The sequence below is a fragment of the Meriones unguiculatus genome, chromosome 19 (assembly GCF_030254825.1).
Source record: "Meriones unguiculatus strain TT.TT164.6M chromosome 19, Bangor_MerUng_6.1, whole genome shotgun sequence".
Taxonomy (NCBI): Eukaryota; Metazoa; Chordata; class Mammalia; order Rodentia; family Muridae; genus Meriones; species Meriones unguiculatus.
The window spans coordinates 13,600,671-13,821,036 of NC_083366.1; the positions used below are offsets into that span (position 1 = coordinate 13,600,671).

The 220,366-nt window shown below is 44.3% G+C and overlaps 1 protein-coding gene and 1 pseudogene across 6 annotated transcripts; both read left to right on the plus strand.

The window, feature by feature from the left end:
• Positions 1-28,654: 28,654 nt before the first annotated feature.
• On the plus strand, positions 28,655-29,196 carry LOC110563828 (small ribosomal subunit protein eS12-like; annotated as a pseudogene).
• Positions 29,197-53,408: 24,212 nt separating this feature from the next.
• On the plus strand, positions 53,409-166,209 carry Fam171a1 (family with sequence similarity 171 member A1). 6 transcript variants are annotated; one of them, XM_060372790.1, is made up of 8 exons: positions 53,409-53,534; positions 117,507-117,734; positions 125,656-125,748; positions 136,053-136,211; positions 141,690-141,866; positions 158,528-158,644; positions 161,842-161,956; positions 163,225-166,209. In XM_060372790.1, exons 3-8 carry the CDS (start codon positions 125,706-125,708, stop codon positions 164,912-164,914), a joined length of 2,301 nt encoding a protein of 766 aa, XP_060228773.1. In that variant the 5' UTR covers positions 53,409-53,534; positions 117,507-117,734; positions 125,656-125,705; the 3' UTR covers positions 164,915-166,209. The 6 variants fall into 6 exon arrangements, with proteins under 6 accessions (XP_060228773.1, XP_021516704.1, XP_060228774.1 ...); XM_021661029.2 differs by lacking the exon at positions 53,409-53,534 and adding an exon at positions 56,802-57,072; XM_021661030.2 differs by lacking the exon at positions 53,409-53,534 and adding an exon at positions 72,994-73,135.
• Positions 166,210-220,366: the final 54,157 nt, after the last annotated feature.

Sequence of the window (220,366 nt, forward strand, 5' to 3'; positions counted from 1 at the left end):
AAGAAACAATACCCAGGCCTAAACATTTGCCCAATCTGATTTTTTGTTATCCTATCACCCTTTACATAGTTACACACACACACACACACACACACACACACACACCACTCCTCTTATACTGGCTTTGTGAGGACAGAAAAACTCCCCTGTCTTCCCAACAGATGCTCTTGTGTCTAACTGACTACAGCCAACTATCTCCACCTGGGAAGAGCAAAAAACACGGATTTGCATGTCAATGTTTCACTCTTGGAACTGCAAATATAAAAACTGAATAATATATTCCCATAAAATATCTCCATGAATAAGGCTTCTATTAGGAAGAGAAGTTAGGAAAATTATCCTTTATAGGCTACCTAAACTGTCTGCTATTATGTTTGTGCTAGGGGTACACATTGCATGTACAATGGGATCTCTCAGTAGCCCAGAACTTTCCAAGAAGGCTAGACTGGCTGACTGGCCAGTGAGGGCCTGGTACCCACCTGTCTTCTCCCTTCCCTGCCCTTAGATTATAAACAAACACTGTAGCGCTCAGCTTTCTGTTGTCATTGTTTTTTTTTTTAATTTATTTATTATTTATTACAATGTATTCACTTTGTAGCCCCCTCCCTCTTCTCCTCCCAGGCTGACCTTCCCTCACTCTTCTCCCTCTCTGCCCCTCCTCTAAACCCCTGATAGGGGAGGACCTCCTCCTCTTCTAGCTGACCCTAACCTATCAGGTCTCATCAGGACTGGCTGCATCATCTTCCTCTGTGGCCCAGTAAGGCCGCACCCCCTTGTGATCAGAAAGCCAGCCACTGAGTCCATGTTAGAGACAGTCCCTGCTCCCCTTACTTGGGAACCCACATGGACACTGAGCTGCCCATGGGCTACATGTGAGCAGGGGGCCTAGATCCTACTCATGAATGGTCCTTGGTTGGTGCATCATTTTCTGCAGGTCCCCCTGGGCCCAGCTTTTCTGGCTCTGTTGGTCTCCTTGTGGAGCACCTGTCCCCTGTTTTAAAATGTGCACGACAGATAATTTTCAGGGCCTAGCAAGCGCTTTACCAACAGAGATATCTCCACCCCATGTTGATTTTTTTGTTTGTTTTCATTTGTCCAGATATGTTTGTCTATATAAACCAAGCCAGCCTCAAACTCAGAGAAATTCTCCTGTCTCTGCCTCCCAAGAGCTAGGATTAAGGGTATGCACCACCACACAGAGCCCTGAGCCATTACATGCAGCCCTTGTGATGACTTTTAAGCAATTGCTTTTGATACCCTCCAGTTCCTTAAGGTCACATAGTCTGTGGCTCTAGACTAAAAGGGGTGTGAGGAAATTGCCGAGGCATTTATCAAAGTTCTTTCTGAACTTTGAGAACTTAAATTTACTCAGCCTGATATCTGGTTCATAAAATAATGGTAGACATATCAGAAAAATCACACACAGTTGAAATAAGATTAGAATCAGCATGTCATAGATGTATGTGATGAAGCCGCCATGTCAATGAAATATTTTTAATTTTTTTTCAGTTCCCTGTCCATAGCACTGAAATAGTATATTCCCATAGCTATTTACCCACAGTTAAGGGGCTACTCTGACAATTCCTACTCACGGGATCAGGATTTCACCCCCAAGTTGCGTAGCTTTTCTCAGTGACTAACCCCAAAACCAGCAGTTGCCACCATTGTGACAGTCTTAACTGAGCCAGTAAATCCAGAAGCCCATCTATTATGGTGACAACCAAGGAGGGGGAGGACACACAACTCAAAGGAAAACAGCACACCCCAGAATGGGAGTTGTTCCCTTCCTCAATCCTTAGGGAACAGGGAAGCCTTGTGAAACTGGAGTCACCCTTTAGCCAAAAGAATAATGAGGCTTAAATCCTGCTGATAGTGAGCAGCCAGCTCAGGAAGTAACTCTGCCCACCAAAGCATCCTCCGGTAGGGGGGACAGTGATTAATGTCCAGAACATGACACTGCTGTGTGGCTTGGAGAGGGATCGCATGGTTGATTTCCAGTGTTAGGGCAATTATTTTTCAGACATTTAAAGGATTTAGGTAACCATCACCATTGCCTTTGTGCAGCAGCGAGCCAGGAAGAAAGAAAAGAACATTTTTAGAGCCATTTCTTCACTGTTATCTGCAATGTGTAAGCTGCAATGTGTGAGCTGCCTTTCTCCCCAAGCATGGGAGGCTAGGTGGCTCAGACAGCAAGTTTTGCAGTGCTTATCAGAAAATTTCAGCTTGTAGATGGCTGCAAGCACAGAGCTGCTTTCTTATCAGGCTATTCAGCTGTCCTTCTGTTTGTCTGGGATATTGTTCAGAGACAAGGTGGTAGACTGAGCCCAGTGCCTTGTGCATTTGCTGCACAGGCCTGCTGACTGGGCCTCATCCTCAGTCCCATACAGTTCTTGGTTAGAACATGGGCATCGCACCTTGGTCCACACACTGCAAAGAGGATAATTAAGATCTCTTAGAAAATGGCCTTTGAAAACTGAACTCTTTAGACACATGCCATATCTCTCTGCCGCTCCATTTTCGGTCTTACTCCAAGGAGAATGGATATCATTAATGAAAAGGTGCTGCTGAAGGCGTGGAGATGAAGGAGGGTAAGGAGGAACCCTTCTGACTACACGCGTATACACGAATTAGCATCCACAATGGAGATCAGCATGGAGGCTCCTCAAAAACCTTCAAATATAAATACAATCACTCAGCCCAGAATGCACTCCTGATATATACCCAAAGGGCTCGAGGATAACTCATCTCAGAGACATTTGCACATCTATGTTGACTGCAGCCTCGGTGCCTATCAACAGATGGATCAGAAATGCATGCTGGAGTTTTTATTCAGCCATAAGTCAGCACGAAATCATGTCATTGGCAGGAAAATGGGTGAACCTGGCAGTAAGCCGCTTTCACAGTGACAAGTGCTGTGTGTTTTCTCTTGTGTGTGGAATTTAGGGTGAGGGGAGGAAAAGGACATGAAAGTAAAAGGTAACTTGGGAACGCAAAGGAAGAAAAGGGAGAGGGAATCTGGAAGATAAAGGGCTGAATACATTCTATGTGCTTGAAAGTGTAATGAAACCCATTAACATGTACAATTAATACAGACTAATTAAAATGCTGAAGAGATCTTCTATATCTTTTAAAATTACCACAGTGTTACAAATAGAGTATGGATGACAAAAGAAAAAATTTTAAATGGGCAGTAGAGGGGCTGGAGTAACAGCTCGGTGGTTAAAGAGTACTGGCTTTTCTTCCGGAAGACATAGGTTTGGTCTCACAGCTGTCTAACTTCTACAATTCCAGTTCCAGGGGATCTAACAACTCCTTCTGCACCCCATGGGTACCAGACACACCTGGTGCACAGACATACATGTAGGCAAAACACTTATGTATACAGGTTTTTTTAAAGAACAGATATTTTTTTTTTTGCCAAAGGAAAATAACACTTGCCACCTATATTAAATCTATCATGTAGGAATGACTCTGAGTAGATCAAAATTTGCTGCAAGAGAGCTCCAAACCAGCAGGTAATTTCTCTGTCACATAAAAATCTAGAAAAGTTAGCTGAGGAGATAATTTGGTAAAAAAAAAAAAAAAAAAAAAAAACAAAAAACAAAAAACCACAAAACCTGATGTACAAGGATGCAGACCTGAACTCACACCCTCAGCACCCCTGTAAAATCTGGATGCATAGTAATCCCACCATCAAGAGGAACTGTGGAGAGAGAGAGGGATCTCTGGAGCTCACTGTCCAGCCAGCTTCCATGAGCAGTGGGTTCAGTGAGAGCCCCTGTCTCAAAAACTACAGTGGAGAGCGATTTTAGGAGGACACCTGTGTCGATCCCTGGCCTCCACACACACAAACATGTGCATGCACACCTAAATGAATACTTGTTTACACACAAACAAGCCAAACACACACTCACAGATACACACACACACACACACACACACACACACACACAGAATTAAAAAAAAAATTTAACTCTGGAAAGGCAACCCAAGTCTGTACTAGGAGCCTGGTCTACATGATCACTGAAGATCCATATTCCTTCTTTCTTATGTTTTGACATCAAACCAGTTTCCAGTGAGACTGAAGAGAGGGCTCAGTGGTTAAGAACACTGGCTATTCGTCCAGAGGACTAAGTTCAATTCCCAGACCTCACATGGCAGCTCTTGTAATTCCAGTTCCCAGGGATAGAATACCCTGGGGTTTCTTCTGGTTTCCATGGACAGTGAATGCATTTGTACACAGACATACATACAAGTACATGCACACAAAAACAAATAATACATTTTTTTAAAAAAACATTTCCATTGCAAAATTTAAGGTGGCTTCCTTATTATATATGGATTCTAGCTTAAAGGAAAAAAAATAGGACAAGACAACAGCATGTCCTTGTCAACTCAGAAAAATATCAAGAGTGTGAACCAGGAAATCACACACAGCTCACTTCCGTTTGAAATCCAGCAGCTTGTTTTGGTCACTAGCTATAAAGATGAAGCCTTGTGCTCAGTCAACCTCATCAGTACGTAAAAGTGGAGAAAATATGTCAGGGGACAAGTAGTGATGTCAGCCATAGCTGGATGTATTTGTCTGTTCGAGCTGGAGCTTGACAAATCCTTAATGATGATCTGCCCCCAATCACTGCCTCAAAGGACAGGCTGTTTAGACCTACATAGAAACAGGCTAAGAGGAACGGAACGCCGTGCTGAGACGATCTATAGCAACTCATTCTAACTAAAAGAAGACTGCATCTTGGCCTTTCAATAGAACCCCTTTGTCTCTTATAACCCTGAGGACATTAATCTATTTCTATTCCGCACACAACTCTGGGTACCTGAGAAAGTCCTCACGCGAGGCCCACACTTCTGTTTGCCCCTCCTGCTGGTCAGCATGTCATGGCTACGCCCACCGTGCCCTGTTTCCTCTTTAATGTCCCATCCACATTTCATCTCCAGGGCTTGGAAATCCTTGGCCCTGGTTTTGGAAAGAAGGGAGGAGAGTGAGGGGTCTGCGCAGTGAGCCCCGGGCACACTGCTAATCTGGTGTCTGGGAGGGGCCGCTGTCTCCCACTCGTGCAGCAGATTTTGAAGGGTGTGAATCCAGGAGTCTGCTGAGTGCCCGCTCGCTGGAAGGAGACAGGGAGACTGGCACAGTGATCTGGTCTTCCCCTGGCAGGGGGGTGGGCCGGGGGTGAGGGGTGAAACTGTTTTAGTCGTCCTTCTCCATGACAACCTCTCCTCAAGGGGATACAGATCTAAGTAGCAGAGGAAAGAGTCATAGCTTTACAGGAGGCAGAAGTGTGGGGGCGGGGAGCTCGCCAGGAGCGCCTCAGAGGGGTGGGCGGCCCAATGTATAGGAGCAACCTCTTTCCTTACAGCTCTTTAGGCAAGGTAGATTTCAGATATAGAAATGAATTCCCGGGGAGGATCAGCCCTAGACTGATCACCCCATTTTTTCACACCATTTGCCTGTACTTTGATCACCCAAGAAAATTTAGACTTCTCACAACGTCTGTGGAAAGACGCTGTGTTTGCATAAGACCAGTGACAGCAGCAGGAATGCCTAATGCCACACCAATAGTACTAGGGAAAGAGTGGTGGAGAAAAACAAACAAACAAGCAAAAACAAACAAACAAACAAAAAAACGAAATACACAGATGGGTATGGTCAAATAGGGCACAGGGAAACGTACATACAAAAGGTTCCGTTAGCTCAAGCTAGAAGTATGTTTTACTGCATGGTCCACACAGGAACTGGGAAGGACTATGCTCCAAAAGCTTTCCCTCCCTCAATTTTCCAATGGTTTGTGGGAGTATGTCCGTGTTTGCACATATGCACATATCATGTGCAGGCCTGGTCACCAACGGTGAAAGGACGAGCCTCTCTGCCCTGTGATTTGTCTCTGCCCTTCCTCCCAGGAGCCTTGGGTCCTTTTCCTCCCCCAAACCCAGTGGGTCCTGCAGCCCAGAGAGCTCTTCCTGCTGAATGGGTGTCAGTCCCGCACACAGGAAGTGAGGAGAGCAAGGAGACTCTGCCCCTGGGTTACAAGCAGCAGGAACTAGAACACAAGCCTCTCTCACAAGTCCTGGAACAGTGATCCTGCCGCAGCGCCTTCGCTGCTTCCAAAGGTTCTGTGGGGCTGGGAGACAGCTTGGTCAGCAAAATGCCTCCTTTGCTAGCGTGCGGTCCTGAGCTCAGAACACCTGGACCCACATGAAAGTACAGGCACGTGTGTGCTTGTACTCCCAGTGATGGCAAGAGGAGAGGCAGAAACAGACAGATACTGGGAGGATTGACAGGAAACTGGACTAGCCCTGACTACTGGGCAAAGTCCCAGGCCAGTGCGAGACCCCGTGTCAAACAAAAAGTGGAAGGCACCATTTCATACATGTGCGTGCACACACACACACACACACACACACACACAACTACACTATTGTGTTGTCACTGCAACCATTACTACTATTTGTGTTACTAGCGAACCACATTTCAAGGTACTTTACACTGTGTCTCTGCCCCAGGACAAGCAATGCATGCATATGAACCTCTTTAATTCTCACGGAGCCCTAACAGGAGCTCTCATTCCTGTTAGCCACGTGAGCACCTTGCTACTGGGAAATCTTAACTAACTTGCGTAGCCAAACAACTGACAAAGGACAGAGCCGCAGAGATGCCTGGCATTGTTTGGTCATGGTTACTTTTGCCTTCTTTAAGAAAAGCCAATTTCCCTTTCTCTGGTCTCTCCTTCAACTCCTCTTTGTCCCCAAAGGTCTCAGAGCCCTTTCATCTAGCTGACAAGGGCCCACCTCACTCTGCCCTGCCTACTTCATCCCAACTCCCACACTCCTGCCCCTGCCTCCTCCACTCCACCTAAATCTGGGCAAAGTCCTCACAGAAGTCACTTGGGAGCTTTCCTGGACTGTGTGCTCCTCATTTGGGTGCATGTTCAGTAGAATTTTCAGCCCTTTCACCAAACAGACATGAACTAAGAGAGAAGAAACATGCCTTTCCCCAGTGACCTCATCAGTTGAGACACGGGTTGCCACCGAGGGGACAGCGAGATGAGGCACTCCTCGTGAAGTGGCCGCACCTCCCTGAGCAACACGTGGAACATTTGCCTGGGAGTGATGCAGCATTGGTGGTTGCTATGGCTCAGCCTAAGGAGCATTACGTCCTTGGGAGATCCATGAACCTCCTTGGCCCACTCAGGTTAAGAGAATTCATTGGATGAATGCGGGTATGCTCCAAGCTGAAGAAACAGCAAAACGGATGCTGACAGGAGCTTGGGAGGGCAGCGCTGAAGGAAGGGAGCTGGCACCAGATGAGCTGGTAGGGTGTGAGAGGATGAAGCCGGAAACAGGAACAGGGCAGGAAAGTCTATGGACGGAGTTTGGACTTCAGATAGTAGACACGTGGCTTCTTGTAATATCAAAACCGTCATTGTATACAGCCAGTAATAGTGCCACGTGCCTGTACTTGCAGCCCTTGGGAAGCTCAGACAAGAGGATGGATGCCTTTTGAGGCTAGCCTAACCTACGTGTAGTCCAGCGTGGGCTACATGGAAAGATCCTGTCTCAGAAAAAAGTAGACAAACATGTGCTGCGTACAGGCAGGCAACATGAGCAAATTGGTTCTGGCAAGAAGTCACAATGCCTAAGGAAGCTGATCAAGAAGGAGGAGCCTGGTAAGATGCTCAACCTTCACTCAGAAAGGCAAACGAGATGGACACCAGAAGAGGGAGAAAACAGGGAACAGGACAGGAGCCTACCATAGAGGGCCTCTGAAGGACTCTATCCTGCAGGGTATCAAAACATATGCTGAGCTTCACAGCCAAACTTTTTGCAGAGTACAAGGAATCTTATGAAAGAAGGGGGAGATAGAAAGACCTGGAGGGAACAGGAGCTCCACAAGGAGAGCAACAGAACAAAAAAAAAAAAAAATCTGGGCACAGAGGTCTTTTCTGAGACTGATACTCCAAACAAGGACCATGTATGGAGATAACCCCTGCACAGAAGTAGCCCATGGCAGCTCAATGCCCAACAGGGTTCCCCAATAATAGGAATAGTAATAGTTCATGTCTCTGACATGAACTCATGGGCTGGCTGGCTCTTTGGTCACCTCCACCTGAGGAGGGAACAGACTTACTAGTCCACAGAGGAAGGCAAAGAAGCCAGTCCTGATGAGTCCTGATAGACTAGGAAGGGATGGAAGGGGAGGAGGACCTCCCCTATCATTGGACTGGAGGAGAGGCATAGGAGAAGAAGGAGGAGGAGGGTGGGATTGGGAGGGGAAAGGGAGGGGGCTAAAGCTGGGATACAGAATGAATAAACTGTAATTAATAAAAATAAAATTAAAATTTTTTTAAAGTCACAATGGTCTCCATCGCCACTATACTTCCTTACACACCATTGAATACTGATCCCATGAGACCCTTTAAGGATACAAGTGCTTAACCTGTCTGGATTTCCCAAAGATGATTGCACCTCTATTTTGCCTCGGCAGTCAGTGGAAGGAGGCCAGAAAGTTGCTCGCATCCCATACAATAAATGACTGGTGAGGACCAGGTCATGGCTATTGCCCTAAGGATGCCCTATTTCCCTGGAGATGAAAACAAACAACCTTTTGTGCTTAGTTCATTAAGGAAAGATGCTGGACCAGAGGCAGGCCCTGAAGGTGAGAGGGCATCCCAACAGAAGAGGGGCTTTGTTGTAGAAGGTGCTTAAACCATCTTTCTAGGAGTAGGTTTAGGGATTTGGACAATGTGGACACACCTCAAGGTCGCCACAGAAGGTAGTATCTTAATAACATCCCACACAGATAAACTTTTTATGTCAGGCAGTGGCATGAGGGCCTGATAGACACATCAGGAAAATCTAACAAGGACCTGGGCTTTCAGCCTTTTGTTGCTATACAGTCAGCTTCTGAAACATTGTCTCAGAATATGAGAGGTCTTCCCGAAATAGCTTTCCTTGGTGTTTCCTTTCCCCTCACCTGGTATACATCACTTAAGATGTCCTAACTCAACTTGGGAAGGATAAAGACAAATGGAAAACCAAAAACTCGTAATAATAATAATAATCATCATCATCATCCAATGACATCCTAGCAAAACGTGTTTTTACTGTTAACTGAGAAACATCATTTAGCCATTATATATTATGGCAATTATGCATCACTGAATAACGAGGTATGTGTATTAGAATGGAAAAGTAAAGCTAGAACTTTTACAAATGTAAGCAATGTGAGACAATCTGCAAAACAGCAATATTTGTGGGGGGAGAAGGGCTGGGATTCCCACTCTTCAGCTTGTTTTCAGTTTTGTTTGCATGGATTCACTATCCATGTCTTGCCTGTGCATGTGAGCACAGGCTTATATGCATGTAGAGGCACACATGAGCAGATGAGTGTGCACACGTGTGACTGTGTGGGGAGCGCAGAAGACAGCCTCAGCTGTTATCCACAGATGCTGGCCGCCTTTTCTGAGTACTTGGTTTTATTATTCTTAGCTGTGCATATGTGGAAGGGGTAGTGCAGGTGCCCACAGGAGCCGGAGACATCAGATCCCCCTGGAGCTGGAGTTAGTGGTCACGAGCTGCTTGATGTGGGTGCTGAGAACTGCACTTGGGTCCTCTGCGGAAGCCACGGATGCTCTTAACTGCTGAGCCATCTTTCTGCTCGACAACGCGCTTTTGAGACAGGGTTTCCTGCTGCCCTGGTGTTCCTCTAGCAGGTGTGGCTGGTGACCAGTGAGGCCCGAGTCCATCCTTCTGCACCTCCCAAGCCTAGGATCGCACGCATATGCCAGCACACCCCACTGGTTTCAGACGTGCTCTGAGAGATCAGATTCTTACGCTTGCAAGACAAGCATTTTACTGGCTGCACCATCCCACCTGCCCTGCGCATATTACTTATGTAATTAAAGAGAATGACTCACTAATTATCCTTTCAGTTAACTAAAGGACAAATGGAGTTATTGCTGACCCTTCCCTGTCCTCCCTTGAGACTGCTTTTAGCTGTGGAGGTTACCTGTCCTCTAATTCTCACCTCCTGCTGTCCAACCCTTCTACAAGGTCTCTCACGCAAAGAGCTGGCGTCCATGCTAGGACTCCTTCCTAATGCTATTTTCCCGATCTCCTGGCTTAGAGGATGCGCTTCTCCACATCAGAGGAGCAGAGCTCTGCCTATCCCTTTGTGGTCTCAGTGCTATCCTGTATGTCACATGCCACTGATGGCGCACTCCCCCTACGGCCCTCCCTCCCCTCCCAACAGCTAGTTTCTAGCTTCTTGATTCCGAGGCATAGCCTCCTCCTCTCATTTGGAGTTCTGGCTAGGGGGTTGTTGGGAGTTTATCTAAAGATAAACAGGGGAATTGAGAGAGGACACAGATGACTGTCAGCCCCCAGGGGAAAGAATTCTGCCACCACTAAGAACTAAAACAACCCCATGTAGGGTTGGCCTTTGCACAGGGAAGGGGTCGCCAGTCTTGCTTCTGACTTCAGACCCTGCTTTCCCTCAACTGGCTCCTGGCTCTTTCAGGCAAACAAAATCACAGAATGCAGAACTGGGGAAGAGAGGTGGGCCAGCTGGACTTTGGCCCATTAAGAGGGAAAAATGTTACAAAGATGGGTCTTAAAAGAAGGGAGGAATGTTCTTCAAAGTGTTCTTGGTTTCTCATTTGGAAATTTCTTACAACAAATTTGTTTGTTTGAAATGAAAACACAGAAAGGTGTTCTTTCTCTGTGTAAATATTGTAACAAAATAAATGTTTCCTAGTAGGAAAGAATAGGAATGGAAGAAACCAACTTGGAGATGTTTCAAAAGCATTCTACTTGAGTGTAGGACACACAACACAAATCTAATCCCTGCACTTCCAGCCTGAGGCAAGGCCATGCTGGGTTTGACACTAGTTTGGAATACAAAGTGAGTTTCTGGGCAGCCTGAGCTACAAAGTAAGAACCTGTCTTTAAAAACCAACCCAGGTACTGGGGTGGTAATTAAGTCCACAGAGTGCTTGCAAAACCTGGGCACAGTAACAAACTTTTTAAATTTTTTCATTATTATTATTATTATTATTTATTACAATTTATTCACTCTGTATTCTGGCTGTCTGTAGCCCCTCCCTCTTTTTTTCTCCCCTATGTCACTTCCCTAGTCCACAGATAGGGAGGTCCTCCTCCCCTACTGTCTGACTCTAGCCTATCAGGTCTCATTAGGACTGTCTGAATCCTCTTTGTCTGTGGCCTAGTTAGGCCACCTCACCAGTGGTAAGTGATCAAAGACCAGGTAACTATTAATGCTGGCACTTTATGCCAGTGACTGCCCCTGTTCCCCTTACTAGGGAACCCTCACGAAGAATGAGCTGCCCATGTTCTACATCTGAGCAGGGGGTCTAGATCCTCTCCATGCATGGTCCTTGGGAGATTCATCAGTGTCTGCAGGTCCCCCTGAACCCAGATTTTTTTGGCTCTGTTGGTCTCTTTGTAGAGCTCCTCTTCCCTCCAGGTCTTTCTATCTGGGTCACAAATAGTAACAAACTTGTAGTCTCAGTGCTGGAATGGCAGGCACAGGCAGATCCCTGGGAATCATTGGCCGGGCAGCCTAGCCTACGTGGTGAGACAAGTGAGAAAGAACTCTTTCCAAAAGAAGTGTGTATCAGGGGAGATGCTCAGTGGGTAAAGACACTTTGCTTCTGAGCCTGCCGGCCTGAGTTGGATCCCCTGACGCACATGGTGGCAGGAGAGAACAAACTCACACACACACACACACACACACACACACACACACACACTGCAGAATAAACAAAAATGAGTTTTTAATGTAAATAAATGGATGGAGCCTGAGGAAAAATACTCACTTTTATCGTCTGCGATCCACATGCCCATGTGCCCACATGCATCTGCATAGACACAACACTGGACACGTGAACATTCATATAGAACATGGACAGGGAGTGTGGCCCAGTGGTGGAGTACTTGTCTAGCATGTATGAGGCTGCAGCTCTCAACACTGTAAAAATATAGGTCCTAACACATATATATGTGTGTGGTTAGCAGCTAATTTATACCACATGCTTTTACTAGGTTTGTGTGACTCATTGGCCATTTTATATAAGCAAAATTAAGATAGTTACTTCTTTTTTGAATGTCATGAGCAAGAATTAAATTATTTGCTTGCATCAGCAGCCCTGATGCCACCTAGAGAGGCCTTTCATTACGTGCATTTCAACACCTGTCCTGAAATCACCTCAGATGTCTAGGCATCTTGCCTCACAGTGTTGTTTTTCTTTGTCCACACAATCTACCCCCCTTTTCTCAATAACAAACTTTCCATTCCCAACAACAATATTGACTGAGAGGCGTGCTGAATACTTTCATCCTGGGCCACGGTTGTTCAGGTCAGCATACATGGAACCCTGGGATTATCATAAAAATCCCCTTAGACTTCAGGTTCTTTTGGTTTGTGTCTCAAAATATTTTCTTTCAATTTGTTTTATTGTGGGCTTTGGAAACACTGGATTCTCCCCGCCAAAGCTGCTGTCTGTTTCTAGGCTGCACTTCTTTTCCCGTTTCAACAGCTTTTCAAAGTAGTGCAAGGGAGACCACATTAAGAAATATTTAAGTTGTCAACACACTTTCAAAATATATGTCTTCAGAATGGAGTAAATGAGTACAACGGTGCTCACTTGAGTCCAAAACCTAAAGGTCTCACTGTACTTCTTAAAAATAGCAGAGCTCCCTGGAAGATCTTGCGGAGAGATCTTTTTCAACTGAGACTTAGATACATAGTAACAACTTCCATTGCCCTCTCTTCTAATGTCCCAGAAGTCTGGACACTGTTTGTCGATCCAGACAAAATGGTAGCTACTCTTCTTTAGTCCTGGGCCTTTTCTAACCCAGTATCAATTGTAAGCAAGGTGTGAAAAGTAAATAGTTTGTGAGCACAACCACACCAGCCTGAGTTCGTCTGCTGCGGCCATCTGCTGCAAACAGAAGCTGGTAGGGTGACCTGCCACACTAATTTCTGGCCCACACTCTAAACCAGCTGCCTGGCGCAGGCATTGTTGTGTGTGCTAATGAGCCTCGTTTACCCAGGCTTGCGATGATGTGTCCATATGCATGACTGCATAACACACATTTTACATGTTAATTTTTTGTGGCTACAAAGAAATACCCTGCCTCAAAAAAAAAAAAAAAAATCTTGATGAGAATTTTTTTAACGTGATGTTTGTAAAGCAGTCTTTTGGAATGGAATTGTCTCAGGACTGGGTGGGAGGGATTTTAAATGAGGACAGAGAAAACTGAAGCTAATCTCAGGTCAGGCAGGATTGTCCTAGACGAGCTGCTAGTACGGAAGGCTGCACACATTACTATATCGTGGCGGTGGCGCATTATAGCGGGGCTCAGGCAGAGAAGTGTCCAAACATGGCTGTGTTCGTCAGGCTTCTCTAGAGGAACAGAACTGATGGCGTGAATATGTGAAAAGGGAGACATTAGAGGTGCTTACAGGCTGCAGTCCAGCTAGCCCAGCAATGGCTGTCTCCCACAAAGAGTCCAAGAATCCCGTAGTTGGCTCTTCAGTCCACGAGGCTAGATGTCTTGTGGTCTTCGGTGTCCACCAGAATCCCAAAGAAGTAGGCTCTAAAGCCACTCAAGGAACGGACTTGCCAGGGAGGGTGAAGGCAAGCTGGCAAAGAGCATGCGGTCCTTGCCCTGCCTTTCATAGCAGATGCCACAGGAGTGCCCTGCATAAAAGATGGCTCTTCCAACATCACGTGACATACATGTAAGCTGGGTCTTCCTGTCCCAAAAGATCCAATAAACTAAAAATCCCTCACAGGTGGGCTTCTAGTTTATTCTAGATGTAGTCAAGCTGACAACCAAGATAACCATCACTCTTGAATCCCAGAACTAAGGAGAATGTCTGCCCTTGAAGAGAAAGATTTAAAGACCCTTTGGTGGCACCACAGGAGAGCTGAATTCAGGAGATCACAGACAATGCTCTGAGAAAAGCACAGAGGATGAAGGTGAGAGGCTGGAATGAGGCCCAGCCTCCCACCTGGTAATCACCTCAGTAAAGAGTCTATCCTGCTCATGTGGTGGGAAAACAGGACAGTTCTTGTCACCTTCTGGTGGCTGATCTACAAAATAGAACAAGCACTAGTGTGCCTGTGTGCCTGTGTGTGTGTGTGTGTGTGTGTGTGTGTGTTGCTCACCTCCATTTTAAAAGATGTTGCTACTATTCATGTCAAATGTGTAACCAAAAAAGACTTAAACATTAGTGTTTTATTAGTGTTTTGATACAGTTTTATGTCTTTGGCCATGAATAGCAGCTAACACTCGGCCGACACCTTCCCATCATTTGGGTGTACTACAGATTGCTCACTCGTTGGTGAAGTCAGCACACCAGGATGGTCCATAGTGGCTGCAAGTGACGGTCCCTGGTAATGCGGCCCTCGGGACTTTTTAAAGTTCCACACTCATCATGAAGAAAGTTAGTTCTTCTCTCCACCCTGCAAAACGCTTTCCTGTGCATACTTAGTTTCATAGGCTTAAGCTGTTTCTTCTTAAAGGTTATTTTAATGAGTCACCAAGTTCTTTAATTTCAATTTCTCGATTTTACTTTTAAAAGATAGGCTGCTGATCTTAACTTAAATAAAACAATAAAGACAGTTGAGATAATTTTTGAACTACAACATGAAATGACTCAAATAAATTCTCCCCCATTCATCCCGTGTGTTCACTTATGGTAACATTTACTGTTCCATAGTTCAAGAGCAGGAAAGATGCCGCCCTGCTCAACCACACCCAGCCTTGCAGAGGATATCTGCAGCTCGGGGACATCATTGTTCAGTAAACACCATCCCCAGGGCTTAGACACAAAACAGAGACACCGCCGCTGACGTCGCCAGCGCTGTTCTGATGTTGCTCTGGTGCTTAGCCCAAGCACGAGATCGCCAGCTAACACTCCGGCCTTGAGGCCTTTGTGGTAAATCAAGCTGGAAGGGCCCCTTTTCCTTTTGTTTGTTCTGGTTGTCAGAGCAGCTTTCAACTCTCCATTCTGAATTTTAAATGAGGACAAATAAGAAATTAAATTTTAAGAGAATTAGAAGCCTTGAGTTTTTTGTTTGTTTGTTTGGTTGGTTGGTTGGTTGGTTGTGTTTTGTTGTTGCTTTTGTAACAAATTGTTCACCGAGACTGAGTTTTACAAGCCCAGTGTGGTGTTGGAAAATTGCTTGCCATTTGCTTTTCTCTGGAGTATTTTTTAGAGCAATTAGCTTTCACTTTGTTCTGCCTTCTCCTAATTTAGCCAAATAGCCTGAAAACATGGAAGACTACCTTGTTTATTTTGTATTAGTTGAAGATAGCAATAAAAAAAGATTTTAAGGCTCCTGGACACCAGTGTTCTGGATGGGACTAAAAGTTAAATTAGATTAGCGAGAGGGGAAATAGCAGGAGCCTTCAAATCTGAAGACACAGGGAGGTGGTGCGGCTTTGAAACAATTGTTTCCATACAGCAAACAACCCGAAGAGCCTCCTTCAAGATTCTCCTCTAAAGCTCATAAAGAGAGACGTGAAAAGTCATGCAGAATACATCCAGGCTGTAGAGTGGTTCCGTCTTAGTGGCTGAAACATGAACTTTGTCACAGCGTAGAAGCCCAAGAACTTGCCTAGAAGAGGTTCTGAAATGATGTTCCAGAGTTTGTTGTGTGTGTGTGTGTGTGTGTGAACATAAATTATGACAAAGATTTGATCTCAGTTGTCGAAACATACGTCAGTACAGGAGTTAACTCAAAGCACCAACAGCAGAATTCAGCCTGACAGGTTCTATGGGAAACGCAATCCAACTGTTTCAACAATTAAATGCTGAGAGAAAACAAAAGGGACAGGAAACTAACGATTAAGCAGTTAAGAGCACTGGCTGCTCTTCCAGAGGACCCAAGACTTGGTTTCCAGCACCCATACCATGGCTCACAACTGTCTGTAACTCCAGCTCCAGGGAATCCAACACCCTCCTCTGAGCTTTGAGGGCACCTACGCTTTTGTAGGCAAAACACTCAAATACATAAAATGAGCCTAACAGTAACCAAGAGGCACTTGAGCACTCGCAGTGTGTAGCTTTTCTTTTGAATTGGTTGCCAAATGAATCTTTAAAACATTGGCACACAGTTGGAGACGTCTGAGTACGGACAAAGTAAAAGTACTTTATGCCATATGGAATCACCAATGATGGTTTTCAAGTGGGAACATGGCGGAGTTACGTTTAAAGACAGAGTCTAAGAGGAATGTCCAGAAATGGTGAGATTTGCTTCAAACAATCAGAAGAAAGAGAAGTGGGTAAGAAGAAAGTGTATAAGGTTCAGACTGACCATGAGTTGACAACTGTTAAAACTCCAGTGACAGACAGACCCTGAGAACATTATCAGAATCAATTGAGGGGGGAGGAAGGGAGGGAGGGAAGTTGTAAAGTTGTGAAGAGCGATATTTGTCTGACTGCAAGAATGGCCACAGACGACAGGCCAGAGCCTAAGCCTCACACAAAGGTCACTGTGTCCTTCCATAATGCCTGCGGCTGTCCACACACCCTCCAATGACTGCCTGTACCTCTGCCCGCACGGCGTCCTTGTTCTTGGTCCTTGTGTCACAATGCTGGGGGCAATCCTTTCCGTTTCCCCTTGGCCAGCTCCCCTCTGCCTCAGCCGACCTCAGCAAGTCTGCACGCGGTTGACAGGGGTGTGCATCTGTGGAGAGTCCTGTTGTTTTAACTGACCTGATGGCTGCTCTTCTACTCCCTGCCCCCATTTGTGTACATGTCTAACATTTTGGTTTTCTGAGGTTTTATTCAGAAGGAAGAAACGGCCACTGTGCTCTCACGTGCCGCTGTGCTCTTGCTCTCACGTGCAGCACGTGCCGCTGCTCTGAATGTTGGAAACAGAACAGGATATGTGCATTCCTAGAGCCTTTCATTCCAGGCTTTTAGAGAACTGAAATCCTAAGAAGCTGACTACCCTCTGAATGGCTTCTTAAAGTCCTGGCATGCTGCTTCCTGACGCTGTTGATGCCTGTGAGAATTAACTTGCTACGTTGGATGAGGGAATGTGAAGAGAAACTGTCCATCATGACTACTTCTAATGCATCTCGTTGTGAAATACTTAAGGATACGTCACACTTGAGCGGGGATGCCTCTCCCGTGTGGGTTTCATGTAAGAGTGACAAGTGAAAGCGAGAGAAATAGGTGTCAGTGAAAGGGTGGTTTAAACAGAGCTCACGCAGTCTTCCAGTCCCTCTGTTTCTCAGATCCAACCAACAATAGAGGGAATGCACGGGGCTGGGAGGCTGGGTCATGGTGAAGAGCACCGAGCACCCACTGCTCTTCCAGAGCACCTCTGCTCAGCCGCCAGCACCCACACCAGGGACCAACAAGCTTCAGTGCTTCCAGCTCCAGGACACCCAATGCCTTGGGCCCCTGGGGTGTCTACACCCACGTGCATACTCATATTTAAAAGTAATAAATGAAATTCAAAAGTGAATCTGCCAAGAGGTGTGACCGTGCTAAGACACATTTGTTCGAGTCCTAATCAACTGAAGAGCAGAAAGTAGCAGCAATTTTAGTGCCACTTCTATTTCACCGGGTAGCCTGGGATTTGGGGAAATGGCCTGACGTTGCACTGGAATCTGCATAGGTTGTATGCAAATATGACAGTATTTTGCATAAGGAACATGGGCGTCCTGGGTTTGGGTCCTGGGAACAAGAACACTGATGGGTCTAACAACCAGGCTTTGAAATGTCCCTGCCATCTTTCTGTTTTCCTCTGACTGGAATGCTGTGTGTGTGTGTGTGTGTGTGTGTGTGTGTGTGTGTGTGTGTATTCTTTTTCTCTTATTTGTACTCTGAAATAGTTAGTAATAAGGCAGCATAAGAAATCAGTGATGCTTTCTGGATAGCTCCAACAGTGTGCTCAGCGGTGGCAAGAAAAATGATACCGCACATTCACTCGTCAATTACCTTGCCTTATCACATTTTCAGCCCCAGTGACGAGGCTTTTTTATTTTTAATTTTTTATTTAAAGGAGGTTTTTTTTTGAGTCTCAATTAGGTTTTCAGAGTGACACAACTACTCTAGAATGTGGATAATTTGCGACAGGATATGCTTCTCTGAATGGTAAAACCTGGAGAGAACATACTAATAGGAGCATTCATATTCTCAAATGAGAGATATTGAAGATAAATTCTCAGTGAACTTTATCTCTGCTTTTAAAATGCTGTGTCTTTCTCAGTACAAAATTTTAGAGTATAAGAAAAAATAAAAAGCATTATTTGAATTGTAACCTGCTTAGAGCTAAAGAGCTACGTTTTCTTCAGGCTATTCCAGAGCCAAGGCTGAAATTTGACCTAAAAGACGGTATCACAGCGCCATCTACTGGACACTGTCTAGTACTACACAGCCTCTCACAAAGATTCTAAAATGCAGGGTGAAATAAAAGCATAAAATCGATGCCGAGACTCATAGCCACACTTTGTGCAGAATGCAAGGAATCTTATGAAAGAAGGGGGAGATATAAAGACCTGTATGGGACTGGAGATCCACAAGGAGAGCAACAGAATCAAAAAAATCTGGCACAGGGGTCTTTTCTGGGACTGATACTCCAACCAAGGACCATGCATGGAGATAACCTAGAATCCCTGCACAGAGGTAGCCCATGGCAGCTCAGTCTCCCAGTGGGTTTCCTAGTAAGGGGAACAGGGGCTGTCTCTGACATGAACGCAGTGGCTGGCCCTTTGATCACCTCCACCTGAGGGGAGAACAGCCTTACCAAGACACAGAGGAAGACAATGCAGCCACTCCTGATGAGACCTGATAGGTTGGGGTCAGAGGGAAGGGGAGGAGGACCTCCTCTATCAGAGGAAATAAGGAAAGGACGGGAGTAGAAGAGGGAGGGGTGAGATTGGGCGGGGCCGAGGGAGGGGCTATAGTGGGGATACAAAATGAATAAATTGTAATAAATAAATAAGTGGGGGGAAAAAAGAAAGTTGGAAAAAAGAAAACAGTCAACGGTTAATGAACACAGGTAATATGGCTGAGTAAGCAGTAGACTGTAAATCTAAATACAGAGGTTGAGTCCTCTTATTCTCAAGCCTTATGGTGATAATCATATTGAATTGCAAATTCGAAGGTGTAGAGCATCCGGCTACTAAGGCTTCTCCTGCCCCTTTCTGAAAGATGGGAGAAGCTCACTGAAGCCAGAAGTAGGGTATTTAGCTGTTAACTAAGTTTTCGTAGGTTTAAATCCTATCAATCCAGATAGGAACTTAGCTTAATTAAAGTAATCAATTTGCAGTCGTTAGATGTAGGTGAAGTCTTACAGCCCTGGGGCAGAAGTTAAATGTTATGTTTTATTAGGGCTTTGAGGCTCTTGAACTTTAGATCTTAAACTTCTCATATGATTATTTGAGGTGTAAGGGGAAATATTAATGTACTTAAGATGGCGATGGAGGGTAAATTATGTTCATTTTATAATTTATTTGGTGATTATATATTTTGAGTTATTATTTGTTGGAAAAATGGTAAGTGTGGTGGAGTAAATTAAGCATGTGTAGAAGAATAGATTTAGTAGTGCAGTTATGGCTATTAGTGCTGTTAAATTACGTTCTTATTTTTTAGTAATTCAGTAATGATAATTCATTTTGGTAAAAATCCTGTTAGTGGAGGAAGACCTCCTAGGGTTAATAAGATTATTGGTATAATAATTAGTACTATAGGGGTTTTATTTCCTACTAGTGAGGTTAAATTAATAGATGTAAGTGACTATATTAATAGTAAAATAAATATTGAAGAAGTTAAAAAATACAAATAACTAGGTTTAAAGCTATAAGGTTTGGATTGTAAGGAAGAATGGTGATTATTCATCCTATATATGCAATGCATGAATATGCTATGATTTTTCGTGTTTGTGTTTGATTTAATCCCCCTCATGCTCTGATAGTGATTGAAATAATTACTATCGTGGTTGTTAACTTAATATTAAGTAATTTGTGGATTTGAAATAAAATAGATATGGGGGCAAAAAAAAATGTAATGCAACAAATGTTTTAGGACTGAATTGTTAATTTAGCTTTTTTTTGGTGCTAGAGCTAGAACCCAGGGCAGCTTTCAAGCAGTAATAAAATAATATACCACTAAGCTATACCCCTAACTTTAATTGTGTGCCTTATTCTTCAGCATTACTTTCTTTTTCTTTCTTTCTTTCTTTCTTTCTTTCTTTCTTTCTTTCTTTCTTTCTTCCTTCCTTCCTTCCTTCCTTCCTTTCTTTCTTTTTAATTTGTTCACTTTGCATCTCATAGCCACCTCCCTCCTCTCTTTCTGGTCATACCCTGCTCCCTCTTTTCCCCACCCCCCTCCTCTACTCCTCAGAAAAGGGGAACCACCCTACCAATCCGCCCCAGCACATGAAGTTGGCTCAGAAGTAAGTGAAGCCTCTCTCTGAGGCCAGGCAAGTCAGCACTCCTTATTAAGGCAGAACACACGACACCGACTTAAAAAGCACTATGCTGCCTTCGGATTAGGATATGGCTATGGCACTTAGGAACTCACAGCAGCTGAAGGTCTCTGCACAAGTTCAAGCCGGCCAAAGTTCTGGCATAGATGTGGGGCGGTGAGCCCCATACCCCAACCCTTACCAAGAAGCTATGGTAGTTGTTTGTGGGCGGTCACTCTCTTCTGAAGATGTGTCCACTGGTAGATTCCCATGCTCTAGCAGCCAACATCCACACATCCATGCAAAACTAACTGAACTTAGTGGGTAATTAAAGAATAAGTAGACACGCTATTGGGAGGAAACACGTTGGGAGGATATGGGAGGAGTTAAAGAAGGGAAGTGGAGAGTAAATGATTGTTGTGGAGTATCCACCAAAAGAGGACTGCTCAGACACTGGGTTAAGCCAATAGAAAGACTTCGACAGCTACACTGGTTGTTCAGGATCCCAGTGTAACCCAAGCCTTTCTCAGGGTGAGCTTGAAAGGCACAAAAACCATGTTCTGGGCTGACATACTTCAGTTAACAAGAGCAGTTAGCCAGCAGCCGAACTACAGAAGCCAGAAGACAAGGTTAATGCATCTGGAGACTTTCCCAGAAGGACGGACTTTGATGGATTAGGCCTGTTTTCATTTTGGCAGGTGGTGCTGCCTATGTGCTGAATTTCATGTCCTGAGTGGTACTTCCATCATGGAGTCAGTTGTGCCAGGGTCTAGAGGCCTGCTACAAAATGTGATCATGTTTCCTTACATAGATCTATAAAATTCTCAAGAATAAAGAAAAAAATAAATCTGAATATTAAGCACAAAACAAAAGAGGTATTTCAACTCATAAGACGGGGTGTCACAAACCATAAACTTATACATCACCATACTCTGCTGCCACGGTGTTACAGAAAAATACTTCTAACATGTTTTCCTACCTCGCTCCTTACGAAGTGAGAAGTGGGGCAACAGGCTGGACTAAAACAGAAAAGGCTTAATCCGTTTTCCCAGAGAAGCCACCGTGGCTTGTAGCCTTGCCCATTTCTGTGGTGCAAACATGCCTACCAGTGCCAGTGTCAACATGGCCGCTGCTGCCCACAGAACAGCTCCAGGGCTCAGTCTCCAAAGAGCTCAGACTCCTCTCCGGGGAGTGGGAAGAAAGATGATACGTCACTTCACTCTCCAAATGTTAAGTTCTCAATCCCTGAAGGATGGCGAATCACCACTAAGTCCCATTTTTATAATATAGAGCAGCTTTGTGTGTGTTAAAGTTAAGAATTTAGGCTGGAGGCGGACAAGGGTTATTTCCCAGAAGCCTCTGCTCTGCTGAGCCAAGTTTGGGAAATGTTCTCCAGGTAACAATGGAATCAGGTGTTGAGGATCTTATTACTGTGAAGGAAGGATGAAAAAGAAATAGACTCCTTTGGTAACTGTGTTAGTTAGGGTCACTATTGCTCGGATGAAACACCAGGACCGTGGCAGCTTGGGGAGGAGAGGGTTTGTTCAGCTTGTGCTTCCGTGTCCTCGTTCCGCATCAAAGAAGATCACCACAGGAACTCAAGCAGGGCAGGAACCTGGAGGCAGGAGCTGATGCAGACGCCATGGAGGGCTGCTTACTGGCTTGTCTATCACGGCTTGCTTAGCCTGCTTTCTGATAGAACCCAGGAGCACCACCCCAGGGATGGCCCTGCCCGCAATGGGGCCATCCTTTTCAAACACTATTGAAGAAAATGCCCTACTGGCCCATCTTTAGCCCCATCTCACGGAGGCATTTTCTCATTGGAGGCTCCCTTCTCTCTGATGACTCTAGCTTGCGTTAGTTTGACATAAAACTAGCCAGTACAGTGAGAAAACAATGAAACTGTCCCTTGCAAACCTTCCCAGACCCTACAAACTGAACAGCAGGATGACAATTAAAAAAAAAAAAGAAAAAAGAAAAAAAAAAGCAGTGTCAGCACTCAGAGGATGAAGGAAACCTGGTGTGGTGTTGCCCTCATCATTGCTGCTGTGTCCAGGGCTGGCCATGAGACTCGTGCCTTCGCTTCCTAAATACTGAGATCACGGCTTGCCCCAGCAGCAGGTTCCTGCGCTGCTGGATGGAAGCCAGGACCTCGTGCATGCCAGACAAGCACTCTGGAGGCCAAGCTACAGTCCTAGCACCCAGAACTGCATCTTGAACACAAGATTCAGAAAGGACCGGTGTAGGAAGAGAAAAAAAAAAATCACTGAGATGACTGTGCAGAGAATGGAGACTCAGCTTTACGGCACCCGTCTATACTGGGTCCCGCTGGGCGTGGTTTTAACTGTCAAGGTAGTCAGGAAGCTAGAGTTCCACCTCAAGCTTCACCCTCCAAAGGACCTACCAGGCCAGACGTGAAGAGGTGGTCTTTTAATCCCAGCAATTGAGACGCAGAGACAGGAGGATCTCAGTGAGTTTGGGGGCAACCTGGTCTACAATGTGAGCACCAGGATAGCCAGGACTACAAAGAGAGACCCTGTCTCAACAACAACAAAAAGAGAGAGACAGACAGACAGACAGAGACAGAGCGATGAAGGCAAGGAGAAAGGGAGGGAGGGAGGAAGGGAGGGAGGGAAGGAGGGAGGGAGGGAGGGAGGGAGGGAGGGAGGTTGGGAGGGAGGGAGGGAGGGAGGGAGGGAGGGAAGGAGGGACAGAGGGAGGGAGGATTAGCAGTGTGTCTCAGAATCATAGACATGTGGTCTGAGAGCTTGGTGGCTCTAACCTGCAAGGAAGCTCCGGTGAGACCATAATTTTCTTATCTAAGTCCGTTTTTGTTGACTATTTCGTTGTTTTGCATTCGGAGTCCCCATGAATAACCTGCTGTGACCATTTCGGCATAAGTCTGTGTTTGTATACCCACTGTGGGTCATGAAATCAGGTGACTGTGTATTCTACACATCCTAACTGAAGTACTTTCCAGAGTAACGGGCAACATTAAAAATAATTAATGTCCATTTATTATTAACTATTAAAATGACTTTACAAATCAGTAGATTATAAAAAGATTTTTATTCCAAACTGATTTTCAAAATTAAAATCTCCCTACACACATTAAAGTGAAAATGTGGTTTTAAAAAGAAAGACATAACTTGTCTCAGTATGAATTTAGATACATGAATTAGACATTTTAGGCACTTCTAGGTTTTTGAAGTTTTTATATTTTAATGTGTCTGATTTATTTTTGTAAAGTTGCTAGCAAAATTTTCTCTAAGTTCCATCTTATGCTATTATTTCAGTCTGACATCTTCAACTTCTCCTTCTTAGAATGTATTTTTAACTCAAAAAATAGTCTCTATGCAAGTTTGAGGACCTTGAAACTTCAGAACAAAGCTTGATTAATGGCTGACAGTCTCAATTAAGTTTCTGTGGTATGAAAGTAAAAAAATATTTATGCCTGATATTGTCCACAAACATCATTTTTGCCTCCATCCAGAATACTTTTCTTCAATAAAAGTATTCTTTTTTCTTCAAAAAAGTATTTACTTCTATGTGCAAAACTTGTAAGTTGTCTCTATAATCCTTTTGAGTGTTTTTGCTATATATAATCACAGTAGTTATAAACCACCTCCGTTCCCTTCTGATAGAGAATCTAGAAGTCACCAATTCAAAGTGAGGTGGCAGAGACAGCTTAGCTTGTAAAGCGTCTGCCAATCGAGCATGAGGAACTGAGATCCACTGCCCAGCACCCATGTAATAGCCAAGTATCACAGCACATGTGTGTAAACTTAGCACTGGAGCCCACTGGCCACAGCCAGCTCACCCAGTGGACTCGGGATTCATTTAGAGACTCTTTCCAAAAACAACGTGGAGAGGGATGAAGTATGACCACACTCACACACTAAAACGAGCACACTAGCAGGTGCCAACATAGTTCAAAATACACTCTCAAACTCTCAGAAGCAAAGCCTTACACAGGAATTTAATCACCGTTTACTGAATCACATAACACACCCCAGACCTGCCCTCCCACGCTTCTGTAAGAATAAAATTTCAGGCCCAGCAGTGGTGGTGCATACCTTTAATTCCAGCACTTGGGAGGCAGAGGCAGTCGGGTCTCTTTGAGTTCAAGGCCAGCCAGGGACACAGAGAAACCCTGTCTCAAAAATAAATAGATAAATAAATGTTTAGAACTAGACCAGAGACTAGGACGACTGGGAAACACGCCCACTCTGGAGCCCACCTAATCACCATACTCCATCCCCAAGCAAGGGTGGAGACTGTCTGCTCTCCCAGGAGTTACTACCAGCTACTGGAAGTCCAGCCCTCAACTCACGTGGAGACCCCCTGCTCAATTACAGGCCATACCTGCCAAAGAGGAAACAGAAGCCAAGACGCAAAACACCCATCCAACAAAGACACACTCAGAAATAGGCACCTAGAACTAGAGCCACCCCAAACATAGATGCCCCATCACCAGTGTAAGAACACAATCAACAGTCAAGGCAATATGTCAGCACCGGAGCCCAGCTATCCCACGTCAGCAAGCCCTGACTATTAGAAGCACAAGAAAAAGACCTTAAAACCAACTTTATGAAGATGACTAAGGTCTTTAAAGAGGAAATGAATAAAACCCTCAAAGAAATTTAGGAAAGCAAAAACAGACAATTGGAGAAAATGAATGAATCCATTAATGTGGGTTCTCTGCCCCAAATGGCCATTGCCACTAAGGGTCTCAGGTGCTGTGGAGCTGGGGAGGAGGGTCTCAGGCAGCTGTGAGTAAGATGCATATAAATGACCCAGGAGACTGTTTCAGAGCGACAGCTCATATATTGAAATAGTGGGGCTAGCTTATATATTGAAAATCAGTGGGGGAGGGAAGAAAGAAGGACCAGGGAGGAAATACACTTAATTTGCATATTGGACCTGAATGAAGACAGACAAATGTTAATGATGCACCGATAGAAATACCAAGCTTTAGGGAGGAGGCAGAGACTTTCCAATTAGATTAGATTTCCAGTTAATTTCTTGTCAGATTAGCAGACTGCTGGTCACAGGATTTCTAAGAAGCCAGTTCTCTGAAGGGGAAACAAGAGCTTAGCTGGTTTATCATGGCATGGCCTTTGTCTCTTTGGAGTTGGGTAGGCCCAGGCCTGACTTTGCTAGGGAGTGGCCCCATTCCTGCCTTGTTCTCTGAGGGCTGTCTGGGGTATGGGCAGCGCTCTAAGATCCCTCATCTGACTAGGAACCCACACCCTAAAGTAAGCCAGGAAAAAAACAAACAAGTGGTTGAAGAACATGAATAAAACTATTCAAGACCTGAACATGGAAATAGAAGCAATAAAAAAGCACAAACTGAGGAAATTTTGGAAATGAAAAATCTAGGTAAGTGAACAGTAACTACAAATGCAAGCACTACCAACAGTTACAAGAAATGGAAGAGAGAATCTCAGCTATAGAAAATAAAATAGAAGAAATGGATACATTGGTCAAAGAAAATGTTAGGTCTAAAAAGTTCTTGACATAAAACATCCATGAAATCTAGGAAACTATGAAATATCAAACCTAAAAATAATAGAAATAGAAGAAGGACAAGATTCCCAGCTCAAAGGCCCAGAAAATATTTTCAATATAGTTGTAGAAGAAATTTTTCCTAACCTAAAGAAGGAAATGCCTACAAAGGTACAAGAAGGTTACAGAACACCAAATAGATTGGACCAAAAAAGAAAGTCCCCTCACTACATAATAATCAAAACACTAACTATTGAGAACAAAGAAAAAATTCTAAAAAGCTGCAAGGAGAAAAGAATAAGTAACATACAAAGGCAGACCTATTACAATAGCTCAGCTTCTCGATGGAGACTCTAAGTGCCAGAAAGGCCTGGACAACTAAATGTCTTCAGACTCTCAGAGACCACAAATGCCAGCCCAGCCCACTATACTCAGCAAAATTTTCAATCACCATAGAGGAGAAAACAAGATATTTCATAATAAAAATCAAATTTAAATAATATCTGTCTACAAATCCAGCCCTAAAGAAGATACAAGAAAGAAAACTCCAGCCCAAGAAACACAGGAAATACATACACACACACACACACACACACACACACACACACACACACAAACATCACAACCACCATCAACAACAACAGGAAAAACAAAACAAACCAGGAATTAGCAATCACTGGTCACTGATATCTCTCTGTGGCTCTCTTCCTACCTGAGGGCTGTTTCCATCATCTCACGAAGTCAGGAGGAGCACACGATGGGGAGCATGCCAGGAGTGGCCGGTGAGCATATACGGGGATCACATGTCCTGGGAACCACTTCAGGGAGCTAGTTCCACTTTAATTCCAGAAATCAAAGGCTGGGGAGTGGGGTGGACCTCTAAGGACAGGTGTACACAATTGGTTGGAACTAGGTACTTCAAACATGTTTCATTTGCATTAAACAAACCTGCTCCTAATTATTCTATAGGCACAGGGAGGAGAGCGCTAGCAGGGAGCTGTGTCAAAGGCCATTTACCAAATGTGGCTAGAAGCATCTGTCTAGAGACATTCTTCAGATGAAGTCAGGCAGAGAACAGGAGGCCCTGCTGGGGAGAGGGAGTCCTGCACCTTAACACTGAGCTCAGAATGGCTATCCGGACTGGGAGGATGGCAACCTCAAAGAGCAGGGTCCTTCCAACATCTCTCCATATCAACGGACTCAATTCTCCAATAGAAAGACACTGACTAATAAATGGATATAAAAACAGGATCCATCCTTCTGTAGAGGAATTTTAATCCAGCAACATGACTGCTCTGTCAAGGGATCACATCCAAAGATCTTCTAGGTCTATGCAGACACACTCTGGATTACAGTATGATCTGGGTAGAATACAGACACGCCTTTAGTACATACCTTTAATCCCAACCAATGAAGGTAAAGTTACTTTTAGAAGGAAGTAGCCATCTTGAATGGCAGACAAAATGGTGAATCATAGAAAGATTTGACAGAATGAGTCAGAGATAGGACATGTTCAACTCTTATGAGAACAGGACAGGAAAGAGAGGCTACTTAAGAGCAACGAGGAAGAAAGGACTTATTTTTAACTGAGAGGTTTTTGCCGGGACAGTCCTACAGAGACAGATTGCAAAGAAAACAAACTAGACACAGGTGAAAACAGAATGAGCCAGATAATGAAAAGGAGCCAGAAGATTAAAACATATTGCCAGAATTAGCTTTAGGCCAGGCAGAGCAATTTATTCATGAGTCAAGAGAAGCCAGTCTGCATCAGTCATCTTGGAGAGGAGTTTGGGCCAGAACGGCTAATTTGAACTAGTCAGTGACAGTTCAGAAAGAGCTAGAAAGGCTTAGGAATAGCTTTCACCTCATCTCCTCATCTGAGGAAAGAAAAATAACATTTATACTGCTGCAAAGAAGAAATATACCTCAGCATTAAAGATAGGCATTATCTCAGAGTAAAAGATGGAAAAAGGGTTTTCATACACACAGACCTAGGAAACAAGCTGGTCTGGCATTCTAATATCTAACAAAATAGACATCCAACCAACATTAATCAAGGGGAAGTACACTTCAGACTTATCGAAGGAAAAATACACCGAGACGTTATTCAATTCTTAACATCTATGCCCAAAATGCAAGGGCATCCACATTTGTAAAAGAAACATCACTAAGGCTTACATCACACATCGCCCCTCACCAACAGTAGGAGGCTTCAATACCTCACTCTCACCAACAGACAGGTCATCTAGATGAAAAATAAACAGAGAAATGCTGGAACTAGCAGATTTTATAAACCAAGTGGACCTAACAGATATCTACAGAACATTTCACCCAAACACAAAAAAGTATGCCTTCCTCTCAGCACCTCATGGAACTTTCTCCAAAACTGACCACATACTCAGTCATAAAGCAAAGTCCAACAGATACAAGAAAATTGAAATAACCCTCTGCATCTATTCAGACTACCATGGATTAAAGCTGGATTTCAGCAACAACAGAAAGCCTACAAACTCATGGAAGTAGGACAGTTGTCTACTGAATGAGTGCTGGGTCAAGACAGAAATAAGGAAAGAAAGATTTCCTAGAATTCCTTTCCCCTGCTGCCACCTAATTGCGTGGAGGCGGAGACTCTGGTGTGTTCAAGATTCGGCCTCACCCGTAACCCACCTGCTGTGGCGGAGGAAGGCATTGTTGCTGGAGGACATCAATAATGGACGTCAATAATGGACGTCAGTAATGGACGTCAATACTGCTCTGCAAGAGGTGCTGAAGGCCGCCCTCATCCACGATGGCCTAACACGTGGCAGACGCGAAGCTGCCGAAGCCTTAGACAAGCGCCAGGCCCATCTTTGTGTGCTTGTATCCAGCTGTGATGAGCGCATGTCCGTCAAGCTGGTGGAGGCACTCTGTGCTGAGCACCAGATCAACCTGATGAAGGTTGACGACAACAAGAAACTAGGGGAATGGGTAGGCCTCTGTAATAAGATCCATCGAGATGAAGGTTGACAACAAGAAACCAGGGGAATGGGTAGGCCTCTGTAAGATCCATCGAGATTAAGGTGATGACAACAAGAAACTAGGGAATGGGTAGGCCTCTGTAAGATCCATCGAGAGGGGAGCCACGGGAAGTGGTTGGTGCAGTTGTGTAGTGGTTAAGGATTATGGCAAAGAATCTCAGGCCAAGGATGTCATTGAGGAATACTTCAAATGCAAGAAATGAATTAAATAAAAATTTTGGCTCATTTAAAAAAAAAAAAGGATTTCCTGGAATTCAATGAAAATGAATGCACAACATACCCAAATTTATGAGACACAATGGAAGCTGTGATAAATGAAATTAATAATATTAATTATTATGTTAATATTGATTAATACTGGAAATCATTATGGCAGCCATTATTCCTTAACCAGCTATTTTATAAACAAAAGACTTAAAACAGTAAAGCTGGGCAGATACCAACCCTCTAAGGTCTTCTGGAGCTTAGAGAGCGCTGCTTCCCAGCCAAAATCCCCATAAACACTTGGACATGTTCCGTTTGGCTACTTCTGCTTCACCAGGCCAGCTGTCAGAGCAAGCAGCTCTTGGCCGCAGTCTTCTGTGCTGAGTGCTTCTAGTTCACACTAACCCATGGCGATCCTGAAGCCTGGGAAACTTAGCTCTACCTCCTTCTCTTCTGCCAAGTCCAGGCTGTAGGTAACTTTATTAGCCAATCGGGGATAACTTGGGAGGCAAGATATACAGAGCATCATTTTGGGGAGATGAGAATTTCTGCATAGGACAGTGAGAATCTTGTGAGGAAAGCAATTAACATTTGAATATGTAGTAGCTCCAGATCAGCCCCAACAGCTGATGGACTGGGGGCATGGAGGATGCAAAAAGGAGGGACCCAGCAGGGGGAGGAGGGAAGGCTTCAATGAGGGGAGAGAGTACTTGGAGAGACTACTGGAATTGGAGGGCATGGGAGGGTGATATGGAAGCCTAGTCCAATAAAAACTCTTAGGATTCTATGAGAGTGAGCATAGGAAGGCCTCCTAGTAAATGGAGGATTTGGAGCTTGAACTGACCATCCTCTGGAAACAGGCAAGGCTTCTAGAGGTGGGATTGGGACACCAGCCCAGCCACAAAACCTTCAGCCTCTACTGTATTCCACCCGTAAGATGTCCTGTGGCAGTGAGGTGAGGGCACAGAACTTGTGGGGAGTGGCTAACCAATGACTGGCATAACTTGGGGGCCACACCACGAGAGCAAGCTCTTGCCTGACACTGCCTCAATAGCCAGGAAGTGTAAGCTGGATAGCCCAGAGATATGACGGGGGGAAATCAATAAAATGATTTCTAATAATATCTTTACACATGCATAGGTTGAAGCCTAGCCCAATCATCATCAAAAAGACTGCTGCCAGCAGCTGATGGGAGCAGATTCAAAAAGACCCACAGCCAAACATCAGGTGGAGAAAGAGCCCAAATTGAAGATCACCATCAGGTCCCTTCCCTAGGAGCAGGAGAGAAGGAGGAAGAAATGTAGGAGCCAGAGGGGTGGAGGATGCCAGGAGAACATGGCCCACAGACTTCAACTAAGTAGGGCTCATAGAAGCTCACAGAGATGGAGGAGCAGTCATGGAGACTGCACCAGTCTGTGCTAGGTCCTCTGCATGTGGGTTATGGTTCTTTGCTTGATATTTTTGTGGGACTCCTAACGATGGGAGTGGGAGCATCTCTGCTTCTTTCATCTGATTTTTGAGACCCTTTTCCTCTTACTGGGCTACCTCACCGAGCCTTGTTGTGAAATTTTGTGCCTAGTCTTTCTGATCTTATTGTGTGATGTTTGGTGGATATTCATGGGAGCCTGCTCATTTCTTAAGGAAACAGAAGCAGAACGGATCTGGGGGAGAAGGGAAGTGGCCTGGGGAGGAGTGAGAAGAATGGAGGGATGGGACACTGCAGTCGGGATGTATTAAATATATATATATATATATTTAATTTTTAAAATAGGAAAACTAGAGACACAGACAGGAACAACAGGCATGGCAGCAGGGTCATGGGGGACAAAGAAGCATGTCATTGTTGAGTAACACTGGTCCTTGGATTACTTGGAGCCTCGGGCCATCACTGGGCTGCCTAACCCTGTGGCTACCTGCAGGGCCCATGCCAAAGCAAACCATAGTGCTGCCCTTGGTTTGTACCCATGATGGTAATTTCCGGGATACCAGCAAGGTGGCTGAGGGCAGGGTGCCAAACAGCAGCCTGTAGCCTAACCACAGACACCTTGACTCTGAGCAACAGCAAGATGTCAGAGATAAGGAACGGCTAACTTTCTGGATTTAGTTTCTTGTAAGGATTTCTATGGTCTGTGTTGCCACTGGCGGCCATGTTGATTAACAGAAATATTTCTAAGGTAAGATGTAGAGTCCTTTGGGTATATGCCTAGGAATGGTGTAGCTGGATTATTCTTGGTTTATTGAAGAACCTCTAGCCTGAAAGGCACTCACACGTTGCAGAACCATCACCAGCATCTGTCTTCTAACCATCAGCACTATCAAACTATCTCCAGAATTTTTAATGGCCCCAAATAGAAACTGTGCACTCATTTGAAAAAACACTCTCCATCTCCCCCTCTACCAGGCACCTTTTTGCCTCTACAAACATGCCCGCTATAGGTGTTTCCTATAAGTGGCCATTTGATATTCATCCTTTTGTATCTGGCTTTTCCAATTAGCACTGTGCTTTGAAATTTGAATTCAGCCAAATATATCCAAATTTCATTCAGGACTAAATAATATTCTATTGTGTGTGCATATTTTGTTTGTCCATTCAGCTGTTGGGCATTTGGGTTTCCTCTGTGTCTTGGCTGTTGACAGTAATTTCTGCTGTAAATAGCTGTGCATAAGAAGCTGTTTGACACTGGCTGGCTGCATAGGGAGTCTTGTGGAAAAGTGGGGGAAGAAAAGAAGGACCTAGAGATGACAGGAACTCCACAAGATCAACAGAGCCAATTAACCAGGGAGCAGAGGGGCTGCGGAGACTGAAGCACCAACCAAGAACCATGCATAGACTAGACCTAGGCTCCCTACACATTACAGACAATGGGCAGCTCAGGCTTCATGTGAGTTTCTTAGTAAGGGTAGCCAGGACTGTCTCTGACATGGACTCTGTGCCTGCTTTTGGATCACTCTCCCTCATTTCCCCTTGCCCTCCCTGCTCCTCTCTCCCTATTCCCCAGCTGGTCTGCCTAGTCAGGCCACAGCAGAAGAGGATGTGTTCAGTCCTGATGCAACTTGTTGAGCTGGGGTGGGTAGGAGGTGCTCCCCTTTTCTAAAGAATAGGAAAAGGAGAAGATAAGGGACAAGGGAAGGAAGATGGGACCAGGAAGAGAGGGGAGAGGGGGCTATGATTAGGATGTAAAGTGAATAAATAAATAATCTAGAAGTTAAATAAAAGCTGTTTGAGTTCCTGCTTTCAATTCTTTGGATATAAGTCTGGAAGGAAATTTGCTGGATTGCCATTTCCAAAGTGGTCCCACGGTTGTGTACCATTTTCTGAAGTAGTCACACCCTTCTTGCCCTTCCACATGGATGGAGCATATGAAGGATCCAATTTCTCTACATCTTTGCTAACATTCATTTCTCTTCCTCTTCTTTTGTAACTCCTTTAATAAAACACCTCATAGTGATTGTTAAGTGGTGTTTTATTGTGGCTGTTGTTGATTATTAATATTTATTATTGATTTATCTTTTAGTTAAACAGTGCTTATTCCTAAACCAGCTGTACACCCAAATCACGCAGAGACTAGGATTTACTTAATTAACCTAGAGCACAGTGCTGGGCAATAGTTACTCCATCCTAAACCTCTATCCCTGCATAGTTTCCTCCAATTCAGATTTATCCAAAATTATACTAGCTTTCTATTCGTATCTTAGGTTTGGTTCATCTCTCCCCATGGTTCCAAGCCCTGTGCTGCCAATCTCTGCTCTCCTCCACCTCCCGCTTGCTTTTCTCTCTCCTTCCCTCCAGACCAGGATGTCCCACCCTGTTCTCTCCATTTCACAGCACTGACTGGTTGTTTTATTGAAAATACAGAGAACAAATGGTGGCATGTTTACTCAAACTTGAGACAGGTGATGCTTAGAATAAACATCACAATGCAGTCTCTGTATTGAGACCAGATAGTGGGGGAGAGAAATCAGCATTTGAATCAACAAGGGTAAACTGTATACATTCCACAAGAACATTATATCAACATATGGCTTTTATTTGTATTCCGTCAATGAGTAATAGTGTTGGGCATCTTCTGTGTATTCAGTGGCCATTTGTATTTATTTTGTGGGGAAGTACCAGTACAAATACTTTGCTTATTTATTAATTCTACATTTTGTTGGCTTGTTGTTCTTTGTATATTGTGCATATCAATTCTTTACATGCTTTGCAAATATTGCCACCCCTAGGTTGCCTTTTACTTTTTTGATATTGTATTTACTCCAACGCAATGTTCTGCCAAAGCTTGTATGTGTATAGTCACTAACTAACATACAGTTGAGGGCTGGACCAATAACTCACTGGATGAAGCACTCTCCTCAATAAGTGTGAGGGCCAAAGTTCAGATGCCCCAGAACACAACAGGACACAGTAGCACACATCCGTATTCTCAGCCCAGTCCTTCAGTCAGATGGGAAGTAAAGACAGAAGACTCTCTGGATGCTTCTGGGCCAGTGAGCCTGCTGTGCACATCAGCGAAGAACAAAAACCGTGAATCAAACAAGGTGAAGGTGAGCTCTAACACTGGCGCTTGACCACTGACTTCCACGTGCTGCTATAGCATACTCATTCATGCAAACACACACAATACACACAAAAACACACGTTGTATGCACACTAAAAATGTTTTTAAAAATATAGTTGATATCCATGGGTTACCTAGCCATGTTAGACTCAAGCAATTGTGGATAGAAAATGTTGAAACAATTTTAAACATGTGCAGGTTTTGATTCTCATCATCATCCCCTAAACATTACAGGTCATAATTGCTTACGTAGCATCTATACAATATTGGGTAGTACAAATAGCCTTTGAGTAGGAGGAACATCTGCACAGGTCAGTCATTTTACACAAATCACTTGACCATCCACTGCTTCTGGTATCCAGGGAAGGTTCTGGAATCAGCCCGCTGCCGACACTGAGGAAGACTGCATGGCTTTGAGTGTTGCTGTTTTAAGTGGATGTATAAAAGCATTTATTACCACACCCTACATCTTCCTGTAGGTAAAATGAATTTTAAAGGCTTTATTTTGATTCCCTGAATTGGTGACAGTTCAGCAAATGCAGAAATCATCCCCCCCCTTGGAATATGGCAACATGGCCACACAGCAAGCACCATTTGTCTGGAGGATCAATGGTATTGAATAGAAGACCCCGAAATAAACCTACATGCTTACTGATACTTGCTTTTTGAGAAGGAAGCCAAAACCATACAATGGAAAAAAGATAGCATAATGGTGCTGGTCTAACTGGAAGTCCACATGTAGAAAAATGCAAATAGACCCATATCTATCACCTTGCACAAAATTAAAGTCCAAGTGGATCAAAGATCTCAACATAAAACCAGACACATTAAATATGTTTTAAGAAAAAGTGGGGAAGAGCCTCAAACTCATTGACACAGGAGAAAATTTCCTGAATAGAACACCAACAGCTCAGGCTCTAAGATCGACAATTAATAAATGGGACCTTGTGAAACTGAAAAGCTTCTGTAAAACAAAGGACACTGTCATCGGAACAAAATGACAGCCTACAGACTGGGAAAATATCTTCACCAACCCTACATCCAATAGAGGACTAATACCCAGAATATATAAAGAACTCAAGAAATTAGACACCAACAAACCAAATAATCCAACTTAAAAATGGGGTACAGACCTAAGCAGAGAATTCTCAACAGAGGGATATAGTATGGCAGAGAAACACTTAAAGAAATGCTCAACATCCTTAGTCATCAGGGAAATACAAATCAAAACAACTCTGAGATTCCATCTTACACCCATCATAATGACTAAGATCAAAAACTCAGGGCCAAACTTTGGGCACAGCACAGAGAATCTTATGGAGGAAAAGAAGGGTGGGATTAGAGGGACATGGAGGGGACAGGAGCCCCACAAGGAGACCAACAAAACTAAAAGATCTGAGTCCAGGGCTTCCTGCAGAGACCGATGCACCAACGGAGGACCATGCATGGAGAGGACCTGGACCCCCCTGCTCAGATGTGGCCTATTGACAGCTCAGTCTCCATGTGGATCTCTGAGTGAGGGGATCGGGGGCTGCCTCTATCGTGAACGTGGTTGACTGCTCTCTGATCACCCGTCCCTGATGATGCAGCCTTGTCAGGCCACAGAGGAGGAGGATCCAAGCAGTCTGGATGAGACTTAACAAGCTATGAGCAGGTGGCAATAGTGGAGAACCCCCACTTTCAGTGGACTAGGGGAAGGAGATGAAGGGAAGAGGGAGGGAGGGTGGGACTAGGGGAACTGAGAGAGGGAGCTTCAATTGGGATATATAATGAATAAATTGCGAAGAAAAAAATTAAAAAAAAAAAAAGAGAAAATTAGCTGTTATTACACACGATGGCCAGTGGGGGCAGAAGTGTCCAGGATTTCTTCCACGGCAATTCCACACTTGAAGAAGCAGCTATCCTTACTTTTGTATCCTAAATTTAAATAAATAAGTAATAGCATTCTTCATGCTACATACGGAGGGAAATTTACATAAGAAACACAAAGTGTAGTCTCTCATATTGGATTGAATAGTTTGCAATGATTAAAGTGCCAAATATTTAAACTGAGTGCGTGTCTCACCCTACTAGATACGACGGTGGCAGGAGCTAGAGGAACGACGGTGGCAGGAGCTAGAGGAACGACGGTGGCAGGAGCTAGAGGAACGACGGTGGCAGGAGCTAGAGGAACGACGGTGGCAGGATCTAGAGGAACACAGTTGAAGTCACAAAACCTGTTACGGATTATTTCAGCGCAGCTATAAGTGACAAAATTGTATTCAAAATAAGGATGTTCAAGACGATGCTAAACAAATGGCGTTCGTAGAAAGAATATGTAAACCAGACTGTCCCAGGAAAACCGGGGTGAGATCAGCTGGTGACAGAAAAGCTTCAGAGGCCGCTGACCCACCAGAGGGGCCACCACCATCCCATCCCACAGAGCACAGGAGACACAGCTTCCTTGCCGACTTGATCTCGTTTGTCTTTTGTTGTTGTTTTCCCTTCTTGCTATTATCCTAATCCATTTGTTTGCTTTATTTTTTTATTGTTTGTTCTATGATAATTTCACTTACGTATATAACACATTATGTGTATAATATAATGTACATAATGCTCCCCCACCCTATTTTATCTCCATCCCCTTCTTTTTTATTAAATTTTTATTTTTTATGTTAATTACCGTTTATTAACTTTGTATCCCAGCTGTAGCTCCCTCCCTCATTCCTTCCCAATCTCACCCTCCCTCCCTCATCTCCTCCCTGCCTCTCTCTAAGTCCACTGATGGGGAGGTCCTCCTCTCCTTCCATCTGACCCTAGCTTATCAGGTCTCTTCAGGACTGGCTGCATCGTCCTCCTCTGTGTCCTAGCAAGGCTGCTCCTCCCTTGGAGGTGGGGAGGTCAAAGGGCCAGCCATTGAGTTCATGTCAGAGACAGTCCCTGTTCTCCTTACTAGGGAACCCCACTTGGATACTGAGCTGCTATGGGCTCCGTCCGAGCAGAGGTTCTAGGTTATATCCATACATGGTCCTTGGTTGGAGAATCAGTCTCAGAAAAGACCCCTGTGCCTAGATATATTTGGTCCTTGTGGTGCTCCTGTCCTCTCCAGGTCTTACTAACTCCCCCTTCTTTCGTATGATTCCCTCCAACCCCTTCTTATCAGCCTCCTTTCTCCCTACAACTGTTGGTGTGTGTGTGTGTGTGTGTGTGTGTGTGTGTGTGTGAATGTAATGTATGGCACATGGGTCTTCTTTAAAGTTTGTTTATTTGTTTGTTCGTTTGTTTGTTTGAACAAGCTCTCGTGTATCCCAGGCTGGCTTTGAACTCACTATGTAGCCTCAGCAAAAACTTCTGGTCCTTCTCCTCCCGGCTCCACCTCCTGAGCACTGAGGCTACAGGTATGCAACATCATGTCCAGTGCATGCAGTGCTAGAAATTGAACCCATGTCTTCTGTGCGTGTTAGGAAAGCTCCCAATCAAGTGAGCTGCTGCCCCAGCCTCATTTGTCTTCTTAAACGTGGCCTTTCTGGCATCTGTGCAATTGTACCTCATTGTGGGTTTAACTTCATCTTACCTAATTATCAACGAGATAAACACATTGGTGTTTTCACTAACCACTTAAACCTTCTCCACTCTTGAGTTCCCTGATCAAGGCCATTTTTCTGTTGGTAAATAGAGATTTCGCTTACTTTATAAATTATAGAAGTTGTTTATATATTTAATAATTAAGCTACTTGCCAGTCATTGTGTTACAAACATATTACTCTTGAGTTGTCTTTTTCCTTCCAAATAGTTGCTTTTGATGTAGTCAGTGGGGTGCACTAAATTTAAGTTTAATGAGGTTTAAGTCCTATTTGGGAATTTTTTTTAATTAATTTATTTATTTATTCACTTTACATCCAGATCATAGGCCTTTCCTCCTCTCCTCCCGGTCCCACCCTCCCTTCCTTTTCCTCCTATCTCTCTTCCCCTACTCCTCAAAAAGGGGGAGCCCCCCAAACCCACCCCAGCATGCCAAGTCTCATCAGGACTGAGTGCATCTTCTTCTCCTGTGGCTTGTCAAGGCAGCTCCACCAGGGGGAGCTGGTCAAGAAGCAAACAACAGAACACATATCAGAGACAGTCCCTGCTCCCCTTACCAGGGAACCCACATAAAGCCTGAGCTGTCAATCAATTATATCTGTGTAGGGCCTAAGTCCAGTCCATGCATGGTCTTTGGTTGGTACTTCAGTCTCTACAAACCCCACCTGGGCCCTGGTTAATTGGCTCTGTTAGCCTTCTTGAGTTTTTGTCTCTTCTAGGTCCTTGTATCCTTCCCCCCACTTTTCCACAAGACATCCTACACTTCACCCAATGTTTGGCTGTGAGTCTCAGCATCTGTTTCCATCTGCTGCTGGGTGGAGCCTCTCAGAGGACAGCTATACTAGGTTTCTGTCTGCAAGCATAGCAGAGTACTGTTAACAGTGTCAGGGCTTGGTTCTCCCCCATGGAGTGGGTCTCAAGTTGGACCAGTTGTTGGTTGGACATTCCCTCATTCTCTGCTTTATTTTTGTCCCTGCACATCTTGTAGGCAGGGTAAATTTTAGGTTGAAGTTGTTGTGGGTGGGTTGGTTACTCTCCCTCCACTAGGGGTCCTGTCTAGTTAGAGGCTGTCCTCTTCAGTCTCCATGACCCCTGCTACTAGGAGCCTTAGCAGGAGTCACCCCTATCCTCCCAGAAGCCTACCCTGTCTCCAATTTGTCACAGAGAGGCCCCTTCCCATGGTTTCTCTTCTCCTTGCAGGCCCTTTGTCCTCCAGGCCCAGCTCTTTCCAGGTCTGATCTCCCATCCTCAGTTCTTTCCTAATTGTTCCTTCTCTTCAACCTCTTCTGCTGTCTATTCTGTTTCCCTTTGTGGGAATTCTTATTCCAGGATCGACATTACAGTTGGGTCTTTGAAAGCCTTACATTTCATCTTCCTCTTTCATCTTCCAAAAAAAACTTTCTTTTTATTTAATTTTTTTATTTTTTACTTTACTACACCTTTTATATTTACCATAGTAGAAGATGATAACGTCTCTTGAGTCTGGTGTCCTTTTAGAAACAAAAATTTATTGTGCTTTCTCTTTTACCTCTTTTAAAGGTAGTTGTTAGACAAATGTTCCTGGGATGAATGTAGGGCAGGGGAGACAATGAGAACCAGAGGAATGGGGATCAAACTAATCATGATATTCATGGTAAGTCTGAGTCTGAGGAAGGTACCAATCCAGATCACAAACAGCCTGTTACTCCAACATAACCCTCTGGGCTGCTATAAGGTCTCAGGGAGGATCTTCATCTTCAGAGCAGATCTTCTTTTCCCTAACTGGCTGACTCTGATGGTTCCAGAATAGTGAGGAAAGAAGGGAAATAATGCCATCATCTAGAAGGCTGATCACACTGCTGAACCAGGACAGAAAGCAGTACACTGCAGGGGGGTTATCCAGAGAAAGGGGAGGAGCTAAGTTATTCATAGGTTCCCTCCTCCAGCCTTCCAGCTGCCTCAAGAGAATGGACAAAGAATGGGTCCACGTATCCCTGCCTAAACATGCAAGATTAAAAATCTGTATTCCATAGACACAAACAGCGTGATAAGCATTTACCCCAGATGAACAAGATGTATGCCAAGAGCATTTCCTTAATCCAGTCCTAATCCAAAAGCTGTGTGAATTGTCAGTAAATCCTTAGACTATCTAGAAATCCCTGGTGTTTTATTTCGGAAATAACAGAAACTTCCTTTACTGTAAACACAGCTTTGAGGAGCATGCTGAATTCTCCTACATTGCTGGAAATGTTAAGTATTCAACCATTTTTCAGCGATGAGGCCCAGGGGTCAGCACAGACCCTGTGTTCTTTCTAGGTGCCAAAAAGCAAGAGGACCAGCAGCTAATTCCTTGCCAAATGGAGTTAGAAGCTACTCTGACATTAACAAGTAATTTTGCTTATCATAAACTTTCCAGTGAAAATAAAGTTGGCTTACATGGGCAGAGCCACAAAAACAAAGGCACGCATTCAAGGGAAATCAGCAAGAATTTGAACAGCTACCGAAACCACCAGCCAATTCCAACAGATAGCCTAAACAGCATTTTCCATTTCAGAGAAATATATCTTATCGCAATGATTATTCATCAAGACTCAGGGCTAAGGCATCTTCCAAATATCCCATCTTATGAGACCATACAAGGGAAATTCTAGCAAGAAACTTAGCCAATAGACAAGTAAGACTTAACCATCTCAAGTCAGTTAAAGCAGTTTAAGCCACCCACCCCAGATTATGCACCTGGAAAAGACCAAATGCAACATAAAAGACGTAATGTTCCTGCATGAAGCTCCTTAAAGAACCTTTTCCTTTCCCCTCCGTGTGTGTGTGTGTGTGTGTGTGTGTGTGTGTGTGCGCGTGTGCGCGCGCGCGTATCAACTAAAGAAAAAGAGTCCATGATTTAGAGAGGGAGAAAGAGATGTGCATGGGTAGAGTTGACAGGAGGCAAGAGAAAGAGAAATGTTGTAATTATATATTAACTTAAAAAAAAAAAACTCTTCCAATAATCGGTGCACCCAGGGCCTGAATGTATGTGCCGGCCAACCTCCATCCACACTGGCAGCCCTCAGGCTCCTAAAAAGTTTGGACAGCTGGCCTGGAATAAATGACAAGACCTTGTCTCAGAAATAGGAAAGGGGAGGAGGAAGGGGAGACCAGGAGAACCAAGAAGAGAAGAAAGAAGGAGCTATTTTGCAAGGACTTAATGAGGGAGCATTCAAAATGTATGTATTTAGTGAAATTCTATTAATCCAATGATATTTATCAAGGCTAAGGGGTCACATAAGACTTCCTCTGCTCTTGATGTGAGCAAATCATGGCACTGCCTTTGCTGTCTTTTATTTCTATCTTCTATGTGGCACCAACTCTCTTGAGGAAAAAGACCATGTCTTCCAACTCCAGTGCAATCTCTATCATTTGAATGAAAGAATGGATGAATGAATGAAACTTTAACTTCTCTTTTATTGAGAAGTTGACACCTGCAAAAAAACTGATTGGAAAGATGGATGACCAGGAACACTGGAAACACAGTGGACGAGTTGGTACAAGAAGCTCACACAGAGTAGAATACACACATTGCCTCTTTCTCTGGTAGGAGTTTGAGGTGACGTTAAAGGATAAACAGGATAGTGCCACTAATCACCAAGTTACATGTATCACTGCAGGGCCCAGGCTCTTGGGCTTTTGATACAGTCACTGTATCAAAAAAAGAACAGTGTGGAAGGCCAGCAAGATCTCTCAGCGGGTAGAGATGTTTGCTGCCTGATAACCTGAGGTCAATCTTCAGAACCCATGCAGTTAAAGAAGACAACCGATCCCCTCAGGTTGTCCTTTGGCTTTCACACATGTACTGTGACATACACCTGCCTACCTGTTTTAGAGATGAGGAGATCAGTTCCAGAATAAAGAACCCATTGTTTTTGTTTTTTTTTTTTTTGGGGGGGGGGGGGATCTGGCTCAAAAGCCAATGCTTCTTTCCTTTCTGTCGTGTCACACTTAACAAGGACCTTGTGCATGCCAGGGGACTTCCCTGGCACTGAGTAACATTTCCAGACCCTAAAGGGTCTGTCTTGCTTGCTTTGCTTTGTGAAGCAGGGTTTTGCATGACCCAGGGTGGCATCAAACTCATCACATCCCCGCCTCCACCTCCTAAGTTCTAGAACTACAGGCACACACCACCACATCTGTTTTTGTTCAGTTCTAGGGCTTAACCCTAGGACCTCAATCCCGGGGCCTCTACACTGGAAGTAAACACTCTCCGGCTGAATTATATGCCCAAACCCTAGACTTTGGGTTTTTGGTGTTGTTTTTTTAGACAAGGTCTTTCAGTGTAGCCTAAGCTAGCCTTCAACTCGCTGGCCTTAGGCCCATCTCAGACTTCTCTCAAGATCCTCCTGCCTCTGCCTCCCAAGGGCTGGTACTTTAGGCATTCATTACTGTATCTGGCCCAAAGTCCATAATCACAGTCACTACCTTGGGTTGCTCACTGCTATTTCAAGCTCAATTGCCCAATCCCCTAAAAATACCATCACCCAAAGAATAAAAAATATTCATCCTTCATCAGGTACTAGCACCTCACCTCTCATTATCTACTAGAAGGAAAGAGAACATTGACAATTGTCCTTCATCAACAAACAGTTGTGAGACAAAGATTAAAGTATGTAATCCCAGAAATGTCATGTTACAGACAATAGGGGCTCACCACATGGTGCAGGCAACATGCCAGTCAGAAATACACAATGGCCCCGAATTTAACATGTTTCAGTCTAGCCAAGGAGGCCAGAGACCAGTGATGTCATATGAGGAATTTGACATTGCTCTCCTACTAAGAATTAGCTGTGCTGATGGCTTGTGCCCAGCAAGTAGAACAAGGCCAGCCAGCCAGGTAAGACTCCAAGGATCAATAAGTAAATAATTAATAATAATAATAATAATAATAATAATAATAATAACAATGAATTGGTTGATTCCAAATCAAGTTAATATCCTTTGGAAGTAAAATGCTCCAAGAAAGATATTTTTAGACTCTAAAAACAAAGGCTATTTTTGTTGTGTATGAGGTCATTTCCTACATCTGTTCCAAAAACGTACATGTATAAATTCCATAAGATTTAAAAACTATATTGCCTTGTGTGATTAAAAGCAACTGCAGCTATCTTTTCTTTGCCCTCCCCATAATCACAGATTCAGCCGTAAGATTGAGAAGGGACTGTGGCTACTTTGACTAGCCTTCATTTGACACATGAGGAAACTGTGATTCCTAGAGATAAGGCGGCTTGCCACAGGGCTTCCTGGTGTCACAGTGCAGGCTCCTGTCTGTTTGTTTTGATAACCACAGTGCTATGTTTTCCACGTACTCCCTGGGCTCATGGTGCCAGCCTGGCTGCTGGCTCCTGCCAAACGCACACCTACTTCCAAATGGCTTGGGGGTAAGAGGAGGCCCTTGTCTTCGTCTTGGGTGAAGGTAGACAGATCCTGACCTTCTCCTGAGCACCAAGGCCTCATCTCCCAGGTGCTTTCCACAACTCTGGTTGCCACCTTTTAAGGAACCATGTCCACAGTAGGCCATCTTCTATAATTTGACTTCTGCCATCCATTCTCCAGTGGCAGATACCACCACTGTTACCCGAGCCACACGGACACACACACACACACACACACACACACACACACACACACACCATGAATTCCACCCAGCTATCTTGACCACCTTGTAACTCCAAGCTCTACTGTCTTTACCACAATCTTCCCTCTTCTTTATTTCTCCAATTTCTCGGTCAACTTGCTAAGAAACCCATCATAATAATCATGCAAACATCAAAATCACGTTTTAATCCAAAGGTCTCTGGAAATACAGTGTAGGCATGACATCTTGAAGCATTCACACTGAAAATACTACATTAAGTATGAAGTCACCATTCCAGTGAAATGGCTGGGTGGCTAAGCCAACTGCCCCAAGCTCGAAAACCTGAGCTCACTCCTAAGGACCCACATTGCAGGAAGGAATCAACTTCCAAAACCTGACCTCTGGCCTCAACGTGTGTGCCCTGGCACAGTATACCCACATACACACTTCTGCCTCTTGTTCTTTCTGCATTCATTTTGCACCATCCAACTTGATCGTGTTACAGTTTGAATCTGACATGTCCTCCTCTCCTCAAGCTGGGGGTGCTCTTTCAGAGGACTGTGGAACCTGGAGGGAAAGGGGAGACTGATGGAGTCAGGTCATCTGGAGACTATAGGTTAGCACTTGGTGTTGACCTTGCTTTCTGATTCCTGGTGCACCATGAGGTATGCAGTCTCCCCCGCTAGCCCTGGCCCACCGTGAAGTACGCAGTCTCCTCCCCAGCCCTGGTCCACCGTGAGGTACGTAGTTTCCCCACCATGCCCTTCCTGCTGTGATGGACTGAACAAATCTTTCTTCTCTTATTTCCGTTTCTGCCAGACACTGTGATCACAGTGACGCAAAGGCGACTTCTGCCGCTTAGCTCACAGCCCTGGTACTTCTCTTCTCCATGTCGGTACTTACTCATCCAATCAAGTCAATACCTACAATTAACCCCTCCTAGGGTTCACTGGCATCTGCCAAAAGCCCTGACAGGGGTCTGTGGGCCAGTGTCAGTGAGGAATGGGCGTTGTTTACAGCCTCTTTGCCAACACTACAGGAATCTGATCCATGAGACGGGAACAAGAGGATGAATAGGACCCAGTTCAGCCACTGGCCCCTCAGACATGGCCCTGGGTGGGAACTCCTGGGTCCCAGATGTCAACAGTACCTTTGTGAACTTAAAAAAACAAAAAAAACAAAAACAAAAAAAAAAGTATAATTTTAAATACCAAATTTTAGAAAGCCAGTAATTTTTTTAAAGCAACATGTTAGGAGTTGGCCTGGAGCTGCTGTGTATTCAAATGCTAAATACTGACCCCCAAGATCTGTTTGCACTTCTGACCCGTACATTCTCACTTAGCCCAAGTGATATGTAAACTTTGTTCACCAATTCTCTGATTTGTTAAAAAAAAAAAAGTTGCTGACAGCTAATTACAGGGCAGAATAGAAGTAGGCAGAAGGGGGGACCAGGTAGAGACCAAGAGGCAGAGAGAGAGAGAGAGAGGAGAGAGAGGGGAAGAAGAGAAGGAAGAAGATGGAGATGGCCTCATGAGCAGGTTCAGCCCAGACAGGGCCCATATTGGCAAGTAACTTAGGGAGTGCAGCTGGGAGGTAGCCATCTGGCTTAGTTTAAATGGTATCTGCCCAGTCATTGCACTAAAGCTGTTTAAATAAACCAATATATCTCAATTGTTGGGGAACCAGCCAGGTCTTAGAAAAGTCCTCTAGAATTTAATAACTAATCATGACAGCAGCACATCAGGTTGTCACTGAACACAAAAGAGATGCAAGTTGACAATAGAAAATTTAGAGAACCCAATCTTCTGACCAAAGCAAGATGACTTAGCTCATTTTCCCTTGGCTTGGCTCTGGGAGTGAGCAAAGGAAATACCCCCCCGAAAGACATTTAGAACTTTTAAATAAAAGATAACATCATCCTTCCCTGATGGTTCAGAAGCACGCAGAGCATAAAGGAGTCACACATACTGTTACAGACAGTACTAGGAGCCCATCCCACGGCAGAGGACATGCTACGAGTCCAGAGATGCTACACTTTGTACAGTGTCATCTGTCTTCAAAGGGGGTGTCTAAAAGGAAGCAGTGTTTTTAAAAATGATTTTTATAATGGTTCATACCTACCATCCTAGCACTAGGAGGTGGAAAACAAAAGCATCAGTGATTCAAGATCATCCTCAGCTACATGAAAAGTTTGCAGGCTGAAGTCTAAGAGACACCATCTCCAACACAGATTGTATAAAGGGAGTGCATGGGGCTCATGACAGAGCACCCGCCTAACATGCACAGGGCTCGGAGGCTAGGCTCCAAACACTGAAAAAAGAAAGTCGGACTGTATTTGTTTAATCATTTAATCCTGACCCAACATTTCCAGGAACTCTCTCTGGGGAAATAGGTAGTTAAGTCTTGTATGGTGTTTTTTGTAATATTGTTTGCATCAGAAAAAAAAAGAGGCAATATATAGATATTATATTAAACAAATGGCATTCCTAGAATGTGGAGTACTGTGAAGGCCAGTGTACTGTTGGAAGTCTGTTGCTTTCTTCAGTCAAATGCTCTCCCAACTAAGCTATTTCGGCAGCCACTGTTGCTTTCTTGACATGGAAAAATATGTGTAACCTGACAACAGGTATCAAGGCTTCAAAGAAACCTTGTGCCCTAACTCATCTTTAGGAGTTCATCACCATACAAAAATCAAACAGACTCAAGGTGTTCAGCACAGTGGTGGATAATGCAGCAAAATCCCAGCGAAATGAAGGTCTAATGGATGGAATTGACTAAGTAGATTATGGTACCCCTACTCAGTAGGGCCAGACAAGCCTGAAAGTTACACTGTAGTTTATCTCTAGTGCATAGTAAGCTAAACTACACTAGTAAATAGAAAGAGTAGTTAGAGTATGAAAAATTTATAGAAAATGTGGCCTCTTCACAAAGGGTCTTGGAGGCTCTGTGGGCATTCAGTTGATTGGAGGACACCCCCAACACTATGCAAGACAGTCTTCTTCACTCAAAGTCCACCAATGTAAAAGTTAACCCAAACAAGCTCCTCACGGAAGAACCCTGAACACATAACATACATCCGGGCACCCTCCAGCGCAGCCAATTTGATGCATGAAATTAGCTATCACAATGTTTGAGGACATGAATATGTGCATATACACATATGTCATGTAGATAGATAGATAGATAGATAGATAGATAGATAGATAGATAGATAGATAGATAGATAGATAGATAGATAGATAGAGGGGTGGATGGATAGATAGATAGATAGATAGATAGATGGATGGATGGATAAATGGATGGATGGATAGATAGATAGATAGATAGATAGATAGATAGATAGATAGATAGATGAAGACAAGAAAAACAAAGAAAAGCAAGGTCATAATAAATACTGAATTTTGAGTGGCAGTCATTTGAGTTGAGGGAGGCAGGAAGGCAGTTTGGGAGGGGCGCAATGGTCTGAGTCTTAACTCTCATTCTGAACAGTGTGTTCCTTATCTAGCAAAAATCAGACACACCACAGCTGGATCAGTGGTAAGCGTGCATGTAAGAGACCGACTGTGTGCATGTGAGGTCTCAAATTGCTCCCTCCTATCTTTATACTTTAGCTTCCAACATCTTTTATGTTCCCATGACAACTATGTGCATCTTCTGTAATCAATGCATAATGCTGCCTTTGAAATGCTGCAGTGGTGCAACGGAATGCTTACCAGCTAAACGCGAAAACTTGGTATTTAAAACTGGAGTCAGTGTACTCACCGGGTCAGACTGGCTGCTGTTTTTATCTCATTGAGAAATGTCCAGCCATGAATTTCTCATTTTGATTTTACTAACTTGTTTGAATGTATAGCAAGCCTAAAATTTGTTTGAGGAATCTTTTTTTTTCTTATTTTCATTATCTTATATTCGACTCTGTAGCATCACCTTCAGTCCTGTTCATGAAGGTAGCTGCATAATGATGCCCTTAAAAAAATGAAACAAACAAAAAACATGTTCCTTTCTCCTTTATGGCCTCTTTCCTTCTCAGATTCTCACCCACTAACCTACATCTTCCTGCATTTCCAGAAGAGCAATAAATAAATGTTCCATGTGCCACAACGGTGAAACTTCACCTTGTCCCCGTTCCCCTTTAGACTTTCTGCAGCTCCTTTTTATATAATGTCCTGCCTTGCAGCACTCAGGACCTTAGACCTGTGCTTGCTTTAGGGACCGATTTCATCGCTGTAGGAGGGAGGTTTTGTTTACCCCTCCTTCTCCCTTGGCTTGGTGATTTTAGCATCAACCAACTGGGCATGAGGAGGCTCTCTGGAGTTCATTCCTCACACGCTGGGCCCCAGCACCCCTTGTGAACCTACATGCATGCTGGTTCCTCAACCAGACAGCTCCTTCCTTCCCTCCCAGGGACAGATGGTGTGCTCAGTGGGGGAGTATCCAACAGATGTGAGCAGCTATGTTCAGGTTGTGGAGGGGAGAGGCAAAGGCTTATTTGTGCTCTTGGGAAACATCAGATGACCTGTTTCTACATCCTAGCACTTAGCAGAGGCCAGTCTCGTTCTGCCTACAGGACACATTTCATATGTAATGTGATGTACGGGGTTCTGCACTGTGTAAAAGGTGGTAGGGTTCCAACTGGCTCCTTACCACACCCTGATTTTTTTAAAATGCTGTCTCTAAGAGGAGGACGTTAGATCTTTGCAAACCACTGTTAACAGTTTGGATCTGAAATGTTCTGCATGGGCTCCTGTTTTGAATGGTGCTGTTTGAAGGCCGGTGGAGCCTATTTTGAGGGAAACAGGGCCTGGTTGGAAGAAGTAGCTCACTAGGGATGGAACTTGGAAAGTTACACCCCCTTCTGGTCCTGGTTTGTTCTCTTTTCTATTCTATGCTGTGTGAACAAGTCCACCACATCCTCTCCCACCATGCCTTCCCCTCCACAATGCAATCTCTCTGAAACTGGGAGCAAAATACCCCCGTCTTTCCATGCCCTCATCCCCCCAACCCCTACCCCCATTTAAGTTGTACCAGTCTGTGTTCAACAAGGAGCTAATGCGTTCACATAGAAAGTTGTGGCCTCTTCCACACTCAGGCATACTACTTTATTCCAAGTCTCGATACTATTACACTACTAAAATCTTTGAAATAGAATAAATTTCTTTTTTAGGCGTGAGTGTGTGCTTGTGTATGTGTTCATCCTGGGTGTAAGTGTGGAGTCCAGGTTGACACTGGTTATCTTCCTCTGACCCCTTTCTCGTTTTTTTGAGACACGTCTCTCACTAAACCTGGAGTTTGCCATTTTCACTAGATTAGCTCTCCAGTGAGTTCTTAGGCTCTGTCTGTCTCTGCCCTTCAGTAGCAGGATTACAGACATGCATGCATCTGGTACCTTACATGGGAGCTGCATATTGTAGCAGGTGCCTTATCCACTGAAACACCTCCCGGATGCTGGGACATATTGGTTCATGGGTCATCTTAACTCTTTACACTGTGCTAGTGGGGAGAGTACCCTTTTTAATCCTTCATCCATGGTCTTCCTCCCTAATTCCTGTCCACAGCTTCTTCTCCATTTAAGATCTGTTCCTGCACTGGGTTCAGTTTTCAGATTTTGCAAAGCATCGTTTGGTCCCAAAAAAAAGCTATTATGGAAAATCTACTGACAAATGCCAGCATAATATTGCAATAGCTGATCTTCACAAAGGTCATTCTGTTTTCCTTGTCCTTCACTTCAGGTGTGATCTGGAACTCCTACTGAGAACAAAACTTGTGGCTTTGCTTCTCAGTCTGCCCAACACCCAAGCCTTGCAATCAAGCTTCCCGTTCTTATGTTCCCTGTTCTTTGTTGATCGGCCTTTCCTTCCTCTGCAATAGAAACTCTGGAGACAGGAAAAAATCACAGCTTCCTGCTTTGCCTGTTTATTGTGTTTAATTAACTTCTCTCTGGTGAGTTCTATGTTTAGTGGCCAGTATATATATCCATCTTTGAAAACATAGTCTCCAACTGTGGTTAGTTCTAAAATGTTTGTTATATTAGGTCCAGTTTCTGTGATCTCTCTCTCTCTCTCTCTCTCTCTCTCTCTCTCTCTCTCTCACATACACACACACACACACAGAAAACCTATATTTCACCCAGAGGCAACTCACCAAGTGGTGGTAGGTTGTATATCTTTGCACATGAAAACAAGTGTGTGGACAAACAAAAAGAGAAACCTATGGTAGACGGGTTAGCTTTTAACCCAAAACAAAAATGTTGACTCTAATGCACTAAAAGTTGTCATGATTTTAGGGGCTTTCATTTGGTGTGAAATAGGGCATTGTCCAGATATGGCACAGATGCTAGGATGCTGATTTTTGTGGCAGGGAGGGATGTGGATGAACTCATCCGTGAAGGTACTTGTGGTTGGCATTAGAGCATTTCTGCAGTCACTTCTCCACCCTATTTTTTTTAGACAAGGTCTCTCCATGAGCCTCAAACTTGCCATTTCAGCTAGCCTGACTAGCCAGCAAGCCCCCAAGAGCTGCCTGTTCCAACTCCTCAGTGCTGGGGTATCGATGCAACAGGACAACACGTGGATGTTGGGATCCTAATTCATGTCCACGTGTTTGTATGCATCACTTTGCCCAGTGAGCTCCCTCCCCAGTCCCAAGAGGCTAGCTTTGTTGCTTTATGTCTGCCCTCTGTTTGCTTTGCCTCACAGGAGTCTGGTCTTCTGGGACATGGTTCTCACTGTGACAGCAATTGTAGTCAGAGACTTGAGGAAATAATTTAATGCCACCCAATCCAGGAGCAACATTCAGAACCATTCAACTCTGCCCACCCACTGTTTCTGATCTCTATATTGGATGGGTTCTTTTGACTTTAAGTATGGAAGATATAATTCAATGGTCAAAAGAAAAAGAAAGGGAAATTATGAGATTAACATGTGGAGAAATCCCAGAAAGAAGAAGCTTCATAAACTGGTTGGTTTGAAGGGCAGGCCTCCCATTTTGTATCTCTTCCGCTTTCTTCTCTTTGGAGTCTGAGCTTAGGTTCTTACTTTATGGAAGCAGATAGCTGCCAAGAGCTGCTGGCTTTGTCCTCTCTCTCATTAATTAATTAACTAGTTAATTAATTAATCCCAGTTGGAAAAGCTTATCACTCCCAAAAGGTTGTTTATTTGATCGTTTTGTTTGTTTGTTTTTTAAAGTTTGGAATTAAGTCTCGCTGTCTAAACACATACTCTGTCCCTCTGAGGCAGTTGCAAGCGTGTCTCCTATACAGCACACTGTCATGTTGGCAGCTGCTGCCATCAATCCTCTTCCATCTGAAAACAGAAAAATGTGTCTTCCTAAAGAATCTACTCTGTCTCCCCTTGGCTTAGGTGACATAGAGTGGCCATCTCTACCTATAGCTACTGTTCAGACCTGGATGTCAAGTTTAGCTCAAGGCTGGGCAGTGGTACATGTCTAACTAGGAGATATCTATTTCCTAGTTAGATATCTATCTATCTACCTATTTTTTCTGAAAATCAGCAATGACTGGGTTCTTGCTTGTCTTGAAGAGAACTTGAGCACACTAGACACCACAAATACAAATAACTTTTGGAGCTCAAGAAGGGGCTCAGCAGTTAACACACAAGTCACCAAAAGACAGGAGCTGGTTTCTCCTTCTCAAGTTCCAGAGCTTCCCACGCCCTTCTCTGGGTGCCACAGGCAGTCACACATGTGACATGTGTACAAACAATAGCAGTGACATGGAAGTTCAAGAAGGTAAGATGAGCCCCAAATGGGGGTGCAGTCTTGACTTTTCTTATCTAAACTTTGGGTTCATGGTCATAGCTCCACTTGCCAGTTTATTGGTTCACTTGGGGTTAGCAAAATGATAGTATATTTAGAATAATGAGAAGGAAATGTTTTATTCACTATAAGCTGGGATTTTTGTTTGTTTGTTTTTACGTCAGCACATGAGTTTTCACTTGAGTTACTTTATCACAGTAGTGGAGATTCAACCTAGGTCCTCTGGCATTCTAGCCAAGTGCTCCTCCACAAGAGATGGATACTTACCATTAATCTCCTTGTGCCAAACATTTTTTTCTCGGTACTGAAAAGATGGCAGTAAACTGTACAAAATCCCTACTCTCAGGGACTTGATATTTTAATAAAGGTAATGATATTGGACTACAAACTGCCGAATAAATAAGCACTATCAGGGACTTGGGAGATGACTCAGCCAGCAAAATGTCTGCTCTGTAAGCATAAAGGCTTCAGTTCAGATCCCAGGCAGCCACAGAAAAGCCAGGTGCAGTGAGTGGCTTCAGCCCTGGCACTGGAGTACAAAACTAGGAGGAGCTCTAGAGTTCAACCAGCCAGTCAAGCTAAATCAATAGGCTGCAGGTTCACTGAAGACCCTGTCACAAAAAGAAAGAAAGAAAGAAAGAAAGAAAGAAAGAAAGAAAGAAAGAAAGAAAGAAAGAAAGAAAGAAGGAAGGAAGGAAGGAAGGAAGGAAGGAAGGAAGGAAGGAAGGAAGGAAGGAAAAAGTGGAGAGTGATTGAGAACATACCTGACATTGACTTCTGACCTCCACACACATGCACATGCATGAACACACACACACTGCCACACATACATGCACACCATTGAGAACAGTTGTTAATTATTACTATTGTCAATATTATTGTTATATTATATAGATCAGCTCAGAGCAACAGGTATTTAAAGATGGTAGTGAAAACAAAGCAATCTCAAGGATCCTGAGGAAAGTGATATATGCTCACGTGTGTGCACGCACACCTGTGTGTGCAGGTATGCACATGGGTTGTCAATTCTCAGGCACAGGGTCTCCTGCTGACCTAGAACTCACCAAACAGGCTAGGCTGTCTGCCCAGCAAGCTCCATGGATTCACTGCCTCCACCTCCCCGGTGCTAGAATTATAAGCATGGACATCTCACCCAACTTCTTATGTGGTTCCAGGGATTGAGCACAGTTTCTCCTGCTTGTGTGCATGTGTGTGTGTGTGTATAATATATATGTGTGTGTGTGTATTATATATAATATATATCAACAAAGTCCTGTTCCTTACTTGTTTGATATCCCTGTTGTCTCCAGATCTAGATCCAGGGATACAGACAGACAGACAGACATCCAACAGTTGGAATGGGAACACTCTCTGTCCCTCTTCTTTGTTGGAGACAGCAAATCAAAGAGTCAGAGGGAAACAAAACTGAGAAACTCTTCTTGCCTGTCACAGCTGGCACTGACCTGAAAAGAACTTCTGAGCAAATTGGTTCCCCACTGGCACCAGCCCGGAACACTCTTCCCAACGGTAAAGCCTATTATCATCGACCTGGGAAGTATCCCAGACTCCTTAGTCACTGTGGGTCACAGGAGGAAGAACAGTCTACAGGGACCTACAGGCACATGAGTAGAGATCCACACTGACTGCCTCATCTCTGGTCAGAGCTTCTCCCACGAAGCTGCCACCATGCATTTGTTCCCAGAACTCCTCACCGGATGAAACCCCTCTTCTGGCCTGGAAGTTACCACATGAGGGAAAAAAACAACAATAACAAAAGAAGTTGTAGTTTGTCTAGGAAAGAAAGACTGTTGGAAATCCACAGGGTTCACATATAGGTGCTGAGCCCCACATAAGAGGCCAGAGTTAGGGCTCACCTAAATACAGAATAACCCCATCAGTGATACTCTCATTTTTCATTTATTTATTTTGAGACAGGCTCTCATGCATCCCAGACTGACCTCACCATGTAACCAAGACCTTGGCTCTACCAGACCCTGCCTCCCAAGTACTGGGATTAAAAGCCTACACCATCACATCTAGCTCTGTGCAATGGCAGGTGAACCCCAGGGCTTCCTACATGTTACACAAGCATGCTATCAACTCAGCTACATCCAGAGCTGCCGCCTTCTTCTTCTTCTTCTTCTTCTTCTTCTTCTTCTTCTTCTTCTTCTTCTTCTTCTTCTTCTTCTTCTTTTCTTCTTCTTCTTCTTCTTCTTTGAATGGCAAAGGAGTTTAAGCTGAAATGCTAAGCCCTGATAATTCCAATATTTGGGTGAATTTATTCTAAACTGTAATAAAAATGCCAGCAAACAGTACTAGTTTGTGCCACTCCTCCTGACCCGCACAAGGCTCAAAGTAAATTAGCTGTTTCCAAGCAGCTTCTGATTCAGGGCTGGAGGATCTGGGGCAGGGACAAGAATAGGAAGTGGGGAAAACATAATGGCTCTCAGTGTAGACTCAGACAAATAAGATCCCACTGCAGGGGCATCAGCACCAGGAAAAGGTTCGGTAGAACAAATAATCTTGGGCTAAGAAACCTTGATGTACACTTGGAGAGCCAAGGTCTCTGGAAATTTCAGACAGGAAAAAGTTCTGTGGGTAGCTTGCTCTCTTTTGGCACCAGTCTCAAAAACTGAAATAAAATACTGCACACTCAAGTGACTTCAAGTAAGCGCAGTCATAAGTCATCTCTGCTCAAACAATGAGCAATTTTAATAAAAGCAACAGGAACCGTTCTAGAAGGAAAGAGCACTCCCGACTCCCATTGTTCTGCAGACACGCCCTCCTGAGCACTTTTTCCCCCTGCAGTTGCTGAGTGGGTGTCTGATGATCGGAACATGAGAAAAAGGTAAAACCAACTTCTTTTATTCCAGTAAAAGACAAATGTGATTGTTTCATTCTTACATAATGCTGGATGTGTGATTCGCAAGTGTATTTGCTTGTGCAATGGTACAGAATTTGTGTTGTTTTAGCCTCCCACCCAAGTAATTGGAAAATATCCATAAGATGAGAGAATGCTTCTCTGGGCTGGCTTTCTTTTTGGCTTGGGAACTGGCTTGCAGCATGCAGTCTGCAACTCATTTAACCTCTTTCTGTTTCTCAGGGACATTTGCAAAATAGGATGGGGTGGTGGTCCCAAACCTGTTTTCCTGGGATTAGAAACTATGTAAACTTCCATGTTGGTATGAAGTTGCATAGACTTTAAAGGCCAGACTCTATGATAGCTAGGTTACACACACAGGAATAGTGACAGAAATGATCACATTCAAGCATTTGTACTTAAGACTGTAGTCTTATTAAGACTTCTTGTTCCTTTAAATGTTTTATAACTATACAGTATATCTCTCTCTTTCACACACACACACACACACACACAACTAGTGAGCTGAGTGTACAATGAGGTTTAGAAAAATGATGTAGAACAGATGTGTTTGCTCTTGGAAAGATTATTTGAAGTCATGATAAACTCCTAAGATATTACCGAAGGACTTGTATGGTTCTCTCACAGTTTCCCAGACCGCAGCATCTCACTGACCAGCGGTGCACTGCCAACCCTGCAGGCACTTCACCCACTAAGCTATCTCTTCACCTCTCCACCTTTTCTTAATGGATGGTCCCTGCCTTGGAGAGTTTTCCTTTCAGTCACTCCTGTCGGCAGTAGGCATCCCCCACCCAGCCACCAAGCTGCTCTACATTCAGTGTCCCTGTGGACTGGCACCCAAGTCGGAGCTAAGGGCTCAGCACAATGCTTTCTGTTTCCTTCCCCTAGCTGGAATAACATGGAGGTGACTGTAGTCCTAGAGTCAAAGGGCAAAAGGGAGACAGGGACTGTCCTAACAGCTGGGTTTCTTTCTGTCTTCCTGATTGCCTATTACAGGTACAGGTGTACAATTTATAAATATTGTCGCATGGGCCCTAAAAGTAACTATAAAACTCATATGGGCACTGCCATCTCCTAGTTTTCCTTGTGTACCACAAAAGTTTGTTTATGAAAAGTCAGCTTTATTCTCTTTTTGGTGCAGTGCCTGCCATCACTCAGTGCTCAATTAATAAAATCACAGTCATGAGCCTCCTTCTGGACTCGTGCTCTGGAAGCAGTTCTCTCTAGGCAGGTGGTGACTCCAGAGGAGACTTCCTCCGAGATGAGGTTCCCAGCAAGGAGACCCTGAGGGCCACTGCAGTGCTGGTTGGGGATACATTAGAGGGAAATGGGTGAGCGTGAGGGTTTTGTGGGGAAACATACAAGGGAGACTGAGTTGATAGAAAGGGAATTGGCAGCACTGATGGGGAAAGGGGTGTTCTTTGCCGAAGGGAAGTCTGGAGATTTGAGCAAAGAGCTTTAATTTGGAACAGAACTGACTTTTATTAGAATGTTCTTCTGCTACTGTTCGTCTGTTTTGTTTTGTTTTTCTAGCTGCTGTGAAAAAAATGCCGCTACAAAAGTAACTTGCGGGGCAAAGGGTTTATTTTTAAATGCTCAGGGTTCATCATAGCAGGACACCACAGCGGCAGGAAATTGAAGGGGTTCATCTTATCTCACCCACAATCAGGAACAGAGAGCAATGGGTACGTGCATGCTAGTGCTAAGCTGTCTCTCTCTGCTCGTTCACAGTTCAGAATTCCCCTGCCTAGGGAATGGTGCCGTTCAGAGTGGGCAGGTCTCCCTACTTCAGCTAACACACTCAAGATAGCCTCTCACAGACATGCTCATAGGCCAGTGGCTCTCACCCTTCCTAACCGGTAACTCTACAATACACGTCTGGGTTGTGCTGATCCCGGCCATAAAATTATTTTCATTGCTACTCCATGATTGTAATTTTGCTACTGTTATGAATGGGTCTTAGGTATGCCCCCTAGGGGGTCGTGACCCACAAGTTGAGAACCTCTGTCATAGGCCAACTTAGAGTACGCTCTGCCCACCCAAGCCCCACCCTTGAGCCTTCCTTCCTGGGAGATTCTAAATTGTCAAGTTGACCATCATAGCTCATGCCCGGCTGTGTGCTTCAGAACAGGTTCGCTGGATTTCTTTAAGCTTCTGTTTCCTCATCTGTAACTAGAACCATCTCTACCTTTGTTGTCTGCAGGCAAGGTTCACCATGTAACTCAGCCCAAACTTGAACAGGAGGGTCTCCTGAGTGCTGGGATCACAAGCATATGACACCATGTCAAACCAATTCAGTTGTAGGTTGTTGACAAAGCTTCTCTTAGGTGTTAGGCCTCTGATCATCGGATCCATCTGTTTCCTTCTTGTAAAATATAGTATTAGCCAGCCTGCTCTTCCATCCTAGGTACCCAAACACTCCAAATATGTGGCCAGATGGGTCACGCTTCACTGCCCCACAAGTGGTACCTGAGTACCTTGACCTGCCTTCAGTAAGAAGCCTCCTGGGTGACTTTAGCTAGATCTCTATCCCGAATGTTTCAGCTTCGTAATTTTCAACCTAGGACACACACACACACACACACACACACACACACAGCTTCTTGGTTATAAACGGTTGTCTGTCCCTGCTGACTCGAGTTGAACAAAATGTACCTCCCCTACTACAAAATCCCGTTGTAACAGTCCCTAATTGCAACGATCCTGGTGTGTTTTAACACGACACTGAATTTTTTTTTTTTTTTTTTTTTTTTTTTTTTTTTAATAAACCAAGGTGGAGAGGGGGAGAAATCACTCAGGGCCTCTATCAGTGAAAACCTTCTTACCAGACCCTCCTAATGCTATACAAGAGGACCAGTAGCATGGGGCCTTCTGCAGCCGGTTAAGATATTGTTACCTTTGACCTCTAAAACTGGCTGTCAAATCTACCCTGGGGGAAGTCAGAGGATAGTGGCTTGGACAGCTGCAGGATGAGAGGTCACACCTTAGACTCAAATGCTTCCTGTGGACCCGCAGGTAACCGAGGGTGACGTGGAAGGCCTCGGGTCTGCGGGAACAGCTGCAGGGAAGGAGCCACGGGGCCCGGGGCGGGCGCGGTGGGGACCCGGGGGCGCTGGGGACTCCCGCAGCGCGGCGGCCGCCAGGTGGCACCACGGGCACGGGGCCCGTGCGCTCCCGGGGGCGCGGGGCGGGGCAGGAAGGGGTTAAAGCGCCGGCGGAGCGGCCGCGGCGGTCGGGGGAAGCCCGGCGCGGGGCGCGGAGGAGGGAGCGGCCGGCTGCGGGGCCCCGGCCAATCGGGCGGCTGGCCGGGCGCGCGGAGCCACAGCGCCATGGAGGGAGGCGCGGCGCCCGGGCGCCCGTGACCGAGCGTGGCGAGCCCGAGCGGCCCGCGGAGCCCGCGGCGCGGAGATGAGCAGGTCCACCGCGCTGCTGCTCTGCCTGCTCGGCTGCCACGTTTGGAAGGCGGTCACCAAGACGCTGCGGGAGCCGGACGCGGGAGCCCAAGGTCGGTGGGCGGTGGCGGGGCCGTGGGGAGCTTTTGTGTCGCGCCCGGGCCTGGCGCGGCAGCGGCGGCGGCCGGAGCCGGGCCGCATTGTGGCGGAGGCCCAAGCAGCTCGACCCGCACCGCGCTCCTGCAGCCCCCACGACGCGATGCCCGGGGGGCGGCGCCGCCCCGGGAACACGCTGGGCCCGCGGCGCAGATGCTCCCTGGGGATCTGGGTGGCACCAGCTGCTCTGGCTGCCGCCTGGGTGGCAGGCGCTGGTAACTCTCGGGCTTACATCTGAGGTGCTTTCCTTTATGCGGGACTCGTGCACGCGGCTCCATCGGCCCCCGCCACGGGAGAGAACGACGTGGGGCTCGCCGTCCCCTTTGCTTCCCTCTGCGGGGTACCCGGAGCTCGGGTCCTGGAGTCCGGGAGCGAAGGCTGCACCCGGCCCTTTTGTTGTGGTGGGGAGGGGGGCGGCCGCCGCCCCAGGGTGCCCCTTGAGCCCAGGCGACCCGAGGTTTGCTGCCGCAGTTTAGGAAAGTTTCGGGGTCTTCTCCCCACACCCCCTTACCCTACGTGGTTTCCAGACCTTTAGGGAGTTGTTGGGCAACCACAGTAATCATCATGAGGAGAGAGAGAGAAGTGGAACTGGGAAGCCCTAATCACTTAAAACCATTTCCATGTCTGTCTGTCGCCAGCTCCTGCCTTTTGTCTAATCTTTGGCCTCTTGCAAATCTGCTTTCCAGCCTTACAAGTAATGTGGTGGTCTCCACCAAGAATGGCCCCATGCTCTTTTTTTTTTTTTTTTTTTTTTTTTATCAGAATCTGAGGACAACCCGGAGCTTCATTGACATGATTTTTGTGGGGACAAAGTCGAGTGTTTCTCTGTTGCTGGCCTTTTTCTGGGGAGCAACTAAAGCCCACAGATGAGCATCTGTGAATTCATCCAGGGCACTCCTTGCCTGGGGTTAATTAGGTTAGGGAGGGGCCTCCATTGGACTTCAGTGAGCTCCTGCAGGCACTCGGACCCTTGCCACGATTCCTGGCAGAAAGGTGTGTGCCCTGCTAAGTTGGCCCTGCCCACCGAATGAAGGATCGCCCCATCCCCATATCCTGGTACAGGGCTCTGCCTCACCCTTCTCCCCAACCCTTTGGAACTTGGGACCAGGGAAGCCTTGACTTCCACCAGATATCCTATTGGTTCCTGTTGAAAATCTGAGTTTAGTTAACGATGTTGAAGGTTTTCATCTGCGGTGCTTGCTGAATTGCTGGTTGGCATGGTTTAAATGCAGTGCTGCACCCGTAGTTGACAGTAAAAAATCACCGTTAGGAGCTGGGTGTGAGTGGAAAGAAGGCATTCACAGGTAGCAGAGGACCCATAAGTCTCAATAAAAGGGGACACTTAGGACAGTAGGTCATCAGTATTGAATGATAGCTTCTTTCATTTATACCGCTCTGCTTTTCGGCTCAGCTTCTTAAATGAATAATATTTGTGCCTCAATGAAGCCATTATTTTTTAAAGGGAAGTTTGGTTTTTTTTGTTGTTGTTGTTTTGTACATGAAATAGCAATACATGGAAATAATGAATAATAATAATAATTTGTGCATTAATAAAATAGGAAAAGCATGGTTACAATTGAAAAAATCATGGAGGGAAAAACTCCTACTGGCTTCAGGTATAAGACCGTGTTTTATTATGGTCTCGCTGCTAAACCCCCCCAGATGTGGAATTTTCCATGAAGCAAAGGAGAAATGACCATCTTGTGAGACTATCTACACTCTGGCTAGGTATTTTCTGGGGTTTCAATGGAAGATGGAGTATCTTGTGAGAGTGTCCCGTTGGATTTCTTTCTTGGCTTGCTAGTTCCAGTAAGAGTCACTCTCAACACATGTGTCAGAAGTCTCTGGAACCCACCTGACACCTGGCTTTGGAGCTGCTGGGTCGTTAAGGAAAGAGACAATCTCTCTTGTCATTTATAGGGTACCTTTAACTTACTGAGTTCTTCAAAGCTTTTTGATAGCTAGCGTTCTCCTAACATTGTTTATCAATCCATCTTTTCTCTGATTTCCTAGATATGTGTACGGGTAGATAAGGGCTGTATCTGATTTCCCTGTAAGCCAGTTATGAACTTGTTTGGCACGTATAGTCAGTGCTAGATGGGGGAAAGAAAGTTGAAGATACTAAAGTATAGACCATAACATAGTCCCAGGTCCTCCTATCTTCATGTGTTTTAGGAAGTTTGCGTACTTCCTTTGAAAATCCAATCTGTAAGAGCTTTGCTTTCATTACATTAATGAGCTTGAATTATAGTTTGAACAAACATTGTGTAGAAACAGGGCTTGGCTACTACTTCAGGAAGAACTCCCGAAACCTCAGACAGAAACCATTCGCTCCAGGATCACAGCTGGCTCACGGGGCTCAACGATACCTCCTTTAATAAGGGGAGCTTTGTTGTGATATCTGGGGGGACTAACATCTGCAGTTTCCTGCTGTGACTTTGCTCTTTAAATATGCATGGTAAATTTTAAAGGTTGGCTCCCTTGCTCTAACTGCTCTGAATCTACAGAGCGACAGTTAGCGGCCATGTGACTGGTTGGGAGTGTAAACTCTCTCTACAGTGTGACAGTGTTTAGATGTTTCACCCGCATTGTACCACAGTTTATAGTATTGTTTTGTGGGAGTTTTACAGAAGGCATTATTTAAAAGTGTTGACTAACGGCTTTCTGTGCCTCTCACAAAACCACACTGAGGGAATTGATAGAAGATTGTTCCCCAAGGATGAGCTGTGCAGAGGTACTCTACAGAGATTTGTCATGTTTAAGCTATATACCACGTGCCAAAAGAAGGGTCAACATTAGGGGAGGACTTGGTGCCGAGACTCTTCGCCCATCATCTTTATTTTCTTATTATCTGGCAGAAAAATATTTTATAGCCGTATATTGACTTTTCCATCATCTCAGAAAATCTACCATCTACTGCAGCATTTGAGTGAATGTTTGACTATGTCTCTTTCAGAGATGCCTATTCTCTACTGAACTTGAACTTCAGTTATCAGAAGACCTTGTTCAGTTGGAAGACAGAGAAGCAATGTTTGGGGCGGGGGGAGGGGGGTTGCTAACAGGAAGAGCAACCAACAAACTATTGCTCTTCCCTTAGCCTAAGACCATAGCATCTAAACACAACTCATGGGCATCATGGATGAGTTTGAATTACCAAGGCCACTGGGCTTCAAAAGGAGGATGTGTGTGGGGGTGTTCCTTCCCCTTCTACATCTTATAATCTAGTTGGAAAATAAATGAACTAGAAGATAGCACCAATGTCTTTTGGAAGTAAGGTAAAATACTAGCGTGGCATAAAGGCTAGCTCCCAGCACCCCTCTGTGTGCACACCTAGGAATTTCAGAGGTTATTCACAGCGCATGGGAAGATGTATTAAGGACCACATGGGCACACAGCACCTTACTCCACGCCCCGAGAAATGCTGCTTCAGTAGAAGGCTCCTTGGATAAAGGACAGGCAGCACTTGACTGTCGTGATTTCCAGTCTCAGACTCAGCCCGCTACATCAAGCTGTCTCCTATGGGCAATCTATTTGGGAGGGCAGGATTGTCAAGTGTAAGTTTACTATATCATCAACTGTTTTCAAGCCCTTGGTTTTTTATAAAATATAAAGGACACCCTCCGGCGTGAAGACTGTAGGTGCTCTGGAATTGTGGAAAGTACCACCTAGAGCAGGAACGAGGTCTGGGGTACACACGCTTGGCAAGTGAGATAGATAGGGCTGGTGTCACTGTCCTGTCTTAGCTGTCCTGCTTTCATCTCGCTCCCACAGCAGAGGGCCGTCTGAGTTTGAGGAGGAAGGACACACCTGTTTCAAATCAAATGCGTACCTTCATTTGCTTATACTTATTTTCCTGGGATTTGGATTTGGATAGAGAAAATATCACTGACTTTGTGATGGGAGGATTTTTTAAGTGTCATCCGGGGAGAAGGACACTGGACACTTTGATTAAAGCTGCCCTGCCTCTCTCGGGTGACTCACATCAGTAAGGCTTCAGATTTCAAAATTGGGATGAGTCGCCCAGTCTCAGCAGACAAGAGTTGTGGCTGTGTGTGGAAGATTGTGCTCTGGCCATTCATGTGCACACTACCCTGTCATGATAAAGAATCTGACAAGAGGTCTCTCCTAATGGGAGTTTATCTCACAGAAGAAACTAAACCTGGTAAGCCTTGTGTCCGCATACGTGCTTAGCAGTAATATTTGCTATTTCGTTAATTATGTATTGGTCATTATTCTCATTTTATTAATAACTTAGAGGAGGGCTTTGTTGGGTCATTGATGATACTTTCTTATCCATAAGGTTTTGGAAGGTGGACTGAAAAAGTTCAGATCCGGAGAAGGCCTCTAAGGGCTCGGGTGGTCAGGTTGGACCCACAGGCTAATCAGTGATCTGTGTCCCATTACCTTTGTCACTTACTTTGTTACCTCTGCAGTTCCTTTTCCATTACAAAAACTGTGTATGTGTGTATAGTGTGTGTATTTGTGTGTGTGTGCACATGTGAGCATATGTCTGGAGGCCAACATTAGTTGTCTCCTTCACTGGCTTGTGACCTTATTTTTTTTGAGGCAGGGTCTCTCATTGAACCTGGCACCCACTGCTTCAGCTAGGCTGGCTGACCCACAAGGCCCTGGAATCCACTTATCTACACCCCAGTTCTGGAGGTACTGGCACATGCTACCACATCTCACTCTTTACATAGTTTCTGGGGATCCAGACATCAGGTCCTCATGCTTGTGTGACAGGCACGTTACCTACTGAGCCACTTCCTCAACTTTGTCTTGACATATTTGTAGAGATAAGGGCTTGGATGTAGGGTGGCAATCCCATAGCATAGGTTAGACCATGCCTGCTCCAGTAAACAGAGACTCTGACTTCACTGCTGCAAGGAATTCCAAAAAAAGGAGAAAACTGCCATGTTAGTTAGTTACTATTGTCCTGCCGTTGTGAACAAAATATGTCAGAATCAACTTACATAAAGAGAGGCTTATATTGTCTCGTGACTTCTGAGATATCAAAATCATTATGTGGGGTTAGGTATGGCAGAGCCGCTCAGTTTGTGGCGGTGGGGGTGTGACATGCTGTCCACATCCTGGGAAAGGGATAGTTACACTGGAAGCAAAGGCTGACCCCTTGTCGCCTGTTTCCGTCAAACAGGCCCCACCCCTTAAAAGGTCCACAGCCTGTCAGATCAACATGACGGACTAAGGAGCAAGCATTCAGAAACACAAGTCTGAAGGGGTCATTTCAGGCTCAAACCTTAACTGCTGAGCACATGTGTTCTCCGCACGTCTCAGGAAGGGTTGGGGGCAGATGACTTTCGTACCTGGCGTGGGTGCACACACGAGAAGCATAAGGCAGCTTATGTGGTACCAAAAGCTGTATGTACAAGTGCTACGTTTGCAACTGAATTTTTAATTCTGACCTGAGAACTTAGGAGGTGAGGCTTTAAAAAAAATAGCCACGATTCAGCCAATTCTTCCCATTGTAAGTATTTATAGTATCTCTGTCACACTTACTATTTTACCAGTGTATTAGAAACAGGTGCTCTCATGGGGGAAAAAAGAATAGTAGCAATTAGCTAACAGGGGTTGGGTGCTTGCTACCATGTGAAAAAAACTTCATGGGTTGTTGTGTGTAGCCCCAGGAAATCACCTGCCTCTACCTCCCCATTCTGGGATTACAAGGGGCAACCAGTACACCCAGGTTTTTTTATATGGGTTCTGGGGATTGAACTCAGGGCTTCACGCTTATATAGAAAGAATTTTGCCAAAGCAGACATCTCAGCCCCTTGGTGAATCATTTTCTTAAATGAAGAATGTATATCAGTATGTCATTCTCATTCTATAGAAAAAGAATGTGGGTCACGGAGGTGGCAAACTTTCCCCAAATCACACAGTGATGGGTAGTGTCCACTGTGTCCCAGCAGGCTCCTGCCAACCTCAGACTGTGTTGCTTTGTGACTGGGAGGGTCAGATTTAATTTTGTGCATTCTTGATCATCTTAGTGTTTTGCCAATGTAAATAAGAGGCTCTGAATGGTACTGAATTTTTATGAAGACAGATAACAGTATTGCTGTGTGGCCCTCCCTGACCATCGAAAGTCGCCTTCAACAGACATTTGCTGAGCATCTCCTAAGAGCAAAGCTTGGATCCAGATTTGGAGATGAGATAAGAAACTCATAAATAACTCTCAGGGGCTCTTGAAGGAGGTCTGCAGAACAGGGTGGTATCGCGGGTTGGGAGAATCTTCTGGCTTGGTTTCAAAGCCCATTAATGCTTGGCAAACTGTTTTCATAAGAGAAATGTGTTTGAACCCAACTGTTGGGAGGTTGGGGGAAGGGAAGGACGTGGTCCTGTGGAAAACATTCAGGTGTGGTTGGGTCTTTAGAGCTTAATGAGATGCCTTTTTCTCTGCCGAGTAAGGAGAAAACTTGGTGTTCCTGTCATGTGTGAAATACCACTTTTATCAGTGTTGGGGTATACTTGAAAAAAAAAAAAAAAACCTTGATCTTTTTCTTTCTAAAACAGTCTTTCCTTTTTCTTTTGTTTGTCCAATAGATTCTGCAGTTGATGCCTCACTGAATTTGATTTATTATTTATGAATTTATTGACACATTGTTCTTTCCACCCACTAATCATGAGTTTTTTTAATGCATTTTAAACATGTATTTGGTAGCAGTTGTCTCTTCTCAACTTCAGCATGTGAATCACTAGTGCTTAGTATTTATTTATTTCTTAGGGAAATTTACATATGATGAAACATATGATTTGTGTTAACATTTGTGAACACCTGTGTACCTCAAGTTCTTTTTGAGGTATAAAATATTACCAACACTACAGGAAGTCCCTCCTTCTTGCCCCAAATAGTCCCTGTGCCTGTCACCCACAGTTTTAATTTTTCCTACATAGTTTAATCGTTTTCCTAGAACTTTAAATAAATGGAACTGGAGAGGATGTATTCCAGCGCCTGCTCCTCCTGAGAAGGACAGGCGGGGTGTGATGGCTTACTTACTCCCCCCGCCGTGTCACTGGCTTGTTGTCTGCTGGTATATTCTATGGTACCCGTATTAGTCGAGGGGCAACGCCAGGTGTGGAGCCAGTGCTGGGAACAGGGCAAGCCTGACCTCCTGCATAGTGTTCCCTAGAGGAAGACAGAGACGAGACGTGAACTGCTGGGGGAGCAGCAGCTCCTGGACAGGCTGGGGCATCTCCGGGCCTCTTCCTGAGACGTGTACCCACACTGCCTTGCCTCAAAAAAATGACGGCTCCTGCTGGCCAGGTGCAGAGCTGTTGTAGCCACCTGTATTTCGATTAAGGAAGAAGTGAACGCTGGCATCAGCTCCCTCTCTTGGCAGTTAGCTCCTTTTCTAAATTATTGGGGTCTTCCCTACCTTTCCTGTTTGTGAGCTTCCTACTTCGAGAAATTTCATGAAGAAAAGAGCCCTGTGCACAAAACTGTACCTCTGCCCTTCCAGGGGGGCTATTTCTCAGTGCCGTTTTGTCTAGCTTCTTTGGGTATTGCATACACAGGTAGGATTAGTGATGTAAACAGTCCTCTGTTATTTGTTATTAAAACAGAGCTTTGAGGTGTTTCTTTTTTCAACCATAGCCCATTTTCTTGCTTCAGTGCTCAAGAGGCATGCCCTTTGGCTCTTTTCTCCCTGTGCAGCCCACGTGTGTCTGGGATTTAAAGCAACAGAACATCCTGTCCTGGGGACCCTGACTGAGGTGATGTGCTTGGTTCTAAGCCATCTCTCTCCAACACTACCCTTTTGCCCATCCCCAGCCACTTCCTTCCTCTAGTCTCTTTATACTTCATTTCATTGCTCTTCTTTCCCCTTGCCTAAGACCTTTTCCTCCCTCTCTTGGTCACTTTCTAGTTTCATGACCTACACACACACACGCACACACACACACACACACACTCACACTCACATGATTTTACTTTTCCTTATGGCAGAATAAAATTCCATTGTGTGTATGTAGCACACATTCTTTATTATTCATCTGTTGATGAACATCTAGCATTTCCTCAGTATTGTGATTGTGCAGCAATAAACACTGTTCAAGGATCCCTATGGTATGTAGACTTAGAGTCCTTTGAGCAGATTGCCAAGAGTGCTATAGCTGGGTCACATGGTAGAGCTATTTTTAGTTTTCTGGGAAGCCTGCATATGATTTTCATAGTGGCCACACAAGTTTGCATTCAAACCGGAAGTATATATGGGTTCCCGTTTCCCCATATCCTCACCAGCATTTGTTGTCATTTGTTTTCTTGATGATCGCCATTATGAATGAGGTGAAATGAAGGCTCAGTTTATAGTTTCTGATGACTAAGGATGTTGAATTGATTTTTGGCCAGGGCAGGCTATGTGGATCTGAAACTGCTTCATTATTTTATGTGTGGAAATTAGTTTTCCCAGGATCATTTCTTAAAGAAGATATTTTTCCAATCATATGTTTTTGACACCTATGTCAAAAGTTTTCTGTAGGCCTGTTTCTGAGTCCTCTGTTCCAATCCGTTGGTCTACAAGCTGGCTTTTGTGCCGCTAGAATGCTGTTTTGTTACCATGGCATTGTAAGATAACTTGTGATCAGGCATTGTGGAGCCTCCAGCATGGTCTGTTGTGCCACCATATGACTTTTGGGATTTTGTTTTTTACCCTGTTTCTGTGAAGAAATCATTGCCATTGGAATTTTAAAGTTGCTCACATTAAATACGTAGATCGATTTTAGTAATATAGCCATTTCACAAAATTCTGCCAATCCATAAACAGAATTCATAGGTATTTTGTGCTATTATAAATGGGGGTTTCCTCCCTAACTACTTTCTTGGCATATTCTTTATTAGGATATAGGAAAACCATTGATTTTTGTCAACTTTGTATCAAACTACTTAGCTGAAAGTATGCATCAGTTCTGAGAACCTTCTGATGAAGTCGTTGGAGCCTGAAGACTTGGATCATGATTCCCCTCCTAGGATAGTTTTACTTCTTTGGTTATTTATCTTTCCTCCTTGTCTTCTTGCCTTAAGACCTGAGCACTATATTGGATAAGAGTGAACAGACTGAGTGTCTTCATCACATTTTCAATTTTAGAGAAGATACACTCTATATCTCTGCATTTAGGTTGACTAGAGGTGTATTTGCTGCATGTTCGTCATATGTAGCCTTGATTGTGTTTAGATATGTTCCTTCTATTTCCGATGGCTTCAGGATATTTATCACACAGGGGTGTTGAACTTTGACTACATCCTTTTCTGTGAAGATTGTGGTGATCAGCTGATTTATGTCATTAAATTGGTGTGCAGTATTATTTATTTGTGTACATGCTCAACTAACTTTGCATCTCTGGTTTGAAAACAAGTTGGTCATGGTGTATGGACCTTTTAATGCATTCCTGAATCCAGTTTTCAGAAATTTTATTGAGAATTTTTGCATCTATGTTTCCTGGGGAAATGGGTTATTGTTTTTGTGTCATTATCTGGTTTAGGTATCAGGCTTCATACAGCGAAGTGAATAGTGTTCCTTCCCTTTCCCTTTCGTGGGTCAGTTTAAAGAGCACTGGTGTTGGCATTTCTTTAAATGGTTCTAAGAATTTGTTGGGCAATCTGTCCAGTCCTCTGTCTTTCATATTAACGATTCAAACCTCATGGATCGTAATGGATAAATTTAACTTGCTTATGTCCTCTTGATTCAACTTTGGTAAGATATGTCTAGGAATTTGTCTGTTTATTCACATTTTCCAACGTTTTTGGAAATAGTATTCAAAGTATTCCGCAGCTATTGCCTGAATTTCACTGGAAACTGTAATAACCTCCCCCATCTCATCTCTAATTCTATTTGTGTTTGCTGTTGGAGGAGACGGTTTTCCCCATGTGGTCCTTGGTTAGAGAGCACCTTCCAGCAGAAGGCCACACACCCAAGAATATTTGGACAATGCAAATTAGACTTTAAGGATGGAACAAAATGGTCACTGAGTTGGCTGGGTAAGAAAGGCTGGAGAGGAAAGAGGATATTTGTCAGTGTACATGTTTTTGTGTGGTTTCTGTTGATTTTAGTTTTATTGTGCTGTGCTCTGATAAGATACATAAAACTGTTTTGATTCTTCTCTATTCATTAGTACTTGATTTCTGGCATAGACTAGAAGTTTATTTTAAGGAATGTTCCATGGGCTTCTGAGAAGAATTTCTGCTTCTGTTTGATGGGATAAATCTATACATAATTGCCAAGCTCATTTGACCTGTGGTGTGGTTTAACTCTGGGGTTTCCTTGTTGATTTTGAGTTTAGATGAGCTAGCTAGAGGTGGTAGGAGGGTATTGAAATCACCCACTATTATTGTGTCAGAACCTTTCTAATCTCCGATGTCCATTAGTATTTGTTTGATAACATTCAGAGCACCAACATTTGGTGTATATGTTTATAATTATTAAACCTCAAAACGAATTTCTTCCTTTTTCATTATGTAGTTAATTTCTTTATCTCTTCTGATTTTGTTCTTGTGCTTTATCAGACAAGAATAGCAAAGCCAGCTCATTTTCAGTTTCCATTCACTTAATAGATTGTCTTCCATCCGTTGACTCTCAGTCTGTCAGTCTGTCAGTCTGTCAGTCTGTCAGTCAGTTGTACCTTTACCTTGGAGGCAATAGACATTTGTATCTGGTTTCTAGATCCAGTCTGCAAGTCTGTATCTTTTTGTTGCTGAGTTGAGGTCATTTACATTTAAGTTTATTATTGAGGGATGTTTATGGATTCCTGTGATTTTATTGGTTGTTTTCTTATTGCTTGGTGTGTTTGTTTTGTCTTTCTCCCAGATTACTATCAGAAATTTGCTGCTTTACTATGTAGGACATGATGGAATCTTTCCCAGTTCTCCTTTGTTCACTTATTCCTCTTAGAAGTTGTTCTTTCCTGCACCCCAATAGCTGTCACCCCCCTCCTCCTCTGTGTGTAGTATTCCTGTAAGTACTCTCTACAGTGCTGGTGTTCATGAATTGCACTAATTTGTGATTGTCCTGAAATGGCTTTATTTATTACATTTATTTGTGTAATATGCACATGCACACACACATACTCATACACACACACACACACACAGAGCGAGAGAGAGAGAGAGAGAGAGAGAGAGAGAGAGAGAGAGAGAGAACATATATGTGAAGGTTGGAAGACAATTGCAGGAGATGGTTTTCTCTTTCCACTGTGTGATTCCCCAGGGGTTGAACTCAGGTCTTCAAGCTTGGCGGCAAGTGCCTTTCCCCACTAGACCATCTTGCCAGCCCTTCCACCAACTTTAAAAGATACTCTCTGAGTACAGAAATCTTTGTTGGCAGTTATTTACTTTTGGTGTATGAAATGTAGCATTCCATGCTTTTTTGACTTTCGGGGTTGTTGATGAAAGTTAATGCTTTTCTGATATGTTTGCCTTTATAAGTTTTCCCCTTTAGCTCACAATGTCACTTCTTTGTTTTTGTATTTTTGACATCTTGATCATAATACATGGTGAAACTAATCTTCTCTGGTCACATCTTTTTGGGGATCTTGGAAGGTGGCTTAGTCAGAAAAATGTTCTTGATGTAGAACAAACACCTGAGTTTGATTCCCCAGAACCCCCCCCCACACACACACACAAAGCTGGGTGCAGCAGCACCCACTTACCATCCTAGCTCTAGGAAAGCGGAGGCAGGAGACTTTCTGGCCAGCTGCTCTCCCTGGATAAATGAGCTTCAGTTTTGAAACCCTGCCTCAAAAAAACAAGATGGTGAATGACTAAAGAAGATAGCAGCTGTCGACCCCCTGGCTTCCATGCGCACATGTGCACACACACACACACACACACACACACACACACACACGGAGGCACACTAAGAGAAGGAAGTTTTTGGCTTGTGCTTCCCATCCCCACTGAGGAGCTGAGGGTGTTGCTGTGCTGTCTCCCTTCTCAATGCTGTGTAATCCTGTTCTCCATGCTTCTCAGGCCTCCTTCCACATCACTTCCTTTGTAGAGGCCAAAGCTCCTCCTCTCTCTTTCTCATTGAAAAAGGTTTCTTTGTTTTTGTTTTGGTTTTTTGTTTTTTTTCTTATTCTGACTCTTCTACCAGGTAACCCAAGCAGCTTCTATCTTGCCGTCCCTCTTATGTAGACATCTGGGCCACTTTTCTGATACGGAGGAAATCTCTTGTTACTTCCACTTGGATAAACAAAACATTAGAAAAATGTGACTGTTATTCTAAATGTTATAATATAAAGTGACAGCACTGGTTCTTTCTGGGTGGCAGGAAAGAAATTACTTGTGCTTAACATTGCATGATTTTCTAAGCACCCCTGTTGAATCAGAGGTTGGAGGTGACAGGTCTGGATTGCGCCTCTGAGAGGGATTTTCCACTTTTTGCCCTGCTTGTTCAGCTCTTGGTCGCCATCTGCTCTCCGTGTTTTCGCATATGTGATAAGGCATATGGCTGAGGGATGGAAAAGTCGATGCATGCAACTGGTGAGGGTGGAGGACACCATGTCTGCGGCGTGGTCCAGTCAGCCCATCTGTTGGAACACAGAGAGCCCTTTTAGCACGCAGCTTCGCTCCCCGGGCCAGCGTGGGGAGCCCCTCAGCACACATTTTGTCAGGAGGATCCAGCATGGCAACAACAAAATGAAGGCTCTGCTTCCTAAATGGTTTGCCCCAAAGTACAGACACCGGTGTGGCTTTGCGGACACATTTGATTTCTTTCACATAGATTAAAAAATGCTAATGAGATGAAACGAAGAGGCCTCCCTGCCCAGTCATCTCTTGGTGAAGCAAACTATTCTAGGGATTTTCTCTCCCCTCATCCGGAGTCTCCCTGTACAGCCACACTGACTTTGAACTCCTGGTCCTCCTGCCAAGGGCCTCCTGGTGCTAGGATTCCAAGTGTCCCTATGCCCAGCTTTTGAGGGGCTTTTAATGCACACTTTGTAGTTTGTGTAGAATTGACTTGCAGCATGGAACTTGAGGGTTTAGTTGGACTGAAACTTGATAAGAGGCTTTTATTGTATGCTTTCCCTGTGACTCTTTGAAAGTTTTCTTCACTATCTTGACTCTCTTTCTCCTTTTTAATTTAAAAATAAAACCACTGGCTATGCTGACAACAGTGCTTCTCTTGGTAGATTAGTGGAAGTGTAGATGGCGCAGTAACTATGAAAAGTAGGCTTTCCACATCAGTACTTCCTGTATGCTTAGTAAACAGGAGAGGGCTTGCTGGTTTGTTTGGTTTTTTTGTTTGGTTTGGTTGTTTTTTTTTTTGTTTTTTTTTTTTCTTGCTGGGTTTTTTGAGCAGGGGTTTAATTCTTGTGCACACGTTAGGAAATGTGTTCTTAGGTGGGACTTTTCCCTAGCAGATCTCACTTCTAAATTCAGACTCCTTTGAGTCCACAAAAGAAGGAGTTAGCAAGACTCAGAGTTCAGCACTTCTGGCGTTATTCTTCTACCCGTTGCCTTGTGGCTCAGGAGCATTCTTTATTTGTCTGTCCATCCATCTTTCCATCCAACATAGAGCCTCTGTTATGAACCTGATGGGGTGCTGCAAACCTGTAATCTCAGGGTTTAGGAAGCAAAGGGCGAAGGGTCACGAGTTTGAGGGTAGCGCGGGCTACAAGGTGAAAACCTGACTCAAAAAATCGCCTTCTTTATGTACTTTGGCCAGCAGAATGTCTGTCTCAGTGTTATAAATGTGCATGATCCTTGATGGATCTCCACATCCATAATCCCTTCTGCTCCTCGCCATCCCACAGTTTTTATAAGGAGAAAATGGAGGTTGCGGTCTCGTGCACTGGTTGGTGGTTGCAGTCCTATGCATGTCCTCCTTGTCCTGCCTTCCACACACTCTGTGCCTTAAGCACCATGTTCTACAATGGGTGGTGGGTTCTGCGAAGGAACCCTGTTCTGAGCTGTGAGGCTCATCGGCAGCACTGACTGCTGCTTCTAAGCACAGCTCAGAGGCTCAAGGGCAAGTGTGAGCAGCCACTCAGCATATCCCAGTACTGGGGACATGGAGAATTACCACCTAGTCCCTGCCTTCCAGGGACTGAAGCTCTCACGGGGAAACAAAAATACAAATAAAGAATTCAAGTGGGAGCCCAGAGCATGTCAGCATGGCGTGCAATGGCGGAGCAGAGTGGGTGGGGGATGGGTGGGACCTGGAAGGCGACATAAGACAGTAGCTTCATCAGGGGTCAAGAATTAGCCATGCAGAAAAGAGACAAACGATACAAAGATGGCCTTTCCATGGGCCACTGTATTGTTTCTCTGACATATGTTTGAATGGAGCAAGAAGACCCTGACATCCTCCACAGCCAAGATGGCTAGATTTATTCATTTGTAAAGTATTACCAAAAGTAGAAATAACTCTGAGCATGTGTAGGGCCATCCGGGAAGGTAGCTCAATGGGGAAGTGCTTGCAACAGAAGAGAGAAAAATCGGAGTTCAGATTCCCAGAACCTACATAAAAAGCCTGAAGCAACCGTGAGTCAGGAGGCCGGAGGAGCTCAAGCCAGTTAGTCTGGGCACACAGCAGCACACACCTACAGATCAGCAGACCTTGTGTTAAACAAGGTGGGAGATGAGGACCCCGCTCAGGTCTGTTCTCTGCCTTCTACATGCACACTGTGACAGGCTCATAGCCACACTCACTCGCAAACACACACATGTACACAGGATCTGACCCCTCCTCTGACCTCTGAGGGCACCACAAATGCATGTATGTGCTGCACATATTTTTTTTTCTTCAAAGTGGCCTATTGCTGGGCTTCCTAGTCAAGTCAGTGTGTAGTGGGTGGCAGTCTAGGTCCATGACCTCATTGCCATGTCTGCTTGGCCTTACTCTTTCAAGTCACTATAAATCTTCTTTGTCTACTTCTGCTTCTTGGTTGATTAATCTTCAACCAGATATCCTAACATCAAAGCATCCTGCTCTTCCAGCATAATGGCCCCCAGCCCTGGCCTCACTCGTGTCTCGTCATTTACTTAGAATGTAATTAGTTGTGTCAGTGACTAGTGCCCTATCTTGCTCTTTCCTCATTCTTGTTCTTAGCTTTTCAGTTGAGTTCAGTGGGGAGTGGCCCCATCACAGCTAACAGAAGGGCATGGAAAGTTCAGCCCCTTTCAAGCAGGTTGAAAAAGACCCTGGAAACGATGAAATGATTGACTGAAGCTGCTGGGGCCCACTTTATAGAAAGGCTATCAAACGTGCAGTATTTACCTTCCTAACTCCTCAGATGTTTGTGTAAAGAAGCTGGTATTCTGTTTCTTAGTGGTGGCCAAGGGGAGATTCAATGCCCAGAGGAAACGGCTCCTCCAAGGCTCCTGTGGATACTGCCCACGAGGGGACAGCTCAGTGTAGGGAGTGGCCTCTTGGCAATTAGGGGTCCCTTTGATTTAAGCTGGGGTCTCTTTCATTCTCTTGGCTTGGAGGAGTCAAATGGGAATTTGCAGAGAGCTTGTGCCTAGGTGCTGGCTATTATTCCTGCTTTTACTGTTATCGGCGGAGTCATCCTCCTGCTTGTCAGGCAATGTAAAGAGACCCGGCATCCCCACTGTCTGAGTTTATGTTTATTGTGTGAAGGTGACTATCCAGTTAGCAGGATTGCCATTCCAGGTGGGACATATGTGCTTCGACCTGTTGTAAAACGCCTGTCTTCAGGTGTGTAACTGCGTGAGGAGCCTAATTACTTTTTCTTGATAATGGTTTCAGTGACTTGTTGGCTTGCAGTGAAAGCCCAGGTTAGCTAACAAGTCAGTTAGCAGCAGTCATCAGAAAGGAGGAATGTAATGCAGTCATAACTAATGTTAAACTTAAGTAAATATTCTCCTTCTCCCTATCCTATTGCGTACGTAGAGAGGAGAGAATTCCAGATGGCAGCATGAAGCCAAACTACTTCTAGAAAGCAGAGCTTACCATCACAACAACATATGTCTGTAACCCCAGCGCTGAGGGCAGCAGAGGCGGAAAGATCCCTTGAGCACCCTGACCAACAGGCACTGCTGAAAGAAAGGTGAGCATCCCGTTCAGTGCAAGACCCTGTCTCAAAAGAATAGGGAGGAGAGTGAGCAGTGTACCAGTGGTTTTCAACCTGTGGGTCGCGACCAGTGGAGGGCTGTCTATCAGAAACCCTGAATATCAGATACTTACATTATGATTCATCAACAGTAGCAAAATTACAGTTAGCAGGTAGCCATGAAGTAATTCTATAACTGGAGGGTCACCCCAACATGAGGAACTATATTAGAGGGTCACAGCATTGGGAAAGTTGAGAACTGCTGCTCTTTATCAGTCTCTTTTTCACATGCACATGTGCGTGAGTATAAACACACACAAACACACACCCAGACACACCTACTCAATACACCTGCACACACACACACGTATCCATTCATACACCACACAAACCACAACAAAACTTTTGAATAAAATAAAAATTAAGGTATATGAGTTGGACATGATCATTCAGGGTTTTATCACAGCTAAGACAGGAGGGGAAAAGTTAGAAGCCAGAGTAGGCTATACAAGATCTTGTCTCAAAAAGCTAAAATTAAATAAGTGATGCTAATGGATAAAGAAAGGGAAAACAGTGCTGTACTTAAAGCCCAACAGAAGTCATAAACTGAAATGTGGCGTGTTACCTCTGCCCCTCCTTGCTTGCCCCTCCTATTGCCTTTGGCTTGAGGGTGACAATACAGCTGTCCGCCACCACTGTTCACATGTGCTTTGTGTATATGTCGGTCACCTGTGCGTTGTACTTGAGTCGTAGATCTTGTGGGATCCTTCAGAGAATGAAAATCTTAGTGAATTGCCACATGAGCCCTGGTTCTATCTGCTTTGCACACCAGATCCTAACATGCAGTGACGGAGAGGGCGGGTCTGGGACATAATCCATAAAATCTGGTTCCCCTCGACACCCTGTGATGCTGACGCTGCTTCTGGCAACAGGCAGGCTCCTTCTGCCACACACTTTCCTCACCCCACCCCACACACTGTTCATCACTTCATGAAAGCCTAGCTTCAAGACTGGGGTACAAAAAAGGGGCTAAGGTCCTCAGGAGCCTTGGAAAGACCCTGCTTCCCCCCTTGGTAAGTATTCACTTGCTGACTTACTTCCTACTATAAAAATATTTACTGTATGCATGATTGAAACACTCCAAGAACCTTAGAGAGACAAGTTATAGACTTTGCCTCTACTCTGCTTTTATGAACCACCCTTTACGCTTTCAAAATAGGTCACAACTCTACTCAGCTGCAAAGCACGGGTGTTTTTACTCCATTCACAGTAGTTTGCTTCTAGTTTTGTGCAAATGGCTTCTTGGAAAAGTCATTTAGTGCATGCTGTTTGGGGGGCGGGTGGGGGCCTGGAGAAGTAACGACTCAGTCTTGGAGAGACAGGTGTACCTGCAGCGACACTGCTTTAGTTTTATTTTCTTTTTTATGTATTTGAGCGTTTTGCCTGAGTGTGTATACGTGCAGCACATACATGCATTTGTGGTGCCCTCAGAGGCCAGAGGAGGGGTCAGACCCCCAGAACTGGAGATACGGATGGTTGTGAGCCACTACGAGGGTGCTGGGAACTGAACCGGGGTCCTGTACAAGAGCAGCAGGTGCTCTGAAACAATCTCACCCCCGAGATTATGTTTGCCGGTGTTCGGCGTTTTTTAGTGTTTAAAGTTTACTGATTTTATTTTAAGTGTTTGAGTATTTTACTCACATCTATGCCTGCATCATGTGCATCCTGAGAGCGGAGTTAAGGACAGTTGTGAATTGCAATGTGGGTGCTGGGACTTGAACCCAGGTCCTTAGCAAGAACAAGTTCTCTTTATCACTGGGCCATCTCTTCAGCACCGTACTTATTCTTTCTTCATACAGAAGGGCTGGATCTCGGAGTGGCCGTGTGCTCCCTCTTTGTCCCTGTGTACTAAGCAGCCCAGGCACTCCACCCAGTGACTTTTAGTAACGCATGTCTCTGGGATTCTTGGCTAGGCTACCCTCGGACCTTAGAGGAGCCTTTAAAATAGTGACCCCATGAGCCTGAGTTTCCTCTTTAGAGGCCTTTGTTTCAGCGTCTCTAAGTGAACTAAATGCATTGGGTCCCCTACTCCTGTCCTTTCCTGCAAGAATGACTCACCTCCACACCCTCTGAAAAAATGACTTGCAGAACCCCAGCTCGGGGCTGCAGACATAGCTGGGCCATGTCAGAGCCCTGCTCCAGTGGACTAGAGATTACAAAAGGCATACAGAGTAGTCACTCCTAGCACAGACCTTTCTTCCATTCATCTGTGGTACCGTCCACCCCTTTCAGCCTGCGCTGTCGTCTCTTCTCTAGATAGATCTGGAGTCCTCTCCTGCCCCAAGAAACCTGCGCTGGAAAGCACTCAACTTACCATTCTCTCATTCCCTTACCAGGAAAACTTCTGTATTCTCCATCCCTCCCACGGCTCAGCCCAAGCATATCAGAGTTCTCGGTCTGCAATCCTTGTTCCCGCATTCTTATCCGGCTTCCCTCTTCTTGCCAGGGCTCCGTTTTTTCTTAGTTTCATTTGAGTCATTCCTTTCCTCATTTTCCCTTTTAGAGGGAAAAGTAGACGAAAGCATCCATCCCGGCCTCTTAGAACTCCTCACTCTGCTTGGGCTTCGGTACTGGCCTCTTCTCCGTCTGTACCCAGTGCTCACCTTGCTCCAGCAGCTGGTCGAGCTGTCCTTCCCTCCCTTCCCGTGCATGTCAGCTTCGCCAAGCCGCCCTCAGACCTCTAACGGCATCAGGAGTCATCACCTTGGGAAGCCATTTCTGGTCCTGCCATCCCAGGCCTGTGTGCTGCCTCTGCCATTTATCAATTGACCCCTTACTGAGTGCTCAGCCTTCTGGGTGGTGAGGGTCTCAGGACTCTCCCCCACACTGCACCGCCCTTGTCTGCCCATCCACGCTGCGCATCTGGCTCTCTCCAGGCCAGAGCCACCCCTTACTCCTCTGGTTCTCGGTGTTTGCCAAGAGCAGATCTGATCATGTCAGTTTCCTTCCTTTCTCTCCTCTCCCTTTGCTGTGTCTTCTCAGCACCTCTCCCAGGAGCCAAAAAGAAAGAGAAAAGACAAGTTCATAATTACAAGATTAGACTGATCAGATTTCATCGATGTCCATTCTGCTTTCTGGATGGAGTTTGTTTGTACATTTGGTGTGGTGCAAGGTGGAGGCTGAATGCTTCCTTTGTTTTCTAGATGTACTCAGCTGTGGCCAACAGCAGAAGTTGCCTTTCTGCTGTGTCCTTTGTTTAGGGCCTTACAACTAGTTCTTTGGAAAGTTCCTAAAGGAGAGGAGGATTCTATTCTTAGAGGGCCCATGGCTACGAATATGAAAGCATTTTAGTGGGCAACAGACCCATGATCTGCAAATATTTTTACCTTGTAATATTGTCCTTCCTTTGTCCCCAAATGAAGAAAGTAACCAAGTCTCCTAAAACACAGTGCCTCAAAGCAAGACAATTGATTTCAGAATTGACCATCAGTTGATTTGCCAGATAAACTACAGAGCTTATAGTTTGCATTTTAGAAAAGCTGTGAATTAAAAGTTTTGGTGCAGAAGGATCCTAGAGCCCAACGCATGCTAAATATCTGCTCTGTCCCTGAGCTACAGTCTAGCCTGAACTTTCTTCGGTCTAAGTTTGTCTCAAACACTTCACAAAACTCTTTAAATTTTTTGTCCAGAATCCAATGTAAGTGCAGAACTGTATTTTCTACACTAATTCTTGTCACCTCCTGCTACAGGCAGAAGCCAGCTGATGGGACTGACAAGCTTTAGCGCCCAGTGTGCAGTCGTGGTAATGTTTCAAAGGGTCAGCTCAGTGTTTGTGGTAGGCTGCTTTCCCTGCCCGTGTTAAGGATCAGCCACATTTCTAGTAAACTGCTTCACCCTAACCGGGGAACAGTGGGAAGAAGGCGCCCTTGTTTCTTACCTATTAGAGGAACGGAGGGTTTCCGGTGTGTTCAGCAGTGGTGTATCGAGCGTGCGCTTGTTAGACAGAGTGAAACAGTGCTAACCATGAAGATACCCACAGTTACGGCAATAAAAAAAAAAAAAGCAAAAAAAAACCTTCCCAGCCAGGCTCAGGTAGCAACATGCAAAGCATTGCAGAGCAACTGCTCAGGACCCACCTGGGATCCTGAGTCAGTTACCTCTGCGGGTGCGGACAGCGTCACTCCCCAAACATCCTCTGCATGCTGTTTCCTAATCCGTCAGTCACAGCTGGGGCAGAACGTGCGCAGGTTGAAAGCGGAGGAGCCAGGGAAGGACCTGCCGCCTCTCCTCTGAGAGCAAAATCTTTCCCCGAAGTTCCCAGGGGCCTCAGGACTTAACGCTTCCTCGCCTGTGTGACCTGGGCCTTCAGACTGCATTCATGCAGGCTGACTCCTGGAAAAAAACTGAGATTCTGTTAGCAAGAAAAGCAGGGAAAAGCAGACCCTGAGTGGTGCTTAAAGTAAAAGCCTTTGCGTGATGTGCCACCATGGCCAACGCTGAGGCTCACGTACTTTAGTACCCAGTTTTAAAAACCATCTTACGTGCTTACATTTTTAATTGTGTATGTGCACATATGTCTGTGTCTGGGTATGTGCCCGTGAGTGCAGATGTCCATGGAGGCCAAAGCTGGAGTCAGTGTGAGCCAACCCACATAAGTGCTGCAACTCAAGTGCTCAAAAAGGGAACTCTAGCTCTTTTCCTCACAACAGTGCAGCAAGTGTTTCATCCATTAAGCCATCTCCACAGCCCGGGTAGATATGATTCTATCTATATTTACTCTGTTTAGAAAATTCAGCTCCCAGCAGAGCACCATGGCACACACCTGTAATCTCAGCAATCGGGGAGGCAGAGACAGGTAGATATCTGTGAGTTCGAGGCCAGCCTGGTCTACAAAGTGAGCCCAGGAGAGTCAAGGCTACACAGAGAAACACTGTCTCGAAAAACAAAACAAAACAAACAAGCAACAACAAAACACCCTCAGGCTACAACCCCTGGAATTTAAGAACCTAAATTAGCCCTTGAGGTAATTCACACTTCTACTGCCAACACTTGAGAAGCTGAGGCATGAGGGGTGCAACATGAGGCCAGCAGGGGCTACACTATGAAATTCTTTCTCCGGCCCAGAGAATCTGCATCATTTAAAATGTGTTTTATCACCATGTGCATGCATGTTTATATGACGTGTGTGAGAGTTAGTACTCACGTGCAGCATTTGTCCATGTAGAGGTCAGAGGACATCTGTAAGCAAGCTCTGAACTCAGGTCATCAGGCTTGCCCAGCAAATGCCTTTACCCGCTGAGCCATCTTGCTGGCTCCAGAACCTCTTAGCAACATTGTTTCTAGGCCGCCCACAGTTAGGTTACTGTGTTCATAGTAAAATGGACATGAAAAATGATAGGCCTGTGAGGAAACATGCTGACCCAGGAGTACTACCACCTTTGGATTTTATTGGTGTTTTAACTAAAACCATACTTGTATGAAGCTTGAAATAATTGGAGAATGTGAACAATATTAGCTTGATTTGAAGCATGCCTGAGCCGATGCTCCCATGTCCTATGGGCACTGGATTATAGAACATATCCACATTTTAGGACTATTAACAGTGGGATAGAAAAATAACATCTTAAAACCAAAGTACTGGTGACACCAGTTTTCGCAGCCCAGAGAAAATGTTTCTTCTCTGTTTTGTGCTCCTGCAAACTCCACGGCCTCCCTGTGCTAGCAGCTGTGGATACTTGAGCATCAGAATTCCCCCTCTTATATGTAGGGTACAAATAGATACTGTTTGTAAAAGAGCTTTAAAAGAAAACAAACAAAAATTGGATCTCTTTTAGCCCACCCTTTCCATTGAAAACATATGTACGAAATACCTAGTCATCCTAGGAGTGTCGGGTATCCCCTGGATGGTGTCCTTCTGTTACAAGTGTGTGCCTGTAGGTTTCCCAGTGGCTCACCTCTCCTTAGGTACTGTGCTCTGCAGGGCATCCTTTTCATTACGGTAATCATTCCTTTCTCCCTCAGAGTACAGTATTGATTTTTTTAAAAATTGTTTTCATACAGTTTCGTATTGTACGTGTACGGTCACCCATGTGCTCATGGGGGAGGTGGAAGCATGTGTGCCACAGCCTGTGTGAGGAGGTCAGAGGACCACCTGGAGGAAACACCCCCGTCAACCCCTGTGGATCCCAGCGGTGATACAGGCCATCAAGCTTGGCAGCGAGTGCCCTGGCTAAACCGTCTCTCATCAAGCCATCTCCTGGCCCCACAGGTTGTTGACTGGAGTGTAAAGCAGATTTCACAGCTGTCAGTCATAAGGGCCTTTGATGCTGCCTGCTGTATTAAGTGCCTGATTGTTGATTAGAATCTAAGGGCAATTGCAGAGATCAATAGGATTTTTCACCATCACCAGCGATGGTACATAACGAAAGCTTAACCAAGCCATAAATCTAAGTCTTAATAGAAGAGAAGTAAAAACAACCCCAGTCCTCATAGAGCAATCTTAAGACCCTATTTTCTTTTTACTTTATTTTTTAATGCAGTGCCAGGAACAGAACCCAGGGCACATGCATGCTAGCAGGGTCTCTATCACCAAGTTCCACTCTTCTGGCCTCCTCTTCACCTTTAATCCACATCAGCGGAAATGGTATATCCATATCCACACACTTGTTCCGTTTGCATGGAAACGGAAAATAAAGTTCATCTGTAAGCAGAGATAAAGCACGGTGGAACATACAGTTCGCTTTTGTTGACAAGTTAATCTCTCACAAAGAATGTGTTCTGGAGTCTAGCACAAGCTTTCAAAGGCTGAAATCCCTCATCAGCATCAGGCTACAAAACAAACAACTTGGGCGTTTTGGTTTTCAGCTCTCTGTGTTATTGCACAAAAGAGCACATCTCTTGTAAAGTATTTAATTGCTGTTTAAAATTTAATAACATCACTGGCCTACATGTTGTTTTCCTTCTATTTAAAAAGCTGCTGAGGGGCGGGAGAGCTGGCTCAGCACTTCAGAGTGTTTGCTGCTCAATCATGAGGACTGGAGTTCGGATCCCGGTGCTCAGATCAGCCTGTCTACAGCCTCCCGTGCCCCAGATCCAGAGGATCCAAATGCTCTTTTCCTGTGCACTCTTACATATTCACAAGCCAACACTGAAACACACACATACACACACACAATTGAAAGTAAAACATTTTTAAATTTTAAAAATTGAATCTTGTTAAGGGACTCCGTGACACAATTTCCATGGGGCTGTGTGAGACTTCAGTGCTACAGTTGTTTGGGGGTCACTCATGCTTCTCTAGGGCACCCTCAGGTGGCACTGTAACTAAGAAAAAAAAAAGACCCTCATTTGTTAAGTTGGAAATAAAATTTAAAGTGCTTTATGTATCTGGTTAATTTTTCTTTTTTAGTAGAAAACTTTTTTTTTGCTTAGTAATCAGATCGATTTTAAAGATGGCATTTTTTAGTATAATTATGTTATTATTGGTTCAACTCCATGCCCTCTTCCTAAGTGATAAATGAGAAAAGTATTATAGTGAGATAACATCTTGGAGCATACATATTGATTTCTCATCACAGTGTAGGAGGCTAAGCCTATTTTTACACGTATCGTGAGTCAGATTTGTTCAGAATTCCTGCTGCAGCGTGGAAGATGTTTTGGGAAGGTGTCCTCGCGAGCAGCGGGGTTCTCGACTCACTTGACCTTGTAGGCGTGAAGTACATCCGGCCGTTCCCTGATGCCTGCCGAACTATTTTCTTGGCTACAGAGAGAACTAGGCAGTAAAGTATGTCCTTAGTATGGGTGAGTTTGGGGATTCAATGCCTGGTGCCCCCCAAAAGACCCTCACTGCAGCAAAAAGAAAATAAATCCAGAGAGCAAAACCAACCACTGCCCTGTTAGTGAAAGAGGTATAATAGGTGTTCCTGGGCTGACACATTTCAGTTAGCAACAACGGTTAGCAACAACGGCCAGAATCAAAAATATAGAAGCCAAAAAACAAGGTTACTACATTTAGGGTCTTTCCAAGAACCATCCACTTTGATGGATTGTATCTTTATTCTCATTTTGGCAGATGATGCTGCACACATACTGGGTTCCAGGGCCTGAGTGGTACTTCCATCACGGCATCAGTCATGCTGGGAGTCTGTTGCAGCAGCAAGGACCTACCAGTTAAAATAAAACCATTAATGAAAAGATAAGGAGAGGACGAGGAGGTGGCGCAAAGAGTCGGTATACTTGCTGTGTGACTATAAAGACCTGAGTTCAAATCCCTAGCACCCACATCAAAAGCCACACATGGTTGTGTGCCTGCAACCACAGCCCTGGGGTGAGGGGGACAGGAGGATCACTGGGGCTTGGTGGCCACATCCTGGCTCAAGTTTCATTCAAAGGAATGAGAGTAGAAGTGGTGGAGTAGGACGGGTGAAGTTGGGGGTCTCTGTGTGCCCACCCATAGTCACTGCACACCCAGAGCGGCGAAGAGAAAGGGCTGAGGAAGCATTGCTGTGGAGTCGGGGGGTAGAGTAGAAACAGCCTTACCCTGAGACAGAAGCTGCGGGCTCTGCTTTCGCAGCTCACTTTACCCTGCTGACATTGTTGAGAGAAGCTACCGTCAGGAAAATGACCTCTGTCCCAAGTTTGGCCGAGGTGTTTTTATGCACCCTTTTCAACAACTCCAGTAGACATCATTGTCCTGTGAAGACAGTGTGAGAAGCACCATTTTCAAGGTTAGATATTTTGCTTTTGTTTGGCTTTAAATGTTTCTTCAAGGTTCTGTAAATGAACTGTGGTATTGGGTTAGTCTAGTTAACTATTCCTGTAGATTATAAATAGAGTGAAGTTAATAAAGTAAGGGGTTAACCATCAGTGAGAAATAGGAAAATTCAAGCCATCATCACAGAACTGTGTTTTACAGTCCAGGGCTTGAGCTTTCCTATTTCTCGCTAGAAGAGAGAGTGGAGGCAATAGAAAGTCCCTGTAGTCAAACTCCCCGTGGAGGGGTATGTGCAGAGAAACCACAGACTTGCCAAAGCCCCCGTAATGTCGCTGTGACAGCTAGGTGTGTTTATTTGTGTGGATTGGAGAGTCAAGAACTGTGGGTCTTGGGGGAGAAACTTCCTGACAAAGGGCTTTGGATAGCCAGGAAGCAGAACAAGCCTACCCTCATGCTTCTGGCCAGAAGTCTGAAACTTTGGGATTGAGGTGAGTACCTTGAAAAGCAAGGACAGGGGACCATGATGGGTAAGAAGCTGTATGAGGAATCAAGGGGGCAATGCTTGCTTTCTTCTTGCTTGCTTGTTTGCTTTCCTTCTTTCTTTGAGGAAAGGTCTTATTTACTATGTAACCGAAGCTGACCTCAAACTCACTATTTAGCCCAGGTTGGCATTGACTCTACAATCTTCTTGCCTCGGCCTGCTGAGTGCTAGGATTACAGTTCTGTGCCACCATGCCCAGCTAGCCAAGGAGGGTTTTAAAAGCATGAGCATCCTCAGGCCCAGAGCCTAGGAACTCAGGGAGAAAGATGTGGATGTGCCTGCAGCACTGAGTATGCAGCATTCGCATGGAAACTAAGCGCAGGGTTCAGGCAGGAAGGAGAAAGCAGGAAGCATAAGGACCAGCAAGAGGAGATGTATAACGTGACCTGTACCTCTCATCTCATGGCATGGCTGTGATGGTAACGTCAGAGGGTTGGAGGCATTTCATATGCATGATCAGTCTTGTATTGCAGTGTCGCTGGAAGACATCAATACCTGGAACCTCTCTCAGCAGATCCTATTCCCTTTTGTTACCATAACTACCATAAGGCTGCAAACGACAGCCTACTCCTCGTTCCTTTCAATGCCTGCACATTTGAACTGAAGTACTTTGCACCAAACTTCCCATTCCTTAGTTCCTTAGTTCAATCATGGGAAAGGATAAGAAGGAAAGTTGGAATCAGGGGCTACAGAGATAGATAACTCTCCGAGTGACGTGCTTACTATACAGCATGAGCACCTGAGCTCGGATTCCCCAGCACCCACGGAGAAGGAAGCAGGCCCAGCAACATGGACCTGTAACACCCATAGCACTGGGAGTGGGAGCAGAAGGTAGAGATGGGAAGATCCTGGGGGCTGGAGCTCCAGTCCAGTGGATGATAACGTGGAGAACACAGCATGTTCACATGTATAAACACCACACACATGCGCACACACACACACACACACAAAGCAAAACCAGACTCACAACGCTAAGGGCAAATATAGAACAACTGAACTGCTCAAGATGCAGTTGGTGTTCGTCCAGCCTGCTCTGGGCATTCACCTTTTAGGGCAGGAACTTAATCAGTGAGGAGTCACCACAAGAAGATAGAGGGCTGCTGGACTTGAGTTAGAAGACGGGGTTTTCCAAGTTTCTGAAAAACAAAACAAAACAACAACAACAACAATAACAACAATAGATGTTTCTGGCTTCTCAACTCTTAACTTGAAGACATCACCCAGTTTCTGTAGAGCCTAATGTTGTGATTTAAATATGAATACCTTCTCCCATTTCATGTGTTTAAAGACTTGGCCCCAGCTGGTGAGGGAGGTTGTGAAATGTTTGGGACAAGGCTTCTAGCTGTAGGAAGTGGGTCCCTGGAGATGAGTCTTGGAGGCCATGACCTCCTCTGATCCCAGCTCAAGCTTTCTGCCTTCTGACCCACCATGTGATGAGTTGCACTCCAAGATCTTGCCCCTACAGGCAGAGGCAACCCAGCTGCCAATCCTTTCCCTACCTTGGTGGACTCCTGAAAACCATAAGCCAAAGTACGATTATTTTTCTTATGCTGCTTTCTGTAAGATGTTTTGTCACATCTGCAAGTCTCAGTTTAGAGTTTCTAGTACTGTGGTAAACACCATGACCAAAAGTGACTTGGAGAAGAAAGGGTTCATTTCACCACACAGATTACAGCCACCATGAAGGGAAGTCAGGGCAGGAACCTGGAGACACAAATTGAAGCACAGGACGTAGAACAACATTGCTTACAGGCCTGCTTCCTGTCTTAGGCTTCTATTCCTGTGATGAGGCACCGTGACCAATGCAACTCTTATAAAGGTGAGAGCATTTAACTGGGACTGGCTTATAGTTCAGAGGTTTAGTCCATTATTGTCATGGTGGGATGCAGGCAGACACTGTGCTGGAGATTTCTACATCGGGATCATCAGGCAGCAGGAAGAGAGAGAGGCACTGGGTCTGGCTTGGGCTTCTGAAACCTCAAAGGCCACACCCTGTGACACACTTCCTCTAAGAAGCCACATCTATTCCAACATGGCCACATGTTGGGGGTATTTTGATGGAAATCACCACACTCCCCATGGCTTGCTCAGCATGTTTTTTTATAGACTCCAGGACCACCTGCGCCAGGGATGGCACCTCCCGAAGTAGGCTGAGCTGAGCTCTCCCACGGCAATCGTCGAGAAAATCCCCTCAAAGGGATGCTTACAGGCCAATCTTATGGAAGCATTTCCTCAGTTGTGACTCCCTCTTCTCAGATAACTCTAGCTTGGGTCAAGTTGTCAAAAAAACCAAAACAGACAAACAAAAAACAAGCTCTTCAGGGTCATTGTTAAGTTCCCGTGAATTCATGCATATGGAAACAGGCTGCAGGGACTTAAGGCAAAAACATAGCATTTCAGGCAATAGCACAGTGGATTCTTAAGAGACCCTGTGTGATATTTGCATCTATGATATAACAAATTACTTGAGAAGCTTTTGGTTAACTGTATAAATCTTGTTCAGTTCTTCTTTTTTCTTTCTCGTTTTTAAATTTTTTTTATTAATTACACTTTATTTACTTTGTATCCTCCCTGTATCACCCTCCCTCCTCCCCTCCCCCTTCTCCACGCATGCCCCTCCCAAAGTCCACTGATAGGGAGGTCTTCTTTTCCTTCCTTCTGATCCTAGTCTGTTAGGTCTCATCAGGAGTGGCTGCATTGTCTTCCTCTGTGGCCTGGTAAGGCTGCTCCCCCCTCAGGGGGAGGTGATCAAAGAGCAGGCCAATCAGCTCATGAGACAGTCCCTGTTCCCATTACTATGGAATCCACTTGGACACTGAACTGCCATGGGCTACATCTGTGCAGGGGTTCTAGGGTATCTCCATGCCTGGTACTTGGTTGGAGTATGAGTCTCAGGAAAGACCCCTGTCTTGTTTAGTTCTTAATCTTTCTAATGGTAGCAAATCTCTGGGATCCAAGCACCTCTCCCCTCTCCCCTTGACCTTCATAAAAAAGGTTTTGTTTTGTTTTTTTTCTATTCTCCTTTATTTCCTTTTGCAAATGCATGGCTCCCCGCTCAAAAGCCATGGTTAGGGAAATGGGATAAAAAGAGGAAAATGTACAAAAATATATGGTTTGCCAACATAGTAAGATGATTGTATCTATAATAGACCCAAGCTTTCCATCATATCAACCATCCTGAGGAGAATGTTTAGCAATCAAATTTAGTTCATAGAAAATGGTGTTTTGGTCTATTGCAGTGCCATCCAAAGCAATATACAAAGTGCTTATCCTAAATGTATCCTACAACAAGATTTAAAAAATATTTTAAATGCATTTATTCTTGCAGTTTCACACACACACACACACACACACACACACACACAGTACTTTGATCGTATTTTCCTCATTATTTGCTTTTAGCCCCTTCCTCTTTCCAGAAACCCTTTTCTTCCACTTTCATGTCTTTTTATGGCACTGTATTTAATGAGGGCTGCCTGCATGGCATGGGGATAATTGAGCAATGGCTTACCAGAGGCTGCACCATTGAGGATTAGGACTCCCCTGATTCCAGCAACCATTAACTGCTCAGAACTCCCCACAGAGGCTTGGGTCCTTATGAGCCCCTCCCCAGTCCATAACAGAATGCTACAACACATTTTTTTAAGTTAATAAGAAACTCAACTAAAAAACTAGCTTAGATAATAAAGGCAGTGTTTGTTGGTTTGTGAGACTAAAAAGCCAAGGCTTTTAAGTTAACAAGAAGCTAAACTGAAAACTAGCTTAAATAATAAAGATGGTGTGAGTTTAAAACTGTGACCAGAGGCGTAGTGTTGGATTCTGTTGAAGCTTGGCAGGGGCCCTGATTTTCCTTTCTGTGTCATCCTTGCCTTCAATTGGCATTCTGTCTATTCTAAAATGGCTTCCCTTGTGATCCTAACATGCTTTCAATAGGTCACGGGGCTGTGTGTACCCTTGCTTATGGTGTCCTCTAAAAAGGTTGTTCCATTTATCCTTAAGGCATTGGCTGGTTCATTGTCCTTTTTAAAATTTATTTTATTTTATATGCATTCATGTATGTGAGGGCATCAGATCACCTGGAACTGGAGTTATGGGCAGTTGTCATGTGGGTGCTGAGAATTGAACCCGGGTCTTTGGAAGAGCCGTCAGTGTTCCTAATTGTTGAGCCATCTCTTTAGCCCCTGGTTTATTATCTTAATTAGCTGTCACCTCTGGAACCAAGTGAACCCTGAATGAAAACCAGTGATAGTCATTACTAAATCGTTCCCTGCTGTTTCTAGCTGTCTATTGTGATTGACTGGTCAGGATAAGCTATTAATACTTCATTCAAATTAGCACACCAATTTTAAACCTGTAAGTGTGTATCTGTTAAAAGGCTCACTCTTGCCTTTTCCTCCCATGTGGTTGTGGCTCTTGGCCTTCTTATTTTCTTGTACCTATCACTGTCCTGATGATGGACATGTGCTTGCTGATCCCAGCCCTGACAGTCAGAGATGAGAATGAAAGGGTGGCCTAGTCTGCAGGTACCCTGTGGATACTTGCTCTTGCTCAACATCGTAATTTGAAATGAAGAAGCCTGCTAAGGCCTCAGCTTTCTGCAAGCCAGCTTGCCAAATTTGTGGAGCTAAATAGGGAGCAGAGACCAAAGTAGGTGAGGAAATCAAGGAATCTAGTGAAAAGAGTGGTATCCATCAACCTAGCGAGAGCAACCAGATGCCTGCACTGTTGTACTCAGGAAAACCCGCACTGAGGGTAGGTAAGTCTGTCTTATGAGAAGGCACAGGTGCATAGAGCATCTGGTTCACTACAAGGCACCTGCCTGCTCTTGTTTATAGGTGCTCAGCTACTGGGCAAACCAAGGCTCTACCTTCTATCCATCCACCCGTCCACTTATTGTTGAGGTATGATCATGCTATGCAGTGAAGGCTGTCTGGAGCTATGTATTCCTTCAGTAGGCTTAAAATTGGCTTCAAACCCATAATCCTCCTGCCTCAGCCTCCTGAGTGCTGGGATTATAGAAGTGCACCACACACATACATACACACACATGCTTGGCTGTTAATAATTTTTATTCAAAAGATTTTTCACAAAGGCTGCCAACACACCTGATGGGTTTCAGCAACGCGAATAGTTATTTGTGCCTGAGCTGTTCCGAACAAGGCCATGTCTTATAGTCTCATGGTATGAATAGTCACTAGCACCTTGTGAGCACTGAGCACAGGCCAGGGTCTGGTTTGGACAGCTTGTTTGACTGGGTTCCTGAGGGGTCAGGCAGCTTGTCTGTGGTAGCACTGCGGAGAGTGGGCAGCAGTGGGCTTGAAGCTAGATAAAGCTGCCTTCAGAGCTGTGGCTCTCTATGCCGTGTGACTGCCCAGAGACCTTGGTGTTTTAAAATGGAATGTCTGATTTAAGAGTTGCAGCTTGTTTTATCATTTGTGTGTGTACAAGTCTGGTGCATGTGCGCATACGTGTACAGTGAGTGTGCCTGTGCATGCTGAGGACAGATGTAGCTATCAATCAGCTCCCTGTCTCATGCTCCATCTTGGTTTTTTGTTTGTTTGTTTGTTTTTGTTTTTGAGACAGGGTCTCTTGGTGAACCTGAAGGTCACTGGCTTGTCTAGAATGGCTGGCCAGTATGGTCCAGGGGTCCTACTGTCTCCATCGTCACTGTGCCTGGCTTTTACATGGGGGCTGGGGATCTGAACTCAGGTTCTTATACTTGCGTAGCATTTTACCAACTGAACCTCAGCCCTGAATTGTGATTATTATTTTTTAATTAGTACTTCAGAGGAGAAAAAGATAGATGATCATTGATGTTCAGTTGTTAACTGATATATCAGTTATATTAACTGAAATATCCATTTGAGTAGTGAAAGCACACTATGTGTACCTTTGTCCCCAAGAGGCAGCCTTGTTTTTACTTACCTACTGATCCTGCTTCAACAAACTAGCTGTGGGTAAAAAGGGAGAGGGGTATGAGGAGGCAGGGGAAACAGAAGTCTGTCCTCAGGTGACGCTTGCAAGTCATTAATAGAACATAAAACAGAAGAATCTAAACTTTCTCAACAGATAAGTTAGAGGGTAATTAGGCACAATGGAAAATGAGTCTTTCTTTTGCTGAACAGTTCATCACTAATTTCTTAATCTCTAGCATCCTCTGGGTGTTTACAGTGGGAGTTGGCATAAATGCGTTTCATCTGTATTCGGCTAAAGTCAGAAATGAGATTTAAGAGCAGGATTCCTAAGTGATCACTCTTTCAAAATGAGTGTGGGAGCCGGGCTGTAACCCCAGGTAGCAGTGCGTGCCTGTAACCCTTGTGCCCAGGACACAGAGATAGAGGGACCATGAGTTCAAAACCAGCCAGAGATGTAATGAGTTGAAAACCTGTGTTGTATAATAAGGTCCCACCTCTAATTTAAAAAGAAAAGAAAAAAAAAGGAAAGAAATAGTAGTGTGGGGAGATGTCTCAGTGGATAAAACACTTACAGCACAGACATACAGAAATGAGCTCAGAACCCCAGAACCCACAAACAAACAAACAGGTGTTGTTGCACACATCTGCAATCCCAGCCCTCCTGTGGAGAGACAGGATGCAGAGACAGGAAACTTCCCAGAAACTCACAGCCTGCCTGGCCTACACAGTAGCAGAGACTGTCTCAAAGCAGGGTCAAAGGTAAAGACTGACAACCAGAGTGGTCCTCTACTCCCACCGTATATGCTATGGTATGTTTGCTCACACATTCACACAGTGAGCACACACAGAAACACACATGTCCTAAATACTAAAAAGGAAATGAGTGTGAAAAGGTAGAATGGTCGGACTCTCTTCCGTGTATGGACATCTTTGCTCAGGTCAGAGCAAAAGTAATTATTTTCTGCAGCTTTCACACTCAACATCATTCCACCATTCACTTCTCGGCCTGATTGGACACAGAACTCAGGCTTTGTCATGGGTGAAGACAGGAGTGCAGTGTGGAGATTCAACAAAGAAATGTGGTATATACTCCAAGATTTATCCAGTCTCAGAGCTGAATCCCACCATGCCTCCCACAGAACAAGTTCTGTGAGGCTTTTGAGTTCCAGCTGGGTGAAGCACCCCAACCTAGGCTAAACATGCTTGAGTTTTATAGTCCTGGGGTTTGCAGATTGGCCTGGAAAGGAGGCAGGCCTTGAAGGGTGCTGGCATTGGGACCCACAGAGCAGAGATGAAAGGCTGGGAGAGAGCAGAGGCCCAAACAGAGCGGAGAGGGGGTTTTCGTGGAGGGAGTGGATGAAGGGGGTAGAAGCTGACTGCTCAGAGCACGGTGGGTTGCCAAGCTGGCTGAGGAGGGTGTGCAGCCAAAGCAAGCATTCCAATCCAGCCCAGTGACTTTGGCTTTTAAGTCTTATAAACAAACACTGCTTTTATTGTATAAACTAGTTTTGAGTTGAGCTTCTTATTAACTTAAAAAGTCCTGTTGAAGAGGTATTTAAGATAAGCCCTTTCTGTTTCATGGGATGGCACTCGGACAGTTTCAGCAGCATTATCTATGAGCTGAATTTGCTTACTAAATGTCTTTCCCCAGAATTGTTCAGACAGTGGAAAGCCTGGCTCTGTTAGAGATGGGATCATTTTACTGTGTTTTCAAAATCATGATCCTTTAATAAAAATTTCTCTTTTTTATTCCACTTGCCTACACCATGACTTTTGGAGGAGCCATGCAATTAAAAAAAAAAAAAAAGATAGAAATACAGGTGAAAAGGCAAGGAATCCTGTCCATGATAGTCAAGGGAAAAGAGCTGGAAGGTGTGCAGATTCCAGAAGTTAGTATGAATGTCTTTAGTCTTTGCTCATCACGTCATCCTAATGATAAAGCAACAGCAGATACCTGTAGGGGAGCTTGAAGACAGAAATCCTGGCAAAAAAAAATCTCTTAAATTTTTTTACTTTATAAAGCAGACAATCTTCTTAGCTAACTTCATGGCAGTTTGAGAGTGATACGCAGCTTGCTAGATCCACCAATAGACACATGGGACTGGAATTGGTGCCCATGGCGACAGAGCAAAGAACAAGCAGGATGTCCCCCACCCGACTCACATCACACTCTACCCTTGGGAGTCCATGCCTGTGTTTGGAGAATTGGTTTTGTTTGTAAATCGCTGTCACCAGTTGAACTTATTGGTAACTAGGTGTTTTAATTAAACGTTTCATAAACCACACAAGTGCAAAGCAGACTGAATTTCCTTGGGAACAAATTGGAGTTTTGAAAGGACTCAATAAAGAGCGGACACAGTTTGAGTATGTCACCGCACAGTAAGATTGGAGGAGGGCAGTAACAGGAGACTCCAGGGCTCCTACATCAGACTGCTCTGTCCTACTTCTTAGATTTCTTTGTGCCCTTTGGAAAGTACAGTTGAAAACTGTGGGCAGTGCTTTCTGTATGCAGAATAGAACTCCACCAGCTAAAAAGGGGAGGGTGGGTGGGAAACTGATCAAAGTGTGTGTGTGTGTGTGTGTGTGTGTGTGTGTGTGTGTGTGTGTGTGTACAGGTGCATGGATGTGTGGAGGAGCCAGAGGACAACCTGAAGTGTCATTCCTCAGGTTCCTTCCTCTTTGTTTTTTGAGACAGACTCTTTCACTTCTCTGGAGACCACAGAATAGGCTAGGGCCAGCTGCCCATCAAGTTCAGGATTCTTTCTGCCCCTGCCTCCCTAGCACTGGCATTACAAGCATGTGCCACCATATCCAGCACTTTTATATGGATTCTGGGAATCCAACGGGACCCCTCATGCTTGTTTGGCCAGCCAGCCCTCAGTCCTTATGTTGTCTTATCCAGTTTGTTTATTCCTGTCACCCTTTGCCATATGAGGTGCCTGTAGCTTCTCTCAAGCCTCATCAGCTAGATGGCTTTTTTCCATCTTGTTCCGAATCTGAGGATGTGAGATATATGAGTTGGGTGGGAGGAATTGTTAACAGATGTCTTTACTCCGTGTGGCTCCTATCCGGATAGCAAGGGTATAATGAGCTGGCTTGGTAGATTCTTTCTGTTGTTCTTGTTTTCGGTGGACTCTTTTCCCTCCTCGCCCTCCCATGTAAGGCTTTTTAATGACCACTTGTGGTTAAGTGCATTTTCTGGCATCAATAGAAAAGCTCTAGGGATCTTAGTTGGATATGTGTGAAGTGATAAAGCCACCACTGAACGAAAGCCCAGTGTCCATCACAGCCCAACACGGGCAGGAGAGTACAGGGTAAGTGGAATCAATGCCATCAGAAATGTTCTAACCTTTTTAAAGATGATCAGTCACCAAAAGAATGTGCTTAATATTTTGGATTTCCACATTTTTTTTATTTTATCAAAATAAGTGATCAGTGTCTTTCCCAAAGAAGACCTCTTATGAGTGTTGATTGTGTTTCGAAGAACCTGCCTAACCCAAGGATGGTCTCCTGGTCACACCCTTAGACTGGACTTCCCTTCATCTTGTCTTCCTACGGGAGGAAGGTAGTGGAGGAGGAAGTCAGTGCTTAGCTGAGCAGGAGACAGGAAGATGCTTTTGTGTGCTCTCCCCTGCTGCTCACTGTCAAGCGTGATGTATGTTCCTCTCTATCCCACATTTGGAGCGAAGTTAGAACTCACATTCATCTCGCAGTCATTCATTAGGCTTGCTGTGAATTTCTAGAAGTATAACCAAAAAAAAAAAAAAAAATCACATGATCTCACTCTTCAAAAATTGGCTAGCTGCCATCCTTTCCATTTTTGAGGCTCCATTTTGAAGTGGCCTGTGTCCCGTGTGGACTTTCCCGATGATGTATTCTTGGTAGCACAGAAAGGGAAAGCAGTCTTTTAAACTGTGCTGTGTGCCCTCTTTTTTCTTTTTCTAATTGTTGAAAGAAGATTATGTACTTACATAACACTGGAATCCTAACATAATGGTCTTTTCTTCCTCCTATCACTTCCCACTTAATATAAGTATAATCATAACACGGAGATTAGCAGATACCACTGGTGCTCTCACAAAGCTCTTCTGATTCTGAACATATATACACTGGGCTATTTTAGCCTGATGCCATTCAAATGCTTTTGAGTTCTGTAATTAGCTATCCTTTTCCTGATTCAGTTTGGCAGGGTGAACAAGTATATTTCTTGTTATGAGCTGGCTTTTTGGATATGTTTCCCATGGCAGCAAACATTCTGGTCCTCCGATAAGAATATTATGGTCTTAGAAGGGTTATAATTTTCACCTGAAAATGTAGACTTTGATATTTTGCTTTTATCCCTCAGCCTCTGACAGCTGACAGATAGAGTTAAGTCTATCCTGAGGCCAACCTCTCTGCCCAGGTTGAAGACAGACACTGATACGAATTTACCACTCTGGGAGATCATGTGTAGTAGCCATCTTCCTTGCTGTGTGCAGCCATTTTTCATGCTTGCTATTTGAAGCATCAATAGTTACTATCAAACGGTTTGGGAAAGAGTGACCAGTAGTACCAACTGGGGACTGACGTGTTTGTGTGTACTATCTTGATGAAGGCAACTTTTGACCACATTCTACGGCATGTCTACCTATAGCCAGCTAGTTTAAGAGGTAAGCTGTTTCCTTTAACTCCACAAACTGAAGCTAACATGGATGGCGTGTGATGAAAACGAATTAAAATAAAACCATCTTTCAAAATGTGTTTAAGATAAATAAGGCCGGTTTGAAAGTTGGAGAGCGTTCTGGAAAGGAAAACCTGGTAGTGAACCAAATGGAAGTCCCTTGACGGCCGACTCTGCCTCCAGCTGTATCCAGTTATTGAACAGCTGTCAAAGAAAGCAAAGCATTATTTGTGCATTAGAACAATTTCAGAAAGCTGTTTTTAACCCCCAGTGGTGTTTTTCTGCAGCCTTCTAATCTCTGTGAAGGTTTTAAAAGCTGTAATGACCCATGCTGTATCAGGCATGAGGTTACCACAGAGCACAACATGACACGGTTATTCTCATGTGCAAGGAATTATAACCATTAGAATTTTATTTCCTGCAGAATTTTTCGCTGTGTCACATAATCACAGATAGCTGTTTTGGCCCAAAGTCAGCAACAGTATCTACTATTTGTTTCTCAGCTACATGACAAATGTGCAAGACAGGAAACTGTGCTGAAGGTAGCCCATGCAGAACAAAGGGGTTGGAACGAACTCCAGGGCGAGTTTCTGTCTTGTACATTTCCTCTTATAGATGGGTTGGGCCAATACAGTTGTATTCCAATGTGGCATTTCTTTTTGACTTGATACACGACGTATATGCATGAATTGTAGGGATAGAACTCAAACATTATGTCTGCAAGGCAAGTAGTTTGCTAACTCTACTGTCTTCCCAAGCCTGAACGAACTTATTTCCTATCAAAAGCTTTTTTACATTTTTTTTACTGTAGTATTTTATATGTGTGGGTATTTTGCATGCATGTATATTCATGGACCACATGTGCACATTGCCTGTCATTGTCGAAAGAAGACATCAGATTCTTTAGGACTAGAGTTATAGACGGTTTTGAGCCACTGTATGGATGCTGGGAATCAAACCCAGATCCTCTGGAAGAACAGCAAGTGCTGTTAACTGGGAGCCATCTCTCCAGCCACCACACAGAAAGCTTTAAATAGTTGTATTTAAAATGTTTTGAAGAATAGATGTTATCTTGATTAGCTTTCCCAAGTAAAAAACTTCAACATAAAGGAAATTCTTTCACATGGGGGACCGTCTTGACTCAGAAATAAAATGATAAAATATAAAGTAACCCTGTGTGAATGTGCCAGTGAATACCAAGGTCAATGCCCCTGGCACAACCCTATTAACCCTCAAACATTCCATCTAGCCTTGACCGATTAGACAAAGTGAAAGTTGTCAGAATTAGCTAGACTCATGATTCCACTGATACATTTTACTCTATCCTATGCAGTATTAGTTTAGTTACTTTGAAAATCTAGAAGAATGATATTTTTGTTCATGGTTACTATATGGTCAATAACGGTCAATCTAATTTTTATATTTTACATTACAGATAAGTATTTTTTATCTGTTCTCAATTCTTCTGTAATTAAAGGGAATACTGAGAGAGAAGTGTTTTGTCCAAAAATAATTCGCTTATACATGTTTTCTTTTTTCCAAACATTCTTATATTAAGGTGTTGTTTGTTTGTAGACTGCAACCTTGCCTCTCTGGACAAATGCCCATCCGATCTGTGCCTCTTGCAGCTGTCACTACCTGGCATTTCTTCCCCAATGTCCTCCACATCTGTTTGGACGAGTAAATAGACATACATCTATTGGACACAAGCAGTTACCAGCTTAAATGACAATTCGATGTTTAGTTCCTTGTCACTCTGGGCCACTTCAGGGCCCTGGGGGGAGGCGGGGGTCAGGACTTTGAATGTGTAGGGCTATATGTAGAATAAATCCACTGTCAAAGAATATGTGTGTTTCTGAATTTGATAGTGGGTTCTACTCAGTTGCTCTCCAAAAGGCTTATTCTAATTTGTATTCCAAGCAGGTGCGACAGTTGAGTTGACACTGTGCCACAGTTATGTCAACATAACTGTAATTCAAGAGTTTGATTTTTGCTCAGTTGGGTGAAAAATTATATCTCGTGGATAGTCTCCCACACTAGAAATGTCTTGCTCTGTGGTTCTGCCTAGGTCTTCCTTCTTCTAGAAGTTGGGGGAAATGTGACTGGGTGGAGGCAGCATCCTTTCTCACTCCCTGAGTCAGCGTCTAAGGCGAATAGAAGCCACACGCTGTGCAGTCTCCCCTCACAGCAGCAGGACTAGGTGAAAGCCTCCATTCCCAGGGGTAACCTTGCCCGCCTAAGGAAAGGCGCCTAACACAAGCACATGAGAGTCGACGACCTGGTGATGGAGCCAAGTGCTTCCTTTCCTGCACCGAGGGTGACATCACAGTGGTAGCTTCGAGGTGTGAACAGAGGATCTAGTCTTTTCTTAAACCAAGAACCATCTTCCCTCAAGTCAGATAAACCTTTATAAACTTGGTCAGATGCTCACTGAAGCATTATGTATAGTAATGAAAAACTGGCCGCTACAGGTCCACACTAGGGGCCTGACATCATATCCACAAGTCGGATGTGTGTGTGTGTGTGTGTGTGTGTGTGTGTGTGTGTGCACGCCCATATTGGAGGTGCATGTGTACATGTGGCAGGCGTGGGGGGAATGGACACCAGATATCAGCATTTAGGTGTTGTCCTTAGTCTCTCTTCACCTCGTTTTTTGGGTCAAGGTCTCTCACTGAGCCTGGAGCCTACGGATTTGACGAGGCTGGTGGCACAGCAAGCTTCAGGGATCTGCTTTCTTCTGTCTCCTTTCCTCCCTGGCTCTGGGCTATAAAGGAGTGCCAGTGCTCGCTTTAATGTAGGTGCTGACAATCAAAATGGGCTCCTCACGCTTGCACAGCACGCACTTTACCAACGGAGCCACTTCCCACCCCAGTGGGTCCTTTTTAACATGAAATTAAACAATAAGAAGAAATATTTGGATGCTAAAATGTGTTTTAGATAACCCATGCCTATAATCCCAGTGCTGGGATGGCAAAGACAGGAATCATCACAAATTTGAGGCCAGCCTGGGCTACATAGCAAGTTTAGGCTAGCTGCATGGCAAAGCCCCAAATCAAAAACACAAAACAAACACATGAAAGAAATGTGCCTGTAATATAACCTTCCTGTCACATAATGAATTGAAAAAAACAAAAAGCTAAAGACAGAAAAATGAACACTGGGTTCAGATCATCTACAAATATTACACTATACTAATGGTATCCATGTGGGTATGGAAATTAAAAATGAAATAAATTAGGATTAAATGAACAGTTGCGTTCCTTGGCTACAAGGGACAAATGTCCAGGATTATCAGCCACACATTGGTGGCTGCCGTATTGGACACCACAAAAAGTACATTTTCTGTTAATGGGGGGGGGAGTGGAAAGGGGGGGAGAGAGAAATGTGGACTCCAGTCAGTGTTGCCCGTATGCACGTGGGAGTAGGACCAACCATGGGAACATGGACAGCCTACCAGAGGTCACACTCTTGAAGAAAACTGACTCTCCCTCTTTCTTTAACCATCCAGTAGCTCCTTGGCTCGAGATGGGGCCTCTTGAGTCCTTGATCTTATATGGGTCTTGTGGTGGCACCTGCGACTGTTGTGAGTCCGTGAGCGCAGTGGCCCTATTGTGACTAGAAGCCTCTGTTTCATAGGGGTCTTCCCCATCTCTGGCTATTACAGTATTTCCACCCCCTCTTCCATAGTGCTCCCCGAGCTTTGCAAGGAAAGGGCAGTATAGATGTGCTGGTTAGGGGTGAGCACTCCAGGCATTTTTTTTTTCTGTACTTTAACCAGTTGTGAATCAGTGTTAATGACCGAAAGGGACATTTCTATCATTGTCCAAAGTTAAATTAGTTGACTGACTAAATGAATTCTAAAGCATTCCAAGTTTGCTCTTTTTTTATTTTTTATTTTTTTCCCTTTCCTTTTATCCTGATAGCACTGTCATGCGTTCAAGGCCTGTTGGGTTTGTTTGTTTGTTTGTTGCTTATAACACTGCATGTGAGCTCCTATCCCACCCAGCCACATGATTGTGGGTTGCAAAGCCTGTGGCCAGACTCCACGGCATATCACCTCTGCAAAGCATCAATGTGAGCAGTGAAAAAAATAGCCTCCCTGGTTTTATCCATGGGAAATATATATGGGGATATGGAGAAGCCTTCAGAAAATACGGCAAGAGGTGAGGCAGATTCCACATATCATATGGAACTTACAGTGGTCTGTCTTTATCATAGGAAAGTTAAAGTAAAGTTTAGAGGCAGCTATGGCTGTGCATGGCCATCAGTGCTTGCAAGATGAGTCGTCAGGAAGGTGAACATTAATCAGAGTTACGATTGGGTGGTCGGGGGAGGGAGGGAGACGGGCAGGAATACTGATTACAGAAGGAAAATATAGGCCAAGAAAAGGAAGGATTTTTCACTATCCAGAGCTGTACAGTCATAGAATAGCTGCCCAGGCAGGGAAATGAGTAGCAAACACTAGGGCCATTTCGGTCACCAGTGCTAGGAGTCTCTCTCCAGAGGGGTTCTCCAAGCTTCTTCCTCCAAGTTGACTCCTAGAAGAGAGAGAAAGAGCTTCCTTCTGGCAGCTGGTATGGAAGAAGCATTTCTGCTGGCCAGGGTGGGAAGGCTCAGTGGGCACCCAGCAAGGAGTAAATGGCTCGATTCAAGCATTGATGGAAACTGGGATTCCTGGAACTGGCTTCTGGACCTGCCTGCCCTCTGTTTCCATCATGCAGGGAGATGCCGAGCTCAGCCAGGGTAGAAATCAGGTGTGAGCTTGGAAATCCAGACTGTTTGGCTCAATGTAAAAACCAAATAAGTACCAAATTTAGCCTGGTAGTTGCTTTACATTCTGATGCCAAATCGTCGTCGTCGTCGTCGTCATCATCATCATCATCATCATCATCATCATCATCATCCAGTGTACAGACAGGCACTTTTTTGAGTCCTAATCTGAGCAGCATGAACCCAAGATGCAGCAGGACAGAGTCCCTAAGCAGGTAGACCCCAAGCCAGGCCCTTTTGTCCTCCACAAAAACGCAAGCTGCACTTTCGCTTTTCTTCAGATTTTGTTAATCTTTTGTTAATGACTGAGTTAAACTGGGTTCTGCTCCCGTGAGCACAGGCGGAAGTTACACACTGGAATGTGGGCAACCTCACACTGGCTAGCCCACCGAAGAACGGGATTCCTCCTCCCTTAGCAGCCATTAATGGCCAAACTTCAATCTCTAACGTAAAAAGGTCACAGAGGCAAGAATATATATATATATCTCACATTATATTATATTGTTATTATCCTGGAAATATATAACTGGAAATAACCCCATATAACAGCAGACACTGGAATTTAGCAACAAGGTACCAGTGAGGGTTGGGATGTGGGGTGTGACATGTCAGAATGGTCATCACTGCCTTTTCTTACTTTGCGTATTTGTTTGGAACTCCCTCTTTCAAGCCAGCTTTTATAAGCATATTTATCTTTTTCCTTGGTGACCTTTTGACCTGATGAGACTTGAAGGCAGTGGCTGGGCCTTGAGAGGAAGTGTGCATGGTGGAAAGTGTGTGAGATTAATCCAGTGTCTGCTGGAATTTCACCTCTCCTGTAAAGGGGGGATGTTGCGGGCGGGTCGCGTAAACTCTAAAAATGGCACATCCCTCATGTGGAAGTCGCTGATCCGACGAAGCAGTGAATGTAGGTGTGCTCTGTGGGCTATAAAGCCCACGTGGGGGAAGATCCCTTAGCTTCCTGGGACCATCATCCTCTCATCCCTTGGTCTAGCCCTTGTCTAGACACCAGTTTTCGTCAGTGTTTGTTGAGGTTCTTGTCTGCGTGGGCACCTGTGTGGGCAGCAGCACGTGCACACATGGAGGCAGAAGACAATCTCTGGCGTCTTTCTCAGTCAGTGTCCACCTTGGATTTTTGGAGATAGGCTTTCTCATTGAGCTGGAACTCACGGATTCTCGTCTCTAAGCCCCGGGGATCCACCTGTTTTCAGTCCCCCAGGCTAGGAATGTGTGTGTGCCACCTTACTTGGCTCCTTTGTGCAGGTGTTAAGACATTCACTCAGGTTTTCATGTTGTCACCAACCAAGCCACATCCTAAGCACCCTTTACCTTAGGATAAGCTGTTACAAAACTGTATCTGCTGCATAGGAAGGGAGATGGTTGGAAGAAATACCCCATGGATGGGCCAGGGCAGAAGGGAGCTGAGTCTTTATATAAGTTTCCTTCTTTTCTGGGCCCTGGGTGCTCTCTAGGGAAGAACACAGGGTCTCCCTCCTTAGGGTCCTGAGAGCTGGCACCTGTCCTCTAAGCCACTGAAGTCGGCATAGGGCAAGACACTAGCGCCTAGACCTAGTTGAAGCTAACCTAAGAGGCAGCCTAGAGATGGGCCTGAGCCTCTCTGCTGTTTTGTGTCCGTTTATTTAAAGGAGGAAACAAGAGCATTGCATAGGGAAGGCAAAACTTGCTTTCGTGAACACTGGAGTCTTTCAAGGCCATTTCCGACTTTTCCAGCAAGTGAGTTAGAAATTAGTAAGAGGGAATATGGGCTTAATATTTTCCCTATCTTCTCCCTCCACTCCAATTCATTGAAATATTAAATGCAAATGGAAAATTTGCTGCAATGGATTGGGAATATACTTATGCTGGCAGAAAGCATTGAATGTTTTCCATCTTGTGCTTATGAAAAAAGTGCAGTAGTAAAACTGTAAAAAAAATTTCCTTTCAGTCTCTCTGAACAGAAATGCTTAGACTAGGAGTATCAAGTCAGTAGCCGGTATTTTAAGGGGAAGGCAGAAACTGCAGTGTTGTTTGAGGGGCCAGGAAGCAGCCTCTGTGCAGACCTTTTGGGGTGCAAGTGTTAAAAACATAGCACAAATTCACCTCGGAGCCCTTCAGTGTCCTCTGCCTTGCTGGTCTAGACTCTGCCCCCTGCAGCCCCCCTACTGAGTTCCTTCCCTCCAGGGACAGGGAGAGGGGCAGTGGGGGACCTCTGAAACTTACATCCCATGAAAACCTACTCAAGAAAGACTGTTTTGAGCACCCACCAGTTTGGAAGAGCTTTGAGTGCAGGAACAAGCCCGGGTGAGTGAGAAGAGACGTGGCTGTTGCTGCTGCAGCACAGAAGAGCTAGCCCAGGCTAGGCCAGTCACCACTGAAGACTCAAGTGCGTCACTTGTCATTTTTAGAGCATTTTTAGCCCCCTTAGGTTATCTTTCCCTTTCCTGTAAATCAAGAACGTGGCTGCCTCTTCTTGTCATGAGATTACAGTTGAGAGCAAATGGGAGAACCTGTGTGATGATCAGTAGGAAGCTGCAGTATCTGAGGCACGCGTGTTACTGCTATTATTTTAATCAATTTTCTTTTCCTTCTTACCAACCAAATGCCTTTCTCAGCAAACGCTTTCCCTCAGTCCACCCCACCCCCATGCAGGCAGCTCAACAGAAACTGGAAACTGGCCATTCTTTTACATAGTTAGTGTTTCAAAGCCAGAGAGCAATTTTAACTATTAGACATCATTGTTGGCTAGCTAAGCCCAATTCTGTTTTACTTCCAGGCTGGTCTGGGTTTGTGGCATAGAAAGCTATAGATATTAGAGAATAAGGCTTAAAAAGTAAACTCATCTTCTATGTTCTTCTTTTCCCTTCATCAATGATTCACTCAATTAAGTAAAAATTATTTTTTATATGTATGGATGTCTTCACCTGCCTGGATATCTGTGCACCATGTGTGTGCTCTCCCTAAGGGGCCATCTGATCCTCTGGAATTGAGAATACAAATGGTTGTGAGCCACCACATTATGATAGGAATTGAGCCTGGTTCTTAGGAAGAACAGCCAGTGCTCTTAACCTCTGAGCCATCTCTCCAGCCCCTGGTAGAAATAATTTAGCAGTACCGAGATTCCTTCATTCACCTGTGTTTTTACTGAGTATGTATTTCCACGATGAAAGTAAGGCACAAAGCAAGCCTGCAGCAGCTTTGTCCACAGCTTCCTTGCCACCACACCTCTGCTGTCTTTTGGATTATCATAACATTAAGTATCTCATTTCAAACTTTGAGAAACCAAACTATGGCGATGGCTCAGAGATTAAGTGCTTGCCACACAAACACCAAGTGCCAGGTGGGCATGGCCGTCCACAGAAACCCCACCTCAGCAGGCAGGGCATCCCAAGAACAAGCTGGCTAGCCAGACTAGCCCCATCTGTGGGTTTGATTGGGAGACCCTGCATCAGTGAAGAAGGAGGAAGATAAGTAAGCATGATTCTTGACATCGAACTAGGTTCCCCCACACACACTTGTTTGTATACATATGCCCACAAACATGAAAAACATGCACACCACACATCTGGAAAAAAGAAAAGCCACCACTTGGTGAAATCTTAGTCAAGACTGTAACATCTATGGTCTGCAGGGGGTGTCTTTCAAATAGTTGTGAGCAAATGCTCATCTTATTCATTGTTTATTTCAGCTATGTATATTACAAAGTAAGATAAACTTGGTTTCTGCTTGCTTCTAATTTGTGTTTTACTTGGGTTCAAGTTATGTCTGGCCATTAAGTTTTGCTCACTCATAAAAGCAAGAAACGAGCAATATTCAGAAAGCTGAATTTTAGCTGAATGTTCAAATGATATAATAGAACGAGGTTTTCACAAAGGAATGGCTGGTCATATAGTGGTTGTATTTATTTTTAGTTAACATTGAAAAAATGGTGGTTATTTATGGAAATACTGACTAGAATAGACTGTCCTGATAACATGTCTGAGCTGCTTTGTGCCTTTAAACACGTTCTACTTTTAAAACCTGATTGTTAGCAGATGTTTGCCTGTTTATGAAGCTTTCTCTGGAGAAGTTCTCCCCCTCACGTTTATTAATTTTCATAAGGAGGTGGTGGCATTGCTTCCTGGTATCATTGTCTGTGCACATTCTCAGTGAGTCCTATATAGTATGTGTAATGGGAAGTAGAGTGAAACATATTCCATGTGGATTTGCATGTGACCGTCACTAGCTTTAAAAGATTAATGCATGAATAAGGACAGCATGAAAATGACAGAGATGTAAAACATTTGCTAATTATTAAAAGCCAGCCCGGTGAAATGGCTCAGTAGGTAGAAGCATTTGCCACTGAGCCTGACAGCCTGAGTTTGGTCCCCAGAAGCCCCTGACCTTTTGAGTTCTGTCTTTGGAACACACATGGAAAGTCAGGTGTGGTAGCACGTGACTGTAATCCCAGCACTCCTCCTGTGAGACAGGAGTGGACACGGGACCCTGCCTCAGAAACAGCATGGAGGTGAAAACTGACTCATGAAAGGTTGTCCTCAGACTTGCAAGTTCATACCCACACTCTTCACACACACACACACACACACACACACACACACACACACACACACACAGACATCAATTAAAACATTTTTAAAAAGAGTGAACGTCCCCATGTCCCCCACATGAATAAATACTACTTGTTCATTTGCTGGTTACAGGAAAAGGAAACATCACAGTATTAGAAGAAGGCCATGTCGTTGTGGGAGTCAACACGGTCTCCCTCAGGCTCCTTTTGCAGTGACATGACAGCTGCACCTGTCTGTGGCCCGTTAGCTTGGCTTGTTAGAAGCCTGTGTGCATACACCGAGGGCGTGGTGGGAGTCAACACGGTCTCCCTCAGGCTCCTTTTGCAGTGACATGACAGCTGCACCTGTCTGTGGCCCGTTAGCTTGGCTTGTTAGAAGCCTGTGTGCATACACCGAGGGCGTGGGGACAGCCTCTCCATGTGTGTGGCATCCGACAGCACCACGCTAACAAGTGGAGAGCTGTGGGGTTGCCACTGGTTCAGTTTCCTGAAAAAGAAGTCCACGTATCTGCTGTCATGGGGCCAGACTGGTGGCATCACGCTTACACTCTGGGAAAGCACATGGAAGGAGGAGATGAACTCGCTCAGTGGAGAGCAATTTGACAGTGTGCAGGATCTCAGTTAATTTCTACACCCACAAGATAGAACCACCAGGGCCCTGGGGAGAGTTCCAAGGCTCAGCTCAGTTACTGCATGACTTGAAAGGGCTTTGTGGTGTTAGACGTTGTCCAGGTCTCTGAAGCTTGATCTGGCAAGGGTATTAGCCATGATGGATGTGGACTGAAATTGGCTCCTATGGGAAAGGAGGATATGACCTAATGGAGTGAGAGAGAGAAGTCCAGAAGTAACTGCCAGTTGTCTCGGTCCAGGTTGTCATTTCTTTTGGCTTGGTTTCACTCTTGATGATGCTAGGAAATGGACCCAGGTCTTATGCATGTGAGGTAAATATAGTTCTAACTAGTCCCCCCTTTTAACTATTTATATATATGATGTGATGTGATGTCATGTGCTTGTGCCAGGGCATGCCTGTGTGGGTCAGAGGGCAACCCTAGTTATTTGTCCTCACCTTCTACCTTGTTTGAGAGGCAGGATCTCTTTGTTAGTGGCTGAGCACCCCAGACTGGTTGGCCCGAAGAGCTTCCAGGGATGATCCTCTCTCCATTATCTCCATCTCCTCCTAGGGGTGCTGGGATTATGGATGTGTGTTCCTGCACCCCGCTTTTAAGTGAGCTCTGGAGATTTGAACTCACATGTTCATACTTGTATGACAAGCTCTTTGCCCATTGAGCCATCTCGGCCCCAGAATCCTTGAAATGCACTTTTCCACACTGCTGTCGCTTATACTTTTTGAGTCCTCCTTGAAGGTCTTTATGCTCAGTCTGGTACTCTTGCCAATCAACCTGAAAGAAACATCTAATCCTAAGAAAGCAAAATAAGTTATGCTAAATTGGCTTGTATAGATGATAGGATGTTTTTTTCTATGTTTCTCTTTTGTGCTTTTTTTAAATTAAATTTTTATTTTTTATATTAATTACAGTTTATTCACTTTGCATATCAGCTGTAGCTCCCTCCCTCATTCCTTCCCAATCCCACCCTCCCTCTCTCATCTCCTCCCATGACCCTCTCCAAGTCCACTGATAGGGGGACAGGATGATTTTGACATTTTTCTATTACATAATTCTAATAGTTTAAAAGTGATTTTTTTTCCAAAGAAGAACCAAAAATACTACTCCAACTCCCCTCTCAGTGAAACATCCTCACTGACATCAGTAACTCAGGCTGGGGCTTCAGTTAGTAGCTCTTGGGTACTATGCTCAAGTCCTTGGATTCAATTCCCACCATAAAACAAACAAACAAAATTCAGATCTTAACATCTCTTCTGAGTCAAGTTCAGAAGGCAAGTTCTTCTGACTATGTGCTTCCAAGCTAGGGGCCATTCTTGACAAGAGACGTAGAGTAAGTTACACATCCCTCACCTATAGTTGGCAGAGGTACGTGGATTTTCCCAGTCTGTGAGACTCCTATAGCTCATGTCCATGCTGTGGAGCCTTCCCTGGTGATTACTAAAGAGTACTTTTCCTCCTTCCCTTGCTTTTACCTTTCCTCTAGAGTTCATAAGCAGGGGGAAAAAAGTCATTCTTCTTCCTTTTTTCTGTTCCCACATCATATACATGACCTAGTCAGCATACCAGCTAGACCCCGCCCGGACTCTGGATCTGGACAATATTGCTCTCTTCATTCCTTTGGACCACAGTTGCCTTCTCTTGGAGTCTCTGTTGTGTAGTGCTCTAAGTGCTTTCCTCCCCTACTTAAATTCTTCAGTGACCCTCTGTCTGTCAAAGGCTTTCATTGCCCTGGCCTCCTAAGTTGTTCTACACATGACTGTGGTATGAGGTGACTTGGAAAGTCACCATCCCATCTGAGGCTGACCCCATCACTGTGTGTCCCTCATCAGAAACTTTCTCCCTCGGGTGCCTGAGTATTTTCTGTGATCTAAAATTTGTTATGAATTTTAGAAAATACATTTTCTCATAGCAAATGTGAACATAACTAGTTCTCTACCAAAACTCTGTTCACAGCGCATCTTCAACCAGGAAAAGCTTGAGTCGTCTATATTTTGAATACAAGTTGTATTATTATTCAAGTAAGAAGACGCTGGCCAATCAAAAGACAGTTCTCACTGAACACTGTCCGGTCCCCAGGAGGAAGGGGCAATGTGCTGATGCACTAAGGAAACACCAGCAGCAGGGCGCAGCCCACGAGTAGCAGAGCAAATGAGGAAAATGCAAGAAGAGCTATGAGAGAAGAGAGGGAGAGCCAGAGGGAGGGAGGAGGTGATTGAGAAAGGAGGAAGGGTAAGGATCATCACATCAACGGTTTAGGATAGGTTAATTTGAATGTTTTAAGCCAGGTCTAGAGTTTGAAGCTGCCCTCATTTCTCCAGTCTCTGACCCTGGGATAAAGGCAAAGCCATGGTGAGCTAGGATGTCAAAGCAGTGTTGGAGGTGATTAGGGGTGTGAGCTTTGGACTGGCCAGTTGCTTATAAAAGTCATTCACAGTAGTGAATGGTTTATTATCTCTAGGAAATAGCTCTTCTGGAGAACAGTAGTCTCCAAGACGTCAAAGCACCAAAAAGGCAGACTACGAAGCCACATCCATGTACCTACTTATCCTCGTGGTGCCATGTCGATTATAAGCTATCTGTGCAAACTTGACTGAGAACTTCAAGTCCCTCACCTGTAGAACAAAGGGTTAGAAATGATAGCACAGTTGAGAGCTCACTGTTCCTCCCTATAAAGATTTAAAAACAACAACTGGCCACTTCACATAGCTTCCTCACAGTTCCCAAGTTCTTCAGCCCTGCTGTATCTTTCAGCAGGAGGCTGCACTGTCTAGCATAGGAGCAGGCCTTGGACACTGGATGACTCTCCCACTGTGGCTGCTGTTCAAGGAGGTCTGCTTAGCAGCCGGATCCCCAAACTTTGCTTTAATCTCTTTCACATGTGGACTTCTCTGCCTGCTTCCATAGTCCTAACGCTTTTGGCTAATGGCCTCTCTCAGGGACATAACCATTGGCCCTGAAGCTTTCCTGACTTCAGAGTTCCTGGTCTGAGCCAACAACTATTAAATGTCTAATCCATTGTGATGGGCAACATTTAATAATGCCTTTGTGGAGGAGAACTAAAAACAGCAACCATTTCCAAGTGAGGCTAAGTCGCCTCTTGCAGAAAGAGCTAGTCACTGAGACGGCTGTGAGAGGGTATATGGAGTTCTCATTGTTCAGTGTCTAAGAAATACTTTATTGACTTTGCTGCCAGGACATGAGCAATAAAGGGTAAAAGGTGAAAGGGCAGTCCACTTGGCACCAATCTATGAAATTTAAACTGTGTGGAAAATATTATACATTCGTGTTTACTATGGGAAAAAAATAATCAGAAACAGTACTTTGCTGTTTGTAATAGATCTTTTCCCCATAGATGAAGCAGGATATTTCAGTTGTGTTGTGAAAAGTTTTAAGTTTCTCAGAGAACTGTACGTTGGATTTCATAAATATTGGTGTTAATCGGGCTGTTGTGAGGCTTCGTAACCTGCAGGCGTGCCATGGTTTACAGTGCTGCCCCATTTTAGCAGGGTTGGTTTAAACGGATGTGAAAAGCAAGAGTGGTATTTGGCTAAACAAAAGAATATATTTTTGAATGCCAAATGAATAGCAACTGGTCACCTACTTAGCATATCATTTGAATTCTGCTCTTCAGTGACCTAAATGTGGCCTCCGCAGCTTAAGGATCTAAAAGGGTTGGTGCTTTCAAAATGAAATACTCACCAGGGCTTAGAGGGGACAAGCCCCTGGTTCTGCTTCTTCCTGACATGCTGTGGGAAAGCCTGGACCTCTGTGGAACATTCTAGAACAGCATGTTAAACTAGAAAAACAGAACTTCCCTCCAGTGGGAGGGAGCAAGTGTGGGATGAGCAGTGGGAGCGATTAAGAACAAACTAGACCATTCCCAACCAGGACTAGTTAAGAATCTGAAAACCTCTTAGTGAGAGAACAGTGCGTCGTACTTGGAGCCTTCTCCTCCATATTTTTCTCTGACTCTCATGCCACTTCTCAGCCCTCCGCCTCTTTCCTGCCTCACTTCAGAATGGATGGGATGTGCTGTGCCCCTGAGGAGCTGTCAGGGACCATCTAGAGCCTGAGAGTCTGGCCTTCCTGGAAGCTAACCTTCTCCTGGCACAGCTCTATGGATGCTGGGAGGAGAGATGACAGACCATTTATTGAGCATGGTGGAAACAGTTGCCCAAGCCTCAGCATCTGTGCATCAACTCCCCGAGCCCTGCTTTCTATAGCAGCCCAGAGAAGCCAAGATGATGTGTGTGCACACAGTGAGGTGCTTCACATGGCAGGAAGCCAAGTCTTTCAAACTGCTCCCTGCTGTAGTGGGAGACTCGAGCTCTGGACAAATATCCTTAAAAGATAGCCTGGGACCCAACATTTTAATTTCATGGTAGAGGGCCCTGGGTTCACCCCCTGGCCCTGCAAAAAGGTAGAAATAAAGGGTAGCTCAGCACAAAGAGTATCCAGTGCCTTCCTCACGAGCTGTGCAGCAATGGAAGAGGCACTGCTGGAACTGTTGTGTATGAGCAAGAAATAAGAATTCTATGTGCTCGGCAAGGCACAGCCAACTCCTCCATATAACCTCTGTGGAGGTCTCTAATGGCCCCTGGTGATCTTTTAGGAGTCAAATACTGGCAGAGATCAGCTGATTAGAAAAGTATCTAATGTGTGTCTGACTCCATGAGAAGTACCTTGCACTGCTAGCTGAGAAATTAAGGGCAGAGATATTGCCCGCCTCTTCTAAAGGAGAAAATTCTCGTTTGAAACCTGAGTGGTAGAGCTGACACTGTGTACAGGTTGGCGGAGTCCAAAGCTCTGTGCCCCGAGAAGCTCCCACGTTCCCTGCTTTGATTAAGCTGGTGGCAGACGTGGCAACAGCGTGGTAGTGCTACTGGGGCTTGTGGGGAGTGATGAAAATGGAGAGGGGGTGGGGTGGACATAGTGATAATGGTGATGGCGGCAGTGTTAATGGTGGTTTGGATGATGGTGGTAGTGGTGGTTGTGGTAACAGCGGTAATGGTTTTTTGATTGTGTTTCATCAGGTGAAATGAGTGGAATGCTTGCCGTGTAGGCAAGATCAGGGATCTCCTACTAGCAGACATGATACAAACATTGTCACCCATCAGTCCTCCAATCTCTTCAAGGCAGTTGGCACTCCTGTTTTATGAACAAAGAATGGTGGATTACGGAGGCTGCAAGCTTTTTCAAGACCAAATACCTGATTATGTCAGGAGCATTGAATCCATTCCCATCCTGCTTTGCCATAAAACGGTCACTCTCTCCAAAAATGATCCTAAATCGACCCTGAAGTAGCCTGAAATGTGTCAGCTCCATCAGAAATATGCTTCATGATGAAACAGCTCACTGTAGCTTGTTAAATGTCTTCATTCTTTCAGAGATAAGCGCATATGTGCAACTTAATCGCCACATTGATTAAACTTGAGCTTCTGCAGGGATCTTAATCTGTCTTTCATAGTATTTCAAGTGCCAGGGAGTCTCACACGCTTGAGCCATTCACAGCCTTCCAAACAGCCTCTTCAGCTGGCCCTTTCTTTGCCTTTTTTTTTTAAATTCTTAAAGTAATTAATGAATCAGTTTCCTTGCAATTGCCTCCCACTTAGCACTTTCTAAGCAGTCTCTTCCCATGGGGAGATATGACTTGCTAAAATCACCATTATCATTCTCTTCAAATCTCAAGGCTTTGTTCAAAATAAATGTTATGCAGTTTTGCTTTTACTGTATCCCTAGGCTCCCTCCCTGAAGAAAACGATATAGGTGGATCTGGAAATATGCACACGGAATTTTTCCCCTACCCAGGTTGCCTTGGTAACCATTGCACTAGCATCTTCCAGCAGATGTCTGAGGCTTGGCTAAGGTGTGCACACTGGTTTAACATACACATTTACTATTGCTCGTTAGCCTAGCCATTCCCAGCGTCTTCCAGATCTGCGTGAAAAGACTCTGCTTTCTTGGATGTTTTTAAACATCAATGAAACAGAAGTGTTTTAAGGCGGTTTGTTATCGCTATTTCCTTGCAAGCACATGTGGGTTCTCTGGCTGCCACTGCTTTGTGTCCTCACCCTTCTCTTGTTCAGTCATACGGGCACTGCGTGACGCTCAGTAAACACATCTCCCGTGTTTGCACTGCTATGCAGTTACCATTATATGTCTAACCATATCTGACAAGAATGACGGTGTTGGTAGGTCTATGGATATGTATCAGCCTTTATGGACAAAGCTCTGTGAAGCTCGGGCAGGCCATGACATTTTTTTCCTTTAACCATATTCATTATTTTTTATGTTAACTAGCAGTTTTTCAATTCTTCTTTGCAGTAGCCACGTTATCTCTTTTGTTTTTCTTCAAAAATTTTTGCTGAGTAATTTTTTTTTTTTTTTGGCATAGTTCCTTAAGTGGTTCTGCATACCGAAGGCTGGGATCATATCAGTTTACTTTGCTGTCTGATGTACAACTGATGAGATTATTTGCTTAGGTGAGATTGTAGGACCGTCGTGCCTTTAAATTTTCCCATGAGCACGCAGTCATGAGTGTAAATTATGCAAGCCCAGCGGTAGTTTTCAAGTGACCCTGAGATGTTTAGCGCAATGATTGGTTAGTTGCTAGAATTCAGCCACTCTTGGTTTGTTCCCATGGCAGAGTGCATGTTGAAGCAGCGCCAACAATCTTCATTTCTATCACGTACTACAGCAGAGTCTGGACTGCTTCTGTTTACCGTAGGCAGCGAATGGGCGGACTTAACAGGATCCTTACCCAGAAATGTCAGAAGGTTGTTGATATTTTCTGTTTCTTTCATAGTGTGTTTAAAATGAAAGGTCTCCTGACACTTGAAAAATAGGTAGGGGTGTGTGTGTGTGTGTGTGTGTGTGTGTCTGTCTGTCTGTCTGTCTGTCTGTCAGCATTCCGACAAGTGGGTTAGAAATTGCCATTCATGGGATGATCATCTTAGTATCGGAGAAGAGGTAGAGGAATCCACTGATTGAATGCCCTGAGAGCCCCTGGCCAAGCCAGAAGGGTATGCATCGGAGGCACAGAGGGTCAGGGAGGCTGAGGTAAGAGAGCACTGTGTGCAGAGCCTATCAAGACTGTGAGGGGGTTAAGATGCGCTAAGAAGGTGCCAGTAGCTCTCACGGGCTGCCGGCATAGAGCTCTTCTCTTCATTTCCCAAGCTGAAGCTGTTGTGTCTACCACATCCCTCCCTCTCCCCGAGCATGCGACTCAGTTGCCCGTGGTGGTAGAGCATCAAAAGGCAGAGAGCGGCATTCTGCATTCCCAAGGATTGCTGTTGCAAGTTTATCTCCTCCATGCTTTTCAAGTGAGTAAAGGGGAAGGCAGATACTGGTGTAGAGATGGTAATACCCTGGTCAACACTAAGGAATGCTTTTAAAAATAAAGCCAGAGGAGGTAGGGCTTCTCTCTCGGACATTATGACCTCAGATCAACAGAGAGGCTTTCGGGGAGAGGACTCTTGGTACCATCACCAGCAAGAAGTGCCTTCATGGAGAGTCTGGTCAGGGAGCAGGGAGGGTGCTAGGGCCTCATGCTGACGTGCGGCTGCTCTGTCCATTCTCCTTGGGAGGCCAGCACACAGGTCTGACCTCTGCCTCCCATCAAGCAGGGTATTCCTCTTAGAATCAGACATGGGGATTGCCAAGTGCTGTAGTAAGGGTGGAAATGGAATCTGAGAACATGCAAGTTAGAGCAACCACTGAGCTATGTTATTTGTTAAAACACTACTTCAGTTTGTAGATGATACAACAACGTTTTTCTGAGATGTGGAGTTGCTATTTAGCCCAAGCTTGTCCTGACCTCACAGAGTTATTGTTACAGGCACACAACATCATGCCTAATTAATAACCTATCACACAAGGTAGTATGAAGTGTATAACATACACGTCTTTAAAAATACGTGTGTAATTTTTAGTGGACTTCATTCTCTAAGATTTGAACATTTTCAATTATCTGTTTTCAAAACCTAAAAATAAATAATATAAGGTGCATGTACACCATATGAAAATAGATCTAGTAAGTTACGCAAATAAGAGTGGCAAAGTACATCCTAATTTTATCTGTCATTACGTCTTCACGTAAGTGTTGTGTGTCTGTGAGAGAAATAAGGTAGACTGACCAAAAGCTGCCCTGTGCTTGGCAGGCTTCCTCTGCTGTGGCTTGCTCTCCAGGGACACAGAGATTCAGATGACACCCTGCTCTGCGGAGACTCAAGTAACAGGGCACACATATCTTAGGTAAAATAAGAGTAAAGGTCTGGTACCGTTTTAAAAATAAACTCTCGTTTTGAAGAAGGTTTTAAGTGCTCAAGTGATCTTTTACTGTTTTAGTTAAGAGATGTGAAGGCCATTGTGAGTACTGGGCTGGGGTTAAATATAGCTAATCATGTAGGTGCTGAGCACGGTGACTTACTTTTCAGCTGCTCAGCCTGCTGCTGGGCAGTTCCCAGAGCTCCAGACAACATTACATCAGAGCCCAGGCTGGATCTGCAAGGTAGAAAGAAGTGACTCCCTTCCCACCGGGCTCTTAGGACCAAGCCAGAGGGGTGTGAGGTTCCCTGCTAGGATGGACTTCTATGGGAATTCAGCTCAAAAATATTCAAGGAAAGAAAAATTAAAGCTCTAGCCCCCGTCCCGGAAATTAAAACCAATTTTTGAAGAAATACAAAAGGGAGGCAGGAGTGCTGACAGGGAGCTGACAGCGCCTCAGAGACCACCACCACAGGACGCAGTCAGGTCTGAAAACTGCACCTTCCCTCTCAAGGCAAGCCAGAGGTTGTCAGACCAGATGCTGAGAATGGAGACGTGTAGGGTACTCAGAAAGCAGGGGAACGTGTTTTCCCAGCTTTGTTCCCAGTGAAAACCGCAAGTATTCTGGGATGGTTTTAAGGGAGCAATAGAAGATGTTTAATTTGCTGTTTGGACCATATATTATAACATAAATGTATTCTGTCATTTGTATAAAAATAGAATATATATTATTTGAAGATGAAAGGGGGATGGGAAGAAAACACTCATATTTTCTGTCTTTTTGTGTCTTCGGGCAATTTTGTCAAATCCCAATTGTGGGAGTCCCTGCAATTATGTCTGCTTTTAACTTACTGCTTAGAGCTGCCTCCACCCAAGCCAACAATTTGAAACAGCCTTGTTGCACTTAGTTTTAAATCTGTGGCAGCTAGTGAGGAAATGTCTAAAAGATAATGCTGGACTCTTGAAAGATAATGTTTAGTTTTCTGCCCACAAAGCAGATGCTCCTCATACTGCTTAAAATGGACTAGGCTGTGCCCACAGAGCCAGACTGCTTACATATGTCAAGAGTAGAGGCACTCCGAATCATGGCCAAGAAAAAATTCCTCAATGTCCACTGCCCCCTCCTTCCTGCCTCTGCCACTGACTGAGCAAAATCTGAGACTGAGTTAGGGGTGATAGCTAAATTCCTGACTGGGAGTAATTCACTGTATGAGTGTGTACGGCAGGAGGAGGCCTAAGCAATCACCTTTTTGGGTCCCAAGGCTCAAACAGACAGACAGAGTGGAGCTCGTAAGGGCGCTGAAAAGGAGGGCCTGGGATGTGCTTGAAGGAGATACTCTTTAGCATCATTCGGTCAGTCACCCCAGGGTGGCCTGGCATCCGGCCTGGCATCTGGGAGAGCACCATCACCCTAGCAGTTGTCCTGAGAAGAGATTCATAAAGCTTTTGTGTGGATCACAGAACTGAGAAGGCAGGCTCAAAGCCAGAGCAGTGTCTGAGCCACCTGCAGGATTGTCCATCACAGGTCCCAGACGGGACACCTGCCCTGTAGTCCTCTGGTCAGAGGAAGAACCTGCATCTGCCCTCCAGATCAAGCGTAGTATGCCAGCCCAGCAGGGCCAGCGCTTTCCCCTGGGAAGATGCTCATGTCGCTCACTCCTCCCACCCCCACTCTCAACCCTGCTTGCCATTTCTCCCAGAAGATACTTCCTACTGGTCTCCATACCCCATAGCCAGGGTAGTTCCGGTAATGAATTCCAGAAAGCCACATCCATCCATGCCAGCAGTGGTTCTGACCCAGCCCAGATGTAAGACTTTTTCCCACCTCCCCCACCTCAACAAATGCTGCCATCACTTTCTGGGGTCCTATTGGGGCTGCTTTTACACTCGTGATCCTCGATAGTGTCTTCTCTGCTATTTTCTTTTTACACTGTACTACCCAATTTCAGCCTCTTTAACTCCTTTGAATATGACTATATCTCCACCTGAAAAAACAAAAGCAAAAAAGACCTTTTTTACATATTTTACAGTTCTTAGTGTCTCCATAGCCGATCAGTACATATTTTCTGATTAATTATTTATTATCTGAACCAACTTTTCGAATGAATTTTAATAGCAATTTAATTTTAAGAATAGTGAATAAGAAAGAAAGGAAACAAAACCAGAAATAATTTGTGTTTCAATAAAGCTTCATTTATAAACACTGAAATTTAAATTCTAGAACATTCTCAGTACAGAAAGTACTAATTTTTTTTCCAGACATTTAAAATTGCAAAAATTACTCAGGTGACAAAGGCAGGTGAATCTCTGTGAGTTCAAGGCCCAGTCTACATAGGGACACTCTGTCTCAAAAAAAAAAAAAAAGGAAAAATTATCGTTCAATGGCTCAGTTAATAAAGGCACTGACTGCCAAGACTCATACCTAAGTACCACCCCCAGAGGGAGAGAACAGACCCCTGAACGTTGTTCTCTCAATCCCACACTTGTGCCATGGTGTACACAGAGAAACACACACACACATACACAGACACACACACAATCAATCAATCAATGTGGTTTGTTTTAAGTTAGCACATAAACCATTGAAAAGCAACAGGCTGGGGAAGTGAATTGATGTCTGAAACTATTTGCCATGCAAGTGTGAGGACCTAAGTTCAAATCCCCAGGATCCATGTAAAGCCAGACTCCCTAGCATGGGTCTGTAATCCCAGTGATCCTAAAGCAATAGAGGAGGTAGATACAGGAGAACTAACAGAAGCTCACAACCTTCTATCCTGGGCATATGCAGCGGTGAACAATAAGAAGAATCTGTCTCAAACAAAGTGGAAGGCAAATAATGACACTCAAGGTTGTCCTCTGACCTTTCACACATGTGCTGTGGCACACATATGCACACACATATACACACATGTATGTATGCACATTATACACACAGAGAGAAACACACTCAGACACACACAACAGTATTTTGGACCATTTGTTGGCCCCAATACATGTGACAAGGTCATTTGAGTGTTCTGTGTCAGCTGAGACTGTTACATAGCTCCTCTAAGTTCTGGAACTTCAGGGTTCAGGGCTGTAGAGGGACAGTTTTGTTGACAGGCTGTGAGGCTGTCCAGTGATGGATGGTGAGGGCTTGAAATGGGGCAGTGTTGAACAATGGGTGTATGATGGAGGCTATCTGGGAGACGTGTGTTTTGGAATCAAACACGGCAGAACCCAGCAATAGGTAACCACAATGAGGAGCAAACAGTGTCCCAGCTTCAGGCTAGGAATCAGGCATCCCAACTTCGAAGGCTCCTCAAGCTTTCACTGACCAGCAAAGAAATAGAATACAGCTTTTTAAGAGCAATTACACGTTTGCTTCTGCGTTTTTCGTCTTTGTTTAACCATGCCATCCATAAAGACAGTGTGCTGTGAGGATACCTACCCCTGCTACCCTTTTGTACCTCTCCCCTCCTGCTGACTACTGCTTCCGCCTGACCCTCCCCCCGCCCCGCTGGCTTCCTTTTATTTCGTGTGCTGGTCTTCACGGCTGCTGTGGTTTCATGGCTGCAACAGTCTTGTCATAAGACGACATTTAATAATGCTTCTCACTCAGGGCCATTTATAGGGCCTTCCTTCGGACTCAGAGAGGAAGTAGTGTTGGTAAGTAGAGTGTGACACAGTCAGAAGAAGCCCCTTCCGGTTGTCATTAGGAGGAGCGCTTTTGCTGACCGGATGGTCTGCAAAACCTGAGCCCCACCAACTTACAGGACGGTGGCTCTCAACCTCCCTCACGCTGCCACCCCGGAGTACAGCTCCTCATGGGGGTCAGCACCCGCAACCATAAAATTATTTCACTGCTACCTCATAGCTGTAACGTTGCTATTGTTAGGAATCATAATGTAAATATCTGATACGAAGCCCCTGGGAAAGGGTCTTCAGCACCAACACTGCCCCCCCCGAAAGGGTGGTGACCCACAGTTTGAGAACCTGTGATGTAGGACTACGCAAGAGAAAGAAAACTCACCAATTAACGTGGCCCTTCAGTGGTCTACAGTTACCCTCTCGTATTGGCATTTTCCCCTGTCCTGTCACTCTAAAAGTCAGTGCTCAGTCTTCCAATATATATCATAGAACATAAACAGTGCAACCCATATTAGAAGATGTTGAGGTGATAGGATCTAAGAGGCTGGTGAGAGTGAATTCCCTCTTTCTCTGTGTACTCACAAAACCCCATTCATCATGCAGCAAAGAGAGGTCAGCGGCTTATAATCTCAATTGTTAGTAAATGCTACATTACCATAAAATTACATAAACCATCAAGGTTGCCTGGCAAAACTCTTTCCACGTGCCTGCTTCTAGAGGATTTTTGCAGCGTGACTATTACAGAAAACTGAGTTGATTTGTGTTATAATTTAGCATATTATTTGAGAGGCAAGGAAGACCAATTATAAGTTAGAAATTATATGTGGGGTGTGTGTGTGTGTGTGTGTGTGTGTGTGTGTGTATGTATGTATATGCTCTATTCAGTTGGCAGGAAGATAAGGCCAGAGAAATAAGTATTTCTTAGTATCACATCCCTAATTTTCACACTGTGGACTTGATCCATTATTATTATTATTATTATTATTATTATTATTATTACATTTATTTATTTGGGATGGGGTGTGCATGCTCCGGAAGTCAGAGAAGTAGAAGTGAGAGAAAAGCCTTCAAGAGTTAGTTCTTGGGGCTAGAGATATGGTTCAGAAGTTAAAAGCAATAGTTGCTCTTCCAGAGGTCCCAAATTCAAGTGCCAGCACCCACATGGTGGCTCACAGCTGTGTGTCACTGCAGTCCTGGGGGAGCTAATGCCCTCTTCTGGCCTCTGCAGGCATTGCATGCACACAGTGCACAAATAATACATGCAGGCAGAACACCATGCACATAAAATAAAAATAAAGGTTAATTTCTAAAAAGACACATAGTTCTCCCCAGCCATATAGGTCCTAGGGATCAAACTGACGTCAGGCTTGGCAGCAAGTGTTTTTGCCTACTGAGCTATCTTGTTGATCTCATAGCTGTCAGTCTCTGAGTCTATAGAATGAAGCGTCTTGTTTCAGTAGTTTTGCTTTTTTTTCTTTCTAAATGGTTTTAAGGAATTTACTCGGTGTACATCATTAGTAGACTCTTTGGGCCTGATGAGTCATGCTAGGGAGCAAATCCAGGTGTTCCTGCATAGTGGGCAAGAGTTCTGCCACTGAAATACATGCCATGCTTTAGAGTTGAAGTCATTTAGCTGTGTTCTATGATCATCTACCCACTGAAATACATGCCATGCTTTAGAGTTGAAATCATTTAGCTGTGTTCTATAATCATCTACCCAGGAAATGTATTAAGTTGGTACATGGGGGAAACGGGCAAGAAGAAGCTGATTGGTTGAAATGTCCGGCTTTGCAAAGGTTGCATCAGTGTCCTAAGACAAATAGATAGTTCCCGAGGTAGAGAGTCTTCTATGCAGTCACCCGAGTTTAGTGCAGAGGTTTTTCATTGTTTGTTTTAATTTTACTGGATACTAATGATTGAACCCAAGACCCAGTATATATGAGCATTCTACCCCTAAGCTGCACCCCAACCCCAAATCTTCAGATTAAAAAATGTTAACCCTCCTAAAGGGTTCTTTTAGGTCCTTATGCCTCCACCTGCCTTCTCTGAGCTTACTCCTCCAGTGATCAAGTGCGTACAAGGATGGCAATTGGCTCAGTGGAAGGCAGTAGCTGTCACTGGCCTTCCTCTCCCAAGCCTTATGCTCTGCTGTTTCTGCCTGTAGGTTCTGCTGTGCCTTGTTGGAAGGGGCGAGTGAGAGCCAAAGAGCATGTTGAGTTGCCCAGTGCCGCAGGGCCAGTCCCTGGTGGAGCTGAGCTTCAGTACTAGAGTGCTAGCTGCAGCGGGCCACCTGCAAGTCTCCCGGCCCACTGTTCTTCTGTGGTAACCTGAGCCCAGCAGGGGCTGGTGTCCAGCAGTGCGGGAAGGGTGAATGAATATCTTACCTGGTTCCCACTGTGATAAAAGGGTAGGGCTTCCTCTCAATTACCCATCGGCATGAGCAGGAAAGAGTGAAGGATAAAGCAGCTTGTGCAAGTAAGGGTTTTGAAGAAAATAGGAAATGGAAAAAAGAGATTCTTTTTTAATCTTAGGGTTAAAAAGATTAAAGGTTTATTTTGTTATCTTAAGTTTTCATAATTAAGAAGATGACCCTGGTCAGAATTTCTTGTAAAAAATGTAGTCCTAGGTGTACTTAGCATATCCCACCTTTGGCCTCAGGGTTAACGTGCATTTTCTGTTTGCAGAGGTGACCTTGAAGGTGCACGTTAGCGACGCCAGCACGCACCAGCCCATCGCAGATGCGCTCATTGAGATCTTTGCCAACCAGGTGTCTGTGGCCTCCGGCACATCCAGCACAGATGGGGTCGCCTTCATCAAGTTCCAATACAAGCTGGGTAATCAGTTGATTGTCACCGCCACGAAACATGCCTATGTGCCAAACTCTGCCCCGTGGAAGCCCATCCGGTTACCGGGTGAGTGGTTCCTCTTTCTCTAAGAGATCAGTCAGACACTGAAGTGTCTTTGGTGGTGGTTTGGCAGCAGGAGTCAGGCAGGGAAATCGGTAGGTCCACTCTGAGTCACCTCGTTGGGTGCCATCATGTGGAGGACTGTGGGGGTGAGTATGTGAAGCCAGCTGGGGCTTGTGCACACATAGAGGTCACAGATTCTTGTTTCCTACCGGTTTCTCCAGTGCTGTGTTGTTCGCCCATTGGTAAGCAGTAGCATGACTCTGTCTTTTAGTGTGCAGCATGCTCTCTACTTTCTAAAAGTCTTACACAGCCTGAGCGCTCCAGAGAGTAAAGGACAGTGGGTGCCGTACGCGTGCCAGTAGCTTTCCTCACTGCTTCAGCACAAGGCCTGACCAGAGCACCGTCGGGAAGGAAGTGTTTATTTGGAGAGAAGGTCTGTCCTGGTGGGAGGGCATAGCGGCGAGAGCATGAGGCAGCAGGTCATCTTGTGCTCATAGTCTGGAAGCAGAGAGTGGTAAATGCTCAGCTCGGCCAGCTTCCTTTTCTATAGGCAGCCTCAGACCCCAGCGCTTGGAGCATTCCCACCCACATTCAGGGTGGGTCTCCTCATGTCAGTGAATGTGATGCAGGTTAGCTGCATCCCTCACAGGCTGCCTGCATCGGAACAGCAGCCGTACAAGGTAGGACCTGTGTATACTTTTTGCCAAAGTTGTAGCCTATGCAGGTTAGTCCCAGACCTCGCAAACCCTGAACCTGTATTACAAGGGAAAAAAATAAGGCCAACTTCTTAGGGAGCTCTAGTCACACATTCATCAACTGATTAATACATACTTGTATTTTATGCGTGTTTGTTCAAAGGCACTGTCAAATAAGTCCAGTTGGCTTGTTAACACTGGGCTCAAGTGCACAGCACTGTAACCTAAACAGCACTTGTTCCCTACTTATCCCCATTAGGCTCCTTACAGGCACCTCACATTCGGGACCTTCAGCACTAAGCATGGGGGCCACGTAAAATGCTGAAATCACCAGCAGAAAGCGCAAAATTTGAAAAGCCCAACACAAATAGGTAAAGAATAGTCATTTACCAAGGGAGAGCTGAAACAAGAAGACAGCGCGTTGCCCCTTGCAACTTGTGCTCTGGTGGGCACAAGTACCACGTGGCTCTGTACGTGGCCGCTGTGTACTGGCGCATACTCATGGGACCGTTGACTTGTGGGTAGGAGGTATGTCTTAGCAAGCATGTCTATCTGTAATTGTGGGACCCGAGAATGGTGAGAATCAGCCGTCTAATGGCTTTCGTTTTGACTCTATGAACATGACTTGAAGAAAGGAAATTGTTTCCACAATGCCCGTGTTCTTGAATGAGTCTGATAATGGGAGCAATGCAGTCTAACTGAGAGAGTTTTAGGGGCAGCGTGAAAACACCTGGAACACGAGCCTGCCTTCCACTAGCTGGCCCCATCCTCGTGGGCCCAACAGGACTTTCAGGGCCTGTGTTTCTGGTTTCTGAAGTGGAATTCATTGGCCTGAATCATTTCAAAAGACCTTCCCTTGCCTTCGGTTATTTGCTGACCTTTTCCATATAATAAAGGCTCTCCTAACTAGCACCTACAAGAAGTGTGACCAGAATGTGGACTGGCCTCTGGTGAACGGCAGAGTAAGCTGTTGTTTCAGTGTGTATTTTTAGAAGTTGGGTCTGACACTTCTGGTATTCCAAACAATTGAGCAAGAAAAAGGCAGAGGAGGCGGGAGCTCTGAAATGGGGTGAGAGCTGGGAGCTGGGACGTTCTCTTTACCACACGTGCAGTATTTTAGTTTGCGTGAGCATTCTTAAGGGAGCTCCCGTGGCTTTCTCTTCTCGCCCTTAACAGTAACTCCTAGAAGATGTGTTAGGTTTTTCTCTTTACTGGAACGGGGTGTAGACTAGAGAGAGGGATCTCAGCAGACAAGTCAAATGGGGATACACATATTTGTCGATATGATGATGCATTCTGTTTACTAAGGATGATCATTCCCCACTGAAGTTCTTCCCATTGCCCTGGCAAAGATGGCGGTGGTGCGGGACCACTGCACTGGCCTCTGACCAGGCCAAGTAGCCTCTTCGAGAGCACCCAGCACATTGCACGCACTGTGTCTTATAACCCGTGTGATCACTGTGGTTACCTGCACAGATGGAGCCCCTCAGCATTTCACCGTGCACAGGAGAGAGACCGGGGAGGCCCTGAGGGGCTGCTGATAGTTAGTCATTGCTGGGGGAAGGCAGTGTCACTTCCTACAGTGATGGAGCCGTTGGTAAGTTGAGTAAACAGCCTTCTACCCAAGCTGCTGCAGGAAAGTCTGATTAAACTCAGTGACTCATAAAACACAACAAAACATATGAGCGAAGGAGAGGGACTGATTGGGAAGAAGAAAGTGGTCAGGACCAGTGAGTGGGGTGTTGAAAGAGTAACGGGGCCTGAAAACTACCAAAATACATTATATGCACATGTGAAATTAGCAAAGAATTGTTCAGCTAAATACATATGCCCACTTGCATAATACTCTGCCTAAAATCCCTCGGTGGCCTCAGGAATAAAAAGTGACATGCAGAGCCTCCTCCCTTGGCAACCTCTCCCTTTCCTAGCTTGTGAGTTGGCCTGCCTGATTAGCTGGTCCCCAGAGGAGTCTGGCTGGCACTTTCACCCTCTGTGTGTGGTAGCCTTGATCCTGGCTGTTAAAAACTTGTGTTCTGTCTTGAAAACCTGATTTTACTGGCGGACCTGATTTTACTCCAAGGTGTCCCCTGTCTCTCCTAGGCATAGTGAGATGTTCTTACCTCTGTATTTACCACAAAACATTGCCCAGGTTATAACTGAGTCACAGAGTGTTTGCCTAGAACGAGAGACCCTGAGCTCCAGCCTTAATCCTGGGGTTTGGGGGACGGGGACCCTGAATACCTCCTTAGTGTGAAGAGCCTTCACTCAACACCCTCTCACAGAGTGGATAAAAAAAAATACCACGTACTGGGAACTCTGAGAGCCTCTCTGCCACCTCCCATCCCTGAAACAGTCCATAGATCTGGGTCCATAGCCTGGTGCTTCTGCTCCCTGAAGCCCCGTGTTGCACATGGCGGACCCCTTATAACACATCACTGGCTTCCCTCTGAAAAGTATCATTTGAGAAATGGTTTGTCAGAACAGCCCTGACGATAGAAGGACCAAATGTTCCATGTGAGACAAGTGTTCAAAGCATATTTTCCTGGTCCCCTAGTGAGTTAGTCACTGTTCTATTGCTGTGAAGAGACACAATGGCCAAGGCAACTGTTGTAAAAGAAAACATTTAATTGGAAGCTTGCTTACAGTTTCAGGGGTTTACTCCATTATCATCATGGCGGGGAATATGCCAGCATGAGGCAGGCACTGGAGCAGTAGCCAAGAGTGCTACATCCTGGTCCAAAGGGAGAGAGAGAGAGAAAGAGAATTTTGGCATGGCATGGGCTTTTAAAACCTCAGAGCCCACCCTCCAGAGACACAGTTTCTCCAACAAGATCACACCTCCTAATCCTTCTAATCCTATCAAAGACTTCCACTCCGTGGTGACTAAGCATTCAAATATATGAGACAATGGGGGCCATCTTTCTGCGTTATACACCACACCTGATTGTAGATAAAGACCACAGGTGATCTCAGAGCTGCACACACCAGACAACACAGAGATGCTTGGGGGCATTCAGGGTGCTTCCTGGTCTGGCAAGCTCTGAGAGGGAGCAGGGCAGGGAGAGGTGTGCATGCAGCGGGTAGTTTGCTGCAGCCTGCACTTGTAGGTGATCTGTTTCCTGTAAGTTACACCCTCACAGAAGCCCTGTGCTTTCTTCCAGCCATCAGGGGCCTCACTCGTACTATCGGGTAGAAAAAGAGGGCAGATAGTGGTTAAAATAGCCTGTGAGGTGTCCATAGAGAATTTACCCAAGACAGAATCTTGGACCCTCTCTAGTCCTTGCTTGTTGTTAGCTCCACAAGGGTCAGGAAGGCAGAAAGAGCTTCCAGCCGCCTTTGCTGTGGTTTTCTCTTCTTTTACTCTGATTCCCATGCCTCCAGCTTTGTTTGAACTGTTCTCCCAACTTTGATATCCTGCTAATTGTGATTTGCGTTTTTTGTTTCGTTTTGAGTTTTGTTTTGTTTTGCAGTGGTTGGGATGGAAACTGGGGCATTTGTTACTTTTTTGTTTTGAGCCTTACTGAGTTACACAGCTTGACCTTGAATTCACTGTGTCACCTGGGTAGGCCTTGAGTTTTCAGTCTTCCTACCTCAAACTCCCAGGTAGCAGCTATATTTTATGTACCTTCATAAAACACACCATTTCAGAGACTATGGAAATGGCGCAGTCAGTAAAGTCCTTGCTAAGCAAGTGTGAGGACCTGACTTTTGTTTCCAGAACCAAAGTAAAACACAAGGCATGGCGTTGCGCACTGTGGTCCTAGCACTGGGGGAGGCAGAGACGGGAGACTCTCTGAGGATGTTGTCCAGCTGGTCTTGACAATAACTGAGCTCCAGGTTCAGGGAGAGACCATGTCTCAAAAACTAAGGTGGAGAGTCATTGTGGAAGACACTGATCGTTGCCTCTGACCTCCATGTGCCTATAAACAGATATGTGCCCTGCACCTATATACACACATACACCATTTAAAATGCACACTTGAGAAGACCTGGCTGGCTCAGTTGGTAGAATAGGAAACTGTAAAAGCGTATACTCTGTGGCTTTGTACAGCTATACCATCCCTCATATTATTTCCAGCACATCCCATCACCCTCCATTAATTGTATCCATTAATTCTGACTTCGTACTTCCCATCCATCCAGCTCCTAGCAACTTCTCAATTGCCTTCTGGCTCTGGGCAACCCTGTTCTAAAGACTGTATATAAATAGAATCAGGCAGTATGCGGCAGAACATGCCTGTCATCCTCAGCACGTTTTCAAGGCTGTGAGAATAAATTCAGTTGTCAACCTAGTGTGATCTAGAATTGTCTAGGAAAAGAGCCTCTGGCCATGCCTGTGAGAGATTTTGTCGATTACGTTTGTCAGGAAGACCTACCTCAACTCTAGCTGGCACCATTCCATGGGCTTGTGTCCTGAGCTAAATTAAAAGGAGAAGACACCCTGAGCAGGAACACTCATAGCCCTGTGCTTCCTACCTGTGACCTACTGCTTCAAGTTCCCACTGACACAACTCCCCCACCACAACGGCTGTTCAAACTGTGAACCCTAATAAACTCCTCCTTCCTTATGTTGCTTTGGTCAAGTATTGTCACTCAACAAGGCAAGCAACTAATATCAAGGTAGCACATGTCCGAACACCATACCTTTCTATGAATGAATAATATTTACGTGTGTGTGTGTGTGTGTGTGTGTGTGTGTATGTGTGTATGCCAAGCTTTCTCTAGTTCTCAGTTGACAGACTTTGATTGGGTTACTTCCTCTTTTGCTGTTTTGGATAATGGTTGTGTGAACATACATGCACAAGTTTTTACATGAACATGCCTCAGTGTTTTCGAGTTTGCGCCTGGCAGGGAAATGGCTAGGCCAGTGGTCATTCTGAGTTGAATGTCTGAGGAATTGTCAGACCATTTCCATAGAACTAAAGTGCATTCTTATATTTGGCGTGGCACTTGCCACCTTCTGCTTGTTCTCTGGCTGTTTCCTGTGTGCCATGGTCCTGTGTAACAGGTAATACTAAAGGCACAGCCCACAGGCATATATTTGAGATATAGCATAGTCCTGGAATATAGCCACAGCACTAAGTGCAGTAACTGAGGAGGGGGTACAGGAGAGGGCACACCAGCATCTTGGAGGGCCTATGGAGAACCAGCTTCCAAATCACTGGGGTTCTTAACGTTTGCTCTTCCTAGGTCTTAATATTTTCATAGAAAAGTGTGTTATTTCCCGATGTCATAGTGCATACCCATAATCCCAGCATGTGAGCTTCACTGGGAATTCCAGGTTGACCTCAGCTACATATCGAAATGCAGTCTCAAAAACTAATTCATTAATTAATGGAAATGGCTGGGGATCAAGAGCCCGCTATGATAGCTGCTCACTAAGTTACCCAGGCTGGCCGTGAACTCACCTTATTACTTCCCCATAACCTTGTTAAAAAAAAAAAAAAGCTGAGGGAGGCAGCAAATGCTGGTAACCCAGCTCCAAGGAGGGAGAGACAGGCGGAGCCCTGGAGCCCACCAGCCAGGCAGCCTTGCCTCATCGCTGAGCACCAGGCCAAGTGAGAACCTGGGGCTCAAAAGAACAAGGCTGACAGCAACCGAAGAACACGACCAGAAGCTGACCTCTGGCTTACACACACAAACACACACGTACACACACTACACACACACATACACACATACATACATACAACACATGCACACTACACACACTACACAAGCATACACATCACTGCAAAACAAACAGATGATCTTTTCAAGATGAACAAGAAGAAGTAAGGAATTCTCATTGCTTTTGTGGCTTGACTTTGCCTCCCTTTTTAACTTGGAGATGTGAAAGAAGTCCAAGGTCTCTTGAGTTTGAGTCCATGTAGCCACTACGTCTATCGTGTGGTGCGTATTTGGAGTTATTTCCTGATCTGTAAACCTATTTCCTTACCTGAAGAGCAGACACATGAATATTACCTACTTCTCAGGGTGTTTCTGATGCTTAGAAAAAGTACCTAAATCAGTGAGCTTGGAGTTACACCTGACCTGCCAGGTGAGCGCCTGCAAATGTTAGTCTTCGGGGGAATTATTTGTTTTGTTTGTTTGTTTTCCTCAAGTTACGTGTGACAGAGCACCTGAACAAAAGCAGCTGGAAAAACTGAAGAATTTATCGTGACTCGTGTTTCACCTAAATGCAGTCTGTCATGGTAGAGAGGATGGCATAGCCCCAATAGTGTGAGACCGCCAATCACAGCCAGAAAGAAGAGACAGGCAGGAAATGCCCAGGCTGTCCCCGAGCACACACTTCCTCAAGCAGGGCTCCTCCTCCACAAGGGCCACAACCTTCCAGAACAGTGCCACCCACTGGGCACCTGGTGTTCAAACCCATCTCACAGCCAAATCACAGCACTTACCCGCCCAGGAAACTCGTGGGCTTCAAGAATCTGAGCTAAAAGTCCAGATATTTGGGCAATAATCTTAAAGTGGTATACTTTCTGTCGTGTTATTACTACCTACGTTGAGAGGAACAGTCTTTGAACATATTGCATATGTGAACCTGTGCACGTATTATAGCGTCTTTCTTATTGCTAATACCTGACACATGTATGTATGTATGTATGTATGTATGTATGTATGTATGCCCATATATATACTCCAGTATCAAGGGGCCTTGTTACTTTGCTAAAAATATCTTACAAGGGAAATGGGGAGACAATTCAGTCATGCAAACAAGACCTGAATATATTCCCTGGCACTCGTTAAAATAAACAATTTAAAAATTAAAAAAAAAAAAAAAAAAAAAAAAAAAAAAAACAACCAGGAATGGTGGTGCACACTTGTAATCCCTGCATTAAGGATGTTAAGACAGTCAGATCCCGGGGGCCTGCAAGACAACCAGTATAGTGTAATCAGATTCCAGTGAGAGACCCTGTCCCAAAACAATAAGGTGGGTGCCCCTGAGAAAGGAGTCAGAACTGACCTCTGACCTCCACACACTCATTCACACATTTGCACATGTCCCTTCCCAAAAAAGTGTCCCGGTTGACTATGGCAAGATGGTATTATTACAGCAGGATTACAGTACTGGCATTTTGGAGGTATTTCACTAATTCTTTGGAAAAATCAATATTGTTGATTGGTTTGAAATCAGAAAGTAGGAAGAATGAAGAGTATCCAGAAAACTAGAGTGAGCTTTTGGATTGAAATATCAGAGTTTCCTTATGTCCATTTTGTTCTTGCAGTGTTTTCCTCGCTGAGCCTTGGCCTGCTTCCTGAACGCTCTGCTACTCTAATGGTCTATGAAGATGTTGTCCAAATAGTATCGGGATTCCAAGGTACGTTTCATATTTAAAAAGAGAAGCAATGCTGATTCTTGGGCCACATACTAACATTTTATGAGCAACCGTCTTCTTACTGGATGCTGGCCACCGTAAGAATGCAGTGATTGCTGTCGCTGGGAGGAGCCTGCATTTCAATCATAAGTTGGCTGTGAAATTACTTCTCCCAGAGCCACCCTTTACGTGTGCATGGAAAAAGAAAGGGGCCTCTGGCTTCCCTCCCCATCATCTCCCCTTCCTAATAAAAGATTGCTCTTCTTATTTGGGTCACTGTCCTGGCCCATGTTGCCTAATAGATACAGGCACTGACAAAAGCTAGTAAGCATGGGGGATGGGCTTTTCTTGCTTGCCTCCTATTTTCCAATGTGTTTCTCAGTCAGTGTGAAACCTCACCCCACTGAAAACACACTTGGGCTTTATGTTGTGCTAATATGGAAGATTCTGGGCACTTCTTCTCATCAGTCTTGGGGCTCAAGTTGGGAATAATCCTCATACAAAATATTCTTCTGTGCTGAGATCATTTCATGCCATCATGGGCTAGAGACTCCTGGCAGTGCAGAGTGTTCGTTTGCGGTGGCACTCACCTTTGACCTTCATTATCTGAAGGTTCAGGGTTGCAGGTTCTTATTTAAAAAATTAAAAAGTGTGGGTTGGAAATATGGCTCCGCAGTTAAGAGTAGCTGTTTGTACTGGGGAACCAAAGCGCCAGTTCCCAGCATCCATATGAGGCAGCTCACAGCTGCCCGAGGGCTCCAACCCCTCTTCCTCTGGCCTCCATGGGCATCTGCACACAGGTGCACATACCCACGCAGCCACACAGCCACGTAAATAAAAGATAAGTCCTTTATTTGAAATGTATTATGACTGAACATGTGTAGAGCTTTATTCCCATTATTCCCTCACAGAACAGTAAAACAACTATGTGCATAGCACTTCTGATGTGCTGAGTATGATCTCAAGTCTATGTAGCATCTGCCTGTCATCTACGCAAAAGCACTGTGCCGTTTTTTTAATGAGAGACTGGGGTGTCTTGGGATATTTGGCATCCACACAGGATGCCCCACATATGTACAGGGACCAGTGCACTTTACTCTTTAATGATGATAGCATGGCATGCCTGTAGTTCTCCATCACACTGATCTATGTGGCATTAGAAAATGAAGCATGTTCATTTAGTTTTTTATTGAGTCAGCCACCTTCAGTTCTTCAATGGTTTTCTCATTGTATGTCAGTACAATCCAAGCTCTTTATTCTCAGGGCCACATGGTTTCCCTGGCCCTAAGCTTCTGGTGATTGCTACAGTCACCCAGAAATTGTTGTTGGTTAGAAGCTGAGGTTGAGCTAGTCGTTGAAACACATGAGTTTCCTGAAGAAGCACACTTCTTACACCCATTTTTCCTCCTCACACAGCTTTAAGCCCCACACAATCATTGCCAGCCTTGTCTCCCTCACAAACACCCATCATGGTTTTTAAAGCCTGTGCTTCCCTTTATTAAGGTTAAAGGAGAAAAATGTGTGAATTTTTTCCTCTTCACTATCTTCTATCCTGCGCATTGCAGACTGGCCGGGGCTCAATGTGTAGGGTGCAGAAAAATGGACACGCTAGATCCTCTCATGGTTGCTCAGGCTCCTGGTGACTGCCTCATGTACTCCTTACTGTCTGTCTTGTGGCTCTGAGGAGGCGCCTGCAGAATGCCAGCGTCCCAGTCATGCATTGTCTGTGAACAGTCGCCCTCTCCCCAGGCAGCGTTTTGTATGACATTCAACTCCCCTACTTACGCTTGCCCTGAGTCGAAAAGCAGTTGCCGGAGGCCTGGCGGGCCGTGCAGCCTGAGTCGCTTCACTTGCCTCAGCCCCTGGGCCTGCACTAACTTGTGCTCTTTTCTGCTGCCCACGTGCTCCCCGTCTGCTCACAGGACCCTGCTGGAGCTCTGCAGATGCTTCCTGCCAGCATGCTGCTCCTCAGTCGCGGCATTAGGGGTGGAGTTGATATCAGTAGAGAAGCTTCATGCCTTTCCCATGTGTCATACACCGAACTGCTGATTTAGTCTGCCTGGGGCCAAGCTCTACTCCTTTCTCTTCGAGGTTGCCACCTCACTCCTCCTCACTATGCTATCTCACAGGCCTCAATCTCTCTATGAAGTGTTCATCTGCATAGGCTCTGAGAATAGCCCAACTCAGTTTGTTTTGCTCCTTCCTGTCTGGGCCACCCAACCCCGTCTTTCATACAGTCTTTAAGCTCTCCATTGACAGCCTAAAAATTACATTCTCCAGGCCTTCCTGAATCTCCTGAAGAGCAGATCAGGTGTAACTCCAAAGTTCTAACCCAGGAACCCACTTCCTCCAGGTAGACCCCAGCCTCTTAAAGGGCCTCTAACCACCACCGCCTCCAAACAAGCTACAGGCCTCTGTGTGTACAGCACGTAACTGTAATACATACCTTTCCTCATCAACTGAGTTATCGTACCATCATCTTAGTTTCTTCAAACCCAGGCCCTGTGCCTGCTTCTTGACAGGTACCCAGTGAGTCATTGAGTAATCAAGTAAACAGAAATGAATATTCAAAATCCATCTGCTATTTGTGCCTCCTGTGTAGACAGTTTCTCCATGATTGGTTTCTTTCTTTGTTCAAGTGAACTGAGGCAGAGTACAGTTATCACACACACACACACACACACACACATGCGGGGAGTCTGAAATGCATTCGGATAGCTTTATTATAATTAACTTATCAGTGTATGTCCACACCTGCCCGCATCTAATCAGAAGCCACCTAAGAACCGTTTCTTCATTTCTATGGTCTCGTGCCCATACCAGCTTCCTAACATTACAGATATTTGATTAATTTTATACCTTATCCTACTACATGAGCTTGAAGTTTTAATTACACTGTTTCTTATGTCAACAGAGTCGAGGCAGGGCAATAATAACAACGGGTCATTTTCTTTGACTCGGAGCCTTTCTGTTGCTGAGCAAACAGAAATCTTTGCCATCGTTTGCTAAATCAGTCCCAGGGCGATACGAATTTATGAATGATACATAATGTTTTCATCCTCCAGCTGGTCACATTTTGTTGCATGTGTTTCTCAATGGCTCTGAGTTCTTGCTGTCTCAGAATTTCAGCACTGTAGGCTGGTCCCCTATGAGCGTGCTGCTCAGACGGCACAGTGTGCCAGCCCGTCCTGGAAAGGTTCCCCAAGCTCGACGACGGTTCGCTTAGGACACTTCGCACTACAAGCTATGAGCAAGGTCACCTGACTCTGCACTAAAGGCAACTAGGAGAGAGGGATGCCAGGGATAAGAGGAAAAGAGGCCGTTGTTCCGTGACATGTGCATGAAACTTCAGCATAATTACATCCAAGTAAAACACATTAATGAGAGCATGTTGATAAAAATAAAAAGAATTGTCCACTTGTCTTCTCTGTAGATACGCTAGATGGCATTTATGCAGATTCTAACCCTGAACGCCGATACAATAATTCTCATCAGGGCAGGCAGAGTAATGAGCGTGTCCTGCCAACATAAGCTACACAATAAATACATACTGGTAATGAAGTTACCATGAGCAGTCAACAGGCAAGTGGTTGTGCCATTAGTGTCACTGTGGCTTTGTAAAGAACTCTTGTGACAGTGAGGGGGCAAGGGTGACCCCACTAGACTGGCCAGCTAGGGGAATTTTCCTGAAAAGAGCCTGTGTCTGAAAATGGTTTACTTGTAAGATGCTGGCAAATTTCTTTCACGTTTGCCATCACGACTGATAAAAAGAATGAGAAGAGAGGACATTTGTAGATTCTTTTCCTAGAGAGTTTTGTGTGCGTTTCTGAAGAACAGATCAGTTGAAATCTCCTGGGTGTAAGTTTAGGGAGTGTCCAGAAGCAAATCCCAAGATGCTGAGAGATGAAGGGGCTTGGGAGTGAGCTAAATGGAAAAAACACTTGCTACACAAGCCTGAATCTCCAGAACTCATGTAAGAGACTGGCATAGTAGCACACATGTCTGCAATCCTAGAACTCCTACTGGGGACATGGGAGGTGGACTGGAGACTATCCACAAGCTTGTGGGGTAAGCAGCCTGGCTTCGGTGGCAGTAAATGACAAGACACTGTCTCAAATAAACAAGGTTGAAGGTAAATAGTGACATCCAAGATTATCCTCTGACCTCTGCATGCACACACTGACCCCCAGGGCCACCCTCTGACCTCTTCATGCACACACTGACACCCAAGGTTATCCTGTGACCTCTGCATGCACACACTGACACCCAAGGTTATCCTGTGACCTCTGTATGTACACTGTAGTATTAGCATGCCCATACTCACACCACGAACACAAAATTTTTAAAAGATGCTAAGAAATAAATGAGACCAGACTATAGACCCATCTTGTGGCTGCCAAGATCCCCCAGAAGGTTCATGTTCCTTGGACAGTCCCTTTATGTTCACAGAGCACCTGGAAGCTTCCGCTACTCCATATACACACTACTCTAAGCAATCTCCATGTTTCTTCTTTCAGAGGGTAAATTAAGTTCTCATGGAATGACATCTTCAATTGTCTTCTTCCACACATAGTGATAGCATCCCTTCCCACTGCTTCTCTGCCTTACCCTGCATTCTCATTCCCAGTGAGCCCTGTTGCCCCTTCTCCAACCGGCTTTATATATATGTGCCGAACCCTCCATCAGCATTCTTATCTGCCTTTCTTACTTCTCCTTATTACTCAAGGTGTTGACTGTCATGAGAAACCCTTTTTGCACTTCATTTTTTCTTCAAGTGGCATACTCCTTTCCTTCCCTCTCAAACATTGAAAAGATCACCCCTTGCCACACACATGCCAATAAGCTCCCCTAACCCTGGCCTCATGTTGTTCTTCAAAACTCTCTTGTGCAGGTCCAGCGCCGAGGTCATCAGATCGACTTCTCTCCAGGCACGGTCCTGCCTGACTTTGCCCCGGCTTCACAATCCACCTTCCTGCACCTCGTTTCTCAGCCAGCTCTTACCTCTGCCTGCCGCTGTGCTCATTTCTTTTCAGCTTCTATCACGAGCTCTTACATCCCTGCCTACTTTCTATTCAGAAAGTGGTTTTCAACTCTAGACCCTTTCTGTGTTGGCCCCCAGTGCCACTGCCTTTATTTGTATTTCTCACTTGAACCTTTTTGCAGCAGGCTTATCTTTAAACTCTGGCCACCTCTGGGTATTCATCACCTGCAGGCCAAATCAAGGACAGGTTTTAGGCTGTAGGCACCATGCTCATGCCAAGCCTCCTCCATCCCCAAGACAAAAGCCTATAGTGGGCTCGAATATGCTTCCTTAATCTTCCATGTGTGATAGGCTATCGTGCACGTCTGCTTTTTCATATCTGCTGCTGTCTGTTCTCACCTGCACCTTCACAAGCTCCCAAATGGGGATCATCTAGGAAACTTTCTTCCTGGGCAGTCACTCATGCGCTATTAAAGCTGATCTTGTATTTCTGTCCTCTCCCTCTTATTCTAGGATGTGTGACATTATGATAATCAAGCCATTTCTCTCTCTGCCTCCTTTGCTCTTGAGTTCCAGGAATACAAAGGCTTTGTCTATTTCCTGTTTATATATCATGTGTCCACTATACATGGGACTTTTTATATGAATTGCTTAAATTATGAGGATTCATAACTATAAAGTAAGAGGTCTCTACTGTGGTAATTTCATATACCCTGGGAGACTTAGTAGTGTCTGGGGCCATTGGTATTGTTACATCTTGGTGACTGCCTCTGACATTGGATGGGTAGAAATCACAGTACTATTCAATGTGTGAATATGCACAGGACATAGAGGACAGCCACTGGCATCTGATGGGTATAAGTCAGGGATGCTGTTCAATGCATTAATATGCACAGGGCATGTTGGTCCAGAATTCCTGCATCCAAACTGTCAATGGTCCTAATCTAGTTTCAGTTAGGTCACAGCATTGTTGAAACACAGCAAGTTGCTGGCTGTGACGCACCACATTCATTCCGTAGGTATGACTGAGTAGCAGACACACAGTGAGTGCTGTTCTTCTCATTGTGCCTCTGATAAAGAAGTACAGACATTCACATGAGTGTAATACAAGGCACAGTGAGATTCAAAACCTTTAAAAAAAATTACAAAAAGACCTTGGGGCTTTAGATGGACTCAAGAGAAGTTATGCAGAGGAGGTGGACTTTGAGATGCATTTGAATGATACAGAAAGTAAGCAAACATAGACAAGAGGGAGTTTCAGACATAGGACAGACCTGACCATACACAGAGAAAACAGTCAGCCCCATGGTCCTGTTTATCCAGATGATGGAGGCAGGTTGGTCATAAATAGAACATCTATTTTGAGATAGGCCTGTTGTGATAGGAAGGGATGTTGTGAATATAAAAGTTTTCTACATTTCCCAAGCACACTGACGTTGTCCAAGTTACTTAATCTCTTTGGGCTTTAATTTCTTCACCCAGAAGGGCAGAGTGGAATTCCTTCTTCTCAACTTGGTTGATGCTTGGAAGTTCTGAAGCACTGACTTGTGTCTCTCAGTCATAAGGGATGAAGCAGTAGTTTGAGTCTATCTTGACTACTTAATTTTAATGTTGTTTTGCCATCAGGCATTTGCTAAGTGGTGGAGACTGATGATGACTCCTGAGCAAGGAAAGCGCATGCTCAGCATGGCATCTCTGAGCAGTCAGTGTGTCCATAGGTGAAATGGAAAAGGAGGTTAAGACTGAAGCAGTAGGCTAGTTGGGAGACTGATGAGGGAAAGGGTGGTTCATAGGTGTGGAGGTGGAAGGGAGGAACAGTAGCCAATCTTAGTACTTGAGTGACTATGTAAGATGTTAGAAAGGGAAAGTGATGTTGACCTGGATCAAAACTGCTGCTGGAGAGAATATGGGTTCATTAAATGAGAGAGAAAGGCCTGATAGATGGTCTGGGTAAAACTATCTAGAAGACGGGGTGGGAGGGAGATGCAAGCGTGGAACTCAGACAAGATCCCAGGACTAGAAAGGAGTGTGGCTGTAAAGGGGAGGAGAAGAGGGAGGAAATGCTGCAGAGGTGATGGATAGCAGCCTTTCAGGAGCTGCTTCATCTAGAGGCAGAAGGAGAAAGAAGGGATTTGCACGAGATAAGCAGAGTCTGGAGAGAACCACAGGCCAAGTATGAATACTCAGAAAGAGGGGACTCGTGGGCAGGGCTGAGGAACACTGTGGCCCATTGTGAAGAGATCAAGGGGGATGAAGGCTGAGAAGTGCTCATGGGGTTTTCAGAGTGTACAGTGGACCTTGACATCATCTGCTGTGGGTGAAAGCCATGTTGACTGGAAGAAGACAGGCATTCTTATGGGGCAAATAGAATGAAAGTCATGGTCAGTTGTGACTTTTTTCTAGATAGAGAAGGCATAAAAGTATATTTATTGCTGAATGAGGAACACCAATAGACAAAAAGATTGTTGTCAATGGCAGGAGCAGTTGGTAAAGGTTCATCATGGCATAAACAGGAAAGCAGTATTTAGGATGGGGGTTTGGTTTGACCTTGGATTAAAAGACTATAAGAGGGAACGATAGATTTAGTAGTGTACAGAAAGAAAAAGTAGGCGATCTGCTCTTTTTGGTATGCCTGGATGTCAGCATTTGAAAGAGGAAAGTGGGCCTTAAGTCTGAAGGAGAGGAAGTTCCTAGCAGCTGCTGATGAACTGAGAGGCACCCAGTGATGACAGGCAGGCTGGTCCACTCTCTTCCTGCTCCCAGATAATCACATGGAGATTTAGCAACTCTAAACAAAGACAGGCTGAAGAACACAGCATCTTCCCCCAGCCCCACACACGCCCTTTTGGGCCTTGTTTACACTGTGTCCTAGTATAGCCTATATATACCCTTAGATTCCTCAGATATTTTCTGGGACATTCCACCAACCAAAGCTTTTGCCTGTACTTGTCCACGAGGGTGTGTGGGTCCCTCAGCAGATGGCATCTGGGCATTGCCAGTCACAGCAGGTGTCAGTTCAGCTGGAGCTGCCACTTCCTCTTCTTCCAAGCCTGACCCCTCATAATCGTATGTGTACCCACCTTCCAGCCACCACAGATGGCCCTGGATGTCTGGTGAGTTCCCAGAATCTCCTGTACAAAGAAGGGAAGGGAGGAGAAGCAGCGTGGGGCTGAGAGAGAGATGCAGGAGGGATGTATCTTTGATCAAAGCGCACACAGTACACATGTTGTTCTCAGAGATGGAAAGGGATGAGGGGGTGAATTTTAACGAGGCACCAAAGCCACTGAGCTTTGGTTTGTGGTTCTCTAGGTTCTATGGCAGGTGCCTAAGTCCTTATTGGATGTATGTCCTGGGTCCAGTGTGAATCTCCTCCTGCTGCCTTTTAGCAGCTTCCATCTCCTGCCTAAGTATCTTTCCATTTCTCACTGTCAGAGGACCCTGCAGATAAATTTCGACCTTCCCATCTCCTCAAAGTTACACAGAGACCTGGAGGGACACACATACCCCACTCTGTGCTTGGATACCGGCCTCAGTCCACTTTCTCCTTGTGCTCTCATGAAGTCCAGCCCCCCCTTAGGCCTATCATGTTTAGATATGCCATACTTTCTTTCATATTAGCTGGGTGCTTTGCTCTTCCTGATTGTGAAACATGGGCGCCTACATGGCGACGCATTCACTGAGTGTCAGCAGCTGCATTGGCCATTATTGGAAAAAATAATCCTGTACAGTCAAGATGAGGAGATGAAAAGGGAGACTTTGACCTTCTGCCTCAGAGGGCTCTACGGAAATGGAGAACAAAAGAGACAGTCGGTCTGAGTGGCCAAGTGGGTAAAAGGGTAAGAGCAGACAGCTCCCGGTGGGGCCTGCAGCACAGGAAGAGTCCTTGTGGGATTTGGATTCAGTGCAAACCAAAGACACAGCAGACTTCCTAAGCCTGAAGTCATTGATAATAGTGTAAGGGATCCATGGAGGCTGGCATTTTGTTTCAGAAATGAAGATAGGGCATGGACAGCCTGGCATTAGACTGACAAATATATATATAAGAGGTGACCAGAGAGAGGTAGCTGTGACTTTGATCTCGGCTCCCTAGGCTTTGGGACTGAGTGTTTTACTGACATTTGGGCAGGGAAGTTGATCAGTGGCTTTGAGCAGGAGAAAGGTGATGATCTACCCTTCAGCCACAGAGAGCCTGCCCCAGATAATGGCTGTAAGCCCTTTGGACTTCCGTGGCCAGCCTTACTGTAGGAAGATGGGCTTAGTTTTGTCAATATTTTGAGCTCCAAAGCTCCCATATCATAGGACAGTTCTAGGAAGCTATCCCACTTCCTTCCCTGGAAGTTCCCTGATCCAGAGTCACATGAAACTCTGGAATGACTTTAATGAGCTCATCAGTGGGTGGGGCTGGTATTCTAGGACCTCCGTGCATCTCAGGGAGAGGTGGAAGGAGCCCACGGCTGAGCCCGGCAGAATGGAGTCGACTCAAGCTGCAGAAAGATCATTTTAATGTTAAGGACATCTTTGCTAGGTTTGTGCAAAATTACTTCTCATCTTCATGTCTGGTGCCTTTCACCACAGCACTAGGTAAAAATAGGTTCAGCCTTTAGGAACATGGTAACATCTGGGGACACCACAAGGCAGCTGCCCGGTGTTGACACAGAGGGGCAGGGTCGGGAGAATGAGCAGCGCTTTAGCATCATTGCCAAATCTGCAACATCATCTGGCTCAAGTAGGAAGTGCTCCAGAGGAGCAAAGCTGGCGTCACACAGCAGCTTTCACGGGAAGAGAGCTGCCCATCCCGGGGAGGCGGGGGGGGGGTGTCTCTCGTCTCCAAGACTGTATATTGCAGAACCTACTCCAGCTTCAGTTTGTTCTGTGGCGTTGAAACAAGATTTTTTTTTTTCAGGAAGCTGGAGGATGGGTTTGTAGCCATATGAAAGCTTATCTCTTTGTAAGCTTTGCTTGAGTAAAGAGATTAATTGTTGTTTCCTTGCTTCATTTACTCAGACTCTCCCAAAATGTTACCCTATCCATAGCCAAATACTGCACAGTGGATAAGACTGATCGCAAATAGAACTTGGGAAAAGCTTTTTGTTCCAAATGTAAATAACATCCTGTGTCAAAATAAAAGTGACAATGGGCTATTATTTCTCGCCCCATAACAACATGTTGTCACATCCCTGTGTCCTGGATGAATGAGGGATGGCATGCCATGTGGGAAGGAGCAGGGGTGGGGGAGGAATGTTGGAGCCCTAGAGAAGCCTTTCATGGCTTGGAATTTTCAGAAGTGGAAAGGTCTCATCGGTAACCCAAAGGTTGATCTCCACAGGTGCCAGGCCACAGCCTCGGGTTCATTTCCAGAGAAGGGCCTTACGGTTGCCAGAGAACACCAGCTACAGCGACCTCACGGCCTTCCTCACTGCCGCCAGCTCCCCATCAGAAGTAGACAGCTTTCCTTATTTGCGAGGATTGGATGGCAACGGGACAGGTAATTTGAGTCTCTTCTCTTTCTGGGTGGGCCTTCTGGGGCAAATTCTTTCTCTGTGAGTTTTGGATGTGGCCAAGCGGTGGTCACATTAAGTGGAGAGGGAACAGAGCCTTAACCTGGCAAGTCCTGTGTTAGTATTGTTAATTTTTACCACCTTCAGGAGGTTCACTCTGTACTGTAGAAAGGCATCTTTGTAAATTGAATTCCTTGAGCCCTTCGGTGGTTGCCAGGGGCCTGACGCACCTTCTCTGAGCCATCCTTCATTGGACTAAATATATCAGCTCAGTTGAAATCTTAACTTTGTGAAGCATGCTCTTCTGATCTCCACCTACTCTACTTTCCTCCAGAATGTATTATTGGTGCCATACTGTCTCGCTCAGTTGTCCAACAAGAGACACACAGCCCCACCCTCTCATCTACCATGTGCCAGGAGGGGGAGGGTTGGTTCCAGTGACATCTAGAGATGAGCAAGTGACATTCTGTGCTCTGCTGTAGATGAAGCACTGAGGTGTGGACATTGCCATTTCTGGCTGTGGCCATCAGCTTTCACCCACGTCTTCCTCTCTGCTTTTGGATGTTCCACCCCCCCCCCTTCCTTCCAAAGGGGATTTGGGAAGGTCTCCAAAGGAGGCTGTCCATGACTGACCGAGAGGAGGCAGGCTTTGAAGTTGATTTGGAATCTTCTGGCAGATCACTAAGTCAGCTCCGTCATCATTGCTACTCTGACAAGACCCAGGACCTACAAGAGCAGAGAAACCAAAAGCCACCAGCCAGAGGAAAAGTGATAATTCCTTATCAGAGAAAGACCAAAGCCTGAGCCCTCCTCCTTCTGGGTGACAGCATGGTCCTCTGGCCTTCACCAGCTGCAGGAGAGGTTCCCAGGTCTTGGAATTTTTAATCAATAAATCAATCTCTGTCTCTATCTCTCTCCTTCCCCCTCCCCTTCCCCCCTCTCTTGTGCCTCTTCATCATCCTTCAGGTTTTAGGAAGGGTATAAAATTGAAAAGCAGCCACTCCTTTAATTTTTGAGCACTGATGGCATAATTAGTATGCCAGTCATTTGCCATCAAAAAAATGTATAGTAAATTTTCTTGGGGAAAAATATCAATTGAGGAGCCTGGAAAGATCTAGTCTGAGGTTTTCATGGGCTCCATTCACTATTCCTGATGAAAGGAAGCTTAGTCAGAAACACAGCAAAGAGGAGTGGCCTCGCTCCTCAGAGCTCATTCATGGTTTCTGCCCTTCTTCCAGTAGCATTTGAATAAATTATAAAACCTGATAAGACCAGAGGATGAAGAATACAAAAGCACAGGACTATTGATTTTTTTTTTTTAGAAGCGTGTTTTATTTTAAAATCAGACCATTTCAGAGGGAAGAGAAAGGTTGGAAGGTGACATTAAACTGCTTTTCCAATGGCATGATTGATTTGTCGCCTGAGAGAGGATCAAAGTTTCTCTGAGACCTACAAGGAAGGGGAGTAAACCCGTGGTGTAGCCGTATGTATTCTGGGAGACGTAAGAGCCTGCGCTCTGTAGAGCAGAGCGACCTGGGCGCAGTGAGTTGCTGCTGGTTGGTTTGTGAACAGGCTCATCTTTGCCCTATTCTCACTTTCCTTCTCCTACATAGACCAAAGGTCGACCCAGAAAAGTTGTCACAAGATGACCATCTGTGTCAAAAATGCCTGAAACTAGAGTGTTTTGAATTTAGGGTCATTATTGGATTTTTAAAATGTTTGCATGAAGTATAGTGGCACCTAGCTTTTGAATTTCAGAGAAATTCACGTTTCCGCCTCATACTAAAACACGAGGACAAAGAGATTTCTAGGGGCTGAGTAGACCCTGTATTGTTATCAACGACCAACTGATGAGAAGCCTACACCAGCGCCATGTGGTGGTACCCGCCCCTCCCTCCACCTGGTTGGCCCGACACCTGTCTTCACTTGGACACAGAGGGCCAGGATGCATCGAGGTAGAGCATGAAGGAAAGCCCAGTTACAGACAGAACCCAAAATCTTGTGCACGATAGGAATCTCATAACCAAGTGTGGAAGGGAAATAATTTTTGTTTTGTTTTGTTTTTTTCTTTATTAATTACACTTTACTCACTTTGTATTCCCCCCGTGGTTCCCTCCCTCCTCCTATCCCAATCCCTCCCTTCCTCCTCCCTCTGCATGCATGCCCCTCTCCAAGTCCACTGATAGGGGAGGACTTCTTTTCCTTCCTTCTGATACAGTCATTTAGGTCTCATCAGGAGTGGCTGCCTTGTCTTCTTCTGTGGCCTGGTAATGCTGCTTCCCCCTCAGGGGGAGGTAATTAAAGAGCAGGCCAATCAGTTCATGTCAGAGACAGTCCCTGTTCCTATTACAATGGAACCCACTTGGATACTGAACTGCCATGGGCTACATCTGTGCAGAGGTCTTAGGTTATCTCCATGCATAGTCCTTGGTTGGAATAGCAGTCCCAGGAAAGACCCCTGTGCTCAGATTTTTTGGTTCTGTTGCTCTCCTTATGGAGTTCCTGCCAGATCTTACTGTTTCCCACTTCTTTCCTAAGATTCCCTGCACTCTGCCCAAAGGTTGCCCATATGTCTCAGCATCTACATTGATAGTCTGCAGGGCAGAGCTTTTTATTCTCAAGTACACAATAAGGACATTTGCTCAACCATGTTTGTAGCAGCCTAATTTGTAATAGCCAGAAGCTGAAAACAGCCCATATGCCCCTCAGTGGAGAAATGGATGCACAAATTGTGGTATATCTACACAATGGAATATTACTCAGCAATAAAAAACAAGGAAATCATGAAATTTGCAGGTAAATGGTGGGATCTGGAAAAGATCATCCTGAGTGAGCTATCCCAGAAGCAGAAAGATGCACATGGTATATACTCACTCATATAGACATATACTATAGATAAACCTACTAAAATCTGTACACCTAAAGAAACTAATCAAGAGGGAGGACTCTTGCTAAAATGCTCAATTCCTATCCAAAAAGGCAAAGAGGCTAGACATCAGAAGAAGGAGGAAAGAGGGAACAAGTCGGGAAGGGAAATAATTTAGACCTCCATGTCTAAGGCACTTCAAAATAAAGGAAGCCGGACAGTAGAAGGAGAGACAAGGGGATGGCAGAGCGTGGAGCTCTGAGGGAGGAAAGGGCTCCAGAAAGAAGAGCTGAGACCCATGTGGCTTAGGAGCTAGGGGCTCTTCCCTCTGCTTCCCTCTTCTTTCTTTTCTCCCTTGCTGTTTCTCCCTCCTTCCTTTTCTTCTTTTCTTCTTCCTCCCTCCTTTTCTTTCTGCCGCCTTCCCTCTTTTCTTTCTTTCTTCCTACTTTCTTTCTTTTCCTCCTTCCTTCCTTCCTTCTTTCCTCAGTTCTCTTTCTCTCGTTTTTCTTTTTCTTTCTTCAGGATCCCACTATGTAACCCAGGCTGGCCTTGTACTGGCAATCTTGGCTCACCCATCAGGTACTAGGAACAAGAGTACAGCACCCTGCCCACCTAACCTGGAGTTCTTTAAAAATAGTGTATAAGGACAGTAAGCTGAAGCATATTCCTTTCAGACAATCTGCTCATTTCCTTAGCGCTTACTTCCAAACCCATACAGAGGAGAATACTTATGTCCGTACACTCAAAAGAGCACCTCACCTACCCTCTATCCTGAGTTCTGAAGACAAGAGGCGTGAAGTGACTGGGCAGGGGCATCTGGTTCCAGAAGCCCATCTCCCTAGATCAGGGAAATGCAAGATGAAGAGAAAAGAGAATGTAAAGACACTGAGGAAGAAGAACAGAGGTGCTTTTCTAGAACTTTCTTTTTACCTGTCTGCAGAAGGTTTCTACTGACATCCTGAATGGGGCTTAACAAAAGAAAGCAGCACTTCTTAGTTGGAAACCTTATGTCTGCCATGTTTATACAGTGTCCAGTGAGTTACTTAGTGACTCTGGGGCTTAAATCATATCTTGTTGCAAGGTTCTGACAAGACAGAGCAGTGCATGGCTTTGTCCTTCTGTCACCTTTAAGCTGTGGGCATATGTATGTCTCAGTCCACAGTGTATTTTCCAGAGAAGCATGGCAAACCCTAGCCTCTGGTTTTCTTATCCCCCCCCCCCAAAAAGAAAAGGTGTCTAAACTAAAAGATTCCTGACCTTGCATCTGTGATTCCAACTTAACTCTTTTGAGGAAATCTCTCCACTGGCCTTTGCCATCCTGGAGAAAGAGTGACGTGTGAACAGTGGTCATTGTTATTTAGAAATTACTTCATGGAGGACTTAGCTGTTAAAGCATTGCTGAAACTGTGAGGCTCGCTGGATTTGCTTTGAATGTTTACTCAGAGTCTAAATTGAAGGTTGGCATGAGCTCAGCTAGGTGTATAGCTGAAGTGTATATAGGAAGTATGTACGTATGGGTACTTTATGTAACTATACATATAATCTGTGTTTCTGCCTAAGAAGTAAGGTCAGTATAAATATAAAGAGCAGTAGTAAATAAATGATAAATAGTATTATGTAAGAGACCCTGTCTTATAAAATACCTTGACATTCTTATCACTGAGAATTTTGTGCTATTAAGTCAAACACAAAATTATGACAGAATGTATTTTGTGTGGTATCATATTTCACTGAAGAAAATATCTGAAATGGATTGCTTAAGTGTATAAATATCTCTCCCATATGCATTTTCTAATTTATCTGTAGACAGTCATTAAAGTACTGGCTTGGATAAAAGGTCTCTAATGGAGAATAACTGGGATATCAAATTCCTTTTAAACAGACCAAAATAACAATGGCAACTAAAACAACACATACATATTTCATGTCTAAGTTTCAGTGGCGTTCTTCTGATAAAATTAGTTAATATTTTGAAGCAATACTTTATGAAATTTGCTGTTTAAAACATAGTCTCTCAAACACGTTTTTATAGCACTGACTTGTTGCTGGTGTGTATATTATATAAGCTATAGGTGGTATGTCTTACAATATGCACAGAGCTAATATTGCAAGCTTTTTTTTCCTGTAGCCTTCCCAAACGCCTTTATCTTACATTAGAGAAAAGTCTTTTCCCCCATGGCTGTACTCTCAGCCCTTGAGAGGCTGAGACAGGGTGATCATGAGTTCCAGGCCATAGGGTGAGATAGGGAAGGAGGGAGGGAGGAAGAAGCAGGGAGGAGGACGAAGAACAAAAGGAAAGCCAAAGGGGAATGGGCAGCACAAGCACAATTTGTTAGAACTCGCATACTTGAACAGGGACCTCAGCTCCGCGAAGTAGTATAAGGCCTCAAGGCAGCTACTGCCACGTCCAGACCTGTTTCTTTATAAAACGTGGGTTTGCACTTCCTCGTGAAGTTGTGGGAGGGAGGATCACTGATGTTAACAGAGATCCTGAAGGTCGGAGACCCACTCAGTATGTGGCAGTGGCAGCTGTTCCCCTTGAAGGGATTCTGCAGCCCAGGGCCTCCATGCAGGTGACGGACATACCTCTTCCTTCCAGGAAACAGCACCCGGTATGACTTGACCCCTGTCACAGCCGTCAGCGTGCACTTGCTCAGCAGTAATGGAACGCCGGTGCAGGTGAACGGCCCCATCTATGTCACTGTGCCCTTGGCCACACAGAGCAGTCTGAGGCACAATGCCTATGTCGCAGCATGGCGGTTTGACCAGAAGCTGGGTAAGCAAGAGTCCCTGGGCACCCCCTCTGGAGTTTCTCTGTTTGATTGTTTTTAATTTAAAATGGATCTTTAAAGGTCATGGAAGCCAAATTTGACTCTTCTAATTTTCATCCTTTTAGTTTTTCTGAAGATTCCATGATCTGTCTTGGTTCTGTAGCCTTTTTTGTCTCCTGAGTAAAGGAAAAAACATTTGCCACTATTGCTTGAAAAGAGGAATAGTTCCCCATGATCCTACAACCTAGAGAAAGATACTAATCTATTTTTAATTCCACCTTGTCATTAACATACACATTTGTGTGAATTATCAGTTACTGCATAAGAAGGTACCCTAAACCTTAGCAGCCTGAGATAGCAATGATCATCTCCTATCTCACAGTGTCTGAGGTGCAGGAATCCAAACGCAGCTCATGAGGGTGGCTCAGGTTCAGGCCTGTCAGTCAGGGATCTGTGCTTCGTAGGCAAGGCTCTGCTAAGGCTAGCAAAGATGCACAGGACTCTGCCATGGTCTCAGGCTGACTGCAGTCCCTGCCAGCTGGTGGCCAGAGATCTCAGGTCTTTGCCATGTGGTCCTCTGCTTGAGGCTGCTTACAACGTGGCAACTTGCTTTCGGCTTAGCCAGTGCTGAGAGAGAAAGGAAGATGAAAGTTTCAAGTCCCACATACTTCAAATAGAAGCTGGCTGTCCCAGGAGTAGTCACCGGGTAGAGTGGTGGGAATGGTATCAGAAATGTTCTGTCTTCGGCTTTTAAAGTCATTACAGCAGAATCAGAATCTTTCTGCAGCAGGGTTATTCTGCAGGCTCAGTTGGGATGATTTGGTTTTCCACTCTACAAGTATAGCATTATTCAGTTCATCAATCCCTTACAATTAGGAGGAAATGGGCTGTGGGAAATACCTTTGTAACAAAATGTCTGAATGTGCACAGCCAGGATTTTTTTTCAGGGTGTCCTGGGAAAGTCAAGCTTGGAACCAGCTTTTTGTTGTTGTCGTGTTGTTTGTTTGTTTGTTTGTTTGTTTGAGACAAGGTTTCTCTGTGTAACAGCCCTGGTTATCCTGGACTCACTTTGTAAACCAGGTTGGCCTCAAACTCACAGAGATCCACTTCCCTCTGCTTCCATGAGTGCTGGGATTACAGGTGTGCACAATCATGCCCAGCCTGGAACCAGCTTTTAACTGCCAATATAACATTGTTAAAGCATGCATAAATATTAATGGGAGTTTTTAAATATCAATTCATATTCTTAAAATACTTAACTTCTTGGATCATTCAAAACATAGTTTTAGCAATTACACTTAAAAATAAATATCTTCTGGGCTTTCATGGAATTTTTGTTTTATAACTTCCCAAATAATTAATAGACTCCTTAGTAACTTGTAAAGATTGCTTGAGTTTTAATGACTATATTAAGGTTGACCTTTTTAGGTGGATTGTAACACTGTATTAATGTATACTGAATTTCTTAGAGTTTCTATTGCTGTGATTAAAAACAAAAACATAACCAAAAGCAACTTGGGCATGAAAATGTTATTTCATCTTATAGCTTGTGATCCATCAAATCAGCGTTTCTGGCCAGGTGTAGAAGTACAGTGCTGAAATCCTAGCATTCAAGAGGCTGGAGCTCCAGGGTTCCTGTGAGTTTTGACAACCATGGGTTACACAAGACCTTGTCTCGAAGCATAGTAAAAGAGCAGCACTTCTCAGACTCACCTTTTTGTCCTTCCCTGGGTTCCCTATGGCTGGGCTGAGAACCCTCCATCTTAGCAGTTCTGGGCATTATCTGGCTGGCTCCTATTCCCCCTCCTTCCACAGAACCTGCTGAAGTGCTGCAGCCGTTAAAGACTGCTCCTGTGTGGTCCTTTCTCAGAGCAGCGTATATGGAACTAGGACTCAGAGCATGGCACCCAGATGTCACTGCAGCCAGCCCCTGCCTGTCCTTCCCTCCTTCCCCATCACTGTCCAGACATACTGACCCTTCCTGGGACTTACTGAATCCTCCCTCAGGCCTTGCCACTTTGCAAACAGAACCAATCCTTTGAAGTTGTTCTGGCTCAGAACCCAAATGTTCATCCAGTGCATTGTGCTAAAAGCTTGTTCCTCATTCGATGGTGCTAATGAAGAGGCTCACACCTTTCAGAGACAGGGCCCAGAGACAGGAAGTAGGTCACCAGGACATGGCCTGCCTCCCAGCCATCATGAGGTAACTAGCTTTGCTCTGCCACATAGAACTCACCATGATGATCCATGCCACCCCAAGCCCAAGAAGCAACAGAGCCAACTGAGCGTGAGCTAAAGCTTCAGGAACCATGGTGCAAGTGCACCTTTCCCCGCTGTGTATCCTGGTACTTTATCACAGCCATTAAAGCTAACTGAAATCTCTTTCCCAGTGCCCTGGGTATCATGTGTTTGTCTCAGTGGTACTAACAGTGTGTGGAGAGGTGACAATGCACCTGCTTAGCCGTTGCCTGCTCCCCAAGTGCCCTGTCTTTGTGTGATTAAGAACGGTTTCCAGTTAAAGCCCTCACAGATCTCAGAAGGATATTTGGAGCATTTTAAATAATCAGAATAGGGGCTGAAGAGGTGGCTCCTCTGCAGAGGACCTGAGTTCAGTTCCCAGCACTCAGTAGAGCGGCTCACAACTGTCTGTAACTGTAGCTTCAAGGGATTCAGCATCCTCTTTTGGTCTCCACAAACGCTTCACACAAATACACACAGTCACATAAACACACACACAATTAAAAGTAAAAATAGATTCTTTTTTAAAAAAGCAAAAGAATATTACGTATAACATTTGTAAACAAGGTGATGGAGACTTTGCCTCGTGTGAGTGTGTGTGTGTGTGTGTGTGTGTGTGTGTGTGTGTGTGTAATATTAAGAAAGTTGTAAGGAAGAATATTTACATTGGATTTCATCCACCCCATCCTGAAAATTATAATTTACTATTATCATTTCCTCCTTCCTGCCTCCTTATTTAAATGAATATATTTGAATATGGATGAATAAGATTGGGATATAAATCTCTGTGTTCCTAAGGTGATGAAGCTTTTTCTAGGATTTGTTGTATATCACATGTGCTGTGACAATGTAAGAATATTAATGCAGCATGATCGCTCCCATTGCTGTATTCTGCATATAGTTAGCAATGAAATCTTAAATAGTTTTATGTATGTCAGAGGCTATATAATGTCATTCCACATACCTCCACGTTCTGCTTCTGGAGCCCTATGGATGTCATATTACGTGATAAAGGGATATTGGAGATGTGATTAAGAATCTTTTAAGTGGTGACATGAACCTAGATTATTCAGCTGGATGCTTTGTAATCACAAGAGGACCCAGAAGGGAGAGGGGACAGGGTCAGAGTCGAGGAGTTGGTACTATGACCAGAGAACAGGAGCTGGAGTAACACATTTTAAGCATTGAGAAAGGAGCCATAATTTTCTTAACTCGACTGAAGCCTACGTATTTTGTAAGATGTTTCACTTTCATAATTAATCAATGATATCATTTTCTTATTAAAATATCTCAGGTAAACAGATTTTCCAGAGACTATCTCCTTAGAGCAGAGGGAAGAGAGCGCATCGGGACATTTCAAGACCTTACCAATAGTTACTATTTTGGATCATAATAATCACTTGGAATAATTTAATTCTTTAAATCATGTACTTTGGAGGTGAATCAAAGTAATTGCCAAGTCCAAATTATTAAATAGCCAGAAATAGCAACTTATGAATCCATTAAAAAGTTTTTACTTGGATCATGATCACTCAGCTGGAGCCTGAAAGCTAACCCTGATTTTTATGTTTTTAAAAGATTGAAGAAAGAATGAGAAAATGGAGGCAAAGGGGGAAGAGGGAGGAGGAGGAGGCCACCGAGCACGAAGCTCCCTCATTGACGCTGAGAAAGTTCTAGAAGTCAGCTCTACATCAATGTCAGTGTGGTTGGCAATGTTGTGTACTTAAAATTGGCTGAGAGTCCATGGTAGGTGTTGCCATCAAGAAAGCAGTGTCAGGCTGGAGAGTTGGCTCAGCTGTTAAAGGCGAGGCTCACAACCAGCATATAAGACAATGGCATCTGTGAGGTGCTGGTGTACTGTTTATTCTGATACACACATCAAAACTTTAGGTGGAGGGGCTGGAGAGATGGTTCAGCAGTTAAGAGCACCGGCTGCTCCTCCAGAGGATCCGGGTTCAATTCCCAGCACCCACATGGCAGCTCACAACTGTCTATAACTCCTGTTCCAGGGGATCTGCCACCCTCACACACACGTACATGCAGTCAAAACACCAATGTACATAAAATAAAAATAGATTTTTTTAAAATGAATTCATGTACCTTCAGTGTATACAGCTTTTATCTCTAAATTAGGCTCAATTAAAATGGAGACAAGTTAACATCAAAGATTTTAGAACATGTGAAAATCATATAAAGTGCACACACACACACACACACACTACTGGAACACGGTCATGCCCGTTTATTGATGAATTATCTGTTTTCTTCCTGTGACACCCAGTGAGTATTGTCACTGCCACACCAACTCATGTCCCCACAAACCAAAAGGATTTACTATCCAACAGAACCATCTTGTGACTCCTGATCTAAATATCCCAGATGAGGAAGCTCTCTCCATTTACTACAATGCAGGAGCGTTTTCTCTCTGCGGAAGGTAACTGGAGTGTTGTCTCAGCTACAGCTTCCTCGCTTCCGGTTACTTAAGCTCACAACTGTCTGTAACTCCAGTTCCAGGGGATCGACACGCTCACACAAACAGACATGCAGGCAAAACACCAGTAAATGCTCATAAAATAAAAGTAAATAAATTATAAAAGAGGAAATGAGCATCTTCGTATTTCACCCTTGCTTCTTCAGAGGATGGCCTAGAAGATAATCAGGATACGTGAATTATTGACTGTGTTACACTATCAGTTGGCACAATCCCACATGCACCCGCTAAGAACGTGCTTGAAGAACATGCTCTGTGGGCTGTGCTGGAATGCCTTTTGCTTTACACACCAAAGGAGACTCTACCTGATGGATGTAGGTCTTATCTTTTGAGCAATTGGCGGGAAGAAAGTCGGTCATGGCAAATATGTGTTAGCTGGGGCTTTCTGGACAGTAAGGGCCTATTGTGTCCACTTCCTTTTATGGACATTCAGTCTTTCTTTAGAATACATCTAGGGCAGCAGATGGCTTTCCAGGGTATGAGGTTGTGTGACTTGTTGCCCTAGGGAATGGTCACTTATGAATAAGCAAACCAGGTCAATGGTTTGAATTGAAAGTGACTGATCCTGAGTAATCAGAAAATCAATAGTGTATTAGATTTTGGATTTGTGTCTCTGCTGTTTAAGGGTCACCAGATCTATTGAATCCTCTTATTCCAGTGAGATGGCCAAAAGAAAAAGCTACCCTGAGACTGGAGCTATGTTGTGAAATCCAGTTTTAACTGCCTTCCCATACACAGCAGGCAGGGTATGTGTGGGTTGCTGTAGAAATGGTGGCTACTGAACCGGCCTCTTATCACGTCCGGTGCCTCCATGGCAGGTGCCAGGGATAACTGGCCTGTGTAGTGGATTTGTCTCTGCTTCCGAAGAGACGTGACTGCTGACGCTATGCTGGGCCCACCGGTCTTTTAGGTAAGTCATGGCCAGCTTGTCTTTGAAGGAGGAGTTTATTTAAAATGCAGATCCATGTCATCTCTTTGTCAGTGTAGGTTCATCGGTGTAGCAGGTGTATTGTAGGAAATATTGTGGGGGTGATCCGGCATGTGGGGGCAGGGGGAGGTAAGAAATCTCTGCCCCTTTCCCTCAAATTTGATATGAACTTAAGACTTTTTTTTAAATGAAGTTTAGATAATATTTATATACCTCTCTGGCCTCAAGTTTTGTCAACGGGTTATCTAGGTCACGAAGAAGAAGAATCATGGCAGAAATATTAAGCCATATGTGCAGATGAAGAATCTCAGAGTGATACGTTGCAGTTTGACTGACTTAGAGAGATGCACCGTGCTCCACTGTATGGGTGAAAGTTAGAAATGGAGATGCTTATTTGTCTAACAATTCAAGTATAGATCTATGTGTGGAATTAACCCTAGAACTATATGCACTGCTATCCCCCTCAAAGGAAGAGCTTGGTTTACCTACGAGATCATGTCAGCATATCCCTAAGAAAGGCAAATAAGCCATTTCCTGGGGAATATTATAGCTGAGAAAGAAAAAAAAAAAAGTCACTGTGTAGGGAGGATGACCTTGAATTTCTGACCTTCCTGCCTCTGCCTCCAAGTGCTGGGGTTTCAGGTATACACTGGTTTGGGGAGTGCTGGGGTCTCTGAACCTAGGGATATGCATATACTAGGGAGGGACCTCTATTTTCTCACATAGGAAAATCAACCTGAGAGTAAGTTGGGTTGTGATGAGATTTATAGGAGGGAGGGAGATAAAATGTCTGCAAAGAGAGCTGGTGGAGCTGAGGGGGCATTGGGGCATTGTCCAGGGGAAACCTTGTGTTGACAAAGATCCCAGGAAGGGACACAGACTGTCCACTCTGCTTTGCTTTGGGGAACTGAGGTGGGGGTGTTTTCATGGCTCTGGGTCTGTTAGCATCCCATTACAAAGTTCTGCCCCTAAGGATGATAGGATTTTGTAATATACTTCTGCTGCCCTGAGGCTGATCTAAGAAGAGGGACAATTGTTTTCCAGTGTTGCCTAGCAACTCAAAAAACAGCCTTGTAATATCCATCCATTTCTAAGCATTGTTAAGGTTTGTGTGTCGGTGGCCTCCTTGGAATGACAATTTTCAGAAAATTAGTTCTCGGGTAGCTGTGGTTTGGGGCACTTTTGTTTTAAAACTCTATTCTTAGAGCGTTGTTTTTCTTAAAGAGTCACTTTGTGCGGAACCAGAATTTATCATGCTCGGATGGAACGAAAACCATTTTTGGCAAGCCTGACGACGAGTACTGCCTGCATTTGTGGTTGGAGAGTTTGCACGTCAGTCCTTCTCAGAGAAAACCTGTATTTGTTAACAGCCATTAATTACTGGTGGGGATGGTGGTTGTGTATGGCAACTTCATATCCTTCTACTGGCTCTTTCCACCCCCAGGGAACCTTCAGGTCTTCACTGTGCGCCTCTTTGGCATGGGTGTTAGCAAACATTTGATGTTTAGACTATTATAAGCCTAAGTGAAAAATAACTAGGACATCAATGCACTATAAGTTATTTTCTAATTGTTTTTGTTGCGTTGTTGTGGTTGTTTGAGACAAGGTCTCGTGTACCCCAGACTGGCCTCACACTTGCCAGCTGCTCTCTCAGGTATACATTACAACATGTGATTTATGCAGTGCTGAGGATTGAGCCAGGACTTTGTAAATGAGAAGCAAGCACTATACCAGCTAAGATACGTAACCAGCTCACCAGATATTTATCTGTTTGTGTATATGTGTGTGTGTGTGTGTGTGTGTGTGTGTGTGCTTGTGTATACATGCACCATTTATGTGTAGGTGTTGGTGGTGAAGGCCAGAAGAGGCTGTCAGATGCTTGCAACTGGAATGTGGGTGCTGGGAACTGAACCTGGGTCCTCTGCAAGAGTATCCGTTGCTCTTAACCACTCCAGCAAGTTGTCATGACTTCCACATGAGTGCTCCCGGTATGTGTATACACACAAAGTAAATGTAAGTGCTGGAGAGATGGCTCAGTGGTTAAGAACACTTACTGTTCTTCCAGAGGACCTGAGTTTGGGTTCCAGTACCAACCTAGGTGACTCACAACCCATTATAAGTCCATCTCTGGGAAATATGATTCTTCTAGCTTCCGTGAACACCCTCACACACATGCATACATATACGCATAAAGAGAAATAAATCATTTAAAGTAAGTAAATGTGATTTAAAATTTTTATTGAACAATTCATTTGTCTAGCATATTTTTAAATTTTTTTTCTCTTTGTGTGTATGTTTTGCCTACATGTATGCCTGTCCACCACAGTGCCCATGGAGGCCAGGAGAGGGTTTCGGATCCCCTGAGACTGGAGTCACAGACAGTGGTGAGCCACCATGTGGGCGTTGGAGATCAAACTTGGGTTCTCTGAAGAGCAGCCAGTGCTCTTACCATATCTCCAGCTCAGGGTATATATTTATTGAGGATCGTCTTCATGCCAGCTCTTTCTCTACTGCAGGCTTAGAAAAACGAGTCAGGGAGTGCTCTTGGGATGATGCTCTTCTTAAATGAGGCCGACAGTTAAGCAGTGTTGTCGCAGGGGTGGGCGAGCTGGTCAGAGCTGTGGAAAGGAGACCTAGGAGCCTTCTCTGCAATTGTTTGGGGAGCAGAGCAGGCCGAGATACAATGGTGCATGCCAGGGTCTTGATTTTGAACCAGTTTGACCTCACACACAGCAGCCAGGTTGCTGAGGACCCCTTTCTGTCATACCACCACATGCTTTGACTCTCATTTGACTCCTTCAGCCCCTGGTGTGGTCTGCCAAGAGCCGAATTACTTCCTGAACAGATCAGAAAAATACTTAGTTAGGTTTGTCAGCAGTGGCCACTTTGCAGGAAATGACATCAGGGTTCTTTAGAAAGTCCTTCAGCCCTGCAAAGGTTCACATATCTAAGGCTTTGCAACTAGAAATGCAGTCCACAGGTGAGTGGCCTGACATCACCCAACAGCTTGTTGGAACAGCCCCCTTGGGCTTCCCTCCAGACCTGCTGAACCACAGACACAGACAGACAGACACACAAACACACACACCTCAGTCTAAGCAACACCTTCAGCATGCTACGGAGAAAAACGTCCCACCACACCTCCACAGGTATGTGCACATTCCCTACTGTGTATTCTGTCCTTCTGAGCCATTTCTCTTATGCTGGGGACCACAACGCCATCTACTAACCCTATTGCTCCTTTGTGACCATCATGGTGGGATTTGCTAATTGCTAGATGAAAACTGAATGTAGTGGGTAATGAACAAAATTTCCCTCCAGGTGGGGCTAATTGATTTCATACTTTAGTGGTCTACATCCTTGAAATCTCTACGCACCTATTGTAAGTGTAGAATTCTTATTGTTTTTATCAGCACTACCATGTATCGGGTGCTTCTGGCTAGCCCCATAAGACAGAAACTTTCCCTTAGCCTTCCAAAATCCTCGAAGTTTCCCTTCCCCAAAACTTCGTTCTTAAATCCTCAGACCCTTAAAGGGGAAGCAGTTGCTTAGATTCAATCAATCAATTAATTATTAAAACATATAACTATAATCCAAATCCCTGACCATCCTGGGCATTTGTAAGACACTTGGCTGGATCTTCAACACACACACAAATGAATAAATAAACAAACAAACAAAGAAGTTAAATAAGATAAATGTTTTGATTTAGCTTTAAAAGTCTCGGGGTTCCGGGATTCAGCTTAGCCAGGTTAAAACACTTGCCCTACAAGTGATGACCTGGATTCAATCTACGAAATCCATATTAAAAAAAAAAAAAAAAAAAAAAACTGGATATCACACATCCGTGATTCCAGAATTTCTAAGACAAGATAAGGGTGGAGATAGGAGAATCTGCCAGAAGCTCCCCCGGCTAGCGAGCCCGCTGTAGAATGCACAGCACCAGAGATGGGAGACCCTGGTTCAACCAGGTGGAAGACAAGAACCAAATCCCAAACATCGTCTGCTAACCTTGACCTGTGCACCTTGATACGCATGTGCACAAAACACACAAGTGCACACACACACACAACCTTTAAAAATAATTAATCTCTTCCTTAGATACTACCATAAACTTTTAAGAGAATTATTGGGTGACTAGACCCTTATTTCTGTCTTGATTTCTAATACTCAGACTGTCTCTCATTTCCTGCTTCAAACACAAGGTCCTTGGCAGCTGTGAATTACCCTTCATTTTATTCTTGGTGAGACCAGTCCCGAAGAATACTTGTGGAAAGCTGTAAGGAATCCAAACATCCCCATACAACTTCTGCTCCTCTGAATTTTTTCAACAAAAATGATAAGATAAATAGTTACCCAAGAAATTTTGCTACATAATTAACAAAGGATGTTTGCTCTTAACTGATTACATGGAAAATATAATTCCAGAGAAGGTAACTGACCTATTTAAAGCTTCTCTTTCTTTTTTCAATATTGTAACTGAAGAAATGGGACAGCCTTACCAGGCCACAGAGGAAGAGGATGGAGGCAGTCCTGATGAGTCTTGATAGACTGGGGTCAGTTGGTAGGAGAGGAGGACTCCCTCTTTCTGAGGACTAGGGGAAGGGGAGAGGGGAAGAGGAAGGAAAGGGGACTGGGGGAAGACAAGGGAGGGGGCTGTGATCGGATTTTAAAGTGAATCAATTCTTAAAAATAAATTTAAAAAAAGAAAGAAAGAAATGGTGAGTGCTGCTGCTAAATTATAAACGGAGCTCAAGAGCTCCTGGATTCTTTTCTGGTCTGTTTGTTTGTTTGTTTGTTTGTTTGTTTTGAGCTGAGGACTCTCCAGTTGGTCCAGGCTGATCTTGAGCTGACCCTACTCCTGCCTCAGGTTATAGTGCTGGAGTGCACCAGGTGCCCAACTAAGTGACCCTGTGCTATTTTATTAAAACAAGCAAGAAATTAGACTTCAACATAGACTCTTCTGTATATACAGTTGGGAGAGCATTACAGTAGAGAAAATAACCTAAAGTAATGTAGACTAAAACCTTGAAAGGCATGTTACAGCTTCTGGAGACATCAGACAGATTGAGGGGTCTGGATGGGCCTGGTGATGGTGGCAGGTGATAGTAATGATGATGGTGGGAAGATGAGGGAAAAGAAGGCTAAGAGCAGCTTGCTTCATATTTTCTGAAGACCACTGTGCTCCAAACAAGCTATGCCTATCCCATGTTGATTATTTAGCCAGAGTCACCAAAGCCCAAGAGAGGACATGACTATTGGCCAAGGACAACAGCAATGAGGCAGGACAGCAGAGGAGTTCTCTTGTCAGAGTTCCTCCTGTGTTGGCATAGGTGACGCTCATCATGAGTGTTTCAAAATTCTTCACAGACAAAATGTAGAAGTGGGCATAGAAATGGAAAACAATAAATACTTTTAATTGACAGAATGGCTTTGATATGGGTTTTCTGGGTGGTTGTAGAATTCTTCCTGGCTTCCAGCTTATAGGTCTTGTGTAACTTGTTCTAACTTTGTGCAAAAAGAACATATCAATTAGAATATATTAGCAGGCAGGTTTAAGGCACCAAACTGCACGTTAAAATGCCCAGGCCATGCACCGTGGAAACGGAGCAGATGCCTTCAGAATCTTCAGTGGCTTGGGGATAGAAAGGAATGCCCTCCCTCTTCTGTGCTTCTGGGACATGTCTGCAGTTCACAAAACTGGACAGTGGCCAGGCTGAAGTCACATGGAGGATTCCTTATAGGGTGAAAATCACACGTGAGATCAGCTGGCCCTGTGTACTGCTGGGTATTTATCCACTCGGTGCTTTGAAGTCTAATATGATAGCAAGTCTGAACATGAGAGGAGAGTCATGTATTCTTGTGTGTTGCCTAATACACAAAGAGTCAAGTTCAGTGTGTAATCTGTTCTAGTGCCGTTTGGCTCTGCTTTTAATTTCACTAACTCAATGATGTTCATGATATCAGATATTTGTGCTTATTACCAAACGTGTGTCCAGCTGAAGTGGTGTGCCTGTTAAAGAGCGGTACCCAGGCAGAATGGATGTGCCAAGCAGGAAGAGCAAGATGAAGCTGGGCTCTTTCAAGGTGTTGCATCTGAGCGAGCCCTTTTCCATGTTTTAGAGTACTTCTGTGTTCCAGGGGGCACTCGTTCAATGTTAGAACTTGCTTTTCTTTATAAGTTACAAATAACAGTTGATTTGTTGTTGTTGTTGCATGGTTACCACGCAGAAAGTGGCACGTCAGTGAGTGCTCGGAGACCCCATCCCATCTTACAGATAAGCATGAGGTGCTCTATCTGCTGGTTACTGCATGTAATAATCATTAGAGTTAAACGCAGCTCCCATGTGAAAAACCCACAGTGCTTTGCATACAATGAACTGTGCCAAATAAGTCTGTGACAAAGTCCCTTCCAAAAGATGAGGGCACTCTTTCAACACATCACCCATTCTTGAAAGTAGTTCTGCATCTTTCCATGGTGTGTAATTTAACTCTGAGGATAAACCAGGCAAAAAATATTATCAAATTTGGATTCAGAGTGCCACTGGATTGTCCCCGTGCCCCTCTCACTGCCTGAATATGTCATTCCACACAGCAGACTGATAAGGGGATTGTAACAGAGTGCTGGCCGTGGCAAGTTGGGCACTGGCAGTGGTAAAGGAGCAGAACTTGGTAACAAGAACACAATGCCTAAGGAAGAGAAAGAACATGTGGGCTGAAAAAGAACTGTTTATCATAATAGCAACCAGCCACCTCCAGAACCCTCAAGTCTGTGTTCCTGGGGGCATTGAACTTTGATCATAACTGTGAGCGCAAGTTATCAGAAAAAAAAAATTGTGTCTGAACCAGAATTGCATATACATTTTGGTATTTGTGTCAAACTTCCTTCTCAAATGTTGGCAGGCACAGGAGCATAGCCCAGTGGGAGGGGGAATTTGCTTCCCTTCCCATGAGAAACATACCTTTGTCTGTTGTATATATTCATTTTTGCCCAGGAATCCATTAGAAAGAATCCAAATGGCTTTAAAGCTATTTGAAACTTGATTAGCTAGAAATTCCAGTCTTGCATCATCTCTTTCCTTAATGCTGGCAGAGGGATCACATGACCCTCACTCTCAAACCGTCTGAACCACAGGCTCATGTCAGAGCAGAGAAGCACATGTCACCCTGCTGACTCCTGAGATACCCACTTAGCCACCAGGTTGATGCAGCTGCGCTGTGCGGCCTTTGCACATTAAAGCCACTGTGGCTGGCAGCGCACTAGAAAGTGTAGGTCCTGCCAGTCAACACATGACAGTCTCCATCTCTGTGTGTCCCAGCAGTGGTCTCAACTGCCTGCCTATGAAGAGTACACAGGATGAGTGCAAGCCCTAAAGAAAAGCCATGGGAAGCGGTGGAGAAGGAGCCGGGTAGGGAAAGATAGAAAGACAGCCCAGATAAGGAGGGCCCAAACAGGCCAGGCAATGTTGTACATTGGGGTCTGCTCTGTGATTGGTTCACCAGGACAGCCCTTTCACAGAAGCCATGTTCAGCAGTACCCAGAGCCATCCAAAAGGTGGCCTCACCCAAGTGGCAGGTGGGAAAATATGTCTCTTACAGCTGAATCTTTTTCTTCCACTCATAAAAGAGGAAAGCCTGAACAGGGCCGGTGTCCATATGTGCGCACAGGAAAGCGCCTTTCTAGCACCCTGCTCATAGCACCCGGCTGTCTCATAACCTTATTCAAGAAAGGGCACTATAAGGAGGTTTTCCTGCTTTGCCAGTGGTTTCGCCTGTAAAGAATCCGAGCTCTGTTCCCATCTTAAACACAACAGCACTTCTGTGCACCAGCGAACAGGTGGGGACCCCTCCTGCCCAGGTGGGAAGCCTCGTCACCCTGCCGCAGCACCCGGGTCTCGGTAATGAGAAGCACATGTTTCCAGCGCACAGCTCATTAATTCTTGTGTTTCCTGTAGCCTTCCCTCCCACAAAAACAGAAATCCTGGGAAATGCTCTTGCCAGTAACAGCGTGATCGAAACCCACAACAGCGTCACACTTTTGTCACTCTGTGTGCGTGCATCTTATGGAAAGTGTGCCAAAGTTAATGACTCTTCCCCAGCTGGCTTCACTCCCTTTCACTTGGAAGGGGAGCATCCCAGTTTAGTCCCACTCCTCGTAGGATAGCTTTCCTGTCAACCACACCCAGCCTTTCTCAGAAAGATACTGATTTTTTTTTTTTTTTTATTCTGCCTCTAGCCTTCTTCACTCAGTGTGAAGTAAGTTCCTACTTTGTGGATATTTCTAGGTACTTAGTGGAAGATAACAGGTATAAAATACATAGGCCAGCACTCTTGGAGCTTTTGGAGGAGGTCAGACTTAAAACATGTGTCTTACAGTAAAAGCTTTTCCTAGGGCCGAGGAGAAGCAGAACAAGCAGGGAGGGACATAAGAATATGTTCAGGACATTCTTCCCGACTCAGATCTGCATCGTTTAGATAAAAGAAAGATACATGAGGTCAGAACTACAGTAGCAGTCAGCCACGAGGACTAGCTAGGAAGGAACTAAGGAGACGTCATGAGACCATGATTGGCTTTTGGTATTTATTTTAAGGTCTATCCAGACAAATGCAAAGCTCCTTCCTAGCCTTGGCCCATCTTGCTCATCTTGAACCTGTCTGCCCGGTTCTTGGTTCACTTTTCTCCATGTTGTTCCCATTCCCCAGTGTCCTCTTCTCTCCCCTGTCTTCCTCCCCATCTGTTCTCCTTACTGACAAGCCCTGCCCCACCACCCCAGGTGACACTATTCCCTTGATATACTGCCAAAGCACTTAGAACACCTTTAGCAGCCTTTCCGTGTTCCACCAGCTCCAGCACTATCACGGCCAGACTGAAGCTTCCAGGCCAGAACAGGGACGCAGCAGTGGTTATGGGTATGGAGTGTTGGTGACACCTCTACCCATGAGGCTTGCATCAAATATAACTTGGAGGGACTTTTCAAGTCTCTTTCCGTTGATTTTCAGTTGATTTAAGGCAACTGAGGTAGAATTGGCAGTTTGTTGTTGAATGATCAGGAGTTAGGACTCAGGTTCCAGCTCTTGTCTGCTGGGTCCCATTTAGCATCCACCCCCATCTAATCTGGGGGAACTGCAAACCAAAAAAATGCATGGCTGCATCCTGGCTAATCCAAAGATGCCGCCTGCAGGGCTGGTGGAGAAGCACATGTGTGGGTGTGGGTGAGGTGTGTGAGTCATGGCCAGAGGAGAGGGTGAGGGCGGATGGAAACAGCTGAGACCTATCCATTCTCTCCTTCCGTAGAAACTTTCTTGCCCAGCATAGAAACCCTTCCTTTACTGTGCTCAGCATCCTCTGTTTCTATTTCCTTAGAAGCCCCGTGGAACTACTGGTTCTCTCAGATGCTCAAGTGATCTCTGAGTTGACACGATGCATGATTTAGGAAATGAGTCTAAACTAGGCATCTGTGGACGCACACTTGTTTTAGAAACCTTTTAGCTTATACTCTGCTTTAACTTGAACCAAAATCACTTACAGCCATGATCTAGCCTGTTGCATTCGAAAGTCACGAATGCAGAGCTCTTGCTAGGCCTGGCTTCCCCGGCCTTCCCGCCTTGTGCTGCTGCTGAGCAGAGGAGATGGGTATGAGGTGGAAGCATCACCAGCCACCTTTCCACCCTCTGTGTTTGAGTGTTGCCATAGCAACTAATTGTGCCTAGAAGCAGCCCAGGTGTTTTGTTTTGTTTTGCTTTTCCGTTTGAGAAATCTGCTTTTGCCTCAGCAGTATGTGAACCTGAAATTTGAGACTTGGGGTCAACTATTTGGTACACTTGATCCAGTGAGGCCTGTAGTACCCCAAGATCACTCATGTGGTAGTTTCAGGTCGGCCATGATGGTGGGAGTAGGGAGGGTTCAGAAGGATCCCTGTGTGTGCAGCTCATCCCCATGCTGGTTCAGGAGGGGTGTGTACAACCTTGGGGAGGGCTTATCTGGCTGCCTCCCTCTTGCCTTCTGCCCACAGTGGCCATCACAGGACCCCAGAAAAGGTTCCTGCTGGTGAGCACTGTTACCATTTGGGCTAAGAAACAGCCCATTGGCCTAGAGCTGGTTTGTCTCAATCAGTGAGCCTTGCCCTGCAAGCTTTAGAAAGCAGCGGCGCCGTCGGTCTCTAGGAAGGTCTGTGGGAATGCTGCGCGGCACAGCAGGAGAGACCCCGGCGTTGCAGTCAGACGGACCTGGGTCCCTTTGTGCTATGCTCTCGGCACCCAGGCCTTGGGAAAGTTTGAAAATTCACCAGTCCTCAATCTCCCCTCCACCACCAACCCCCAAAAAATGAAATCAAATGATATGGGGTTGTTGGGGGATTTATAGATAATGAGGAGAAGACATATATACTGTGGTGAGCTAGTACACAGATTTCCTTAACGGAAATGTTATAAAATTATTGCACACACCAGACTTACCCAGAATAGGCAAAGATAGCATTGATGAATCGGTATTTTTAAATATAAGGGAGGGGTTGGCTCAGTGGCAAAGTAGTTAGTAAGCATCTCTGATGCTGTAAACATACATAAGTAAGTAAACATTTTCTAAATAACTGAAACATAGCCGTAACTAGATAAGAAACGTGTTTATTTGTTTAAATGTAGATACTGTAGATGACTCTGGGCTTCCCCTTTCCCTCCTCCACCAGCCCCTGCTATCCATGCTCAATGATTCTTCTGAACTCCCTTGACTTCTGCTGAGATTTTCTGTGTTTGGAAAGAGGGGAGGGTGATAAAAATGGTTCAAACTCAGTCGATAGAACAAAGAAAACCCAAAACTGTTCACCTTTCCCTGAAGGGAAGTTGCAAAGACTTTTTACAGGAAATTGTATGTAATCTGCAGGTGATAATGTGACTATCTAGGTTATCCAGCAAGTTGTGACTATGGCATTTAAAGTGGCTTTTATAAACATTTATGTCTGCAATAGGAGTCTTCCGTGTATCCTGCTGAAGTTCTTTTTCACACCCCACAGGAACGTGGCTAAAGAGTGGCCTGGGCCTGGTGCACCAGGAAGGCAGCCAGCTCACGTGGACATACATTGCCCCCCAGCTGGGGTACTGGGTGGCAGCCATGTCGCCTCCCATCCCAGGTAATGCAAAGCCAGCAATGGTGGTGGTCGGGGGCGTTTCTTTGATGGTCTGAGCTCAGCATTTAAAAATAACTTCTATGGGCAGTTCACATCACATTTTTCTAAACACCAAATGATAAAGAGAGGCTCCTTTGTGGTGTGGGGAGCTGTGGCTGGAACTTGCCCATGGAGGTCAGGCATACAGCATGGAAATGGTCCTGTCTCCAGTCCTTTTTTGCTCAGACAGCTGCCATAGGGAATTCTTAAATGAGAGTGCCCCGAGGAGGCTGGGACCCCCTCCCTCATTCCTGAAACAGCTGTGGCCTGGTGTATGTGTAAGCCTGAGGGCCAAGCATTCAGCAAAGCCACCTCTGGGGGCTTCTTGAGGCAAAATGCTTGGTTTAGCATTTCTGGTGAGTTTAAATACAAGCCAGCTGCCTAATGTTCAAAGGAACAATCTTCACTTAGAATGTGTAGATTGACTCCCATTTAGAACATAGCAAATATATAGATATATAGATATAATCCTGAATGGTGTTGCAGAATAATATGCTTCTCATAGAATTCTTTTCAGGACTCCCATTGCTGCCTTTAAAGCCAGGCCACTTGGAAAATCCACTTTCCTCCACAGTGTCTGGCGGTCAGAGTACATGTTGTTTTTCGTTCTGTGTTGTTTTAAACACATGCATTTCTAGAGAATTGGATCACTGAGGTAGTAAAAAGCAAGCTACGATTAAAAGATACTTCTTACAAAGCCACCATCAAGGCATTCCCAAATAAAAACTCAAAATATTGTAGCAATGGAATTAATGTCGAAGCACTGGAATTACACTTCGCTGCTCTAAGTAACTAGGAGGGTGGAGGCATTCCTAGATGGGTGTGGAAAACCCTTTCATATAGACACCACATTCCCATCTGAGAAAATGTACGCTCCTGAGTGCTTTCCTCAAGGGTAATTGTTCTCACAGCATTGCCAGCATGAGCCTGGCAGAGAAACATTGTGTTTCCCCAAGTATCAAAAAGTAGACCGAGAATAAAAAAAGAGAAGTGCCTTAGGTACTAGAAAGCCACAAAGTCCATTCATCGAAATGAACTTTTTAAAGATAAGTATCAAACAACTGTGGCTTTCAACTTCCCCACCATGCAACAGATTCATATAAATATGAATATATGCTTTTCTACAGAGGAAAGCAAGGGCTGCCCAGCACAGGACCCCCAGCAGGTTTCATGCAATGAAAGAAGAGGCCTGAAGCTGTGAAAAGCAACCCCACACTAGCCCATTGTGCATAGCATGGGCTTGCACACACGTGGGTAACCCACGACCATCACTTTTATTAAAACATGTTTCAGTAAAGCTGTGCTTCCCTGAGCCCCAAACCAAGAAGAAAATGATTATGGTTTTGTTCCTTAATTCTCTGCTGAAGCAGAATCTAAAGTCTAGCTATGAGTTTTATGAAGATTTCTTTTGACACAGGCTAAAATAATTACATTCTGAGCACTTAACAGACTAAGGTTTCGTCCTTGAGAATGGTTTTATATGACCAAAGTCCACACACACACACACAACACACACACACACACACACACACACACACACACCCTTCTATTCTTTTCTTTTTCTTTCTATACTGAGGATCAAATCCAATGTCTTGGAACATTGTCTTTGTATTAATATGTCCTATGAATAGGTAAAGCCGTATAAGGTCATCTTTGTAGACACTCATCCCACTTTCCCACCCAACTAAGTAAACTGTACTTACGAGAGAATATCACTGTCTTCTGGACTCAGGAAATGTCACTGATTCCACAACCGGGTGAACTTCCTTGGACTGATTTGTTTTTTGAAAGATTTGAGCCAGGAGTGCTAGCCTAGTACCTGCCATCCAGGCTCTAGTCAGGCTGAGGCAGAAGAGTGGCTGAAAGTTCCAGGCCAGCCAGGGCATATAGTGAAAGGAAAGGAGAGAGAAAGGGAACAAGGGAGGAAGGGAGAGAAGGAGAATTTGTCTCCTTAGAAATATTTGTTTAAAAAAAAAAAAATCTGTGTTTGAATTCCAAAAGCAGTTTTTTGTGTGGTTGGTTTTTTGTTTGGTTTTTGGTTTTTTGAGACACGGTTTCTCTGTGTAGGCTTGGTTGTTGGGAAATAGTTCTGTAGACCAGGCTGACCTTGAACTCACAGAGCTCTGCCTGCCTCTGCCTTGCCAGTGCTGGGATTAAAGGTGTGCACCACCTACATCGGGCCAAAAGCTTTTAATAAAGCAAATGGGTGCTTGTTTATAAATAAAATAATGAAGCCACTGTGTCCCTTCTCCCGCACACTGCAGAAAAATGGACAAGAATAGATGACTAAGTATTGTCATTTTGTAACCAATCTGTTTCGAGTTACCATGTAAGCTAGCTTTCTTTTACTCTTAACATTCTGAGGTATATTCATACTGCCCTTGAATATCAAGAGCAAAGATTAAACACACCCCTTGGGACTCTTTACATTGCAAATTAGAAGCTGTTTGTTGTATTCTGTTTATCTCTAGCAATCATAAGTGCTAGCAAGGCCTGTGGGCATGCAAGGTTAGTCTTGTTAAAAACAAATAAGCAAAAAAAAAAAAGATATTGTGAATGATTATATAAATTTTCTTAATTAAGAAAACATTTGAGTCTGACTTGACTCTTCAAAATCACAGTAAACTTATATATTTAAAATGACCTGTTTAGGCAAAGACTATTCTGTACTCTTCCCAGGAAAAGTGAAAAGAAAATCATCACCATTTTTTCCTACCTTGTGCAATTCACAGATACTTGGTTCATCTCTTAAATGGGAATCTACTCAATGGTTTATTGTGCATTCGTTTTCTTTTATTAAAAGATTGTATCGTTAGAATGCTGAGCACACTCCTGAGAGAGGCTCACTGCTCTGATAAGTGGGGGAGCCCCTTGATGCAAGAGCATTTCATACTTGAGCATCAGGGGCTACCAGCCACTGAGGTGCTAGTGATCATCATAGATGGGAGTAATGGTACCACTTTGGTCCAAAGGGTGTTTCTGACTTGTCCCTGCTCTGTTCCTGAAGCAGGGAGAGGTTTTGTTTTTGTTTTTGTTTTTTAGGGGGGAAAAAAGTAATTTTTTTAAATTAAAAAAAAAAGGTCACTACATTCTCAACCCGTTATCCCCATTCTCATCTGAAGGAATTCAAAGCTCTAAAATTCGATTTTCTGACCTTCTAGGTCCCGTTGTGACACAGGACATTACCACGTATCACACGGTGTTTCTTTTGGCCATTTTAGGAGGAATGGCTTTCATTCTTTTGGTTTTGCTGTGTCTCCTTTTATATTATTGCAGGTAAAGTGTTACCATTTTGGCGATGTCTTTGTTTAATGTAAAATTTCTCATGCAATTGGTATTTGGAAATCTTTTTTTTCTTCTTCTTTCTTTTCTCCCCTCAACCCCGTTAGCTTTTCTCATGAAAGACTATCTAGAAGGCAAACATGGAAGCTAAGTTGCAGATGAGCCCAAGGGTTATGTAAAGTTGCAGACAGACACTGTAAAGGAAGTTGTAAGAGCTGAGGGCCTGGGGAGATGGTACCTCAGTAAGTAAGAGCGCTTTCTATGAAGGCGTGAGGGCTGAGTTCGGATCCCTAGTGCCCAAATGAAAAGACATACAGCCACACTCACACCCATCTGCAGCCCTAGTGCCATAGGGGACCGAGACAGGGAGGCTTGCTGACTGCCAGCATCACTCACTCCAGGTTTGCTAAGAGACCCTAGAATAAGCTGGACACTAACAGAGAACATCCAGCATCCTCCTCCATCCTACATGTGTGTGCACTATGCATGTGAATACACACACAACATACACACACAAGCTTAACAAGGGCTGGGGAATACCTGAGCCAGTGAAGTGTGTGGTGTATGAGCATGAGAACCTGAGTTGGAGCTTTAGAAGCCACGTGCAGAAGCTGGGTGTGGCGGGCCAGGCCGCCATCCCAGCGCTGTGGAGGCGGCAGCAGTGTGTGTTCCCGAGGCTCACTGACCAGCACCGCAGTCTACGTGATGAGCTCCAGGTTAAATGATAGAACCTGTCTCCAATAATAAGGTGGATGACGCTTGAGGAACAATACCAGCATTGAGCTCTGGCCTATACACACACACACACACACACACACACACACACACGTACACGCACACGCACACACACACACGCACACGTGCACCCCTACAGAAACATGCACCAAGAAAAAAAAAAGAGGTTGACAGTTGTTACATAATCCATCCCTAATATTCCTGAACACTCACCGAGAGGTGAAACTCTCAGGATCAAAGCAAAATTACTCTTATTTGGATGCCGTATCTGTTACATTAGAAAGAACGTGTATTGTTGACCACTGGGTGTTCCCTGTTGAACACATAACTTGGCTTCTCTAGAAAATCCTGAGCCTTCCGGTCCCTAGATTTTTCTGCTCTGGGTTAAAATAAGAGTGTGGGTTTGGAGTGAGGAGGTTTCAGGATGCTTATACATTGTTTCATTTTTTTCCTCACTAGAATTTTACCCAAATCTTTGCCATCATGAGTCTCTCATTTCTGTTCTTGTACTGCCTTCTTGGTTGCAGGAGGAAGTGCTTGAAGCCCCGTCAGCACCACAGAAAGCTGCAACTCCCCCCGGCCCTGGAGAGTTCCAAGAGGGATCAGTCAACTTCCATGTCTCACATCAACTTGCTGTTCTCTCGAAGAGCATCAGATTATCCCGGCCCTCTGTCTGTCTCCAGCCATAGCCGCCCAGAGGCCCCAGGGACAAAGGAACTGATGGGCGGGGTGCACCTAGAAATGATGTCCCCCAGTGGGGAGGGGGACCTGCACACACCCATGCTGAAGCTCTCCTATAGTACCTCACAAGAGTTTAGCTCCCGGGAGGAGCTGCTCTCCCAGAAAGAAGAGGATAAAAGCCAAACATCCTTTGATAACCTGACTCCAAGTGGAACACTGGGGAAAGACTACCATAAGTCTGTGGAGATTTTTCCCTTAAAGGCAAGAAAATCTCTGGAAAGAGAAGGCTATGAGCCCTCTGGCAATGATGACTACAGGAGTAGTTACAATACTGTGCTGTCCCAGCCTTTGTTTGAAAAGCAAGATCAAGAAGGCCTGACATCGGCAGGAAGCAAACTCACCATTCAGGAACACATGTACCCCGTCCCTCTGTCCCCTGAAAAAGAGCAGCTGCTGGACCGCAGACCTGCTGAATGTATGATGTCGCGCTCTGTCGACCACCTGGAGAGACCCACTTCCTTCCCGAGGCCAGGCCAGCTCATCTGCTGTAGCTCCGTGGACCAAGTCAACGACAGCGCCTACAGGAAGGTACTGCCCGCGCTGGTCATCCCAGCCCACTACATGAAACTTCCAGGGGACCATTCTTACGTGAGCCAGCCTCTGGTAGTCCCCGCTGACCAGCAGCTGGAAATAGGAAGGCTCCAGGCTGAGCTGGCCAACCCCCATGGAGGGATCTTCTCGCACCCCTCCTCTCAGATGCAGGGCCAACCCTTGTCTTCCCAGGCCATCTCTCAGCAGCACCTGCAGGATGCGGGCACACGGGAATGGAGCTCTCAGAATGCCTCCATGTCAGAGTCTCTGTCCATCCCAGCATCCCTGAATGATGCAGCTTTGGCTCAAATGAACAGCGAGGTGCAGCTCCTGACGGAAAAGGCGCTGATGGAACTTGGGGGTGGGAAGCCACTTCCCCACCCTCGGGCATGGTTTGTCTCCCTAGATGGAAGGTCCAATGCTCATGTTAGACACTCATACATTGATCTCCAAAGAGCTGGAGGAAATGGAAGAAATGACGCCAGTTTGGACTCTGGTGTGGATATGAATGAGCCAAAATCTGCCAGGAAGGGAAGGGGAGATGCTTTGCCTCTCCAGCAGAGCCACCCACCTGTACAGGAGCACCAGCAAAAAGAATCCAGAGCTCCGGACAGCACTGCCTACACGCAGCTCGTGTACCTGGACGACGTGGGCCAGAGCAGCAGTGAGTGTGGGACCACGGTCTGCACCCCTGAGGACAGTGCACTGAGATGCCTATTGGAAGCGTCGGGCCGGAGGAGTGGGGGCCAGCTACCCAGCCTGCAGGAGGAAACAACCAAACGAACTTCAGACATTCCCCCGGAACCGTTAGCCAGCCCCAACCAGAGAAGGTCGGCCAATGATGAAGAGGAAGACGACGACGACGATGATGACCAAGGAGAAGACAAGAAAAGCCCCTGGCAGAAACGAGAGGAGAGACCCCTGATGGCCTTTAACATAAAATGAGCCGTCGCTGAGCCAGGGATGTGGAATATAAAGTTGCCAAATATCCTTTCTTATGAAAGCATACCTATATGAGGAGAAGCTGAAGAGTGAAGACCATGGAAGTAGATGCTTTCTGCATTGACACGGCGCTGTTGGTAGCAGAAAGAAATTAAGGTTATGGCTCAGAATGAAGGATGACTGACAGATGCTGCCCCTCCGGGCAGGTGGCTGGGAGACATACGTCATTCTATGGACCCGGCTTGTCCCAGTGGATGCTGATGAACCACATGTGGAATTGCTGTGCTCCAAGGACCACCTCAGTTCTCCCTCAGAGTCTGGAAACAGATGGAACTCTTTTTGCATTGTTTGAATCCTCCATTCTGTCACGATAATGCTACTGTGAAGCTCTTAGTGGGAAATTGGGTGTCGTGTAGTTTCCCAAAGTCAGCATTATCTCAAAGGAAAGCTATGCATTGCTGCTTCGTTGTTGTTACTTTGCTTAGACTTTGCTTTGATTAGGTCTCTCTCCTCTTTCTCTCTCTCTCTCTCTCTCTCTCTCTCTCTCTCTCTCTTTCTCTCTCTCTCTCGGTGGGGGTTGCTTTTATCTTTAAAGTATGATTTGATTCAGTTGTAAAATTTTTATCTCCTTGTTTTAGTCTGTTCTACTTCTCTATGGTTGATTGCAGCATCTCCCTTCAGGAACTCCTGAGTGTCGGCTCCTAACATCTAAGCCTTTTAATGAAATTATACTGAAATTTTTATCAGCTAAGAGTCCTTCAATTCTGGTCCCATTAACTCCAAGTGCCTTTTTTACAGTGACAACAAACAGTCCCTCAGTTTTGTGTTTTTTTGTAACCCTTTTAATTGAACTGCCTGGATTTTATATAAAGTTACTGACCGATACCTTGTTCTTTGAACTGCATGCTGCCAAGTGCCATCGTGCTCAGCATCCTCATTTCAGCGCAGTATACTCTCTAGTTATCATGTGTAACGTGGGTCTGTTTAGCTAAGATAGACTAGAGGACACTGTAGAGATGCCCTTTCCTGTTCCATCCCTTTGGCCGCTAGCCTCCAGTATGGTTCCACTGGCTGTTTGTATATAAGGGTTTTGTGTTCACTCTGGAATCCTGTGTGCCCATCTTGCTCACCAAATGTGAGAGTACGGGCTGAGCGAGGGGATTGGATGTGACTATTAAACAGCACTCATGTACTGTCCAAAAGTGCCAGAATGACCCTTCTGTGCACTCTCCTTTAAGAGCTGCTTGGTTGTCCAAAAATGAAAACTCAAAATAAACTTGGAAGAAGAAAAAAAAAAATCTGTGTTTATTCTGATTCATTCTGAGCCTTTGTCTGTTGGAGAACTGTCAGTAAGGCATTGCTGTTCATTCTGTGAGAGAATTCAGTATTGGAGGGCTGTGAATGCATAAACACCCAGGGATTAATACTAGAGTTAAAAAAAAATCAACCATTCTCCTTAGTCTCCCTCACGAATGCATGATAACATCCTGGGAAGGCTTCAGTGAAGGAGAGAGATCTACATTTTATGAGAAACCAGCTTTCTTACGCTGAAGATGAACTTGTCTTGCAACAGTTTCAGAAGGGTTTGTTAAAGTAGCCAAAGCTATTCCAGATATATGGTATTGTTCATGGGAATTATCAATGGGGGGCTGAGGGTGAAGCTCGGCTGGTAAAGTGCTTGCCTGGCACCTGTGAAGTCCTAGGTTCCATCCCAGTGACACCTAAACCCGAGTGGGTTAGTGCACCCCTGTAACACCAAGCAAGCAGCCTGGGGCAGCCTCAGATACACTCGAAGCTCAACGCCAACCCTATCTCAAAGAAAGTTAATGGCCATAATGTCAGAACGTGAGAAAGACTGGTAGAAATAAATGCAGGTATGTTTGCGGTCAACGGCTTCCGTACCAAATCTTCATTTTCAAATTCCACATGAGTATAAAACCAATGGAGGTGATTTTTACTGTCTGAATTCTCAGATGAGGGTGTTCTTTTTTTTTAGCCTTTAACTTAAAAAAGAGGAAACAGTTGAGCCAGTCCATCAGGCAGTCGGGCAGCTAACTAGATGAGAGACAGTGGCTTAACCAGTGACTAGCAAACACTGTCCCCCACAGGTGAGTCCTTGCCGACTTTCCTAGGACTCCAAGGAGAACTCCTCTTTCAATCCCACAGAAGAAAAAACTAACACGTAAGGCTTGAGATAAGCCATGGGGGTGGGAGGGAGGGTACTGGGAGCTTTCCCTGCTCTGCTGGTCCCCAGCCCTTTGCAGCTCTGTCTCTGGTTGCTGCCAATGGAACTCCAGAAGAACTTCTCATGAGATCTGTGGAAAACATGTAACATACTAACTCTTCACTCTGGTTGTGGAGATCTGGCAGGAAGACCTGTCCCAGTGGGGGCTGCTTTCCTGACTCCTCCTGTAGAGATACACACTTCACTGAGTTGTAATCCAATGGTGGCAAATACTGAGCAGGTAGCAGTTGTCACAGCACAGCTGGATTTGCCAAAAAGTAATTGTTTCTGCCAGAGAGACCTTCATTTCCTATTAGAGTTATCCACAGTGAGACCCAGACATGTTTTTTCTCAGAAAGCCAGCAGTGATGACCACAGTAGAATTTTCTAAACAGAGCACCATAAGTGCAATCTTTAAGCAATTCATTTACCTCCCCTCTAGCTGGTGAGGGCCATGAGAGCAAAATATGTCAATGTTTCACATCAATTTTCAGCCAGCGGAAGCCATGAAAGGCACCTTGCTCATGCCACCTAGTGGTCAGTTCTCATCTTCCTGGAAAAGAGCAAGGCCAGCAGCTCTCCAGGTTGGCTGGTGGTGGCAAGCAGCCCTCACTCTGTCTTCCAAGTGAGGTGGGAAACGGGAGAAGGTAAGGTAGTCAGGATGTTCCTGCCTGGAAACCAAAGCACTGGGGACAGTAATGAGGCTGGTTTGAAGTTTGGGGGAAGATTTTATGTTATTCTTTGCTTTACACCTAACTAAATGGAGGCTTGGTGGCAAGATAAATAAGTCACTCAACTGATGAGACAGTTGCATTGCTTATAGAGCCGGCTCTCTAGGCCGGCGACATAGATATTCTTAACAATCAAATGCAGAACACTCTACTGTAAACTCTTTTGACAGTTGATTCTGCCTGCTGATGATTGACATGGGTGATCTGGCATGGACCTCGTTATTTTCTTGAACTAATGATTAAGATGAAATTGAATGTCAGCCTGTCTCTTAATCACAGTCACGGAGCGACGTCTTTGCTGACCCAGTTTTCGAATTCTGGATGAATATGCCCTCGACTCTTTAGTGTTGTCCTTCTCGTAATGGACCCAAGACATTACACCGCTGTAAGATCACTCTGAAAAGAAAAACCTAGCAGGTTCTCCATTGCTGCTCTTCACCAACAGATCAAACCTCTGTCAGTAGTGTTTGTCTTTTCCTGTGTATAAAACTTGCACTGTGGCCAAGTTCAGGCAACTACTGTGATACCCATGAGTTTAGAATAGACACTTGCTGTCTCAGCTGCATCGTTTGCCCATTAAACACACAGTGACGCATAGGTAATAGCAAAATAGCCAATCCACGTGGTTCAAGGATCAGAGATTTGCAAATCTGCCTACCCTGCAGTTTCACATTTTTTATTGCGTTTGTTTATTTATTGGATGGGGCGTGCATGCCACAGTATGCCCAGGAAGATCAAAGGACAACTTACAAGGGGTCAGTATATTGTCTCGCCCTGTGTGGGTCCCGGAAATTAAACTCCAGTTAGGCTCGGTGGTAGGCATCTTTTTGCCATGAGTCATCTTGCCAGCCCTCACTGGTTTGTTGTTGATGTTGTTTGTTTGTTTTATGTGTTTTTATTTGGTTTGTTTGTTTGTTTGTTTTGGTATAGGATCTCACTGTAGCCCCAGACTTGCCTGGAATTTCCAGTCTTCTACTGCATCCTCTTAAGTGGTGCGTTAACTGTAACTGTGGCCACACCAGGCTTTACTATCCATTTCAGATCATTCAGAAGCTTGCAGAGTCTAAAATTCTGAGGCACCTGTTTCCAACTGAGTAACAAGTCAACACCTTGCCTTCTTGCTTTAGCTCTCACACTCTAAAGAGGTGTTGTTTCACAATCCGTGGCCATTGCCACATTCCTCTCTGTGCCTACTGTCACAAATAGCATCCAAGAATAATGCTGCAGTCCCATGCAGACTTCTTAAGTGTGAGAGGGCTGTGGTGTGCCTTGCAGAAGCAATGCTTGTGCTAGAGAGGCTCAGGTCTGAGTTACTCTGCTGGTGACATTAACGAGTCAGTGCTGCTAGGACAGTATCTGGTGGTGCTTGTCTAACATACATAGGCTCCGGACTCAATCCCCAGCACTGAATAAAGTGAGTGTTATGATGCAGGAAGTTAATCCCAGCATTCAGGAGGAACAGAAGTTCAAGGTCATATTCTGCTACAAGTCAAGAAAGGCCTGCAAGGAAGTCTGTCTCAAAAAGAAAAAAAAATAGGAAAGGAGGGAAGGAGGAAAGAGCTCGAGAAAGAGACAGACAGACAGATGACAATAGATAGTACAAAAGGTGTCATTACACAGAAACACACAAAATGATTATAACCAGGGGCTTGCGGTGACCTAGCCCTTATTTCCCCAGGAGCACTGGTTTGTACTAAACCATGTTATTAGAACTTCACAGAATAGAACTTCTGTGAACAGTAAGAATCGGCGAAAGGAAACAATTGGGAATGGTGAGTTTTAGGAATGAACAATGTTTATTTTTAGTACGATTGAACTATAGACTTGCAACATTCACTCTTACATTATCAGTGACAACTGGCTTGCAAATTCCAGAAACTTTAAGCGTCTCTTAACTCGCTGCTGGGAACAGAAAGCAATAAATGAACAAAGGTGTCCCCTGCCCCTAAATGTGGCCTCTGGCTTTTTGGTTTATGTTTGCTTATTTACTTAGATTGTGTGTGTATACATAGTATGTTTGTGCAGGTGTGTGGAGGCCAAAGGGGATTTTCAGGAGTCAGTTTTTACCCTCTACTTTATTGGAGGAGGGTCTGTCTTATTTCTGTTACTCCTTGCACATTCCAAGCCAGCTGGTCGACAAGCTTCAGGGCAATTCTCCTGTCTCTGCCTCCTATCTCACCTCCCCTTGTAGGAGGGCTGTGATCACAGATCCATGCTACTGTATCACGTGGTACACATACATTCTTGGAGGTAAAACACTTGTACACATAAATAAAAAAAAATTGAGGTGGCAAGAGTAGAAGCAGATACCCAGATTTAGCCTCTGGTCTCCACAGATGTCCAAACATGCATACATATATCACACATGTACCCACATGAACATGTCCTGCACATAAATACAAATACAAATACCAAGAAATCAAGGTCCGTACAATAATGTGAGTTAAACCACAAACTATTCCACTTTTCCAAGTTGTCTCCATTAATATCTAAAATGTACATATTTTGGTTATGCACTGCCTACATGTAACACTCTTTCAAAAATTAAAAGAAAAAATATAAGGAAGAGAAATTCAGTCACCAACACCTACCGTGCAGAGGTGACTACTGCTGGCATCCTGCGCTTTTCCCTGACATGATTTGCCCACATAAACACGTATTTCATTAAGCTTTTTTTCATTATAGTGACAAGATGACTTTCGGTAAAGAACTTGCTGTGCCATCTTGAGGCCCTAAGTTCAATCCCCAGAACCTATGTAATAAGCAAGATAATATAATTAATATATATTTGTAATATATATATAATGGTAATATATATTTGTAACCCTAGTTCTGGAGAGGCAGCGACAGGCAGCTCCCTGGGTCTCACTGGCCAGCGATCCTCATCTACTCCATAAGCTCCAGCATAGGAGGACTTATCTTAGCAAAGCAAGGAAAACGGTTCCTGAGGAATGACACCCAAGGGTGACCTCTGGTCTCCCCTTGCACCTTACATACAACTGCACATGCCCGTGAGCCCACACAGACAAATATACACACACATATTTTTTCTGCCTTTTGAAGTTTCAGAAGCCTTTAAAATGGGAAAATTCAGGTGAAGTTATTCATCAGGATTTAGCAGTAGGCCCTGAAGAAAAACTGGTGTCCTCTCTAGAAGCAGGCCCTGCTCCAGGATATGGGAGGGTACAATGAAAGAATGCACCTTGGGCCATAACAAATAATAGATAACATCACTTGAGTGACAGAGACCCATTGAGTAAAAGTTAGCAAAAGTAAATGCAGAAAAACACTTGAAGCAAAGCACTCAAGAAAATAAGACCCAGCCTACGGGATGGTGCCACCCAAACTCAAGAGGGGCCTTCCTCCCCATCTGTGAAGATATAGCCTCTTTTGATATAAGTCAGCCGGCTTTTCATCTTCCAGGCACCTGTCAGTTCGACCAAGTACCACACGAAGAAAAGCAAACAAGATTAGAGATCAAAACCTACCATTTCTTTTTTTTTTTAATTTTTTTTATCAGTTACATTTTATTAACTCTGTATCCCAGCCATGTCCCGATCCCTCATTCCCTCCCTACCGTTTCTTAAATTGCTTACTGTCTCTCTGTTTCTCTCTTGAGCATGCAAGTGTGTGTATGTGTGTTGTATATATGCTTGTTAGTGTGGGTGTGTGCATGTGTACCACACAAGCATACGGAAACCAGAGGTCAATGCTGAGTGCCTTTCTTGACCTATTTTCTGTATTTTATTTATTGAGACAATGTTTCCCATTGAACCTGAAGCTCAGGGATTTGGCTAGACGGGCTGGCTGGTGAGCTCCAGGGATCTGCTTGTCTCTGTCTCCCAGCACTGGAGTTACTGGCATTCCCCACTACACACACTTTTTTATGTATGTCCTCAGGTTGATGTGGCAGGTCTCTTACCAACTGAGCCATATCTCCAGCCCCAGGTTTTGGGGATGTTTACGACGAGCTTTGACATCATGGAAAACGGTTGGAATGGGTGTGTAGGTTATTATTGTCTGTGGACTGGGAGAAGGTAGCAGGTGATAGAGGAGAAGCTCAATTGCCAAAATCGGCAGCATAGCCAACTGAGTGTCTTAGGTGAGAAAAGTTTCAAGCCTTTTCCCCTGACTCCTGTAATTATTTTTAAAGATGTAAATATAGACACAAACAAAATACCTAGCCAAATGGCTGTCTCTCGAAGTGATTATGAATTATTGGATGTTGGGGCTCTGGTGCCTGCAAGGTGATTGACCATTCTTGCAAGACCATTTGCACACAGGATGAACAGGCACTGAAGAGCCTACCAAGTTGGACCATGAAAGGTCCATGATGCTATCATGTGGGAAGAAACAAGGAAATGAAATACTGGCTGCAAGAGAGCATCTGAGGACAGGGGCCCCTCTCCTGACACCTGGCCCAATGTGCAGCCATCTTTGCAGGCTGCCTGTCCATCTCCTCCTCTTTCATACCCTCTGCCACCTGGACATATTCTACATAGAGTAGATTCCCAGTAACTAAGTAATCTTAAGCATTATAAGCCATGCTGACCAGTCAACATCCAGGATGGTGAGAGGACTCAGTGGATGACCTCACTGGCATCCTTTCTCTGGCAGGCAAACAGGTGATAGAGAACATCTATTCATAAGAAAGCAGAAGGAGACAGTTCTCCTGGGATCTCTGGTGGGCTGGATTCAGATATAACAATTAGAGTTAAGCTCCCTTGTAAACTGTAAATTAATGCACAAGCATTGGCTGGTATTCCTCTTATTCTGTGCTCCATAGTTGTCCCATCCTTCTGCTGAGAGCCATACTGACTTTATTCTGTTGTACCTAATGCTTCATGTTCTTGTTTAAGAAAATGATATTTTCTAAAAAGGGATATATTCCTAGTTTTGCAGCTTTTCACAATCTTGAGTTGTGGGAGTAGTATTTTGCCAGCGATTTGAGGTTAAGTGAGGAGATTAATTAAGGTGTGGCCTCCTTAGATGCCTTAAATATGTAGCATACCCCTCCCCCGTGGGGATACATACCAAGACTTCCAGAAACTACTTGAAAACACAGGCAGCATTGAAATGTTGCAAATGATGGGGCTTCGTTGTTAAGGGCATTCGGGAGGCAGGTGATGCTGGCGTAAGAGTGACTTTGATGTGCACCTGGCTAGAGGAAGTGTGCCCACACTGCCTGGTTAGACATACCTATGAGGGTGTTTCAGGGTGAGATCAGGAGGGCTGAGGAGAGCATGTGCCTCTCCCCATTGTGGTGGGCATCATCCAATCCACCCTGCCGAGGACTGGACAGTACAAAGGACATAGGAAGAGGGATTGCCTGGTTCTCTTTTCTGTTCCACTGTTTGGCCTGAGTAATTTACTCTCATCTTTCCCACCATTGGATAGGGACTTATCCATTCTCTTGATGGTCATGCCTTCAGGCTGAAACTGAGTCATAAGACCAGCATTCTTGGGTCTTTAGATTATAAGTACCAGAGCCACAAAACCCATGTGTATACATAGCTTATATAATACATATGCAATTATGTATAACATATATATGGATTTATATATTGGTTTCATTTCTATAGAGAAGCCTTAGTTACAACCAAGAGGAAAATGAGAGAACCGGTGTTTTTAAGCCCATTGCCTCGCTTGGACCCACTGTCCTGCTGTTTGTGGCTCAGATAGGTGATGTTCTCTACTTTTGCATCCAAACATATTGACATCCAGTTTATTACCCAAACTGCAGTGTCCTAGCTTCACCCACAGGCATTCTCTCTAGCCTACCCAGCCGCCTCCCAGAGATTAATGCCAGGGATGTGGTCAGCTCCCCATACTACTTCCTGAAAGTGGGCTCTGTCGGAGTCCAAGCAAGGAAAGGACCTTGTATATTGTACCATCAATCTATACATATGGCCCTCATTCTCTCCCTTTCTCCCTCTCTCCCTCTTTCTCCCTCACCCTCTTCCCCCTCCATCCCCTCTCTCTCCATCTCCCTCTCCCTCTCCCTCTTTCTCTCTCTGCATACTGTTTCTCAGAATGCTAACATTTTGATACAGAGTCAACACAATTATAAATCCCTTCCGGAAGCACAGAAATGGTTTGCTGATGCCCTGAGTGATCCCCAACTGATAGCCCCAACCTGATGTCTATTCCCCACAACGATACATTCCACATCCCTATGACATCAGCCTCTCTAAACGCAAAGGTAGAAAAGCAAGCTGTGACGACATGAAACGTGGTAGTAGAAACGTGCACGCTGGAGAACAGCAGACACACCACGGAGGAATGGTGGTGCCAGACTTGAAACCGTGACTTGGAAACACCCATTGGCTCAATGTGCACCAGAAATCAGCTGCATTTTTCCCCTCCAAGAGGCCAGTTTTCCTCACTGAAGAGTGAGTGCAAGCTGAAAATGGAGCTTCAGAGAGGGGCAGCACAGACCAGATGTGATTGGGGTTACAGTGTGCCTTGAGAGTCTTGTTTGGGTCCTTCATTTGGCAGCTAAAGAGCAAACGTACAGCCTTGTGCATGCCAGATGGACACTCCTCGACAGGGCTGCGTCTTCAGCACAGAGAGCAACTTGCTCCCTTGAATAATTATCGTGATTATTCCGTGAAGAAATAAATACGCAAGGAAATCATGCTGAGCTGCTACAAATATTGTTTTATATACATCAGTTTTCCTGATGAAGAGTAATTCTCAACCTTCCTCACACTTCGACCCTTCAATACAGTTCCTCATGCTGTGCTGACCCCCAACCATAAAATCACTTCATTGCTACTTCAGAACTGTAATTTAGTTACCGTTGTGAATAGTAACGTAAATAATTGTGAAGACAGAGGTTTGCCAAAGGAGTTGCAACCCACAGGTTGATAACCAACCTACAGAACAAACTTAAACTGTCGTTATCCGTGCTGCTGCTGGCAGTGGTAATGTTTATCTCTTTATTCTTGAAAAAATTATGGTATTAAATAAAATCCAAGGCACATAGGGTTGGTCGTTGGTACCTAGTGCTGTACAGGAACAGGAGGAACATGAGTATCATCTTAAATGCTAACGGGAGACTGTTTGAAGGGTCATATCCCAAGTGCGGGACATGGGCGCCAGCTCTACCCACCGTTATTTTGAAGTTAACTTTTTTTTTTTTTTTTTTTGATCTGGTCAACTGAATCAATCTTCAGGAAGCCTTATGATAGAAAAATTAGTAAATAGGCAGAAACTTCCAGAAATATTGTCGGAAGAATGATCTGGGCTAGTCATCAAAATTTTTAGCACACTGAAGGTGAAAATCTAAAATGCAAAACCTCTTCTTTCATTCATTTTGGACCCTGGGTGTCACTCGGTGGAGGGCCCTCCAGGGTAAGTGCACGCATGAAAAGGGAAGAGGAGACACAGAAAATGACAATGTACTCAAGGACTTGTTGGAAACACTAGCTCAGGGCTGGGGTACAGCTGGTAGATGGCTCGCCTAGCAGGCAGAACGGCCTGCATTCGCTCCTTGGCACCACATAAACTGGGTATGTCTGGAATCCCAGCACTTGGAAGGTGAAGACAAGGGGAGCCCAAGTTTAAGTGAGTTTGAGGCCAGCTATCATGTGTCACATGTAGCCTTATGTTTTGAGCTGAACATGCCCGGGAGACATAGGAAACGGCTTTATTTGGGTGAACAAATGGCTCAGTGTGTAAGTATGCTTGCTGCAGAAGCGTGAGGACCTAGGTTCAAACAATTATTGTTACTATATTTTTTAAAACCATATAATTTAATAAGTAAATTTGCAAAACAATTTTAAATACTAAGTTGCTGACCTGTCCTCAAATTTAAAAACAAACAAAAAACAAGTAGATTGGTAAATGAAAAGATAGTTACTAAATTTTCTCAGTAATCCCCCTCTACTTCCATTACTAGACACAGTACCAAATGACATTTCTTCTGTGTTTGAAGAGACATGTTTCTCTTTCTTGCTCTGGGATAATTCCTACCAGTTACACCTGGCAAGCCAAGTGAACCTCAGCAGCCATTTTGTCAACATGCCTCTCTTGCCAAAGTGATGGGTCAAAGTGAGGCCAGTCAAAGTTGTTCTCTGACGTTAGTTTCTTCAAACCTAGAATGGGGACCAGGAAGCTCAGTGGTAGCACGATAATATAGGAAACTCTGAAATGAACAGTCTCACTGCTTTCATTAGCCAACCTGGTAACTTTCCAAGGGAGTCCTCATTTTGTCTGAGGTAGACCACAGTAATAAATAAATAAATAAATAAATAAATAAATAAATAAATAAATAAGTTTGATCCGGAACACTCCAAGAAGTGCCAAGAGGGAGGAGTTGGCAGTGTTCAAGACCCAAGTCCGGTTGGCATCATCCCCATCATTTTATTATCGATCCCATCCTTTCTATTCTTAAATTGCTCCAGCTGTTTTCCAGTAATATCCTATACACAGCTCGCATAAGTTCATTTAACATTAGTACTTATCAACACAGCCCAGAAATAAAACATTCTGCTGGTCAACATAGCCCAGTAAACTGAAGTCCTGCTCTTAGTTAATAACCTCTATGTGATTTTTTTTTTCAAGTCTAACTATGGGCAATTTCAAAGGCCTTCCTCTCAGGCTCGTCAGAGAGGGGATTAAGCTTCCCATGTCACACAAAACTGAATGTACTACCAGGACATGACAATCTTGGAAGACAGTTGCAATCAAGGACTCAGGGACCCCTGCTCCTGGGTCTCTAAAATGACAGAGTCTCATTGATCAGGGATGTGAAAATCCTTCCTAACGGGGCTGATCTACCTGACCTCCACTGGCAGCCTTTCACCAGGAGAGAGAAAGGGAAACACCAGAAGAGCAGGAATGTACTCCTGTTTAGCCTCTTGCCTAATTCAGCCAAATCCAGCCCCTTGACACTGCAGAACCTCACAGTTGTTTACAAAGTTAATACTCTAGAACCCTGAAATCAAGTTATAAATGAAAATCAGAGAGAGAGAAAGAGAGATCGTCAATCAATGCAGTAACTAAGTGGATGATTTTGTATTGGGCTACATAGCTATCTTGTGCCCTCAGGTTTTGAGCTGGACATGCCCGGGAGGCATAGGAATCAGCTTTATTTAGGTGAACAGGTGACTCAGTGTATAAGAGTATTTGCTGGGCTGGAGAGATGGTTCAGAGGTTAAGAGCACTGGCTGTATGAATAAATTGAGTAAAACTGTGTCTTTCAAAATTCTAGCTGAGGGGAAACTAGGATGAGTTGGCATTGCTCTTTTTGGTATTGGAGCCATAACCAAGTTGGTGCTGTGTACAGGGATGGTTAAGAGAGTCACTGTTCACAGTTTACATAACACTGGTGTTCCTGAGAACAGTGTTAAACCACTAGTCACTTTCTAACAGGCATATCCAGACTTGTGTTAAGGTTTGTTGCATTCTGAGCCCACTTTGTGTTTGTGAGAAATGAAAACATAATGGGAAAAGCTTTTTAAATAACCAGTCTTAGCTTTTTATAACATTAGGGGCTTCATGTACCATCAAAAGATGCTGAAAAAAAATGTTACCTTTACTTTGGTCAAATTATGTATGCTCTGACGCCTTAATTTTCTGTCCTTAAAGTCTTGTGTGTTAGAAACAGCTGTATAAGTATATACATAATTAAAATGTAACTCAAATATAATTACCCAGTAGAGTTTGTTTCTGTCAAAGAGATAGTCCTATTGTATCAAATATATGTTACTTTATAATGGCTGATGTTTTTAAAAGAATGTTTAAGCTATTTAAATTCTTGTGCCTCCTTCCCCAAAGAACACTTAAAAATATGATCGTATATTAACTTTATATACCTTCTTCATAAATTTTGCCTTAAACATTGTGCCTTATTTTATTAGAATCCAATTCTGGTTTTCATAACAGCATTTTATTCTAAACATACATTTACTTTAAAAAATCTTTATAATGCCTGTATTTGGTATATCGCTGCTGCTTATGTGTTTATTGAATTTATTGAATACACAACTCCAAAAATTTAAAAAAAAAAAAAAAAAAAAAAAAAAAAAAAAAAAAACACTGGCTGCTCTTCCTAAAGGTCCTGAGTTCAATTCCCAGCAACCATAAGATGGCTCACAACCATCTAGAATGAGATCTGGGCCCTCTTCTGGTGAGCAAGTGTACATGCAGACAGAACATTGTATATTTAATAAATCTTTAAAAAAGAAAAGTATTTGCTGCAGAAACATGAGGATCTAGGTTCAAATCCCCCAGTTTTCCAAAAAAGTCAGATGGAGCCTCAATCACCTTATCCCTGGTGCTGAAAAAGTGGGACAGAAAAATTGCTGGTGTTTGTTCATGGCCAGACTGGTTTCAGGTTCAGTAAGAAGCTTTATCTTAAAAGATTATAGCAAAGAGTGATGGAGCTGGTCGCCTCATGTCCCCTTCCAGCCTCCATACACATGTGCAGGCATGCATACCTGCATACACACATACAACACACACACACACATTTTATACAAAGAAAACAACTTGATTGGCTGCAGCCTCGTCGATCAACCAGTCACTTGGCTACAAATAATTAGTGATTTATAGCTTTTTTACATGATTCGGCTATAGGAAGCTTCCATCAGCCGGTTAAGTGACTGGAATTAAACTCCACACTGGTCAAGTCTTTTGAGCATGACTCTTCACTTTGTTGTCATCTTCACAGACATCAACACCCTCCTGCTCTGCTCTAGAAATGAACCAGTCAGTGAAAATGAGGCATCTATTGGCATTCCATTTTGCAAAGTATGGTAGACTGCAGACACACACATGTCTATATTATATTTCATATTTTAATATATCATTTTATGTGTGTGTGTTTGTGTATATATATATATATATATATATGTGTGTGTGTGTGTGTGTGTATGTATGTATATATTAGGAGGCCTTGAGATACACAACGGTCTCAACAGAAAGCCGAGAGAATGTAATCACAGTTACCAAATGTGGCTGGTGGAATGCCTTGTGGCCAAGTAAGCAAGCTCTGACAACTGAGCAGTTAAGCTTTAACCGCCTGATTGACTGACTAGTCAGCAGCCAATCTGTTTTCTCTACTCCACATTCAAGCCCCTTCCATGTCACATGATCGTGATGTTTGGCCTTCTTAGAACCTGCTCTGACTCCAGGAATTGCTTTCTTCAAACTCTTATATTTTGCTCCAATAAATTCTACTAAATTGGATTAATATAAGGAACGTTCATCAAATAGGAAATGAACTTTTAAATTAACTTACTTGTCATTTTAAATTATGTTTTAAAAGTCTTTCTTTTGAGAGGTTTTGTTTGTTTGTTTGTTTGTTTGTTTGTTTGTTTGTGACAGGGTTTCTCTGCGTAGCCTTGGCTGTTCCGGACTCTCTTTGTAGAGCAGTCTGGCTTCCAACTCACAGAGATCCACCTGCCTCTGCCTCCCAGAGTGCTGGGATTACAGACGTGTGCCACCGTGCTCAGTCTGTCTTTTTCTTAGCCAGCTCAACCTCATTGAAACCTTTTATATGCTTTTTGGGACATCTATACATTCACAATGGGACCAGTGCCTCTGTGACTTGACATTGGATTGCTCTATTCCCCAGTAATATTGTGTTCCCAAAGAACAGAGTGGAAACATACACACAACTCCCCTCGCTTAGGCGTCTGGGAATGTCAAGCACAGCTCCCACTGCAGAGACGGGTATCTTTTCTGCCGAGAGCTGCTGAGAGCTGGCCCCACATGTTGTAAGGACAATCGAGGAGTGCGGCTACTTCCGAGGACAAGCAAGCCGTGGAGCTCATTTATTATGTCATGTCAGAGATATTTCTGAGAAAAGTAGGGAGAAGACCATCGGAACCAAGGGCAGGAGAGGCTGTCTGTCGATCTTCCCAGCTGGAAGGACCCTGCAGCAAATGCCCAGCCTGGACTCTTCAGCAACGTCTTAGGCGGACAGCCCTAGCTAGGTGTGCTGGAAGTTCTTAAACCAACGCCAAGCACATCTTGAGTTTTCCACCTGAGTGTTAATTATTAGAACTGAATTAATTTTATATTAAAAGTATCCTTGGGGACATGAGCTATGTGATGACAGCATTTACTTTGTGGATCAGAATCTCTCCGTTTTCCAGGAAAGGAACAGTAACATTGTTTTCTTTTCCTCATTGAGAAAACCTTTGAGCTAATTAGAAAAACACTATTTTGAGACTTCTCACGCCTCCATCCCCTGAGACCTGGGGCAGTGACCTGCCCAGGGGAATTCAGGATTCCAGAAATTTCTGGCATATGAAGTCACCTCCTCCTGTGAAATTACTCACAAGTACCATTATTATCTTATCTGCTTCCTTTAACACAGTCGCCGGATGGTTTCAAGACGGATAGAATCACGTCACCAAGCATTCGCTATTATTCATACTCTCGGCACACTGACAAAGCAAGACAACAACAGGGTGATGATTCCGCAGCGGGTCCAAGTATTATAAGTCATAAAATCTTTAAGTTTCTTAAGATGGGTATGAGCAGAACATTCTGCCAACTAAGTTCTCTATTCCTAGTCCCTCCACACTGGCTCTTGTAACCATCTACTGCTGCTTCGACTTTTGCCTCTGATGGAAGTCAAGCTGCTGAGACACAAAGTCAGCTGCCTTCTCCCCCTACAAAGGAGGTTTATCAGCCTTGGTTCTGCAGTCTCCCTTGGTTACAGTCTCCCTGAACGAGGCTCGAGAGGGGTGGCAAATCTTTCCTGGGGAGTCCCGGCGTGAGTGAGTGACCAGTGTGCACCAAGACTAGCAACTGGAGCTCTGTTCTCCTCCAGGATGTGTGCAGCCAGAGGCTAGCTGCCCACAGAGACCTGCAGAGCCTAACCAACGCTTCCCCTCGTGCTGCAGCAAATCCGTACAGGCAGCTTTCACGTTGCTGGTGGAAGGAAGTGGAGCCCAGATTCCCTTTGCGTGTGTCTATGTGTCTATCCTTTCTTCACTCCCTCACTGCCCCTATGCAGGACCTTGATTCGAGGACCTTAGAACTGCCTGAGAACTTCCAGGTGAGACTTAAGGCGAGGATGAGAAAACAATGATGAGGAAGCTCTTCAAATGGGCCATTGCTACCTCCACGTGGAAGAGACCATGATGCAGCAGCAATGGCAGTGAGGAGGGAGGGCCAATTCAGACTTAACCACAAGTATTCTCTCTCTCTCTCTCTCTCTCTCTCTCTCTCTCTTTCTCTAGAGTATCATATATCTCAGGTTGATGTATGAATTTCTGAGCCTCCTTCCTCCAGCTGTGTTCAGATTAGCTCTGTACAGTCCCACACATGGTTTATGAGGTGCTAGGGTTTGAACCCAGGACTCCTTGCATCCTAGTCAAACATTAAACCAGCTGACCTACATCCCCAAGCCCAGCTTTCTTTCTTTCCTTTTGTTTTCATTTGTGTGTATGTGTATACAGTGTTTTGTGTCTGTGTGAACATTAGCAAGGGTGAATATAGACATGAGTAGCACAGCAAGCATGTAGAGGTCAGAGGACAGCTTTAGGTGTCCATCTTGTCTGAGATGGGATCTCTTTATTGTGTCTCCATTGTATATTGCAGGCTAACCAACCTGCAAGGCTCCAGGAGTTCTCCTGTCTCCACCTCTCATCGCCCTGTTGTAGGGTTGGGATTACAGATGTTTACACAATGGGTCTGGTTTTTATGTGGACCCTGGGGATTTGAACTCAGATCCTCATCTTTGCATGGCAAGCATTATCACCCACTAAGCCATCTCCCCAGCTCCAATTCTTCCTCTTATGAAGGTCTTAGTCTAAGAAGAATCCTTTGAATGCATCCAAAAAGGGAAGGACTTCCCTGGAATTTGATAGTGGTGTATGCCATGGTGTAGGACGTACAAAGGCAGTGTCTGGCCACTGCTCCTACCTACAGATCCTAGCTCACTTATAATGGGGTGGGGGCAGGCTTTTCTGAGCATCTCTTGGAACAAAGCTGGGCCATGAACTCCAGCCTCATCCATCACTCCACTGACTCTATCCCTAGAGGGCTCTGGGCAAAGGGATGCAACTTCTGTGTAAAGAAACTAAAGACACAAGGGGAAGGGACGCTGACCACAGCTGGCCCTCTCATTGCATGTCCTACATTGAAGGTTGTCCCACATAGGACAAAGAGAAGAGGCTTCCTGATTAATAATAATGATAATAATGATGAGCGGAAACAATTGGACTGTTCACAGAACCAAACATTCGTTGTTTCCTGTGACGAGAAATGTCAACGACTTCTAGCTTCAGTCCCCCTGCCTCTACCTTCCAATTGCTGGCCTTCTAGCCATGCACCACCTCAGAAAGTACATGGCAGTTTTCAGTCAACAGACATAGAAAGGGTTCTCTGTTCCACTAAAGAACTGAGGGAAACAAAACAAAACTTATGATGTGTTTGACTCTAAGTCACATTCACTAATTTCATCGTTACAGTGGCATATCAGCTCAAGAACTAAGCTACCATTTCAGTGTCCGACTTTGTCTCAAAAATCAAGGTAGAAAATAACTGGCATCTGCCTCTGGCTGTTATACACACCCACTCACCTGCATGAACACCTGCACATACAAATGCACACGCACAGGTTAAATTCAGCATCCAGTGGAGTCCACATTAAAGGCACTAAAGTGCTCCCTGGTTCTGGTTGCAAACCGGGTGGAAACGTGTTATTTTTATCGTTGCAGAGGAGAGCTGGTTCTTTTAGTGTTGGTCACGTACTGTGATGCCGGACATCTCCGGTTCATCTAGCTTTTTCTTGGATCTAGTTCTGGTAACGATACCTTTCTCTGTGACTCATCCTCTAGTTTCCTATTCCACTTGCTTTTTCTTTTCCCTTCTCTTTTTCCCCCCACTTGACCCAGATCCTAATGTGCTCATAATTATGAGTGGGAAAAATGAAAGCATTAAGAGGAGAGCTGTCTCAGGAGCAGGTCTAAGCTGGTTTGTTTCCTTTTACCTCATTTGTAATATCTAAGGAGAAGGCAGACACTTTCCCTTGATGTCTACGTCTCCCATAATTCCTCTGTCTTCCATTCCTAGAGCAATCAATTTTAAAATTATTTGGCAGTGCACCACAGTTCCCTGAGGAGGAAAGTCAATGAGGCTAGCTTTCTTCCTATTCTATTTGCTTATTTCATTTTTGTTTGTTTTGTTTGAGTGTGTGCACGTGTGTGTACATACATATACATGCACAGGTGAATGCACTCATGTATCCCTCATACACACATATGAAGGTTGCTGGACAGCTTGTGGGAGTTGTTTTCTTCTTTCACATTGGACTCAGGCTCTAAGACTTGGCTGGACATGCCTTCACCCACCCAGCCATCTTTCTGGCCCTTTTCTGTATTTTAAACTTTGTTTTATTCATGGTGTATTATGGGTTGTGTTGGGGAGCCCCTGCCCCAGCACATGTATGGGGATCAGAGAGCAACTTTGTAGAGCCAGTTCTCTCTCACCACCTTTATGCGGGTTGTGAGCTCAGAACTTAAGCCATTGGGTTACTCAGCAGGTGTTTTTACCCACTAAGCTGCCTTACCAAGTTGCTTGTTTTCTGGTTTACAGACAGCATCTCTCTATATAGTTCAGGCTGGCCTTGAACTTTCAGGTTTTTCGTGTCTGTCCTCCAACTGCTACCAATCTTTATGATTTTATAGGCTCAGAATCATGTGTAATTAATGTCTCAAAAATATTTTTGCTGTTTAAATAACACTTGAAAACTATTTTCCTAGACAGTGACAAAATGGTCTTGTTTTTAGATACTTTTTCAATTAAAGAGTTTTTGTTTGTTTGTTTGTTTGTTTGGCTGGTTGGTTTTGCTTTGTTTGAGAGAGAGCGACCCCACTGAGTATGAGTGTGAAATGAAGAGTGGATAATGACAGTCAAGTTCCTAACGTGGGGGGAATGTAAACTTACCTCTGGAGGGAGAAAGGAGATAGAAAGACGATCTGCTCTCCATCTCCCAGAACAGCAGCAGCACGTCACCTCAGTCCTCAAGGTAAGAATTAGGCAAAACAGCTACCTTGAAATGGAGACATTTAGTGAACTCTAAAAAGTTAGCCTCTGTTATATTGAGGTACAGCCCAGTCCCAGTGTGACAGCACACATCTGTAATTATAATACTCCGGAGGCAAAGATACCAGAATGATGAATTTAAGATCAACTTGAGCTACATAGTAAAAGCATATTTCAAACACACACATCTGCACAAAACTAAAGTCCAAATGGATCAAAGACCTCAACATAAAACCTGGCACACTAAATCTGTTAGAAAAAAAAATTGGGGAAGAGCCTTGACTTCATTGGCACAGGAGACAACTTCCTGAACAGAACAGCAACAGCACAGGCTCTAAGATCAACAATCAATAAATGGGACCTCATGAAACTGAAAAGCATCTGTAAAGCAAAGGACACTGTCGTCAGAACAAAGTGACAGCCTACAGACTGGGAAAGAATCTTCACCAAACCACTATCTGACAGAGGGCTAATATCTAGAATATATAAAGAACTCAAGAAGTTAAACAGCAACAAATCAAGTAATCCAATTAAAAACTGGGGTACAGAGCTAAACAGAGAATTCAAATGGCAGAGAAACAAGTATATATTAATTTTTAAAGCTGTAATCTGGAGCAGAAGAAAAGCATTCGGAGAGTCTCTGCTTTGAAAGCAGCCGTTCTCAGCCTTTGGATCCCTTCTCCTTGGAAGGGGTGTCAAACAATGCTTTCAAAGGAGTCTCCTCAGACCATCTCTATACTAGGTATTTACATTACAGTTCACAACAGAGGCAAAAGGACAGTTAGGTAGCAGCAACAAACATAATTTTATGATTGGGGGTCACCCCAACATGAGGAACTGTATTCAGGGGTCACTGAATTAGGAAGGTAAAGAACCACTGTTTTAGACATAGGCCTCAAGCTTTGATACTGTCAGAGAACACAGTCAAAAACCCCTCCAAGGTCACCTGGCCCAGTTCCATTGCAGACATAAGGAAAGGCTAGCAAGGTATGACCTACATCTGCTGATGGAGTCCTGCCTACCCCAACCTGAGTCTTTTCAAAATGGACATTCTATCCTAAAAAGATTTATTTTCGGACCTTCAAAGATATTGCACCAGAAGAAGGATATTCCTATTCCTGGTGATTTTTTTTCCTCCATGCTTTTTGCCCTACATATGGAATCTCTGGCATCATCTATCCAAAACGCTCAACATTGGAGCTATTTGGGAGGATCGCGGCTGAAAAATATCCATGCATAAATTATCCATTGCTATTTATAATTGGAATTTGCATTAACTATTCCCCGTTTGACTCTTTATTGGAGAAGGTGGGTGAATTTTGTTAAGCTGTACTTTTTTGTTAAGTAAGAGTTAATTCATGTGTCTTTATCTTTCCAGTTTTCCTAATGACTCTTCTTATTCATATCCAGATCTCTGAAAGCTGAAATGGAAGGAGATAAATCATCTAATAATAGTGCATGCTGCTTTAATTCATTCAATATCATTTGCTGTCTCACTGTCATTTTTTAAGTGCCAACTATGTGATAAGCACTAAGTCTTGAGAGCACAGAGCTGCATGAGGCTGGGTTCTGTCCTCACCCATGCTGGCAGCCACTGTGGCAAGGTAATGTATAGTTTTCAGCTGTGGCCTTTCCTTGTTAAAGGAATGCAAGATTAAACGGCTTGCCTGATGCTGTGCCTTTCATAGTATATTACCATGGCCATCCTGACCTTCAGCGTTCAGTTAGGAAATTTTTTTAAACTTCTGGCTAGGTTGTGGCAGAGTGTACCTGTGATCCTCTTTGGAAAGCTAAGGCAGAGAGAGCAGGTAAGGCTTAAGATTTTGGGGGCCAGCTTGGGAGCTAAAGATCCTGTCTCAACACAAGAAAAGTGAGGAGGAGAAAAAAAGAGAGTGTTCTGTGGATTATACTTCATATCAATAGTTGTACAGAGAAGCATATTGATGTCTATATAAAGATTATACTCTTATGTGAAAATGAATAGGATGATACAAGAAAAGCCATTTCTGCTGTAACTACCTTAAGGGAAAAGAGCCAGATGGGTTTTCTGAAAAACACAGGCTGCGTAAATGTTGGTTGTTGTTGCTGTTTTGTTTTTTTGTTTTTTTTCCTCAGATGAGAAGATGAGATGAGAGCTGTTCCCAAGCCGTTTTAGCTCTTTCTGAACTCTTGTTGGCTGGTTCAACTCAGCTGTTCTGGCCCAAACTCCTTTCCAAGCTGACTAATTTGAACTGGCTTCTTTTAGTTTTTGACTGAATTGCTCTGCCTGGCCTCAAACTAATTCTGGCAATATGTTTCCATCTTTTGGCTCCTTTTCATTCTCTGGTTCATTCTGTCTTCACCTGTGTCTAGCTTGTTCTCTCTGCAATTGTCTCTGAAAAACTGTCCCAGTTTAAAAAAAAAAAACTGTCAGTACAATACTCTTTTCTCTCTTCATGCACTACTCTTTAAGTAGCCTCTGTTTCCTGTCCTGTTCTTGTGAGAGTTGGATATATCCTATCTCTGACTCATTCTATCAAGGCTTTCTCTGCTTCATCATTTTGATTGCCCTTCAATTAGACATCGCTTTCAAAAATGGCTGTTTCCTTCTACGAACTACTTTCAATGTTTGGGATTAAAGGTGTGTACCAAGGGCATGTCTGTATCCCAGTCACATCATACTGATCCAGAGTGCATCTATATTCCAGCAAGATCTCATAGATCTTTGAATGTGATCCATTGCCAGAGCAGCCAGGTTACTGGATGAAAATTTCTCTACAGGGCCAGGAACAGAGCTGTGTATTAGGGTGAAGCATCAGTGGGAACTCTGTAGCTAACATCTTGTTCACTCCAATAACATCTTGGGACCCAGCCTGGCTGTTCTTCATCACAAAAAACAAAAGAGCAATGGAGACACACCTCCTGGTTTAAGAAAGTCTTTAGCATCATTGCATCTTTCTTCCCTAAAATCTCTTCTGGGATGACAAAAGTTATGAAACTGCAGCTGGCCAGCGTTTTCATTTACATTTTTCTTTTAAAACAGTCTTGGATATCTCAGGCTGGCCTGGAACTCAGTATGAAGTCCTGATTTTCCTGCCTCTGTCTCCCAAGTGCTGGAATGGCAGGCATGTGCTCCCATAGTCAGTTTATGCAGTGCTGAGCATTGAACCAAGGGCTCCATGCATTCTAGCCAAGCTCTCTACCAAACTGAGCCCCATTCTGTTTATATCTTTTTGTTTGTTGTTTAGTTAGCATACCCAATGAATACTTTTTAATTTTTTAAAGGTTGCTGTTAAATAACACTCCTCTGAACTCAATCACTTTGGATGTACCAGACAGTATCTAAATGATTCCAAACACACACACACACACACACACACACACACACACACACACACACTCACATGCACACACCCTCCAGTCACTTCTAGCGCTTTGAATGTAATGAGTAATGTCACAAGAGAAGTGTGTGGCTGGCTGACTGATAGCCATGCTGTCATGATCACTAAAGAAAAAAAATATATGGGACTTCAGCTATCAGTAAGATAGCTATGGTGGTTTGAATGATAATGACCCTCATAGATACGCTCATATATATGAATGCTTGGTTCCTAGTTATCAACTGTTTGGAAGCACTAGGAGGCATGATCTCACTGAAGGAGGTGTGTTGCTGGAGCGAGCTTTCAAGTTTCAAAAGCACACACCAGGCCGAGTGTCTCTCTCTCTCTCTCTCTCCTCTGCTGCTGCTGCTCCTGCTGGATGTAAAGCTCTTAATTATTTCTCCAGCACCATGCCTGTTTGCCTCCTGCCATTATAATGCACTAATCCTCTGAAACTGTAAGCAAGCCCCCAATTAAATGCTTTCTTTTGGAATAGTTACCTTGGTCATGGTGTATTTTCACAGCAATAGAACAGTGACCAAGACAACAGTCTGCTTAGACATTTTTGATGAGAATAAACCCTTTCTCATCTCTAGTAACAAACAGCAGAAAGGGTTTATTCTACTCACAGAGAGTCACGAACAACACTTTGCATGTAAAAGAAACTAAGGCAGGGCTACAGAGCCCACAGTGGCTACTGGGAGCCTTGGATCTCCCTTCTCTAGTCACTAAAGAGGAGAAAGGACAATAAGCAGAGCTGCAGAGGTGCCCGCGAACCACAGCCCCGATTTTTATAAAGGTAGAAACTGTGATTTACATTGCTTACCTGTAATAACTGGAGGTGGAGACCTGCCCGGCAAAACCTTTTTAATTTTTTTAAGAATCATCCATGCTGCCAGCAGTGGTGGCACGCAACTTTAATCCCAGTACTCCAGAGGCAGAGGCAGATGGATCTCCTAGTTTGAGGCTAGTCTGGTTTACAGAGCGAATTCCAAGACAGCCAAGGCTACACAGAGAAACGCTGTCTTGAGGAAAAAAAAAAAACAAAAACAAACAAACAGAAAAAAACTCATCCATGTTGCATGAATGTCAGGTATGGAATATACTGGTCAACAAAGATCTACAGAGAAAAGCACTAAGGTCTGATATGAATAGAGATCATACTTCTCTGTAAAGTTACTAGAATGAGACAGGACAAGTCGTTTTAATTCTGGGAAGAATCACTTACGTTACATGTGTGTTCCCTGAGCAGCAAGTACCAAGCTTGGAGAAGAATCTATGGGGACTTTGATCTTTGACTTTATAAAGAAAGTCTTGTTAGAGAGTGGTTTGATCTACTTATTTAGGGTTCTTAGGTTTGTGGGAGTGGAGACCCACATCCTGGGCCCTTCTCTTCAGTTTTTACATCAGAGAATCTCTAGAGCAGTGGTCCTCACAGAGGTCACCTAAGACCATTAGGAAACACATAGATATTTACATTATACTTCATAACAGTAGCAAAATTACTACCCTTATGAACTAGCAACAAAAATAATGTTATGCTTGGGGGTCACCACAACATAAGGAACTGTATTAAAGGGGCACAGCATTAGGAAGGTTGAGAGCCACTGCTCTAGAGGTGCCTGTTAACTATACAAGCAAAGCAAAACATTGAAGCCGGAGAGATGGCTCTGTGCTTAAGAGCATTTGTTTTTTGTTTTTTTTTTTTTTTTTTTTTTCAGAAGGCCTGGCTTCAGCCCCCAGCACCCACATGGCAGCTCACAACCTTCTGTAACTCCAGTTCTGGGGGGTCTGATGCCCTCTTTGGACTTCTTCGGGCTTCTGTGCGTACATAGAACACATACGTGCATGCAGGCACTCACACATATTCATAAAATAAAAATAAATCTTTAAGAACAAAGCAACCATGTAGCAAGAGGGAGTTATAAGATCCTTGAACCGAAAATGAACATAATAATAAGCATTGAAAGAAATGAACCCAGAGTATTGATTACTTTCACTAGCTGTGACCAAGATAAGGGAGTGAACAATTTGAGAGGGAAAGATTTATTTCACCCTAGATGTCTGAAGGATCAGTCACTTGTTGTCATCACTTAGGCAGAACATCATGGCTATGGGATATGTGGCAGAGGAACGGTCACCTCATGGTGGATAGGAAGCAGAGAAGAAGGCAGGCGTGGGAGATTAGGCCTTCAAAATGATGCCCTCATTGACAAACTTCCTCCATCTAGTCCTCACCTCTGAACGTTTCTAGAACCTTCCAAAATAGTGCCACCATCTGGAAACCATGGATTTAAACACACTATCTTGTGGGAGAACATTTCATATTTAAACATATGATCAGGTTGTAGGCCACTGTACTGAGACAGGGGAAAAGACAGATGAGAATGACTCCCCAGTCAAATGCCAGAGTTTCTGCTGAAGGAAGAACAACTCAGGTAGAGGCTGTGTGAGGGAGTCCAAAGTACAACTCCTTCAAGTGGACAAGAATGACACCAGAATTGCCCACGGCAACTGTGACACTGGGCCCCCATTCTGGGAATACAGATATCTATGCTGAAGTTCCAGACTTCCAAGGCCTGCCTTCAGGGCTGAGAGGAGCAGGTCAGACTTGTTCCTGCATGTCAAGCCATGAGGAGTAGGGACTGACCATGGGAGGACTTTGGAAGTGGAGGAGCTGGATTTTGCAAAGCTGAGAGAAAAAAAAAAAAAAAAAAAAGTCTTGCATGACCTAAAGGTGAAGATGCCTCAGTGTCTCTAAGGGAATCCAGAGCCGTAAATTTGGGATGCCATGAGCAGGAAGAAGGGGGTGCTAACCCAAGCCTTTCCCTTCTTTGCATAAGCCTACAGCCTGGAGCAACGCACACAGGGAGGGTCATTGCTCAGGACTCATCACAGGCAAACAGAAAGAAGGTGTGATAGTTACTTTTCATGTTTCTGTGACCAAATGCCTGGCAGGAAACAGCTTCAGGGAAAAGACTTCCATTTCAGCTCTCGGCATGGAAAGTATGGCAGAGACAACCCCTGCCCATGGAGACAGGAGCTTGCTCCTATCTCAGTATGTCAAATGCAGAGAGGTCAGGCTGGAACCAGAGCTTGAGGCATGACCCATAAGCACTAACTCTACAGCCCTGTGTATACCAGGTCATTCTAATGTGTGAAATGTTCCACAATCTCCCACAAATGCACCACCAGCTGGGAACCAACTGTTCAACTACGTGAGCCTGTGGGGGACATCTCACACTCAGGCCACAACAGATGGTGTTCACGGGCTGATGTCAGAGACAAGCAGTAAGGACTCTGCTGTCTCTTTTTCTCTTTCTGTCCAGGCGTCTACTGATGCTGCTGCATCTTTTAGCACCCATCTACATGCTCACTTGCAACCTTGTATACCCTGTGGCCAAGTAGAGACATTTGTGGGGTGAGTTGCTTGAAGGAACTGAGGAGAGAAGAGACTCTGAGACTAATTATATTTACTTGGTAATTTACTAATTATATTTACTTGTTCAGTGGTAAAAGCACCGAGGATGACATACTCAGAAAAAAAAAAATAGTTGTTTCCCAGCCCTGGTCAAGGCTGAGAACCCAGAACAGCAAAGGGGAAAATTCTAGCCTAGAAAACAGAAGGAGGAATCAGTAACAAGTTCAGAAGTCTAGGGCAAAAGCGAGATGCAAGCTGTCAGAGAGACGTACGTAAGCTGAGAAGCAAGAGTTTAGAGCCAGGAATCAAATGACCCCAAATTTACAGTCCAGATCCACAGTATCAAATCAGATCCTGGGGGTGGTTGGGTGATGACTTCTTGGGTGGGACACAAGATGCTCAAACAAGAAAGATCTGCAAGTAGAATTTAAGAGCCAATTTTTGTTAACTTTCAACTGTTCAATTTCTTATCTAAAACACTGAGGCTAGCTCACCAAAAGTTTAAGAGGAAGCTAGAATTCAACTTTCAGGAAACCCAAACTTGCTCATTCTCTCACCTCCATCAAACTGAAGCAACAGAAAGACTCGTTAAGCACCAAGTTTTCTTCATCTCCCCATATCTAGAGCCATCAAAGGCTCTGGACCATGTAGAGGGCCTGGTGGGCCAAGCAGAAACCGAGCTTTACCACAGCCAACTTGGCCTTCACTTTATTGTGGCTTTGCCCTCCAGTAAGTCTTGGCTTCTGGAAAACTTCTGAGGAGCAAAATAACTCCTGTCATCATTTCTTCTTATGTTACCCCAGTGGGAGAGAAAGAAAGGTTGGCCTTAAAGGAAGGAGGCTGCCATGGCTGCTAGATACTGGTGTGCATGCAGATGAGCAAAAGCAAAACAGAGCTGGTGTGACCTAATGGGGATGTGGAACACTGGGCCTCACACTGACTGGAGAGGTGGCTCAGCAGTTCCGAGTGCATGCTGCTCTTGCTATGGACCCAAGTTCAGTCCCCAGCAACCACATCAAACATCTAAAACAGCCTTTAACCCCAGCTTCAGGAGACTCTATGCTCTCTTTGGGGGTACGTGGACACCTGTACTCATATTTGCATATGTGCTCATGCACATGCATGTTTGTGTGTAAACACACACTCATACTTAAAACAAATCTTTAACTTTAAACCTAAAGAGGGTTGGTTGTATGACTCAACTATTACTTCCTGCTGTGTGACTTTTCCTGGGTGACATGAACAAATGTCTGCACCCCAGACAGAGTACTAGCAATAAACCAAAGAAACAATTCCACCAGTCTATCTCGGTGAACCAATGATTTTGGGGAGGAAGGGGAGGTTTCTTATAGGAACACGGGTGATTCAAAGCCATCTGCAACACTGAAGAACTCCCTCCAGAATGGGTGACGATTCTGAAGTCTGCATTCTTGGAGAACCTTGCCTAACTTGCAAAACAGCTTCAGAAGATTTTCCATTTCACCATTAATTATTTACTGTTTATATAATTTCCTGGAGTGGCCATGAAAGCCATACCTTTCTGAATTTCCTGAGTCTTCTAAGTTTCATGAAGTTCCTGAGCCTTCTAATTTTTACTGCCTTTTTGAGTCTGATGTGGCCCTCCCTTTTTTCTAAGAGTTTCAGAATGCCCCAACCCAGAAGAAATAACTACACAATATAGTCCCAATAACTGTTTCCCCATGGTGCAAATATGGCCACACAAAGTTAGGGTGGTGATAATATATACAATTCTTTTTTTAAAGAATAAATAAGCATATGCACGTGCCAATCAACAGTATGGAGTTGTATAATCTCATCAAATGGGAAAATCTTAAGGTAAAAAGAAAAAGCTGCTCTTTCTAGGATTAAGAGTCATAGATGGGGCTGGAGAGATGGCTTAACATGTAGGAGCACTGGCTGCCCTTCCAGAGGACCCTAGTTTGATCCTCAGCACCCACATAGCAGCTCACAACTATCTACAACTCCGGTTCTAGATGACCTGATGCTCTCTTCAGGCGCTGCATGCATGTACTGCATTGACATACAAGCAGACAAACACGCATATACATAAAATAAAAGTAAATATAAAGAGAGAGAGCAATTCAGACGCATACACACGAGTAGGAGAGGATGAATGGAAATCGGTGGGGGAGCATCTCTGGGACAGGGGAGGCCCTATGAGTCTGTGGAGTGACACTGGTGGCAGGGGATATGAAGCCTCAGGCTGCCACCTCCTGTAGCCGGGTGGGGCTTCCAGTGAAGGGAGAAGGATGACAACCCAGCCATAAAACCTTCAACCCAAAGTTTGTCCTGCCTACAGGAAGTGTTGGGCTGAAGATGAAGCAGAGATTGAGGGAATAGAAAACCAACGACTTGAGCTTGAGACCTATCCCCTGGGAGAGAGCCAACCCCTGACACTGTTAAGGATATCCTGCTTGCTTGCAGACAGGAGCCTAGCATAACTGTCTTCTGAGAGACTTCGTCCCGCAGCTGATGGAAACAGATGCAGAAACCCACAGCCGAACAATAGCAGAACTTGGGGGAGTTTTGTGGAAGAGTGCAAGGAAGGATTGAGTGATCCTGAGGGGTCAAGGACACCACAAGAAGACCTACAGAGTAAACTAACCATGGTTCATGGGGGCTCACAGAGACTAAACCACCATCCAAAGAGCTTGCGTGGGCCGGACCTAGCCCCCCTACACAGAAGTAGCAGATGTGTAGCATGGTCATCCTGTGGGTCCCCTAACAATGGGAGTAAGGGCTAGCTCTGACTCTGTTGTCTGCCTGTGGAGCTCTTCCCCCTAGTTGGGCTGCCTTATTAGGCCTCAGTGGGAGAGGATGTGTTTAGTCCTATTGTGACTTGAGGGACTAGTGTGAGTTGGTACCCCGGAGGGCTCCCCCTTCTCTGAGAAAAAGGAGATAGGGAATTGGGAAGGAGGGCATGAGGGTGGGACTGGAGGAGAAAGGGTAGGAGGCTGAGATCAGACTGTAAAGTGATTAAATAAATAAATTTAAAGTTTCAAACAAAAAGGCAAGGGCCAGATGGTATTAATGCAGAATTCTCCAGACTTTCAAAGAATCAATGCCCATACTTCTCAAATTAGTACAAAAATAGAAACAGAAGGAACACTGACAATTTCATTTAACATGGCCACAGTTACCTGCTACCCAAACCAAATAAAGATCCAACAACAAGGAAAATCTCCCTTATGAACATAAAATGCAAAAATACCCAACAAAACACTTGCAAACCAAATTCAAGAACACATCAAAAAAGATTATCCACCATGATGAAGAGATGCAGAAATGCTTCAATATGCAAAAATCCACCATACAAACTTACTGAAAGAAAAAAGTGATAATCTCATTAGATATAGAAAAGGCCTTTAAAAACTAGAAAAAACCCCATTAACCTCATTGAGGTGACCCAAACCCAGAAAGACAAAGATTAATATGTATTCACTTACATGTGATATTAGCCATTGAGTAAATGAACCATGCTGCAATCCATAGACTGAGAGGTTAGGTATATAAGAAGGAGCTGCGGGACACATGGATCTCACTGGGAGGGAGAAATAGAACAGATTCAGTGAGTAGACTGGGGGCAGTGGGGGATGGGAATAGAAGGATGAGGGGGAGGGGAAATGTGGTTGAGGAAAGGAATGAGGGGAGAGACAGCTGGAACTGAGCATTTGGGGAGTGGCATGGAGACCCAGTGCGGCAGAAACTTCCCAAAACACATGAAGGTGATCCTAATGAAGTCTGCAAATAACTGGGGAGACAGAGTCCCAAACTGCCCATCTCTTGTCAACAAACTAACCTTCCAGAACTGGGACTGGGTTACATCCAGTTAAGTTGTTAGACAAAGAGGTTCTATGGAAATCCCCAAACCAGGCTGTGGCCAATACTATCGGTTGCTCTCCACAAACTGACAGCAAGGCCCCACTGCTGGAGACATCACCCACACAATGCATTGAACATGGAGAGGTTGAGCTGGTGCCTATAGAGCCTCCACCCTATGTTCTAGTGTCTCTTGTACAGGCAGGTACTCTGCAGGCTACCAAAAGAGAAACATATGCACCAACCCAGCTAATAAACAAACAAACAAACGAATAAAACCACTTTGATCTACAGTGTTGTCCTGCCTGCAAAATATACGAGGTTAAAGGTAGCACAAAGCTTGTGGAAGTAACCAAACAATGTCTGTTTTGCCTTAAGGCCCCCTCCACAAGATGGAACTCATATCTGACACTTCTTGGGTGACCAAGAACCAGAGACTAGAGATCTCAGAGACCAAGAGTAAAACCAAATACTACTGGTCTTTAAAAAATAAAATAAAGAAGTAATGACAAAATGACTCCTAATGATATTCTGCTACACTCCTAGATCAGTGCCTTCCCCAGCCATCATCAGAGAAGCTTCCTCATGCAACTCACGGGAACTAATATAGAGACCCACAGCCGGACATTATGCAAAGTGAAAAAGAGAGGGAGGGAGGGAGGGAGAGAAAGAAGGAGAGGAGAGACACTTTGAAACATACAGCCCTAAATGGAATGTCTCCTTCAAATTCCTCTGCTCATGGCTCAGGGAACCCTGAGGAAGAGGCTGCAGAAAGAGTTTAGAGTCAAAGGGGATGGGAGCAAACCAAGAAAAACAGGGCCCCCCAAATCAACTGAGCAAAGCTCATATGAGCTCACAGAGACTGAAGCAGCAAGCACAGGGCCTGCACAGGTCTGCACCAGGTCCTCAGCATATATATTACGGCTTTCAGTTTAGTGTTTTTATGGGATTCCTGAGTATGCGAACAAGTGGCTCTTTGATCCTTGTTGGGCTCTTTTCCTCTCTTGGTTTGCCTTGTCCAACTTCAATATCATGGTTTTTGTTCTATCTTCTATTTTATTTTGTTATGTTGTATTGTTATCTTTTAGAAGATGTTCTTTTTTAATGATAGACAGAAAGGGAGTGCATCTGAAAGGGAGGCAAGGTTGGGGAAGAACTGGGAAGAACCGAGAAAGGGAAAACTGTAATCAGGATCTATTGCATGATAAAATAATTTATTTTCAATAAAACGGGGGTGGAGAATGGCTTTCTCCAGTGCCTGTACTCCCTAAATGTCTGCCTCACTGGAATTTCTATAAAAATTCTAAATGTCTCAGCAATACTTTTCAAACATCACCATTTCCATGGGCAAACCCAAAAGGGGATGTTGGGTTGCTGAATGTGATGACATGTGCAAGATAGTGAGGACAGGAGGGTAGTGGCCTTTATAGTTTGAATTTCTTAACATTTAGAGAGCTTTACATTTTTGCTCACTGTCTGAATATTTCCCCAAGAGTGAGTCTGGTTTTCAATGTTTTGCTAAGGAGTTACATGGGATGGAACAGTGAATCCTTCATGTTATTCTTTTTGTGTTTTTGTTAAAGACATACAACATTCTTAGAGTTGTTTTCTAAATATGTGTATATATTTATATGTGCATAAATATAAATTTTGGTACTCCTGTCTGATTTCTAAAAGAGACTTAGTTTTCCAAACAATAAATAATTCTAGGAGAATTAAGGTCAAGTTTAATAGTAAGCCATAACTGTAGGTGTTATGCAATCCAATACAAGAGATAAAAATGTATAAACAATTCACTTAAAATGTCATTATGACTATTGAATACAGTCCTAAATTACCACATGACTACATCAATAATCCATAGTTCTAAAAACATTTTCTAAGCTGTTTGCCATTATTATATCTATAAAAAATTTCTCTAAAGAAAATAATTATATTCTTCCTCCTCCACCTCTATCTTTCTTTCTTTTCCCTTCTTATTAATAAATTAATCTTTGTGTTTTAAAATTAAGGTCTTCATGTGTACCCAAGGAGGCAGCTCATCTTCCTACCTTCGCACCATGAAGAGCTGGGCATATAGGTGTGTGGCAGTATGTCCAGATGTTCCTTTCTGTCTTAAATGGCTGGTTAAAAGGTCAGAACCAAGCCAGATGTGGAGGCTCACATCTATAATCCCAACACTCAGGGAAGCAGTAGCAGGCAGACCTCTGTGAATTCAAGGCCAGCCTGGTCTACAAATTGAATTCAGTACCACCAAGGATACACAAAAAAACCCTGTCTCAAAAAAAAAAAAAAAGTATCAGCACTACTGCCCAATTAGAAAGGTTACTTTTTATGTCATTCTCTAGTTAAGACTTTGCAGAGTTCCTGAGAAATTCAGCTTATCTGGTGGTTCCTTCACCCAATAATTCTTTCATTCCTGTACTGTGTCTCCAGTCTTGACCCTGTCGGTCTCCTCATTGCACCCAGACCACTGTGGTGGTTAGCTTTGTCAACGTGATAGCCTTACTTTCAGTGAGGGATTTTTTACATTGTGATGGTTTGTGGATACAGCAGTGGGGATTTGTCTTAATTAAGCTAAGCTGTACAGAAAGACATAGCCCACTATGGGAGGCACCATTCCCAAAGCAGGACATCCTGAACTGGATAAGAACAGAGAAATCAAGTTGAGTACAACCAAGCAAGTGAGTGAGCATGCATGCATTAATATCCTTCTGCACTTGTCTATGGGTGTGACGTAAAAATTTAACTCAATTTCCCTGCATGGTAAACTATAACTGGGAATTATAAACTAAAACAAATCATTCAAAATCCTTTTTGTTGAGGTATTTTATTTATGAAACAGAAATAAAACTAAAACATTCCAATTCTGGAAGCTCAGTATTACAGCTCAAATTCTGACATTTTCTGGCTGGGACACATGTCCCTCTTCTTATTCCATCCCCATCCTCCCCCAACAACTACCTCCCTGCCTCCAAAAAATAACCCTCCATCTACTTAGGGCCGGCTCATGTTTCATCTCTTCTCACACCCCTCGTGTATTTCCTTGCTGGCCCCTGCACCAGCATGCTGGTGACATGCTGCTTCAGAACACGATGCATTTCCATTCTGTACCCTGCCACCATAATCATACTCATGGACGGAAGACATCATCTAATTCCTCCTCAAGCGTCTTATTAGGTGAGCAGCTGTGACTTGCAGTGTGTGAACCGTTCTGCGTGGCTTAGCTCTTCAACACGAAGGAGCACACAGAGGGACACATGTATCCCGGCAGAGCTCTCAGCATGTGACAGCAGCTCCTCAGCCAGTCTCCTAAGAGACTAAAAATAAAGTTGAGAGCTGGACTGCCTGGCTCATTTCTGTAAGCCCAGCACTCTGGACACTGAGGCAGAAGGACTGTGCTTGAGACTGAGATCATCCTAGGCTACACACTAGGTCACAGGCCAGCCAGAGACAACAGATGAGTGAATTTCAGAACGGTAGATCATTACTTACGATTTAGCTGTCGAACCTTCTCTCTACATAAGACATTGTTTTTACGTAAAGACATTGTCTTATGCTCTCTCTACTAAGACATTGGTGGAATGAACAAGGAAAGCCAAGACACGCTGTCATCTGTGACCTCTGGCTCCTTTGCTGGGTGTCACCCCATTTGGTTCTGTTTTCCTCTGGGCCTCTGTTTCCATTTTCTTCCTCAGCTAGATGAACAACCAGCCCCATGTCTCACAAGTTCAGCTTTTCCAACAGAGCGAATCTAACGCAGCTTTCACCTTCTTTGGTGTACTGCTGTCTTTCAGGACCTCCTGATGTTGTGAACCTGTAGAGAATCTCTCCCTGCCTTCCTAGAAGTGGCATGTGATAGGGCCCTCTCCATCCAAGAGGGCGGTGTGAAAGTAGGCAGACTGAGGCTCGTCTCTGCCAGCACCGAGCAGAATGTTCTCAGCTGTGACAGAACGTGACACACAGCGGACCTCAGCCAAATTCACATTTTCTTAGAGAATGAGACATCTGAGGGTGGGTGCTCTTAGACCTCAGTGGCTCTGTGTCCCTGCCAGGGACATCTTTCCTCTATGCCCTGCGGACAGTGGGTGTAGCGGCTGAGTGAACACATCTTTATCTCAAGCTTCCCCCTGCGGCCTTCTGGAAGTTATTGTTCTGTCTCCACAACAAAGTGAGTCACAGCCCCACTTCCAGCTGCAAGGGAGGTGGGGAGAGTGAGTAACCAGTTTGAGCAATGTCACTGGGGGGAAATGGGCTCCAATGACAAGGTAGAGGTGGCACATGGTGTAGGCAAGTCCCTGTTCAAACAGACAACTCAACACATGACTAAAAGGGCTGCAGTCACTTGCTAAAGGGCTGTTTTGGATAAGTTACATGACCTCTTTGAGGCTCAGATTCCTAAAATGGAAACTGTACAGGGTATGGACAGCACAGAGCTGCTATCCTGATTAATATTAAATAACAAATTATAAAACTCAGCTTTTTTTACTTGATATATTATATAGGGAGTATATATGTATTTGTATGTATATAATTGCACTGATATATACATGTATATATAGAATAGATATGTAGAGATATACATGTGTAAATCCTTCCAGTAATTTCTTCCTTCTCATCACCACTGACCCCTCAGCGCATGATAAATATGTGGCAACCATCAACATAGTTTATCTGGAATACTATTCTTTTGATATTTGTTGTTTGTAGAAAGGAATACAAGGAGGTCAATTTGACATGCAAAGTAAAAGTAAACATGGGGAAATTTAAAGGCAGGCATGGTAAGAAGTTTTTAGAATGCAATCATACTCTATTGTATTTAGCAAAAGCTCACAACTGCATTTGAGCATCTGACACAGCGTCCTCTGGATTTGTCTGTTGCTGTAGGCACTGTTACACACCCTGGGACTGGGCACTGGGGCTGGGCACTGGGGAACCATCTTCCCTTCCCTGCTGGAGCTGTAGCAATTGATGTTCTGTGCCCTCTCCCAACCTGTCCACTGCAGAGCCCAGGAACAGTGGTTAGGTCATTTTTCATTTGACACAGAGCACATCAGCTCCAATTCTGCCTCCAGGCTTGCTTTTGTCCAAATGGTCCAAAACAGTTTAAGATCCACTCCTCACACCTGCATCTTCCACAAGATAACGGGGTGAATGTTTCTGTAATGGGTTCAACTTATTCACATTTGATTTCAAGACTTCTATCAGATTATCCCTGAATATATCACATTCCAGCTCCATTTATGGATCCTTTCCCTGCCAATTATGCAAAAGACCTTTCATTTCCTTCTTTCTCCAGCAACTTGTCATCACAGGCACCTGCTGTCTACCCAAGAGCCAAGAATTCTTCCTGTGATTCAGAATTCGTCTCAGAGCCCACCTCCTCCAGGAATCTCAAATCAGTAGGGTACGAATTTGTTTCTGATCCATAAAAAAAAAAAAAAAAAGACCAGATGAATATTTGGTGTCAAACAAGGCTGAAAACCAACAGACAGTGAAAGAGTGAAAGACTCTATTCAATGAAGTAGAACCCCTTTCAGGCTTACTATGAGGTCTAGACGTGTGTGTGTGTGTGTGTGTGTGTGTGTGTGTGTGTTGCTTAGGAAGATCTAAAGTCTTTCTCTTTCACAGCTTCTTGTGTGAACTGGACAGTTCTGTGGCCATCATGAGATACAGACAGAGAACATTTTTATGTTACAGCTAAGACAACCGTCACCCTTGTGAGAACAGTGCTGATAAGTTACTGCATGTTGCAGAATCCCCTCGACCTTTCACTGCAGTCCAGTGCTTTCTAGCCACCTTAGCTATGCCATGTAGTATGTGTGCAGTTCTAAAAATGTCTGCCCGTCTCCTCTCACTGGAGCTGTCATTGCCTTTTCTCAGAAAGGTTTATCAGCTAGGAGAGGGTGGGGATTAACACTGTTTTTGTTTTGTTTTTTTTTTTTTTCTTTTCTGCAGAGTCCACTGCAGTGATTTGCACTCCCAGACATATGTGGAAGAGTACCGTGTTAAGTATTATATGCATCTTATTCTAGGACTGACTGTATTAGCATAAACTCCGTGGCTTTAAACAGTAGACGCTCATTCTCCTACTTCTGGAGCATGGAAACCTCAGAGTGAAGGCCTGCACACCTTCCCAAGTGCCTGAGACTCTCCTTGACTCTTCCCGCTGGTTTCTCTTCTTTTGACATTCCTTGGCTTGGAGCTGTGTAACTCCAATCACTATGCCCCTCCACTCTCCCATCTTCCCACACACTTCTCCCTGTGTGCCTGGGCTTTTCTTCATCTGTCTAATCCCCTTCTCTTTCACTCTTATTTGGTTCTATCATTGCAGTTAGGGCACTCCTAGACCATTTAGCATGACCTCAACTCAAGATTCAAGCACATACGTGCACACATACACATGCACACACACACACACACACACACATACATGCATGCACATACACCCACACACATAACATGCACGCCAGGGGTGATACCAATGTTTATTCAGCTCACTGATGATGATGATGATGATGATAGAAAAAGCATAACATGATTGCTGGCCCTAAAATGAAAGAGGCAAAGAACTATGCTAGCTTTTTGTTTTTTTGTTTTGTTTTGTTTGTTTGTTTGTTTGTTTCATTGCTGTGACCAAATCTCTGATATAAACACCTTAGGAAAGATTGTTCTGGCTCACAGTTTCAGATACGGTCTACCATGGCAGAGAAGGCCTGATGGCTAGAGTGAGCCACAGAGCTCCTCACATCACCACAGCAGACGATAAGCAGAGAGCACAAGGTAGAATCAGAAGAGAATGAAAGATTATGCCCCGATTGTAACTCCTCTCTCCTCTCCTCTCTGCCCCCTCCCTCTTTCTCACTCCCCTATTCCTCAGAAAAAGGGAGCTACCCCCCCCCACATACACATACACTAACTTATCCCAGCTCCTCAAATCACATCAAGACTAAGGGTGTCTGGGGCTGGAGAGATGGCTCAGAGGTTAAGAGCACTGACTGCTCTTCCAGAGGACCTGAGTTCAATTCCCAGCAACCACATGGTGGTTCACAACCATCTATAATGAGACCTGGTGCCTTCTTCTGGCCTGCAGGCAGAACATTATATACATAATAAGTAAATAAATCATTAAAAAAAAAAAAGACTAAGGGTGTCCTCCCCCTCTGACCTGGAAAGGCAGCCCCACCCAGGGCAAGTGATCAAAGAGCAGGTAACAGAGTCCATGTCAGTGACAGACACCTCACACTCCCCTTACTAGGGAACTCACATGAAGATCAAGCTGCCCATCTACTACATCTGTGTAGGAGGCCTAGGTCCTGTCCATGCATGCACCTTGGTTGGTACTTCAGTCCCCACAAGGCCCCTCTGGGCCCAATTAGTTGGTTTTGGTTCTGTTGGCCTTCTTGTGGAGCTCCTGTCACCTCCAGGTCCTTTGATCCTTTTATCCGTTCCCCCACTTTTCCACAAGACTGATGCTTTGGCTGATGTTTGGTTGGATCCCACTCATATTTAAATGTGTTCTGAAAGCAAATCTTGTGTTCCTTTGTTCTACCCCCCCCCCCGCACCCTTTCATGGATATTTTTGTAAAAAAAAAAAAAAACAAAACAGCCTGGGAAAACAGAGGATAGTGTCTCCTTTCAAAGTAGTCACACACATGCTCACTTCCCATTTTAAAGATTTGGTTCCATATAACTTCTACCTTGTTATAGGGATGTAAGATGGTAGAATCATTATGAAAATCAGCGTGGCAAGCCTTGTTTGAAAATTTAAACATAGCATTATCATGTAATCCAGAAGTCTGTCTAAATAAACAGAAATGGGCTCTAAAGAAATATTTATTCACCAGCATTCATCGTGCCATTGTTAATAATGGCCAAGAGGTCTATAAAGCCACCCAGGTGCCCATTAATGAGTAAATGGGTAAACAGAACTTCAGTATAACGTATGTATGCTAGAATTTATTCAACATGGAAAAGAAATGAACTCCTGACATGATACAGTGTGGATGGAACTTAATAATATTGTGCTCAGAGAAACATCAAACATGAAAGGACAGATCCTGTACCATCGTCTCCTATGAAGCCCAGTAGCCAGACTGACAGAGACAAAAAGTAGGTTGGTGGTTGTCAGATAAAGGAGGGGGAAGGGCCAGCATAAAGTTATTAACTGGTACATAGTTTTAGTTTTGCACCATGAAGAGAGTTCTGAAGATGGGTGGTAGCAAAGGCTGTATTACACTGTGGATACTCCTAATGCCATTAAGCTCTACACTTTAAAGTTATTAAGGAAGTTGGGAGGTGGCTTAGCAGGTGAAAGAATTGCTGTGCAAACATGAATTTCAATTCCTCGGCACCCAGATGAAAAACTGGAAATGGTCACAGATGTGCCTAATAACCTCAGAACTGTGGGAGTGGAAACAGGATTGCTGTGGTTTGTTAGCTGCCAATTTCAGTGAGAGACATTGTCTCAAAAGAATGAGGTAGAAAGTCATAGAGCAAGACTCCTGACACCCTCTTCTGGGTTCTACATGTGTCATAGGTGTGTACATTAGAACATACACCAGAAAATTATGAAGGAGCTACCTTTGGTGTGTGTTGTTTTATTACAGTTCCTATGACTTTTAAAGCCTGAACATTCAGAGTTAATCAGAGATGCTCTATCATCCTCCTTGCGTGATCTTCACTTTAGGTCAAACATCCTTATTCACTTGTTTTCTTCCCATCTCACTAGCTAGTTGGTCTTTTGCTATTGAAAGATCTGTTTGCTACAGATGGACTGTCAGGTAGAGTGAGAAGCGCGTGTCAGCGGCAAGTGTATCTAACCCTGTGTATGAGTTAGGCAGCACTATGCAAAAAAATAGAATATACTCTTGCCTGTGTGGTTTGATATGGTGACCAAACCTTGCTCAGGTAAACTTTTTCCATTTGGTTAAAGATGGCCAACCAAACACAGAGCTCAAAGGATTCCAGTAGGAGTAGAGAACAAGGACAGCGGTGTACAGATAACTTTATTGTGGAGATGAATGGCTTTTCTGCAAACATTGCTCATGCTCTTTGTGGATACATTAGACTGTGGGGATAAAACAGCTATACCTAGGATCAAGAGCGTTTCCATAACCACAAATTCAATCTCTAATAGGCAAGCTTCTGGTTCCATGAAGAAAGGGAAGGGCAAATGAGGTTGAGGAGTGATGGGTGACACAGCTTCAACCACTTCAGATTAACTGACAAGAGTGGCTGCCCTCCATAGGATTGGCACAGGCCTGTAGTCCTAGCTACTCACAAGGGGAAGAATTTAAGATAAAGGCCTGCTTGGACTCCAGTTTGAGCTCAGGGCAAGGCTGAGCTACTTATGAGATCCTATCTCAAAATCTGAAAAGGTAGAGCTGGCTCAGGAACCATACATATGCCTAGCATGCATGAAGCCCTGGGTTCAAGCCCCAGTACTACATTAAAAAAAAAAAAAAGACAGTAAGAAATTACTGTGGTGGACTGTGATGGCATGCCTTTAATTCCAGCACTTTAGAAGCAGAGGCAGGAGGATCTCTGAGATCAAGGCCAGCCTGGTCTACAGAGTGAGTTCCAGGACAGCCAGGACGACACAGAGAAACCCTATCTCAAAAAAAACAAACAAAGACAAAAACAAAAAACCCACTGTGGACATGTTTAATGAAAAACCATCACTGAAAATGAATCGTCTTCCACAGCTTTCGAAATGTTCAACTTAGAAGTTTTATAAATTTAACAAGACTAACTCCCACCCAGGTTTCAGATGGAGGTTTACACACACACACACACACACACACACACACACACACTAGCATAAATTGAAGTGGAGGAGTTGAAGGCTTTGGGGAGCCAGCTTTAGTCAGTTCTCTCCTTATACCACAGAATCTGGGGGACCAGCTCAAGCCATTGGGTCCCCACATGACAAGCGCTTCTTCCTGCTGAATCATCTCACTTGCTCCTCTATTGCTTTGTTTAAAAAAACAAAAACACAGTACTATTTTGACAGGTAGATTCTATTTATAAATAAATAAAATAGCATGGTTTTCTTTGCCTCTGTATTATTTTATAATTTTTTGTATTTATTTTGGTTTTTCAAGACAGGCTTTTCTCTGTGTAGACTTGGCTGTCCTGGACTCACTTTGTAGACCAGGCTGGCCTCGAACTTATAGAGCTATGCTTGCTTCTGCCTCCCAGAGTGCTGGGATTACAGGTGTGTGTCACTACAGCCAGCTTTTCTTTGCTTCTTTGATTTAATAAGGTGCAGTGGCTAAGATAGGCACGGTAGAGTAGCCTATAATCTCAGCACGTGGAAACTGATACACGAATCCAAATTTGAGGCCGGCTTAGGCTATGTAGCAAAGCTTTTTCTCAGAATTAATTAATCAATTAACTAAGTTAAAGGGGTATTTATCTTAAGTTATTGAGGTTAATCATAATCTCTCAAGTCTCTCTGACTCTACCCTTATTATGACATTTTAGGCAGATTCTGGAGCTATGTTCAGGAAAGAGATTCCATATCTTAGCAACTTCTTCCTCAGGAATGAGGTATTTGTCTTTTTTCAGGCTTATTGGTCCTTGAGTTTCGTGGGTACGTGTGTGTGTGTGTGTGTGTGTGTGTGTGTGTGTGTGTGTGTACATGTCAGATTTCTGGTTGGGTTTTTTTGTTTGTTTGTTTGTTTTTGTTTTTTTTTTTGAGACAAGGTTTCTTCACTGAACCTATAGCTCACTGTTTCATTTAGGCTGGCTAGCCACGAAACCCCTGGTATCCACCTGTCTCCACCCCATTGTACTGGGTTACAGACACATGTGGTTACAGCTAGATGTTTTTCATGGATTCTGGAGAGCTGAACTCAGGTCCTCATGCTTGCAGAAAGCACTTTACCCACGGAGCCATCTCCCTGGCTCCTGAGGCTCTTAAAACCCCACTAATGTGGACTCCAAGGAAGGAAAGGAGTGACCTTGAACGTTAGGGGTCTGCTAATGACTTGTGCTTCTCTAAGCTGGATGGGAGAGGTGACTGGTCTCTGGACTGGTCCTATCACCTTTTAACTGCTCCTTCAGATCTGGATGGTCAGCACCTCTTCTGCTCAGCTTTGGGGGTGGAGCCTCAATTCCAAGACAGCCTGCAAGCTCTCATTAACATCTTGTCCTCCAGATAATGTCATAGCTCATGCCCCTGTAGCTCCTTTCAGAATATTGTCAGTCTCATCGCTGGAGATGGAACCTGGAACAGCATCCTGATCTGTAGATACCAAACTCCATGGATATTCAATCCCTTATATCAGTGGTTCTCATTGATCCTTTTATACAGCTCCTTATGTTGTGGTGAACCCCACCATAAAATTATTTCATTACTACTTCATAACTGTAATTTAACTACTGTTATGAGTCATAATGTAAAAGCAGGATATCTAATATGTGACCCACAAAAGGGGTGTGATCCACAGGTTGATGACCACTGCTTTACATGAAATGATGTAGTGTTTGTCTATAACTCATGAACATCTGTCCCTATATTTTAGGTCATCTCTAGATGACTTGTAGTGCCCAATACAATGTAAACAGTTGTTCTATCACATTATTTCGAGAACAGGAAGAAAAAAGTCCATGTTCAGTACAGACTTGATCATAATAAGAAATATCTTCCACCTTTAGTTGATTTAATTCATAGACGTAGAACTCTCAAATTCAGAGGGCTAACCTTATGTCCAAAGGGTAAAGTCTCCATAGATGTTGCAAAATTATTCTCCAGAGAAGCTGTAGTGCAGCTTTGGCCAGCAGTGCAGAAGCCTGTTCATTTCCCTACATGCTTAGCAGCCCCAGCCGCTCATTCTTCAGCCTGGACCATGGACCAGAGCTCTGCTTAAGAAAACTAACTTGATTAGTCAAAAGACTGGATCAGATCTAGGACTGGAAAAAAAAAAGCAGGGAGCCATCAGAATGGCTGAGATCAAAAACTCAAGAGATAACGCATGCTGGAGAGACTGTGGAGAAAGGGGAACCCTCCTCCATTGCTGGTGGGAATGTAAACTGGTACAACCATTATGGAAATCAGTCTGGCACTTTCTCAGACAATTAAGAATAGTGCTACCTCAAGATCCAGCTATACCACTCCTAGGCATATATCCAAAAGATGTTCAAGTACACAACAAGGACATTTGCTCAACCATGTTTGTAGCACCTTTATTCATAATAGCCAGAACCTGGAAACAACCCAGATGTCCATCAACGGAGGAATGAATACAGAAATTGAGGTACTTTTACACAGTGCGATCCTACTCAGCAATTAAAAACAAGGAAATCATGAATTTTGCAGGCAAATGGTGGGATCTAGAAAAAAAATCATCCTGAGTGAGGTATCCCAAAAACAGAAAGACACACATGGTATATCCTCTCTTATATAGACCTATAAGATAGGATAAACATACTAAAATATGTACACCTAAAGGAGATAAACAAGAAAGAGGTCCAGGGGTAAGATGATCAATCCTCATCTAGAAAGACAAAGGGGATAGACATTGGAAATAGGAGAAAACAAGTAACAGGACAGGAGCCTACCACAGAAGGCACCTGAAAGACTCTACCTAGCAGTGTATCAAAGCAGATGCTGAGACCCATATCCAAACCTTCGGCAGAGTGTAGGGAATCATAGGAAGGAAAGAGGAATTAGTATATCCTAGAGGGGACAGGGAGCCCCACAAGTCCAAATATATCTGAGCACACGGGTCTTCTATAAGACTGTATATCCAACCATGGATATAACCTACAACTCCTGCTCAGACATAGCCCATGGTAGCTCAGTATCCACGTGGGTTCCCTGGTAAGGAAGACAGGAATTGTTTCTGACGTGAACTCATGAGCTTCGTCTCACCCCTGAGGGAGGAGCAGCCCTACTAGGCCACAGATAAGGACGTTGCAACCATCCTGAAGATACCTGATAAGCTAGGGCCAGATGGAAGGAGAGGAGGACACCCCCTCTCAGTGGACTCGGAAGGGGGCAGGGAGGAGATGAGGGAGGGAGGGGAGGATTGGGAGGGAAAGAGGGAGAAGGCTACAGCTGGGATACAAGTAAATGTAAAAAATTATTTAAAAATAAAAAATATTTAAAATATAAATAAAAAGCAGGGGAGGAAAGAACATAAGATGAACATAATCATTATCATTCCAGATAGCTAGCAAGCCCCTAGCTATTCTGGATGAAGGGAAAAGTGGAAGGAGGAAGAGAAAGAAAGGAAAGAAGACAATCAATATCTACAATATGCATGAGAAGTATTCTTCTTGAGCTTGAAGTACAGCCTGACCTGGGTGAGACTAAGGCAAATGGGAAACCATGAATGAGTAGACCTGTGCCACTCTGCTCCTGAGGGTGAAAGAGAGAGTTCCTAATCCTGTATCAACAATGACACTTTGCTTCTGAGCTGATGAGATGGTTAATCATGATCGTCACCTTGAGGGAATTTAGCATCACTCAGGAATCAGTTTCTGGACCTGTCTCTGAGGGACTGTGCTAATGGAGGAGGGAAAACCCACCCTAAATGTGAAGAGATCTAGGACTGAAAAAAAGGTGTGAGGGCGGAGTAAGATGAACATAAGCAGTCATCTCTCTATGCTCCCTGACCATGGGAAAATGTGATCAGCTGTCACACCAAAATAGCCTCTCCTGTCTTTAAGCTGGTTTTGTCAGGTATTTGTCGCAGCAACCAGACAAGTAACCACTATAGATGACATTGACACACATACTACATTGTCTACTTATTACATTTTCACTGTGTTGAGACGGGCACTTCTTGAACAAAATATGAATGAGTCAACACATGGGATCTGTGACATCCTCCAAGAAAATTGTACTTCTGCTGACTCGATGCCTGCTCATTCAGGGAATCTTACTAGATGTCTATATGAACTAACAGTGTTTGCATTCTCTAGGGTCTCCTCTTTTTCAAACTATCAGCAAGAGCATATGCAAAGAAGTTGCATGTTTGTTTATCCTAAGAACTTTCCACTCAACTCTCTTTCTCTTTAAAACTGAAGACCTTCAAGGGGACTGTTAGAATCTCTGTGAATTCCTAGCTGGTCAGAATAAGAAATTCGCTGTATATTACATACTGTGAAAAACTGAGAGTCACAGCCAAATATTGGGTGACTTATGGAAGACTCAAGCCAAATATAGGGAGACTTGTGGAAGAGTTGGGGGAAGGATAGAAGGACATGGAGGGGACAAGAACTCCACAAGAAGACCAACAGAGTCAACTAGCCTGCGCTCGGGGTGGTTGTAGAGACCAAAGCACCAAGCAAGCATCATGCGTGGACTAGACCTAGGCCCCCTTAACTCACATACCCAGTGAGCAGCTTGGTCTTCATGTGGGTCCCAAAGTAAGAGGAATTGGGGGATGTTGTCTATGCAAGGACTCTGTTGCATGCTTTTCAATCACTTCCCTCTGGTGGGACTCCTTTGCCAGGCCATGGGAGAAGAGGACGCTCTCAGTCCTGATGCGACTTGATATGCTGGGTTGGGTTGGGGGGGTCTCCCCTTTTCTGAGGTATAGGGGAGGGAGGATAGAGAAAAGAGAGAGGGAGGGTGGGACCAGGAGGAGAGAAGGGAGAGGCTACAATTGGGATGTAAAGTGAATAAATATTATAAAATAAGAGAAAAAACTGAATGTGGGGGATGTTTTTTCTGTCACTGTCTTGGTTAGAAAGTGCTGGAGCAAAAATTAACAGGGTCATGGAACATAACTTATTTATATCAGCAGACCTAAGATAGTAAATATAATGAGTATGAGTGATTTGTTGCTACAACACTATCCCAATAGGCAAGGCATAGAACCTGGCAACAGATGAATGGATAATGAAACCATAGTTTACACACACCATGGTATTTTATTGACCATAAAGAATAATGAAACTGCCTCATAAAAAATGGATGGCACTAGAAACAACCATGTTAAGTGAAATAAGCAAGATTTATAATGATTAGTATGACATTTTTTTCCTGTCATATTCAGTGTCTTAGTTACTGTTCTCTTGCTGTCAGAAAACCCTATGACCAAAGCAACCTATGCCAGAAGTTATTTAATTGAGGGTTTCCTTACAGCTCTAGGGGGTTAGCCCATGGTCATCATTGTTAGAAACACAGAAGAAGGCAAGCAGGCATGGTGATAGAACAGTAGCTGAGAGTTCACATCTGACCCATTAGTTGTAGGGGGAAGAGAGAGAGAGAATAAGCCTGGCATATGACATACTTACTCTAACAAGATCACACCTCCTCCAACAGGCCATGCCTTTTAATACTTCCTAACATTCCACCAACTAGAAACTAAACATTCAAACATATGAGCTTGTGAGGGCCATTTTTAGTTAAACGACCATATGAAGAATCTAAATTGTATGTGTGTGTGTGCGTGTGTGTGTGTGTGTGTGTGTGTGTGTGTGTGTGTTATGATTTGAGAGTAGAAAGTAGGGAGCCACATGGGGATGGGGATGAAGGTGTATAAAGGAGGGGAAAACAGGAACAAAGATGGTAACCAGAGGGGAAAAGAACAACAGATATCTTATGAACTGCTCCATATGCAGAACTTATATTTAAATAAGTATGTGTGTTGTAATATGTGCTTATATAGGACATCAAGGCAGAAGTGGAGCATGTAGGAACCAGCAGAGAGGATAAGGGAAATAAGAGAGGATGATAGGGGGAAAGCATGAGCAAAGCACAATGATTTACATATGTGAAAAATATTATAAAGAAAACTATTATCTTATATAATCAATGAAAAATATAACCACAGCTGGTGTATTGGCACAAGCCTTTAATCCCAGCATTTGGGAGGCAAAGGTAGACAAATCTCTGTGAGTTCAAGGCCAGCCTGGTCTACATAGTGAGTTCCAGAATAACCAGGGCAACATGGAGAGACCCTGTCTCAAACAAACAAACAAAACAACATAGTGATGATAAAACAACAGTGGATAGAATGTGGCCATGGGGTCAGGACCAAAGTCTATATCTGGTCTTACCAATGATGAACTTATTTTTATCTTAGGTAAGGGATGTAATTTCCCCTAGTTTCAGTTGTCACCTATTATAAGAAATGCTAATAACCACATGAGCTATATAAAAAAGGAGTTGTAGAAATGAGACAAAAGAGCTGAAGTGCTTCAGAGAAAAAAAAAGCATGATGGTAATATATGATATAGAGAATAACATAATTACATATAATTCAATTACCAAAGTAATAATTATATAGACATACTTTATTCATTGTATTATGTAATAATGTTTATTAATATAATGTGTTATTATGATACAATAATCATACATAGAATAAAATGTAAAACTCTTATTAGAAAAGTTCTATTAGCTGGGCATGGTGGTGTACCCCTTTAATCCCAGCACTCAGAGGCAGGTGGACCTCTCTGAGTTCAAGGCCAGACTGGTCTGCAAAGTGAATCCAGGATAAGCAAGGCTGCACACACACACACACACACACACACACACACACATACACAAACCCTGTCTAAAAAAAGAAGGAATGAAAGAAAGAAAGGATGAAAGAAGGAAAGGAAGGAAGAAAGGAAGGAAGGAAGGAAGGAAGGAAGGAAGGAAGGAAGGAAGGAAGGAAGGAAAGAAAAAAGAAAACGACAACAACAAAAAATAAAGAGTTCTGCTTAATAGCATTGCCAGGAACATCTTCTAGAGACACTAGAAAATATCAAGCATTTTCTGTTCTCTCTCTGTTCCTCCCGGTTCCTCCCCAACCTCTCGTCCTATCCAGATGCACTCCCTTTCTGCCTCTCATTAGAAAAGAACATATTCTAAGAGATAACAAAAAACATAACACACTAAAATATAGGATAAGATAAAAGCTATCATATTGGACAGGGCAAACCAGCAGAAGAGAAAGAGCCCAACAAGAATCAGGGACCCACTTGTTCACACACTCAGGAATCCCATAAAAACACTAAACTGAAAGCCATCATAATACACATACGTATCACATATACAATATATATAAAATTCTAATCTATATAATTATGTATAGGTGCAGAGGACCTGGTGCAGACCTGTGCATGCCCTGTGCATGCTGCTTCAGTCTCTGTGAGCTCATAGGAGCTTTGCTCAGTTGATTTGGGGGCCCTTGTTTTCTTGGTTTGCTCCCATCCCTTCTGACTCTAAACTCTTTCTGCAGCCTCTTCCTCAGGGTTCCCTGAGCCATGAGCAGAGGAATTTGAAGGAGACATTCCATTTAGAGATATGTGTTCCAAGGTCTGTCTCTCTGTCTCTCTCTGTCTGCCTGTCTCTGTCTGTCTGCCTGTCTCTCTATATATATCTATCTCTCTCCCTTCTCCTTTGTCTATCTCTCTGCCTCTGTGTGTGTGTCTTTGTCTCTGTTTCTCTCTCTCTCTCTCTCTCTCTCTCTCTCTCTCTCTCTCTCTCCCTCTCAGTGTATGTCTAGCTGTGGGTTTTTACATTCCCATCTACTGCTGGAGGAAGTGTCTCTGATGATGGCTGAATAAGGCACTGATCTATGAGTATAATATAATTAAGAGTCATTTTATCATTATTGTTTAAAGACCAGAAGTATTTGCTCTTACTGGGTCTCTGAGATCTCTAGTCCCTGGTTCTCGGTCACCCAAGCAATGTCAGGTATGAGTTCTTTCTTGTGGAGTGGGCCTGAAGTCAAATCAGACATTGGTTGGTTACTCCACAAATGTTGTGCCACCATTACCTGAGCACATTTTGTGGGCAGGACAGCACTGTAGATAAAACTTTTGTGGCTGGGTTGGTGTATGTGTTTCTCTTTTGGTAGCCTGCAGAGTACCTGCCTGTACCAAAGACATTAGAATGTAGGAGTGAAGGTTCTATGTTGGCACCAGTTCAACCATTCCATAGTTAATGAGTTGTCTTCCGCAATGTGGCCTTGCTGTCTATTCGTGGAGAGCAAACTATAGTCTTAGCAACAGCCTGGGTTGTTAAGTGATTTCCATAGAACCCCTTTGGCCAACAACTCAGTTGGAAGTAACCCAGTACCAGTACTAGAAAGTTCATTTGGTGACAAGAAATGGTCAGTTTGGGGATTCTGTCTTGGACTCAGCTTTGAAGAACTCATTAGGATTGCCTTCATGTATCTTAGGAAGTTTCCTCTACAGTAAGTTTCTATGCCACCCCTCAAAATCTCCTTAATTGTCTCTCATTGCATTGTCTCATCCCTCCCCCTCTCCACCCTGACCTTCTCATTCTAGTCCTCTCTGCACCCAGTCCACCCATAAAATCTATTCTGTTTTTGCCTCCCAGGAAGAGCCATGTCTGCCCCCATCCTTTCCTCCATACCTAACCTCTCTGGGTCTACAGATTGTAGCTTGGCCAACATTTACCTAACAGCTAATAGCCATATATAAGTGAATACATACTATTTTATTTTTCTGGGTCTGCCTTGCCTCACTCAGGATGATTTTTTTTTCTAGTTTCATCCATTTGCCTGCAAATTTCATGATGTCTTCTTTTAAGAGCTGATCTATACTCCATTGTGTAAATGGACCACATTCTCTTTATCCATTCTTCTGTTGAGGGACAGCTGGGTTGTTTCCAGTTTCTGGCTACTGTGAATAGAGCAGCAATGAGCATGGGTGAGCAAGTGTCTCTTTAGTAAGATGAAGCATCCTTTGGGTATATGCTCAACAGTAATATTGCTGTATCTTGAGGTAGATCGATTCCTATCTTTATGAGGAACTACCACACTGATTTCCAGAGTAGCTGAACAAGATCGCACTCTTGTGTGGGTAAATTATTTTAACTTCTCTTGCTCTCCATTTTCTCATCTTGCATTGTGTTCTTGTCACAAATTAAAAGTTAAAATAGTAATAGTACAAAATAGATCTCTTCAAAAGTAAGCAGTAGTTGAATATTGTTATTGCTACACTTTGGTTTTATGGGCTGAGGATGCAGCTGAATCAGTAGAATGCTTGCTAGCCTGCGAAAAGCCCTCCATTTAACACCCCAGTATGGCATAAAAGCTGCTGTGATGGTACACACATGCAATCAGTAGATGGATGGAGGCTCAGAGCTAGCCATGCTTGGCTACAAAGCAAACTTCAAGGCCAGTCTGGGATATGTAGTCTCTGTCTCATGAACAAAACAACCACAAAGAAAGGGTTTTGTTTTGTTTCTTTCAGGTTTACTTATCTTTTGATAGAAAGCAAGGTTGAGATTAGCAAATAACTTCTTTTGCAAGGATTCTTTATAAACTGACACACCAGGGCTGGTGCTTCTTGCAGGCTCTGCAAATATCCTCAGTGCAGATGGCAGACCCTCTCACCACAGTTTGGATGTGACTCTGGCCCGAAGGACCAAGTTGGAGAGCTTCTTCCAGCTTCCCTTCTGGAAGCTGGATACTGAAAAGTCTGGCTCGGGAGTCAGCACAAAGGAGCAGATAATCTTGTTAAAGTTTACACAAAGGGCTTTTGACTACCTGGGATTTGACTATCTGCCTTTTATGGTTTTTTTTTTTAACTTTATTTTTTTATTTTAAATTTCTTTTTTATTTATTGCAATTTTTTCACTTTGTATCCCAGCTGTAGCCCCATTCATTGTCCCCTCCCAATTCTACCCTCCCTCTCTCTTGTCCTCCCATTCCCCTTCCCCAGTCCACTGATAGGGGAGGTCCTCCTCCCCTTCCATCTGACACTAGCCTATCAGGTCTCATCAGTACTGGATGTATTGTCTTCCTCTGTGGCCTAGTAAGGCTGGTCCCCCCACCCCACCTCAGGGAGAGGTGATCAAGGAGCCAGCCACTGAGTTCATGTTAGAGACAGCCCCTACTCCCCCTACGATGGAACCCACTGGAAACTGAGTCTGAGACTGACACTCCAACCAAGGACCATTTATGGAGATAACCTAGAACCCCTGCACAGATGTAGCCTTTTATGTTTTTATAATCACTTTATTAGGAGAAAGTTCTAATATAGAGATATTAAGTGCATTGCACAGTGAGCCTCCCTATGCCCGCTGATTATGTTCTGCAAGAAACATTTTGGCTCTATTTGCTTTGTCACTAACTACTCACCACCCCTCCTACCCCTATCTAGCCATGACTAGTAGATTTCGAGGCACAAGAGAAGCAGTGTGTTGTTAAACGGTGGAAATCTGGCTCCCGCCAGGTGGGAGCCTTGATTTGCAGCAATAGTTGATTTCTGTCATGTAGACTGTCAATATCAAGCAACTGACACTACATCACTGAACTCACAGTTTCGAAGAGATTGGTGTATACGAGCTTTGTGTGAGTCGGCTTTGGTACATCACCATGAGTGTCCTTTAATGTCTTTACCTCTTTTTTGAGGTTGTTTGTTTTGCTTGTTTGAGGATCGTGGCCTGGTGCTATATAGGCTAGAAAAGTGTTCTACAACTGAGAGGTACCCTAGCTCCTTTCACCACTCTTACTTGTTTTACTGACAATGTCTCAAATGAAAGTAGCTGAGTGTCTGCCATGTCTCCCCCTCCCCCTCCTTCATGGCATCTTCCGGAGACAGCTGAAAAGCCCTACTTATTCAGAGTAACTCAAGTGGATACCATACTCAGTCTTCTTCCCTGGGAACAACAAACCCATCTCATCATTTGCTTCAGAGCTACCACCAAGATGGCAGTCTGTCGCACACACCGTAGAAGTCTTTGCCTCTGTGGCTTCTTAGACAAGTTTCCTCCTTTCATTCTTCCCATCTCTTGTTCTCCGAGGACTAGGCAGGAGGACCAGGTGCTCATATGGAATTCCTGGAAGAGATCTGTGTTTCTAGAAGAAACGGGTCAAAGTGCACTTCTCTTTCCTATCACTGCATTTTGAGCTCACAGAAAATCCATGGTAAGAGAAATGTTTCCTCGTTGCCTCTGCAACTAGACTGTGGAAAGGCTGTTGAGCTTACAAACCAGCAGAAATATAAAGCAGAGCAACCCATTCGACAGCTTTCTAGTACTTCTGGCAAGAAGTTGTAAAGAAGCCACATGCTTCAGGAATATGTCATTTGTATTTATTTTGAAAAATATACAAAGCACAATGCTCAGTGATGCACTGGTAGACTAGGCCTGTATTTATTGAGTTCAGAGAGCAGTGTGGTTTCAAAATGACCTTGTTTACAGAAGGAAGGAACCTCCCAGTCCTAAAGTAAAAACACACTTCTTTCTCCAAGGCATCATCTCTGCATCTTCCAGAATTTTCAGTGAGGTTATACTTAGGCCTGAAGGCCAGATAGACAAACTCAACCAACACTGAGGTTTATAGCGTAGCTAATATACATCATCTATTGTAGCACTTTCCTACTCATTTGAACAATAAGAATAAACATACAAAAAATCCTTAGCAATAGGTGGTGAAAGCCAGACTTTGAATTGCCATAAAAATGTATTCTCAGTGTACAGGCTTTTAATTTTGGGTTTTTTGTTTGTTTGTTTGTTTGTTTGTTTGTTTTTTGGACAAGTGTTTTAGTCCAAGGTAGCCTGGAACGAATAATCTTGCCTCAGTCTCTTTAGTATTGGATTTATAGGTATGTTCTCCAAAGGTCAGGTCAAACACATAATTTGCAAAGGTGCAAGTGTGGTGTGGAATCACTGTCTTAAAAAGAAATGAAGGCAAACAAAAGGCCGAAGATGAGCAGTCAGGGACAGTCAGTGTGAACTGTTGATTGGAATGAGTTTTTCAGACATATTCAGGAGTACAGAGAGTAATCATAATTAGTAATAAAAAATGAACCATTTAGAAAGATATTCTCTTGGTTTTTGCTTTGATTTAGGATGGCAGGTACTGCTGTACAATAAGAGACTCTGAAATTTGGCATCCTAAAGCCGAGGCTACTTACCATCTCTCACAAGTCTGTGGGGAGGTGGGGCATGGTGTTGACTTCTGCTGTTGTCCATCACACACCTGTGGTTGTCTGGTGGACCAACCAAGAGCTGGAGACCAGGTCTGAGTAAGCCAAGCTTGCACTCAAGGTAGGAAGTACTCCAAGGGACAGAGGAGAAGCATGCAAGGCCTCTGTCACTCCATCTCTTAATTTCCTTACAATTTCCATATTCTTATTTCTCCAATTAAATAAATAGTTGGACTATTTTTCTCACATTCTATTCTCCAGTCCCTTAAACCTCTCTTCAGGTGTTTTAATCTTTCCTATCCTCTGGAGAATTGAGTTAGTTGGTAAACATACAGGCCCAAACTGAATCTTTTCTAGTTTTAATCAGATATTTCCTTTGGAGTCTTTTTGTTATATCTCTTAATTGATTATCTATAATCCTAGATGCCCCCCAACAACAATTCTTGTTCAGATTATAGTTTCAGAGATGAAAAAAGAAGAGAACACTCAAATGTGTGTTTGAAGTCTAGTTCTATGTAGCATTACAACTAATAATAACTATTCTCCCAAGATGCATTGACTTGTGTAATTTTCTCATTGTAATTAGAGCCATTTGTACATTTCCTATTAAATATCCTCCTCCAGACAACTGTAGTTACCAACATTCTACGCATTACATGCATTCTACATAGATTCAAAAACTTGCTTATTGGGCAGAGGAGATTCGGCCCAAGCTTTTATTGCAGTCAGTAAAATGCTTGCCTTCCAAGCATGAGGACCCATGTATGATTCTCCCAAGGCTACATTTAAAAAAAAAAAAATGTTAGGAGTAGTCACACATTATTGAAATCTCAGTGGTAGAGAAGCAGAGGCCATAGGATCCCTGGGTCTCACTGGCCAACCAGCCTAGCCTACATGGTTGAATTTCAAGCCAGTCAGAGACCCTGTTTAAAAAAAACAACAAAAACTGGTGAGTGACACCCGAGGCTGTCCTCTGGCCTTCAAACACACAGGCACGCCTAAATGTGCATGTGCACACATGAACATGGACACACCTACATAATATTTATTGTTTTGTCTTTAAAATGTACTTCATATCTAAAAACGTTATACAGCCCTGGCTATACTGAGCTATATCATCTATACCCACTTGGATGGCTATTGTATCCTTGCAGGAATGTACAGGGAGCAGCTGATATAGACACCAATGACTATTGCTCAAAAACAGAAGTAGAATGGTCACTCCCACAGTCAGGCGAGGAGGTGGAAGCAGTGCTGCTTAGTGGCTATCAAGGTGCAGGCAAGCAAGGGGAAAGTGTTCTACATGTGAGTAGTGTGAACTGAAACCAGCCACATACTGAAAAAGGGTTTGACAGTAAGTTCGATGTTGGATATTTCAGGACACTTAAAAATATACTTTGAAAACGAACAAGGCCAACTACACAATCGTGGTCTTGTTCTTCTAATAAAGATGAGCCACGCAGAAGGAGAAAGTCCCAAGGGCTACTTTTAACACACTGGCAAACGCTCTACAGAAGTGTTTTCCCCTCATCTAGACCTTGGATTTCATCTTCTAGAAGCCGTCACTTGGCTCTGAATCCCCAGACCTCTGGATGAAGCCAGAGAGAGAAGTAAAGCCCTTTGGAGACATTGTTTCTGAACGTGAATTTAGGACTCCCTCAGGGCTGTGCACAAACTTTTTTCTCCTGTAAAAGATTAATATTCTGCAGAGAAACCTTCGAATTATATAAGGCTTCAATCTAGCAGTGTGCAAATGGTCTGGCACTGCTCCTTTCTGTTCTGAAGAACAGATGTTCCCCACTTGTCATTATTTTCTGGTGTTTACTGGCTTCTGGTGCCCTCTCTTTATTTCTCCAGGATTATTTGCCTTCTCAGTCTTTTTTTTTTCTTTTGGAGTTTCTTGACAGTTAAAATAAATAAATGTGTTGTATTTCCTTTGCCTTGGAGTTTGAAAACTGCTTGAACCTCTTATAGGCATGGATCTGAGTTCAGGGAGCACCTGTCTCAGGACCGAGGGATAAGAAACTGCACCAGGTTAGAAATATAGTTGTTTATTAAGAAATGACACTCCTGAGAATAGAGTGGGTTAGGGGCTGAGGGAAAAGCCCCTCAAAGCACTAGGCCACAAGGCACATGACCCTTCAGAGGACATTGACATAGCAACTCCTGGCCTCTCACGTATTTGAGTATAATACCCTTTCCTATTCCATGCTCTGTGGGCTAAGTGGAAGAAGAGCTTCCAGGCTTTCTTTGCCTACTGGTCCCCTCTCTATGTTAATCCTGATGTTGATTTCCCCAGTCTCCTGCAGCAAACCCCTCCGATCTCTTAGGCTACCTCCTGGTTAGATCTCTGTTGGCAGATTAGTTAGTCAGCTGTTCATGTTCATAGCTGAGGGGCAGAAGCCTCACTCCTCCGGGCCTGCCTTTATCCTAAAGTACGAATCTAGACGCCACCTTTCACCCTGTCTCAAAAAGAGCTGCAGTTGTGAAGGGCAAAAATGCATTTTCTCCATGTTTGGGTCCCATTTACACTTTTTCCAAGAACATCAAACAAATGTTGGAATGTTGGACTCTGAAGTTACTCTGCAATTTTTTCTCTAGGTCATTCTAGCTCATTGCATTTTAGGCACATATTCTCGTGTGTGTGTGTGTGTGTGTGTGTGTGTGTGTTGTCTGTGTGTTGAGTGTGTGTTGGGGGTTTCTCCCTGCATTACACTAAAGTTTTCGGGTGAATTTTAAGGAGTTCTCCCTCATTACAGAGTTTTGGCAACTTTCTCAGCAACTGCCTTTGTAAAACTGCCACTCAGACTTCAGGAGGTCTGGCAGGATCTTTGAACACTTCCTATCTCTGGAAAGCAAAGGAGTGCTGTGGTAAGCATTTAAGAGCCGTGTGAATTTCACCTGTCTTATCTGGTAAGCACAAGAAAATCTCTTTCTTCTATCCCCAGCCTTTTATTTTCCGAGACCAGTCTCTTGTAGCTCAAGATGTCCTTGAACTCTATACATAGTGGATGCTGGCTCCAAGGAACTCATCTTTTTACCTCTGGAGAGTGCTGGGATAACAGGTGCGGGCCACCGTGCTTGGCTTCCTTCCTCTCCTGTTTACTGGAGGAGTATTTCAACACCATCCAAGCACAGTTGCTTGGAGGTCATGACCTTCATTTAGGAGAAAGCAGAATGACCTGTCTGAAACTACCCAAATCGCCAATTTGGATATTTTCACCATTTCTCACAAAATGTTCGTTCTGTTCTCAACTGAACCCGTCTAGACAAAAAACAAACAAACAAAAAAAGAACAAAACAACAACAACAAAAAAACAGCGCCAGTAATTTTCTGTTGAGAGCTCTGAGGTTGCAGCAGGGAGGTGGGGAGGTTGGAACATTCTGACTTTGGAACATTCTGCCTTTGCATGGTAAGCATTAGATATTGAGAGGGAGGGTGGAACCGGGAGGACACAAGGGAGGGGGCTACAATTGGGATATAAAGTGCATAAATTATAGTAAATTTAAAAAGCATTAGATATTGAAACATGAAATGGAAAATTTTGAAGTACATGTGTGAGGAAGCAGGGCTCTAGAGCCTCAGGAAATAGCGTGCCTGAGTAAGAAAAAAAAAAAAATCCCTACCGGGCACGGTAGTCATGCCTTTAATCCCAGCACTCGGGAGGCAGAGGCAGGCGATCTCTGAGTTCGAGGCCAGCCTGGTCTACAGAGCGAGCCCGGAGAAACCCCGTCTTGAAAAAACAAAAAAAAGCCCTGCAGAAATCAAGAGCACTGAAGGGCACAGCCACACAGACTCGCGTAGCCGGTGCCCGCAAACGCTGACGCATAGCACTGAAATTCAACCAGCAGCGACCGGAGGTCTCAGGTCCCGCCATTCCCAGGCAGACCCCGCCCCACCCCCTGCGGCCTCGGGCTCAGACTCTCCAGTCCCTCCCCACACCCCGCCTCGCGGCTCTAGACCCAGGAAGAAGAGCGGGCCTGGCCTCGCCCTCAGGTTGGCTGAGGTGG

Bases quoted from the DNA above. Each gene is read 5' to 3' on its own strand.
- Fam171a1 (XM_021661029.2), top strand. From the start codon at position 56,976: ATGAGCAGGTCCACCGCGCTGCTGCTCTGCCTGCTCGGCTGCCACGTT. The intron at 117,735-125,655 runs GTGAGTGGTTCC...TTGTTCTTGCAG, and splicing joins GAAGCCCATCCGGTTACCGG to TGTTTTCCTCGCTGAGCCTT. The intron at 136,212-141,689 runs GTAATTTGAGTC...TCTTCCTTCCAG, and splicing joins ATTGGATGGCAACGGGACAG to GAAACAGCACCCGGTATGAC.